Raw genomic sequence first — 288,358 nt, forward strand, 5'->3', positions numbered from 1 at the left:
CTTGTGAATTGAGTTCACTAGAGACTCGCACTAAACGGTTCATTTGAATCAGTGAGTTGTCAACTCGAGAACAGCTGCAATCGGATCATTCTAATTCGTGAATGAATCATTTGGTTTGATTTGCGAACCGATTTAAAAGGTTCATTGAAAAGAATCAGTTCGTTCTTGAATCAGACACCGCTTCTGTGTTTCAGAGCACGTGATTATAAGGAGATGGGATATGTTTTATGAAATGTAGTGAAGTAAAAGTTACTAAAAATAAAACTACTCCAGTAAAGTACAGATACTTGAAAATGTACAGTAACGAAGTAAAGCTACTCCGTTACTGACCACCACTGCTTAAACGACATGAATCAGGACAATTTTAGGGACATGCTGTTTAATGTACAATCAAACGGGTCTTGTATCCCAGAGAGCCGTTAGCTTTGTTGTACCCTACCCTACAATCAAAGTGAACAACACTTTTTAAATGCCAGGTATCATATGCCTTTTCAATCTGTTCACTGTTTGTTTTCATGCCACTCCTCACTTGTTGAATGACTGAAAAGACTCATGAAAGAAAGAGAGGAGCACCAGACATAGAAAGATGTAAGCAAAGGACAAAATGAGGCACGCTTAGAGAATGAGCACGAGAGACAGAATGAAAGAGATGGGAAAACGTGTGCGATAGATGGAGACGGTGGCATAAACACAATACACTTGGCTCTCTTAAATGAAAATCCAATTTCGAAAAGGCTCACAGAGTTTATGGGAAAAAAGCAAACAAAAAAGAGAGGCCAAAATTGGCCAGCGAGCTGAGAATACTCACACAGATGAGCTATGGTGAAAAAGCTTTGCAAATCCTGAGGGCCCAGAGAGAGACAATGATCTTCAATTACCAGCTGCTCTGTTCCCAATTTCAGACAAGAGAAAAAAAAAAGGATGGGAGTAAAGAGAACGGGGTTGAGCTGAGGAAGGCATCAGGAAAAAAAAGGAAAAAAGCAGGAGATTGTTAAATAGGAAATGAGACAGATGGAGAGATTCGCTGATGGTGAAAAAAAAAGAAAAAAAAAAAAACGATGGGCAGGAAAAATTGTTAAAGCGAGACAAAATTGTGGACGTGCAAATCAGAGTGGGAGAAAATGGATGGATGGTATAATTTCTAATTCATTCTATTAGATGGAGAGGGCCAAAGTACCAACTCGCTCTCTTTCGCGTCCCCATCCGTTCCGAGTTGCTTTGCAGTCGACGTTCCATTTGCAGATCATATCATCTGTAAACACACTGTTACACTTGTCCGTGCGCTGTGCTGTCCTTTCCCCTCATCGGTCCTCCATTTTAAAGAATGTAAATAATTAAACAATCTGTACAAGCGAGAGAAAGCAAGGCCTCTACAACAATAAAGATGCATGCTTACATTCTACACGCACTGGACGGAGTGTCTGCAATCCCTTTCACTTAATGAAACCTCTAGAAAGAATAGTCCTTTACTGGGTAAAGTCTCTGAAGGCATGATTGTACAAGTTCGAAATACCTGAGCGACCACCTTTGTGAATGCTGCACGCATTTCTGGCATTGCTACACACATTTGTCATGTTGCAAAATGCTCGAGGGGAATTTGGTAAGAATGAATAGGGCCCGATGAAAGTGATGTTTATTTTCACGCACTGTCTGCGTTGTTTTTGCACCTGAATTTAAAGCAGTATTATGGGTGGTTAGTAAATGAAATGTAGGATTTTGTGCTAAAAAAAAAACGGAATTTGCCTCCATACGATATACTCACCATCACAGGAAAAATGCATTGTAAAATACATTAAAGGGATCAAATGATGTAATTTAAAATTTTCCTTTTTCTTTGCAGTGTTACAAGCTCTTGGTGCATAAAGAAGATCTGTAAAGTTGCAAAGACTAAAGTCCCAAATCCAAAGAGATATTCTTTATAAAAGTAAAGAGTCAACCACACCTACCTAAAACTGCTCATTCTAACATGCCCCTACATGTCTATGTCACGATGTGGGAAGATTTACATAATGCCGCCCAAATGTTCACACAAAGAAAGAAGGCATAGTTTTTATACTCGCTGTTGCTGCTGCCATGTTGTGGAGACGCTGTGTGTTTCGTTGTGAAAGCGAAACTACTTTGTTTGGCCTTCCAAAAGAGGACACAACTAAAAATCAGTGGTTAAGTTGTATCTACAACACTGTTCCAGAACAGTTCAACCCAAATATTCAGATGTGTGCAGCGCATTTTATGGAGGACGAGGACTGTTTCCTGGAAGAGTAGCCTACAATGCCAGTGTCTATTTCTATAAAGTGGGGCAATTCCAACTTTGCAAGGACAGTCTGACACTTCTGACTCACAGCCTGTAAGTACGTTTACATATTTAAAGAATTTTCGACTAATGATTTAAACGTTTTGAGCAGTGTAGAGTAGTGCTTGTTGTTTGTCATTTCTCCGATCACAAATGCAGACATGGGTTTTATGTTTACGCGGCACGATACGCAACACAACACGTAAAAAGCCAGTAAAAGTCATTATAATCAGTAATCATGTCTCCACTGGATGCAACAAATGCCTCATCTGTAATGGGTTTTATTGGTTTTGTCTCATCAAACTGGGACACACAGAATCACAGTATGACAAGGGGCGTAATCTAGATTAAAGACACATCTCTTTGGCCAAGCGTTTAAATAATGCATATCATAATCTTGTACTGCAGTTATATCTGATCAAATGCACCTTATCATTCCTAAACTGAGGGTTGAACAAATCATTTTTGCTTGGTTGTAACAGCAACTATGCTAATTATATCTCTATTTGTTTCTTTGTTTCTGCCACAATATGTAACTAGGAATTACACAAGCTTCAATCTGGATCCAGCCCTTACAAAGACCTGAGATGACCGAACACCTGAAAAGAGATGATGCCAACCCCTCAGAGGACCTCAAATGATGCCAACCATGGAACAACATAAACTACCACATTTTGCTAGAAGTTTGATTGCAGCATATAATTATTGCTGTTCATTGTCTGTTTGATTGTCATTAACTGAATTTTACCGTACATTTCTGCCATATATACATCAATTTGACAGTCACCACTAATAAGCTACTACTAAACATATTGTTGAAACTATTTATTTATTTATTTATTTTTTTCGGAAAAGCTGCTTTGCAACTATTTGTATCATGAAAAGAGCTATACAAATAAACTTAATTGAATTGAACTGAATTATTATATCTTTATATTGTCCAGAACTGATTTGTCAGGCATTTCCACGAAGTGTTAGCAATTGACTGTGTTTGTATTAGCGGAGCAAAGGCGATTCTTACCTAGCATTGCAGCTGTCATAACACTAATTGCAGTTTCCTCACAGTTCACAAAGCATTGAACAAAGATATTTCCTTTCTTTTACATAGCGGCTCTATTTCTGAGCTTTTTTCATATACCTGTGAGTATTGTTACCGGTTGATGGTCGGTTTTGCGTCAGAAGTCTAGCGAACAAAGGCATCAAATCTGAAGCCGCTTTAAACCCATTTCTAAGTGCCTTGGGTCATTATTGCCCTAATTAAATCAGAAAAAAAAAAATGAGATTCTGCATTTGATTACATGTCAGATGAAGTGCAGCATTTATTTAAATATTCATCACCAACACAAATGAACAAACATCTCTCAACATTCATCATCAAAAGACATGCCCCAGGAGATCTCACCGTCAATTAATTTAAAAAACTGCCTTAAGGCTTCCTTAACACAAGAGCCCCGCTAGTAAAGCGCTTTAATTACACGCACACTCACCGCCGGTGTCTCTTTTCTCTGCTATTCTCATTCCCACCCTCATTTTCCTCCTTTTTGTCCATAATGCACAGCGGCCTCATGTTTACTAGAGGAAGAATGCTTATTTCCACTGCTTTTTCACTTTCTTTTTCCTGTTAATTCTACTCTTGGCAGAACTCCCAACATCTTACTCATCTCTCTCTCTCTCTCGCTGTATGGAACAGGTGGGAACAGAGAATCATAGATGTCGATTCTTCTTCATTTGGGTAAATGAAATAGGAAACAATCCCCTCTGTTTAGGCTTCAGAACCACTTCCCTTCTCCTACGCATACATCTGGAGACTGGCAGCCCGCTCTGCTTGCTGGCAGCGCCTCACAACTGATGCCATTCTCTGGCCAGGCACATCCTCAGAGGAGTCCACCAATCAGAGCTCGGCTCACTCCACTCTGACATCAGACAACCCTCGGCAGGAATGACAATGAGATTCTGCTCACTACGCTGACTAAAAGGCTGCTTATTCTAATGTTCATTATTATTATGGTGTTTTTGAGTTCCATTTCCCAGCAGTACCTCCATCAGCACGTCAGAACCTTTGACATGAAAACACATGGGAACTGCACCAAATTTAGCCAATGTCACCTCTCTGACTTCTTCTAAGGGAGCGGATTTAGATAACCGGATGGCACGATATAATCAATAAAGGCGTACATTTGCAAGGTGGCTGTGAATCATCACAGCACTCTGTGTTCCCGTCAGTGTACAAAATGATACAAGTTACCGAGCTTCATAACTTACCCAAGTCATTTTGAGAGTGCCGTTCGACTGTAATGAAAAATAGAGGCTACAAATAATTCATCTTGCAAATAAAATACACTCCGCTCGTTGTTCTAACATCAGGTCGTACCTTGTGCTGTACAACAATATTGATTCGAAGCACTTCTAAAACGTCTGTGCAGCGAAGCATTTAAGATGTAAGTTTAAAGTAATACTTAAAAAAATGTCTAGATCACTTCCATTATTTCCATGGCTACAGACTGATGAATTGAAACTGTCAAAAGGCCAATTCTATCTCTCTTTCCTTCTACAGCTGCTATCACGGTGATGGCATTTCTATTAGTCTGCATCTCCATGGTGATGCCTGAACAGGCACCGTAGACTGGCTGGCAGGGCAAGGGCAGCATGAATATGTCTCTTTTATTACTGCAAAAAGTCATTTTCTTAATCACTGTTTGATTCTGATTTTCCAGTAAAACAAAATAATAATAATAATAATAATAATAATAATAATAATAAATATTTCTTCAAACAGAGGGGAAAAAGGGAAACATTTCATTTTCTAATTTTATTTATTCATTTATTGCCAAACACCCTAGTTGTTTGTTACAGAGACATTTAATAATGCCTCCACTTTAACGTTACAGAGACATACATATATAAATACATACACATACACAACTATATATGTCCTATCAATTATAAGTGAAATACATATGCATAGACATCAGACAAATTAAGAGCATACACAATCCTACAATAAGTGCTGTACAAAAAAGTGTAGTCTTAGATTTAATTGCTCTAAGGCGCCTGCCTGAAGGAAGAGGTGCAAAGAGGTTTCTGGCTGGATGTAAGGGATCTTTCAGGATTGTTAAACCTTTTTTCTGCAAACGTGAAACATACTGTAGATCTCATCAATAGTGGAAAGATCACAACCAATAATTTTCGAAGCAGCCCAAGTTATGTTACTAATCTGACTTCTCTGCTGAGCTGCGGAGCTACCAAACCACACTATACGTGAGAAAGTCTGCACGCTTTCAAAGACAGCTCTATAAAAACTCAACATACCAACTTTCGATACGCCAAACTTTTTAAGCTGTCTTAAGAAAAAGAAGCCTTTGATAAGATTTTTAAATAAGGTTGTTGTTTCCACTAGGGTAAAAAATGTCCTGACCATTAAAAGTCAATTTAATGCTAACAATAATAAAAAAAAAAAAAAAAAAAAAATACTAATGCAACTACCAACTAAGAAAAAATAAGGCAATTTTCCACTAGGGTAAAAAAAAAAAAAAAAAAAAAAAAAAAAAAAAATTCACATATTAATATTAATAATAATAATAACATGCTTAATTTAATTTAATTTAATTCTGCCACGATTCTGAACTTAACAAAAATAATGTGTCATTTACTAATAGTGTATAATTTACTGCAGGCTGTGACAAAACGTTAATTTCTGCAGTCTATTTAAAAGTATTTAATCAATTTGCATGATTAAAAATGTATATATAAGATAAGTTTTTTATATTTAAAATTATGAAAAATTGGTTTAAAAGAATGATTCAATGGCTCAATCATAAATACTTCTCTTGTTTCATTACTGGATGAATCAGCATTTTTGAACGAATCTCACGAATGAATGATTCAATGACAAATAACTTTTTTAGCAATCACTTGTCTCCAGCTAGTGGCGAAACATTGTAATCGATACAAACGTTATTTGAAGTGCCAATTAACTAAATATGAGGTATTCTTACCTAATCCTGTCCCTAAGGTTTATTAGAAACCGGCAAATCGTTGTCATGAGACCGCGTGGGTGTTTGAATCGAGATCACAATCTTTTAACAATTAATTGTGTAGTTTTATGTTCAATATTCCTTCTTCTCAAAAAATATCAATTGTTAGTTTTTCGATCAATAACTGAAAGGAAATTTGTGAATATATAGACTGCAGAGCCTTAAAATAAAAAGAGAATGTAAATGGATATGATTCTTTCTGCCTTTTCTACCATTACATAGTTCCTAGAAGAGAAGCAAGTAGAGGCCTTGGTAGAATAATACTAATGAAACAAGCAATAAGGGATGATATGAAGAAATGTATTATCCATGTTTAAGATGCCCAAAGATCTTATTTACACAGCTCCCACTGAAAATAGAACATCTCCCGCTCACAAGAGGCCGAGAACTCACCACCTCTTCATCTGATACCCAGAGATCAGTGAACACTGAAGAAAAGCGTCACCCATATGTGACTCAGATCTACTAAGCAGTGAATAACTGAGAGCAAGTTCTCTGCTCTCCATCTGTTTGCTTGATCTTTGCTTAAAGTAATTGGCATGAATTTTACTTTAAGTTGCAGTAACTAGAACTGCTGTTGAACTATCATGAACCGTGTCGTCGCAAAGTAGGTTTCGATTTTAAATTGCCCAATATAGTCTGCAGTGGAAATGTATAGCGCTGAGGTACAAATTGAATTTTGCCATGTTCAAATTGGATTTTTATATGCTAATTTACTTTCTGCAAATGATCATTTAAATCAAGCTTTCATTTAAGATATGCCAAATTTACTTTATAATATCACACATCTAATCTAATTTATGTGACCACAAAAAAAGGAATAAATGGCTTAACAGCTTCCTATACTCTCTTCTTCTCTCCCCACGCCTCTCTCGCTGCTAGTGGACTCTGATACTGTCAAATTCCTGCACGAAACACCTACCTCACTGTAAAAACATGAAGGCCCTCATAGGAGCGGGACCAACAGGCTTACTAACACCACAAAGCTGCCAACAGCTCACCGCTAGTGTAAGGACGGCAGTGTGCAATTGTTATTCCTTTATGGCCTTTTCGGTTAATGCAGTTATGCAGCTGAAACACACTAACCCTCCACCGCACACACACACACTCCCATCTGAGAATTAAGCAGGCTTTGAGAGAGATGAGTCCCCGTTGATAGAGACAGCCCTCATGATAACTGTGCGCTTCGACATCCAGCTTAATGAAACTCCTGAGATTTCCATCAATCTTCTTTCCTCCACTTTCTATTCCCCCTCTCTTTCTCTTCCCTATACTAACTCTACCCGCCCATCTCCCTGACTCCATCTCTTTCTCTCTCTTGCCGCAAATCTCTCACTTCAAATAAGTCCCTGTCTACACTCCCACCTCTCTCGCTTACTTTCCTGCCTTTATTCTCTCTTCTTCCTTCTGTATAATGTCTTTGGCTCATGGTATGTTGGCAGTCTTGAGCTCCAGCGTTGATCAGCTTCATTCTATTCTCATGAAATGGTAGCGTGCCGTACCCTTGAGCCTAGCCACAGTATTTGGATGCTTGCAAAATGAAAGAAGTCAGCTCACATGGCGTGAAATGAAAGAAAAGAATAAGCTGATGCATGTGAAAGAAAGAAAAGAGAAAGGCTGAGCTGTTCTGCATGACGGAGAGGGATCGAGCGAGGCGGGGGGAATGGGGCGTTCTGCTGGACCACAGAAATGGAAGATGATGCAATGATGCTACAATGCATAAATAAATGAATAAACTGTATTTTTGTGCTTTTAAAAAATAATTATATCTATCTGTAGGTCAAATGTATCTTTTCCCATTAAAAATATCTATATCCTTCAAACAAGGCAAAAATAAAAGTTACTTTTTTGTCGTTGTTTGTCGTCAGGCTTATATACACTCATCAGCATCTGGTGCTGTAAAGCCTGTGTATTGAACATAAAACATGGCTTTTCCTGTATAAATAATTTGGTACTAAAAATTATGTGGTGCTGAATTGTATTCATTCAGTTCACAGAATTTCATTATTTCCACACATGACAACAGACTGGAGTTAGTTCATCTAAATGTAGCTATTACACACTTTCTCCCAGCAGGATCTAAATGGCACGTTCGGCTTCCTGCTGCTAACTGCCAGATGTGTTTAGCCATGTGCTTGGTGTAGCTTATTTTCTCTTCCTAGACTTATATTCGAAACATACACGTGTCCACACATAAGGGATTGATGTGTTATATCACGCCTGAATAAATAAGTGCCCTGGTGACCTTTAAGACTGTAATGGATGCTATTTATTTCTAAGTATAAATGTACAGTGATACAGTAAATGGTGCTTGATCCTACAGGGATGTCATGACATGCTTTGGACTGTACTGTAGCTTATCAAGAATTTTGCTTTGGAAAAACAGAGTAAGCTTTGTTTACTGAATATAGTTTTCTCCTAAATGGTTCTACAGACAGAAGATATACCAGTTCCATGTCAGTTTCTGTAAAGATGCAAACCTCATTCTTCACAAAAAAAAAGAAAAAAAAAATTAAAAAAACATTAAATAAAATAAAAAAATAACATTAATAAAATTGTAAAATATAGATATTACATGAATAAAACTTACCAAACTATGTTTAATTACTAAAATTGCAACCCCCCCCCCCCCAAAAAAAAAACAACAACAACTTGAACTTAAAGATGAAAAGAAATGAAATAAACCCAAAAAGAAGTTTACAAAAAAAGAAATAAAGAAACAGAAACAAAGCCAAAAAGAAAATTACCAGGATTAAAAAAAAGACAAAAAAAAAAACAACACACACACAAAAGCACAGTAAGAAAATTCAAACATTTAGTTTATTTTAATGACAAAAAAAATTGTTTTAATAAATAAATAAATAAATAAATAATAAGAAGAATACTATTTTAGGTGGCCTCCAACTAAAGCAATCCAGCCTCTGTGAAGACAAGCCCCGGCCTCCCTTATACATCACAGTAACAAAGGGATACACCTGAGATCATGGACCAAATATCCATTCAGATGACAGTTTTACCATGTTTAAACTCACTTAGCACTACATTTCCCTTTGCAGATAACACAGTTTACTGGAGACCCCCATTCATCACCCCATCATATTTTTCCTCTCTTTCTCATGCTTTTTCCATATTAATTTTTGTAAGAGTTAGAAGAGGTCGACATTGAATTTACAATAGTGCTCATTTTCCTTAATATCATAGCATAGTTGTGGTGATTTACAGCGTTATGCCCATAATTGAGTTAAGAAGTTGGGAGCGCAGAGCGCATGGGGCTTAGAATCGCTCTGCATTACTTTGCACAGGCTCATATATATCAATGCAGACTGGCTTTTAATGCAAATGGCCCAATGGTCGATATTGCTGTGCTTGCTTTCCTTGACATCTTTCCATTTCCGCCCTCAGTAACAGAGCGTGTAGCATTTGAAATACAAATCACACAATACAGACACAGGCGAAGGTGTTCTCTAAGTGCACAAGCTGCCTGCAGAAATTCTCTTTCTTTTTTTACCCATTTATACTATTGATTTTCAAAATCAAAACACTCTGCCTTGAGCAATGTTAAGACGGTGAAAATCAGTGAAACTGGGTATGTTTTTGTGAGCAAGCAGGAGGTGTCTATACTGTAGATGTGAAGATCAAGGATAGGGGCTGAACTAGGGGTCACACATTTCTAAGTGCTTATGTGTCTAACTCCTTCATTTAGTGGTCAGGGATCATATGAAGAGTATACAGTAAATACAGGTGTATGAGTTGGTCTTACTGAGCCTTAAAATACTACTGTATGCTGGGAGAGCACTATGTTGTGCGTAATAAAATGGATGAAGTTAGATAAGGTGTTTTGCCTCCAAAGCAAACAGATGCAATGATATTAATCTATAGAGTGTGGCTGTTGGAGTATTTCCCAAAGGGTAAGAAGATATTATTACATTCATCTTGCGTGTACGGAGACAGAATACAATATGATGATATACCATGACCACAACATAGGTAAGACATACAGTAGCTGTATAATTCAAATGTTTCTCTCACCCTCTTTTTTTCAATCCTATTTCCTCTCCTCACACTTTCTTTATAACTTTATTAATGATTATCACATTACAAATAAAGTGGGTTATCAGATCACTTTTTTCCCCAAGTAATGAGTGAAGCAGGACATTACTTGTTAAATTTTGTATTTTAATCATCTAATTTACGTTTTCTGTTGGCCGCAAAAGTACCACACAACTAAACACAAAAATACAAAACAAAACATGCCAGGTATGCATGCCACTGCGGAGATTAATCAGCTAATGGTGAAGGAAAAAACAAAGATAATTTTAATTATTTAATAAACAATTATAAATGAGCACACTGATTGTAACATGTTCAAAGGCAACATTCACAAACACTCATGCACACACTATGAAGTCTGTAGTGTAAACACCTGTTATATGGAAGCTCCACAGTCTTCGGGCATCTCAAGCAGGAATATGTCACGCCACTCCTGACCACAATGAATCACTGCTGAATGGATCGAAGTGCCAGAAATTGCTGACATTATGAAGCATAGCGTGCTCCTGGCGAGTAAATCTCGCAGAGCTTCAAAATAAATGACCAACCACAAATGACCAACCTACAGGAACAAACTCGCTCTCTCTCGCTTCCTCATTCTCAATCAAACAGTCAGTCAATCATACGCACATTTAGAAACACATCTGTTTCTGGATGAAACCACGCAGATGTTTTGCATCTCGCCGTATATTTAGCAGGTTTTAGATGTGGCACTGTGAGGGCTTCTGTTTACAAGCTTTGAGGGAGATTTTCATCATAAAACAAACATGAAATATGGCACTCTCTGAAGAAATTCATATACTAACAGACAGCTGTACATTGATTAAAAAAAAAGCAAAAAACACGTGACACCTAGCTGAACTACATGACGAAGTAGGACTTTCAAAGGAGATATAAACCTCTGCAAAATAGTGAGATGTGTTTATCTAGACCGAGGAAAAGGCAACACGGGATATTATGCAATAGAATACCTTAAAAAATGTTAGAATTTGGTCGCAGCTCTCATTAATACTAACAGTTAAACAAGTGACACTTTATTTGATCTTTTTAGCAGCCTTTTTGTAATTAAATACACAAACCTTTCTGTGGGCGCCTGAATTCCTCTCTTTAATCTAAGGTTTCTAACTCACTGTAATAGTATGGTAATGAGCCTTCAATATAAGCATGAGATGAGGTAATGAGACAGCAACTTGTATCAAGCATGATGGGCTTGAAAGTCAATGCCTAATCATGTTATAAAATGTTATATTACAGCAATTAAAGAAGCCTGTTTTTACCGTGGATTCCGTCGTCGTCATCATCATCATCATCATCATCATCATCATCATCATCTGCGTTTGAGCTCAAAACTGACTGGAGGCAAAATCTTAAGTAACTGCTGACCTTAAAAATCAGAGTAATAGCTTTGTAACTGATAATGTCAAATGATCACACGACTCACACTTTTTCCCTCCCTCCAAACAACCATTTTGTGCATTCATTAATGTGGAGTGCTTTGCAGACTTTCACAAGAATATCAAAGGTCACACTACATAATGTCAGCCAGAGTACACGAGCTGTACAGAGAGGGAGCGTTTCAGAAGTGCTGTGTGAAAGTCATTGGAGTGGAGTGAACTCAGGCAGGGCTGGGCTGGAACAGACTGTGGCTGATTGACTGTGATCTGCAGGCGATCTTTCATGTGCTTTGAAGGCAGGGGGAGGGGTCTCGCTACCTACTGACAGACGGAGCAAGGCCGGCTGAAATTGATATGATGGGTTTCCCCTTTCTAGACGAGCAGCTTTCTCTCTTCTTTCTGTTTCTTTTCATTTATGTGCCCTACCTTCGGCACGTACCCCCGTTTATCTCTCATCGCAGCTGGGGCCTTTTTTAATCTGCAGGCATTTGTGTTTATCTACTTTTTTTAATATGTGCATTCCAATATGCTGAATTTGGAGCTCAATAAATATTTATTTTTATTATCAATGTTGAAAACAGCTACAGCATTGCAGTTGAAAACAGCTTTGTATTTTAAACCTATATATATATATATATATATATATATATATATATATATATATATTAGATATATATATATATATTTATTCATGATTCTTATATGAATAGAAAGTTCCAAAGAACAGCATTTATTTAATATCTTCAAACATTATAAATATATTAACTGTCATTTTAATCCATTTAAATGTGTCCTTGTTGAATAAAAGTATTATTTTCTTAAAGATAATAATACATTATTATTATAATTATTATTATAAAGGAAATCAACAGAAAAGCAATATTTGCTTTTTTGCTTTATTGGGGATATTACGGTTATTTAATAATTTGTGCTCATTTTAAAATTTAAGACTTAAATGTAAGACTATTTCACTCGCACAATGTGCAGTATTTTTAAAACTGCTGGACCATATTCCAGCTCATCCATGTCTTTGCAGCAGCTTTTGTTACGTATCATTATTCATTTTTATTAGCTTGAAAATGCCCTCGACAACACTACTGCATATAGCCTATATCTTGTCTTGCACTCCTTCATGGATTTTACCTCTTGTGTTTGATTAAATAAGAGGTAAGAATGGGGGAACAAGGCCCCGTAGAGAGCCAGGTGCACGATTATTAACCTCTCTGTCGGATAGATGTCTATTTCACCACAGGCCTGCTGTGAAGAGCCAGCCAAGGTAGACGTCCAGACGAAGAATAAGCCAGAAGGGTAGAGAGGAACATTATCCTTGTGGCTGTTTCCCCCCTCTTTAGACACACACATGCACACTTACACCTGCACACACACACACATAGCATAAACACATGAGCAGCACCTGATAAAATGTCCTTCATACTTTGATTAACTGCTGTTCCTCCTAAGAGTCTGTCAGGGTTTGTCAAAGTAGAGAAGCTGGCATCAGATAGTATTCGATATGTGCCAAGGCTAATTTAAATAAAGGCATTTAACAACTCACTGGTGTGGATTTGCTTAATTATGCCAGATTTCATGAAATATGAATTCGGAGAGGACTTTTACGTTTTGTCTTCCTGAGCTGAGAAGTCAAAAGGTTCTATTTGCCCTCTTCTTCACACTTCTTATCAACTTCCTAAACCAACTCTTCAGACGTCGCTATAATTACTCTTGTGGGCTACACATTGGAAAACCATGTCCCTTCACAAAAGTCACTCAAACTAAACTTCTTGTCGCCTTTTAATTAGGCTATTAATATGCAGTTAGCACATAAAGGCCACGCCAAAAGGTATTAATGACATAATTGAGCCAGCCACATCCGTGAGTATAGGCCGGCACAATTTTTTGATGTCTAATAATTACTTATAAACATAAGGAAATGGGATAAGAAAATGCAATGCATAAAACTGTGGCTCCCTTCAATCTAGCTGACGAAAAAAAAAAAAAAAAAAAAATTACAATAAAGAAATTCTAATGCCGCCCTGCAAATTAAATGGGAGAGCACCTTAGGAAACGCTGATTGTGATTGACATAGAGGGTGAAATAAAAACTGATTTTGTATAGACATGTTAAGAAAGAGGAAGTGTGTTATTGTGAAACTGCTGAGCCACATTTAATGAGAAGCTTCAATCTTCATACTGTGGCTCCTTCTGGATCCTCAAAGTTGTGAGAAATCAATTTCACCAGAGACGTTTGCTGTTGATTCCCGCTCAGACGCAGAGATTTAGAATTTTCTCACAGATAATATATCAATAAAACATATGCCTCTGTGACCTTAAACTCAGAGATGGTTTTTAACCCTTATATTCAGTTTGGTGTCTGAGAGACCCTAAGGTGTTGATCAAACGTTCTCCATGGAAATGCTGCATTATGCTTTAAAATATGAATAAATGCAATTAATTTTTGCATGCAAACAGATGACTTGCAGTCGAAACTTTTAAAGTTTTTATTGTCTTTAACTTGTCAAAGTAAAACATTACTAAAATTTAATTTCTAAAAAGTGCATTAATAATATTTGCTTAATAGGTTCTGGGTAACACCTAACAATTTGATTTTATTAATTAAATTTAGGTAAAGTCATGAAAAAAGCATCTATATATATACATATACACACACATATATATTGTACATATTTTATTGTACACCTGAGTGTAATATATTAACAAAGAAGAAAAAAAAAAGTAGGGAGTGAATTTTGGATTTTGAGATGTGGTCGATGCACTCGTAAATGTATGTAAGCTTGCAGTCAATTGTGGAGAGACTAAAGGAGACTAAATGATTGGAAAAGTTTGTCATATGTCAGCAGAGAAAAGTTTGATGTTTTCACTGGAAAATTTAGACATTTTGAATAAAATAAAAAATAAATAAATAAAAATAATAATAAATAAAAAAGTTAGAATTAAATTAAATTAAATTAAATTAAATTAAATTAAATTATTTGCAAAATACATAGGGTGAATTTTCATTTACAAACCCAATTCCAAAAAAGTTGTGACACTGTACAAATTGTGAGTAAAGAAGGAATGGAATAATTTACAAATCTCATAAACTTATATTTTATTCACAATAGAATATAGATAACATATCAAATGCTGAAAATGAGACATTTTGAAATGTCATGCCAAATATTGGCTCATTTTGGATTTCATGAGAGCTACAGATTCCAAAAAAAGTTGGGACAGGTAGCAATAAGAGGCCGGAAAAGTTAAATGTACATATAAGGAACAGCTGGAGGACCAATTTGCAACTTATTAGGTCAATTGGCAAACATGATTGGGTATAAAAATAGTCTCTCAAAGTCGCAGTGTCTCTCAGAAGTCAAAATGGGCAAAGGATCACCAATTCCCCCAATGCTGCGGTGAAAAATAGTGGAGCAATATCAGAAAGGAGTTTCTCAGAGAAAAATTGCAAAGAGTTTGAAGTTATCATCATCTACAGTGCATTATATCACCCAAAGATTCAGAGAATCTGGAACAATCTCTGGGCGTAAGGGTCAAGACCCGAAAACCATACTGGATGCCTGTGGTGGAAAGGCACCATCAATGCTGAAAGGTATATCCAAGTTTTAGAACAACATATGCTCCCATCCAGACGTTGTCTCTTTCAGGGAAGACCTTGCATTTTCCAACATGACAATGCCAGACCACATACTGCATCAGTTATAACATCATTGCTGCGTAGAAGAAGGATCCGGGTACTGAAATGGCCAGCCTGCAGTCCAGATCTTTCACCCATAGAAAACATTTGGCACATCATAAAGAGGAAGATGCGACAAAGAAGACCTAAGACAGTTGAGCAACTAGAAGCCTGTATTAGACAAGAATGGGACAACATTCCTATTCCTAAACTTGAGCAACTTGTCTCCTCAGTCCCCAGACGTTTGCAGACTGTTATAAAAAGAGGGCATGACACACAGTGGTAAACATGGCCTTGTCCCAACTTTTTTGACATGTGTTGATGCCATGAAATTTAAAATGAACTTATTTTTCCTTAAAATGATACATTTTCTCAGTTTAAACATTTGATATTTAATCTATGTTGTATTCTGAATAAAATATTGAAATTTGAAACTTCCACATCATTGCATTCTGTTTTTAATCACAATTTGTACAGTGTCCCAATTTCGGGTTTGTAACTTTCATGCAATATTGGACATGAAATTACAGTTAACAATACTTTCAGTGCATTTATTATTATTGGGTCTTTTCAATTTCAAGTTGTATAAATGAATGGAACGTAGTTTATCAACTAATGCAAATTAACAAAAAATGATCAAAAATATGTTTAGAAAGAAGCATTCATCTAGATCAATAAGTGCTATAGAAAAAAAGAAAGAGAACAAGGGTTAAATCAGCGAAAACTAAAGCTCCAGATTTGGAAAGAACATTTTTAGCAGGTACCAGATTTTGACCAATGAGAACCAGCATTTGCGTGTTGCTGACTGTGCCTGTCGCTGTCCGCAGGTGTGTGTGCTGTCGGGGTGTGGGCTGATGTATGGGCAGAGGCCTTGCTCAGGTGTGAGCTAATCGAGTGTCAAATGAGCCTGAGAGGAAGCTTGCGCTGAATGGTTCAACGATGCAGCTGTGGCCTCCTCCAAACTTGCACACACACAGACACACACATTCACTTTTCCGCACACATGCACAATGGACAACAAAAGAGTGGAGCAGAAAACATCCACCTGGATGCACACAGCAGTACCAGGCTGTGTCACCACACACATCTAAGTAGGACGGTCCGTAAGCATGAGCACTAGGAAATCTAAACAAACGGAAAATAAGATTTGCGGTGAAGCGATGCAATTTCGCCTTTTTTAATTCAATTGAGTGGGTTGTTACTTCCACTTGAAGGAAGGCACATTGTTTAAGATCTCTTTTGCCATCTTGCGCTTTGTTTAGACTGCTTGTGTTAGGGAGGTCAGGGCAGGTGAAGGTTTCTTCACCAGTGTGCAAGGGCCATCTGTGTGCGGCTGGTGATCCGACTGGCAATGGTCTCCTTGACCAGCCAAAGATAATCGAGAAGGGACTGAGCAGAAACAAACTTCCCCCCACCTCGACTTCATTCTCTCTCTCTCTCTCTCTCTCTCTCTCTCTCTCTCTCTCTCCGGAGACTGAGGGAATTTCGCTCCCCGGAGACTGAGGGACGTGCAGCAGCTGTGCCCCAGCGAAAAGGGAAAGATTTAAGAAAAGGACTGAAAAAGAAAAGAAAAAAAAAAAAAACGAAAAGAGAAAGCAGGGTGGGAGATCAACCGTGACCCCATAAGTGCCGCAGCATCAAGCGGTGCACAGCAATTCTTATTCCACACCTGTTTGTGTGGCCATTCGAGTGTCAGTGTAGATTTAAATGTGAGGCGTACAAGAGTTTGATACCTCTGTCACCCCCAGTTAATTGTGCCTCTTTCCTTCTTTAACTGTCTGCTCTCCACAGATTCGCTTTTAATTAGCTGCCATACTGGTGTGTCAGTGCAATGGGGAGATGTTCCTGACACACTCTCAGTCAGAAAAGGACAATCTGCATCCTGCCATGAGATGAAATTCAGGAAGTCTGGCATTTTTTACGTCCTGCTTCTCACAAATGATGCCAATTATGTTGTGTGCATGGATTACATGAATGTGGAAGACGAAACTATAACCAAGGAGTCAAAAAATATAAATACATAGATCCACAAGTGTAAATATGCATATGCATGTCAACATGATTGTTTTCTTAGTAAGAACTGTCCTCTAAGCATAAACAGCATTATGGAGCCATGTGTCACAACCTAGCTAGCCACCTCACTGCCTACATACTCTAGATAGCAGCTTTCTAAAGTCATGGAACAATCTACATAGACAGGAACTCGTACAAATAATGCTCATGCTAAACACACAATTAGTTTCAATACAGACAACACAATAGTAAAGATACTGATAAAAACAAACGTAAATTCTGTATTAAAAAAAAAAAAAACAACATGAAAATTGGAATTTACTAAAAAAAATTGTGTTGACAGATTAATGAAATGTTAACCCTATAAACATACTAAAACATACAGTACAACAATTAATGATTTATCAATGCTTTTTATGAAGTCTTGAGTATTTATACATGAGCACTGGGAATTTGTTAGTTAATTCTGCATTATTACTGCATAAAAATATACAAATACTATATTCTCTGCATCATACTATGGAAGTACTCTACATATGATCACAATTCACTTTTTTTGGTGAATTCATTTTCTTTCTTTCTTTTTTTTTTTTTTTTTTTTTTTTTTGCAGCAGAAATAGATTAACTTGTGTAAATTGCCATATAAACATTTTGCCCTATCCTAAGTCTAAATGCAATTTGTAGCCATAACACATTTTTGTATTTGTATTTTGATGTATTCTATCAAGAAATTCAACATCAGATCTTTTATTTACTTTAAATACGGACTGAAAAAAAATACATACAGTATTATTTATCTATCATATTAATGTATTGCAAAATAGACAGAATTGTTTATAGTACATTCTGATTATAAACAACGTTTTTACCACTCTGTCCACATTCTTGGTCACTGAGCTAAATCCAATGAATTCTCGGACTGCCTTCCCCATAAGAACAAATGCAAATCTGACAAAATGCTAAAAAAAAACGTATTCTTTTTAGCATTTTGGCAGCTTTGCATGCATTGGATTGGAAGACAATCCAAGAATGCACTGCAATGAGCTCATGGCAAAACAAGGTGTCTTAAGAGGCAGCATAATTAAAGTCTCCTACCATTTGGAATGGCATTTATGATGTCTTAACATGCTGCCACCATAGGCCACTCACTAAGTTTTGGAACAAAGCAAAAGAAGCATTAAGACAGCAGGCTCAAGCACGTACACGTCTTCACATCTGACCTTCAAATCTCTTTGGTGTCTTAAAACCTTGTTGCCATTGTGATTATGTACCCTGAGCATTATGATGAGCTGTAGGAACAAGTCATGCATGGCTGCACAACAGGTGTCCCTGCAGCAAAGGATGTTAGTTTTCCTCACACATTCTCTGAAGAGGACCCTCTCCGTTCCCCACAGTCACTTCACGCACAAGCACTCTGAATACTAATACATGATGTTCCGCTCCTGTTGATCCAAATCCACTTGCAGTTTATGAAAATCAATGAGTACAACTGACCCCTGTTTGGCACAGATGGCTTGTAAGAGGTCTATTGGAATTGTTATTGATGGCACCTTAGTAATTAAGCCGTAAGATGCACACCCAGGATTTTATTTAGATGTCCTTCCATGCCGTCATCTCAGAGGGGTTGGTTTTAGAGCTCTGACACTGATGCATCCACAGTTCAATCAATGCATAACAAATTATAGTTTAGAAACTGTAATTAGAAGTTTTCTCTGATATGCATCCTATTGAGTCTGTCTTGTTGGTTTTTATTTTTCCCCATCGCTAGCTACCACACTGCATACTATACAGCTTCAGTTAAGAGTTCCTCTTCTGGCAATTAGTCAAAAGAGCTCGAAGTACAGGACAGAACATGTTTTAATAGAGTTTCCAATTAAGTGGTGTCAAACAACCATGTCACTGGAAAGCTCCAGTGATGGTGGTGGTGTGGGTATGAAAGTGAGAGAAAGAGTGAAGACAGAGGGACGTCGAGAAAGGGAGAGGGAATATCAAAGAGCGTAGACAAGGTAATTGCAGTAGTGGCCCATACACGTCTCATCTGCAGAGGGATTTAGGTTGTACTTACAACGGTGACAGTTCGCTAATGCTTTGACAGTTACGCAGCCTTATGCTGCTATGCCACACCGCAAATGCTAAGGGGTAATTGAACAAAATAAATGATGATCTAACTACCCAAAGACTTTCTTGTCTCTGTTGTTTCTTTGTACTATATCAAAACAGCATAACAGATAGCATAGGAACGAAGGCAAGTGGCATCAAATCTAGTCAGCTAGAAAAACCGCATTGTTTACTTTGTCCGGCTTTATACCTGCTAAGACTACATGTCCTCTACGGTGCAGAACTGACCGCTTTTTTTTTTTTTTTTTTTGCAGCATACTTCCAGGAGTCATCTTTTTTCGTGAGGGTTCGGGTGTTGCGCCCTCTCCTCTTTCCAACTCTGATGCCACTGGACAAAGTTTCTTTACAACGGACATAAACGTGGGCAGGAAACTTACTGGCAAAAAATTTCAATATCCTAATAAATACTCATACATTTCAGAACCTTTCAACAAAGTTTCTTTACAACGGACATAAACGTGGGCAGGAAAGGTACAAATATATATAAAATATATTAGATATAATATATATATATATATATCTATATATATAGATGACATAAACGTGGGCAGGAAAGCATGCATAAACATCATTAACTCCAACTTTTTACAACAAAATCAAATCCTGCTATACATTTTGCACTGATCATTTTAGTCTTTACTTGGAAATGTTATACATATTTTGGGATGAAGCATGTTTTGAGCAGTTTATGTAGTTAATAAGTAAAACATTTAGTTTTATTTCAAACTAAAATGCTATTTTATGACATGCAACGTTTACCATTTTTAAGGAGGTTTTTTTTTTCTTCTTCATATTTTATGACAAATTTTACCAAGAAAATCCATGTAGATCCAAAAAACAAAAACTAAACAAAACTACAGCCTAGTGAAACATTTGCTATAAAAGAAAATACTACAAAATACACAATTATTCTTTTCTTATTTTTACACTCTTGAAAAATGTAAATGTTTCAAAATGGTTTTTGTAAACTATGCCACAGAAGAACCATTCTGAGTTCCACAAAGAACCTTTCAGTAAGCATTTCTTAAAATAACCATTTTTGTCTTAGTGTAAATAACATTTTAATAATCTAAACTATAAAGAACCTTTTACACAATGAAATGTTCCATGGATGTTAAAGGTCCTTAATGAAACAATTGATGCCAATAAAGAAATGTGTCTTTTAAAAGTGTACTGAAAACATCTAGATAAAAGACAAATGTACTCAGAAATAGGTCACATGATGGAAAATTCAATTAAATGCTTTGCACATATGTTATCACTAAAACAGCTACCATTAGAAACCATAAATGAACAACTTAATGAAGTGGAAAGTCTTAAGTCTCTTGACTGACAAGGACTCAAACAGCTCAAATGTTGTGTGTAAATGTTGAGAAAACTGTGTATAACAAGAGCTGCAGCTCCAAATCATCATGGAAAATGAACATGTTTCACACTGACAGTAATCTATTTGTGCCATGCCTGATTTGAAGCCAACTTCCAACAGATATTACCTGGGTGGGCTCACCACACCCTTTCTTGGGAGGAAGTGACTTTGTTTTTCAGCTTGAGCCCCTGATTGCAGTGGCAAACAGCACTTTTATACCACAGCCTAGTGGATCTGTTTAATACACTTGGCTGACTTTGATAAAGCATTGCACTGAAAAGCCTGGCTCGCTACCCAGCTTTCTTCCCCCAGTTAAATTCATGATATGCCTATTCAGCGGAATTACAGCCGTGCTTTCAGGGCAAGAGAAACAGGAACATGGGCAGCGAGATCGAGAGAGGGAGAAGATACAGCAAGAGAGCCTTCGGCATAGTTCTCAGAATGTGACTTTAATGGTGTTGCAGCATGGTAAAAGCCTCTTTTGCCCATGTTTTTTTTTTTTTTTCATCATGCATTGCTCTGCAGCTACGAATGGCAAATTACAATACACAACAGTGTAACGTCATGTATAAATAGATATTTCTGTAACACTTTATTTAACGGTGTCCTTGTTACACATGTTACATGTACTTACTAACTGTAATAAATTATGCATAATTACATGCAAGTAGCCCTAAGACAAACCCCAATCCTAACCTCAACCATATAGCAAGTACATTTAGTTAATTAATATTACTATACTATACTATATATATATATATATATATATATATATATATATATATATATATATATATATATATATATATATATATATGTGTGTGTGTGTGTGTGTATATATACTTAAATGTATAATTACACTGTAACAGGGACACCTTAAAATAAAGTGTAACTGATATTTCCATTGATTTCCTCGTATGCAGGGATTCTAAATAAAGAGTTAATAAGTAGCCTTCCTTAGGTAATAAGTACAAATGAACATCATTTGCCTAATTGAAACTGAATGCATTATTTATGAATCTCAAAGTGTCCTTAGGCTGGATGGCCAACTTTGAAAAATAATTAAAAGAAATAAATAAAACATAATAAGTATTAGGCATCTGCCAGGTCCCTCCTAGGTCTTTTTATGATAAAGTGAGTCAATTAGATTACACTAGGCTTATTTAATCTTATTAGCATTATAGGTATGCATATATTACGTACAATGCACATATATAGTGTATTTATAACTTGTATTTATTTATTTATTATTTATTTATTTATTTTTACTGGACAATGACACGTAAACTATTTTATGTGTACATACAGTTTTAAAGCTGCAGAAATCTTTACAAATGTACTGTCCTGTTTTTTAAGACTGGCCCGAGCCAGAATATGCCAGAACCGAGGTAACCAAGTTCAATGCTCACACAAAATAAATCCTTAGTCCAACAGGTTTATCAGCAAATGGAGACCCTTTGTCAAAGAAAGACATTTTAATTGCAAATTCACACAGAAATTAAATTTAGATGGAATTTTTATTAAGTAATTTGCAGTTTTTATATGGTAGAATTATCACTGAGACTAGTAAAAGGTGTTATAGACAGTATCAATGTTATAGTATTATATTATTATTTTTCATTAATTTATGTATATATGATCTCTCACAAAGGTGCAGTAAGTACTATAAATGCAATTACATTTAACACATTAATAAAAATACCATGAAACAAATATCATTATATTAGAAATACCATAAAATTCATGAATTCAATATTATTTAACTTAAAGTATTTGTAATGTACATACCTTTCCGTTCAATATGTACAGTATGTCTATGTATGTCGTAACGTATGAATGGAAGTTTATTTAAAACTATTTTTTTTATATCATACACACAAAAAATACTAAACATATAATAATAAATAAATAAATGAATGAATATTTACTCTACAAAATCCACTCTATGAATACTGAATACTAATGAAGCACCAGTTTCAGTTAGTTTTATCATCTCATGGACATCTGCTCCATAAATACAACAACATGACTACTGTGAAAAGTGCTTTAGGAGGCCAGTCTACAAAGAAACAACATATTGAATAAGCATGGTAGAGTAAATTGCCCAGTCTGTCTTTGAACAACTTGTAAAGCATATTTAGAAATGATTAATGATTCCTTAATGGTTGTGTGATCTGTAAAATACGAGCTTCTGGTACATACATGGGGCTGGACAATTGTGCCAGATATCAAAATGCATCACGTTCCATTAAATATTTGAGATAATTCTAATTTACTATTTCAAAATCACTGAAACAGGTGAATACAAAAATAGCTGCATACAGAACATTAGATAAAAGAGAGAAATGTATTCATTCCGTTACTGCCATTTAAAGTATTTGTATTTTTATTAACACAGGATCCATTTCACCTGTAGTACGTCTTTAGACACCGACTTATATTTATATATGTGTTTGTATGGATGGCTATTATGTAAATTGTGTGTATATGTGCGCTTGTGCATTTGCACATGTATTCCACATCACAGCCAGGGAAGAGGACGTACTATACGCTCCGTCTCAGGTGTTAGTGCTGTATATAGCACAGCAAACAGGTTAAATCAGGTCACCTGTGTGATGAGCAGATTTGTGTGCTCAAAGCATTACTGTTTAACTTTGTCTGTCAAAGTTCATATGTGTACAATAATAATCTGTTCCAAAAGTAAACTCAATGTACATTAACAAAAACATGCATAAACGTTAATTTATTATAATCAAGTGCTTATTTGTGACATATATGTGACAAATTGCCTTCTAGATCATATCTGCTTTCACATAAACAATAAGACAGGTTTTTCAAACCTGTAAACATCTGCAGGCAAACATATTTTTTGTACAAGGTCATTTATTCATCCCAAAACTTTTCTATGGCAGCCTATAAATCCTATAGACTATGTACAGCAGCGAAAGAGGTTAGTAGGAAAGAAAACTGAGAAAAGAAACTTTTCATGCAATTTCAAAAGAAAAAAAAATATATATATTATCAGTCATTAAATGGCACAGAGTTACTTGTATTGCGTAAGGAATATTTTATTATTATTTTAAATAGTAATTCTGTCACACTACAGTGAGATAAACACAAAGAAGATTAAGGTGAATGCAAATAGTCTTTAATAATCCACAAGAGGGTAGATGCAGGACAGACAGGCTGGATGCACACGTAGGGACGTAGTAGACCGGATCAAGACTTCACAGACTAGGGCTTAAATACATGGGCTAACGAGGACAATTAAAAAGACACACCTGAACCAAATGACACAATCAAACATAGGTCACGGAGCACATGAGGGATGAAAACACAACAAAAAACAGTCTATATGTGTGACAAATTAATGTTATTTAAATAAAACTCATTGTTTTTTCTTTCTTTCTTTTTTTTTTTTTTTTTTTTTTTTTTTTGTTTTGTTTTTTGTCAATATTCAGCCTTTCAAAATTTGATGCTTTTCTTCTACGGTTGTGACTCCAAGAACTTCATAGCTAAAAGTAGTCAGCTAAGTAGTCAGTTTTGTCAGAATAGGTCATTGAAACAAATTAATAAAGTGTGAGAGATCGTATTTTTTCTATAAGACAGAGTACAAAAGTTATGATTCATTTAGAACAACCTTTGAGAGCTGACAGCACTAATGTCAAAGACTACCATTGTGCTGGCCTTTTACTTTGCACCATGCCGTCATTTTAACTAATATATTAGCCACACAGCAAGATCTTCATTTGCGTCACTGTGAAACCCCTTGACATTTATAATGATTTCTCTCACTTTCTCCACTAACCTACATTGGAAAATTAAAAACCTATAATTATCTTCAATTAACGAGTTGAGAGTAATCAGTGATTAAGGGAATAAAGTGAAGGGGTGGGGAGACTATTTTCATTATTATTTCGCTCTCCTTTTCTTAACTTTCACCTTTTATCTTAGCTGGTGTCGGTATGGTACAACATTTTTAATTAACCTTGTAAGTACGTGTTTGAGTGTTTCCTCTCTCTGGTGGCCAGAAATGTCTGGGAACCTCATTACAAAATGGGTCCTCTTCTGAGGTATGATGGGACTGGTGACAGTTGTGTCCACTGAGTATTCATTACATAGCCACTGGGTGACCAGGAATCGACTATGCCAGCTTGAAGTAGAATGAGCTGAGCAGCAGTGTAGCAGGCAGTTCCTCAGATTTTGAAAGAGAGTGTGCCGAGACACATGCAAGTTAACTTTTCAGGGGAAACAGTGGTTGGGGTGGAGAAAAATCATCGGGGCAGCCATCACTACCAGCTACCAGAACTTCAAATGGCACTTTGACATAACTTAGCTGTCAGCATTAAAAGCTTTTCTCTTTGATGACATGGTTTTTAATATGTTCAAAATTATGTGTTCCATCTGAAGAAAAACTTTACCACACTGAAAAAAAAAAAAAAAAAAAAAAAAATTGGAAAACAGATTATTCATTAACTTTACAGACAGTTCTCTTGTCCTAAAACACAAAACAATGTGTAATTCATAACATGAGTAAAACATCTGTGAAAAATCAATATGGAAAATTCCTTAATATTAACAGCACACTGGGTCCTATTTACCCTAAAGTGCATTCAAAGGTTTGGGGTCAGTAACATTTAAAAAAAAAAAAAAAAATAAATAAATATATATAATATATATATATATATATATATATATAATATATATATATATATATATATATATCTATATATTAATATATATATATAATTTAATAAATTTCTTATGCTCAATTAAGGCTGCATTTATTTGATCAAAATACAAATGGATTTTTTTCTTATATATTGTGAAATATTATTACAATCCTAAATAGCTGTATTCTTTTTTTTTACTTATACATTTTAAAATGTAGCTATTAGTCCAGTTTTAATGGCCACATGATCCTTCAGAAAGCATTCTAATATGCTGATTTGCTGCTCAAGAAACATTTCTTAGTATTATCAATGTTGAAAAATGTTGTGTGTGTGTGTGTGTGTGTGTATGTATGTGTGTGTGGTATATATATATTATACATATATATATATATATATATATCGACGCAAAATCTTGTGCATTTTTGCATTAAAGCCCTGCGCGGGGCTGTTTTCTTAATCCCGCTATGACCATTACACACTTCCCACTCAAAGTGTGTGTTTTTGTATTAAAGCCCTGCACGCTGTTTTCTTAATCCCACTCCCGCTGAATTTCTGACCATTACATTAACATTTAGTCATTTAGCAGACGCTTTTATCCGATTTACAAATGAGGGCAATAGAAGCAATCAAAACTAACAAAGAGACACAATATGTAAGTGCAAATGAAGTATATAGATATATATATATAATATATTAATATTATATATATATATAGAATATATAGATATATAATAATAATAATATGCACCTCAAGGAGATCTATCAAATATGCAGAGTATTAAATCAGGGTTGCCAAAAACACATTAAATACACAAAAATGTAATTTGGATGCAGCTCAGGGTTGCCAAATCCACATTTCTTGCACAGAATTGGGATTTTAAACTGTTGCGGCAGGTCGATTTTCTCCCCTGGGTTAAAGTTTTGAAATATTGTATAAATTACATTTGACTGAAATGCATGTATTGAAACATTTTGCATTCTACCTATGATAAAACTGTGGTAGATGTTTAGTTTTGTGAAGGATGGCCACTGGTAGGAAGCCTTTTAGCTGGGTTTATGATCAATCTGCATAACGGTGACGGAAATTACATATTTTGAGTTTTGATATTTGGAATACGGTCATTGCGCTACCAGTGGCGCCCCCAGAAAATGTTAAAAGGGGTGGCCAGATGAAGCCACAGTAAATCTTGGGGTGGCACATCAAAATAAATAAGAAAAATTGAGGGTTTGCAATATTGACAAAAAATGATATCTCTGTGATTTCTGTGATTTTAGCGATAACGATAATTAGACAATATTTTGCTGAGTTTGTTATTGTGCTGATATCTTATATCTAATTGCGCTGACAGCTGACTCCTGAATTTTTTTATTTTTACCTTTACGCCATTTTTTCTAAAAGTGTGCACCAGCTTTTACAGTAGGTCAAAAACTTGCATTTGGACTGTTACCAAGCAAATGCAATCAGTATCAACAAAATTTATTTTTGCAATGCAGAGAAAACAGAAGCTGCATCTGAAGTGCCATTTAGATGTTTTTTTACACACTGTTTAATGCAACTCTGTGGGACATGGAATACTTTAACCTGCAGTTAAAAATGAACAAATAATGTTTTGATATTTTAAACATAGAACATAGAAAACTGATGTTTAAAATTATTTTAAAAATGAAAAGGTAACTTAAATGTGAAATTAAAACTGTCAGGTGGCAGCGAGTCACTGTTAATAAGTGAGTCATTGCGATTAAACCGAATCATTTAAACGATTGATTCATTCGGGAACAAAACCCAATCATGTTGCTCAGATATGCAAAACAGTGGCTGTTTTTGGAAAGATTTTTGGTTTTAGAAATAGAGTAAAAACAGTGAATATGTTGTCTAAAATGTAAGTCTCTTGATATTAACTTCTTGTTTATTGAACTGATGTACAAATTCAGTATCACATTTGTTATTATGTTGACTTTTGGAGAAAAACGTCACTCTGCATTAATAATAAACAAAATAAAAAATAAAAAACCACCAAAAAAACACCACAAAAAATGCGTATGCGAACTAGTCTAGACCATCAGGTAATGTATGCGCTGTTTCGTTTAGACGGGGGAGGGCGATGGGGGAAGGGCAGCTACTCTGGTGGCGCCAATCTGCAATCTTTTTTGTTGGCTGCAGCCGGTGCTGCATTATTATTATTTTTTTTTCACCTTTTTTTCAAACTATTGTTAATTTACATTCTGCATTTAAGTTAATAGTACCCACTGCATATAATCCTAGGGGTGGCCACAGGGGCCAGAGTTTACACAGTGGTGGCCGTGGCCACCCCCAACAATAACCCAACCATCAAACCCCCACCGTCTGCATCCTACTCCTCTATTTTGAAAACTAAGAGATGGTCACCCTAACTAAAATACCTTATGCCACACAGAGACCTCCATACTTTGTATGTGCAACACAAAATGAGAAGCAATTTTTGAAAGAGCAGAAGAAGAAGAAGAAAAAAAAAAAAGCATTCTGAGATGACAAGACAGAAAGTTATTTTAAGTAAACTATAAGTAAAACAAAAAGTGACAGTGACGTGGCATACAGCCAAGTATGGTGACCCATACTCAGAATCCGTGCTCTGCACCAAACAAATCCAAAACACACAGCAGTGAACACACACCCAGTAATTATTTTCCAGTAAGTGTTGGAAAGGCAAAGCACATTTCATACTCCAACTGCAACTAAAAAACAAATAACATTTTTACTAATGATAAAATAAAACAAAAATGATTACATTTTTAATCAAGTAAACTAAAACTGAATGTATCATAAATGGAAAGCTCCACTGAGATGCATTATCTGCAAGCTGCAAGAAAAAAAAACTGATTAGCAATTACAATAATCAAGTAAATGTATTGTTATTTTGTTCAGCATGCGCCATATTCAATAATATATTTTTTTATAACAAATGAAAGAATAAGTACCGTAAAAAAAAAAAACTATACATCCAGACAGACTCTTTTTTTCCAGACCACAGCGTGTGATACAGGAGCCATTCTTCTGCAGGTGCTTCATGTGTGCTGAGAATTAGTGCATGGAGGCTCAAAAGGTCATGCACCCTTCCTGGCATTTCTGAGTCAGCCCAGATCCAGTAAGCTCAGATGCAATAACCTCTAGTGTTAAATGCTCAGCCCCAAAGTCTTCTAAGAAAGAAGACCCCCCGACCGCACACACAAAGTGCCCACTGGAGTGCAATATTGTGACAATTTCATGACCTTTTCTCAGATCCCTACCAAAACTGCAACAAGATAACCAACTTCTATTTGAGTGCACAAATGTCTTACAGACTCACTCCATAGCAGTCAACCAAAGCCTGTCAGATTTAGTTAGCGTTATTTACAAACAACATTCATATGGAGCAATGCCTCTCAGTGTTGGAGAAAACTGTGCATTTATTATTTAGCATGCAACTGTTTAACTAATGATCATAAATGATCTTGAATGAATGTTATATTGACCAGAGGGCTTTAAAAATTGCATTTGGCTTGTGACAAAAAAATACTTTAAACCATGTATTTTTATTAATATTAATTTGCAAGCTCAAAGCAAACAACTGAGTTTATGTGGTTCTGCTGTGAAAGCAAAAACTAAGCAAGGGTGTTTGCAGTGAAGACTCAAAAAAAGCATAATAAGATAATCAACAAAAATAAAATGAAATAAAATAAAATAAAAAAAAAAAAAAAAATCAATAATAACAATATAAATTAAATAAAATGAAATAAAATAAAATAAAATATTAGGCTGAATTCTAATTAAATAACTTTTCAATAATGACCGTATCAGAGGAAGAGTGGAGGAATACAGTGTCTGTAAATCCTATTTTAGCAATATAAAAATTTTATTTTAAAACATTAACATGAGGAGATTTGGATGTGACATGGTTTTAATAAAATACTATTACAGCATTGTTTGCTTGTTATTAGTAAAATGCTGATATTATACAAACAACTATTGGAACTGAAAAATAACACAGAAGGGGGCTTTGCCTCCACACAACAGTACAAAGATAAGTTTGAAATTCTAGCTGTGTGAACGCTGCATGTTCAAAAACACCACGTTGTGAATGCTGTTCCGCATAAGGGTTGAACAACAGAATGAGGAAATCCTAGTCTCTCTCTGTGTCTTTATTTGAGAATGTTGACTGTAGTAACACTTTGTGTAGCAACATCAGTGCTGCGTAATTTTGGTCATATTCTGATATGCACACATAAATGTGATTAGCATGAGCAAGATATATTTTGGTTACAAGACGTAACCAGCACTGTGTTGTTCCTTTAATAAAGTAATCAGAAATCTGGGTCACGTAAACAGCTTATATAAAATGTCTTTCAAAATATTACTTAACAGAATAATCATTTGTATCGGTTAGAGATGCACCGATTGCAATTTTCTTGGCCGATTCCGATTTCCTATTTTTTTGTTAGTGTGATCTGCCGATACCGATTTTTCTTCCTAAGAGACATAATTGACAGCATATACAAACAAAAAACAACTTTTCTTTAGTTCAAAGTTTCATTAAAAAAACACAAGTAAAAAGTCAGAAATAAAATAACAAATACAAAAAATGACAGAAGCACAAATAAATGCAATAGAATAAAGAGAGATATAAAACTTACTTTTTCAGGTTAAGTAAGTTTTTATTCAGGTAAGAAATAATACAGAAATTAAGGTAATCAAATGTAAATTTTTATCAAAGGAAAATTCAATATCATAAATTGTAAAAATTAAATACAAATTAATGCTTACCATTGAAGTTATAAAAATGAATTCAGTCAAGACCAGAAAGTGATTTTCTTTGTCTTTTATTCTTTGATTAACATGACAGACATCAGCAGGAATATTGGACTGCGGTCCCTTTATCCACGGACCCAATATACTTTTACACAACATGCGTTCTCTTTCTCGACTATTTCACGTTCCAAAACTGACTGTGTTTAACTGCATACTCACCAAGATGGGCATTTTGACACAATTTTGTATGTATTTGAACGTTTTAATGCAGTTAGCCACTTATTTTGGTATTTTTGGGCTGGCTCACAAGCTGTTTGAGACTGAGTGTGGCTTGTGCGCTCCACTAATATAGATCAGTGGTGGTGAGCACGCTATTGGTGTAAGCGTGAAACCTGCGGGAATGACTAATATAATGCGCAATACAAGCACCATTTAACTGGAGCGAATGAGACGTGTGTGAGAGAGAAGTGGTGGTCATAGAGAAGAAAGCGCGAATGCATGGCAGACGTGACATTATTGTCTGTGCCGCTAGTAACATGTACAAAACGGATCGGCTCGAAATCGGAAAGAAGTGAGACTGATCGGCCGGTCACCGATCCGGGCCGATCATGAGGAAAATTGGCCGATTCCGATCTCTGGCCAATCGATCAGTGCATCTCTAGTATCGGTGCAATCATTTATATATACACACACGTTTTGGTTTATTAAATATATGCGTATCATTTTCCAACAGGTTCTGAAAAATAAAGGCTTACCCAGAACGTGGACCTTAATCAGAAAATGTGTATTAGAACATGGTTCCCGAGCAGGATCTTTAGAAATATAAAATAGGCCGGATATGGCTGAACACCCACTGGAAAGACAGTTTCACAATTCACACGACAACTGATACATTACAGGCCTGTGCTACTTAAGATAGTATAATGTATAAAAGATCGTGAAAGTGCTTCCCTTAGTATTCACCCCATCAGCCATAACTCTCTTTTAGCTCTGAAGGGAAAGTTTACCCCATGTGTGCCTTGCACAAAGTCCCTGGTTATGCAAGAAAATATGAATCATTCATGCTTTCAGCCCGAGAGCTATAGCTCTGAGAACAGGGGCAGTGACATCAGTAATGAACCCAGCCACAACGACACACTCACAGAGACACAGCCATTGCAATCCTAAAATTACCACCAATTTACGAGTTTGCATGTATGTTTGGGACTCTTGAAACATATATTCAATTGTGATATTTACCAAAATGACATTGTGGATGATTCAGGTGGGGATGCCATTGCATTAGAAAACAAAATAAAAAAAAAAAGGATAGCAGCACAAGAATTAATGAATGAATGAATATTATTTATGTATTAAATTAATATTAATTATTATTATTATTATTATTATTATTATTATTGTTATTATTAATAATAATAAAAATAACAACAACAGCAATGCATAGATATATTTATCACTTAGATGTTTGGAGCAGAATTGCCTCACTCTCCTCATTTAACCTTGACAGAACCAGTTTGTCTCTATTTCTAATGCATAGGCTTAAAACTACTCGTGAGCTGAGTCTAGAAAATTGAAATTAATTAAAAATGCCATGCCAAAAACGTAAGTAAGTCAATGCTTGAAAGATGGGTATTTAATAAAAGCTGGCTGTCTATGCATTTTAGACAAAACACTAGTTTTAGTGCTACACAGCTAGAGAAAACAAAGAAAATGGGCTGTGGTGAAAAAGGTAGGAAAACTTCAGCACCCATGATGCAATGTGGTCAATCGCACCATCCGTGAGCAGGGACACAAATATGTTGAAGTACACTCTGTAGTTTTCAAAAAAGCCTTGGATCTGTCAAAAGTCTCCCAGATGGCACATTTTACTCCACATGAAAGATTTTGCTAACAAGTCTCGGTGAATGTAACGGAAAAATAATACCCATTACTAATTTACTTATACTGTTAACACTGTAACAATACAAAGCTGATTGAAAATCTGCAAACTTAACCTTTAATAATCCTAACTAGAAAATGGACACGCTATGCTAAAAAACTGGGGGGTAGGCAACATGTTTTGGACAGATCCAGAGATATCCACGCATAAACTATATCCCATTATCAGAACTGTGAAACAGATAGATAGTAGGAAAAAGACATGGAGCTTCTGGGAGCTAACGCTGCAGGCAATGCCTGCAGGGCAAAAGGTTTGAAGACTGCGAGTTAGTCTCCTAGAAACAAATGCATACAAACACATGCACACACACAATCACACAACACACATACACACAGAGGGAAAGCATACCCACATGAATTGAATGTATTTAGGCATCTTGTATAAAAGACATTGAGTAATAATGTATACACACATGCACTCCAACTTTTTAAAGTCTTAAAACTCCATTTTAGCACAATGAATAATGAAGCACACAGCCAAAATGCTGCAATTAGCTCAGTCGATTTGCACCACACATCTGCGACAGACATGCTCTCCTCGGATATAAAACGCCGCTTTTAGGGACTTTTACACTTCATGAAAATCCAATGCTTCACTGTGAGTACACTAAGGGGGGCAAAGACTCACAGTCAGCACAGTGCAGTGAGCACTTCCTCTTTAGAGAGAGAAAATGCACACGAGTGTGCATTTAATCTTTATAGTGATTGGCCAAAGCTCCACCTCTGCCTGTTTTCTGATGAACACTCACTTATTGTTTGAAATTTGTCTATGAGCTGAAAAAGATGCCATCTTGCATATTTTCAGATATTTATTTCTTTATTTATGTTTGCTGTTGGAAATAGCGTCGCTGTTTAAGAATGGCTCAGCATAATTGCACTGATAATGAACTTGTTTAGTGGACTGTTATACTGAGTATTTGCAAAATATTGCATATGGAAACGATAGCATTAAAAGCAGTTCCGGACTCTGAGCATGTGCCATGAATCACATTGCGCTGAGTCGATGGGCACAGCAGCTTGTGTGCATATGAAGAGGTTTTATAAACAACAAGAAGAATCGCTTTATATGTACTCTTTACTTTTCATCCAAACTGGAACAATGATTGAACCCAGTAATATGTATATATATATATATATATATATCTATATATATATATATATATATATATATATATATATATATATATTATATATATATATATATACATTCTTTAAAATGTTATGACTTGGGCAGTAAGTCAAAGCCAGAATCAAACCGTGTACACACTATATCAAAATGGCTTTTGAATGCAACCAATAATAATAATAATACAGAAATCACTTAAACTTGGTTGATACTATGAAATTCACTACACATTTGTGTAAAAAACAAAACTACATGCTAATAAATGTATTCTAAACTTTCCCTATGGAACAATGATTGGAACCACAGTGACCAAAAAAGTAACATACAAGTCACTTGCTTCGAACATTGTGATGTGGCAGTTATATTTTATATATATATAAAAATACTATGGCATCCTATATATCATATATAAGGCTACTACTATAGCAAGTATTATGGATTAATAATAATAAAAAATTATGTATGTATGCACTTTATGTACTGTGTGTAAAAAGTATGTATGTATGCACTGTATGTACTGTGTGTATTTTTATTTTATTTTATTTTTTACAACCGTAATCAAACTAACACACCATCTAGCATCAAAGTTGCTGCAATAAAGAGAACAGGTGACTGAGCAACCCTCTTTTCTGACTAAAGTGGTGCAATTTCCTGCTGGAGCAGCATAAAGGTGAAACCAAAGCACCACTTAACCTTTTGCCTAATGGTAGCCAGACCTGCAGCAATCACTTCTTTTAAATGCCTCATGTTTATTTCAAACATGGATTATTATTAGAAATTATTTATTATTTATTACAAAACTTCAACAGAGTGAAAGCAAACAAACTGTTGGTAGAACCAATTATCAGTTTAATAAAATGTTCTATGTCTAACACAATGTCACAGTCACTGCCACAGAGACAGAGATCCTCAGGGTCATGATGACCACAAATCCAAATTTCTCCTACAGCACTGTGACTATAATCCTCACTACTCCATTAAATTCTGTTTTATGCTAATCCCATCCCCTTCATCTAAGGCCTGTGTTTTATTGTGTGTGTGAGACAGAGAGACAGAGACAGACTGAAAGGAGGAGCCATGTTAAAATAAGTGTTTATGTGTTTATTTGTTTTAGCAAGGACTCAGATCCGCCTCTATCCTTCTGTTATCCGACTGAATCTGCAGCTGGACCGAGTACAATCATCATAATCCCTACTGTCCACAAAGTGACATTTCTAACAGACAGACAAACGAACAAATGCATAAATACAGTTCCCTTTTCTCTGACAGCATCTTTCATTGCTATGGAAGGTGTTTTAACCATGTATATTTGGGTCAGCGATGTAACACTCATGCAAGAACACACAAAAAAAATGCTATTTATACTGATATTGACTTGAATCTCATTTGTGATGAGCATGTTTTCATTTTTTTTAATAAAAAATAGTGAGGTCAAGAACATCTAGTGCATGAGAATATGTTTGTCAGTCTTGTTTTAGACTGGTTATTCATTATTTGGCTATTCCTTCATACTGATATGTCAAGATATGTCAGTGTGGTGTAACCAACATAATGGAAGATTTTTTTTTATTTTTTTATTTTTTTATCATGTAACATGAAAACATTTTTTTCATGTAATTTGAAAACCTATTTGAATGTAATGATTAAGATGTGCACACTCGTGTTTGTCATGGTAAAATGTTACATTTTTCATGATGGTTACACAACTTGACATTTTAGGAGTCATTAAATCAAAACTTTTGATAAATGTTATAAAGGTTATTTTTTTTAAATATATGAAACCAACATAAATACAAATGACATTTCTAAGAGGCTGGCACTTGATAGATTTTAAAAAGATTTCTCCTTTTCATCATCTTAGACATCCTTATTCGCCATTTACCCACTTATCTATAATCTGCTAGGGTTTAGTAAATGCAAATAAACATAATCAGTTTTTCTCAGGGCTGGTCACATGTTTTTGAGAATCATCATTCTGTCTACTTTAATGTTCACTCATCAGGGTGCTACTGTAGCCAGTCATAATAGCACTGATGTCCAACCTACAGTATGGTGGATTATAACCTTGGACTCCGTATCACCACCAAAAACACCTATATTTCAAAACACATAAATTATAGCATGTTATATTTAGTAAGCTGTCAAGTGCATGCTATATTTCATGAAGGATCTCTTGATATTGATTTTACACAGCCTGATCATGGTTTAAGGATGTCAGACACAGGCATTTTTCACCCGGTGGGTATGTCAATGATCCATCAAGCGCGCATGAATAATTTCCGTGTATAAATAATTTTCACATTCTCAGTGTGGAAATATGGTCCCGCTGTATCACAAACATCTCCGCTCTGTGTTAGTTATCATAACCACATTGGTTACCTGAAATGATCTTCTTTCTAAATGTAAAAATTATTTATTTTATATATATATATATATATATATATATATACACAGTATATATATATATATTTATCACACACACACACACTTTTATTTTACACTGTTTTTTTTTTAAATAAAACGCAAAAGTCTGGTTTGAGCTTTCTATGCCTCGCCATGTCAGTTTTGTACCTTTTGTTTTATTTATTTTTTTATTTTTATTCTGCCTCTTCCTGGTTCACAGATTAATTTTGTTTTATAGTTCTGTCATTGTTGCCAAAGACAGATGGTGGATGATTTTAGCTATTTATGAAATTTTGTTTACCGCTTCTTGTTTTGTCTACTAAAACTTTTCAACAGTTACTGCATGGCCCTGTTCTTTCTACGAAACAGTCAATAGGTCAATTTCTTCCCTGAAATACAATTTACTTTCCCTCTGTTCTTCAGTCAGCAATTGTTCCTGTTGTCAATTTGAGACTCTCTCTCCCGTGCAAACAGCTTTTCTTGTACAACAAAAAGCAAAGTGAAAGCAATACTGACAAACTACACTTTGACTGGCTGCCCTCTTCACATATATTCAGATTAGAAGACAAGAGCTGGTGTCCCCACTTTGGAAATTGCTACATTGCCTGGAAATATGACAAGAATAAGCGGTTCAAGAAGCATATCATGCTTTTACTTAAAAGTGAAAATTCACAGTTTGGCTTTGGCATATTATGATATTCAAAATCTAAGGTGCACTTTTGCGTGAAGGTGATATGACAGAAATTAATTCGCATTTTTAAACATTTTTCATCAAAAACAGATGCTGATAGATGGAGTAGTTCTGTTTGATTCACTTTTTATAATAATAATAATGCATTTTATTTAATGGCGCCTTTCAAAACACCCAAGATCACCTCACAACCAAGCACTGATAAAAAAAAAAAAAAAATATTGAAGATGAGGAAATATGATAATGCATGCAATAAGACTGAGGTATAAAAAAGAGATGTCTTAAGACGTGTTTTAAAAGTGAGCACATCACTGAAGGAGTAGGGGGAAGGGAAGGGGACGTTCCATAGGCGGGGGGGAAAGCATAGCTAAGAGATCTGGCACCCATGGTAGTTAGTCGAATCCGTGGTACCACAAGAGAAATTAAAGATGAGGATCTAAGAACACATGAGGTGTAAACATGAAGAAGTTGAGTAAGATTGGGTGCAGTATGAAGTAGTAAGTAGCAATCTTGAAAACTCGATACTTTTTAATTGGAAGCCAGTGGAATTGCCTGGAGGGTGTTCAAAACGAGAAGAATTCTGGACCAAATGGACAGGGAACCCAGTGAGAATGGCATTACTGTTTATACATGAAGTGTTGCTGTGATGCTGTATTGGATTGGTTGAGAGAAAGGGCTGAGACGGTTTAATATTACGCAAGTGGCAAATACGCAGTCCGCGTGATATTATTAATTTTGAGTTTCAAAAGAAAGTGTGCTATCCATGATAACCCCAAACTTATAACCTGAAAATAAATACAAATTTCACTAAAAACATAACCAAGAGGCAGTAATACCATGTTTTCAAAAATATAAACCAAGAGGGAGTATATCTGTCGGGCCCAAAACAGAACCCTGGGGACACCAGTGGTGACTGTAGATGTTCTTGATCTGAAACTTTGAGTATGTCCAGAAAGATACGACCTAAACCAACACAGTGGAGTGCCAGTAAATCCCAACAGAAGCTAATCTGTCGAGATGTATCTTATGTGAGACAGTATCAAAGGCAGCGCTCAAGTCAAGAAGGACAAGTATGGTTAAAAGCCCAGAGTCAGTTGCCAGCAACAGTCTAGTTATGTCTAGTTTTTTATTCCAACAGTGTCTGTCTGCTGAGTCTCATTTACTCACTTAATGTGTCTCATTTGATCATTTAACTGGTTATTACGGACTGTTATTGAGCATATAAATGCAATGGAGATAGTGTCAATTACTTGCATTCTGACAGTATTATTAATGAAAATTATATTAAAAATAAAATCTGAAATATGTGAGACTCCCCACTGCACCATCTGAGCTCAAACGGATTAAAATGCACATCCGAACGCTCATTTTCATCAATAGTTAATTATAAGAAATAGATATTTCACTACGTTAAGAGGCCTCTGTGGCCTTCAATAGGTTCGCAATAAAGCCCACATACACAAATGTGGCATAAACACAAACTCACACACTTCGCTTCCAGGTTCAGTGAGATTAAACAGGAGAGAGGCACACTTCAGCAGAATCCTGGGAGGAAGCGATATATTACTTCTCACTGCTTCCTCAATATGAGACAATAAAAGCCTGGTGTGCTCTGCAGTTTCCAGTGCTTATTTCAACCCCGAGGAACTCTGGTTCCAGCCTCAGACTCTGGCTAAGATGAAGTACAGAACTTACAGCGCTCTCAAAGACATATTGTTATACGAAAGTCTGAAACTCTTGAAGCAGCTCAGATGCTCAGATGGGGAGAAATATATAAGATTTATTACTATCAAGAATCAATCAATTGAAATTGCCACCTCTCTACTCTCTCTCATATGTAATTGCCTTAGCATGTTGCTGTAACTTTCCAGACTAGGGAAGGTTGAGCTTGTATTTTCCTCTTCGCTTGCATTTATTAAGGCTTGACTATGCTGATCTCTACATGCAGTGATTTGTGCTATTTCAATTCTACAGGAATCTTTACCTTAAATAATACATGAATTGCATTACAAAAAACCTTTTCTTCTCAGGATTAAGAAAAGGCTGCATTACATAGTTAGCTACAGTCTTCAATTGAGTGGAATAATAATGCAGTTCAATCACTGACCAACAGGGGTCAACACAAGACCCACAGCACAGAGCAACTTTTATAAACTGCCAAAACTGCTTCTGCTCCTCAGCAAGCCCTCATTACACAATAATAAATAATTCAAACAGTAGTATGCTTCATTGTCCCATGAACCTGTCACATGTGAAGGCCATCCAGTTACTTTTGGCAGTCCAATTGTTATCAAACACACACACACACACACACACACACACACACACACACACACACACACACACACACACACACACATAATATATACAGTTCATTCATCACACAGGAAATGTAAGGTCAGCTTTAATCGCAGGTAATATTGTCTATTCAAACTTTAGTCTAGTTGCAATTAACAAGTTCTTTTTATTTTTATTTTTTTATTTAAATGTGTGATTCTGAAAGAAAAAAAGACTGTTACAATTGTTCTTATTTCATAATCCTTGAATTGCATGCTACTTAAGATATCTGTGAGGTGATATGAATTTAAAAAAAAAAGTTCTGATACATATCTAAGTCTTCTAATAGAGTTCACTTTGAATACTATGCTAACTCTTTGACCACATTAAAGGGGAAACATTAGTAAATTTATATGACACACATTTAAAATGATAATCTGAAAATGGCAAAAAAATAAATAAAAAAAATATCCTCATCACATTTCAAGAGGCACAAAGAGTCTTTCTCCCTCTCTTTCGTTCTCTTCCGAAACTCTACAGTCATTTTCAGCCCACACATGAAAACCACAGAGTCTGGTTTCATTGCCCCCAGAGCTCCAAACCTGAGACGCTTTGGACCCTGGAAAGCGCATTAAGTCTGTCACCATGCCAGGTTTATTCAAACCACAAAATTAATGAGAGTGTTATATCTCCTGATACTCTTACATCCGAGACAAGATGGAACTCTCAGACACCATCTTGCGAGGCTTTTTTGCCAGTTTGTAAGGGGGGTAACCATATGCAAGAACAGTACCGACTGAAAGCAATACAGTGAAAGTGATTTGGTCCATGCTACTGGCAGTGTGTCTAATATGACACTCATTTAGCTAATAGCAAGGCCCTATCACAAATGGCGTTATTATGTCAGCCTGTTTCTCTGTCCCTCGCCACGCGGAGTCGCAAACTGATATACGTGGCGTTCTCCAGGCAATATGCTGCCACATGTTGGCCATCAAATCCCCCTCTGTGTATGATTATTCACCAGCCTCGAACAGGTGCAGCCACGCTGCGGCAAATATCAAGTGAGAAAGAGAGACTCGCGTTCCGCTGCCCTACCCCACAGCCCCTCCCTCACTTTGCAGGCAGCCTGTCCAATGTAATAGAATCTGCTGACAGCAAATTGCTCACCTGCACATTTGAGGGGAAAAAGCACAGTTTCAAAATGTCCTCCATATGGCACAGACAGGTGTCGGTAAGTGGTCGACACTTGCTGGTGCAGATGCCACCACAAAAAATTTCCACCATTACTGGCAAGGAGGAAAAGGATGATAGATAATCTGATGTTTTTTTTTTTTTTTTTTTTTTTTTTTTTTTTTATGAATTTTTACCATTACTGGCAAGGAGGAAAAGGAATAAATAAAAATTCACTAAACCCTAAAACACACAGAACATTTCTACCATTACTGGCAAGGAGGAAAAGGATGATAGATAAGTTCACTGAACTTGGTAACACTTTACAATAAGGGTACATTAATAATCATGTACTAATGCCTAAATTAATACTTAATTCATCATATACTAATGATTATTAAAGGTGTGAACTAATCATGAACTAGTAAACTACGACTGGAGTCATATGATTTCATGTATGAATAACATTGGCCAACAGCCTCTTTAAGTAGGAATAAGAAATACTCTGACTTTGAAATGAATTTAAATAATTTAATATCATAATTTGAGTTTTTGACATCTTCTTCATTGTCATAATCAATACTGGTTGGTGAAGGATTAGTTGATCCTCCTCATCAAGTGTACAAAATACTAAATACACTAATAACTGATCTTCTCTGTTTTGTGTTGATCTCGTTACTTTTAAACGATGGTCCTGTACCTCCGCTCTCTAACTTCTTGAAAAGCCACACCACATCTCTTAACCGAGCTCAATACTCACTGTGTTAGTACATGTGTATTTGATAGAAAGTAAAAAAATAAATAAATCATGAGCTGAGTTTAATAAGTAGTTAACAGTTAATTAATTATGATTGGGCCCCCTCAAGTAAAGTCATGTCAAAATAATGCATTAACAAACAATTTAAATAAGTTAGTTTATGGGTAGTTAATAATGAGTTAGTAATGATGGGCCCTCTCAAGTAAAGTCATGGCAAAATAATGCATTAACAAACCATGAGTTGATGTTAGTTTATGGGTAGTTAATAATGAGCTAGTAATGATGGGCCCATCAAAGCAAAGTCATGACACATTAACAAATCATCAAATAAAATACCATTAAACATACAGTAAGAGTCTTTATTCCTTTAAACCTTCAGTATGACAAACAAAGATAAAGGTTATTTATAGTTCTTTTATCATTTATTTAACGTACATCATTAAACATATATGGATTCAAAAGAAAGCCCAAACATACCTACAGTGCGTCCAATACGGTGCATCCAAATTAAGCTAATCGAAGCATAAAATGAAACGACAAACACATTGCTGTTAATTACTGTACATAACTTTACAAATATATGTATGCAAACATAACTTTAATGATTCATTCGGTTTACAAAAGCAGCCAACATTTATTACATTAAAACGCGCCGAGCAAGCGCCTACCAGAAACAAACCCTACATACTGTAGTCCCGTTTATTCAAAATTATTAAATTATTGTTCGCTGAAAGTATTGGTGCCATTAATTGGACAGATCCATTAAATTAAACGTGGAAAACAGACTAATAACTGTCATTAATATTTTGTATTATTCGTTTATGTTTAGTCATAACTTCTTCCTGGTACTACTGTATGTAGGGTTTGTTTCTGGTGGGACACTCAATAGTGGCGGACCCTAGGCACTTGCTCGGTGCGTTTTAAAGCCCCGATATACTTCAAACAAAGTTTGTTTTCGTTCTTCGTTTGGGGGCAAAAAAAAGTTCGAAAAGACTGAGAGTTGGTATACTGTTTCCGAACATTCCAACACCCCGCACTGCTGGACGTGTAGATTAAAGTAAACGTGTTGCGCTGCTCGCTGCATTTATTTTATTATTATTTTTAATCGATTTATTTCGATTTATAAATTGTGCGCACAATTTACTAATTCATTTTTATAATTTACCTCATGTGTGTCTTTACAGGTAACGTTATGTTTGGGCTTTATTTTGAGTCCATATATGTATAATGATGTTAATAAATAATAAAAGAACAATAAGTAACTTTTATCTTTGTTTGTTGTACTGATGGTTTAAAGCGGTGGTTCCCAATCCTGGTCCTGGAGAACCCCCAACATTGCACATTTTAGATGTCTCCCTATTCAAACACACCTGATTCAACTCATCAGCTCATTAGTGAAGACTCCAAGACCTCAAATGTGTGTGTCAGATAAGAGAGACACCAAAAAATGCAGTGTTGGGGCTGGTTTACAGGAATAAAGACTCTTACTGCATGTTCAACGTTAATGGTATTTTTTTTTTGATGATTTGTTAATGTGTCATGACTTTGCTTTGAGGGACCCATCATTACTAGCTCATTATTAACTAACCATAAACTAACATCAACTCATGGTTTGTTAATGCATTATTTTGTCATGACTTTACTTGAGGGCCAATAATAATTAATTCATTATTAACTATCCATACACTAACATCTACTCATGGCTTGTTAATGCATTATTTTGACATGACTTTACTTGAGGGGGCCCAATCATAATTAATTAACTGTTAACTACTTTCTAAACTCAGCTCATGATTTATTTATTTTTTTACTTTCTATCAAATACACATGTACTTACACTGTGAGTATTGAGCCCGATTAAGAGATGTGGTGTGGCTTTTCAAGAAGTCAGAGAGTGGAGGTACAGGATCATCATCACGACCTGTGTCTGGATGGAGAGTGAACTACTGACACCCAGCAAACGTTCTGACTTTATCTGCATGTTTCTAGATTGGAATTTTTTTTTTAAATCATTCTACAAAATTTATTTGTGGATTTTGAGTTTTAATTTATTTATTTAGCTGCATATATGTCATAGTAGGTATTAGTGTATTTAGTATTTTCTATGCTTGATGAGGAGGATCAACTAATCCACTATAGTTATATTCAATAACACAAACACTAAATAAAGCCGATCGCAGCCATTCTCCGTTTGCACTCTTGTAATTCACTGCATATCGTAAATTTAAGAACACATAACCTACCTGTTCGTGTCGCTTACTTCAGAGATTTGTTTGTCATCCGATTCTAAATTTACTCAACGGGTGTCCGCTCATCCATATTTGAAAATTAATATACATGAGAATCGATACTTCAGTACAATGAATTTTCGGTGTGGGAGGGGCCACCTGGCAATATCGCAAATATCTGGGCTGCGTTCAGCCCCGACAAAACGGTGCAAAACATTTTTAAACGGAAACGGTGGTGCCTTGAACACCCTGTTCTGATGACGCAAGAATTGCAACTATGGCAGCTGAGAAGGCCATTATTTGTGTTCTTTTTGAAGAATTTTCGGAGCCTGATGAAATCTGTATAAATACGTGTTTAATAGCCTACTGAAAAAACTTCAATGCCCTTGCCATCCACAATTAAAGAGAACATCCCAATCGAGTGAAGGGATTTGTGGAAACTGTGGTTCCTAATTGTTGTGATCCAACATTTGCCACGCATTCCAGGATGAAAAGACAAATATTTCAGGTGAAAGATAATCCACTTTTTACCTCCGAGAATGTGTTATGATCTATATAACCTTATAATTTTTATTGTGAGTACCAGGCTTATCATTATTGTGGATCACTGCTGTTGTGCTATGTTATTGTAATATTTACCATTATATAATCAGAGGAGTATAGAAAAGTTAATAAAAGTGTCACTCCACAATACAATAGCAACATATATAAATATGTATAGTATTTTTATGTTACATTATTAATCAGTGCCTAGCACACCTTCCTAAGGAAAGGATATGGACCAGAAGACATTGCAGTTACTAAATGATATTTAGACAGACTTAAAGAAGTTCCAGATCTATACTTGTGCTCTTATTATTTCAGTTATTTTGCCTTTAATGTAAATAAACATGTGCAAACAATATACTTGCGCTTGTGAATTTATTTTGATGGTATTTTGATGTTAATTACATTGTGCAAGCTGTCTCTTTAATACCGTGTGGTTTATATACATTGCTGCTGATTGGGCTGACATTTTTGACACATCCACCAAACAAGAGAAAATGTTGCACACTGTTTCCAGGAAACATGTCATTCAAACCGGAAACCCTAGCAAAACGTCGCTCACTGTTTGAGCTTGAACTTGCGTTGCAGGTGGAGTAGAAAGGATCCTTTGTCACTTTATCACGTTTTTAATTTGCACTTTCATAGACCACTTAGAATTGAATTAGGCCTACTTTTGGGATAAGACTCAGCAAATGCATAATATCCAGTATTTAAATTGCTGAAAAATTGCTTAAATTGCTGAAAACTATTTAATTATTTATTTATTTAGCATTGTGGCATTGAAGTTTGATACTGCTATTAATACAGCATACATTAGAGGCAACATTGCCTGGAACTTACAATGGAAAGTCGTTTAAAGCCTGTTTGCTAAATGTTGCTGGATGACATCATATTTGCAAGTCTTGGACGTCACTGGATTTATCGCTAAGTAATTTTTATTTATTTATTTAGAAAAAAGTCACTCAAGGGGGCTGAAAATTCACAAAAGTTGCCATCCCAAGTTTATGACACTGATTAAAGGTTAAAAACATTCTGTAGATCGGGGGTGCCCTCCTGGCGATCGACTGTCCTGCAAAGTTCAGCTCCAATCCTAATCAGACACACCTGAAGCAACTAATTAAGGTCTACAGGCTCACTTAAAATTAAAGGCAGGTGTGTTTGATTAGGGTTGGAGCTACACTTTGCAGGACAGTCGATCGCCAGGAGCAGGGTTGGTCACCCCTGCTGTAGATTCTAACACCAGAATGTTCAGTGCTTCAGCGGATCTACAATTTCTGTCGACTTCAGTTTCACATCTCATCAAACACACCTGAACTGACTAATCAAGATCTTATAGTTCACTTGAAAATTAAGGCAGGTGTGCCAGAAGCAGAGCTGTAAAAGAACTCTGCAGAATGGTGGATTTCCAGGAGCATGATTGAGCAGTCCTGTTCTGGAGTAGGCCTATATCATGAGAGTTATATAGCCCACACCATTTTTTAATGATTCGTCCATTCTGTGCAATCTTCCCTAAACTGAACTCTCCACTTGATTGACTCTAGTGCCATTTTACATTAATTTCCATAGCAATTAAGATAGTGAGCGCAAACAGTGCTTAGCCATAAGCTCTTGCAGTCTAAATAAATAAAAACATCAGTCATTTGATGGTAGGAAGGACTGACTTGGAGATAACTCTCTCAGGAAGCACATCAAGGGAATGTATACATCGCCCGCATCTTCACTGGAGGATGCACTACTACACTCCTAATTACATACTCCTCCATCCAACCTAATTAGCTGTGCTTTGCACTGAACCCCAATCAATCAGTCACGTTTTATTAAAGTTTGGCAGGGTTTGGAACAGGCCTCATCATGGAAACGATAATTAAACTGCACAGAGACAACCAAACTTCCAATAAAAGTGTTTGATGGACGCTGATGTGAGTCAAACCCTCATTTTTTGGTAAATAAATATTAATGAATAAAAACTGTTAATGGGCCTGTGTGAATTTGCAGTCTGCAGTTTGACCATTCATATATTTTAACACTGGTGACAGGGTGGAAAATGACTATTTTGATGCTTTTAATTGCATTTAATTGGCTCATGTAAACAGACTCTAATTACTCATTTGAAAGTGCGACCACTCGTAATGCAGATTTCCCTTCGCGAACCTTTTAACAAACACCTAACACTCCTGAATGACTGACGCATCAGACCAAAATAGAAAACAGATATATGACAAATTATTTTTCTTTCACCCGTAACAAAAAATATTGCTCAATGCCCATTTTGTTGGCCTGATGAGAGGCCTTTTCCCCGGGTTCCTCTCACAATCCTGTAATAAATCCCAGATCTCAGCTGCTGCCAAAAATGTCCTGGCAATCTGCATATTGTTACTGTCACACTGCTGCACAGCCATATCCCTGCTTCATTATTTCACTTAGCCAAATCCTCCCCACCAGTCAGCGCCAAAGTTACACGGACATTTTAATGAATTGTCAGCAGCTAATATTCATAAGATATTGAGCTTGCAGATCGCTTGTACAATAGGACCTAATTAACAACAGGTCCAATCTCTTGTGTAAATCCGTTGTCACCGCCGTAGCTTTTACTGAGTGCTTGTGTGTGTGGAATGATTGATGGGCTGTCAAGTGGTGGACTCTGGGATTATTTGACTTCTAAATGGAATAGCCGGTGTACTTACCACTGCAAAGCTTGACCTCGGCCTTCCCAACACTAATTAGAACATTATAATATTACATTATAATGGAACAATAATCCATACAATATGTTAACTCACTTAATCTATATGTACAGTCACCATTGCAGCAATCCACCTTATTGTTAATGTAAGAACATGCATTTGTAACTTGCTTTCGCAAGGCTTCTAGCATCATCTGCTTGCAGTTATTTTAGCTGTACACGAACAGCCATTTATGCTGATTATATATTATTATTTTATTTGTATGTTTTTAAACACATTTTTCAGAAATTTTGTATGCCTTCTATATATTTCAATTCAAGAAAAAAATACATTCACATTTGTGAAATTTGAAGAAAAACTTAAAATAAATAAAAATATGCAACACTTTAGTTTACAATGTAAAAAAAAATGAAATACATTTGGCATGAAGGTTAAAAAAAACAATTTTAATTGAGCTTTACAGTTAATATATACCATAACATAACAACATAACAAAATAACGTAACGTAAAGTAACGTAATGTAACATAACATATAACATATGTTAAGTCTATATTTAAAATATATTTTCGCCAGGGATTGTTTGCTAGCTTATTTATTTTTTATTAAACTAAAAAAGCCATATGGGATGAAACACAAGTCTTGCACCTCACACCTTTCTGCAAATGATTAAGTCAATTAATGGTAAGTATATATCAGTCAACTTTTGTGTAAATATGAAAAATAGAAGAGGAGCTAACCCATGACCTTGGCATTGCTAGAGCCATGCTCTACATTTTTAGCTAGGAAGGTGTGAGCTATATTGCAAAATAAGGTGCAAAATAACACATTGTAGAAAAACAAAAGTCGCCCTAGTTATGACAAGAATGTACTCTTTTTTTTTTAAATAACTTCTTATTCTTTTCATTACATTTACAAAGGCAAGATAAAATCTTTTTTGTTCATATTTATCCTGTGTGTCTGCTAGAATTTTAGCTAATTGATTCACAAATGATATTATAAACAGATCGTTTGAAAATAATCCTTTCGTCACTCAATGACATATTGAAGGATGTTATAGTAGTTACAGCTGTGATGGACTTGTTCGAGTCCATTATGTCAGATGATGTCTGAATATAGGTAGATGAGTATGAAAGCTAGGCCAGGGTTGTAGGGGAAGGTCACCTCATAAAAGGAGGAGTGCAGGCTTTAAATCACATCCCTCATTGTTGGCTGTCTTTTATCCAACATCCTTGGAGGTCATCATGCGAATGCAAACGGCTATCTCATAACTAATGAATATCCATTCCAGTGTCCTCTCCCTGACGAAGCACCTCCTCACAGCTGGCTCTGAATGGAAGGTCAAGCAGCATATCACTGAAGATAAGACTGTGCGATCACAGGTGAAAAACAGATAAAGAGAGAGTGGAGGATGGAAAGGAATAAGAGAAAAAGATACCCAGGTTTGTGCCGCTAATAAGCCTAGGTAACGCTTTGATTTGATATGGGTCAGGGTCACATTGGACTCCTTTTAAGATGAAATAAAGATGGCAGAACTATTCATTTAAAAGGAAAAGAGAGAATCACAAAGGTCTGATCACTCTCATCTGCAGTCCAGCTCAAACCAGAGTCAGAAAAATGAAATGCTCTCTGACTTCTGAACTAATAGTCACCTGTGGATCCTTGGCCTAAATGAGAAAAAAGTATGCTTACGATTGCCTCTGAATTGGCTACATGATAAAATTCTCACATTACTAAATTAACAGTGGGATGTGCGATATTGTGTCTCCAGAAAGCAATTTAGCCCAATCCTGACGGCAAACAACCACAGCATTTTTATTCTTCGTACAAGAAGTCATTCGGCGCTTCTTTAAAAAGCATACAATGCAATAATGACTGGGGACATTCCAGTTGCCAGAGAGGTGAAAGGAATATATCCATTTAAGCATAAAATATGCTGCCACATGCTGTAATTTGACCAACCTCCCTTATGTTGTACTGAGTGCAAGCTTGGTTGCTAATTGTTTCCTGTTAATGAACCTGCAGGTTAGTGGCAAGTCTGAGCAAGTCGGCAAACAACTGGTAGTGTGACTAATTTTTCCAGGCAGCAAATTATAAACCCTTGGGAGAAGGAGGAGAAAATACATGTGACTGTGGAGAAATAAAATGAACAACGCGTTGCGTGGTGGAACAATAAATTCCCTTTTTGACTTTGCTGCCCGTCTCCCTTTTCTCTTGATGCATGTTTTTCTCATATCATTCTGTCCTTTCCTGGTCATTCTAAAATGCAGTTTATGGCTATCTATCATCTATCTATCTATTCAAAACAGTATGATACATGGCACAAATACAGTCAGGATCACTGACATCATCAAATTGGAAGTCATTTATTAATTTTTAATATTCACTACTTTTAAACTGAATGCAACTTGCAAAACAGCCAAAACAGTTTAGTTAAATAATCATCTTCTAAACAAATCTGTTTACAGCTGTCACTGTTAAGCTAAAAAAAACATGCCATAAATGAAGCATTAAGTGATTCTGTATTTGACATCTAAAAAAGTTTCATTTTAGTGTACATTCTCTTAGGAGAAAAACAAGGTATATCTGTAACCCTAAACATAGGCATAATTAAAGTCCATTCTAAAGCCCACCACTCAAAACACTCTCTCTTTCATCCTCATGTCTGTAAACATCTTGACAGTCTATTTCCCATTGCACAACAACGGAGAGACAAATCGCATTACTCACACTTTGCTTTGCCAGAGACTTCCACTGTCAGGTTGAGGCTAATGGAACTCGATTTGCAGGGGTCTGGCAGAAGCCACAGTATGACAGCCAACAGAGGGTCAAGATTGAGATGGAATGAGCATGTTTGTAAGAAAGAGATCAGAGGAGGTTGTTGTTTGGGGAGGTGTATAGTAGGAGTTTTCTTTTAATGCTCCAGTCCTGAGTGGATGATGGCAGGCTGCGAGTCTGTCTTTAGCTCTCTGCCTGTGGAGTGATTGATATGAAAAGAACTACAGAAGCGCCATGGGGGCGGCTCCCCCTGCCCTCGCCCACACGACATGCACCGTTTCCCCTCTGCAGTCAGCCGGGCTGCCCCCTCCGGCCGACAGTGATGGAGAGGAAGGGCTGGTGTGAGGAGCAGGGGGATGATGGCGGGGCATTACAGCGCTGCCCCTCAGGACAGACCTCCCTCCACCCTCCATCACAGCAAGCTTCCTCTTCACCTCATCATTCCATCTATGCTCATCTGTCCATCTGTCTTATCATCCAAGGCTTTACGGAGTGATGTGCTTGTAATTATGAGGTGGAAGTGAGAGGTAGACGCTCTCTCTCTGTCAAATCACCATCATTATCGTCATCATTAAGATGATTTACCATCATTATAGTGTTTTTAAACAACACTTAGTTCCAGTCTTCTAATTTGATTGGGCAAGAGGAGGTACAAAAGTGATGATGTATCGTAGGCCTATAACACAACTTTTAATAATTTTTGTATCGTTAAGTTTGTTGTGTTTGCAGAATTTAAAACAGCCTGCCAGTCTGTGCACTGCTTGAAGAAAAAAAAAAAAAAAAAAATTGATTTCGCAACAGTCGATCCTGCTTTGGCTTCTGCTTAAAATACATTCTTTGGCAGAGCAATTCTAAATGATGTGTAATAATATGAAATATTTCTATTATTTATTTTCATATAGTTGGTAATACAAAATAAAATGATAAAACCCATTTCTGCCATGACATCAAAAATCAAAATTACGAGATTACAAGTCATTATATGAAATTACAAGTCATTATATGAAAAAAAGAGTCAAATATCCCAGTCCACAACAAACCGTTTGTCATATTGCTTATCCCAACTTCAACATTTTTGTCATGATTTCTACTTTTTTTTTTTTTTCTACAATTTATAATTATGGCTTTTTTATCTTATAATTATCTAAGCGTTTTGTTTCATAAGTTTGACTTATCTTGTTATAATGACTTAATATCCTCTATTTTTGTTATCTTATAGTTCTGACTTTTTATAGCATAAATGGTTTTCCATCGTTTAAAGTCAAACTATTTTATGTTATAACTATGACTTTTTAGCTCATAATAATAATAAAAAAATATTTTTAATTGTGATTTCTACATCTTGTATCATAATTTTGAATTTTATGAATTATCACAGCATGATTTATTTATTATTTTTTCTTGTGGTGGAAATGGACTTTCATAAAACCAAAATAAAAAATAAAAGATAAGATATAAGATATAAAAGAAAATAATATACAAATTCTATAAATACATATATAAAACTTGTGGCAATAGCTGCAAAGTGTGCAGCCGGCTTTAGAGAATAAATGTTTTTCATCACCTACACTGAGAATGCCCAAACAAATCTTCAAATGCTCATGTTCTCCCACTATGTGTGGGATTCCTTCCATCAGCAAAGGGAACCTTGTAATGGCTAGAGACTGTAAGCGCTGTTCTTAATCATCATACAGAGATGTGCACCAGTAGGCTAATCTCATTTTAACATTACATACAGCGCCTGCAGTTATGTGCCTTCCTCATGCTGCAAACCGCAAGCGAGAGAGTTGGAGTCAGCCTTAATGGGGAGAAATGGAAAGCAAGAGATGGGGTAAATAAATAGATGGTTTAGTCCTATAACATACACAAGCTTTGAGTGTTTAGCATTAACATTTATGCACATACCTCTCAAGTCAGCAACTGACCTTCTGTCAGAGTCATTATGGCCACACACTGAGAAATGCATTAATGCACGAACAGGTTGTCCTTTCAAAGAATATTCATAGCTTGGCATTCTCTTAGGAGAAAAACAAGGTATATCTGGAAACTCCACACAGAAGTTCCCCAGTGTCTAGGTCATGAAATAAACTTATTACTTATTCCAATGTGCCAGCAGATATATAAATAGATCTTCATATTCATCCTCCTTGTGACGCTCTCCCTCATTCAGGGGCTGTGCTGTTTTTAATTTTTTTTTCATTCATTTACATTTTCTCAGTATCTCAGTTTTTCTCTCTATCATCATATATTCGGCTGCCTTCAGACTGTCTGTCTGGCAGTAGGTGAGAGCTTATTTCAAAACCCCGTCATTAGACATTTCATTTGCCTGCACGGAAGAGCCGATATTTACAGTTGGCGAGGGTGGCCACTGTGCTGTGGAGTAAAACCTCTGCTCTATCGGCCTAGAGGCTGATAACACTGACCCTCAGTCAAGCACTGCCCTAAGGGAGCCACTCAGGGGCCAGTAAATCCTCCTCATGCACACAGCAGCCATGGAAGGAAATAAAGAACTCTTCAATAAATAACCCTTGACAAAAAGTGCTGCAAGAGTTTGAACTGCTGCAAATTTTTTACTGAATGTATCTTAGTTTTGTTGATATATTTCTCATTAATTTCAGTGCGAAGCTGGCATTTTTGAAAACACTATTAAATTTATTTCGGTTTAAAATAGTAGTTTTTATAGTATGGTGGTAGTTGTTAAGTTTATGTATCGGGTAGGATTAGGGATATAGAATATGGTCAAGCAGAATACGTGCTTTATAAGAAATAATAAACAGCAAATATGCTATTAATTTGCATGCTAATAAGCAACTAGCTAATAGTGAGAATTGGTCCCTATACAAAAGTGTAATTATTTTAATAACAAACACTGGACTAATGGCTGCTGAAAATGCAGCTTTGCCATCATAGGAACAAATAATTATATAATGGAATATTACTATTAAACTTTATTTCAAAGTACAATTTTGACTGTATTTAAATGAATGTAGCCCTGGTGAGCATGAGACAACGTCTTTCAAAAACAGTGTCCACAAATGTAGATCTATAAAACTTATTCTCACACAAAAATATTGAATTAGTTCAGAAGAATATAGTGCAATGAGTCAAATGAAACTTTTTTTTTTTTTTTTTAATTAAATCCCCTGCTCATAGTATACTTACATTAGAAAAGAACAGCATCAACACTCTGCTAAATTTCTAATTTTTGGGAACAGGTTTGCAACAAAATGAATTAATAATAACAATTTGGTGTGAACTATCACTTTAAAATGCTGTTAGCTCTGATTTTAAGTATATAAACAGGGGAAGGACTGTCACTGTAAGCCTGAAGAATTAGAGATTGAGTAGTTCCCACAAATCTCAGGGGTCCCAAGAATTCTGCATGGTGCCACTGTACAGTATGGCTGTGGCATATGAGAGACAGTTTGTTAGGGTGAGTGTCTGTGTGTGTGTTTGGACTCTAGGCCCCATTGTGCTTATGTCGATCGATGAAACCCATGCTTGGCAGTGCCACTGGCACGTTAAGAAATCCAATGGGGTTAACAGGCTTTTATTCTCTCAAGGAACAAATGCCACACATTACGAACAAGCTGAAGAACCTTAGGAGAATTTGAACTCTGCCAGGTTTGCTAAGACTGATGAAAGCAAAGCTTTTCAGTGGATGAGATGTGCTGAATCAGGAAGTTCACTTTTAGTTGTTCGTAAAATGGTACAATGTGGTACATGTGTTCCCCAAAGAATGGACTTGAAAGAGGGAACACATTTTCAAAGCACTTTCCCTGATGAAGAAAAGAAACTGTGCTAATCAAAGCTATATATATAGCCACTAACAATTCATGAAGGACACAGTGGTTTACAGAACGTATTTTATTGTAAAGCTATAAGGAAGGAGTACTTACAAGATAGTATTTCTTTGATTTGCTCAGCAAAAATAAAAGACAACATTTTTTTTTCTCTTTTTTTCTTCCTCATCGTGTTTAACATGCGGATATTGATAAGAACATAATGGAAAGAATAAGGGCTAAACTCTTCAAAGCCACTGTTCTGCAAATAACACAAAACTCAGGAAAAAATAAAACTCATTAAAAGAGACAGTAAAACTTTAAAATAGACTAGAAGCCAGTGAATGGTTACTGATGACATTTTAGACACAGGCTCACCAACCGTGTGCCCCCAACCACTCATCCTAACATATTCTACTTTTAAAAATATTTTGTCTTTCAACATGTTCATTTTTTTTGTTCTCTTAAAAAAAAAAGCCACGTTATTAGCATGTACATAAAACTGTACAAAGAAAACAAGGCATCACAAGCGTTTGATATAAATATAACCAACACTTAGGCTACAAACTTGTACTTCCTGTAATTATCTATTTGAACGGTGGCTGTTCTTCAATTACTTAGTGTAGAGTTTTTAATATTGAAATCATATGAAGGCAGATGCCCACAAACCGATAAAGCGCTATCGGTTCATTTCAGTGCCAAAGGCATAGCAATGAAGCCGCTCAGCCACCGCTTCACAAAATAAATTACTGATTTTGTTTTTAATCTTTTTCGAGGGGTAGAATGATGCTGTTTACTCTCTACTTCTATTATGCGCAGAGATGCATGGTGAGCCTCATTATGCACGGTGACATTACAACACGATGACATTTCGTTCATAACTCCTAATACCTGGACAAATGCAGCGGGTGGCTCTGCTCCAAAATGAGTCTATGTGTCAGACAAAGAACTGATTCTTAAGTCACATTGGATTTGATTGATTTCCATGTAATCAAATACACGATTCAGCACAAATGAGCTTACAGTAGGATGAAATTGAACATCAGTCATCAACAGGCCCACACAGAATCTGTGCCGGCAGAAAGCTCCATAGATTTCCACAGAACCGGAAGGCCCATTATTTAAAAAACCATACACATCCTCTACCCCTCATGTGTTGGTTTATTAAATATTTGGCTAATTTGATAGTGCTTTCAGCTACAGATTAAGCTCTATTTAACCCACTTTACCATGTTCAAATCCATTACACAGAATTTTTTTCCCCCTTTACAAACGAAAGCAAAAAACACAGATTCTTTTTGGGCCTGATCACAAAGCAGACAAAATCCTAAAGAAAACCAAGATTCTGTGCTTTAGGTAGCAAAAAAGTGATTGTTTACATTATTTGCTCATGTGCTGCAATACACAACATCATCATCATCAAAAAAAGTATATGTATAGAACAAATCACCATTGTCAATTTTGCTTTAAGACTGTTAATAAAAGTGTAAAAGCAGGACAATTGTTTTATTGTAGATAACAAAAACTAATAACAAATGAGTTTGTGTGGAATAATGCATAACTTAAATCATAAGCCTTAAAACTGAGAGATTGTGTTCGGTATGAAATAACAGCAGTTTAAAGATCTGAATATCTTCAGTTTTCTTAAACAATAAACTAAACCATAAATACATATTTAAAAAAAAAAAACAACAACAACGACAAAAAAAACAAAAAAAAAAACAGACTGAATGAGAATACATTTTAGCCACAGATTCATTCAAACTTCAATTAACACTGGTCTCTTTGATTAAGAAACTACCAAAAATAAAAAAAGACAGAATAAAATATATTGCTGTCTGACTAACAAACTAACAGCTACAGCTGCAGGATGAAAAAGACATGGACTGTCTTTTCCCTTATATAATGCATTTCTTGCTTATTTTTCACCCTACACCCAGTGTATAAGACATGTTATTTATTTTCCATCAGATTCTCTGCACCACTGTCCAATGTTTCACACAGCAAGAGTCATTTTATCCAATGAGATGCCACAACACAATGTGGCCGTTGAGAATCCTAGCAAAAATTGAAAATTAACATGTAGCGCTTTAAAATTTCTTGCTTTAAAGGCAGTGAACAGATCGCTCTGTGCATCTACACAGTTACACAGGTTTGCGAAGACGCACACGTTCACACACACTCCAAGTGATTTGACCTATCAGTATCTGTGACAGTTGCTCTCCGGGATAACTCCAGGTTTTCCCAGTGGGAGTGAGAGACTGTCTACCTGTCATGCAGCGTTTGGGGTTCATGCAGCTTGGGCAGCTTCTGTTTGTCACTGCAGAAAACACTGTTAAGGTCAGTAGTCACTGGGATGATTAAAAGAACAGGAAGTTAAATGTGTACAATGAAGCGAGAGTGTCAATGTTCTCAAATCAACACTTAGACCGAATAAGGTCTTTCAGTATCTCCTCCGGTGTCTGCCCCAAGGCTGCCACAAGCTCGCAACATTTGTCCATAGGGGGCGCCGCAGGGTGTGCAAAGACCAAAGAACCTGTCAAATTGGAAATACATCTTATTTACTTGATGATGGAAGTTTGGTTTGCCAGTGTTCAAATAAGGGGTCAGCTGTGAACTAAATAAATTCACACACATATAAGGAAGTATCACACCAAATGTCCGTCACCTGAGACACCAGCCTTTAGCATTGGGTCACTTTATTTTCTTTTAAAGAAGACTTTATCAAATATTAAACCCAAAGCATATGGCTCTGTGAACATTGAATCAACGCCTACAGAGTTAATGGCTAAATCACCCGAGGTGAATAGTCGGTTTTAAGTGGCGACTTAGCTGTGTGACATGGTGTAAATTATAGTGCACTTATTGTGTGTAGCTCAGGCCTCGAATACTCATTATAGCTTTTGCTGACCTGAATCCCAACTGATGCAATCCCTGTTACCATCAGCCTCTATTAATAACGGCCCTAAATGAACTTCCTGTAAACTCTTTCTGAAAGACCTCGCTTTCAGTTGTGGAAATTAGCACTTTCAATGAAAGTGCCCCTTTTAGGCTAGCGCCAGTGTGACTTTACGGTAATAGGTTAGCGAGATTTAGACGTTTCTATCCTTGCTGCAGGATGCGTTTTTTTATATCATATGTTCAAAGCACATTTTAAACAGAATCTCTGATGTTTTAGAACAGGGGGGCCCAATCTAATTAGGGTTGGAGTTGAACTATGCCGGACAGTTGATCGCCAGGAGTTGGATTGGGCACCCCTGTTTTAGAATATACTGGACTTGTTGAATACAACTTTAATGTGACAAACATGTGACGATTTTTGAACCCGTCTACCTCCTGTGAGCATTCATTTTGACAAGGTCAGACCCACCACAGAGCAGAGCCAAAATCTCTTACAAAACCACACATCTACACAATAGAGTTTGACATGTCCGAAAAAGAGTAGGCTATTCCACAGCACATGAACAGTTTTTTTTTTTTTTTTTTTTTTTTTTTTTTTTTGTGAAAGTCGTTGCTCCTCCCTACGGACGGGATGAGTTGAACAAAGCTCTTCCAGAGGGCAACTCACCTAAAGCCTCAGCTACTAGTAGATAGTCTTCTAAAGAAGTACGAGAGTATTACAGAGAAAAAAAGTCACAGGGAGAGCTTCCTCTGGGAACTGATAAAGCCCGTCAAATTTGTCCGAAATGACAAATGGCATCATGCAAACCTGTTTTAATCCATTTGTTTCCCTTGGATTTTGCCCCAAATTCCGTGTTCGCTTGAGTCCCAAGTAGTTAGACGGCGGAGGCTCATACTGTGGATTATCTTTAGCATTCCAAGGTCCAAAACTGTTGTTCTTCTTTTACTGACAGGGAGGCAAATCCTCTGAGCAATGTGCCTTCTACTATCATCAACAGAAGGAAGCCGTGGCTTCGAGGGTCTGTACAGCTAAATCATAAATCAAAACTGTTCCATCAGACGTGTAGTATTTACATCACTGTACATTAAGAAAAGAGTTTCCTATGAAAACAGACAAATGTAAGCAACGTGAATGTTTTCTTTTCAGTAAAGTATACGTATCAAGAATGTATGTTCCTCTTGGATTGCCAGTATTTGGTTTGCCAGTTCTTCTGGCTCGAGTTCTTAGTTAAGCACACACAGAAGAAAAAACAAAACAAAACAAAAAAAAAAAACACTATTTGGATGTGTATATGTTTTTAGGTAAGCATAACTACAGTTTGATCATAAGTAATATATATATATATATATATATATATATATATATATATATATATATATATATATATATATATATTACTTAATAAAAAAAATCAACAAACAGATCAGAAACAAATAGGAATATAACATTGACATTAAATTATCACAAAGTTCACTTAAAAATTGTCCTTACATTCTTTCATTAGAAGTTTACATGGAGTGGTGTACTTCATTTCATATTCACAAAATGGTTTTCTCTTTTTTTTCTTCTGATTATTCTCTTCATATCTGTTTGGCTTCCAGAGCCTCTAACAATGTGCAGGGCTATATAAAACCCAGAGGGTTTTAAAGAGGGTCTCTAGCTGTTTGGTGTCAGCCATTAGATTTATGGCTGAGGGGATTGGAGATGCACGTCGAGACGTCTGTGTAAATCGGGATGTGGTCTTGGGGTAGAATTAGCAGGTGTTTTGACAACAAGGCCTTTTATGCTCTCACAGGCATTGCTGATCACATGTAAATTGGATCAAATGTGGAATTGAACCTAGGCGGACAACAGGTGAATCACAGGTAGATTTCTCTTTTGGAGCCTTGGCTGGAGGGTGTAGTGGCAGGGGCGTAATCGGCTGTCTGACTCAGGGGGATCTCCTCCCTGGGGCAGTCCTTGCCGGAGTCGCCACCTGTAGAATAGGCACTAGTGTAGGGAGGCAAAAAGCGAATGCTGGCCACTTTGTTGCTCCCGCCTCCACTCCGCTCCTCTCCGTGAGGCTTAGAGCTGCTGTCAGCCATCAGATGCTCCTGACCCTCCCTCTCCTGGTAAGGCACGAAGGTGGAGAGCTTGGGCCCACTCTTGGCAATCTTGGTGCGGTTGGGTGAGGGTTGTCCAGGCATCCAGCAGGAATCCGAGTGGCCGTATTCTGTACACTCGCGTGTGCATTTTCCCGTCATGGCCACATCAGGTAGAGGCCTCAGATCTGGAACAAAATAGAGTATAATGATTATATAACAATAATAATAAAAAATATCAATATCTTAGAATTTTTAAGTCTAGGTTCACATTCACTTTTCATAGTTTAATAAAATATAATATAATATAATATAATATAATATAATATAATTATAATATTATATTTTATTTATTAATATTTCTGAAATATTACTTACAATAATATTGCATAAGTAATATGGATAAAACCTATAATATTTAGTAAAAAGATGCAAATCATTAGAAAATCAGAATACACTGGTTGCGCTATTTGCTTGCAATTCATAAAAAAGAACCAAGAATTAGTTATGTGTTCAGGAATTGGACAAAAACAAACAAACAATAAAACAACAACAAAACAAACAAAACAAAAAACAAACAAACAACAACAACAACAACAACAAAAAAACGATTTATAAGAGACATTTGTTTAGGAATCGGAATACACTGGTTGCACCATATGATTTCGGTTCTCAAAAGAAATCAAGCCATAAGAGTCATTTGTTTCATTTATTTATTTTATTTTTCTATTATTAATTGCTTGATTCCACTAGTCAACGTTCAAGGAAATCCATCCGAAATCAAACCAAACCAAATCAAAATATAAACAAAATAAAAAAAAAGAACAAATTAAACCCAACCACTAAAAATCAAAAAATAAATATAACATACAAAAAAAAAATTTATTTAAAAATAATCAACTTAACAAAAAAAAAAATAAACAAAAAAAAATACACTCCAGCCTATTCTCGCCCTTGTTCACTGTAACCAATCAGTGTAATGGATGCTAATCTTCACTATAAAAGGTTGGTGAAGCTGGATGGCATCACAAGAAGCAAAAATAACAGTCTGATCCGCAAAGGTCAAACTCTCTGCCTGGAAAATATAAATGCAAAAGCTGAGCCTAACCTTTCCTCTGAAAGTGACATTAGATTAGTTTGATAGTGTGCATGAGAAACGGGGTCAGGCAGAATGGCAAGTTCTCGAGGGGGAAAAATTTACTTCTCTAAATGTCTGAGCTCTATGAAACGCCTGTGATATGAGGCACTGAACAACATTATTTTATCCCTGGTATGTGACCATTATAGAACACTCTTTACTTATTTTATTTATTTATTTTTTTGTTTATTTTTTTTTATATTTATTTTTTTTATTTTTAGTAGATGGATAGATGGATGGATGATAGATAGATAGATAGATAGATAGATAGATAGATAGATAGATAGATAGATAGATAGATAGATAGATAGATAGATAGATAGATTCATTCATATGAACTAAGCAATAAAACAGACACTAAGAGCCAAACTATGTCTGGCCCCTTTCTGCCCTTATATTTCTATTTTACTATCACTTAGGGAAGAATATTCAAAGTTGAGGCTCTGACAGACCAAAGAGACCTTTGTCTCTGGCGCACAGCACCTGAATCCCTCTTTCTCCTTTTCTTTTCTCTTCTTCCTTTGAGTTGAAGTTAACCTCAGGAGTGTTCCTGCTGAACCTGAAGCCTGGAGAGGCGCCCCTGCACCACTTGCCCTATCACCATTCACTCCCAATCTGGCTCTCTAGCACTTTTTTTTTTCAGCTAATTAGATTCCGCTGGCCCCTTGTCACCATAATAGAATGGAAATTATTTCCAGATGAGTATCTGACATTTGGTGCTGTCTAAAGTAAAGAGGAAAGATGTGTTAAGACTGTGCTCCTTGCATTTTTCAGCTCTTCTCTTCTGTGATGGAGGACTGGCACAAGAGATTTGCTTTGTGTCATTTTCATTCAGCTGTCATGCCCCAGGGGTGTGATATGGATGGAAATATACATACAAGGTTCAAGCTGTTTTCTCATGAATTCCATGTCCAATTGTGCAGCTGTCAAAATGTCAATTTGGCCATTTCATTGTAGGTAAGAACAAAATAACAGTAATGAATAAGAATAAGCTTTTCGTGTGTATTAGTGGATGAAAAAAATATATGAATGAATATAATATAAAAAACGTGTATTAGTGGATGTGTCTTTCTACACCTCAATACATGCTATTTAAGCAATATTTTCCTAATTATCTTCTGTTTATATTTTATTCAGAGCAGACACATATATATATATATATACACACACATACACATACACATCACACATAATATAAACATATATATACACATATTTTTGTTATATATGCATACAGTGTTAAATATTGATGTGCATTAATGTAAACTACTATGTGTGTGTCTTTCTACATCTACATTATTGCATATATATATATATTTATATAATATATATATACAATTTATTCATACTAATTAATTAAAATAATGATCTACTTTATTATTTTAATAATAATAATAAAATAATAATATTAATAATAATAATAATAATAATAATGGTGATAATAAATGCATTTAAATACTGCATAATAAATGCATAATAAATGCATAATAAATGCAATAATAATAATAATAATAATAATAATAATAATAATAATAATGGTCTCCAATCAATGTCGGAAGTGTAGTCATTGTAAGAGAGTGGTGTTGTAGTCAATAGCTCATTGTTCATTTACCCCAGGGCCCTTTAAGAGAATCTGTAATATATGCAGGCTCTTCACTTCATTTTATAACAGTTTTAGCCAATTGATTTTCAGCTTTGGCTATGCCTTAAAGCCACCCAGGGGAGCCCAACCGCTCTGGCCACAACACACAGGTAGCCCTGGGTGACAGGTGTGGAGAACAGCAGTGGGAAAACCAGCCTTTATTTGACAGTTAACACCAACACTCCAACTATCCCACAATCCCTTGTGTGTGAAAGCAGGCTGATCATGTGCACGGATGGAAGCAGACAGGCAGAGTTGATGGAAACCCCCACCACCTCACCTCTGCTCTACCCTTCGTTCCGTTGTCATTCGTCGGGATGTCCTCTCCCCCTGACCCCCGTCTGCTTGTGTGCAAACCTCGCTAAGACTAATTAAACTTTGGCAGATTAGGACTTTGCCTTGTCACTCTTTATTCGTGCTTAAACAAGTTATTACTTTTAGGGAAATTAAATTAGCCAGCTATTAATTAATCGACACGCTGCATTTGAGAGGATAGAAGATGGGGAAAAATAAAGTGAAATATGAAGTAAAGGCTTGAAATGGAACAAAAAGTTATTAAAAAAAAAACAAAAAAAACAAAAAACAAACAAACACAGAATCCAAAAGGAAAATTATTAATGTGTTGTGTGTTTGTTTAATAATAAAATGTATTTAAATGTACTTACATTATATTGCTAATATATTGTCATATTCAGTATATTATTAGGAAATTTATTTCAAAGGTATTGTTTTATTGATGTATAGTCAAGTGCAATAGCAGCAACATAACATACATTCAAGGTGCCTATATGCAGAGTGCAATTACATTAGACAGATGGAGTGCAAAAAAAAAAAAAAAAAAAAAAACAAGTCCATAAGCAGTGCCGTTTCCCTTGGCTGGGATAACAGCGGCTCACAATAACATGTGTTTGGACACAGCAGGAGGAAGAAGAAAAGGCACTGCACTATCTAATGGCAGAAAGCAGAAAAGATAGCCAGTAGCAACAACACTAAAGAGTTACATTAGGGAATAACCACAAGAGCAAGACACAAGTGAGATGTGCAGAAATGCTCCACTCACTGTTGCATACAGCATATACATTTTTTGCTCTGAAAAGCTTCTTATGTAAGTTTGATCTTGTTATGCAAATTCAGGGTTCAGCTGCGTACCACAAATAAATCATGGCTATCAGGACGAGTCACTATTCAAATGATCTTAAATCAAACAAAGCATCAAACAGTCTTACAACTTTACCTTGTTAAACTAGAATTTAACATTTAACACAGAGCAAGATTAATCCAATAGACATTCATTTGGGAATCTAATGATTGGGTCAGGCGTGTAAGTCCTGCTCCACATTCAAACATTCTTACTTAGCTGGTGGTTTGCTTCTGGCATCAATGTATTGATGAAGGTTTAAATTTAGACCTGTTCCATTGCCAGTTTCAATACATGCTGTACTACATAACAAAAAAGATACTGGGTGAATTAATGCAATCACCTAAAATGTGCTATATAATGCAATTAACATCAAGCACATAATACGTGCAAAGAAGGTAGTTTCAGTTTTGCGTTACTGTATATAAATTCAGTTAGATTTATATTTCTGTTCTGAATACCATTAAGTTATATTTACCGGTATTTTATATTATTTCTGAAAATAATGATAAAAAGTCACTTACACACCAATGCACGCTGTGTTTTTGTTCTCTCAGCAACTCAGTTTTGAACTGGAGTGAATTGTAATAAGATTTTACTTACATTCTGAAAAAAAGAAAAAAAAGAAAAAAAAAAAAACATACAGATGACGTCTGATGACATGACCATATCAAAATAAAAATCATTGGCCATATGACTAATTTTGGGTTACTGCATGCTAAAGCGATAGTTCACCCAAAAATATAAATTCATTTGTTCCAAACCTGTATGACTTTCTTTTTTTCTTTTCTTTTTTTTTTTCAGTCAATCACATTAAATGATTCATTAAAAAAAATCTCTCTTTTTTTGTTCATACCATTAAAGTTGATGGGGATAATGTTGTGTGTGTGTGTTGTATCCATTAATTTTGTAATGCTTCATGCAGCACTGCATGTCAATACAGTTATAGCTACATAATAGGCAAAGCCTGCTAGGCATATATATTTATTTATTTGTGGCGCTCACAATATCAAAACTGACCAATTTTTCAAAAGACTGAATAAACATTAGCACATACCTCACGTTTAAAAATCAAAACGAGGCACAGGTGTTTTTATATCACTGTATTTCTGAAGGAAGATTATCTTTAATTAGTCTATTAAATTTTTGATGTCATTTTCATTTCATCTTGCATGTTATATGCCTGATAAAGCAGCGTTTGTGAGCTGCGCTGCTTTGTGTACAGCAGTTACAGGAAACCTCTGTTTCTCCCACTTTAAAGCACCTCCTGCTGGCAGAGAATGAATTTGCATTTTCAGTAAATCTGATTTACCAGGCAAACATTTTTTTGCGTTATCAAAAATAATCTACTCTAGAGGGACTACTTAGATGTTGTTACTGATTCTATGTTGAAGTCTACCAGAAGTTAAGTTAATACCTCCAAATCTCATATACACCATATACACTACATCACACACATTAAACTTCCACAACTCTCACCACCACAAATGACACATATAAACCTCTAAAAACCTCTACACATTTTTTTTTTTTGTGCTTACGTTCCACAATGCTCTTCGCCAGAGCATCGCATCCCTTTGCCAAAGCTTCACTTACGGCCTAAATGAGTTCTGAGCAGAGTCAGAGAGTGGCATCGTTCGGACCGTGTCCCATTGGCCTACATCTGTTAAACATGGAACTTATCTAATCCGCAAAAATCAATGTCCTCGCCCGCTGACCAAATTTGCTCTCCCGACTCTGCCAGCCAAGGGAAGGGGGAGCGGCGTGTGTCATTTTGCAAACCTCCACATGTTGGCACGCTGTGTTTCAGTATGCATCAGCTGCATAGAATCTCCTCCTGGCTTAGGAAGATAAGCACATGGAGAAAGGCTGTAGCCCGCGGCTAAATCAACTAGGGTAAGCTGCATAACATCTTCCACTCATGAATGTTTTAAAGTTGAGTTTGTCTGTGCACAAGCTGAATCATTGAAGATGAAGAAAGGGTGTAGCGTTTGATTGTGCTGAAGGCCTAAACAACTGCCTGTGAAGAAGAAAAGCGAACACAAAAGCCTTCTGTAGGCTAGATACAGACAAATGGATAGATGAAAAAGGAGCAAACTCAACTGATCAGTGTCCATAGGCCATCACAGTACCCTAAGTCTTCATAAAAATTGCACTGAACTTACATCAGTGTTGATTCAAGAATGCTTTAGAATTGCTTTGGTACACTGCACGATCTTGGACTTGGATCCACAACGATCATTGATTCGCCATTCAACATCATGCTTTTAGCTAGAATAAGACTTAATCGCTCTACAGGATTCCAGCTTGATTGGACAAGCCTAATGAAATTAGCCAGTCCACTGACAAGTGCTACCAGACTTCAGTTTAATTTTAGAGGTGTGATAGGGATTGGTCCGAGTTGATTTTTGTAACAAGAGTATTTCAATGAACCATGCTCTATTCCAAGTTTAATTGTGCCATAGAAAATGAATAACTGTAATTATGGCTTATGTCTAAATGTCTTTTGACAGAGGGGGAGAGAACACAGCTATAAATATAAAAGTCTGCCATTAGCACAGCCTCCCACACTTTTCATTGTCTTTTCCTTGCCCTCTTTCTTACCACTGTTTCCTTCCTCATGTTTGTACAAATACATTTACACTATTTACACTACCATTCAAATGTTTAGGATAAGATCTTTTTTTATGAAATTAATATTTTTATTCAAGAATGCATTAAACTGATCAAAAGACATTTATAATGTTAAAAGATGTCTGCTTCAAATAAATGCCGTTCTGAACTTTCTATTTATTAAAGTATCCTGAAAAAAAAAAAAAAAAAACCTTTCACTGTTTCCAAAGAAATATTAAGCAGGACGACTGGTTTCCTCATTGATACTAATAAGGAATGTATCATGAGCATGGAATCAGCATATTAGTATGATTTTTGAAGGATCACAAGACACTTAAGACTAGAGTAATTTCTGCTAAAAATTTAGGAATAAAATACATTTTAAAATATATTAAATTAGAAACCAGTTCTTCAAAATTTTAATAATATTTCACTGTATTATTTTGACTTTATCTTTCAGCAAATAAATACAGCCTCAGTGAGCATAAGAGCCTTCTTTCGAAAACAAAAAAATATTACTAACCTCATAAGTTTGAACGATGTAGTGTAGTTGGGCATACAATGGATGATGAGCTGAAATATTACTTAAAAATGTGGCTAAAAGTAGTCAATCATGTTTTCAATTCAATGTACTGTAGAATTGAATTAATCACATGATGTGCTGATAAATTAATCACAATTAATCATTCCACTCAATTCAATATACACTAGCAAAAACATTAACTGCTCCAATAGTAGGACAATTCCATAAAAATTAATATAAACATTATTAAAAACATTAATAATATTATAAAAAGAAATAATATCTTTCATTATTATTATTATTATTATTATTATTATTATTATTAATCATGGCATAATTAATCATCCTAATTTATTACACTAAATTGATAGGCCTACTAAAAAGAAGAAAAATCTTTCAGCGAGACCCCTTCAAAAATTAGATCTCACTATAAACATACTCACAGGCAAATGTCATGCTGCACAAAATAATTTTCATTATTAATGAAGAAGAACTAAGGGACACAGTAGAAAGAAAGGAAGAACGAGAGAGAATTTATTTTTAAGGAAGGATTCTCTCTTCTCCCTCCAGAAATCAGTGGAGGGAAACTTCAATCATACTACAAAAGTGAATAAATGTATGGCTGGAGTGAGCTACCCTCAGGCCTGTGCTCTCTCCCGTCTCAATAAGCTTTTAGGACCACAGTCGAGAGAGAAGCGCATAACTGAGATGAGCTGAATTTTTGAGGACAGCAGCCGGCTTTAATTTAAGAGAAACAAACGCACACATCCACACGTTCACAAACTCGGGGGAAAGATATTCTGCCTTATCTGTCATCATTAGAGACCTTTGATTTCTCTTTGAAAAGAACAGCAATATTTATGGTTTGGGGTGATACATATTATAACGTGGAGAAAAAGCAGGATAGTGGAGGATGTGGGATAAATATGGATATCCTCTATCCAGTATTTTCCTTCCAACCAAGCAAAAATATTGAGCTTATTCCCAGTAAATATCCCTGTTTGATTCTAAAAGAAAGTGTGGGGGGGGGGGGACAAAACAACAACAAAAGAGCAACTGAATAACAGAATATATTTAACAGACGTCTCAACTGAACGGTAATGATCCTGGTTATCCATTCAAAGCAAAGAGGCAAGAGTTGAGAGACACTGAAGTCATTTTTGCAGATGTGTTTGTCCCTGGCAGTTACACTTTAAAGAGCAGACAGAGATGTGTTTGCATGTTTTCTTTATCTTTATCATAAAGCCAGGTGAGTCTCAGACTTGTGTCCATATTAAACGCAAAGTGGCATGCATTTATTTCTGTGCCTATATTAACAGGTTATTCCTGCTCAAGTAGAGCAATTCTGCTTAACAGAAGCATACGCACATGCAAGTAGAGATTCGCTACGGACCCTATTTTAACCACACATTGAGCTGAACTCGGCGGAAATTACAGTTAAATAAATACCTATTTATCAACACAATCTTTTACAATAAAGGCTGAGTAAAAATAAAATACTGGAGCCAACTACTTACTCATTGTCTGAAAAAAAAAATGTCCTACAGGTTTGGAAGACATGAGGGTGAATAAATTATTTGGAAGACATGAGGGTGAGTAAATGATGACAGATATTTTTCATTTTGGGGGGAACTATCCATTTAAGATGTAAATTATACTCTGAAAGTCTTCATTGCAGAGTGTTGTAATGCTACTGAAGTTAAATAACTGTGTTGTTGTAGTCATTATTTTGGCTTTCATTTTCTTTCATAAATGTAATATAATATATATTTAAATAAATTCTGAATATTACTTCAGTACTCTGTAGGGATGTATCTGGCCTACTAAGTATATATACTGTATGAGCAACTTTGAGTATATGAGCAATCTCTGTCTTTAAAGTGTAACTGCCAGGGACAAACATATCTGCAAAAATGACTTTAGTGTCTCTAAGCTCCTGCCTCTTTGCTTTGAATAGATAACCAGATCATTACCATTCAGTTGAGACATCTGTTAAATATAATCTGTTATTCAGTTGCTCTTTTGTTGTTGTTTTGTTTTTCCCCGGTTTTTGGTTGCTATTCTTGGTCTTTTTTGTTCTAATATTGTGCATTTTAATAAGATTTTCTCACTCACCCACTTTCTTTTAGAATCAAACAGGGATATTTACTAAGAATAAGCTCAATCATTTTGGTTGGATGGAATATATATATATATATATATATATATATATATATATATATATAAGAGAGAGATTATATATATATAGAGAGAGAGAGAGAGAGAGAGAGAGAGAGAGAGAGAGAGAGAGAGAGAGAGAGAGAGAGACACAGAGAGAGAGAGACTCAAGGTGTTACGGTACAATGCATCGGAACACATTATCGATAGCTTCTAGTGTAGACACGGTGTTACACACCATGACAGATGAGAGAGGAAAAGACAAGTGTTAGGAGGCGAAAGCTGACAAATGCACATTAAAAGTTGCTCATTTTCACATACCAGCGCGCACCCATAGAAATTGACTTGGGTAGTTACTGTTGAGTGTCATATTGCTGAGTGTGTTTTCACAATGCTGTCTTTCTTTCTGTCGGCCAAAAGCCTCGAAGGAAAAATGGCCATGTATGAGGTCAGAGGAGGGGTCATTCAGAATGACAAAATGTCACGGCACTGCCTTCCCTGAGCCCTGGTGCCTGTAAGCATGTGTGTGTGTGTGTGCAAAAGATTCCTGAAACCACAGGAAGCTTTGGGCGCATTTACAAAAAGTGTTGGTGTGTGAATATGAGATTAGATCATCAGAAGGGTGACGTGTTTGTGATAGTGTGTGTATGTGTGTGTGTGTGTGTAACCTGCATGCAAACATATGGCTGTCTGACATCTTGTTTTGAGAGAGACCATATGCTGGTTTTGGACATGATGAGCCTTTTTCCTCTCTTTTTCAACAGCACAGCATACACAGTCTCTCATACACACACTCACAGGATTACTATTCTACAGTATCTAGGGAGCCAACATCTATCCCTCCTCCACAGAGAGTAAGCTACTCTTATCTTAGCAGGTCAGGGATGCACAGGCTGCGATATATCCCAGACATTCACCTTATATTGATCTGCCAACCCAGCATCCTCCTCTTTCTTCACCTTTCCCAATGGAACACTCAAAAGCTCCAGAACACAGATGAGGAATCCTTACCATGGTAATGGTATTTTCTCCTCAAATAAATTAGTTGCTACTGTTTATTTGTAATATATGAAACAATGAAACATAAATGTAATAAAACAGTTTCTTGCATGGAGATCACATATAGATTGGTACAGTAGTTAGTTAGCCAATTTATCAAATATTATTGAAATTTTTATTCAGACTGCGCACACAAACTCTAGTTTTTAGGACTGACTATCCATACTTCCATTCTGTAAGTGGTAAAACCGGATCCGTTTGCTCAGCAAAGTCAACATGCAGTATATCTACATTGGTGGCTATGGTAATGATGTAAGCGTCAGCACAATTCCAAGAGACTTTCTCATGAAACATTTGAGAGTAGCTGTCACTGACAGGCTGTCAGTAGGCAAACAGGACAGAAAGCTGAAAGTTTTTCCTGTGCTTACATATATGATGACAACTTGCTGTGGTGCTGAACTCAGAATGTGGATGAGAGAATCTCAAGGAACAGGAACATTTTACACCATTCATGCATATACTGTGTCCCAAACTGCTGACATGCTTGTTCATTCCTATAGTGAATATCACCTAGTTTACCATATGAGGAAAAAATGAGGGATAATGAGTGTATTTGAGTACATCTCAAGACGATAATTTGCATGTTACAAAGGCAGTTCTGGATGGCAAGAATGGTTACTTAAAATCCATTCAGAATCTTTTAATAAACAAACAAAGATACAGATGTAGTTTTTGTAACATCAAATCACTTTTTTTCCCCCACACACAAAAACTAAACCTCTGAGCAACACACAGCAGTGGTGTTTGTTTTTGAATGAATTGATTAAGTGAAATTTTCAATGAATCACTCTTAAAGACATTTAATGACACCACCTACTGGTATAACTTGTAACCCACAGAAAGAGCCACTGAAAAAATCCACACTGCTAATACACAGACGTAAAAGCAACAAACAAACAAAAAAAAACATAGAAAAAAAAAAAAAAAAAAAAAATTCAGTGCTCTTCATCAATCAGATTTGAGGACTAAAACATATAAAGTGTAATGAACAGAGATAAAATGTGTTAGACAAGTGATGTTTTGTTTGAAGAGGCCCTTGACCTTACAAACAGCATCTGAAATCGAAGGGCATGAAACAAAACAACAATAACTACAACAATGTTCTCACTACATCTACATCCAGTGGTGAGACAAGAAGAGTAACAAGCTATTCTCTCATTAATTTAATCGTCAGGAAGCTGGGCTGGGATGCTTTATGCTGCTGTTGTTTAGGAGAACATATTAAAACAGTCGGCTTCCCTTCCTGCCTATAAGAGTGCAGTCATGCGGATAAGTTTTGACCTTTTTGAACGATTCTTCCCCTCAATGGGACACGTTCAGCTTTCAGAACTGCAATATGATTGTTTTGTTTGCTGCACTGCTGTGTGATGTCTCTGTTGTTATCCTTCTCTCGTTGTTGTTCTTATTCTCTCTCTCTTTCCCTCTCTTTCTCTCTCTCTCTCTCTCTCTCTCTCTGCCACTGTAGCATCATTTCATGCTCCAAATTCCAAATTTACCATCATTATCTGAGAAAATGGAATGACAAAAAAGCAGTGTTGCTTTCATTTAGCATTTTCTCTCTCCACACTGAACATGAAAACAGAACTGAGTTCTGCATTTGATATGCGTGGTGATTAGCTCCTAAAGACACAAACTTCAGGAGATAAGTCAGATCTACCATCATTTCACATACTGTTCACGTAGTAAAATGGCTTGCTGTATTAAACAGAGTTAATATGAGCTAAATCTAATAATGCCTCGGGCAAGTATCTCTCAAGTTAGACTGCCTCTGTTTCTGTTTCTTTTTCTATCTTCTCAGAGGCTGAAACGAGATAAGATAACCGAAAAATATACTAAAATACTTCCAAAAGAAATCATAACACATGTCTTCTTTAGTGAAAAAATATTAGAGTAAAAACTGAGCGGAGTCAAAAATGAACTAAGATGAACCACAGATTATCTTAAATGCCTGATTTATTGATTTTCAATAAATGATGTGCTCTTTCTCACATACTTTTCTCATAGGGGCACATTAGTTATAAATCAATGTGCAGATTTGCTTACAATTCAACTTATCTTCCTTATTCACTTTTTTTTTCATGCCTCTAGGGATGGTATGGAGCCACTGGCTGGTTGGAGAAAGAGGAAATATATTTGTGTCAGTATGTTATTGTTCTGGGTCAAACCCCACGTTGGTCTAAATCAGTGGTTATTGCTTCAAGACCCAGATTTTACATTGGGAATCAAGTGCTGACCCAACACACTTACAAAATAGCTTAATGTACATAAAGGCATACAAATGTAAAATGTTACATTTTTGTTAAACCATAAACAACAGTGGAACTGTGATTTGCTAGCCTAACAATGGTACGAACAATAGGCTAAATATTAGCTATATTAACATTAGCATGTTGCTAAGCGAAAAATTAATTTGCATCAAAAAGTTTGACTAAAACAGTTTTTCCTCCTTTACTTTTAGGTTTATAAGCTTAATTATTACGTTTTACTTTTTTTTATCCTGTCAAGGCATGATTATTTCGATTAGCATTCAGCATATCTTCCCTCCTGTTTGTGACCCAATAGAAACATCTTCAAAATATATATTTTTCAACTGGTTGAGAGACAAATCTCTAACCTAAAATACAGTTTGCAAAAGCAGGCTAGATTAAAACTTAATTTACAGCTAGTGTATCAATCAGCACTACATTCTAGAGTATGGACGCCCACCTGAACTAACAGAATATGGAAAGCGGTGTCTCTTCAAAGGAAAACAACTCAAAACAGTCAAGGCACAGGGCCCAAAGAATCCCCATATGCTCTCTATTTCTTCTGTTTTTGTCTTTTTCTTTCTTCTCCTCCACCAAGAAAAGGTGCACAGAGAATCAAGGGCTTTCAATATTTAAGGTGAAATATAGGAAGTGTGTATTGCATGTGTGTGTGCTGCCGAACTTGTTTGATTCATTATTAAACACAATCCATTTTTCTCTCTGCTACTGATAGTGGGCAAAGCTCCCAGGTTTAATTCCCTTGCATTGCAGATTAGAAGCTGAATAACAATAGAAACGAGTGAGAGAGGGCATAAGAAAGTGAGTGCACAATGCCATTATTACTTTTCTCTTTTTTCCCACTTCCCTTCCACTCTGTCCTCACCTGATAGGAAGTATGGTGCTAATGTTTGCTGCTGAAAGATGGGGAACATCCTATCATCTTCTCTCAGCTCAACACGATGCGCGATGCTTTCTGGCTCTCCCTGCCAGACTGTCGAGGACGAGTCGTTGTTATGATTCCTTCAATTTGGCTTTGGGGTCTCATGAGGTAACATAATAAGGTAGGAATGAAATAGGAATGATTGGAAAAGGAAAAAACAGTCGATGATGAGATGAAACTACTTCCTCTCTGGATTTACTGATTACAAAGTGGTTTTGAGGAGAAAATAACCGAGATGGGCTCACAAAGCCACAGAAGCTCTGACAAGCAAATGCGCACAAGTCTCAAACACTCTATTTACAACGTTGCACCTGGCCAAGTGACACTTCGTCTGCACGTAGCAAAACAAGAAGCAAACATAAATACAAGCTTTATGACTGCTAGTCTCGCTCTATATACCTTAAGGAAAGAGCTTTGATTTTATGGAAATTAATGCCATTTTTCTCTCAAGGAAACCCCTGAAGTCACATACAGTATCTCACTCCACTGCTGATAAAGGCCAGAATGAGCATAAATATGCATTTCATAAGACCTTAAAGGTGACATATCATAAAAAGCCTTAACACTGGTAGTTTTTATATACACAAGTAAAATGGTTTAAGAGGTTGAAATGCCATAACTACTGAAAAACTACTAAAAATGTTACTCGGGCACCAAAGTAGCATGTTAGACTGAAGAAAATATAAATGATATTTGACAATATTACTGTTCTTTTTTACTGTATTTTTGATCAAATAAATGCAACCTTGGTCTCATAAAAACAAAAATCTTACTTGGACAAATGTATCATTATTAAAGCTAAAGTATGAGTAACAATCATAAATCAGCTCAGTATGTACAGTTTATATATATATATATATATATATATATATATATATATATATATATATATATATATATATAAAAATTCTGATGAACTATGAGACATAATGAAATATGAGATGTGATGAGTGAAGGTATGTCACTTAAAAATAATATTTATTTTATTGTGCAACAGTCTTTAATTGAATATTTAATTGTGTGCAGATTATATTTAATTTAGGATACATATAATTATAGAAATGAAATCAGCTTTAGCAGTACAAATAAGATTCATTCCTACAGTGTTTAACAAGTCATTTCACTCATTGTCATTTCTATTACAGACTGTTATCAAACCCAAAACATGATTTCAAATGTGATGGAAGTGTAAGTTCTTCTACAGTGCATCTGTCCACTGTGACAGTTAGAAAAGTATAAGATGAAAAGTGTGCCTTAAGAAAATCCACACGGCCAAAAGTGCCCATAACTGAAGAAGATGAAATGGTTAATAGAACAACTGAAAGCTGATGGTAATAGAAAAAGTAGTTTCAGTTGGGGGAAAAGAGGACAGAGAAGAGGCACAGATAATACATGAGAGTGGTCTGAAGGACATGTCAGCATGACCGTGGTGTGAGTGTGTGAAATATCAACACAATGTACTCATGACAGTGTGTGTTTTGTGTGTTAGAGCTCTGAAGGCCGATGTGTAGATCTGACCGCTGTGCTGCTAATTAACCAGGACAATACTTCTACTGGCTGCACACTGTGTGATCTCTCCATGGTACACATCTTTACACACGTAACACACACACACACACACACACACCCGCAGCGGGAAATCGCCCACAGAGAGATCCACCACAGAGGAGCAAAGTGTCCCCTGCTAGCATTGCTAGCACTCTCTCACACACATAAACTACACACGCAGTCAAAACCTTGACTTCAAAGGGTAACAATCACACCTGTGAAGCCACTGGATATTCATTTTAATACAATTAAATATCTGAAAAACAAATAAAGATTTTAATCTGAATATATTATGGCTGAATATATATCAACTTGCTAAGGTACTACACACTGTATAAAAAAAAAAAAAAAACCTTCATAAAAGCTAAGGTAAAAAAACCTGTATAAAATTTTTTAACAAAAAAAAGTCTTTCACTTGCTTAAAACTTGGCAAAATATTGAAGATATTATCTTGTGGTCAGGGGTATATACACTTTTATTAAAAAAAAAAAAAAAAATGTTATCTTGAATGAGTCCAGCAAGTGATAGCATGTAGCAAATTATTCATTGACAGTGTGCCTTTAAACAAAGACTGCTGGCTATTTAAAGCTGACTTTAATATTTTATGGTAAAATACCTCATTCTATCTTAGCTGTAGAGAGGGAACGTAAATACAATTAGGCTAGAAATAAAGTTTTTGTTAGTCAATACTGACCAACACTGACATAGCAGTATTGGCTCAACCAATCGTATGCACCTAGGGCTATAACTATAACAAACAAAAACCAAATACAGATAGAGTACATCTAATCTAGTTTTAAAAAAAAAATCACATTCTCACATGGAAAAAAAAAAATGCATTTATCAAACCATTTCATGGGTTCTTTAAGGTACAGCTTGACAGGAGAGAAAATAATAAAGTCCTCTGTTTCAAGACTCTTCAGCTGAAAGCAATACTATTTTCAGCTCAAATTGAATTTGTTCTTTGACATGTAGGAATGAGCAAGACTTCGGCAGACAGACTTTGACCTCAAATCAGAACATAGAGGTGTCCGGTGACTGGTGTTTGCAGGGCTTTTCTTCACAAATGTGCGCCCACGTCCTCTGTGCTCTAGAATAACAAGTGCCCACGGGTATCAGTGGCACACTCATGCCAGTTCAGGCCATGCCAGAGCAGGGCGGCCTAACTGGGGCAGAAACACATTCGCCCTGTGGCTCACCAGAAGCCCCATCCAAAGAAAACACGCCCACACACAAAATCCTATACCCTCATCCAAAAGCACTAGGGGTGTAAGAAATAAACTGGTTGTGAGTCCATGTGTGTGTGTTTGTGTCCAGGACTCCATTGTAAATTCAGCTGTGCACCAACACTAAGCACCACCACCAAACAAGGCTGTGTTAGCCGCCGCACCGCTATAACAGGGCAGCTCAGTAATAGTCTCCCCTCTGACCCACATGTGGCTAGAACAACATAACACAGGAGGAGAGACAAACAACAGCTAATCCTCTGTGCACACAACAGCACTGCAATGGAGCCCATTAATAAGAGAGGATTAGCCACCGCTAATGCTAACGAGCATCCTCACCACAGGAACACATTTCCGCTTTATTAGATATCTGCTTATCTCTGCCTGTCCCTCACTCCCTCCTCTACCTGTCTGTCTATCACGTGTAGCGCTGTAAATCACAGGCACTGAGGAAAAAGGTTTGCTGAGACCAAAAACAATTAAGGGGATATGGAGAGCAGTGGGAGACAACAGGACAGAAGTGAAAGAAAACAGATGGAGATGAACTCTGACAAATAAGGTGAAGAAAAAAGACTGGCATCCTGCACAAAAACACTGCGACTTATTTTCTCCCATATGTGACCTTATACCTCACATTATGATTTTAAATCTAACATTTGTTGTATTGTTTCTCATAATTATGACTTAATATCTTACAATGTGACTTTTTTCTCATAATTTATACACAATATGACTTTATAGCTCACAGTTGTGACTTTGTTTCTTATAATTGCGACTTTACATCTCACAAGGTGACTTTTTTCTCATAATTGCAACTTTATACTAGACATTTTGCCTTTATACTGTATCTCACAATTGGGATTTTAATTTTTTTTTTTTTCCTGATAATCACAGCCTTATTTGGCACTTTGTATTTCACATTTGCAGAGGTGGGTAGAGTACCCAAAAACTGTACTCAAGTAAAAGTAAAAGTACTTATAGAAATATTTACTCAAGTAAAACTAAAAGTAATAGTCTGCATAGTTACTTGAGTAAAAGTAAAAAAAAAGTATCGGATAAAAAAACTACTTAAGTAGTTAGTTACTAGTTAGTTTGGATCATATACTGTATATCTATATCTATATCTATATATCTATATCTATCTATCTATCTATATATATATATATATATATATATATATTTTTTTTTTTTCTAATTGCAACTCAATAAATAAAAATTAAACATATGCATAGATGAATCGTCTACAATAAGCTCAATAGAATGCATTTAAAAAATAGACTGAAATACACACATTCAAAATGAAATGGATTGACAAAAAAACAGCCAATTCCAGTCATTTGAACGCCATTCTGGATCATTCAATTTAATCTTTGCTTAGAGTAAACTATAAGTTCCACGGTATATGTATATGCTAATCAAACAGTGCCATAGTATTACCACCTGACACAATGCTACTACAAAAATAAGCCAAATTTGCATATGCAAAAGGATGGTACAGGACAAAAGATTGATGCCTGACAGTCTGTAGAGTGTAAGAGAAGGTAATTTGGAAAACAGTGAGGATGGAGGTGGAGAGAGTGGATTATGCTGTGAGCTGGCACTGTCAGGCTTGGCTAGGCTGGCACAGAAGTGCAGCACTATAATAAGCACCCTCTGTTTGCCCAGCACTAGGCCAGCATTGTGCCAGTTCGGGTGGACGGGCCAAAACCGACCCACAAAACACTAAAGACCTCGCTAATGGGATTCTCTTTACAGTCAGGCATGTCCTTAGCCAGCTCGAGCACAACACTGGGATGTAGTTGTGTGAGGACCTCGGGGCGATATAGAGATCTGAGAATAGCGTGGCCATGTCCGTACAGCTGAAACTAGAACACACGTGCTGAGCGTGTGAGTTGAAAAATACGCGCTGAGCGTGTGAGTTTGCCTGTACTGATTGATTGTGTGGTAACAGGTAAATGCCCTGTTTAGCCAAACACTGCCTCACACCATCTGTCTGAGAGCATACACAGCCTGTTCACGTAGGCAGTGCCCTTAAGACAAACATACAAATGCAGACGCACATATACACACATGCCGCAAAGACTTAATGTTCACTCAAGCCTGCCTATTCAGACAAAACGATTGTGTGTGTGTGTCTGGAGGTCTTTCGCCACAGGGCAGCACCTGGCATGTCAAGCAGCATTTTAGAGGCACAAAGTCAAATTCTGCTGCTGTTTTACTACTTACATTGCAGGCTGATTGAATCTAAAACATCTTATCTATCAATGACATCATTCATACTCATGCTTTAAGTAAAGTTAAATCTGATTAGGACTGAAGGGGATCAGAAAAGGAAAAATGGCAAAATGATCTGCTTTGATTGATTTATGTGGTGTTGTATAGTTTTCATTGAATTTGGTTTTGTGTAAAAGTGACTACAAAAACACAACACATAAAAAAACACATCACATTCAAAAAAAAAAAAAATAAATAAATAAAAAATCCATATTTTAGATTTTTTAAACAGTATTATTTTACAGATTTGCATTTTTAAAACACTATTATGTCGAATCCGAATATTTAGTCTAGAAAAAATTGGAACAAAAATATCTACTGCTTGAAAATAAATAAATAAATAAATATAGTTTTGCTGTAGTTCACATCTAAAACTAAAACTATAAAATACACCATAAAACAATATTTTCTCACATCTAGAATTCAGTTTTCATGTGTAGAATTCAAAACAAAATTCAGAACTTAAAATTTAAAACACCATCAAATAAACATAAACATAAAAAAATACATAAATATATATCTATAATATATATATATATATATATATATATATATATATATATATATATATTCACACTCACTCCCACTCCAGATTTTCATTTAGTTCTTCAAAAAGAAGAAAAAAAAATATATTAAATTAATAATGAGAAGCTGGATCAGATCCATTTTAGTTTCTCTGGAGGAGCTGTACCTCTGGTGGACAATGTTTTTTATCATGGTGTTAATTAGGCCTGCAAGTTATTTTTAAATTAAATTCATTGGCGCCTTCCGTTTGAAATGTCTTCGGTTGCTCGCTGACATCACCGCTATCTCTCACAGCCCACTCTTACACATGCGCGTATATATGCATGATGTGTTTGTACAAGGTGTGAGTGGAAAAACAAAAAGCATGTCTTTCATCTTGTCATCAATCTCTACCCGAATTAGAATGTGAAAATAGAGTTGCAGTTTCCCTGGGATGTGTTTTGTGATTACTGCTACTACGCCCACTCAAGCAAAACACACACACATACGCTTGCACCTTCACCCTCCACTTCTAATGATCCACTCAGTGTTATTTTGGACCTTAAATACAATAGCTCTGTTGATATTTCCTGCTGAATAAAAATGTCACATTCTGTTGTCTCTCTCCTTGACCACCTTGGGTACTGATATGCTAATGCTGGAGTGTTTTTCTTTTCTCTCTGAGAAACAAAATAAGATTGTTGATAGCTGCAGACTGTGAAGAGAAAAAGAAAACATAAGAGCTGCCTACTTCAAAAACAAATTTACAGTGCACCTAAATAACAATTCATATGTGTTTTTGCATTATGCAGTTTGTTTTTTATCAGCTCTTGGCTCCTTTTGCAGTTGTCATATTTGACATCCTCAGTTTTGTGAACGATAAAACACCGAAAACAAACCTTACTGTGTTTTTTTTTTTTTTTTGAATGGTTATATTGTTAGAATTTAAAATAACTGTTTTCTATTTGAATATACTTTACGTTTAATTTATTCCCACGTGTGTGTGTATATATATATATAATTTGTATGTGTGTGTGTGTGTATATATATATATATATATATATATATATATATATATATATATACTGTTACAAAAGATTTCAGACATATATACAAATAATAATAATAATAATAATTAATAATAATAATATATAAATAATAATAATAATAAATGTTTGGCCATTTTGTTTATAACAAAATGCAATTCATGTTTTTATATTACAGTAACTGTATACCAGGATATATGTATGTGTGTATATATACATATACAGTGGTGTGAAAAATTGCTGGCCCCCTTCCTGATTTCTTATTTTTTTGCATGTTTGTCACAAATTAATGTTACAGATCATCAAACAAATTAAAATATTAGTAAAAGATAACACAAGTAAACACAACATGAAGTTTTTAAAATAAAGGTTTTTATTATTAAGGGAAAACAAAATCCAAAACTACATGGCCCTGTGTGAAAAAGTGTTTGCTCCCTAAACCTAATAACTGGTTGGACCACCCTTAGCAGCAACAACTGCAATCAAGCATTTGCAATAACTTGCAATGAGTCTGTTACAGCGCTGTGGATGAATTTTGGTCCACTCATCTATACAGAATTGTTGTAATTCAGCCACATTGGAGGGTTTTCGAGCATGAACCACCTTTTTAAGGTCATGCCAGAGCATCTCAATAGGATTCAGGTCAGGACTTTGATTAGGCCACTCTAAAGTCTTCATTTTGTTTTTCTTCAGCCATTCAGAGGTGGACTTACTGGTGTGTTTTGGATCATTGTCCTGCTGCAGAACCCAAGTTCGCTTCAGTTTGAGGTCAGGAACAGATGGCCGGACATTCTCCTTCAGGATTTTTTGGTAAACAGCAGAATTCATGGTTCCATTTATCACAGCAAGTCTTCCAGGTCCTGAATCAACAAAACGGCCCCAGATCATCACACTACCACCACCATATTTTACTGCTGGTATGATGTTCTTTTTCTGAAATGCGGTGTTACTTTTACGCCAGACGTAATGAGACACCCACCTTCCAAAAAGTTCAACTTTTGTCTCGTCAGTCCACAAAGTATTTTCCCAAGTCTTTGGGATGTTTTCTGGCAAAACTGAGACAAGCCTTTATGTTCTTTTTGCCCAGCAGCAGTTTTCGTCTTGGAACTCTGCCATGCAGACCATTTTTGCCCAGTCTCTTTCTTATGGTGGAGTCATGAACACTGACCTTAACTGAGGCAAGTGAGTTCTTTGGATGTTGTTGTGGGGTCTTTTGTGACCTCTTTGATGAGTAGTCGTTGTGTTCTTGGGGTAATTTTGGTCGGCCGGCCACTCCTGGGAAGGTTCTCCACTGTTCCATGTTTTTGCCATTTGTGAATAATGGCTCTCAGTGTGGTTTGCTGGAGTCCCAAAGCATTAGAAATGGCTTTATAACCTTTTCCAGACTGATAGATCTCAATTACTTTCTTTCTTATTTGTTTCTGAATTTCTTTTGATTTTGGCATGATGTCTAGTTTTTGAGGATCTTTTGGTCTACTTCACTTTGTCAGGCAGGTCCCATTTAAAAAATTTCTTGATTGCGAACAGGTGTGGCAGTAATCAGGCCTGGGATTGGCTAGAGAAATTAATCTCAGGTGCGATAAACCACAGTTTTAACAGGCGGGCAAACACTTCTTTACACAGGGTCATGTAGTTTTGGATTTTGTTTTCCCTTAATAATAAAAACCTTCATTTAAAAACTGCATGTTGTGTTTACTTGTATTATCTTTGACTAATATTTAAATTCATTTGATGATCTGAAACATTAAAGTCTGACAAACATGCAAAAAAAAAAGAAATCAGGAAGCGGGCCAACACTTTTTCACACCACTGTAAGTATATATATATATATATATATATATATATATATATGTGTGTGTGTGTGGTGTGAGTGTGTGTGTGTGTGTGTGTGTGTGTGTGTGTGTGTGTGTGTGTGTCTGTGTGTGTATAAGTGCATCTAATGTCACAGTACTTTTTTTGTAAGACAAGTACTCAAATGTCAATCCAAAAACAGCTAGCCTCATGCATTTCAGCTGCTCATCTGTCAGTAAAACTACAGACACAGCAAGCGGATGTTGATAAGTCCATTTATTGTACTAAAAATGGCTGAATACAAAGTACATTCACAAGAACAGCACTTTCTGCTAGACAGTCTGCAGAGCAGACAGAATCTCTATTACTGGCTTAATGTAAGTAAATGACTCATGACATTAATCTAGCTTCCCCATCTACTGCTTTTGTAATCATAGTCTCAGACACAGAGAAGTAAAATCCCATATCTGATCATAAAATAAGTTTTCACATTAAGGACATACTGTCAGATCTACCATATATTTATATATATTTGATAAATATAATTCAAAGCTAGTTACATATTTACACATGTTCCCTAAGCAGACACTGGGGAATGTCAATATCTACAATATTCACATCAATACGTGTTATCAGTTCAAAGGCAATCGTGTATTTGGTGTCTGTGTTATTTGTGGCACAGTCATTGGTGTGAGGTGAAGACGTCATTGCCTTCAGAGTGAGAGAGAGAGAGAGAGAGAGAGAGAGAGAGAGAGACTGGAATTGCAGTGGAGTTGCAGTCACCCAATATAATTAACAAACACGACTGGCTGACACTTTATGGCACTAAGCTCCATTTGGGTTTGTGAATTGCACACGCCTGAAGAAGCCAAAACGGAGATAATTTTCTCATCTAAGAAATGTTTGCTCTCGCTTCTTTTGACTTAGGGTCTTTTGGAAAGGAGACAAGAATGAGAAAGAGTGGGGAAAATGAAGCAAAGTGCAAAGTCTTCATTTGATTAGACTGCAAAGCATTCTTTTTCCTTTCTTATAAAACATCCCCTCTTTTTTTTATGGAGCGAGATTAGAAAGACTGCGAGTTATGGGAGAAAAATACTGTTGCTGTATTTGATAAGAGGTCAGAGTGCATTATAGAAGAGTTATTAAGTGCTCTTAGGTGATTTTTCAATGAATGTGAATGGGTCTGTTAATGGCAGAGAAAAGGAGACAGAGAGGAGAAAAGAGAGGAGAGAAGGACACAGGAAAGACATACCTACCAAACCCCTAGTGATTGCAATGATAGTAAGACTCCAAAGGGGTTCAAAGTGAACAGTAGAAGAAAGGAGGAGGGCAAGTCCATACAAAAGAGTTCATAGCAAAGTGAAGAATTGCACAGCGGAGGAGAGGCAAAAAACGGGATATCACAAATCCATTAGTCCAAATTCCTTGCAGTGTCCATAGATGACAGATATCCGCTCCCAAAAAGCTACGGAGGAAAAAAAATGTCAGGGTGGGGGTGACAAGGACAGACACCCATTTTCAGACTGCTTTTCCTTTCCGACTTTGTCCATTTGATTTTTTTCTCATTGTTTATGTGCGAAAAAAAGGTAGTTATATATATTTCAGAGATGAAGAGATATGTGTTATGGCAATCTGTGACAAGAGGCAAGCTCTCCCGCAGAGCAAAAAAGAAAAATATTTTGGAAAAAGAAGAACGTTTAAGGCAGTCTTTTTTGGCCGGCCCCCTTCTCTTGGTCAACGCCCGTTACAGCACCTACAAGAGGATAGATACGACTTACTACTCACGTAATGGAACGCAATACATTCCATGCAAAATACTTCTAAAAAAAAAAAAAAAAAAAAAAAAAAAAAAAGAATATATAAATATTAATAGTGCAATTAAAACATATATTTGGACGAATATGTGTAAACAACAAAAGGAGGTGAGAAGAGCAAGGGGGCAAGACCAAAAACCTGCTCTATCCATTCAAAATGTGGACTTCTGCTCCTTTATAGTGTTTTTTGGGGGGGGGATTTTAACAGTTAACTATTACATTTATTGTGCTGTTATAAACAGTTTTACATTGCAACTGTAAATTCAAGCCATTCATGTGACACAGAGCATGTACAAAACTTTTTTTAGAGGGTATGTTGTCTTTGCAAAGTTTATTTGGAGACTGATTTGAACAAACCTGCCCCCCTTAGTCCACAAATGTACAACAGCGCTGCACAGATGGCCATGCTCTCGTTTTTTTTTTTTTTTTCTTTTTTTCTTCTCTCTGTTACAATATATAGAATAAATAAGTCCAGAAAAAAAAAAAAGAAAAAAAGTAAAAATATCCCTGAAAGTTTCCACACAATCCGCTTTACTCATTGCTAAGATACAATGTTGCAATGGACTCGTCTGTTGCATGAAATATAGCAAGAGCAACTAAGATATTTTCCCAATACAGTTCCTGCTGGCCCACACTGCTTTTACAGCCAATGACTGATCCAGAGGTCTCGCACAATGTTAGGACACAGACTCCTCACGCAGTAGGCACAGCTTGCCTACCGGGTGCAGATCAGCAGGAGAAATGCAACTGACATTTCATCTCATCAGTAGGCAATGAGGCACTGCACAGTAACAGTTTCAGCCACTGCTTCACTGTACCCTGCTGACACAAACACCAGCTGCTGCAATCTGTCCAGAGACCAGTGTGCACCTTACGAATCCCGCATGTCACTAATACAGACACAGACTTTTTATCACTGCATTAAAGGCAACGCACTGGCTTTGTATTCAGGGCTGCTGCTGACCCATCATTTATGATGCGCAGGTGTAAGGTGTGCAAGTTACGTAAGGCAAAGTCTTTTTCAGTGGTTTCGTGAGATTTATTTACAAACATTTAAACTTATCTTAAAGAGACAGTACCCCCAAAAATGTACTTACCCTCATGTTGTTCCAAACCTGTATTATTTTTCTTTTGTTGATCACAAAATAATATATTTTGAAGAATATTGTTGATCAAACAGTTGACCTCCATAGTATTTTTTTCCATACTATGTAAGTTTCCAATATCCACTTTTTTTCTCTCTCTCTCCCCTCTCTCTCTCTCTCTCTCTCTCTCTCTTCTCAACAAACTCCTACAGGTTTTGAACAACTTGAGGTTACTGTAAGTAAATTATGACAATTTCCATTTTTGGGTGAACTATCTTTCCAGTGAGATTTTTGTTTGCACAAGGAGTCTGACAACAGCCAGTTCTCCACACAGAGATCTGATCTCATCATCATCCAGACAGAATGACATGAATAAACAGAACAAACTGAGACAGACTAAATCCAGAAGAACCGTGGCATTGTCTCCAATATGCTTCAAGAGACCTCCCTGCAAAGCTTCCTGAAAAACTATGCGCAAGTGTACCTGGGCAAAAGCTGCTTTAAACAAAAAGGTTGGTCTCACCAAATGTTGATTTAATTGAGTTAATAGAAGTTAATTGATAAAGAAAATCTATTTATGCCATTATTTTTGACAACATCCTTATTTTACAGCATTTTACCTAAGTACCTAAAACTTTTAACAGTACTGTAGCTTTGAGGGTAGGTCTCTTGAAGCATCTTGGAGAAACAGTTCTTCTGAATTTAGTCTAAGTTTGTTCTGTTTCTGCATGTCATTCCAGACAGACTGGATGATGATGAGATCTGATCACAGTGCGGAGAACTGGCTGTTGTCGGACTCCTTGTGCAAACAAAAATCTCACTGGATTATTACAATTAATGGCATAATGAATGTTTGGAAATGTAATATTTCCTACTGACACACTAGTAAAGAAACGTTTCTGCACAACAACAACAACAACCACCACAAAAAGAAAAGAATATGAATGCAATAAATTATATTGTGAACATAATCATACTTATACTATAATGCAGTCAAGAGGTTTTTATGGGTGCACATGCACATATATACACACAATCAGTGGTTTATGGCTTCAGGTGCACCCAATAGGGCTTTTAGTGGCCTTGCTCAAGCTGTTTTCTCAGATCTAAATCACTGAGACAAGAGCCCTTCCCTAATCCTGGTCCTCACCTCTGCCACCTCGACATCTGTCGAAGTGTGTGTATGCAGGCCCGTGAGTGTGTCGGCAGCATCTGGGCCTAATGAGGCTCACAGCCTGCCACTGCACCCGTTTAGCACCTTCCCATGAGCACCTGCGTCAGAGGTTACCTCCTGACGTGATGTACCATTGTTGTTCTTGCCACGGGAGCCCTTCCACCCTTCGCAATCCAGAGATTGTCACTGCTAAAATAAGGTTTGATACTATAGATGGAGTCACCCCAGCTCATGTGCACAGGGTTCACACTCCACTCTTCAGATATGTAACTTAAAACTGCCTTACTACAATTAGCAACTTTTAGTAGACAGGTAAAAAAACAAAGTGTTAAAATAAACAACAGGAAAAAAGTAGGTACTGTACACTACCATATACAATACCACAACAAGTTGCTCACCATGGCTGCATTTACTTAAGCAAAAACCCAAAACATCAGTAACATTGTGAAATATTATTACAATGTAAAATAACTGCTTTCTATTTGAGTATTTTAAAATTTAATTACAGGTAAATCACAGGTACTGTAACTTATTCCTGTGATGGTAAAACTGAATTTCCAGCATCATTACTCTAGTCTTCGGTGTCACATGACCCTCCAGAAATCATTCTCATATGCTGATTTGGTGCTGAAACTTTTCTTATTATTATCAATGCTGAAAACAATTGTGCTGCTAATTTCTTTCTTTTTTTTTTTTTATTTTTTTATTTTTATATTTACAGTACCGTTCAAAAGTAACTTAAGTAAATGTCAGTAAGATTTTTTTAATACTTTAATGTTGAATTATACTGTGAATATATTGCCAATATTACTATCACAGTTTCCACCAAAAAGTAATGAGTCATTATTCATATTATTCATATTGGAGTCACAAATCAAAAGTACAACATCCACAGCATGAAAATGTGTCTACTGCAATCAACACCACAAATAAATAAATAAACAACAACAATTATTATTATTATTATTATTATTATTATTATATAAGGCTCATTGTGTTCTCATATTGTAATTTTGCTTTCCACACATTTGTCGCCACCTGGAGTTTAAAAAATAGGCATGCTAAGTGAATTTCTGATGATAAATTTTCGTCTAAGATAACAAAGATAAAAATCGTTTGAATTGTTTTCTTTTATAGATGGTTTTAAAACAAATCTAAAACACAAACTGTTCGCACCAGTTCCATTGATGAGGATTAGATTATATATTTTATTCTATTCAGTGTTAACCATGTTAAATTGCAGTTCTTAATGATCTTACCATCCATCTTCATTGTAAGTTTTATTTACTTGCCAAAGCCTTTATTTTGGCAATTTATTTTAATTTTTAAATTTAGACCCTGGTAACATTGCAGACCTTGGTATAAATCTTGTCCTCAGGCTATTAGAATTATTCCAGTGTGCTTTCCAGCCATTTCCCAAAAACAACAACAACAACAAAAAGAGGACGATTTTGCTCAGTTGGACAACATTGCCGTTTATTTGTTTATTATCTATTATTGAAAGTATTACGGTGATATTAACAACAGTTAACCATCTGCTTACAGTGATCCCTGCACACCCCAATCAGCTGGTTTAATAAATTACACATCATAATAAATTATGGTAAAATTAAAAAACTCAAATTAAAATAAGCAACTCTTCAAAAGCCCAAAATCAAGGAAGATTCAAGGCCTCCAACCTCGTTCTGATTATTAACAATGATGACTCATGGGGATAATCAACACAGCACTTCTCCAAAAAATATATTGAGCAACCTTTAACAGCAAAAGAGAGTAAAAAGTGTGTTCCGCCACAGGCAGATGGCCACAGTAAGTAGAAGTGTGACTGCTGTCAGCCTGAGCGAGATGCATTTCTCTGTTGTTAGCACTTTAAATAATTGTGCTGAGGCTAGTGATTATTTGCATAAACACCATTTAAACATAGCTCAAGAGCTCTAATCCCACACCAAACAGCGTGAAAAGAGAGAGATAGAAATGCATTGAGACTCAAAGGGAGTGAAGAGAGATTACAGCGTGATTTGCTTATTTCCAGGCATTGAAATAAGCATGCCGCAAAATAAAGCAAAGCAAATAAAGGGGATAAATTCTCCCCATATATATATATTATCATTTATTTTTTTTGCCTACCCAGCATACCAATAACTCTGCCAATAACTCTAAGTAAAAAAAAAAAAAAAACTAAGCTGCCTGTCAAAAATTGTAATTATGACAATTTCTGATACGAACCTTTCATTTTCCCTCCTGCTATCTGTCTTTCAGAAGAATAAATGTTGCACTGGCGTCTACCCGGCAAATGTGATCATACTCTCACTGACACCTCATTGTTTGTTGATGTCTTTATTTATCTCTTCCTCCATTTGTCTACTTTCTTAAAGCCATTATTCATGTTGTCTTACAATCATAACCAAGCCGCTCATCAGACGGCTGTAAATAAAAACCATCTCTGTCTAACTAGGTGCAAACAAAGTGCGGGCCTCGCAACATTTCCATATCCTCCATTTCGTATCAACAGCTGAATGACTAACTGTGATTTATGGCTGCGGAAGTGTCATGGCAACAGATTTTATGAGACGACGTTGAACTGATTTGAGTCTATAGACAATCTACTGTCTGAGAAATGTTCGGTTTGACAGCAGCGCGACTCTATTTATTTGCTTTATGACTGGAGTCGGCACCAGGATTTGCTTTAGTGGCCTTGCGATGCCTCAGACAGTCAGCAGCCACTTGGCTCGGCAAAGTTTTCAGAAACTCTGAACTTCATAAAAGAACTGAGAGACATTCAAGGTCCTTGTTTTGTCCAGGCATACAGCACTTTAGTACATTTCTTTCATACTGTGAAACATACGACTTTGCGAGAGACATGTTATGGTTAGTGCGGGGGAGATTTGAGGGACGACTGCATGAGCACTATTTGTTATTATTTGCATGTAGTGAGAAGATACATGTGTGTACGTGCCACGGACCCAGCGTGGCACATTTAAGCATAGTGAGGGTACCTTGTACCAGTGGGAGACAGTATGTGTGTGTCAAAGCTAATATGTGTGTGTATGGACTTGCCTGCCAGAACCCAGTAAGGGTGCCTAGGAAAGGGGGTGCAGCTGTTGTGACGACCGTCAGTCAGAAGCAGTATTTGGACGAGATCAGTTTTTTTAAAGTCATTTTAGCTACAAGTATCAGAGGAAATCTGTGATTTCATGTACTGCTTTATATGGGATTAAATATGAGCAATTACTAACGCTACGCTACGCTTTTGGTTGGAACGAATCAGTGTTCCAACCATGACTAACTTGTAAAGACGAATTGGTTGAATGAAAGAGTCAGGCCCCTGACATTTTTATTTTTTTTTTTTTTTGATATACTAGTTAACATTTTAAACACTTTTCTTGTGAATGTAAATGAATATGCACATTCACTCTTTGCCAGACTATGGCTCTTGTGGAACAGCAGAATTATAGCCTTTACATAAAATAAACTATATGAAAAGAAAATGCCATTAGAACTCTCCTGGCCGAAATGTGAGTTTACAGGTATGATTAAAACACGATAAATTACACAAAATATTCATTATTCATCATCAATAGACTGAAACAAAAGTTGGCATATATGTGACCTATTTGGTGATTGCTAACTGCAATTTTATTTTGAAACATGCCATACTTATGTTTGATTAATTAAATCATAGCCGTTTAAAGTATAATGATCACGTTTACGCAATAAGGTTACTGTTTTTCCATCCCCGGATTTAAAATTGAGACTTTGAAGCAGCACATCTAATGGAACACAAACTGAATCTAAAACATTTAGCTGACACACAGGTTATATCCACACATTTGTAAATTATTAAAGTCCTATACTGTATGACATTACAGAAGGTTGTCCGGTCCTCCTTTCACACAGCAGTCTTGTTACTTGTTAAGCTGCACACTATAGAGACTGGCCCGTGTCTGACAGCTTATCAGAATTACCGACCCGCTCTTTTTTTCCCCTTCTCCCAAAACAGCTTATACTACTGTTTCAGCTATTACAATAGCTCAGTTTTGTATGCAATCACAAAATGATTATATTTCATTTCATTTTCTTTTTTTTTTAAATTAATTTAGAAAAATGTTTGGAACATTTTTTGTTCGTTAAATATAAGTTTTTGTATTTTAAAGTAACGACCAAGCGGCCAGCGGCAGACAGTGAGCCTATGTTTGATCAATTTAGCCTTCTCAAATCATCAATACTCACTTAAAATAAAATCTATAGATATAAAACAGTTCAAGCATATAACCATGTTTAAACGTTAGATAGATAAATGTGCGCTATATCTATATAGTGGAAGCTAAAGTGTGCTTTGCAGGACATGGAGGCACCATCATCATCAAGCGCGATCACTTGCTTTTTTTTAGTGGATATGCTGTTATTTTTGCTCATAATGGTAAGAGTAACATTCATAACTGTAAAGGGTCTACTTTTATTTGTGTGAACTCACAATATCAACAAAATCGGGGGGGAGTCAGGCCTGGGCTGGAATGCAGGACTACGAATGCGTTAACACAGAGACACGCACACAGAATAGCGCTCATACTAGGTTTGTTAATTAGCGCATTTTGCATTCCGCTCACAGTTAATCATAGGAACGAACTGTGTGGGGGAAACCTAAACTGAACCATTCACTACAAATACTACAAGCAGGGCATCGCTGAAAATGAGTGTGTAAGTTTGTTTACAGATGGCTGTTGTCACTGCTTCAAACTCCCATATATACAACTAATTATTCGAAAAATATAATTTTCCAGCAGCTAGTGGGCCCCTCCCAAGTGTAGGCCCCTGGGCTTCAGCCCCTTAAAGCCCATGCATTAATGCGCCCCTGCCGGCACCTACTGGTGTAATGATGTACTCTTTAAAAAGACTTAAATCTTTTAAATATATATATATATATATATTGCAAGCTACTGGTTGTGGCTACGGAGGAGGGACAGGAACTGGGGATTGGTACCCCAGTGAGGGTAGCTGCAGGGGGTTGCGGGGAGACGTCCCCATAAGCCACTGCCCCCCCACCTGGAGACATACTGGAAAGGGGGCGGAACGTCCGTGAACGGTGGCACCAGCTGATGACCCTGCAGCTGACCCAAAGGTGCACTGGAGGAGGTGCGGCAGGCAGGAATGACAAGCAGGAAAGACATTCTGTATTTTGAAATGAATATATATATATATATATATCAAATATACACTGTCACTGAGGTAGTACCCTCAAAGTTACTAACATATACACTTTGAGTATATAAATATGTACTTTTGAAATAAGGTACACATCAGTGATCCGTTTGCGTTAATTGTCTTTTTAAATTAGATGACAGCAATATTGGAATCCACAGCTAAAGCTTTGCTCAGAAATGTGCATTCAAGTATACTCAGAATAAATCAGGATTTAAAAAAAAAGAATGACACTCATACCTCATATAGTGAGGCTTTTTCTCTTCAGCCGAACATAACAACCACAAAAGTCTGATTATTCAACTCATCCTCCATTAATATGACTATAAACCTTTCAAGGTAAAATAAAATCACTCTAAACCCCAGTGCATATTTTCTCAATAGCATCATAAAGTTGTGTGTGTACTGTACGTGTGTGTGTGGGGGGGCTGGTTGAGATGGCGCACAGATAGTTCATCCATGAGTGCTCAGCTGTAACCACCATGATGTCAGAGGATCTATCCAGCCCAAAGACAAAAGTACTGTGAGTGACTGTTTAGAGATCCAGGCGGCACTGACAATGACTCGGTGAAGGGAGGGGGAAAGATTCTGTAACTGTCGAAGCACCGGATCTGAAAGAGACATGTCTGACTTCTTAGACTTCTCAGACCGCTGGAGTGTTTCATGCATTCCTCTTTCATTCCTTCTGCACTTCCTGCCTTGGATTTTCTCAGACGACAGCTCACTCATCAGACTCTGTAAAGAAGTGGCTGATACAATAAAAGCAAGGTTGTCTAATCGTGTGGCCAACTTCGTCTCCATGCCAACGTATGAATATTAATCCTCTTAGCTAGCACTGGGCCTCTTCATATCCCTACAGAATAAGCATTTATCCAACAGTCATAAATTATACATACTTCTTTCTGAAAAACTTGATTGTATAGCGACAGGGGTTGTTTAAGCTTTATGTTGTGCCAAATGTCAAAACTTTTTTATACTTCTTTCTGAAAAACTTGATTGTATATGCCAAATTGGAGTGTTCTATAGTAAATATATATATTTTACTAAATATATGTTTCACACACACACACACACACACACACACACATATATATGTTTGTGTGTGTGTGTGTGTGTGTGTGTGTATTTTACTAAATGTTATGCGCACACACACACACACACACACACATAAATACAAAAATAAATGTGTGCATGATTGTGACATAAAATATTTCATTATTTTATATTATCTGTAACATAACAAAAGGGATTTAGTAAAATATATATATTTACTATAGAACACTCCAATTTGGCATATACAATCAAGTTTTTCAGAAAGATGAAAGTATGAGAAAGTAAAAAATACAAATACTAGAGTATATTTTACAAAGAAAATAATGTTTTAGTCTTTGTACTAAGAAAAAAAAAGTAATTTTTAAATCAATGTGTTACTTACTGTTTCTTTGTAATTATTTGCAAAATTTACTAGCAATTTCAGAGTGAAAAATGTTTTACAACAAAATGGTTCCAATATAATGTTTTAAGGATGCAAAGTAATGCAGCAACCTATTGCATTATTATACAATGTGCTGTCAGTATGCATTAATCAGTATTTTAAACTGACTCTGAACATACATATTTAGAACTATATATTTTACAGTTAGTACAGTAATTATGACTGGCTGATCTAGAATTCTTTGCAGTAGCTCTCTAAAGAACAGTCCGCTGTCATTTCTGGCTTCTGTAAAAATACTAAATATACTTTTAAAACAAATCAGTCCAGAAAAAAAAAGAAAGAAAAAAAGAAAAAAAGAACAATCAATAAAAAATTCACAAGGCCGAGGTTTCGGTGATCACACAAATCTGCGGAGTGGATGCTAAGTGACTGTTTCCTTCCAGCGACTGGTTTCTACTCGTCAGATCACAGTCTTTAAAAACATTCTTTGATCACTAGAGATGAGAGAAAAGTGAGAGAGAGACAGCTAATTGCTTGTTGACGGAGATAAAATCCATGTTTTTCACATGAACTGGCATCGGTCATTAAACTGACATGCTTCGTTAACAACTGTGCATTTTGTTGCTTCTTGTTGCAATAAATGTTTACATTGAAGACCGCTGTCAGATACAGACTACACACCTGGTTAGACCGCAATTAGATCTTGAGAGCTTTGATCTATTTATTTATTTAATTTCCTATAGTTCGAGCTAGTTATTTGATTAAATGAAAATCAGCGTTGACAAGTATATATAGGATCGTGTAGAGTCCATATATTCAGCTTTTTTTTTGTACGAGTAAATGTAGTAACCTCGTATACTACAAGGATTTTATTCAAGGTGGAAAACGTGAGTAAAAATCAGCGTTGACAAGTATAAAAATGGAGTTACTGCATGCGCAATTGACCGGTAACAGTAAAAGTATCTCTTCCATCTCAGATTTGCCCTATTCCTCCAGATGAGTGGATGTGCTCTAGTGACAGCAGCTGACCCGTGATGTGTATTTCCTCCCCCTAAGGAAGTGTTAGTGTGGCTATATACACATGCGTGCATGCACTGTGCAGCCTCCGAGCACTATGGGACCTCTCTACAATCACTGGCTCCTTTCCACAGAGTGAGCACGACTCCCTGTGCCCTGGGCAAGATCAGACCCCACTGTTCCTCCAAGTGTATGAGTGTGTGTGTATAAAGAGGGTAAAAGAGGGAGACAGTTTTTAAATCTGCTGTATGCTTACGTATAAATGTTACTCACTCATCCTTTGTGTGTGGTAACCACTTTGTTTCTCTGAAGCTTTATCTTTGTTTTGCAAAAAAGCCTATTATAACTGCAGATTTGTATTGGGTCAGCGGTGTGTAATCATCCTCTGGGAAAACAAATGGAGATGAAAAGAAAGAATTGATCTTTTTTTCTGACCTCTAAAAGAGAGAAGGTCTCTGGCTATTTAGCAGGTCAGCATCCAATAAATTATGCTGGATTCAGCTGTGAAGTTCAACTCGTATGCATGAGAGAGAGGGAAATATAGCAGCAGAGGGAGAGAAAGAGAATTGTGTGAGACGGGCCTGGCGTGCCAGTGGGAAATACTGTAGGTAGCCAGACACCACCCAGCATGGCCCCTACTGACCACCGAGAAGCAGCCAACACAATGCCTCACAGACGGATGGGGGTTCAGTCCTGGGACCAGTTAAAAAAAAAAAAAAAGGTTAAGGGGGAGTTCATATCGCCTCCCTGTGGACTGTAGACCTCAGTATTTTTCTCTTGTTTATAGTAACCCATTCATAATAACCCATTATTGTACACTTTTAGTATTAAAGGTGCACTCAGTCAGCTCTTATCTGTCTCAGTAATCTTGGTATATACTGTCACCTACTGGCGTGGATGAATGAAGTTTGGTGATTCAAGGTCATAATAAAAATCAACCCAGACAATACATTACTAAATCAATGACTCACACACACATACCCACACATACACATAAATTATGCTCAGTCATTAATTTTTTGGGCAAGTTCATTTAAGCCAAACCTGCAAAGATTTAGCACAAATATTGAACTTGTGAGTCATCATGATATATTAAATAGAGCTTAATTGGGCAGCATCTGCTCATATGTAGCTTACTTCAACATACCCAACAAATAACAGTGCAGTGGGCATGCTACATTTTAACAATATTATATTTTTTTTCTCACTCTAAGAACAAAGGAAATGAAAAAAAAAAAAAATAATCAGTGCGCCTTAAATACACATCTTAATCTCTCTGAGAGGGCATGAGGTTACGGTTTTGTCTGAATTTGACACTGACGAAGACATCCAGTTATATTTGAAGTGTGAACAGATACAGTAGCTTCAGTTGCCACAGAAATAGACATGAAGTGGTGAATTCATTCATCTGTCTGGAGACAGCAAACATGAATGACTTCATAGCAAATGTGAAATTTTACACCGTTTTTACTCAGTATTCTAGTCTCAGCGGCCCAATTAGCACCAAGAAAACAGAGAACGATGTATGTAAGACCACAACTATTTCTGCCACCAGCCAGAGGTGACAGAATAGCAAAAAATGAAGGAGAGCAGAGAAGAAAGACCACCAGAAAATGAAGAGGTGGTCGAAGACTAACAAGGTGTCGTCATGCATCTGCAGAGCAGACGGGCATTGTTTCTAATGAGAGACATCTGGGTATTTGTGTTGCATCATGTTGCACCACTCGCTCCCAGTGTTAACAGGGAGTAAAATTTAAATGTTCATTAAAATTTTGTAATAGAAAGAGAATAGTTTTTTTTTTTTTTTTACAGCAAGTTTGACATTGTCTAAAGTTCTAGATTTTCCGTCTCATTGCGATGTTGGAGAGGACTGTAGAAACTGCAGGGCTCTTGCCCATTCTGACCTGTCTGTATCATGCAGCCACAGGCAGTGCTGTAATGACGAAGTATGAAGCCTTCCAGTGTGACCTCTCATACGGCCTTCAGTGAAGGCTTTGAATGACAACATGAGTGACTGTTCGACATGCTGCACTCGAGAGGGAATGTCTCTGGGGCATGATGTGCTGGTCTTGTATGAAAATGTAAACATGCTTGCTGAGCAAAATACAAATGCATGAGGGTCTCATGACGTCAAACAAGGCAGAAGGACATACATGAATGCTAAGAGAAGGGGAAAATGAATATAGTTATACAGAAATAAACAACCATACAAACTTAAACCAGCTCTCCTTATCTCTCTCAGTCTGACCTCAGGATTTAGGCCCGGGTCAGACTCTAAGCCCCCCTGCATGCTGCCAGGATTTAGCCCCATGAATCTGAGCAGCTAGACTCAGATCAGATGGTCTAAAACCCTGGTGGAAACCAAGTCTTGCATTTAGAACGAAAGCCAGAAATGAATCATTTTGTATAATTAACAAAAAAATTTATCAGGTCTCTAAACACACCACATTTCCACTTTCACGCTTAGATGCACCTTTTTATTTACTCATTCGTATTCATGTATATGGTTACTTATTTATTCGTTTGAAAGGGGTTAGAGTCTTTCAATCGGTCTCAATCTGTTGCCTGTGTAATCCTAATCTTCCGTTCAATAATCGGTGGTCCTTCTGGTAGATACAGTGGTGCCTATGCTCTGCCTTTGATGGGATTATGTAGCACTCACAGTAGGATCCAGACACACAGGAGCGGGCAAACAAAAGATGAGCCCAGTAAGTCCCCTTATCCGCTCATTCTTTAAGTGGATTTGATGGGCGGCCATCGCACCGTCATGCCTTTTTCTCCATATGCTTCTCTTCAATAAAGAAGAATGAAGGCAACTGGCCACAGGTGCAATCAACCCTCAAAACATTGTTCCGTATCTGTGACTTCATCCAGCCAGACTGACTGGTTTAGTGAGACAGACTCCCTGAAAGAGTTGTAGTCACATGAAAGCATTCTTACACGTTGCCAGTAGCTGGGGGCACATAGATAATCTTTAATCTGTTTGTTTATATTGTAGCCTGTTTACTTCTTACCTAATCCACAAAGGTGTACCAAGACATACACCCTATTTCCAAAGGCTAAACCTGTTTTGGCTTAACTTTGAACAAATACGTTTGAACATACAGCAATAAATTAATGTAGGCATTTACACTAAAGAGATTTGGTCAATGGGTGACATGTTTTGCTTGTGATTTTACACCTATGTACAGACAGTGTCAAACAATGCATACTCCTGCTTCAACAATATCTGTTATGCTTTAGCTAAATGCTAGCAAGTGAAAACATGCTGCATCCAATACATTCTCATGGAAGTTCATAACTATTTTATGCTTTGATGAATTGTTGGCTATTTCAAATAATGTCATTTGTATATTTTCTACTAACGGTTAGATTCAGGCGTGGAGAAATCATGCTTTAAAAGAATAATAATAATAATCTAATAATAAAAATAATCTAAATATATTGTATAAGTGCATGTAAACATTAAAATACTAAAAAAATAAGCAGTTTTTGCATGTTATTGTATAAGTGCATGTTCACATTAGCATCCTAAAATATTTAACTTTTAATAAATATTTCACAATCCCTAGCCAGAGTAAGACCACACACTCTCCTTCTCCATGTCTCTCTCTCTCTCTCTCTCTCTCTCTCTCTCTCATACACACACACACACACACACACACACACACACACACACACACACACACACACACACACACACACACACACACACACACACACACACACACACATTAACAAACACTTCCACAAAAAAAAGAAAAAGAAAAAAAAGCATACAGCATTCAGAAGAAGGGACACAGTGAGCTAAATCGCCCAAGGTGAAAAATGGCTTAAAAAAACAGCACTCATCCTGAGGAAAGAAACAGAAATCAATAGCTATAGATGGTCTTACATCAGAATCAAATATCCAACTTCTTAAGATTCTGTCTCAACCTTTCTCTCTCAGCCCTTAAAGTGCCCTAAGCTACAGAGCTGAGACAGAGAGGACAGGACACACACATACAAACAAACACACACACACACACACACACACACACACACACACACACACACATAAACATACTTTCTCTAAGGCTACTTTTGCAAAATTGCTAGACAAACGCAGAACCAGTTTCCCTAGTCTGGTGAAGAACTTCTGTTTCAGTAAAAGAGGCCAAAGGTCAACAGTAGACTCAAAGCACAACATACTATTTTAACATATCACAATACTGAATGAGATATTGTTTGGAAAATGATGTGTGGATCACCCTTGCTTGATTCTCATTGGTTGAGGCATCAGGAAAGTTTGAGCAAGCCTTCAGCCTCATAATATTAGTATAATCTCTTTCACTTAACATCTAATTAATGCATTGAAAACAGCAGGCACTAAATTGCAGCTCCCACACACACACGTACAAAAGCACCCACACATATTACTGGGACATGAAATCTAACTTTGCAATTTATAATGTTACCTCTCAGTAAGCCTGGTTAAACCTTGCATTGCTGCTTCTGCTACTGTAATTCAGTGGCATACAAAACCCCTTAACCTGCAAGTCAACCCTACCTCAGGAAATGCTAAAACTTCAGCAAAAAATACCCTTGATGTGTATCGTGTGTGTGCGTGGGAGTGTGTGTGTCTATCTCAAGGAATAAGTGCTGGGAGATATTCCAGGAAGTTTTTCTGCTCAGCCGGCACAGTTGCTCAAAAAAAGCTCCAATGTGCATAAGCTGCTTGTACAGCCGGGCGTAATTTAATGAGCTCTATCCCACTCTCCCTGACTGTTGCATGCTGGGATTACCTTTTGGGGTCATGTCCATTCTAATCCCATCAGCGCAACATGGCTCAAAAACCAAAAAGCCACTGCTGACCTCCACAGGTAGACCTTATGCTGCAAACCCCCCGACAACGTCCCTCACCTATTTGTCACCTTCATTTGGGATTTTTTTTGTTAGTATTCAGTAGGAAGATGAAAAAAGAACCTAGAAGGACAGAACTAAAATACATCCCTAACCTGAGAAGCCAGGTTCTGATTGTTTTGATGGAGATCGACTTTACTGAGGCTTTTAAAGAGGCTTGTGATCCTATAGTGCATTGCAGCAGGTGAAAGTAGCACACATGCATGCATTATAGATGTAAACTGGGATTGCCTGATACAAGACAGAGGAGAATGAGGGAGTGAAGAGGTGAGCTATGATGGATTGCAGAGCGGAAGTAGTGGTTCAAAAGTCTTTACTGGTAAAGTCTTGTTGAAGATAACAGGAAGGGAAGAAATACATGGATATGTGATTTTCATATCTAGCGCTAGTTTGTGCATGAGTGCATTTTAAGATGCATGGATTAAAGTGTGATTAAAATAAGGTTATTAACTGTTTCCTGGTGAGGCAACCTGAAAACACAGCTTTATGCACACACACACACACACACACACACACACACACACACACACACACACACACACACACACACACACACACACACACACATACACATACACATCCATCACTCACAACTCCACACTCTTTGACAGACAGTTGGTCCAATGTGTACTGTCATACACCCACCTATCAGTCCATTCCTCTCTTAGTCCTTCAGTTCCACACATTGTAAAAAAACAAAGCTCATGATGATTTGGACCTATTATATGAACACACATCCATCCATCTATGCAATATATATTTCTGTATTAATGGAAAATGCATATTTGAGCTTGTTTATCTGTTTCATGCACAATAAGAAACTACTGATTCATCCTTTCAATATGATATATTTCTAGTTATTAGCTAAAAGTGAGCAATGCTTTTCTAAGCATGTTAATCTCAGTTTCATGCACTGTAAAAAATAAAGCACATTGTCTCCATTACAATATTGTATGAACCTATTGAAATGACTGTTCAACTATCAGTCCATTCATCCTTCTGTCTGTCCTTCCCATCCGTTTATTCAGTCGAATCCATTCATTCATTTAGTGTCGTCTCTAGCTAAATAGCAATGCATTTTGAATGTTTTAATCTCAGTTTCATGCACAGTAAAAGTGTAATCCATGACAGTGTGAAACTAATTTACATTTCAGTTCAAATTTCGACCCATCCATTCTGTCCGTCCATCCATCCAGTCTAAAATATATCAAGAGTAGCCGAAAATTGAGCAGAATGTTGTGTTAATTTCCATATATCTGTTCATCTAGTCTAAAATATCTCATCAGTAGCTGAAAAGTGAGTGGTGCATTTTTTAAGTGTGCTTATCTCAGATGATGTGTTTTTTTTTTTTTCTTTCTTTCAGTGTTTAACATCCACTAGCTGTTAAGTTTAAACTGGTTTCATCTGCCAGATACACTGTCTTCTTATCTGAAAGTGCAAACCGATTCCTTTCATTATAATGATGCTTGCTCTTAACGTGCAGTTCCCTGTTTTACAGTTACCTTACACACACCAACTCAAGCACTAATCAATGCAGGAAGAGGAAAATGAGGAAAACAGCACAAAGTCAAGCTGAGTAGGCTAATGATGCTGCCACTCCAATACAAACTGTAAATCAACAATAAATCAATGCTTAATCAATGTGTTCCTTCCCCTTATTATCAACCTCTCAATGAATTACTAAACACTAGCTCCAGATAAACACTGACCCTTCGAGCCATCCCTTTCCCTGAGCTCACAACAGAGTGTCTCTGATTTAACATGAAAGGGATTTTTACTGTTGAACCTACTGAACTAGTGGATTATGAGTAGGCTGAACCCAGTTAATATGCAACTAAGTGCCTAACCTAATACCAGGGTTAAAACTAAGCCCAGTTTGACCTGAAGATAAAACTAAAAATGTAATTTAGGTAGCAACCAATTAAAATAATAATAATAAAAAAACCTCAGACTACTGACTTTGACACTGAGAAATATTATGTAATTGTAACTGCACTATTCACCATGTAAGTCAGTCAATAGAGTATTGGGCGAAAACATTATGAAGTTGAGTTTGGTGCTGTAGCTATTTATGCAAATTACACAGATTGAATAACAAGTCAGGACGGAACTAATTTCTCCTCCTCTCTCCACAATTTCTCCCTCAGACAGATTTTTTTGTCTTCCTCTTAATTTCATTACTTCACATCCTGTTTATATTGTTATTCCTTCGTCTTTCTCTTGTTTCCTGTCTCAATAGCAATCACTCTTTATTCCTCACCTCTCTCATTCTCTCTCTCCTTTTGTCAACAGAACTTGTAAGAACTTGTTTGAGTCAAATACAGAAAACAGGAAATAGGAAATACTTTGAAACTGTAGTTTTTTTTTTTGTTTTTTTTTTTAACTACAAGTTACCGATCATTTAAAGTGACACTACAGTCAAACTGCACTTTAAAAAAAGTATTTGCTCTTCAAGCTACTAAAAAGAAGCAGCTCACTACACTGATGAAATATATATACATTTAAATAACTCTACATAATTAAACCTCAGACAAAAACAATGACGGTTTTTGAATGAATGCAATTAGACATTCAGTTAAAGCTTAATGAATAAACTCATTAAACTTCATTAAACACCATTATTTACAACAGTGAGTCGAAATCACAAAAACATTTCATAAGTCTGTTGCTATAAAAATAAGATCTAAAATGCAACACACAGTCTCAAATCAGCAAATCATTTTTTTGAATCTGTTCATTAATATGAACGTTCATGATGAACCAATTCACCAGAATGAGTTGTTGGAAAAATGAACACAGAAAAGAAAACTATGACAGAATACTGAGGAATATAGTCAAAATAATTAGTAATTTATTTAATTACTTCCCAACACTAGTATGTAAACAGATACTGTTTGTTTCACTTACCCCTTTTTGAGGTAAAAAGAAAGGAACCAGAGTCACAAAAAAAGAAAAGAAAAGAAAAAAAAAACCTGCCGTTGGTTCATTATTATCTGCGATGAGCCAGGACAGGAGTAATATACCCTGCAAGAGAGAATTCATAGGTCTTCATGTCAACTGAAAGATGAGAAACAGAAAGGCAGGAAAACTGAGGGTGTAGCGGTGGAGCACATTCTCAGTCCTACATGGGAAATTGATTCTGGCCCCAGCGGTCACAAGGACCTTGCGTGAGAAGAGTACGCTTGCTGGCGTCTGTATGTATTTTGGCAGAGGGCTGGTCAAACAGTCAAGCTTCGGACATGATAAAGCCAGATCTCTGTGTCACTTAACAACAACAGGCTGCATCAATAATGTGATAAGGGAGGATCGCTTACAAATACAAATGCTAGAAGGCGAGCACATTAAAATGCATGCAGGAGGGGAGACACATGCACACAAACATGTTATGGGAAATACATCATTTGGCAGCAACGTTCTACTTTCATGTCAATTACAGTAGATCTATCTTCACCACCCCGACCCAAATTATATATATATATATTAACTTCAAATTTAATATTAAAATAGTTGTTTATTGCCTCTTTTTTGGATAATATAATAATAGTAAATAATAATAAATATCTAATATTTTTATGATTTTCATACTTTAATCTAGTAGTGCAACGTGAAGTCCATGAGTTTGATTGCCAGAAAATGCTTTCACTGATTTAAAGTATACCTTGAATGACATGTAAACCACTTTGGATAAAAGCATCTGCCAAATGCCTAAATGTAAATTTAATGTAAATGGTTGAACAATGTTTTAATATGACTCTACACATAGCAAGAAAAGTGCTGAATTTCATTTGGAAAAATAAATAAATAAATAAATTCAACGCCTGTGACATATGTGGCTGCATTTAAAAATGTCTGGTTTCCATTCCTTCTCTAACCGCCAAATGTGGCTTTCATAATTAAAAAGCACAATGTGTTCAGACAAAACATTCCGAAAATATTTAAAGATTAAACATGCGGAAATATATGCATCACAGACTTACCCCACTATGCCTGTTTTGAAACTGTTTGCATCACTACTTTTGATTTTCCGATGACAATTAGCACTGGAAATTAGCCTCCCGTTTAGAGACTTACAAACGCCATCCTACGTTTAATGAACTGTCTCATTCATTTCCGACTTTATAACACAGACAGTGTGAGTCCAGAAGCTAGCTAATTTAACTACTAAGCCATTGATTAACACAGAGTTGCATTAACTATAATGTAAATAATAGGAAGAGGCTTTTTACGACACATCATGGAAGGGAAACACCTCATGTCTGCTTCGAGATGAAGCGAGAGAGAGTAATTTGATTAAGGGAAACACACTTCTGCACGTGTTAAGTCTTTCTACTGGAGACTTAAAGCAGTATTCAATTACTTGCTCAATCAAGCCCAATTTACTGCTAGAGTGGAAGGAAAACATACAGACTGTACTAGGATTGAATCTTACTTTTCTCACAGAGCGAACAGAGAGGATGTGTGTGTGTTAGAGAGAGAGATTTCACACCAAGAATCAGTATTGATCTTGAATCTATAGTGCCTGGGTGAGGTGAGGTGAGGTGAGGTGAGGTGACATTGGTTCAAAATGTAAGAGCTCTTCATATCTGGAAACAGCTTACTGCCTCCTGAGACACTATGGCATTAAGTATAGACAGCATGAGGCATTCTCTGAGTACACCTATCTTTACTGGTGTGTGTTTGAGACACTTGTTTAGGTAAGTGGGCAGCGAAGCTTCAGGCACACCCCCGCAGCTCAACCAAAACCCCTCACCCACCATGGCCCAGTTTCTATGACAACGCTAGCTGGGAGCCCCAGCAGGACAGGAGATAAACAAGAAGCCATATCCCTACCACTGGGACTGGAGGTGTGCGCGCTTGTGCGTGTCTGCCTAGTCCTCTGAGATCCACCTAGCTGGCTTCATCCTCTGAAGTTGATGGACAACAACAACAATATGCTTTAGATTAGAAGCAGCCGCCAGTCCCTCGAGAAACAGCAGGCCTGGCAACGGTCGCAAACACGGCAGGGGCTAACTCCCTAAGCTCCTCTTCCGAATTGGCAATGGCCATGGTGGCTAATTCCCTCCGTTGGCCACAGACCTGGCAACATCGGCTTACTCAGTGGACAAAACACAAAGGTGGTGATCGCAGTAGATGATAACTCTCTGAGCAAGGTGTAAAGCTGGCAAAAGTGGCAGCTGCAAACTCCCTCTGTGCTAGTGGGGACCCTAGGTGTGGCGAATATAAAGTAGCAAACTGGCCCTATGGGGTGGACTGTTACAAACGCAAAGTCTTTCAGATTTTTAGCTGTGCACACTAAGAGCTTCCTACTCACTAAGTGTCCAACCATCTATTTCTGGGTCTGTAAAATGTGAAATGTTCCTGAGAACTTAATTCCAGTGACCCTGGATCAAGACACATTTGTGGGATATGAAGTTACAATTCAACGGCTGTGAGGAATGAAGTGGGAGTTATGCAATATGAAGTCACGAATGTGAGATATAAAGTCATAACTGTGATAAATGCAGTCAAACTGTTAAATATAAAACTGCATTGCGAGATATAGTCATAACTGTGATATATACTGTTTGCAATAGAATAAGTATACAATTTCATTGTGAATTATATAGTTATTATTGTGAGATGTGATGGTATAAATTTGAGATATGAAGTTACATTGCAAAATATGAAGGCGTAGTTGTGAGATATAGTCATATTGTGAAACATAAAGTTGTAATTTTAAGATATGGAGTCATATTGTGAAATCATGTTTGGAGATGTAAACAATATAAAAACATTTTAAATAAAAAAAAGTCATATTTGTGAAATATGGAGTCATGTTGTGACATAAAGTCACAACTGTGAGATAGAAAGTAACAATTGTGAGATATAAAATCACACTGCAAAATATCATTTTTGAGTCATATTATATAAATATGTTATATATAAAAGTCATATTTTGAGATATTAAGTTTCAAATTGTGAGATATAAAATCATATTGTAACATAAAATCATATTGTAACATAAAATCATATTGTGAGATATAGTCACAACTATGAGATATGGAGTCATGTTGTGAACTATAAAGTCACAACTGTGAGATATGAAGTTGCAATTGTGAGATAAAGTCATATAATACAATATAAAGTTATAGTTGTGAAAGCACAATTTTGAAAGAGAAAAGAAATCACAATTACCCTTCTTTTTTTTCTTCCATAAATAACCTCAGCATGTGTGATAGATTGGAAGAAATCCACTGTATTCTTTCACAGTGAGAATCTCTCAGATCCTGCGAAGTGAATAAATAATTCATACCTCATATTTGGTTAATCAAACAAATTAGATAAAAGGACTTCTCTTTTCCAATTCAAACGCCGGGGAAGAGGAACATTCAAAATTTCTATGTGAGAGAGGACAGTAAATTTGCCACACATCATAATCCATATGCACAGCTTATCCAGTTACATCCAGAGACCTTCACATACTCATCTCAAATTCCTTCAGTCGGACTGCCGGAATTCAAAACCCCGGAGAGCCTTTTAAAGGTCCAGTCCTATATATTGGAGACACAGTGCTTCTGGTTACTTAAGCTAGGCCGCAGATATGCGATACTAAGATTTCCCTGATCAAATACGATTACGGTGGTTATTCTCTCGTTGTGGAACCTGCCATCGGCTTCTAAACTGGAATGACAGAGTGGCACGGAAGCAGGGAGGAAAGAAGGCAAATGTGGTTGCAGGTCTGCGGAAGAGAGAAAGAGTATATGGGGAAAGTGAGAGAGAGACATAAAGACCACAGTAAAATCAATGCATGCAGAGAATGGAGAGATAATTAAGGTAGGAAAGAAGAAAACGAGAGAAAGAAAGAGTGAATTTAATCTGTCCTTACATGACTCCACATCACATTTGCTAATTAGATGAGTTACATCTTAATGTCAGTAGCCATTAAACACAATGGCAGTGTTCCCAGAATCCTTTGCTCTTAAAAAAAAAAAAAACATCTAGTTATCTGTGATTGTGAATTGTATAGCCTCAGTGTTTTGTCAGTGTCGATAATGGCATAGCATGGGATGTTAGTGATGTCCTGCTCACTGATTCGAAGGTGTGTGTGTGTGTGTGTGTGTGTGTGTGTGTGTGTGTGTGTGTGTGTGTGTGAGTGTGTGTGTTTGGTAGGCCCTTTGTAGGGTGTGTGCTCAATTACATGCTGACATGACGGGGATGTACAATTACAGCGTGACACTGCGTTCACTGTACTGCACCTGTCAGACAGCCTGGCAAGGGATGACCCAGGGATCCTTAGATGATGAAGAGGCAGGGGTGGCCGCACACACACGCACACACACATTGCTTGTACATACTCCAGCACTTTTATACTTCCACAATCACGGTCCCATTTTCCACAGCCACCTCTCTCTCTCTCGCTCTCTCTCTCTCTCTCTCTCTCTCTCTCTCTCTCTCTCTCTCACGCTCTCCCTTACCCTGTCGTTCTCTCGTTGCAGTAGAACTGCAGTGCTCAGCACTCTAGTCATTGTTGTGATTCAGTAGTGGAGCTCCTGTCTGCCAGCTCTGCTCCAATTTACAACAGCAGCCCACAATGCACTGCTCTGGGCAAAGCAAGAAAGCAACCACACCTCTCTCTCTCTCTCCTCTCAGGACTCAATCTCTCGCTCACTACTGTAGAACAGCAGACCACCGTCAAATAAGCACAAATAAACAAGCTGCACTCCTGAAATAAACCCGATCCATGAATCTTCTCTCACTGTCTGCTTCCTCTCCTCCTCCTCTATATCTCTCAGCTCTGCAGCCGGTTCCACCCAGCATTAAAAGGTTGAAGTGTGTTTGGTTTCTGCAGCACTAGTGGCTCTAAATGGAATCGATAAAATAATAAATGTAAATTTTTAAATTACTTATTTCATTTTTTACCTCTAACTCACACATTTGATTAAGTTAATGTGGCTAAGATGTGCAGTGAAATGATTTATTCTAAAGCAATATTAGTAGACTTTTAAGTTTACAATAGGAAGAAGTGACTTGTTTGACTTTATTAATAAAGGATGCACCATTAGTAAAGCATATATAATGCATAAACGCTGATTATTTTCATGTGTTGATAAATATCCTACTGTACATTGTTGAAGATAGGTTATTTATTGTAATTGATGGTTCCATGATGATTCCGAATTTTAAAATTCACATAAACTCTGCATTGTACAAAAGATTATTTATAGTAGAAAAAAGATATTTAGCTGAATAAACTGTTCTTTGAATCATCAGTGGCAAATTCTTTAAATATGAAAATGAAAATACATGCCCTTACAAAGAAGCAACAGACCCACCTTATAAAAACAAAATTGCCCCACTGCACAAAAACAACCTTGCTGGCATTGTAAGCTACTCTCCCAGGTTCAGTAAAATACGCTGCACACATCTAAATATTTGGTTTGAACTGGTCTGGAATAGTGTTTTATATACAACTTAACCACTGATTTCTAGTTGTGTCCTCTTTTGGAAGGTCAAACAAAGTAGCTTAGTACAGCATCTCCATGACATGTTGGCGGTGGCAGCAACAATACTACAGCAAGAATCAAAGTTACACCTTCTTTCTTTGTGTGAAAATTTGGGTGGTGATATGCAAATCTGCCCACACAGTGACGTAGACATGTGGGGGCATGTTTAAACGAGGCATTTTAGGAGGGCGTGGATGAGTCTTAACTTTTATAAAGAATATCTCTTTGGGTTTGAGACTTTAGTTTTCGCAACTTTAGGGATCTTATCTATTCACGAACAGCTTGTAAAATTCCAAAGAGAAAGGGAAACTTGAAATTGCATCATATGACCCCTTTAAATGATTCAAGAACATTTTTGGTACCACAGCTTTGAGGGGGAAAAATGTTGGTAACCAAATGTTTTGGCTATACCCTCTACTCCACTGTATGGATAAAAAATAAGTAATCACTATTTTTTGATTTTCCTCAAAATATAATCTTTTATGTTCCTCTGAATAAAGAAAGTCACATAGGTTTGGAACACGATCAGGATGAGTAAATGCTTATCCCTTTTAGTGTTAAAAGACAACTAACTAACCAACCAACTAAATAGTTATATTTGGCTCAAACCTTTAAACACAAACCTCTACCTTTGAAATAAGCTTTAAATTAAAAAAAGAAAAAGAAAGAAAGAAAGAAAGAAAGAAAGAAAGAAAGAAAGAAAGAAAGAAAGAAAGAAAGAAAGAAAGAAAACAAACAAACTGCTGAGTGATGGACCAGCATTTAATGTTCATAATTAATAATATCCTGCTCTGCCCCTGCAGTCTTGATGGGGTGTTTTTTTTATTATTATTATTTTTTTTTTTAAATCTTTGAGAGTGTCTCTAGTGAAGGCACTAACAATCTTGTCAGGATCCATTGTTAGCTCTGAGAGCAGGGACCGCTAGAGTGGCTGTGAGGAGAGAACGAGAGCAGGGCTCTGTGGGGGAGATCACCCACTTTCCCTACGCGCAAGCCTTTCATCTAGCAGCTATAGCAAAACAGCACAGCTAATTAAGAAGAACTAAGGAATGTCCAAAACAGACACATGCACACACACGCATCGCTCCCTACTTTTCCTTCCTCGTGGGGACGGGAGGATAAATTCAGCACGGAAACAAGTGCTCAGCATTACTTAAAAAAATCTAAGGATAGCTCTCTCTCTGTGTGTGTGTGTGTGTGTGTGTGTGTGTGTATCTGTGTGTGTGTGTGTGTGTGTGTGTGTGATAGAGAAAGAGACCCAGCTGTGGTCCACTGCTACTCACTTTATTATATAATTTGTGGAGGCATTAGATCTACTTCCATAGTCCACTGGGCTTTCACAAGCTTCCCACAATTCCAATTAAGTTGTGAGAGTATGTATGTGCCTGTTTCTGCCCCAGAGTACAATAAATCAAAAGCTAACTCTGACTTTATTTCTCCTAAATGCAACTTTATATCTTAAAATGTTACTTTATATCTCACAATTGCAACTTTTGTTCTTATAATTGTAACTTCATCTCAAAATATGACTTTATATTTCAAAACTGTGATTTTTCTTTCATAATTGTGATTGCATCTCAAAAATTTTTAATAATTGTGACAATTTTAAAATTACTATATCTCACAATTGTAATTTTTTCTGCTATTTGTGACTTAATTTGTGAGTCTTTCACAATTACATTTTGTAACATTGTATCTCAAAATGTGACTTTAACTGCGACTTTATCTCAAAACTGTAATTTATTTCTCACAATATGACTTCATATCTCAAAATGTGACTGTCCTTCACAATTGTGATATGAAAATATGAGATCTCTCATGATCGAGACTTATTTCTTATTATTGTGAATCTGTACCTCAAAATGTACTGTAACTCTCAAATGTGATTTTTTCCTCATAATTGCACATTTATATATCACAATGTGAATTCCTACCTGATATAAAGTATACTTATTCTGTATCGCAACTGCAACTTCGCATCTCACAGTTATAATTGATTTTATATCTCACAATGTGACTGTTTCATATTTAAACTTTATCTCACAATTACCTGTTTTTAAATACAGACAGAAAATATATTTTGCTCAGTATAAAACAATAGAAGCCAACAGAGTACTCATCGTGACAGAAAACACAGCTGTGTATGTATGTGTGTTCTCTGCTAGGGTTGAGCAGGACGAGATGACCCATTGCCTGGATGCATCGTGGTTGCTCATTTTAGTGAAGACCCCAAGCTGCCCCACAAGCGCCTGTCAGAGTAGAGTCATAACTGATAATCACAGTCACACACATCACGATGAAGGAAAAACTCTAGAGAGAGTGCGCTGAGGAGGGGGTCAAGCACAAAGAGAGAGAGTTTTAGAAACAGTTTTATGTCACTTTGCATTTAGTGACATAAACACATCACGGTGGGAAAACTAGTGTGTGGGGACAGGAAGTAACAGAGACTGTGTGTGTGGGAAACACTTCCAGAACATCCAAGCGCATCTGCTTTCGATTTACTTACACACGCCCGGTGCCGCTCTCTCAGTTCTTCTTTACTCTGTTCTCCCATCAGTTTTAAGGTTCAACATTCAGGGGGCGGTCAGCGGGTTAAACCTCCTTCGAGACTGTCGCAGGCCATCCCAAGAGGAACGCGGAGACAGTGGTAAACACTCATGCATACTTCCTGACCAAACCATGAATTCTCTTCCTTTTTGTCTATATCCTCTCCAGCCGGCTCTAGCCTTTTAATTAGGATTACCATGGCGCCCTCTGTGTGCAAACAAAGCTGTTTGGCACTTCAAGAGAAAGTGTGCAAGATGCATATTTCTTTCGCCATAAAATGATCTGATCATTTAGTCATGTTTTGAATCGTAGTGCAAGAGTATACTAGCCTTTGTGTGTTTAGTTATGTTCATTTTTTATGGTTTGATGTGCTAGATTAAATAAATATGAGTGGAATTTTGAGCGGAGGGAGGAGTGATACAGAATCTCTGGTGTCTTCATGATCATTAAAGAAAAGCCGCATAAAGTCTGTAATTAAAGGACGTGCGTGACAGACATAATCATAAATGCATTACCCCAGTCTGCACAAATCAAGCTTAACGTTTAATATAAATGTTCTACACATTACTGCACATTTCTTTTTAAAGACTCTTGTTTGAGATTAAATTTCCTGTCTCTCGAATCATTTAAAATGTTTGCATTTCTGTGTAATTTATGTTTGCCGTGGCAAAATCTCTGGGAAAATTGTCAGCCGAAGAAATGCTGTCTGTGGTTAGTTAGAAGCATTAAAAACAACTCAAATATCTATTTTTTTATGCGCGTGTGTACATGCGGTTCAGTGCTTCGGAACGTCAAAACAATTTTCCTGTTTTCCAGCTTAAAGAAGTGGCCTGATTGAATGGTACGGGACAGATTGGATGTTGCCATTATGGAGATGGCTTGTTTGCTCATTTGAGACAAATGATTGCCTTCATTTCCCCTGATATGGGCGTGATGGCGGGAGAACGGCAGCCTATTTGCTCTCCTAAACGAGGGCGTAATGGACGCTTTGTGCAACGTTAGAGCGCTCCGCGGCTGCCTTTGAGAGGCTCTTGAGAAATGAACCCTGACAACTGCACAGATGTTCAAAAGGCCTTTCTTCTGTTTAGACACGTAGACTGTTCGTTTGTTTTTTTGTTTGTTTGTTTGCTTGTTTGAGGAAGCCATTACCAGTCGGCTGCTACGAACGCTAGGTCTGTCTTTAGAGGAGAGATGAGAGAGAGAAATTCAAATAGATCCATAACTGCTCATAAATACTCAGGCACCATCTTGCTCACACGGACCACATCAAACTGCACGTCTGCCATTCTTGGCTTTTACTGCGTAATCACTTTCTGCTTTGAGCTCGTCTCATCTTTTCCATCTCGACTCATTCCGTCGAATTATTCTCAGAAAACATTTCACCTCCATCCCCTATTCCTCCATATCTCTTTCTCTCCATTGTCTCTCCCGCTTTCGCCCACTCTTCCCAGAGAAGACCCACAGACCCATCCATTTCTATTAGGCAGGGGAAATGAGCATATTAGGGAAGAGAAGGGGGTGTCAGGCGGAAATGCCCCCCCTTGGGACGCTGAGCTGGGGTAATGGAATTACACTCCATTATCAGACGGAGATGATTCCATTTAGCTGGAGAGGAGTGAGCTACGGCAGAGAGATGGAGTAAGAGAGAGGGATGGAGAGAGGAAGAGAGCGAGTTCAGTCCATTTTGTCTCATCGAAGCTAATCTTAGCTAAACAACAACCACCGTGTTGGCTATCACACCATTTCTCCAGAGCTACACTTCCAAGAGCTCATCGAACTCGACTGCCTACTAATGCAGAAGTTTGTTACTCGTTTTGCTTCAGGACGCAGGTATTACACCTAATGGTGACTTAAAACAGCATCAAAGTGGTTTACAAGGAGTACAAAAGTAACAAATGTTTGATTGAATACACAGACTCTGACCAGTGGCGTTATTGTTAACTGTTACAAATCGATTTGGTAACTGAAATTAGGCTAAAACTATACTAAAATATAAATATTATATGATAAATGTAATCTTAAAAATAAATTAAATAATACAAAATTTAAAATAAATATAAATATTAAAAAACACACACTTAAAATTGTAATTAAAATATATATGAAAATAAAAGGTTAATTCAAAACATTAATTGATTAAATATACTTACATTTGCTATTTATTTTGCTATCAAAACTGTGCACGAGATTTATTATTATTTTTTTTTTTGCATTTGACATTGTTTTCCCCATGCAGTCCTGAGATTTCAGTAAGGATGTCGCCTACCAGTTCAGAACCACTGCTGGAAACAAACTGATGATGATACTGTATACTACCAATTTCCTCACTGAATATGAGCTATAGGTAGAGCTATAGCAAAAGTGATGTTTTGCTGTTTCAGGAGTAACTCCAAGCCCATCAGAGATAACATCTAAGTCAGAAAAGACAACCTGGTCCATGCCCATGTCCATATCAAGTGCCTGGATATTTTTTTAAGACAGTTTTGCTAAGTCATCTCCCTCTGGATACCCTTTGGTTCTTTCTCTTCTCAGAGCAATGAACAGAGATAAAGAGAGAAAGAGATTGAAAAGGTAAACTGTATATTTTTTGTGGTACTAGTGGCATCAAAAAGAAATGCAATAATAATAATAATAATAATAATAATAATGACCTCAAAAAAAAAAAAAAAAAAAAAAAAAAAAAAAAACTGGTCACCCAAAAACACTGCCCCAGTCTTGAGATAAACCGGAATACCAGTGGATATCAGTCTTCAGGTAATAAATTCATACAAACAAGACAATATATGATGTCAGCACAGAGTCACAGTGTTTACACTTTTTGGAGAAAACAACCTGAATGGCTTATTTTTTAGTTGTCTCTGCATGTTAAAGCGGAATTGGAGAAAATATTTCAACATGGAAAAAGTTACACACATCATCTTTAAATTATTCATGCTCACATCGTTGTGAAGTGACACACTGAACCTAATTAAATTTGATGTGCACAGTTCAGTGTTAAAGTGCTTTTTAATTTGCAGAGACAACTATAAGTAAGCCATTCGTGGGATGATTTCCCCAAAGAGTGTAAACACTCTAGTTTTTTTTTTGGCATTTTCACAAAAAAAAAAAAAAAAAAAAAAAGGAAAAAGAAAAAAGAAAAAAAAAAAGACTCTTTATCTGAGAAGTGTGGCATGTGCTGTCTTTCAACCAATGCTTTAAATTCTGGTGCCGGTCTGCCTGTTTATTCAAATGGCAGATAAAGGATGCATTTCTAAAATATGTTTTCATGAAGATGTGTTTGTTTTTTGTTTGTTTATCAGATATGTCTGTTTGGGAGATATTAAGCCATATTGGCATTTTAAAGTCGATAATTCTGAGAAATAAAGATACAGTTTTGAAATATAAAGTCACAATGTGACATATAATAATAAACTGAGAGAGACTGTAACACTACCGTTCAAAATTCTGTGAAGCGTGAAGTGAATGTGAAGTGAATAATGTCTCTAGTGGCACCAAACAGAACTGCAAACTGTCCGTTTGAGAGACTGACTTGGACGAGTTTGGAACATAATTACCTTAACAATGGCAGATGTTTAAAACTTCTTCACAGTTATTTTCACAGGTCTGTTTGGTGCCATAGTGGTGCATAAATTACATGCTTCACCTTTAAGGAAACAGAAGGCAGTGGCTTTATTCCGTGTATACCATAAATATCTCAGAGACATTAGTCCTTGTCTTGCAAGTTTCCTCATTTCTTATGTGTTGGCAATGTTCTTAAAAAAGGTGCATGAGCCAAATCGCAGGTTGCCAGGCAGACTCATAATGGTGCATTTGTGCTAACTCAGGTGCCCCGTCACCTTCATGCCTCACAGTATCGTTCCACACTCACCGTGCCCTCTTTCGCACATTACATCCATGCATTATCCATAGTGGCTATATGAAGCAGAGCTCATTTGAAGAGCAGCGCTGTATTTATAGACTAGCACTGCTGCGTTGCACTGCTGCTAAAGTCATTTCGAGCGCTGGGACTATTTATTTTAAGATCCCCGCTCTTTTATTAGCTCTGTTGTGTTTTAGCGATGTGAGGGAGTACAGTAAAACTCTCCCCTCAGCACTAGAGATGTCGACCCCAGGAAGCTGGCAGCAATCCATGAAGACAAACCACCATCGTCAGGGTCAACAGGCACAAGTGGAGTCTGTCTACAATGATAACATACGCAAACACACGCACGCCCTTATATATACACACACATCCTAAGGAAGTACCGGCGGGCAAATAGGTTAAAAATCCTGACTATCCCCCATCGCACCTGACCTCATTTCTGCATGCACAGGACGTCATACTGTACTTTTCAGCATGTGTGTGTGCTCTTGAAGTTGATGGCACCTGCCACAGGCTTTGGCGAGCAGCTGTGTGTGTACAGATGCCATAAGTGTGACCTGTCTGGGTGACCCTCCCTACAGATACACACACACAGTCCTGGAGCTGCAGTAAAAACACTGATGTGGGAAGACAGCCATGACATTTAGGCCTCAGTCCACCTCACTTCCTTAGTCATACTTCTGTTCTTTTTCTCTCCGAGTCCTTCCTTCAGCTGATACTTTGGCTATTCTTGGTTTGTGTCTCTTTTCATGCATTCTGACCTCTTTAACAGAATATTCCAGGTTAAATACAAGCGACATAATTTGTGGCATACTGTGGCATACTTAAAAAAAAAAAAAAAGAGGTTATAAAGAGGCCATTACAAATGATGTAAAATGTGCTATTTTGATTTAAAAGCAAAATTGGTAACACTTTATTTTGAGGTGTCCTTGTTACATAAGTTAGATGTACTTTAATAATTATGCATTATTACATGCAAGTGACCCTAATCATAAACCTAACCATATATAAGTACATGTAGTTAATTAATATTACTCAGAAAATAAATGTATAATTACACTGTAATAAGGACACCTTAAAATAAAGTGTATCCACAAAATTAAATGTATTTTGTGCTGCAAAGTTGGTCTTTTTCATTTTTAAGGGCATTTTAGGGTTTTGTGCTTTGTGTGGCAACGCAACGAAGGCAACAAAGTTGTAAAATTGGATACACATTCTTTCAAAAGTTTGTGGTTGGTATTTTTTTATGTTTTTGATATGCTCACTAAGGCTGCATTTATTTGATTAAAATACAATAAAACAGTAATATTGATAATTATTACTAAAATTAAAAAAATATGGCAAATATATTATATTTTAAAATGTAGTGTATTCCTGTGATGGCAAAGCTGAATTTTCAGCATCATTACTCCAGTCTTCAGTGTCACATGATACTTCTGAAATCATTCTGATATATTGATTTGGGGTTCAAGAAACATGTATTATATTATGAATGAAAACAGTTGTGCTGCTTAATATTTTTATGTAAACCATTACACATTTTTGATGAATGGACAGTTTAAAAGAACAGCATTTATTTGAAATAGAAATCTGTTTAACAATGTATAAGACTTTACTGTCAATTTTAATTCATTTAATGCAGCCTGGTTTGTAAGAAAAATTATTTTAACACTAAATTCATACTTAACCGCATAATGTTACCCAATTTACTGTCTTTTTCTCAAGGAAAGACAAGTCAAAAATGTTCTGGTAAATAACGTTATGCCACAAGTGCTGTTAACTGAGCTAAACTTGAATTGAAAGCAGAAAATTATACCGTGTACATACATACACAGCACTAATGAATTCCACAGTAATTGAAATTCTAAATGCTTTCACTGCCAGCCTGCCTTTTAGCTATGACTTCCACCCTCTCAGAGGCTGTCGCTGAGGATTTTTGGCCTGTTTGGGAGCACCTCCAGCCGAGCGGGAAGGAGAGGCGGCCTCCCTCACTTTATGCTCCCTACAGCTACAGCGGAGGAGGATTATATCAGGTCTTCTTGGTGTGCGTGTGCTAATATGACTAGGTCATTTCAATATCTTGCCAAAAATTAAGTTTTTTTTTTTTTTTTTTTTTTTTTTTTGTATATGTAGATGCATGTTGACAAAGCTCACAAAGTTAACAGACAACATATTCAAATCAGTGGTTAATTTGCTTAAATTCTGACATTTAGGTCACATAAAAAACTTTTGCAATGCTCATGAATTCAGATTGACCTTGTTAAAGTACTTTATGTTTTAAAGCAATGCGAGAGTGTGATGAAGGGTGTACAAGTAACCTGCTCAGTGCAGCTCATTACTAGCCATTTCTTAAAAAAAAAAAAAGTCTTCAATATGTAGAAGGTCTAAAAAGATTGTTCTGAAAGACAGTAGATGGAGTAATAATAAAAAAGGAGGGGGACACACCACCTCTTCTTACCATTCTCGGGGTGTTCCATCTCTCCGATGCTGCCGTCTGGGGTAGTGCGTTCATAGTGGTCTTCAGGTAGAGCGAGGGGCCCGATACGGGGCCCTGAAGAACTCTTACTGCTTGGTGTCTCTGACTCTTCCAGACCGCTGTCATAGTAACTGTGCTGAGAGGGATCCTGCAGATCTTGCGCCTGATTGGCTGTGGAGAAGGTCACTCGACGATGTGGGAGCTGTGATTGGACAGAGACAAAGAGAGGTCAAAGGTAAGTATGCGTGTTGATGACATTAGCAGGCATCTTGTGGATGATTTTCATTCTAATTCAAGGGAACAACTATGAATAATGAATAAAAAAATTCTGCAAAATTTCACAAAATATTAGTTTTACCTCATATACAGTATATAGCGCTGCTAACCTTAGGTATTTAACTTATTCTGCATCATTTGTGCCACAGGCATGAATGATAAATTATGTGCATTACTGAAACAAGGTGTGCTATTACTTTCTAAGCTATCAGGCTTTATAGATAATAAAAACCTAAGGAGGAGCCCAAGTTACATTGAGGGATCAAAATACCATAGAGACTTGGCAGTGAGCTCTTTAAACTTTAGCAATCCAGAACACCCTAATAACCATCTAATGAAATTCTAAAAATGCACACATATTATCCTGAAAAGAAAGAAAGAAAGAAAGAAAGAAAGAAAGAAAGAAAGAAAGAAAGAAAGAAAGAAAGAAAGAAAAAAACAATTCTGTCCAAAATCTATCAGTTGATAATTTATATATATATATATATATATATGTATATGTATGAAGTAAGATATATAAAAAAAAAATATATATATATATATATATATATATGTATATGTATGAAGTAAGATATTTACAAATTAAATTAGAATTATATAGTTTTGCTGTAAATAAATGAAAAAAATATATACATATGCAATTCAGTCATTTTTATGCTACAAGTGAATTTCGGCATCACAACATTGTGATATACAGTAAGAAAAAAAAAGATAAATTTTGAGATTTTGCTAAAGATTACATTTAGAAATGTAATTAATGATGGTAAAGGTACTGCAACTGAAATGTAAAATGAATAGTTAAATATCCAGTATTAAACGTACCCATACTGACAAAAACTTTGCCAATAAAAAATACTTCTTTAATTAAATTAATACTTTTACACGACCAAGTCATATCAATCACTGATCAAAAGTGACTGTAAAGAGTTTTACATTGTTGCAAAAATATATATATATAAAAAAAAAAAAATATATATATATATATATATATATATATATATATATATATATATATATATATATATATATATATATATATATATATATATATAAATGTATATTATATATAAAAAAATAATAAAATAAAATAAATAAATGCTGTTCTTTTCAACTTTTTATTTGTTAAAGAAGAAAAAGTATCAAGGTTTCCACAAAGATATTAAACTGTTTTCAACATAATTAAATGAAATACAGACTTGGTGAGAATAAGAAAATTCTTTCAAAAACATTCTTACTTTTAAGGATAATACAGTATATGTCATGTAACCCTAACTTAAATATGTCAAATTAATTAGCACTCAGCAGGCAGATGCTGCTTTCCATCCAAACCAACACCTACTAATCGCAAAGGCAATGCTGATCTATGTAGTAATCGTAATACGAGTCTTTCCACACCGTTAGCAATTGCACATACATTATTTCCCTTATGTCTAACTATGTATGCATCGTCTCAGAGCAAATCCCTCGACACACTCTGGCTGTACATCCCAGAGTAATACACACAGAGACCTAAACACATGCTCTCACATACACCTAAGGCTCAGTGAGGAGTGTATTAAGCAAGTGTTAGCTAAATCCAGTGTGACTGCAGAAGACAGGTTTGATAAGGATGATAGAAGCCACAGCTCTCCCACAGGAGAAGCCCACTTCACACCCCACCCCTCCCTCCAGCAGCACCGACGAGAGAATAGGACATTTCGTCAAGATGGAATGAGACAGCTCGCAAATTGGCATTTGGAGCTAGACGGAGACCACTGTCAGCCACCCAGCTCTCCGAAGCACATCAACCCTCCACATACCATTCACAAACCACAAACCTTCAGAGAGAGAGAGAGAGACAGAAAGAGGGAGTGGGAAAGTAAAAACAAGTAGAAGAACTCCACTCATCCTCTCACTGTTATCAATAATACAGAAATGTTCCTCAACCACATTTCTTTTTATTTTCTGACTTTCAATCTCTCTCTCACTCTTTCTCTGTCCTTCCTCCCGCCATGCTATGGAGTTGCCACAGGTAAACACAACTACTTTATTTCTGCGTGCCTTTCTACTTCTCAGCCTCCTCTTCACCTCCACACACTTGGTTTGAGAGCTTAGCTGCGACTTGTTTGTTTTGTTTATTTTTACAATGTAAACATGTTCTTGTGCAACACTCCTCTATGAACACCCAAAGCTGCATGCATTGTACATACATCGTTTCTGAGTGCGAGGAGAAACTTCCAAAGTAACACAGAGAAATATCTGACTGCACTGCTCTTAATCTCACACTGTCTGCAGGTGACAATGAAGGTCTTCTGGAGAAAACAAAGCATTTCTCAAGATGGGCGAGATGACCTTGCCGTTCAGACTATATGTACCTCCATTGCTTAACTCTTTGTTGTCAGATCTAATGAACGGTGTGTAGAGGATGGATAATGACTGTACTGCTGTGAGTGTAATGCTTTACATTTGCGGAAAGAAATGACGATTGTTCCATGGGGGGGGGTGTCATTACTCTAGGTCTGCTTTGCTGTAATTGCAATTTTGTAAAATGTCGTAAATTCTATGAATTTGTAATTGCTGTACAGAGTTCAGCACAATTCACAGAGTCGAGCCACAGCAGCTGCTTCGAGATGATTTTATGACGGTCTTACCTTCAATACAAATAGAATGACTATTTTTAAAACACAGCTGACTGAATCAGACACTTTTTTATGCACACCTGTGACTACACATGAAATTAAGTTTAAAAAAAGCATGTTTAAGCTAATTATCTGTATTACTAAAAGTCTAAATATTTAAAAAAAAAAAAAGTCTCTCATGCAAAAATACAGTAAAAACAGTTATATTGTGAAATATTATTTCAATAAAAATAATTTTCTATTTTTTTTTTTTTTTTGATAAATGGAAAGCATTTCAAAACAACAGCATATATATATATATATATATATATATATATGTGTGTGTGTGTGTGTGTGTGTGTGTGTGTGTGTGTGTGTGTGTGTGTGTGTGTGTGTGTTTATTAATACAACAGTTTGTTCTGGTTTTCAAATCTGATTGGTTGAGAACCGTTAGATATTGTACTGGTATCGCCACAGAAACGCCCTTTCACTGTTTGTATCACTCCACTTCCAGTATTTCTCACAGCGAGTGTCATGGCAGTGAGAATGTACTTGTTTAGACTTTAAATATGCAGTTTGTTAATGAAGAAAATTAGAAAATTTGCTTCAATGTTTTTGGAGACGTGAGCATCCAGGGCGCTCATGAACCCGCCGAGAGCAGCCTCACCTCGGCCAAATCGTCTTTAATGATGCATATTAGAGCATGGCTTTTATGATGGCTGTTTTTTATTATTTAATAAATAATATTTTATATACATAGTAGTATTTAGGATTGGGAAACAGTGTTTGTGTTCGTGATGATGATTTTTGTGACACTGTTCCACCATTAGATAGCAACAAGTGACCTTTTTTTACGAGTCAGCAAGTTATTTTTACTCAATGTTCCTTCGTTACTAGTTCTAAATTGACATTTTCTAATTAGTAACAGAGGCTTCCGCTCAGCCGTTAAACTGTCAAAATGAGATTTGAATATGTGGCGGAAGGAAGAAGTTCCACACAAAAGGGTTTTTAAAGACACTCCGTTGTTGTTTTCATATATATTTACACATTCGTGCCATCAAACTGTTGTATAAATGCAATAACACTCTCAAACTCAAGTGATACCGGCTCTATATCAGTGGCACTCTAAGGCCTGTAGCCTTATGCCTCGATCTGGCCTAATCACAGCCAAGCTGATATAGACCGGGTATCGCTCTTGTTCTCAATATATATATATATATATATATATATATATATATATATATATATATATATATATATATATATATATATATATATATATATATATATTCTATATACAGTATATATATTTTAGCTGGATTTTGGTGATTTGTTATTTTATTAAGCAAAAGCAATTCAACTAACATTGATTTTCAACTAAATGTCTATGTTGCAACATATCACACAGGATTTCAGTATGGGTGAACGTAAATTTCCACCAGACAAACAAGAAATTTTCTCCCATAAAGTCCATTAATGAGGACACATCACCTTTATTGCATCTGTGTTGCAGTTGCTAAATTTAATGAATGGAAAAGGAAGAGCTGGAGATAATTAGCCAACCCTTAAGTGCATCTGATGTAACGGTATCTTGATGCACGCAAAGGCTCAAGAGAGGCTTCAAAACCTTCGGTTGCAGCATGTAACACATTGGCCTGTCTTTTTAACACATGGCTCATCTCCTCTGCTCCAGATAAAATAAAGATAAGCCGCACAGTGCACGTTTGTGTAAAGCTCAACACTTCTATTCAGAGAGGCAAATGGTTTTTGCTGAGGGATTCATTTTAGACCACTCGCCGTATCTGCTACGAGGCCGACCATCCCCTTGTGCTGATAAACAGAAGCGTGCAAAGTCTCCAGTGGGTGTGTGTGGATGGATACACACACACACTGCTCTATTGTCCTCCCTGTTCAATAAGAGAAGAGGTGAAAAATACCAGATGAGCAGCTCGAGCTTATTGGATCCCTGCATCTGTATCTATGCGTGTGTGTGTTTCATTGTATCCTGTTCTTCATTAGTTTTTTCTGTCCGTGTGGATGATAAGACAGTGAAGGGCTACTTTGTGAAACTATAATCCATACTCTCGCACAAACACATATGGAGAGATGATACAGTGGATGTGCTCCTATGATAATATGATTCCTGTATCTCATTCTCAAACTGAGGTGAGTAAAAGAGAGAGTGGAACAGAATACAGAGAAGGTTTCGAGCGCAGTGTGTGTGTACAGAGTTTCTTTCTCTGTACTTTCTGTAAAAGCTGCTTTTGTTCTCCCTCTTGGTGTAATTCTAATATTGTAGCCCCCAGCTAAGACAGCACTCACTCACAAACAAAACCAGCTCCCACTACTAACCTCCCTCCCTCATGCTGTCGGTCTCAGTCTCCCTCCCTCTGTTCCAAGCTAGAGGGCAGGTGCCAGGGTTGAGTTATGTAAGGAATGACAGCTATGCCTGAGGACGGGATTGGTTGGCTGGGGAAAAGCACCTGTGGGACTCAAGTACCTGCCTCAGTCCTCAGACTGCAGAAAAGCTTTGATTTCTGTTAACAGCATCAGAGAGATGTGTAGAGAGAGACAAGAGTGCAGGGAGACGAAAGTGGGAGTGATTTCGGTGACTATGAGGGATGGAGATGCCGAGGCGCCAGCAAGCCAGATATGAGGGAAGGAGTGAGATGAACAGATAAGATGAAGAATCCAGTATAAAGAGAGTGATTCATTTGGTCGGATGGGAATGGAACTGATTTTTAACGTGAATGTGAAATCAAACTTACCCTATTTAATGTCTTAATTCAAATTTATCCATGTTATTCCAAATAAATAATGGTCTGTGTAATCGTTTTCCTCCTCCCTAACTTAATAATTATATTATATTATATTATATTATATTATATTATATTATATTATATTATTTATATTATATTATATTATATTATATTATATTATATTATATTAATTTATATATTATTTTCTAAATTTATTCAAGGCAGTCACAGTCCTAACAGTTCAAAGTGACAAATAAATTTTTCTTCAAATCAAGGCAGTCACAGTCCAAACAATACAAAATAACAAAAAAATAGGAAACCAATTTAATGCATTATTGAATAATAATAATAATAATTATAATAAAAACCATACTGACCCCTTCTGAACAGTTTCTCTCTGAAGGACCTCTTTCACTAAAAAAAATGCCATATTATGAAATAAAATGGACTTCATCTGAAACTGAATCTAAATCACCATGCAAAAATGAACCAAAAACCACACCTTGAGGGTACGTGATTTTAAACTCTGGTTTCTTTTCAGAAAGGCAGTATTGTACTGTCAAACCTCACAGACATTTACACCCCCCCCCCATCATTTCTAACCGAGTCAAGACTCATTTGCAAACTTGAAGGCTTTAAGCAGATACATCCTCCCCTGAGGAGCAGGAAGACAACACACTACTCTCTATAGCTCCGTCGCACTCCCTCCCCTCCCATCCCTTCCACTGCCTCGCCAACACGGGCTCTTAATGCTACATTAGCATGTGTGTCTTATTCAGCTAGAAGCCAGCGGGCCAGGTCTAAACTCTGCCTGTGGATTAGAGAGATGAGATGTAAGCAGACAGCAGCTGCCCAATCACCTGACTTAAGACTAACAACCTCTAACAGGCCCTCAAACAGACATGTTTGGAAAATGCTTTGCAACAGAGCCAAGGTGCTTTTCGGATGGTGCTGGTGTCTTAGTGATAGAGATGCAGCCAGATTGTCACTTTTCCATATCAAATTAGGTATCAAAAGCTACACGAATTTTAGAGAACTTCATTTTATCATGCCTCAAATGCATGTTTTCACCAGTCACGGATGGTGACTATCTGTTTTGCAAAATAAATGGCCATTATGTAAATTTTAAATGGAAATGAAGTGTGACCTACTAAACATAACTCAAATGGAAATGAGCGGTCAGACTAGACAGGAAAAATAGATGACTTCGAATGAATTACAAGATATTCAAAAAACTATAAATATCAAACAATGCCTTGTTTTGTCCACACGGTCAAACAAACACACACACACACACACACACACACACACACACACACACACACACACACACACACAATATTCACCAATATTCAGTCGTGTTATCATTTGAATTCCTTTCACATGACCTGAGGAGCAGCTAAAAACAACATGGAGTGACAGGTCTGAAGGTTTGCCATGGCAACAGGGGTCCGTGATGGATACACTACAGTACTGACTGAGGTAGAGCGACGCTTGCATATTCACACATACACACAGCCCCCCAAATCTCGCTTCAACACAACAAATCAACTTTAAAAACATCAAGAGTGTCTGTGAATATATTTTCAATTTACTGCCTCAGTGCACCAAACATATCAGCTCTCAAACGCTCAGATATCGCTGGCAACACAACCGCAGCATGCCAATCACACACTTATCAGCTCAGCTTAGATTACTCTGGAAGTTACAGTGTCAAGGGTATTTCCGATCAGTGAGACACACATACACAGGCATCTGGGGATGATTGTGAACTGGTATTAAAACACCTGAGCTCTGCTACAATTGGTTCCTCCTAAGAATCAAACTGAAAATGTTCATTCCAATATCCGTGTGAACTCAAATCCACCAAACAAAATGAAAGATACAGTTAAAACCACACACAGGCGCGATGGGCGAGAAGTCATGAGTAAATATAATGGAAACATACATTTCATTGTAGAGGGGAAAAAAAAAAAGATAAAAAAATGTGTGTGTGTATATTCAGCATGGGAGCATTAATTTTATCTAAAACTTATATTGATTTTATACTGATATTGGTATAATAATGTAACAGTCATTTACATTATTACAAAACTTTTATTTTCAATAAATGCTGTTTTTATTTTTTCTATTCATCACTGAATTCTGAAATAAATACATCAACTGAAAACAAAAATATTTTTCTTATTAAACTTTTGAGCAGTCATGTAGACCTATATGACTTTCTTTTTTGGAACACCAAAGAGAGATTTAGCAAAATGTTGAGCTATTTTTCATATAATGAAAGTGAATGGGGATCTAAGTACTTTAAGACCCCCCCCCCCCCCCCCAAAAAAAAAAAAAACCAGTTACATCGTTATACATTTATATATCTCGTTAAAGTCGTTATACATTTATATATCTCATATCTCTTTTGTATTTCTGTATATTCAGACTTTGCTACGATCACTTACTTGACAGGTAATCATCAAGTCTGCCATGTTAAAGGCACCACCTTTTCAGCATCTTCAGAGACTTATATTTAAGTCTGTTCCTCCCACGAAACTATCATATGACTTCCATTTCATTCTATGGAGCACTTTTATGTCATTTTGGTACTTGATGGCCTGGATCTTCATTCTCTTTCATTATATAGACGAGTGACAAATACATTCTTCAAGAAAAGACCTCTCTCTTTTTTCTCTCTCTATAGAATCCAGGTGGAGAAGTGAATAAATCCATTGTAGGCCCATACACAGACAACTACTATAACTACTACTCTGTCATGGTGGGGACTTTCCATGATCTTCTAGACTGACATAATATGTCCAAAAACTATGCACTCCTTTCTGCATTTTTTAGATATTCATTAAGACATTATTTAGCATGTTTATAGTTCCCACAATGCAGGTGATTTCAGGTTTTACTATCCCTACAGGGACCAACTGTAGATAGCATAACCTGACCCACGCACACTCATATTTAGCATACACTAGGCTCAACTGGAATTAATTATTTTAAAGGCATGCAGTTAAAAAGAGAGGGTGAGTTCTTAAGCTGTTCAGATATATGTTTTTCCTTCAGGCAAACTTCAGAAAACAAACACACACGCACACACACACACAAACTCACAAAACCCGACACCTCCCTCTCTTTAAACGATACCACAGAGTAACAGCTCAATAGTTAATCTCTCTTGATGTTCTTTGTGTTTGAAGGAATTGAGCAATTGCTACATTAGATGACTATTGGCCCTTTGAGGCTGTAATATAAACGTTGAAATGATGCATACGAAAGGCATATATCGTTTTTTTGTCAGATTTTGTCGATTAATGTCATGAAAACGATGCTGGCTGATGCATATGTACTGTTATATGTCACCTAAAGTGGAAAAATTGTGCCTTGAAACTTATTTCTCTTCCTCTTTCTTTTGCAAACACATACTACCCCACTAAAAATACAGCCTAAGCCAGACTAAGAGGCTCTGCATGTCTCGTAGACTGGCCTGTTGGTTAGTTTTAAAGTATATTGGGGCAATTTAACGATATTACTTTGCTTCTTGCATATTTTTTGACACTTTCAAAGTGAAATGTCCAGTAAGTGGCATGAACATGAATCTGGCAATGTTTCATTATGTTGGTTGTTGTACACATCGCAACAGTTCAGAGAATGAAATGCCCAGTGAGTGGCGCTAAAAGTTTAATGCTCTATTGCGTTTTAATATGACACACCTACGTGAACTAAACCCTATCCAAAACATAATCGATTGTGTTACAAGCAAATTTGAACTAAAAATTAATTTGCTGAAGCAACCATGGCATTTTAGCTCTCTTCTACAAGTATTTGTGCTGTTTTATCATTACTCGTCTTTCATCGGACTTGTGCCCAAGAGCTCCACATCACAAATGCAGTGCTGCACCAGTGGAGCTTCCTAGCAAGTTTACTACAACAGAAAATCCATACATATGGAGCTGGATATGTTATGTAAACATCAAAATGTATCCGTTTACAAATCATGCACTATGGCAAAAGCATTTTGATATCAAAATTACGCAAGGAACCATGCAAAAATAAGTCTTTATTAATCGATAATATGTCCCTGTATTCATAATTTGTGTAAACTAAAGTAGTTAGTGTTTTACTGCCTCTAGTGTTTATTTCAGCTGGAAACTGCAGTTTATGGTATGTATAGGGGTGTTTTGAGGAATTTCTGCAAAATGTAGGTACTTGTACATTTTTCCAATGAGCCAACCAGATGAACACCAGCAAACCTGCTTAGGCTGGTCAAAAATGTTTCTACCAACATGGTCACCTTTCGATCTTCAGTAATTCCTTCATTCTCTTTCTCAATCACTGTCATTTCTTTAGCCCATCTCTTTTTCTGATGAAAAGAGAGGAAAATAAAGATGGAAGAAAAGTGAAAGAGTCAGAGATAAAGTGATGAGCAGCAGTCACTCACTGTGTCTCTTTGAAGGACATCGATTGAGTCATCTATTCCCGACGGTATATACGGCCCTCAGTATTTTCAGACAGGTTTGGTGTGGGTATGTATGTGTGTGTTTGTAGGTGTAAATGATTTTTATCTCTGGAGGGGAATGGACGAAAGAGTCTTGATGGAAGGACATCAGAGACAGAGAAAATAGTAATAATATATATATATATATATAAATATATATATATATATATATATATATATATATATATATATATAAATATATATATATATATATATAAACACTCAGCCAAACGACATGCCTCTGACTAATATTAGAATGTTTAGCATCATATTAGCCAAATGTAGCCTATATAAAACTTGTGTGGATTTGTTCTGTGGTCTGTATGGAAATAAAATGTGAGGTAACATTCGATGTTTAAATATTTAAAATATTTTAAAATATTTAATTAACACTGTAGCACAAAAAAATATATATATTCTGCACAAATATTTACCATGGCAACCATAGTTCCTACCAAAATAGCGTAAAATTACTGTACAGAAAATGTTTCATCATGGGTCAATACATATCATTGCTCTCCGGCAATGGCTACAGATGCTGCTAATAGAGCTTTATTTGTATTGAACACCAAAAATGACTGCAATTTATGGTGTCACACTGAGTAGAATCTGTGGTAACCATGGTGACATATTTCTAAGGGTTACTAAATGATGAATAATAGGTCTAAATCGTTCATTAGTGCTTAAATGCTTTGTTCTCTCACAATGACCTCATGTGGGAATCGTAAGCGATTTTAGCTTTAGCTAGTTAGACTCGGTGGCTTCACCTTCACAGTGGTCACTGCTGTGTTAATGTGTATGACTTTCACAGAATGTGCCATAGACCTGGGAGGCAGGTCACTTCCTCTGGTGCTCCTGTCTTTCTCTCCCCATGGTCCTCTCATTCCCTGATTCCCTCTCTGCTTCCATTTTTCCTTCCCTCTCTCCGAGCAGGACATTAATCAGCTGGACACTGAGTATCTCTCTTTCTCTCTATTTCTTCCTCTTCCTCTACTTACACAACAACTATAACCTTTTATTCCTCTGAAGAAAATCAGGAGGTCATTTTAGAGATGCGTGTGTGTGTGTGTGTGTGTGTGTGTGTGTGTGTGTGTGTGTGTGTGTGTGTTAGTAAGTGTTTGTAAAAGAGCTGAGTGGCGTTCTCTGTTAGCTAGACATCCTGCTATCAGATAGCTGCTGGCAATACACAGATAAGAACAGATTATCTCTCTCTCTCTCTCTCTCTCTCTCTCACCCTCTCTCTCTCTCTCTCACTCTCTCTCTCTCTCTCTCTCTCTCTCTCTCTCTCTCACACACACACACACACACACACACACACACACACACACACACACACACACACACACACACCGTGAGATCTAAAGCTAAATGACTGCTAGTCGATATATGGCCTAATAGATATTGGCAAGAATGGATAATAATATAAATGGATATTACCACCATTCCCTAATCTAGAGGTTAATGAAGGGTCTTCCTGTTTTATTGGGTTCATGTTCAGTAATGTCTAAAACCACTAGTGAAATGTTTCTATTTCGCTTTATATATATACATACATACACACACACACACACACACACACACACATTAATTTTTGAATCCCATGTTTACAATGTAATCTCAGCTGTTTGGTTTCCATTGTACACAAAAGTGTGTGTGCTAGTTGAAAGGTTAATTACGTGAGCATTTTGCTTTGTTAGAGCAATATTAGCTTATACTCATTAGGAATCTGCAAGGGAGTGCAAAAAAAATAAAAAAAATAAAAATAAAAAATAACTCAAGCAAGGTTACTCATTTTCACATACTGCAATGGTGGTCAACCTCAATGCTCCCGTGAGAATGAACAGCTCTAAAGATCAGGTTACATCCAAGGGTAAGTTAAAGGCAAACTTAACCTAACACAGGTGTGCTTTGAAGTTAATCTTAACATTTCAAATTTACCTTTAGTGCCCACTTTGATTATTACATGGTGACAAATTCGAATTACTTTTGGCAACGTTGCTCAAGCAGGCCTGAACACTGATACTTACACTAGGAGTTTCAGGGTTTAATGGTTGAATTAGACTAAACACAGACCTCATGTCAGGAAATGTGTTACAGGATAGTTGAGCAGATGCAGGTGAACATCCATAATTGCTTCTGTGGCCTCAACTGCAATGAGGCAATAGGTTTCAGGCAGTTTTGCAGAGGGCCATGTGTGTGTGTTCTGCTGCCGATGCCTGTAAATCAGCGGAACGACTTCATGGGCATCGCAAAAAACATTGGCAGGTCTTCAGCATCCACTTGTTACGGGAACTGTGCCATCGCTGGGACATTCACGGGTTGTTGTGAAATTGAAAGCAGAACAAAATATCAAGGAAAAACCAAATGGGACATATATTAAATTTACTGTAATTTTAGTATATCAGTGGAATCAACTGCCTACCCATAACCCCGTGCGATTTTCTTATACCTTCAAATGTGCTGATATCAAACAAATGGAGAGGAAGATGAAAGGTGTTTAAAGGAAGGAGGAAATGAAAGGCAGATGAGACGATGTGTACGTGTGAAGAAGAGGCAGAAAAAGAGGAAGCACGTGTCTGTACGCCTTGCGTTCCCCTCTACTTCACTTTTCATTATTTTATGCTTGCTGCGTCTTTTTAAAGGTGCTCTCCTTCTTTGTCACTTTCTTGCCGGTGCCTCATTTTTTTTCTCCCATTGCCTCTCTTTGTGGCCTCGACAGGAATGACGGGTGGCTACTCCACTGCTGCCTGCAGCGCTGGTCTTTATCACACTATACACGCTAAATATAGCCCACTCCGTGCGTGCGGGACAGAGGGGAGCGAGCTTCTACAAATGATTTAGTGTGTGCATGTATGTTTGCATCAAGAAGGGTTAAAGAATCTGGGAAAAGCTAACACTTAGCATTAGCATTCATCCCAAAGGCAGTTGCTGAGCTAGCCCAGGACTCCCTTGGAAGTATGCAATTTAAAATCGGCTTAATATAGAAGTTTGTGCAGCTATATCAGTGTTCAATTAAGATTTTTTTTTGTTTTGTTTTTTAAACAGAATGATACTAACTAGCCAACACTAACCAGACAGTGTGTGTGTGTGACAAAGAAGGTTACTTTGTTAGTGTGATGCAAATTGCGCAGTCTGATTTTTTTTCCCCTTTAGCACTAATTAATTTCTCCACAAGGTGGCAACAATACCAGGGGCCGTTGTTTCACAGCCACAAAATAAACAACATATTTTTGGAGACAGCAACAACAGATGCCTGTGTTTTGATGAACACTTGTGTGAGTGGTTTAGATATACCCACAACTTTACTTCAAACATGTACAAAGATTTTTTTTGTCACTCATGACATCTGAAGAGACAATGAGGATGAAACTGTTTAGTGTGCATGTGTCCATCGCATGTGTTTGAACACTATCAAATAGTGTACTTTGATAGGCTATGTTTCGACTGTGCAAGTACAATTTCCAAAATAAAGGTACAAAGTCATCACAAGGTTGGTACCCTAAGGTACAAAATCTAAAAGTTACATCTTTGTACCTTATTTACCCATAAATGGCACATATTAGTTTCTTAAAGGGACATATACATACCTAAAATATGCATAATATTGCCTTTTGAAAGGGTACCTGCCATGTGATAGTGATTTATCATTTCTTTCTGAGAGTGTAGCGTAAGAACTTATTTTGGCCAGACAAGGCGTTTCCTAAACCAGCTTTCAAATTCACACGGGAAACTATAAAACTTGGGTAAACAAGAGAGGTGGTTGTCTAAGTCATCTAAGCAATGCCAGGGGACAGAATGCTTACTATCTCCCTCTGTTGGTCAACTCTATCATTCTTTCCCACAAATGCTAAATATCTCAGGCTGTTTGTGAAGCACATCAAACCAGGGTTGGGAATATCTAATCTTAAAGACCCGGTTACTTTGCATACATATCTGATGTGGGTTTCAGTGGAGCCTCAAAGTCTCTCTCTCTTTCTCTGTCTCTCACTGTGCACTTGCATGCAGAATGATGAATCTGTACACATGGTGCTGGTGTCAGAGAGAGTGGGGAACAGATGGTGCTCTACGCTCAGAGGAGAGGTTACGGACGCCAATAGGCAGGATAAAGCACAACAAAACAACCAACAACAACCACCCACTACTCCACCAGAAAAAATAATAATACACTACTTTGCTCTACTGGATAGGCAAATGAGGAGGCAGTGAGGTCATAGCGAGTTACTGCTGACATTTAGATTTTTTTATGTTTATAAAACACACGGCAGACGTCACCTTTCATAATGTCTGTGTATCTATTTAAGTAGACAAAATGCAAAGATTTTTTATTTTTTTTGCATGTCAAAATGTTCACACAAAGATGTGAAGAATGAAAGAAGCGATAGATGCAGAACAAATAAAGCTAAAAGAGTTCATAAAAAAGAAAACTAATAAACAGGAATTTGTGTCTGTAGCCTAAGGTGTGTATATACTGAAACAGATATTGTATGAGAGAGAGAGAAAAAAAAAAAAAAACAACAACGACAAAAAAAAAATTCTTAACTGTCCAACAGACTGTTACATAATGTTAAATGGTTCATTTTTTGAATACTGTACCCGTCACAACATGTCTAACAGAGCTAAGGGTTTGGTGACGAGAGCGTGGGCGACATTGGCAGGAACTGAGAGATGACATTCTACTGTTAAAAGAAACCAAAGCCAAAAAGTCATTAACTGGTTTTCCTTCTACAAATCTTGATGTGATATTTGGGATATAGCATAAAAATGCTGGATGAAAAAAAAAAAAAAAAAAAGATTAATAATAAATAAACCCATAAATAAATAATTAAAATAGCAAGTAAAAATAAATAAATAAATAAATAAACACACCTGTACAACTAGTGCAAACATTTGGGGTTAGTAATACTTAGTAATGTTTTTAAAAGAATTATCTTATATTTATCAAGGCTGCATTACTTGATAAAAATGCAGTAAAAAACTTTTTTTTTTTTTTTTTTTTTTATATATTATATATAACATTTAAAAACTTTTTTTTTTTAGAAAACTGTAATACATTTTGGGGGGATTGTTTGATGAATACAGCATTTATTTTTAAAAAAATATATATTTTGTAAGATTATAAATGTCTTTACTGACTTTCAGCTATTTAATTAATACTTTGTAAATATTAACATTTTCTTTCTTTTCTTTTTCTTTTCTTTTCTTTTCTTTTCTTTTTTTCTTTTCTTTTTTTTTTTAATAACGATAGTTGGCTAAAGCCAAAACACATTGAGAGAGCTGCTAAATAAAGCAAGGGGATGGGAAACTGTCTGCCTGATGACAGATGCAATGATCCCAAAAGGAATTCTGACAAAAAAACAAAACATAATCCCAAAAGAATGCTTCATATGTGGGATTCTGTTCAGAATGCCTGAACTCTGATGTTGGACAGCCAGGGGGTACAAAAAGTCTAGCAAAAAAACTAATTTGGCATGCAACATGGCTTCGTCGCTAGCCTAAGATACTGAAACCGTGAGACACTAGAGAATTCCACAGAAACAGGAGACGACAAACAAACACACCGACACACACATAAAAACACAATCTCACAAAAACACACAGTATGGAAGCTGCTTATCATCTCTGTATTGTGTTTGTTCACCAGGACTACTGCTGTAACTCCACAAACACACACTTATACACACTAATGAACAAAAATAAACATTCTAGTGGGAGACAGATGGTTCAAAACAATACCTGCACCATTCAAAGCACTTAATCATCAGTTGCACTAACATTTCACTGTACTAAGGCTTTCTGTTGAACCCTATATCAGTCCTTTAAACCTGATGGCACGCATACACATAACAAGGTATTTGTCATTCCTTTGCAGTCATCTTTGACCACATATCAGATCTGCATCTAGATTGCTACAAAGTTCCAGTGACATAATGCTTTCAGTGGAACATCAGTAAAACTATAATATGATAAAAGTCTCTAGGCTTTAGAATAGAGTAAAGAAGCGTGGGGCACAAACTCAGGTGTTTTAATGAGAAACCACAAGAAACAGGTGAATAAGACTGGCAATGGATGTTTAATATTCAGAAATTATTATTTCAAGAAATGTAAAGCATTTTGGCTCGTTTGTGTGTCTAGTGAGAGGGGCACAATGTTGCAATGTTACAATGGCACTCGTTACAATATACCCCACCTACGGGGCATGTTGTCACATTTCACTTCCAATATTTTGAGGCAAATAACGAAAAACATAAACACTGTAATTATGAAACAAAGTGACATATTTGTACTAAACAAGTGTGAAATTGACGTGGATAATAAAAAAAAAAAATTATACTCTGAACCCCACGTGGATTTACTCAAACTGAGAACATCAAAAAGTGTTAGGTTGTGCCCCGTGCTCCACTACAGTTGAGTTTTTCCACATAAAGAAACGCTTAGATGTCAAGATGCTTAGATGCATCGGTAAACTTCAGGCATCCATGAACGTGTTGCCGCAAAACCCAATGTATGTTCTCTTGAACGGAAGATTATATAATCTGTACACCCTATGACAAACCGTTCTGGTCGTAAAAGAAATGAAGTTTTTATTTGTTTGCTTCACTTTTTCTTTCTCTCCCAGATGTCACCTTTGTGGCTAGTGAGCAAAGGTAAAAGTAGATCTATGAGGCGGCAAAGAAATAAGAAATAAAAGGGAGAGAGAGAGAGAGAGAGAGAGAGAGAGAAAGAAGAGAGAGACTTCTTTGTGTTCTTAGACAAGCATCTGATTTGAACCCACAGTTCAGGACCTCTTCCCAGAATACAAAGCACACTTTTATGCACCTCAGACAAAGCAGCGGTCTCTTCCATGTGCACACAAAGCCTCCTCCTCTCATTTTGTACACCTTTTGTTTGTTTTAAGTGCTATATTTTCCAATGCTAGCACACTGGCATGAGATAGTGATGTTAGAGGTGTCCACTCCTGCTTTCAGTGAGGCCCTGTATTGTTTTCTTTACATCAAAAGAATTAAAAGACTGAAGTGCATAACTAATCACATAAGGTGGCATGGACAGGACAATGTGCGTGCGTCTATAAAAAGCAGTGTCCCAGGAATTGAAAATACCCTTTTAAATACTCCTGTTGTGAAAAAGGAGAGAGTAGAGAGAGAGATCATATCCCAAGTAAACAAGAAAAAAAAAAAAAAACACCATGCTACTGCAAACCCAACAATCAAAGATATCGACCACTCTTGCTAATCAAGCCAGACTGAGTTTCCACAGAAAACATGACGTGTGTGTGGGTTCGGATGTGTATTTAGCTTCTACTTCCTGATTAGGCACATTTGCTCATTTCCCGAAATGCCTTGAAATTAATGAACAAACAAGTGACCAGCGAAACCTCAATGATAATTAGCACAATTATGAAGCGACTCCCTACAGCTCTCATATGCCAGAGACTTACAGTCGTGTTTATGTGCAAATTATAAGCCGTGTGATTTATTGGCTGGTGTCTCGAAAGCCTCCAGTGGGTTTACTGGAAGTGATGTTATTGGCTTCATATTTTGAAGAGGTTCTCATTTGCTAAAGGGAAATTATGAAACTCAGTCCTGTTCATTTTAGAGCGTTTGGTTAGAAAACAAGATGCCGTCATTTGAAGTACAGATGGTAAACCCACATGCCAGAACTCAAACTTCCTCCTAGAGTCTGGCATGCCTAGAACTTCAAAAAGTTATAGGGTCACCTCATCAGGGAAGAGGGATATTTTTGATCATGGTGACTGACAGGAAGGCATAATGTCCCATGTCTCAGAATGCAGAGTGTAAGCCAGGAATTACAAATAGTTTTAATTGCAAAAATTTATAAAATGATGTGATAAACATCCTGGTTTACACTACCATTGCAAAGTTTGAGGTCAGTACGATTTTTAAAAAGTTTTTAAAAGAAATCCATCTGTCTGTCTCTGTCTGTCCGTCCATCCATCCATCCATCCATCCACTAATCTTTGATGAATACCCATTTCAAAAGAAAAAAAATGTTAATTTAAAAAAAAAGCTTTACTGTCATTTTGATCAAAATGATGCATCTTTAAGAATACAAATTATTACTTTTTTTCTTACTGACTGCAAACTTCTGAACAGTAGTGTATTACTGACTTTAGTCGAATCAAACAGCAGCAGTTTTGGAAGAAACACAGAGTCCTACTAAAAATTATTTGATTTGATGCAACCAACAGGAATATTTCAGCTGTGAACGGATCATCAGGATACACAAATCACCCCTGAGAAAAAAGAACACATTGACGTCAATTAGAAGCATTAAAATGCATCAACACACCTTGCTCATCTACAAACAAACATTTACGCTCATTGATATTCAGCCAAAGCAATAGTGTGAATTCACACACTGAGGTGGGGTGCCGTTGAGACATTTCTGACCAACCCTATAAGATGATAACTCGCTGAATATTATTATTTCCCCAGTCTTTGTCTGTTTTTGTGTCCGACGCATAAACTCGAAGGAATGCTGGTCAGGACAATAGCCACAGCTGGCCAGGACATCGGCCATTGTCTGGTTTGTTTGAGCTATGACACTGTTTTATAAATCAGTATGAGTTAACAGGAAAAACATGTGAATACCAACTAGACAGATCGAATTTCCCTTTCCTTGCACGAACAATGGCACAACCTTCTCATAGCTATCTTAATTAGTGATACGAATCAGTTAATTGTGAAAGAACCCTTGATATTAGCTGCCGGTGATGACTACTATTTGTGCAATCGTTCAGATGGATGCTGCCCATGTTTATTTAGATGTGACAGTATAAACATGGGAGCGTCTCTGATCTAATTTAACTGCTATTTTGTTATAATGTGACTTTTCTCCTCCCTAAGTGTTTATTTATTTCTTATTCATTCACTTGTTTAATTCACTCTCTTTGTTTATAGCACTGCATTCCTTTAGCAGTGAAGCTCACACAAATCTTTCTTGTTCACCACATCCTTTTTTTTTCTAGAAAGGTAAGAACAAAGTTCCACAATAAACAATGAAAAAATTTGAGTCTATTCAAAAAGCATTTTCACCACTTCAGCTAATGCATAAATAGGAAACCACTTAAAAGGACACAAGAGTGCAACCTTTTTGGATGCACGTTTTCAAAAGTCACATTTCTGGAATAATTTTTCAGCTATGGATTAGCATTTGTGAGTGTTTTCCGGATCCAAAAGCTTATCTTATTCTATCAAAGATGGCCAAGCTATTGGTACTGTTGGAAATATCTTTGATCTTGAATATGCAAGTACACCTCTGAGGTGCGGATCAATACCCCTCTCTTCCTATTCCGTCTTCCCTGCATCCCTCCTTCCCAGCCTCTCATCGTTTTTCATTGAACAGCAAGCTCTTTCATACTGGCGCTGCCCATTAGGATTCAAGTGTGGTGTTCAGGCAAGCTCTCCGACTTAAACAAATGACCGAGTCTCTCCGTCATTTCCATGTCTTACTGTCAGACTCTATTTTTCTGCCATCCATGGAGGCTGTTACACATAAATGGATCGGGTTGGCCGAAGAACAGTTTGTGACTGGTTGAACTTGTACAGGTGATGTCTGATGTTTGCTTATGGGTTTGCGCATGATTGGTGTGTTTACACACCCTGTGTGTGCTGGCTATCACATATACACACATGCAAACACTCAGAGTTCACACAGCGAACTCCGACATGCAAAGACAAAATAATACAAATGCACAGTGTGTCTATGCAAATGAACTCATCACATGAGCCTGTTTTCCAAATTACATCATAACACACATGCACACATACGATGAGTAAATGGCATATTAGAGCGTTCACGATAAAGACAAAGCTGAATAATTTTTTAATCATTTACAAAAATAATAATAATAATAATAATAATTTTAAATTACCATTTGATATAATGAACTTCTTGTGTACATACATGTTTTTACATTGTAGTTATATTAATAATAATAATAATAATAATAATAATAATAATAATAATAATAAAAACCTGCATGTAATTAAATCTGTAATACATTTCTGTAATTATATTTATAATTACACGGTTGGCCCATCCCTTACATCCCTGTGGGTGGGTTGCTTAAACCTGCCCAAAAACACCAAACCCTAACCTTACTTGTATCCCACCTCAATAGCAGCAAAAGTGTTTTGCAATACAATATGAACAAAATTAGTACATTGCACTTATTTTTTGATGTAAGAACATAGTAGTTAATGCCAACATATATAAAGTGGGAACCAATTTTAGATTAATAATTTAACTGCTTATCATGTATTATCATCATGTAAGTCATTATATGCATGAATAAACTAATAGATTCAAAAGAAGAAGAAAAAGACTGTCACGTCATTGACCCTAACCCTAATTGTTTATAGTTGACATCAACAGCCAGGCAATGTTTGTGGCTTGTAAATGTTCACTAGAGGAACATCAACTTCAAAAAGAAAAACAGGAACTGGCCTGAGTAACAATGGATGAGTTTTACCACCGAGCATCCTGGGAGGAAGACAAAAATGTGTGTGTGCCTGTATGCGTTTGTGTGCTTGCATATGTTTTTGCATGTACATGCGTGCATGTTATTGTTGATAAGAAGAAGTTGAGTGAGATGTGGCTTCTAACTGTGCTTGTAGCACTGGTTGACTGAAGATATGCAAAGACCGCATTGTAGTGCACTTCAAAGACTGGGTTCTCATATCAGACTTGTGCATTAGCGCATGTGCTCAACCGGCCCACAGGGACTCGACTAGTTGTGCATATATATTTGAAATTAGTGTAACTATGACTAAACGCTAAAGCGTTAAAGTGGCCATAGTTGCTATCAAGCGAGTCCAACATCACATATGGCGTGGTACCCGAGTTTCCCTCCTGGGCTCATCATTTGGCCTAGTTCTCTGTGGTCAGCCCAGATGGAAGGGTCTTTATTTTGGCTCTTTCAGTTGATCACATCACACAATAGGGTGACTGGTCACTTTTCTTATGTTCCACTAAAACGTTTCTTCACAAATAAGAGACTCTGATCAGTTTGCAAAAGACAATAGAAGACAAATAAGCAAGATCATAGCAGCAGTCCATTTCTGTCCTGTTTGAGTTTGTTTGTAAGCATGTGTTTGTTTGCATTAGGCCGCTGGCCCATTTTGAGTGTGAGCGCTACAACAGCAATGTTAATGGTCACAACACATGGCATGCAGAGCAGGCTGGAGTTTAGGGGCCAAGGGCTGTGCCGTATAAACAAAACTCATCCAAAGAGATAGAAAAAAAAGAGAGAGAAAGAGAGAGAGAGAGTAAAACTGAGTGAGTGATGACCGCCAATCAAAACGGAGTGCCGCAGCTCTATCTCTCCGAACAAGCGTCACGTTTCTGGCACGAAGGCCAGAGAAGATGGAAACATAAGAGGGATGGGGCAGGGGAAATTGGAGACTTAACAGCAGTGAAAGCCCATTATCATGCTGTGGCAGGGCTGAAAAAATGGACAAAAAATAATGACATAATAAATAAAGACAAACAAATAGGAAGGCAGGAAATGGAAAGCAAGCAGAACTGGCAGGGCCATCTTGGCTTCTCTCTAGAACCCATCTGCATTTCTTTACAATCATAAAACAACTCTAGGGCAGCATTTATCTGCCTGATACAGCCTCTGGAAAGAGGGGAATTAAAGAGCCAAAATGAGATATGGGGAGATAAAGATGCTATGTGTGCAACGGCTGCCATTTGCTGCTAGATGCCCCCGAGGGGAGCAGGTTGTGATGGAGAGCCACAAATTTACACTCCGAATGTTTTCTGAGTAAGTAAAACAACAGCCGTGTCTCGCACAAGACAGGTTCAACCAGCCGTTCTGTTCCAACGCATGCTGGGAGTGAAGTCGAACGGGAATGATTCAAGCCCTGGACCCGTGCCAGCTCAGATACATTGGCTGTTTCCAGCGGCGCGGGCTCTTGGTGACCCCTGTGGTGGACGTGTTAGAACATGCATGGATATGGTTTCAGAGAGGTTTGTGTCGGAAAAGAATGCTATTGTCAACACCAGTTGTCATGGCTTTTGAATGGCAATAAGCAGAAAATACAATGGGTTAATGGGTTGAACAGTAAGAGGGTGCGCCTGTGTTTGCTTAGCACCGGTTTCTTACATGTCAACATCCATTACAGATGTCAATCAAACCATCTTTCAGAAATCAGTTGAAAATGCCCTTATAATTCCAATTAAGCTACAAAATTGCTAGATGAAAATATTTTTAAGCAAAAAAAAAAAAAAAAAAAAGAAACAAAATAACAAATCTGAAATTGAATATAATTAATTAATTAATAGAAACACAAATTTGATCAATAAAAACTTAAATCATGAATCATTTCAAATCAGGAAATCCCTCTTCCTTTAATTCCAGTTCAACTCCCTGTGAGTGTGGCCAATTCAATTAAAATTCATTCTCATGGACTGAAAGGGAGCCAATTCCTCAGTTCAGATTTTTGCACAACCCTGATTCCAACAAATAGCGAAAAGCAACCAAGCAAAATCGACAGTGTAGGAGTGTCTTTCTTCCTCTCTCAGGCTCCTGTCAGCCTGTGGGAGAAGAGTGTGTTGACAAGCGCAACCCCTGTCTTTGTCCCTGTTTGTTTGTGTGTAAACAACGGCAAGGGCAGAGACACCAAAACACTAGGAACTCCAAACAAATGACCCAAATGAAGAGCTCACTTGCCAGCGTTAAAGGGACAGAGTTCACTACACATCTGTCTGCTAACAAGCACCCTACCGGAGAGCCTTCTGTGCTCCATTTGCAACCTCACTGGCCTGAAAATTTAGAGAGGAGACCAACACAGGGTCATTTACAACCATGCAACTGCCAGATCAGGAAACAACCTTCAAGCTAGATGCAATCATTTGTTTGTTTCAGACTTAATCAAACAGGGTGGAGACCGCAGTCTCCTTAAGATGCTTCCAGAAGCATTGGCAAACTTCAGCTACCACTACATTACGATACCCAGGGGGTCCTCCATATCAAAGCAGCAATTTAAGAGTACATTTATTAAAAAATAAAAAATAAAAAAATAAAACAAGCCCTTACAGTTCTATTTCTCACAAAATGTCTGGGCAGGATGAATATTTCTACATAAAGTCTAACTTTTCTATTGTATCTAATGCATATCAGTGGACCAAAAAAAAGAGAGAGAGATAAATATCAGTCTTTCTGAGTCGGTTTGCATATCAAATATGTTTACATAAAAATAACAGACTTGTGGGAACGAAAACAATTCCCTTGTCAGCCTGAATATTTTCTCGCTGAAGTCTGGCCTTCGCTAAATGGGCTGTTCAATCTCAATACATCTCCTAAATGTGGCGTGACAATTTGGGCATAATTACGTGGCTAATACGTTATTAACAGAGACATAGTAATGTCTTTGGATGCCGTGAGGTGTTATCTCCAATTACCTTCATTTGGGCTTTGTAAAACGATCAGGTAAAGTGTGAAATAAGAGAATCAGATAAGAGGGAGGGTTTGCAGGTGGAAATGTAAATATGCATTCGATCGAGGTCGTAATGTCGAGGATATTTCATTAAGCTCGCCCGCTGCCTGCTCTGATAGCCGGGATTGGCTGAGAGGGGAGGGAGGAAAGAATGGAACTTAATGGGTATAGCAAAAAGAAAGAAAAAACACACACATACACTTTTTGTATGGTGGAACAAAGTGACCTGCGCTGCATTGTTAATAAGGATATCAGCTTGATTAAAACATGCCTGGGGCACTTTCCCATTTGTCATAGTTAGATTAAATTCACTTTGAGGCTTTTATATTTGTCTCCTTGATTTTCTCTCTTCCATAGACATACACACACACACATTTTGTCAGGCACCAGTGGCCAGCGGTCAGGGAGAGAGGATGCATTGCGGACAGTAGAGTTGACAGAGCTATTCCAACAGTCAGCAGCAAAGATGACACACCCACACAAACAAAACACAACAAACACTCAACACACACACACACACAATACCACACACTCTCACCGGAGATCAGGTTGAGGTCCAGTGAACACTGTTTATACACTTTCAGCACGCACAAACACACTTGCATCACAGGGAGATATTTCTTTCACCATAAATTTTTAGCAATAAGACACACATGCTAGCAAACACACATCCCCAATGTGAGACATTCACTGGAGACAAACACACACACACCCACAATTGTTCCCGGGGCTGTTGTATTGTTGGCTCAGACAGGGCCTGTTTCTGGAGGAGATGGTTACCTTGGCGTTGGGTGACAGCGGATCAATCTGTAATCTGTGTCTGTTATTGATGACAGAGTGTGAAAGAGAGATAGTGGAGCTCAATTCCACCACCTTTGATCTCGCTGTTGTTTCCGAACTGATTCTACTTGATTCTTGACATAAGACAAATTCTGCATATAATTCCACAGCACAGTAGATAATTGAAAGAGAGATTAACCTGCTCAAAAGACTGGTAAAGGTGGTCAGATTTCTTTTCTCAGAACAACGAAAAGTATAGTAATTCTCACTTAAAGTGAAAGAAATTTCTGAGAAAAAAACATTTAAGGAGAACTCAACTCCCCCACTGTTCAGTAAGGCTCTCTGATGAACACTGCCAGTAAACGCAGAAGAAAGAATGAGGGTGCATTCCACACACATATAATAATATTAGACAGAGACACAGTGGCTATAAGGCCAGCCAGTTTCTACACTCTCTCTCTCGGATTCTGTTGCCTTTTATCATTTAAAGGAATATTCTAGGTTATTTAGAAATTAATGTTTATGGACAGTATCTATGCTGTGAATGCACTTGAATGCACTTTAGCTTGCAATTTAGCAGCCTAGCACAAAGCACCTCAGTCCAGGTCACATTTCACCCTCAATTAAAAAAAAAAAAAAAAAAAACACTCAGTACCATCAAACACATTTCTACCAAATTTCATTACCTATTATGTATTCTGAGTGTAATTTTCAGTGATAATTGTCTTTGGATTCTCATTACTGTACTACTGAACTACTGAAATACAGTTTTTATCACACCAATTCTCACTATTAACAAACCATTTTTGGCTCAATAAACTCCTAATTTGCTGCTTATTAATAGTTAGTAAGGTAGTTGTTAAGTTTAGGTATTGCCTAGGATTATGGGATGTAGAATACGGCCATGCAGAATAAGTGCTCTATAAGCACTAATAAAAAGCCAATATGTTAATAATATGCATGCTAATAAGCAACTGATTAATACAAAGAATTGGTCCCAATACTAAAGTGTGTGTGTGTGTGTGTGTGTGTGTGAGAGAGTTTGTGTGTGTGTGTGTGTGTGTGTGTGTGTGTGTGTGTGTGTGTGTGTGTGTACAAAAAATACTGTGCAAATATAAAATGTCTTAAATTATATCCAAAATTCAATACTGTGTGCTTAATTATCCTTTACAAAATATTATTTCAGTTTGAAGAGAAACGTGACATGCTGGTAACAGATTTCATGATTCACGTTGCAGGAATTATTTTCTAACTCTTTCTGTGAAAAGCACAGCTGTTTCCCATGTTTCACCATGCTATTCTGCCTTCTAAAACGTTGAGTCTTTCTACTATGCTAAAGCGAGTTAAGATACCACGTGTATGTATATGTGTGTGCATAAGGGTTTGTGCCTGCAGCTGTGATTGACAGCTCAGTGCTCTGATTAATGTGACTGGGCTCTGCGCTGGAGAGAAAAAGGAGAGAGAGAGCTCCCTTTCCAGCTCTCAGCCACATATAACGCTGAGAGCAAGATAGAGAGGAGAGATCATAAAAGCAGCGAATGAGGGACTGAGGGACAGAGAGACTGGGGAATTCTCTCGCCTATTCATCAAAAACACTTTTAATTATACCATATTGCCTCCTCTAGATTACTCCCATTTACTCCCTAGATTTAGACGCAAGACTGCATGGAGTGGCTCTGAATCTAAAATAGCAATCTGCTTCTCTCTTCCTCTCATTTTCATTTTATCTCTGTCTTTCTCTCTCCCTCTCGATGACACTTCAGTATGTCTAGCTTTAGCATTCTGGTGTTAGAGTCGTCAGGAGCAGGTCGAAATCATTATTCAGGACAGAATTGCAATGTGGCCTCTCTTACTCTTTAGCGCTCTTTCATCTTGCTGTGTGCTGCGGTGGAATTGAAACAGAGCAGGCAAAATACTCTAATCAAATGTCAGCATTAAACATACATGATGGCTAACTTTATAAAAAATAAATAAATAAAAGAAGGAAGGAACTTATCTACAATCATGATGGCAACAGAAGCAGACTGGAATATTGATCATTTCTGCAGAGTGTGTGAGTGTCTGTGACACGTTTTTCGTGGGTCAAGTAGTTAAAGTCGAACTTGAATTAACTTCACATAGCGGAAATTTAGCTGGTTGATGATTGGCGACACACCCACCCTTCCACACACATCCTAACGCAGACACAAAGGGATTTTTTTTTCCTCACAAAGTTACGCTCACACATTCCAGCTGCCTTTATACCAGTAACAAAGACGAAGAAGGAAAATACAAAGAGGCAAAGAATTCTCCTTAATTAAAGTTTCCAATCTGTAAATCGATTAAATTAAATTCTGTAACAAAAGAGGGGAGAGACTGCGCTATGCACAAGCCCACACAAACAGCCAGCAGGTGGAGTGTGTGTGTGTGTGTGTGTGTACAGGCTCCTGCTGTAAGAAGATGTGTGTTTGGTTGAGATTAAACACTAGGTTTAGCAGGGTTGGATATTAACTTTGCTTTAGGCCTGCTTTCCGAAAGCAGTGGGAGGAAGGGAAACTTCCAGACACAAACAAAATGACAATATTTCACTGCTGGACTTTCAATGAATTGTTAACTAAGGTGTTACATATTTACTTTGTTGTGGGAACCAGTGCTGGGGAGTACTAAAGCATGTGGAAAGTGATGTGACAGTAGTCATGACCACACATTCTTTGTCCTTATATGAATCAGTTATTTTGGTTCATTAATTGATATGATATCATGCAAATTTATCTAAATGAATGAATGAATGGATGGATGGATGGATGGATGGATAAATTGATTTTTTTTTAAGTAATATATTTGTTTAATTGTACCAATTGTACAAATTGTATCAATTTAGCATTCAAATTGTTGGTTATTCTTTATTTCGATAGTCACACTTTAGACATTCTACTAACTATATGTAACTTTGTAGCTACATTTCAACTACATGTCAAGTAATTCTCATTAATTTGCAACTGCATGTCTACTATCTCTTAGAGTACACTGTTAGGGTAGGTTTAGGGTTAGTGTTAGGGGTAGGTTTAGGGTTAGTATAAGTTGAAAATAAGTTGACAAAGAAAGTGTTAGAAGATATTAAGCAGACTGTCTACTAATACTCTACTAACTGCTAGTTGATATGTAGTTTCAAAGTTCCTTACTGTTAGTAGAATGTCTAAAGTGGACTATCGAAATAAAGTGTTACCAAATTGTTTTTATGTACCAGCAGCTGGTTGCAACAAATGTGACAGGAGCTTAAAAATAATTTAATTCCCAAATCATTTCAAATGTCTTTCTTAAAAGGTTCCTTGCAACTCAGTCTAGGTCTATGACTTTAAAAGTAAACATTAATGGTCATCTGACATTTAGATCTATACTTAAAAAATACTGCCTCATTAAAATATCAATATACATGTGCATCTAAATAAATTAGAATGTAGTGGAAAAGTTTCTTTATTTTAGTAATACAACTCAAATTGTGAAACTTGTGTATTAAATAAATTGAATGCACACAGACTGAAGTAGTTTAAGTCTTTGGTTCTTTTAATTGTGATGATTTTGGCTCACATTTAACAAAAACCCACCAATGCACAATCTCAACAATTTGAATATGGTGACATGCCAATCAGCTAATCAACTCAAAACAATTGCAAAGGTTTCCTGAGCCTTCAAAATGGTCTCTCTGTTTGGTTCACTAGGCTACACAATCATGGGGAAGTGACAGTTGTCCAGAAGACAATCATTGACACCCTTCACAAGGAGGGAAAGCCACAAACATTCATTGCCAAAGAAGCTGGCTGTTCACAGAATGCTGTATCCAAGCATGTTAACAGAAAGGAAGAGTGAAAGGAGAAAGTGTGGAAGAAAAAGATGCACAACCAACCGAGAGAACTGCAGCCTTATGAGGATTGTCAAGCAAAATTGATTCAAGAATTTGAGTGAGCTTCACAAGGAACAGACTGAGGCTGGGGTCAAGGCATCAAGAGCCACCACACACAGACGTGTCAAGGAATTTGGCTACAGTTGTCGTATTCCTCTTGTTAAGCCACTCCTGAAGCGTCTTATCTGGGCTAAGGAGAAGAAGAACTGGACTGTTGCCCAGTGGTCCAAAGTCCTCTTTTCAGATGAGTTCTGTATTTCATTTGGAAACCAAGGTCCTAGAGTCTGGAGGAAGGGTGGAGAAGCTCATAGCCCAAGTTGCTTGAAGTCCAGTGTTAAGTTTCCACAGTCTTTGATGATTTGGGGTGCAATGTCATCTGCTGGTGTTGGTCCACTGTGTTTTTTGGAAACCAAAGTCACTGCACCCGTTTAGCAAGAGATTTTGGAGCACTTCATGCTTCCTTCTGCTGACCAGCTTTTTGAAGATGCTGATTTCATTTTCCAGCGGGATTTGATACCTGCCCACACTGCCAAAAGCAACAAAAGTAATTTAAATAAACATAGTGTTGGTGTGCTTGACTGGCCAGCAAACTCACCAGACATGAACCCCACAGAGAATCCATGGGGTATTGTCAAAAGAAAAATGAGAAACAAGAGACCAAAAAATGCAGATGAGCTGAAGGCTACTGTCAAAGAATCCTGGGCTTCCATAACACCTCGGCAGTGCCACAAACTGATCACCTTCATGCCACGCCTAATTGAGGCAGTAATTAAAGCAAAAGGAGCCCCTACCAAGTAATGAGTACATGTACAGTAAATGAACATACTTTCCAGAAGACCAACAATTCACTTTTTATTGGTCCCATGAAGTATTCTAATTTGTTGAGATCTTGGTGGGTTTTTGTTAAATGTGAGCTAAAATCATCACAATTAAAATAACCAAAGACTTAAACTATTTCAGTCTGTGTGCATTGAATTTATTTCACAATTTGTGTTGAATTACTGAAACAAATGAACTTTTCCACAACATTCTAATATATTGAGATGCAAATGTAGTTGGCTACTTAGTAATATAACCTAAAACATCTCTAACTACCTTTTCAAAACATAGTTTTGAAGTCTACTTTAAATTATGATTAGCATTTTAGCTTGACAAATTAGAGTATCAAAATGGCTTCCCCATAACAGTTGGGAATATATATTTGTGTGTGTTTATTAGCATAAGCATAGGCAAGGAAAAAAAAAAAGTGTGTGTGATTATAATAGCATGCATAACTTGTCGCATCTGTTTATAGTTTGTAAATATAGAATAAAGCAGCAATCTTGTAAGTAAACATCCATTACTGTGTGATATGCTCCTTTAAAGCATACCAGTCTTCTTGCTTTCTGCTGAAGGCCCGTTTTATCTTTGATTCACGAACAAAGATGAACTCTATCCAAGACTGCGCTGTATTCCAGAATCAATATTTCCAAGTATGTGGCTGCCGGTGTGTTTTTGTTTGTTTAAGCAAACCTACTTTATCAATATTATTCATCAGTGATGGCACTCTTGTGAGCTCACGGGCCTGGAATGATGAAGGAGAGGAGACGAGCGAAGAGGAAAAGAGAGGAGGAAAGTGATAATATAAGCTAGTGGGTAAAATGATAGACAGGTGTGTTAGTTTTTGTGTGAGAGTGTGTGTTTGTCCAAGCACATGTAAAATCTGATAAGCTTCCAAAAAAAGCAGAATAGTATGAAAGGACAAGAAGAGAGCAAACAGTGGTGATATTAAACACCTGGTCCACATTTTCAACCTCAAACACACACTTATTTCAATCTGTTGCATGGTTATATAGTCATGCCATGGGTGAATTGGGCTCTAATGGTTCACATATTTCACATGGAAGTAAAGTGCAGTCTGCCTCTACTTAATATATACACTCCTTCCCACTTTCCCATAAGTCCCAACCATATGCACAAACTCTGAAACCACCAGGAGAGAACTTGTGCAAAATGTTTTCTACTATTAGTTTCCTTGTGTTCTTCTCTCTCACACTATAAATGATCAGATCTCAAGATAATTTATTACACTTAGGCCTACTTGATTCCAAAAGCCTTCTCAGAAATATAGATCTTACATCTGCCTCACCTGGACTTAGAAGAAAAGATATAGCATTTATAAATCAAACCCCTTTGGACTAGGTCATCGCACATCTGTGTTCTGACCAGACTGTTCTTTTAGTTTATTGAGCCTGTTCTGAGAACTTTGAGACAACAGTGAATCTTCTGAATATTCCACAGTATAAATCCTATCACGCAATGTCAAAAGAACAAGCAAATAAAGCTTTATTTGCAACTCTTAATCCTGTTTTAAGAGAATATCACAATATATATATATATATATATATATATATATATATATATATATATATATATAATAATATAATATATATATATATATGAAAATAAATAATTAAAAAACTTCTTCTGGTCAGAAGCTGTTCTTCTGTTTGTTCTTCTGTTGTTTTATATAATTGTATACTTTATTCATTATTATTAAATCAATCAAAAGTGACAGTAAAGACTATATATATGCTGTTCTTTTGAACTTTCTATTCACCAAAGAATAAAAAAAAATAAAAAAAATCTAGAAAAATATTAAGTAGCTCAACTGTTGTCAATATTTAAAAAAAGACCAAATGTAAATCAGCATATTAGAATGATTTCTGAATAATTATCTGAGACTGATGCCTGGAGTAATGGCTGCTGAAATTCAGCTTTGCCATCACAGGAATGAACTACATTTTGTAATATAATAAATAGAAAATAGTTATTTTTAAATAAGCTACTGTTTTATTATAATTTAATCAAATAAATGTTGCCTTGGTGAGAATAAAAGACTTCTGTCAAGAAAATACCAAATACCAAACTTTTTTATTTTTTACTTTATTTTTTTTTAGTATGGAAGTAAGGGACCAAAAAAAAACAAAAAAAAAACCAAAAAAAAACAAACAAAAAAAAAAAACATAAAATATCATTAAAATAGTTTTTGAAGCTTTTTGAAGCTTGAAATCTTCAGTCCCCATTTATTGTAATTCCATGGGAAACAAAAGCAACCAGATATATTATTCAATATATATGTGCTCCACAGAAGAAAGAAATCCATACATGTTTGGAGCGACGTGAGAGTGTGTAAATGATGACAGAATTTCCATTTTTGGGTGAACTATCCCTTTAAAACTATTTTTGATTTAATCAATAAACATCAGGAAGCATTAAATTTCGCAGAGAGCACATTTACATGTGTCTGTGTTAATTCATGAAAGAGAGGTGAGAGGCCAGTGAATGAAACCCTCCAGTGTTCGTCTGGTCCAGTGGGGTGTTAGTGAGGGTGATATTGTACAGCTGGGTAAGAAACAGGGAGTCTTTGTTCAGGTAGTGTGCTGAACGCTCGTTAGCCTAATTAGCGCAGTGCCATGCTACTTTGCTTACAGGGCAGCCTTCAGTAATGAGGCCACAACCTCATTTCCTGTGGTGACGTCACACAAAGAAGGGACAACACACTTGTGTTTCAACAGTCTTAGCTTTCACACAAATCCAAGACGGACACACACACATTCGTAGCCACCATTTCAGTGCCTGTGGACGAGCTTTTGGCTAGCAGAGTCACATTTGGTACGCTCTGGTTGTTTCTTCAAGCAAACACACACATATATAACACACAGGCCTGAAAGGAATGTATCTCAAGAATAGCATTAGATGACTCAACATTTGCTTTTCAAAGACCCACAAAAAAGAGGACAGAGGCAAAGTCACCTTACCGGACAGGAAAGTAGACACTTCCACGAGATACTTCCACACAGATTCAGTTACCAAACTTTAAATAACACTGAGACACAAATCCAGCCTGTGTGGGCATATTTGCGGGAAGATTACAAAACGGAAATGGTGTGCTCATATCCTTTGGGCATTTACATTTATTTTAGAGCTCAGTCTCTAATGGGAAAAGCCAAGATTTTTTTTTTTTTTTTTTTTTTTTTTTTTGTGCTCAAATGAAAAGTCTGTCGACTTTGGCTAATTTCCATCTTTTAATTTTCAATCTATTTTTTTCTGATCATTCCGCCTAAAAAAAGAAAAGCAAAAAATTTCTCCAGAGTGTGATGATGACATAGCCGGCAGAGCCTTTTAAGAACATCTGCAGACGGGATCAATAAATCAAAGTCCTATTTTGTGTCTGATTGCCTTTGAACCAATTGAAACCAGACCAATGGTCAGCATCCTATTTGAAACACAAAAGCTCAGAGGCGTTTGAGCGGCTCTAGAGGCTCGTAGCTGTGGTATCATGGCTTGTGTCAATCAGAGGAAGGCATCAGGGACAACCTATGAATAATGCCTGAAGCGGCCGTCTGTCCTGTATAAAGCTTTTATGAGGTAGCTGGTCACTGAGACTCGCAGTGTGTAAATGACTCTTTAGAGTCCTTTCTTAAAAAAATGGCATGAACTAATGAATTGTTGGGAGAAGAGAAGGAGAGAATCTGCCTCTTATTTTACAAGGTCAGTGATAACAGTTGTATGTGGAGAGTTATAAATGAGCCTACAGTGTCAGCGTAGGAGATCACATGGTGGAACGTTCTAGAAGCCCCCTCATGCAAGGCAGGTGGAACAAACTCAGCTTCTTTGTACACTATGCTCCTGATAAACTGATGCAGTTTTTTTTTTTCTAAAATATATTAAATTCAAAAGAAGTTGTTTAAAATTGTACTAATATTGCACAATATTACAGTTTTTATTGTGTATATAAATGCATAAAAGAGCATAAAAGACATCCAAAAATCTTACCGACCTGTCTTTTGAATGGTAGTGTAAATCTTCTAAATCTACCATACCTTATGCATAAAAGACTTCTAAAAATCTTAGCAACCTGGCTTTTGAATCGTAGTGTAAATCTTCTGAATCTATCATATCCTTATGTGTGAAACAGACCAAAATGATGTTTTTACTCACTGAAAACCACCTTTGGTTAGCTGTTAACCTGCAACTGGATCACTGAATCAGAGAGTTGAACTTGAGAAACGGATGAGTCAGCTTTATGAATGAATCATTCAGACCAGTTTTGTGAACATTGACAGGATCTGACACCAAAGATCAAATGATTCACTTAGGATACCAACCACTCATTAACTTGCATGTGAAATATGTTCAAAATATGAAGTTTGAAAGCCTCAATCCCACAGAAAACGTTTTGGGTGAACTATTTCTTTACATAACTATTTCTAAGAAGTATAGGCTATACCTTAGAGGATCTCACGTTCTTGGATGTCCGTCCCTGAATACAGGCCTGTATGGAGCTAAACACATACAGGAGGAAGGTATATTGGGGGGGGGGGGGGGGGGGGGTCTCCTTCAAAAGATCTGTGCATCTGACTCCAGAGGTGATTTGAGGTTCTTTCATAATCAGTGACTAAAATAGTCATTTTGCTCTTGCAAACACAGGGAAGGTGACGCCCTCACATCCACCGTGATGATCTACGTGTCTAGCCTGAGGGACTTGTAGCTACAAAAACTCTTCGAAGTGCTATGAAAGCTGTGAGTGCACAAATACACTTACTCTTGTCCCGCGAGGACCTCTGTACGCGTGCGCGCGCGTGTGTGTGTGTGTGTGTGTGTGTGTGTGTGTGTGTGTGTGTGTGTGTGTGTGTGTGTGTGTAAGAAAGAGAGAAAGTGTGTGTCTGTGATTCTCTCTCTCATTTATTCTAAAAATGCACAGATGAAAGGCCTGAGAACAGAGTGTATCTGCTGCAGCTGGAATCATGAGAACATTAGTGTGTACATGTATATGCACATGTGTGTGTTTCCGGAGCTTTTAAACTGAGGTGAATTGTAAAGTTGCTGTTTGTGTATATAAATGTGTGTGATACAAGATGGTATCTGTGTGCACTCATGTGTGTGGGGCAAGAAAGAATATTATTTTTTGGGGGGGCTGATGGGCCCTGCTGTCCTCTTTGCCTGACAGAGAGATGGATGTTTTGAACAGGATCCAGGCAAGAGATATGAAGTATCCTCACATACAATACAAGATAGATAGATAGGAATGAATGTTTATGTTTGTAGGATTTGATGTAAGGGGTGTGCAAAAAAAGGAGGAAAAACTATAGGAAATAGTAGGTGATTATAAGAGTGGAGGGCCTTATGGAGCATGCAGTTATAAGTAGCGCGGAGAGAAAGAGAGGGAACTGTGAGTGCGTTGAGAGGGAAGAGAGGGAACTCGCTGGTTTATTTTGAATGTAGGGCAACCTCATATCGCAGGCCGTTATAGAAAATTCTAGAGTCAGCGAATCCTGCTGCGAACAGAGATGATGTTTTATGTGAGCTGTAAAGGCTCAATGAAAGTTCTTCCATAACTGGAAGAGGTGGATGGGAAAAAAGAAGCCTTTTAATGAGCCTGTTTAATTTGTCCATGAAAAACATAAAGCAAATAGGCAGCTTAATTTGCCACCATCTTTTATGGTAATGTACTCCGCAAGAAGAGTGAGGAGAAAAAAAAGTTTTTTTTTTTGTTTTTTATTTTTTTGGAGTAAGATGTGCCCCCTCAGACAGTTGCTTAACAACCCTACCTAACAATAAGAGAGTGATTGAGGGTAAGCAATAAGATGATACTTGAAAAATTATGGAAAGGGTACATGAAATATGATCAAATATAAATATTAGAGAAAAAAGCTTTTCAGTTAGCTGCCTTGGCAACATTTCTAATTGTCATTTAAGTTCTAAACTTACTAAAACTGAAATAAAAAATAAAGCTAAATTTAAAAAATAATAATAAAAGTCTCATAAACATTAGAAAAGTACATGCAATTACTACATTTTAATTAAAAACTAAAATTAAAATAACTAAATAAAAATGATAAAAAATAAAAGCGAATTCAAAAAATGAATAAATACTGTCATAGTATGTAACTTAAAGTAACAGTGAAAAAACGATGAAAAAGCACCATATAAATTCCACAATTCCAACCTTCTTCCTGAAACATTCCAACAGCTTTCAGAGGAAATTAAAAGTGTTTCACTATGACAGCCGGAGTAAGATATGTCCTCTCAGACAGTTACTCTATGCCCCTTCCTGACAATAAGAGACTGCTGTAATACACAAGCAAGGTCTGAATTATATATTAATAACCATGCACTGTGGCAGCTTTCCTACAAAGGGCTCTGCACTTTAAATGTCCTATTGGAGAATTGAATGGGGAACGACCCTCTACCTTGGCCTGTTCAAAGATCCAACCACTCATGCCTGCACTATCCAATCAATGTCTCAATGGCAACGATAAATTGCCTATTCATAGGCCACTGATTTCTCAATCACGGTTCCAAAGCGGATTCATTTAGAGATGTTACCATGATAGAGGCACACACACATTAACGCAGTTATGCATGACCTGGGTCATCTTTCTTCCACTGTTTACTGTTATGCAATGAGGGACCCAGTGTGATTTAACAGCAGAAGCCCACCTCATCCTTTATTCAGAAGGGTGGTTGCTTCTCTTCCGCTTTCTCTCTGTCTGTTGATTTATTTATACTGTTCTTTTTTTTATTTCTCATGGTCTTTTTTTTTACCCAGCACATTTCGTAATCCCACGCAGGGTGAAATGTCCAATTTGATGGTGTTTTTTTTATGGTTTGGCATGACAGGTACTGAATGTATTTTGTCTGATGATTTGACACCTGTCATGTACACAAAAAAAAAAAAAAAGTGTAAGCTGGTCTTTGCTGGTTTAGGCTGGTCTCTCAGCCTGGCTTGTGTAGTGCCTACATTCCCCCAAAACATCTCCCATCTAGACCAGCCTAATGATGCTGGGAGACCAGATAGGGGCAGAAACTTTGCAAAGAATCAACTTAAATCAGCTAGTTTCAGCTTGTCAAGTTTGTTGGTTTTAGAGTACTTATCAGACTAGGGCAACAGCTAGACCATGTTATGGTTTAAAACTTTTTTTTATATACAGTGATGACCTTTAAAAATTCTCACGACACAGTCTAGCTCTACCCTCACAGTTCAGTGAGTCACTGCAGCTGGTCTTTTCACCTTTAACTCGATCTTAAGAGTATTTATACATATAGAGGAAAGAAGAGTGTAAAGGAGGAGGATATACTTCCTGACTCTCTGTATCCTGTTCGTCTTGCAGGCCTGAAGAAGCACTGAAGGGTCTAAAATACATTTCTGGCCAATCAAAACTAAAGATTCATAGCTGCTGAGCTAGAAAAAAAAAGTGTCTCTATATACAGTCTTCTGTTCTGTTCCTAGTTCACTCAGCGGAGAGACTTCAGGCCAGTACAGAGCCAAACATGTTAAATTAAAGAGAAAGAGAGAAGAAATATTGCACCTTTGCAAGGTGAAATAGTGTTGTTTTGGACTGGCATGGTGGCAATAAGAACAAGTATGGCACACACATACACAACCTGCAGATGGTTTGCCTCCCTGTAAAGAGACAGAGTGTGCAAGCGTGAGAAAAAGTGAAAGAGAGGCAGTCAGCCACATGGAGAATGAAAAAACAGAAAAATGAGCAACAGTTGACACCCCTTTGACTCTTTTTTAAATGAAAACTGAGTAAAGAAGTCGTGCGCTGTGCTGAGATTTGGTACAGTTCCTGACAGATAAGCATTCACTAAAAGGTTTTCAAGCTTGCCGAGGAAGGTTTCCCTCACCTTCATTGTGCCACCTCAGGGACGTAGCCTCTGCAAACATAAAAAAGCCACCAGAACAATGCAGCAAAATAAATTGCTTGACATCACAGGGTCCTATTGATGGCATAAACTCTCTTTAGTGTTTTTCTTCACCCTCTGCTCTGTCACTATTTATTCTGTAATTTATTTGACGTGTGTGTGTACGTTGCGTGTGTCTAGTCGTGCCTGAATTCTTCCTTACACCACCAAAACTTCTCAACAAGTACACCAAACAGCTTCTCAACACTTTACCTCATTAATCAGTGACAGATTTCATTCATTAGGTCCAAAAAAAAAAAAACCCATGGGTTTGGTGTGCCGTCTTGGCATAACAAGGATTCAGTCGCCCAGGCAGCTGCGCTAAATTCTGAGCTTCTCAGTTGGGGGGATATGAACAGGAAGGAACAGGATACAAACAGCGGACAAGACAAGCCGGGATTAAATACATTTGTTTTCTTCCTCGAGAAATGAGTATTGACGCAGGCAAGGAGGCAGGCGGGCAAGTAGGCAGACAGGCAGCAGCCCCTTTTTCCCTCTCACACACGCACCACGCATCGACAGCCAGGGTGAAAATTAATTACTCAAGAGGGGGTGTGTGTGAGCAACTATCCAGGCAGCAGCAGGAGAGCATCTATGCCTGTGTGAGCACATGAATGTGTGTGTGTGTGGAGAAGATGTGTAATATAGCACTCGCCTTCAAAGCACACCACTTTATCTGACTTAAGATATCGCACATGCATATTTATCTGACTACAGCATTAGTATTTATGCCACATACTTCAACTTGAACTGGGCTATGTGCCATTTAAAGAGTCTCGACTTTTTATCAAATGCATTTTCTTTATCTCGCTGTGTTTATCTCAACATCACTCATGAAGCATGTTTAAAGCATATGTCCAATGGTTGCCCATTAGCCCAGAGCAACTGTGCAATTATCTGCTGTCAGGATATTTACACAAATCACTCGCATCCTGTTCAATTATGCATGATTTTTAGCCTGGATGCTTTATCCTTGTCTTTTTGCTGTCGTAGACCTGCTTTAAAGTGGATACTCTACTCTCCATGGTCTTTGGGTGTTGACGTTGAATCAAATTCCCATTCATTTGAATCAATACCAAGAAAAAACAGAACTTGGTTTAAATCTTAGAAGCAAGAGGTGTCCACCTCCACGTTCACATGTATCCATTGTCCAAAGCAGACAAAATATGCTTTCGTTGGCCACTAGCCGTGGAGTTCAATCGCCTTAGGTGGGATGTCACAGGGTCGAGGGTGAAGGGAAGGGAACACAATGCACGGACAAGACTGCTGCTGTGCTGGAGAGACGAGAATATCCATCACCCGATTTCAGCGCTACCCTTGTCATGACCCCAAACATCCCTAAGTGCTTTTAATGTATATTTAGGCATAGCATCAACACCGGCGCTAATGAATGGAGCTAAGCTTAGCACTAGCAGATGGTATCACTTTGATTGTAATGCATCAAGGTCACTTAGCTTAGATATGATGATATGGCTTCAAATAAATAAATTAATGAATAAAATAGTAGTAGTAATATTTTATGTATATTTATTATTATTATTATTATTATTATTATTATTATTATTATTATTATAAATGTATACTATAGTTTTAGCAAGCAAGCATCACTCTAAAGTACAGATATTTTTTAATCAAACACTAGTTTATTTTTGGCACCAGTGCAATAATGCAAAATTAATTTAATTAGGTTATCTTTAGGATGGGGACCCAAAGGTGACACCTTTTCCTGTCAACAAGCCCAACAGTAACCATGGGGTCTCAAGGGATGGAAAGACAGAGAGAGAGAGAGAGAGATTGAGGAGAAAGAAAAATAGAGAGAGCTACAGAGCAAGATACAACAATTCCCACCGGTTCTACATAGTGACCCATTCCCAATAGGCAGAGATAGGCTAGGTCTGGCTTTTATCCTCTGCTAAACTATAAATCTCAATGTCTTTTTTTGTGGCTTTACTGAAGCTAACCTCATTTATCTCCCGTTACATTTTTGTTTGTTTAGAATGAATGCAATGAATAGAATTACCTCTAACCATATCAGACCATCAAAGACACTGCGGTTGAGGCAGATACAGTCAGCATAGTATCTTTTTTATCCCTGCCGACTGGCCTCGTATTGTTTGCCCTTGCTGTTTTTAAATGGCAGCCATTAACTCAGGCCAAAAGCAGGTTTGGGTCTTCAGAGGAACCACAGGGGGCGGTTTGCAGTTCACAGCCCACTGACAGAGCTGCAAGTCCCCCACAGATCGCTTGTATTCAACGGGGCTTCCTGCTGGGACTGGCCCTCTTAAGACACAAAGCTGTCTCAATCCCCTCCTTGCACATACAAGCAATGGTCTGGAGCGAAGCCTTTATCATTCTAAGCAGAGACATTGTTGACTTTCAACAGCTGATTCCGCAGATGAGGTGCCCCGCATGTCTAGGCTTTACATCTTAAAAGCCTCCGACGTCTACTGGAATCTGAATAGCATTAACATTTCAACAGACTGGAATATTGAAACAAGCCAGCTCTGACGGAAGAACAATTTCTGTCTGAAAGAGACACAGGCAACGAGATGTCAAAACGCTTGTTGCCAACTTCTCACGAAGAACGGGCTGATGTAAACAAGGTTGAAAAGATTGATCAAAAAGAAACATGTTACAGCATGTGAAAGGAGATGGAACCTGAAAATATGCAAATGGAAAGTTGACACATTGCAGGTCCACTTCCACATCAAGATGTTACAATAAAAAATGTATATATCTAATTTAACATGAGGTCACGAAACTACATGGAATATTTAGCTAACTAAATACATAATAAATAGCTGTTTTAAATAGTATATTAGTTAATGTATTTCACATTAACTACCCAAATACCTTAAATATCTCTGTGTTTCATTCAGGGTGTTTCAGTATGAGTTACATGTACTTGAAGCCCAACAGCATGTTGCAGTCACATGACCTGTTTGGTTTATATTGCCTTAACATGGCTGTTTCATTTAGGGTTCTACAGATCAATAGGAAGATCTAAATATAGCAGTGAAATGACAAAAGTGAATGACTACAAGGTGGCTCATGGCTACCTCATATGGTCTTCCTGCTGAGGCTGAGAATGGAATCCCACTGTCAGCTCATATACTGTACTTACACTATTGGTATGTAAAGACAGTTTAACCTGGACAGGCTTTGTGCCAGTTACTAATGTAGGTACTGCAAAAACTTTTCAATGGATAAGCAGGTAAGATGAGAAATATAAAGAGAGTTGGTATATTTCTGGTAACTGGTAACCAATGCCAACGGGGAAAAAAAAAGAAAAAAAAAGTAGTACTGGGCTGGTCATGTGTTCTAACCCACTCCATGTAAAATAAATCAGCTTTTATTAAGATACTTATATGACTAGAGTCATTATCTCATGCAAGTGCACATCACTTTAAACATATTTGGCTACAGTACTATGCACAGTACTTCATATGAGAATAAAACTTGAGTGTGCCTTAAAAAGGCATAAAAACATCTATGTGCACACATGCCCATACAGACACACACATTTGCATGGACCCACACACACTTATAGAAAATGGCAAGAACATCATCCATCACCCTCTAAATGCGCAGTTCAGTCCCGTCAGATAAATGCCTCATTAGTGCTGAATCCAGAAAACTACACACACACACACACACACAGACAGACTGGTAAAGGCATTATACATGAGTTTACTCATCCAAATGTCTATTTATTGGCTTTGCTGAATCAAATAAGGATAAATAAAGATGGGGAAACAGATCGCCATGGCTTCCTTTCGTCTGTTGTTGCTCTGCCTCTTTTATCTCCCAGCATAATGGCTAATGAGATGCAGATGACAGGCACTTCAGGAGCAGGCTGGAAAGAGAGGGCACAAGGACGGGAGAGAGGACGGAGTGAAGCAGGGAGGTTCGGAAAAGAGGGAACGAGGGGGAGGGTGTGTTTACCTGGCCCCTGATCTCGATTTTAGTGGGCTTTCACAAGCAAATAAAGCCATCTACAATTGTCCGACCTATTGAAGAGGGCCGTGTGTGTGTGTGTGTGTGTGTTTGTGCGCTTGCACGTAGGGACTCTTCAGTCAAAGCGCCGCCAAGCCCTTTAAGCAAATATCCACAGCAAGAGCCCACTGACTTAACTGGGAAAAACCTATTCAACTCCTCTTCAGTGAGAATTACAGGTGTCCTGCACCCATGGCTTGTCATTTAGGTTGTGTGTAAAGCTGTTGTGTGTTTCTTAATGATTGGGTGCAGGTGTATGTGTGCAATTTTTTTTCCCGTTGTCATCTCTATGCAAAAAATACACAGTCTAAGTGCAAGTATGCACGCACACAAACTAGCCCCGTTCCACACTGCAGTGAGACATTAGTATGGATGAGAGGAAAGATGCATGTGCAGCCCTAACTGCACTGAATACCAGAGCACTCTCTCGCTCTCTCTTTCTCTCAGCAGTCCTTTATCTGCCCTTTAAGTGTTGCATAAAAACGAGAAACCCCTCATTTCTCTGTGGATCCTCAAGTGTTTGCGTGTCTCTGTGTGCGGTGGGGGAGGAGAAAACGCAATCAGTTGTCTCCTGCCTCTCACATCTCATTTGGGCTCTGACGCTCCAAAAGTCCATTACCGAAACAAGAGGATAATTAAACCAAAGCACAAGTCGCTCTGATAAGAACAGATCCGTCCTGTCATACGCTCGCCCAATAAAACAACAGATCCGTCCTGTCATCCATTCCCAGTGCTTGGTTCCCCCGCAGGGGACCAACTTCAACAACGGCCTGTGTTGTAGAAGTGACTCTCATGAGCGTGAAAATGCAAGCTCAGCATTTAATTAAGAAAAACACAGTCTTACATGCTCTATAAATGAGGAAGGGAGAGTAAAAAAAGAGAAAAGGAAAGACAAAAGTACAGGCCAGATTGATTAGGGAGAGCTGGGAGGGGTTGGGAAGGAGAACGGCAAAGCAATGGCTAAAAGAACAAAGAGAGAACAAGCGGCTAGAGGGGGAGAGGAGAGGTAGCGGAGAAGAGAGGAGTGAAAAATGGAGGGAATGTAGATTTATGGAGTGATATTTTTCTCTCCGGCGGTAGGAATGTCAGCTCGCCGTGCTCTCACCTCATATAAGTGGGGCTGAGCCAATCACAACGGTTAAGCTGAAGTACTGTGCTGACATTATAACCTCAATTTGACCTCTGACCTCTCACTGTGTTCTCTCAACCTGCGTCATTGAACATGGAGGTATATCGCAGAAATATTATGCCACCATTAAGCTTCCATATGTGCTTCTATAGCTGATGACTACACTTTTGGATCAATAGATCAGTCTGTGGGGGACAATCAAAGGACGCTCTTGACAACCAAGCATGTCGGTTGTTACGAACGTCCTTTGACTGACATCCAGATTATGTGATTTGTGAAAGATGAATGAACTGGAACATGAAATATTAATCAATGAGATCCGATTCTAGGCCTTTTAACAAGGAAAACATTTGACGAGAAACAAATGGCCGCCTTGCTCATGCACTTTTCTAGTCGCTTTCTGGGGACTACACCGACTAATGAATTCATTTGTGGGGTTCAAGTTTCAAGCTAATCAGGAGGAATGGGATAATTAAGACAAAGCATTGTGGGGGAACCCTGAAACAACCCCCTAACTTGTTTACTTGACTTGAGGTAATTAATATCACACAAGTGGGAATTAAAGGCAATTGAGTCCAGTGCCCGCCCACAGCATTAGCGTAATCAGTCTCGAGTGATTGGCTACAGTATGAGTGACAGCTCATTCAGCCAAGCATATGTTGTGTGCTCAACCCAATGGATGGCCGTTTCATTCTGGCAGTGAATAAATTCAGTTCAAACTGAAATAGGAATTATTTTATCCAACACACTTTCTGAATACTGTAACAACGAGAGACTTGTTGAGCTTAAACCACCTGCTGAGATGGAGACACAATGATGCCTATTTATATCTGCAATGGTGAACTGTGGGTCTTTATAACAAAGAGTTAGCTGTGGGAAATGTGCTATTGAACAAAGTCCAGACCTCCCCACACCACACACACAAAAAATACACACACACATATCTAAAAAAAACACCAGAAAAAAACAAACAACAAAAAACTTTTTTTTTTTTTTTGTTTTGTTTTTTGTTTTGTTTTTTCATCATGAGGAACCATGGATCCATTTTAAAAACTGTTTTTCCAAAGTTATGTTAAAAATTAAATAAAATAAAAAATCTGATAAAATTAAATTCAATTTTAAATTAAATTCAATTTTGAAACCAGATATATATACACTGCTTTTCCTAGTTAAAAATGGTAAACAATTTGTTTAAAGGGCTTGTCTGAAGAGTCCCTACACAAAAAAATGTATATATTTATATCTGCAGTGGTAAGTCTTTATAACAAAGAATAAGCTGTGAGAAGTCCATGAACAAAGTCCAGATTTTTCTTTAATGGACACAAAATGCTCACTCTCATTTTAAAAGCAGGGGGTTTTAAATCCTGATGAGCTCAAAGGCCACTGGCGGCCATTTCCTGTCAATTAAGTGCTGAGAGCCAGTCATCATTTAGAGCTTTCTCCATGAAACACACACATATGTGTGTGTTTTCCCACTAAGGGTTTCTTTTATGTGAAAATATTTTGTTGATTTTCATTCACAAGACCATAACAAGCTATTATTACAATCAGGCACGAAGGCTGATAGTATACACTCATATTTTAAAGTTCAAGTACCTAAATAGCCTACTTGAACTGAAATTCGCATGAGCAAAGCCATGTTGACATTCAGCGTCTTCAGAGTTCTCACAGTTCCCAGTGGGAAAACGGAGTCATGTCACAGATCAAGTTATACAGCTCACAGTGTTAGCGTTTCCACTTCAGCGTGTCCTTAGGGTCAGGCTTGATACCTTACACCTCCACCACAATCAACACATTCAGTAGCGCAACTTCCAGACAACATCGCTGGGACCTTCAAACAAAGGCCCTGTCTATCTCTCACCAACTAGCCTTCACTAAACAGACACTAGAGTGAAAACAGGAGGCTTCTGCAGACTGATGGATTGAGAGACGGACGGATGGATGGATGAAGAGATGGATAGTCGGATGGATGGCCACTCAGAGTTGTCAATATCTAAGGGATGCACGTGGGAGGGGGGAAAGAAGCTGTTTACGTGCGCTCTAAGGCTCTGTCAGTCCTAATCAATCAATCACTGAGCGGGCAATAAATCACCATTCTCTTCAAAGCGCCGGTGTGGGAGCATATTCGCAGAGTCTGGTGATACACACAGCGATGTCATAGGGACACATACTAGCTTGCGAAAGACAGACAAGTCCAGATGGAGGGGTGAATGGTGGGATAAACATGGAAGGACGGAGGAGTGGTTGAGACTTTAAAAATTTGTCAATCTGGTAGACTTAATGCCAAGAAGTGTACCGTGCTATACATTTCGGAAACATAGAATGTATTGGATGTGCTGCTGACATATTACATGTTGACCGCCATGTTGGCCTTTGACCTATACGTTCTTTGATCAATGTCCATAAAATACTACCATAAAAATTATTAACTTCACAAAAAAATAAATTAATTAATTAAAAGAATACATTTTTATGCAGAGTGTTTATACATATTATATGGAAAGACATATTTACACTGCAAAAAAAGTCATGTTCCTTAATCAGTATTTTATCTTGTTTTCAATGTAAATTATCCTTACAATGAGATCCATTTACTTTATACGCAAATATTAAACATCAATAGATTTTGAGACATTTTGATGGGATTTATCTTTATATCTCCATTCTTAAACAGTTTTGCATTCCAATAAATTGTGTTTTCTTTTTAATTATGCTTGTAACAAAAACTTTTAATTATGAGCTTGATTTGTTGCAGTGTTGCATGAGGCTGGTGGTGCAGATGTTGCTCTTGAAGAACCTAAAGGTACTCTCATTATCTCTAGGGCAGTGACTGCAACCTAGATATGTGGACAGGTTGAGCTCAGATATTACCCTAAAGACCTCCACACAGAATAAGGTTATCACAATGCAGTGTGTGTGTGTGTGTGTGTGTGTGTAAGAAAGAGAGCTGGTCATGGCTGGGGAAAAACGAAGGATTACGAATTTGTCACTGTCAGCTGTGCTTGCCTCTTGCACGTAAGTACAGTGCTTCCTTCTCCTCTGTCTCCTTTACAGTCCTTCCTCATGTCTGTTTATAGAAAAATAATATCACCCATACCTTTAGCAAAAATACCTGAGACTTGCCTGTCAAGTCTCAAAGGCATGCACTCATATGCAATACAGAGTTTGTGGGTGGCAATAGCTTCAATATTCAACACACACATGTGTCTTTCTAAAGAAGAAGAAGAAGAAAAAAAAACTGTTAACCTGGATCTGTGATCCTACAATGATAAAATGTTTGTGTGGGTGTACCCATTACAAATAATGGATACCTCTCAATTTGCCCAGTTGAAAAAATAAAAAAATAAATCACTGAATTATACACAACAACCTTTGTAGGTCATTTATACTGACCCAAAACACACTTATTCCTATATGCAAAAAAGAAACACATATGCATAAACCCATCTGCCAACGGCATCATGCTTTTCTTTTGGTCTAGGTGAGATTGTCTCTTTATCCATCCCGCCATGAATCTTTTCAACACAAACCACTTTTCCCTTCATCTCTTTATCTCTCCTTCATTTGGTCGTGAAAGCAGAAAATCAGACAAGCTATATGTACAGAACTTTGGTGGTACAAAGAAGGAATTACACCCGTTTTAATGTGCACATGCGGTCTTCGCTGTTTTACTAACAAATTCATTAAATAAGTTATGCAAATCATGTAATGCCAAAATAGGGCCACAAAATCTGTGCTGAATGCATTTCTCACAACAATTTTCCATCTTCTAGGTCTGGTCTAAGTGCTTAACTGCAATTTGGCATAATTTAAAGTGAAAGTGACATACAGCCAAGTATGGTGACCCATACTCAGAATTCATGCTCTGCATTTAACCCATCCAAACTCTCTAACCATTAGGCCATGACTTCAACATGGATTGTGCTAGGATTTACTAGGATAACATTTTTCCACCCCAAAGCACTTAAATCGCTCTTTAAACTGCAGAAAGTATATGTTCAACTATGTTGTATACTTAGATATATTCCTGTTACAGTGTGTTTCCTAAGAAAGGTCTGTTTACTACCTGATTTCTTGTAGGTGCTAATAGCACAACATCAATTGCTATATGTTAAGTTTTGAAAATAAGGTACTTTCTATAAAATGGCAAATTTGCAAACAAAGCAGATGTGTTTGCATTTTAAAAATTGACATTGACTTAATTTAAGCATGCGGCAGTGCTATTTCAGCACATTTAATGCCTGATTACACAGGATTTTGCGCTGTGCTGAAGTGACGCAACCTCTGTGTGCAGTTTCACCCTCTCATTTCCTGCCCCATCTTTCAATCAGAAGAGCTTTAGGCACTTCTGATACAATAACAAGTGATATAATAACTCTAAATGCTCTGTGACATAGTTAATTTCAAACAAATTATCTGTTATATTTACAGAGCACACAAACAAAATTAGATTTTGAGATCCTGTGTTTAAGAGAAATAAAATGGGAAATTGAATGTGGGTGTTCGTAGATCTCTTCTCCTTAGACTAGATGATAGTGAGGTTCGTCACAGCAGTTAGCATGTGCGATAAAGCCCATCATTAAATAATACAAATGACAACACAAAGCAACACTCTGTGTATACAAAACGGATGCTGTAATCTTTATTACTGTTATTCTATTATTATCATCATAATATTAATTCAAACACAGGGGATAATGAAGAAGCTATACTCTCTCTCTCTCTCTCTCTCTCTCTCTCTCACTACCCTCCCTTTTTTTTTTTTTTCTTGCTCGTTAAAGATGAAGAGAAAGACAGAGATTTGGCAAGCAGCCATGGTTCAATAAACTCCACTTGGTAGCACAGCCGTGCGGCAGTCTGTTCTGTTTGGCTTAGGAAAGTGCACTATGCTATTCAAATTAAAAACGACTGTCCTAAACATATACACTAATGGGACATGTGCTTAGACACACGTGCATATGAACACTCCTATAATCCTCAATTCACACACACACATACACACAATAACGGTCTACTCTGCCTCAAAACTAGCTCTATAGGCCTCACAGTGTTTACACAAGCACTCCAATGAGCCTATTTACATTTTCATTTCTTACACCCCAGACTCACAAATCCAGACAGATTCACACAGCACGATATCTGCCTCAGGGTACCAAACAAAATCAATTTCACCATCAAAAGAGCACAGAAAACATATACAAAGTGTGAAACTGATAGCAAACCTTGAGTCTATGTATATTACAGAAGAGATACATGTTATCTAATGGCTAATAGTTTTCATACATGGAATGTACATGACAAACTGCGAGTCTGATTTGTTTTCATTTCAAGTTGCAAGTTGATATGTGTAGCTGGTAGACACCATATTGGGATGGCAGAAGTCATACAGGTGGAATCTACATGGGACACCTACAGGTAGTTTGTGAAGGGTTGAGGTAGCCTACGGGTTACCCTCAGGAACTGAAGAAAAGAATCGACACACACAGAGACACAAATAAGTAAGTAAATAAATAAATAAACAAAATCAAAACAACAAACACACTGCAAATCACAAGAACAATGAAAACAACAGTTTGTACCCACAAAAAAAGCAAACGGTACAACATATACCCAAACAAAAAAAAACTTTGTATGCACAAATGGAGGGAATGGGTTTATTGATATGTACACAGACAGTACCTTTCGTACCTAAACGCATACGAAACAACTCGCAAACCCCTAATGTGCACAAAAGACAGCTAAGAAAAGTGTATGTACATCGCAATGTGACACAAACACAGCTTTCGTTCTGCCTCCTTTCATGCAGCACTCATTTCCTTCGTAACGGTTATGATTTGACGGCATCCCCTGCCATCACGAAAAGCTCTCTTCCTCCCTGAACGCTCCGACCTGCAGCCATGATACAGTCTTCCCTCCTTCCTTCAGTTATTCACTTTATTTTTCTTTCTGTTCTGCGTGGCCCGACATATGAAGCACGGTGCCGTGTATCTCTCTTTGGGGAAAGGCAAAGTTATTGGATTGTGAAATTACAAAATAATGAGGCAAAAATGAAAGCGCCACACTCTTTGTTTTCTTTCGCGTGCACACATCTGATAAGAAGAACAGCGGAGGGCTGGGGGGACTAGAGACAGTGCGGAGGGAGAGGGAAAGCGCGAAAGATGGGGAACGGCAAACTCACGGGGGAGATGACAAGAGGAATGTTTGGATAAATAGTCTCTTTCCTCCGTGTTCGCAGACATGGCATGGCTGTAAGAGAATAGAACAGGTTATCACACAGAAGGATCAATGCTCAGCTCTGTACACGTAGCCATTCGGGTGGAAGCATATGTGTGTGTGCCTAAAGCATGTGAGCATGCATACCAATAACACTGCTCACAAAGAGCACACAAACACACAAGCTAACAACTCAACAGTGTAAACAAGCTTGCTTCCCAGCACAAAAAGGTCATAAGTACCTGCACCTCCAAAGCCCAGTCATAACAGCTCTGCTCTGAAATCTAGTGAACTACCTTGATGGCTAATGTCTACATGGGGAGACACCTTATGAGTTCAAATGAATCAAAACTAAAGTAGAACTTTATAAGAAATGTATTTGATGCTCTACTAATAAAGTCAGAGACAATATAAGGAGGTGGAGATGGGCCACTTGTATGTAAATGTATGAGATAGATCATAATGCTCAGTATGGCAGCCATAAAAATGGAAGGCCCACTATTCAGTTAAAACAAGATCACTGTAGTTTGTTTACTCAGCTCTGCTCACTAGGTTTTAGAAGTGAGCTATCATTTACGAAACAAAAGCATTATTATTATTAAATGCTCCTGTTCCCTTTCTTTCCACATCCGTGACAAAGTCTGGTTGGTACATATTTTGTGCAGATCTGTTAACAAGCAAAACTTGTTGGTCAACCATTTTGGGGTTGTGTTAGTAAAGCGTCCTGTTGTTCTTTTCAACAGGGTGTGTTGTACCCTACACCCCTCTATGGTAGCGCTCTCTCAGGTCTGTCCACTCATAGACACACTTGTTCCTCTAACCCAAGTAGGCACTGATTGATAATTTTTGCATGCGCTGCCATTGATCGTCTGCGGAGACGGTTGGCGTGTTACCCGAAGTGTTCTCCTCCATAAACATCGTCTAATCATGCGCAGCTACGGCCAAAAGAAAGTAATTACAGCCCAAGAACAAAGGGATCAATAAGGAATACAAGCACAGACGCAGGAGATTATTGGGAAATGGATTGGCTCAGATCTTAGCTAAAGGAAACTTAATGAAGAGCAATCATACATTAAAACAGCTGAGCATCCGCATTATCCATTGTTTCATCCAGGAAGATACTAGAGGAAGTACAAAAATAGGAAGGTTTAGAAGACGGGTGTCTTTGCATTCTTCTTGCCATTGTCTTTTTGCCTGTGTTTTTGTAGTCTCTTTGTCTGTCTCATTCTTATGCTTGTTTACCAATAATTCAGAGCTTGTGCTTAATACCTATATTAAACGCACTTCTGCCTGTCTGTTACAAAAGACTTTATTATGAAATCTATTCATAATGATTACAAGCCTTCCGGAAAACATAACATTGACAATAGTCAAAACTGAATAGGCTTAAAAATTAATAATTCATGTTACATTAATCCTAGTTGGATGGGAAAACGGAGATGACAGACAATACCTTTTTGGCATACGACTTCACTAAAGAGTGGAAACAGAGAACAATTGATTTCATGACCTTCTGACAGCTCTCCAAATGACCATAACATGATGGCCTGAGGGCATGACCCAATTCCTGTTCCAGCTGTGGCTTTCAGGAATTGTCTTCATTGAAGTTTTAATGAGATTGCAATTAAAAACCACACAAAGAAATTGTATTATTTCTACATTTCATTCTGCAGCCATCATAACTTCTTGTTCAAACTTCACTGACAATATGACTCTTTAAGCACTGTGAATGATTCATTTCTTAATCTGAGGAAATGATCAGCTTTGGGGCCTGTACGTCGAGCAGGGACTCGGACTCGGGCAAATCTGAACTGGGGACTTGTCTGTCAGTCATCGGAGAGCCTGAAGGGGCCTTGGGTCCCAGCCCTGGGCAGAGACTCTGGGAAGGCCCTGGGGAACAGACCAGAGCGCAGAAACCCTACTGTGACCACCAACAGCAAGAAAGTAGGAGTTCCAGGGAAACTATTACACTGGGAGACCTGAGCACAGTGGGTCAGGATACAACACTATCAACATTTTGTTCCCTGATTGCCTGGAAGGACACAGCTAAGCCCTAATAGATGGAGAGAACGGAAGCCAGGGTATTTGAAAATACAGAATGAAGAAAGATGTTCTCTGGGTCAGCAGGGAGATTGAGTGTGGTCGAACGGCCTGGGTTTAATAGCGAGAGCATTTCTTACTGAAGCAGCAGTGACACCTGTGCTTCCAGTGGACTAGGATTGTGTTTGAGAGGAAGTAGAGAGAGAGTGAGAGTGATGTATGACAGCAAATGGAGTGTGACCACAGAGGATGAAGACAACATTGAGAGAGAGCGAGAACGAGAGAGAGGGGAAAAGATATAGAGAGAGAGAGAGTTGGGCGGTAAAGCAGGTTTCTCAAAACCCCTCCAGACTCTATCAGGACTCAATTACTGCACCTGCTGGGCTCTCAAAACCACAAGCCACAGAGATGGCCACACCACACTAGAGGCAGATGTCATCCACCAATGCACACTTGGACTTTTGAAAGATGCTTGTTGCATCAGAAAGGTGTACTTATGGCATCTACAACAGCAACTAACTGGATTATGCTAAATAGCTGCTTGATTTTGACTAGCCAAAATATATATAAAAGTCAATATAAAACATAAAAATTATATAAAATATTATTAAATACTACATATTGTTAAACAATTTTAAATAAATACTATGTAATAATTATTATAAATATTTATCAATAGTTGGGGGGGCAATAAACATAAAATTTATCAAGAGCAATTTTTGAAAGGGACACAAATAATACAGCTAAAATTGTACTTGTAAGGATATGTATACACTGAGGAAAGCCTTACTGCTATTAGTGTAGCAGGGTGACCGTGCCAAATTAGACAACTTCAAGCTGTTGTGGTCATGCCGAGACAGTGCTCGTGTCCGTTGTAGACATTATTATCTGTCACAGTGTTGCCAAGTCTGCGGTTTACCTGTGGAATTGGGCAACTTTATCATTGTTGCCGTGGGTTGTTTTTCATGCCCACGGGTTGAAGCAACCCAATAAAATCATATTTAGCCTCTGGAATGCAAATTTTACCAGGCAACCCCCTCGAAACTCGGTTAGTTTGGACTAGTTTTGGGCTAGTTTTTAGTGATAATTGCGTGGGTTCTGCTGTGAAAACATGGCAGCCCTGTCCCTCATGCAGGTAAAGTTATTACTGCTAACATAGCAGACTAATTGAAAAATACATTGGCATCACCTGTATTAAAGAGAAAAAGTAGTTTTGCTTTCTCAACAGAACAACGTCACACACCGCCTTGAGTGAGCAGAGGCCGGAGGCCTAGAGTGAGCCGCGGCCGGCTTGAATGAGCAGAGGCGGGCGGCTTGAAAACAGTGCGGCAGGCGGATTCTACAAAGGAGCGTACCTTGGTCTTGCAGCAACCACGTGTGACTACCCCGGGCTGGATGCCACTTCGTCCACGGTGAAAGCCAATTTGGCGTTCCACAGTGCTAAGTTGATATATTTCCTCAGCGACCAGCACGGATCAGCTCCAGGCATGACGAAGCGGATATTGTCCTTTTTTAGAAGGCCAAACAAAGTAGTTTCACATTCACAGTAAAACACGCAGCGTCTGTACAACATGGCGGCGGCAACAACAATACTACAACGAGAATAAAAGGTACACCTTCTTTCTTTGCTTGAACATCTGTGGCATTATGTAAATCTTCCCACATACTGACGTAGACATGTGGGGGCGTGTTAGAATGAGTCGTTTCAGGGGGGTGTGGACGAGTCTCAATTTTTATAAAGAATATCTCTTTGGATTTGAGACTTTAGTCTTTGCAACTTCACAAATCTTCTTTATTCACCAAGAGCTTGTAACACTCCAAAGAGAAAAGAAAATTTGAAATCCCATCATATGACCCCTCTATGGGTTAGTCTGGATATGATTGGTTTGGCAAATAGTTAACTAGAAATTAAATGAGGTTTGCATGGCCAAAGCAGTGAAATTAGTTTGGCGTAGGGTTTGCAAAGAGATTGCCAGATGATAGGGGATATTTGTCAGATATCTTTTGAAATACATACGGCATTAAACTGCAAAAGACCGGGTTCAAAGCTAGCATTACCATATTCACTGCCGATTAAAATTATCTCCGTCTCTAATACATTTTTGTATCCGTGCACAAAGCCACTGTGATGTCATTAAATGTCACCGGTGGGTAAAGAGTTTTCCCTGAAATAGATCGGCTGTCAGAATAAAATTACTTACTGATGTCAAGAGTTATATTTTCATAGAGCACCATCCCCTCGTACTGTCATAAATGGAGGGACGGGAGAATTAAATATCATTAAATATCACCCTTCTCATTACACCATGCAGTTACACTGGGATCTGGGTTTCAAAGTCCTCACCAGTTGCCTAGCAGTCAAATTATGCCTCAGACAACCATGTCGATCAAATATAGAGATGGAGGGTAGAAGGAGAGGGGACCTCTGGGTAAATGAAAATGGCTTATGACTCACCTCTATCTTTCTGTCTCTGTATCCCTGTCTCTTTCTATCGCTCTCTAAAGGAACTGCTTTTTTTAATAAGAAGAAGAGTCATTTGATCTAACCGTTCATTTTATCAGTGTTTAAAGTTGACATCTTCAATAAATGTGTGTGACGGGATCCAAAAGGGAAGGTGGAATCAATTTAAAACATGGTTACTACTTACACTCATTTGCCAGACACGCACCCCTTCCCTTTGTCAGGATGTGAATCCGGCGACACAGAGTGATTGATCGTGGGCACGGTTAACAGAGACACACATTAAACTGCTGATCACAGAGTGTGGATATTTGCAATACTACCATGGTTGATTCTCATATTTCATATTCATCTGGAGACAAGGAGTTTGTTCGAGTTATTGAGCGTAATGAGCCATGGGGGCGAGCGAGTTTACACAAGACAAGCAGCTGACTGCTGCACCATTCAATATTCACTATACTACTCCCGATCTGAGCGTATGTGTGTGTTTAACTTGCAGTGGTTCAATAAAAAAAGAGCAAAGAGCATAATTACTTAAGATGTCAACTAAGGCCACCCAGCCACTTAGAGAGGAGGGTTACGCAATTCGCTCTTTCCCACTTTACACAACAACCACGGTCAATAAATGCCTCAAGCCCCATAAACGGAAAGAAATGGGAAATCTTACAGGAAAGAAACCAAATTAAGAGACAGGATGATGGAAGTAATACAGTATCCGTAAAAAGTATAACTGTTTTAAAGTCATTGCATTCATGTGTGAGTTGCCGCATAATAGCTAAATGTGAATTCTTTCTCATTAGTGCTCCCATGCTTCCCTCAGGACCTTGTTGAGTGCTAACGCCGTCTATGTGACAGAGACAAATGAGTAATGTGTTTTAAAAGACAGTAGGCAGAGGATATTGCCCAAGGCTTCAAGGTAAATAGCAGTGAGACCATTTGTTTGGCAAGGGGGTGAAGTTACTAGTTGACTCAGGTGAGTTAGGACACACGTATTGTGTTACTGGTGACAACAAGCAGGTGAAACCAGAATGTGACTCAAGGGAACTTCATTGGAAAGCATAACATTAAGGTCAGCTGATGTACGGATGTGTTGATGTGGGGTGGTGGGGGGGTGATGCGGGGGTGTGAGGGTGTGTGTAAAGTGGAGTTGCAGTGCGGGGGTAGAAATAAAATTTCCTGGCAAGGACATCTTTCACTCAATGTGTGTGTTGATGGGTGTTTGTGTTCAAACGTGTGAGGGAAATACAAATATGTATGATGATGTGGCAACAGAATTGGTGTGAAAAGCAGCAGGAAAAACAATAGCTCCATTTAATGAATTTAAGAGGCCAAGAATAAACAGTGACTAGAGTAGTAAAATAGCTGCTAAAGAAATACTTTCAAAAATATAATGCCAAAATAAATGGCTACTCTGGCAAAGAATTGTGTCATTATGGCATTTACCAGCTGAGAATATAGAAAAAATATATAGAGAAATATATATATTGTATAATATATAAAATTATATATATAACAAACAGTCATTTATGCTACTTGGTGTTTGTTATCATATATTTTTTTTATAATCATATATTTGTATCATTATTTTTATTATATATTTTAAGAGTTTACTGTACTTTTATTATTATTATTATTATTATTTTAGTAGTTATTTTGCTACAACCACTAATGATAATAGAAATGTAGCACATTTTATATATATATATATATATAGATATATATATATATATATATATATATATATATATATATATATATATATACACACACACATGCATATAGGCCTATATATAATATAAAAGGGTGTGTCGCTATATACTGTATGTAAAAGCCAATAATAATAAAATAAGAAAACATGTATTAAAGTATAATAAACCAGTATATATAAAAGCCAATATACAATATTACTTTAAGAAACTACTCAAATCACATTTTTATCACATGTTAATATTAGCATATTTAATTAATATTGTTTCTATTAATGTTTGCTTGTTTTTTTTTTTGTTTATATTATATAATATATAGTATATTTTATTAATTGTTTTTTTTTTTTTTTTTTTTTTTTGTCACGCGAGTATAAGGGCATAATAATTAAAATGCATTATTATTATTAATTATTTATAAAATGCTCAATAACAACAACAACAACAACAAAACAATACATTGTATACATACAATTGTATAACTGATTTGTATTACTCCTGTTTTCCACCTCTCTTCTTCAGTGTGTCCTTTCAGCGTACAGAAGTGTGGGCCATGTCCCCATGGCCACTCACGGGCTGTCAGACTGTAATCTGGAGTGATTGAATGTGATTGGATGTGGCTGACTTTAACCAACTCACATAAACTGACACACCCTCACACCCTCTCACACACACACAAACACACACACATTTCCTGAAGCTACCGTTGATGTATTCCATGCCACACTTTCCAAAAACAGACAGCCAATCTGCCTCAGGGCGATCACACGTTAACCAACCAATTTACAGTGGCACCTCGTACACCGCGGCAAATGCAAACTCATTAGGATTCAACTACACACAACACGAACACACACGCAAATAGAATCTCATTAAAAACAAGGAAATAATTTTGAAAAAGTTCCACTCAAGTCACTCATGCATCTTACATGGCCATTAACGCTCTGTTAGCTAAGTACAACAAGTTGTGTATTTTCCTTATTAAGACGCATTATCATCAAATGTGAATGTAAGAGCACAGTTAGGCACACACTGGGGTCTTTCACACCCCGCTCCCTCTTGTTCTCTCTCCAGACGTGACATAAAAGTGTGAAAGAAGACTGAGAGAAAGGAAAGAGCATGGACAGGAATGAATTTCATGGTTATAACTCAGGAGAGATCCGGGGTTGTGTGGCTTTGCAGTGGAACGTAGTGTGTCCCTGACGCCATGACTCCGGTGTGAATAAAGCCTAGTCCTGCTTTTTTTCACATGTATGAGGAACTATCTTGCGTTTTTGATCTAAAACACTGAGAATATTTCAATGGCAGGTGGAAGGCAGGGGACATAGAGCTTGACAGATCTGGCTCAAGCTGAATTTGAGGAGGATTTGTGTTTTGGGGCCTGTTCCTGGGGCGGTTTTGGTTTGTGGCATTTAATGAAAGGACACTCAGGGCAAATTCACTGAGCTGTATTGCTTTTGCTTTTTTTTTTTTTTTTTTTTTGCTTTTTTTTTTCAACACAAACATCTTATTCAATACTAATCAATTTAACTGGCTGATAAATGTGCTGATGTAGAGTTTGGACGAATGAATGAATGAATGAATGAATGAATGAATGAATGAATGAATTAACTAATTAAATACAAAAATACTTATTCTATTTCAGCTATTTCTTATTTTCATTTAGTTTTTTTTATTCATTATTTTGATTTAGTTTAACTTGATATGCTAAAATAACTAAAACTAAACCTGAAATAATAAAAAAATCAATAAGATAAACTGTATAGAAATATGTAAAAATGTAAAAAAAAAAAAAAAAAAAAAAAAAAAAAAAAAGCTAAAATAATTTTAAAAGATCATTAAATAAAATATATATATATATATTGATGGGTGTTAGTCTAATGGGGGGGGGGATCTGTTTGCTGAGGCTTGATTCACAGCCTGTCATGTGATGGAAACAGGATGCTGTTTCTAGACGCAATCAAAGATTACAAAGTCTACGCTGTGGTTGCATGTGTATCTGTGAGTGTGTGTATATGTGGGTTAAGGGTGCACACATCACCAACAAAGAGTTTTTGCTAAATTACATTTCCAATTCCAAGATGATTTTACCCAATATAACAGTTATTTTCCTCCTTGTCAGGTGCATATACAAACAAAACTGAACGGTAATAGGTTTTGTGAATTTATTTTTGCCGGCAAATGGACGTGATGTAAATTTCTCGCCTTTTGGTGCATTTAATGCACGATCACTGCCTCATGCTAAATGGCTGTTATCTGCGGACACAAGTCAGCAGGTGTTCACTGAAGCCGTTAACCAGGTCTAAATGAACAGGGCTGGGGGAAAGGATCCATTCTCTTGATGGGCTGTTGCACAGTAAACAGTGACCCGGGCCTGACCTGATCAGACAAGTGCTTTTACTCATCAGCTCTGCAAATAGGTACGAGTGCCATTAAGGCATTAATTTGGACCTCCCACCAATCTAACTAAGGACAATGTGCACACACACACACACAAGTAATGATACACAAATCAGCGAGATGGTAATCAGAGGGGCCGTAATGCGTTTCCACCGTCAGAGCAACAAAGACCACACAGTGAAGACAATCAAATATTAAATTATTCTTAGTAATTTACTTCTAAATAAGTCTGTATAAATTAAATCTTTAAATAATACATAACACAATCATTTTCTTCTTCATAATTTAGTATAAATTCAGTCTTTAAAAAATACATATTACCATCCTCTGTGTGTGTGTGTGTGTGTGTGTGTGTGTGTGTGTGTGTGTGTGTGTGTGTGTGTGTGTGTGTGTGTGTGGAATATTGTATCACATCAATAACAATTTTGATGTATCAATTTAGAATGTTTATCCTGTTCATTTGTGCCATGTAGTGCAAGCTGTGACCGTTAAGTGTTCAATATTCTGTCTCGCTGCATTTTTCAAAGTGAACACTGCTTATAAAAAAATACAAATAAAAAATGGCATAGAACAGTGGGGAAGTATGTGAAATTGGATGTAGACTTCTCAAATCTATAATAGACAGGAGGATAGAGTACTAATTGTGTTTCTAAAGAGAACAAGTGCAGACACACATCTTTACACAAGTTGATGACTTCCTTTCTTAAGTAGGCAAACACTTACGAGACAATATCAGTTCTGCTAACAGCAGCTCATCCAGACACACACGTGCATAGCACACAAACAAATACCCTGCCTTCTGTAGATTGGTTTCGTGTGAAACTGCCTCCGCCTTTGCCCTAATGTCCATCCTTCAGTTCAGTTTGCGTTTCCTTTTATTTACCTCTCTATCTGTATCACAGACAAAGCAAAGCAGTTGTTGAGGAGTTCCCCTCCCCGCATCTCTCCAGTACGCTGCCATTGTCACCATGCATCCTGCTGCTGTAGAGTGTGTGTGTGAGTGTGTTTTAGTGTGATCGACAGAGGTTTACGGCTAAATGAGGGGTGTGAAAAAGACAAAGACGGAGAGGAGAGTGGGAGGCTGACAGAGCAGCACCACCAAAGCACTTAACAACTTCACACATACACACACCCTCTCTCTTTCTTTCTCTCTCTCTCACTCTCTCTCTCTCTTTCTCTCTCTCTCTCTCTCTTTAAGTGGTGACAGACTGGCAGCTCCTCTCCCTGAAGTTAAATGTCAGATGCAGTACCCGGCTTCTCCCTGTGTCTTTACTCCCCTCATTTCACTATGTCTTGACAGGTGCCATAGCCACGTTTTTATGTTCCGCAAAAAAATGAGCCCAAACTCAGCCGCTCGCCGACTCACTTACAGCTTCCTTTCTGACCTCTGTCCACTCCCTCTTCACTTTATCGCATCATTTGCTCCATTCCAGTTTCACTCACTGGATTTTCCTCCTTGTGTAGGATATTTCTGTTTTAAGCACTTTTTTGTCAGGCCTGCAGGGCAATTGGTACTAAGTTTTAAACTTCCTGACACAGCAGATATCCAGCGCCCACTATGCCCACACTATGTCAGCAAGATCAGTTAAAAAAAAATAAAAATTGTAATAATGTTCCTTGAGAGTTTGGAGAAAGCGTATCAACAATCCATACAAAGTTGATTATGAATTTCACTTTAGTCCCAAATGCACATCTTGCAAAATTTCACACCGTCATCTGCATCAGAACCCAGTTTTTTGTTCAACCAGGAATTGTTTTTGTACTAGGACACGTTTGTCATCACACATTTTCATCTGCCCGCGGTTTGCATGCAAATAGGAATTACCCTCAGCGTATACATCACCGTTAGATATTAAAAAAGAAAAACAGAAGATTGCATAGAAATAACTTCCTTTTCATGTGATGCAATTCGACATTAAACAAACCTACTTATGGTATTATGAAGGAAACGAAACGTCCATCTCGACATGTGAGCATAAGAAGGGTAGGAGAAGAAAGTGAGTCATCCTGTCATTCTGTTCTTATAAAGGGAGTAAGTGAGAATCATATTGTTAAGAATACTAAACTCCTCTGACAGAGGCTGACAGTTTTCCACTGCTGAGAAAAAAAAAAACTCAAAGACATAGCTAGCAATAGCACAACACTTGATGTAAGTGGACGCCAGTCGCTACTGTTTACCAAACTCTATACTTTTATCTTTTTTTCTATCATTGTTTCTTTATACTGAATCCATAACATCATTAAGCTTACTGTTGAAAACATTTGGGGGTCAGTAAAATTTTTCATGTTTTTGAAAGAGGTTGCTTATTCTCACCAAGGTTGCATTTATTTGATCAAAAAAAAAACAAAAAAAAAACATAAATACAGTTAAAAACAGTAGTATTGTGAAATATTACTACAGCTTAAAATATATTCTTGTCACAATCCTTCAGAAATCATTCCAACGTGCAGATTTAGTGCTTTTTTTTTTTTTTTTTACTGTCACTTAATCAATATAATGCTTCCAAAAAAATGTAAATATCTTTAAAAAAAAAAATAAATAAATAAAACCTGTTAAAGCGAATGTGAATTCTCCTCTGACTGTAGCACATAAATGTTTTACACAGTTAAATGCAGAGAACAAGAACAAGTAAACTATGAATTGTGGAGTCTTAGTGACAGTCCAGGGGCATTACATCTACACCTGGGATTAGTCCACAGGACAGTGAGATGAGGTACACGCTTGGCTGGATTGTGCCACCTGATATTACATACAAGGCAAAAGTTTGGCAAAGATCATAACAGCCGAACTAAGAGATTAGAGAACACAAATTCAAAACAAGAAGAAAAGAAAAATAAATGATATAAGAGCCAGTAAAGCAGTATAATTGATGTTTTAGAATAAGATAATAAATAACTGACAAAAATAAATAATAAATACATTTAAAGAGACAGATCACCCAAAAATAAAAACCATACAATCGCTCTTGTGTAATAAATAAAACCTACTATTTGTTCCAAATAAAAAAAAAAGCCATACAGGTTTAGAATAACATGAGGGGGAGTAAAAAAATAATAATAAAAAAAAAATTAGGGTGAACTATCCCATTAAAAAAAAAATAAAAAAAAAAAAAAACATTTTAGGGTGAACTATCCCTTTAAGGAAGAAATTCCTTTACAAATTACAAAAAATATACAAAATTAAATAAAAATTCCTTTACAGCTGATTAAAAATAGACTGAATTATCTACAAAACCAACTGTGACTGATTGTTTAATTACATTAAGTGTTTAAAATGGAATCAATTGCAAAAAAGGAGAACAAGAAAAGAAAGCATAGGAACATCAATACAAAGCTGCCTTTGGCGTGACAATGTTGACTTAAAAGTTCAGCAGTTTCGGGAGGAAACAGTTGGATCAAGTGTCTCTAAGGGGAACTTCAGCACAGTCCTCTTGCCTTAAAACCAAGTAGAACGGTCAAAGAGCAAACACTGCCGTTATCACTTTTACACATGTACGAAAGAAACATCTCCCCTCTGGGCTTATCTTCAGCTCTGAGTTGTGAATTAGGCACTGGTATGAGAGTGGTGCTGGGGTGGATGTTGATATAAATCACCTCAAGGTTCGATTTGGCACTTTAAGGAGAAAGAAAATCAAAACCTCAACCTCTCTCCTCCTCCCTTAGCTTTCTACCCCTGTTTCTCTGCACAAATCACCTCTCCTCTGTCCGTGCCTCCCCGGGTTATATGAGGCTGAAGATGCAGCTGGGGAATGGAGGGATTAGGAACACACTCCTACATGAATACGTCACAAATTACATGGCATTCAGGACACAGAGAGAGAGAGAGAGAGTGTGTGTGTGTGTGTGTGTGTGTGTGTGTGTGTGTGTGTGTGTGTGTGTGTGTGTGTGTGTGTGTGTGTGTCACAGTCAAAGCTGGGACTGACACACATCCATGCTCTCTGATGATCCTGGATTAGAGTCTGTTGATGTGTTTTTGTAGCACGAGTGTGTGTCTGTGCATGTGTGTGAGAGAGAGTGCATCCCTGGCACTGCTAATGCTACATTTGTGCTGAGATAGGCCTGTTCTGAATCTGCTCTCAAAGGCTTATTTGGGTTCCATTAATGATGGCCTCACCCAGTAATCTCTCTAAATTGGAAATCTGATGAGAAGTAAAAAAAAAAAAAAAAAATCACTTTCAGTTGGGAGAGTGCATATGCTGCTGTTCCTTCCCTTAGGAGAGTGAGGAGGGGATGTAGGGCGCGAGAGGAATAGAGAGTCGTAATCGTGTCTCCGATTTAGCCTGCTTTGCATTTAGTGGCGTCAGGACCAGGATGCTCACTGCTCCTCTGTCGTCATTTGAGACGAAAAAGACGCCACTCAGGAAAGTACACACAGTTCTACAGCTTTTTCTGAATCCTTTTACAGCTTCCAGACCACATTACAGTATAAGAATATCTCTGCAAATCTTTCATTTAACCATCATGACGTATACGGCAGGGATCAGCAACCCTTTTTGGTCAGCTGAACCTCTATGACCTAAATTATTTACTGAAGCTCCCAATGAGATTTTAAATAATGTTCTAGACATTCAATCAATTTATAACATGACTCTCTGGAATATTTGACTCTGACTGGTCAATCATGGCATTCATTGGCAAATAATTTTTTGTAATGACTGCTAAACTCTATATTTTGTTGTCATAGCTGTTTCACGTCTTCCCAACTTCAAATTAAATTTCTTTTGTTCTTACATTTTTAGTTAGCAGTATACATATATAAAAAAATAAAATTACAAAACATTAAAGACATATATATTAATAAAATTTAAATTATTGACCTTTTTTTTTTTTCTTTTTTTTTTTTTTTTACTCAATTTATTTTAACTAGTTACACTATGAACCACTAGGGTTGGAAAAGTGATTAAAAATTATCACTTTGCAGACTAGGATTTTTCATGTCCGTGGGAACCCTGCAAAATGCCAGTCTGGAAACAAACATGGTTAACTAACATTAACTATTAACTACACAGTTCTGCTTCCCGGTCTCATCTCTTTATATTTGTCAGATATTATGTAACAGTCATCATGTACTGTCACACTGTCAAACAAAAGACATCAATATATTTTTCCAGCTGAAATGCTTAAACACTGGAGATGTGTGTTGTCTTGTAGCTGAAAAGAAACATGCATCATGGGAAGCCCAGCCACCGGCCCCAATGGAGACCTACGCATGACTTCCCAAAGTCTTTTTCCCGTTCATAGGCCACGGCAAATTTATGGGATTTACAAACGTAGCGGAGAGGAGGGCAATGAGAGGCAGAGAAGAGTGAGATGGAATGACAGAGCAGGAGAGGAGGAGGGCAGCGAGAAATGAGGATCAGAGGAGGTCAAGCAGAGGATTGGAAATGGAGGCACAAAGGAGACAGAGAAGAGTGAGAGTGACAGCGAAGAGAAAAAAATGAAGAGAAGAGATTAAAAGAGTAGAGAAACCAGAGAAAAAAGCGAGAAAAGACTAGAAACAGAGAAGAAATCAAGGCACAAAATTAACACAGAATAGAAAAAACAACACAAGATGAGAAGACAAGACCAGAAGAGAATAAACAACAAGATAACAGACAAGATGAGCTAAAATAAAATTTTGAGACAAATCATAATGAAAAGAGAACAAATGAAGACACTAAACCAGCGAATAAACAGAGATGATAAAAACTACAAATTACATGAGTAGAGAAAAGATAAAGAAATGATATGAGAAGAAAAGAAGTGAAGAGACAAGTAGGTAAGAAAAAAATGACTAGAAAAGAGAAAAAACAAGATGAATTGACAAGAAAATAGAAGAGCTGAATAGAAACGAAAAAAATATAAGACAAGATTAGATGAGACAGCCAAAATGAAATGATGAGAAGAGAAGATCTGAGAAGAGAAGGTCTGAGAATCTGAGACTAGATGAGAAGAGAAGAGAAGAGAAGAGAAGAGAAGAGAAGAGAAGAGAAGAGAAGAGAAGAGAAGAGAAGAGAAGAGAAGAGAAGAGAAGAGAAGAGAAGAAGAAGAGAAGAGAAGAGAAAATGAGACTAGAAAGAGGAAGAAAAATGAACCTTAGACCAGCAGAAAATAAATTAGACAAGATGAAAAGAGAAGAGAAAACAGAAGTGACCCACCCGTTTTATCTTATCATGTGTGTAATGTCCGCTCTTATCCCCTTTTCACTGTGAAATGGAATTTGCCCAATAACATGGAAATCATCATTTAGGGGCGAAACAGGGACTCTCCCGCACAGGCCAACAGAGAATATCCAATACATTTACATACGGTCTCTCTCACGCACACACATACTGAGACAGTGTGAAGAACAGAGAGCCCAGAGTTAACAGGCATAAAAGCAGTGTGCTTCACCGAGAGTGCAGATAAATGTCACACACAGCAGCGTTTCATTAAACCGTCGGAGCGCTCTAAAGGTGCCTCTCACTAGATAAACCAAAAGAGACCTTGCCGTGTGTGTGTCCGTGCGTGCTCTTTCCGTAACACACATCTTATCTTCTTCAGAATCTACATCTCTTTCACCCCAAGACCCTGTGGTTTTTCCTCACAGTACGAGACTTTGGTTGAAGTCAATGGCTGTTTGTGAGAAAAGAAAGAGAAAGAAGGGAGGAAAACAAAAGCTGGCCATGAATAACTCTGACTCCAGCAGTTTTGTGGTGTTTGAAAGAGATGCTTGAATAATGGACTGCCTTTCCCCAACAGAGGCGACAAGCCTCAGACAAACTTATTTATAAACACGAGAACAATGGACAGGTGAAGAAAAGAAACACACTTCTAGCAGAGGAAATATTCATGGGGCGACGTCGTACAGACAGATGTGGGTATTGACATCCCAGGCTTATTTCGCAGCGACGATGAGACAAATAATAAACACAAGGACACTACCTGTCACCGTGATGTGGCTGTTTGCTTTGGGGGTAAATATGAATACGACACAAAAAAAAAAAAAAAAAAGAAGAAAAGAAACCTATATTTATGGCTAGAGGACTGAATTTCAGATTTGCCTCATTCATTATCTTATGACAACCTCTTAGGAAGTGTGGAAGTCTTCAAAAAATCCTCTTCCCTGTTCGATACATCAAACTTATGCCCCTTACACTCCAGCATTAGCTCCTGAAAGGCGGAATAGGTCGATCTGTCACTCATACAAATAGGCCGACCCTCTTTCAAGGAAAGAGGTTCTCGTTCTTTCTCCCTGTCATCCTCCTTTCCTCGCTCGTTTGCTCATTTATATGCAGCTGCTAAAGGCGTGCTGGTTATTTCACATATTGACTTCTGGCGTGTGACAAACAGGGGCTACATTTAATTAGCCTTTAGTCATTGAAGACATGCTGATCAAGGGTGATAAAGGGAGAGAGAGAAATGCAGATGGTTAGAAAACCTTACATTTATTCTGACCTCGTGAATTGCAGTGGATCTTTCCTTCTCCTTAATGTCTAAAGGGGCGTTTGCACATGCATCGATCCAGAAGTCAAGTTTAACGACTGACAGTGGAATGGAGGACATAGAAGCACACATGATCAATCTCCTGTGAGATACTGTGTAGTTAGGATGTTAATGTTATTGTGAGTGATTTTACTTTTTCACATGATTACACACCAGGGTTGCCAGATTTTCACATCAAAAGCCTGCCTGACTGCAACTCAAAACTAGCCCAAAACTAGCCCAATCGAATTTCGAGGGGGTCTCCCATTAAAAATTGCGTTCTGGGGGGTAAAACACACATTTTTTTGGCCGGGTTCCCCTGGTAAAATTTGCATTCCAGGGGCTAAATGTCATATTATTGGGGTTGCTTCCACCCACGAACATGAAAAACAACCCACTGCAACAGTGTAAAAGTAGCTCAATTCTGTGGGAAAACCACAGACTTGGCAACACTGATACACACTACCATTCAAAAGACTGGAGTAATGGCTGCTGAAAATCAGCTTTCCCATCACAGGAATAAATTACAATTTAAAATATAATAATTTCACAATATTACACAGTATTACTATTTCCACTTACTGACCTAAGAAATATATATAAAACTATATATTATATTATATTATATTATATTATATTATATTATATTATATTAAAAAATATTTTAATAAACTGAAACAATCAATTTAATTAACCAAAACCAACAAACCACTGAATCAAAATACAGTAACCTTATACATAAAAGAATGGATGTATATTATATACTGCATACACATATAATAAAAAATACCAAAAAAAATAAGCAAACATACGCACAAAGTAAAATTAATATTATAACTGAGATATACCCAAATGAACTGGAATTGAATTAAAATCAAGTTTGTGAATCAGAATTCAGTTTGAAAAGTTTCGACTGGCAACCAATAACTTCATTAAATGCCTACCAGTGACCAGCAATGCTGCAACTTGGTGACCTGCAGCTATAAAATCAGTGCATGTGTGAACGGGGCATAAACCACATTGCATCCAGGCCAGAACTCATTTCTTCATTTATTTCCTGGGTCAGGCAATCAGACTGGCACACTTCTTGTTCCCAGACCTCTGCCCTTGCCCTCCAAAAAGAGAGAAAGAGAAAGCAAAAGAGCAAAAACAATGCTTACAAGTAAAAGCTCCAGATTTTATATATATATATATATATATATATATATATATATATATATATATATATATATATATATATATATATATATATATATATATATTATTTATTTATTTTGGAAATTAGATTTTCTGTTTTGAAGTCTGCATGATTCACTCTTTGAAGTTGTTGGGGTATTTAAATTGTCTGTTGGTTCAATTTTCTTTGGGCTATGATTATTTCCTTTAGTGCTTTGGTATTTTTTTCCCCCTCATCTCTTTCTCTTCTGTTCTTGTCCTTTTTTCTGCCTTCTCGTTTTTGATGAGTGTTTACGAGTATCTCAGGGGAAACAGCGGCTGCCTGCTGGGGAGTGAGGATGAAGATGGAAAGAACGGCGAGCTTAGCCGCGACGGCTGTGTGGACACACTCCTTTATGAAACACGGACAGAAAGAGCGAGGGATGGGGGAGAAAGATGGACGAGGAGAGGAATGCAGCACTCTCTTAATTAAAGGATGCTGCCGAAGTGTCTTCTGAAGCAGGGATAATAGCCATAAGCTCTCTGTCCTGTCTAATCTCCTGAGTTACTACATTAAAGACAGCCTTAATTAAGCCCCTTAGGACCCCCGTCGTAGAGCTTATAGGAAACAGTCGCTGTCCGTTCGGCTCCCGCAAAAAACACACGACAAGGCCTAGCATGCAGCCTCCACCAACACGCACATTTGAAGCCATGTTATCATATATCTGTATCCCACAACCACACAACGCCCCCTCGACCTCCCGTCCGGAGTGATCAAGCCTAACAAGGGTGGAAGCTACTCTAGGATGCATCTCCCTCCCTCTGTTTTAATGCAACGATTAGACTGGCTAAATATCGAAAAGAGGATCTCGTATGCCTTAATCTCCTGCTAAGCTCCATTTGTGAGATGGGTGTGTACCGGTGGCTAAGACGATCAGGCAGTAAATAAGGGCTTTAGTACCTGGTTTGGCCTGATATCCGATTGTAAACTGGCAAACAGCAGCTGCCACCCATTCCGGCACAACTAGCTTGACTTCAGACCTAAATGTGACTCGACACTGCTTGGTTTAAGCATAACAGATACTACACTCCATGTTTGTTTGGGCTAGATCTACATATGTGCTTAATTTGGGTTATTTATTTATTTATTTATTTTTCATTCCTGAACTGATTACAGGAGAATTTTGTGCATTATATAGTCTAGGGTGCAATTTGTATGCCCTGTTGACAGCTAAGCTAAGGCTTCAGCACTCCTTTAACTCCCTTTCTTCTGTTTCTCTCTGTCGTGCTCAGACCCTTTGGCAGATATCTGGCAGAAAGGAATAGACAGACCAGTGATTAAGACCAAGGCACACATTTAGCCTTCAACCTTGGCTTTTGAGAGATTAAAGCCAAGGGATCTAGAAGAGAGGGAGAGAAAGATATGCCTCAGTGCCCTGCTTTCTGCATGGCTCTGATTAAAGGATGGCTAGGTCAGTGAGGCTGAGAATCGCCCACAAAGGAGGCAAGGGTCAGCACAAACAGGCTGTTGTCACCAGTAGGTCTTCTCTCAGGGTGAAAAAGATGCCCTTGTCACGGAAGAGAAGACAATCCTGAAAAAAGTCGTAATTTTTGTTATTTTACCAACAAATATTCGCAGGGTGTTTATTTTAGGGTCCTGTTAAACAATAAAAAGCATAAATGAGTTAAATAATGCTCATAGTAATAGTAATAAATAAACAAATTGCCATCTGCTACTTGTGAATGAGCCTCACAAGTAGTAATGTTTTAAGTTCCACCTTCGTTTTGCTGTCTCTCTCAATAAATATGAAGCTACCCCATAGTTATTGCGTTCCATATTATAGTGGCCTTTTAGTAACAGAAAACTGACAATAAATATTTTGTCTCTATGAAGCCAAATATGGGTGGTTTACACCTGTATCAGGCACAAAGTGGATGTCCCATGCTGAAGCCTTATTGAAGAGCACACTGACCTTGAGACAAAGAGTGTAAATTACTCAAAGTCAGGATGGGAGAAACACTAGCGTAAGACAGCCTGAGACATCCTGCGTTCTTCACTACAGCTCTCACTATCGCTCTTTCTTTATCCACAGAATAGATTACACCTCACTACTAATGGCTGACTGACATATCACCATGCGTATGCAAGCAGTCTGCTGCCCTCAAGACAGAGGAGAGAAGAACAAAATTGAGGGAGAGAAGAAAGAGAGAGGGAGAGTAAAAAGAATGGTAGAACAGAAGTGTCAAAATGATTCAGCTTTACAGGAAGACACATCATACCTTGCTGAAAAAAAGACTAATGTGCCTAATGATTTTGGATTACGTGTGAGGAGACACTGTGAAGAAACCTCACTAAATAATGTCTCATGTTCTTTCTCTCCTTCTCTTCCCCTCTCTCTCTCCTTTTCTTACTTTATTTATTTTTCTCTCCTGTAAGATTGTGTTATCTCAGGCAAACAGTTTGCAGCTGAGGGGGAGAAAGCTCAAGGTGAGACTAGCGGTGGCAATATTAAATAAAGTAAGGAGTGCAGAGATAGATGGGATGTGTGTGTTTGGGGTGAGAACTGACCACAGCTCTGGGCCAACGGAAGCACAAAGCAATGTGTATCCCTGGAGACCAAACTGAATATAAAATCAAACCATAAATGACCAGTACTACCATTAATAAACTGCAACTAATGTTACAGTAGAGGTAATTTTTCCCACAGTTTGACCTGTACACATGTATTAAATGAATAAATAAATAAATAGCAGTTGGTGTGGTGTTCAAATGAGTTATAAGGCTGCATTTATCTCACCAAAAATACAGTAAAACTGTAATATTGTGAAATATTATTACAATTTAAAATAACCATTTTCTATTTTAATATTTACGTCTAATATGGGTTTCAGAAGTGGGTGTGGTAAAATGGCTCGATAGCACCACCTATACACTTTCAACGATGTGCCCCTCAAGCTGCGTTTCACGTACATGTACGAAAATCGGTAGACACATGTAACTCACCAATACCTACGAAAAAAGTCCCCTGGTATGAAATCCAAAAACAGGATGTCAGTTATTTTGAATTTTCCAGACAAAGTTTGTGCCGTTTTTGCCATTTTCTTCTCCTAGAGATAGAGATCAACAACAAATTTGGTTAGTCTAATCTAAAGCCCTTTGTGACGTTAAGTTGCGAAGATATTGTTCGATGTTTCGCCATGGAAAAGAAGTTGTTATAATTCAGCCATATAATGTCCAATCTGCCCCAAATTTCACATGTTCAATAAGAGTCCTGGCCTGAACACATCTAAATGCCAATATTTCATTATAACCCCAGCGCCACCTGCCGGCAACAGGAAATGTCTTGTTTTACACTAACTTAAAGGGTTAGTTCAACCAAAAATGAAAATTATGTCATTAATGACTCACCCTCATGTCGTTCCAAACCTGTAAGACCTCCGTTCATTTTCGGAACACAGTTTAAGATATTTTAGATTTAGTCCGAGAGCTTTCTGTCCCTCCATTGAGAATGTATGTACGGTATACTGTCCACATCCAGAAAGGTAATAAAAACATCATCAAAGTAGTTCATGTGACATCAGAGGGTCCTTTAGAATTTATTGAAGCATCGAATATACCATTTTGCTCCAAAAATAACAAAAATGACGACTTTATTCATCATTTTCTTCTCTTCCGGGTTTGTTGTAAATGCGTTCACAACACTGCAGTGACGCCGCTGACGTACAACGCTGCTGAGGTGTTATCTTTGTTATTGGGTGCACCAGAGAACACGTCAGCAGCGTCGTACGTGAACAGTCACAGCAGTCGTGTTCACAACAGACCCGGAAGAGAAGACAATCCTGAATAATCGTAATTTTTGTTATTTTTGGAGCAAAATGTATTTTCAATGCTTCAGTAAATTCTAAAGGACCCTCTGATGTCACATGGACTACTTTGATGATGTTTTTATTACCTTTCTGAACATGGACAGTATACCGTACATGCATTCTCAATGGAGGGACAAAAAGCTATCGGACTAAATCTAAAATATCTTAAACTGTGTTCCGAAGATGAACGGAGGTCTTACGGGTTTGGAACAACATGAGGGTGAGTCATTAATGACATAATTTTCATTTTTGGCTGAACTAACCCTTTAAACATGCAATATCCAATTTGCACCAAACTTCACGTTTGGTAAGAGGTCTGGTCTAAAGCCATCTACATGCCAATATTCCGTTATAGTCATAGCACCACCAGCTGGAAGCAGTGACGTTTGGCACATATAAATGACTGAAATATTCCTTCTATGTTTACCACTTTAAATGCATATTGCTCACCATTCGCTGATTTCCTAAAGCCATCGGGTGGTGTTGAGTCAGGGTGCGAGGGCCCTTCCAACGCTGCTTGCAGCTTTAATTTAAAATGTAATTTATCGCTGTGATGCAAAGCTGAATTTTCAGTGTCATTTCTCCAGTCTTCAGTGTCACATGGTCCTTTACACATCATTTCAATATGCTAATTTGCTGCTCAAGAAACATCTCTCATTATTACCAATGTTGGAAAAAAAAGTGCTGCTTATTTTTTTATTTTATTTTTTATTTTTTGAACAGCAAGTTAGATTTTTTTGTAACATTATAAATGTTTTATTGTGAATGCTGATCAATTTAATCCTTGCTGAATATAAGTATTACTTAAAAACAATAATTAATAATATATAAATAAACAGATATTAATATACATATTTGTGTTTGAAACCATAACACTTATTTTTATTTTCTCAAGACTTGAGTGTGAATATTTGAGTAAATCTGCACACGCATACCCTCATACACACAGGGCTTGTAGCAGCAGGAGCTGAGAGGATCTGTTGTGGATAAACAGATGGACAGTGTCTTCTTCCTCTCGCCGTTATGGTAGGGAGGTGTACGCTCAAGTGATCTGCAGAGTTCCGGGGCAGACACGACACACACATACACAAGTGTAGCTGTGCGCACACACACATGCTCAAACACAAATTTAAATACACTTGGCTATTCATTATACAAGACGTGAAACTGAAAAAGGGGAATATTAATGAAGGGTAGCAGAGTGCTTATAATGGTAAAACATCTACATTCATCTTGCACCTTATTTGCACACTCACAACTTAATACCTCCTACTCGTCAGCCTAAAACCTCAAGATAACCTGTCAGTGCCGAGTGCTTCATAACCACTGTAGTCTTACTCAGAACGACCCAAGGCTATACCCACTCTTCTGTCCTGTCTCCTATCCTCTCCTGTGGCTGGCTGTATCTGGTGAAAAGTGGTCTGTTTTAGAGAGTCAACAGTTTCGGTGTTGTGGGGGGTGGGTGGGGTGGACAAACAGAGCTGGCCAACAGCCAGGAATGGTGAAATAGCGGGAAAGAGGGATAAAATGGAGCGCACACAGAGCAAATTGAGAAGGTATGCTGCGAAAGTGACTTTTAGCAGTATGCCAGTTCTGAGTACTTGAGAAGAGACTGAGAGACAGAGCAAGCAGTGAAACAGCGAGTGACCTCTCTGAGTGTGGCGTCCAGTCAAGCAGAAGGAGGAGTGGATTGACCATGACCTGCATGGACCTGTGCTGCTGCTGTCCCTCTATCCCTCGCTCCATGCTCATGCACGGCGACTCACGGCCGGGATAAGAGGGTATAACCTCTGTGCTTATTTCCCCCTGGGGTATTCAGTCACTCACTCAAACTGCAAACTGCTGTGGTCACAAGTCACATCTAAAGAGGCGTGTATAATACCTCTAAAAGGTACATCAACATTTGTTTTTTCAATCCACAGAGGTTGCATTAATGTAATTTCAAAGGATTTTCAATAGTGTGACAAAAAATGAGTCACAAGTTGATCGTTGACTCTTTGCACAGCTGACTGAAAACAAGACACAGAATAACTGTTAAGACAAGGATAGAATGTGAATCAAGTATGCTGGAAGACTCTGGTGATGCACGATGCAAATGCCAGTACAAAAGCAAAAGTTATCCGACATTAGATTAGTTCAATCAAACTGCAGATTTTTCTGAAATAATTTAATATTTTCATTCAGTAAGGCTGTTTTAATTGATCAAAAGCGACAGTATAGACATAAGCTTACACAAGACTCTATTTCGAATAAATCCTTTTGTTTTGGACGTTCTATTCATCAAAGATTCCAGAAAAAAAAAAAAAAAAAAAAAAGTTTCCACAAAAAATATTACGTTTTCAACATTTATAACAATATTCATAATATTATGTTTCTTGAGCAAATCAGCATATCTGAATGATTTCAGAAGGGTCATGTGACCCTGAAGATTGGAGTAATCGCTGCTAGCAAAAATGAAAAGTCTGACTATGTGCATGTATGGCCAGTATAGACTGAAGGTTCGTTTTCTCACTGTCAATCTGCGCTGCCATGAGGCTGAAAAAGACCCCCACAGGGACTGGTAAAGATTGACCGATAGATTGAGAGATCAATAGATGAGTGAGAGATACTTCCTATTGTGTTCATTGAAACCCCAACTTAATTTTCCATTCCTTTACTCATCTCACCGTCTTTCTTACACCTTATGGGAATAGTTCACCAAATATGAAATTGTCATCATTTACGCAATCTCATATTGTTCTAAATCTGTATGACCTTGTTAGATAGAGCAAAAAAACATGCAAGCCTTTTCAGTACAATATATGTCAGTGAGGGCTGTGACAAAAAAAGCACCATGAAGCATCATAAATGTGATCCATAGCACTATGAACCATATCCCAAGTCTTCTAAAGCAGTATGGTAGCTTTGTATAAGAAACTGAACAAAACGCATTTTGCTTTTCCACTGAAAAACCAGTAATTTGCTTTTCCACTGCTCTTTAGCATGTTCATAAAATGTCATGAAAGACATAGCAATGTCTCAATTATGGGGGATTGAAAAGAACAGAATCATATCATATATATATATATATATATATGGAGGGACTTTCCCTTTAAGATACTGAGATCAATATTCTCACTGAGCTCTTCCAGTTTTATAAATCATTATTTCTTTATCATCTTCTTCACATTTCTCTCACCTGCTTCTTTCTTTCACTCACCAAATGCATTTTCCTGTGAGAAAAAAATAAATAAGAAATCAACCCTTCTCCCATCAGGGTCCCACCTCTCTCTGATTCCCTTCCCATTGCCTTGTTCCTCTAACAAACCCCCCGTTGACTGCAATCACACACCAGTATGCAGCGATGCCTGCCTCTCACGGCAGCCGACCGCAAGACCAATTCTCACTCTGCCGATGAAGCCACTAGTGCTGATGGCTGTTGAATGCTCTACATCCTATCCATAAGACTTTTTATCTTCAGTCTCTCTCTCTTTTTCTCCAATCTCTTTTCTTTTCTCTGCCAAGTTGGCACATGAGAGGTGGGCAACAGTGCAGAGCTAGGTTAAATAAAGACATGACTAATGGCTTCTCCAAGGTACGCCAAAAAAATCACATGCCCTGATGCCCGAGCCCAGCCGTTTGTCACTCAAAAGTTGATTGGAGATGAAGTGAGTTGAAGTGTCTACTGAGTGCGCAACAGACAGACAGTGAAATGAAAACAGAGATGAGCTGTACAATTTCATCTTGGGGGAAAAAATATGGGGTGGGATGGGAAAGGAAGTGTTTACATCTGTCTATAGCCGGTTTACTATACCCTTTAAACCACATCCTGACAAGGCGAAATGTGACACGTTTCCAAGTAATAGATCTGTCCAGAAGGTGGGGAAAAAAAGAAAAGTGAAAACAACATAAAGGTTAATAATTTGAGATATTTGATGTGAAAATACATTGTGAATAAATGAGGATTGAATGTGGGCGGGCTAAATTGCCCAATTTTTATTTTATTAATTCATTTATTTATTTTTTATCAAGCAATATTGTAATATTTGCTCAAAAAAAAAAAAAAATTATTGTTGCTAGTTTTTAATTGAATTTGTAATCTAATAATTAATTTAACTGAATGATATATATATATATATATATATATATATATATATATATATATATATATATATATATATATATATATAAACAAATAAAAATAAAAATAAATAAGTGCTTACTGCCTTATCGGAATGAAAACAAAGACAGGAGGACAAAAAGGATATAATACCTAATGGAAAATGTATGGAGCCCACAAGTATCATGTGTCTAAGTAGCCATATCCTGTAAGCATTACAATGCTTCCTGCTGCACAGTTTGCCTTATTTCAACCACATGCTTGAGACACTAGTAGAATCTTTCTCCGACATCAATCACACAGCTTCCTGTGATAAAGACCTGAAAAAAAATCATTATGAGGAGCACAAAAGGGCAGCGGATTCCTCGTGTATCAGTCTCGCATAAACACCCACACACAGACGGCGAGTGTTGGGGGTTGTAGCACAGGTCAGTGAGCGCACGCCTTGGCAGATCCGTGCCACCTGCTAACAGCCTGGCACAGACACAAGACACGTCTGCAACATGTACCGGAGTCCACTGCACAGGTCAGAGGTCATCAAGGCCCCACCCTGTGCTCAGAGGACCAAGCAACAAAGCTATTCACTTTACACACATTTACATTCACTGCAGCATAATCAATTTAACCTGTCGGCAACATGTTTACACCATGGTTACATAAAAAAAAAATCTGTTCTGTGCCATTTACTAGCGATACATGCCAAATCACCTCTGGCCATTTTAGCTCTCTCTGTATGGCTTCTTGGTTTGCTCTAAACATTGAGTATGCAGTCTTAAAAGACCCTGTGAGATCAAAATGGGAGGCATTATTGTCCATCTGCGTTAACCTGATGCTAACCTATATACCAGCGTACAGCTAAAAGTTAACAATTACACATGACCTCTCAAAGGTTGGGGGCCGTAAAAAGAAATCAATGCTTTTATTCAGCAAAGATTAATTCAATTGATAAAAAGTGACATTAAATTTATAGATTTATAGATTTATACTGTAACAAATTATTTCCATTTCAAATAAATGCTGCTTTTTTGAACTATTAATCAAGAAAAAAGTTTTTTATTATTATTATTTATTTATTATTATTATTTTTTATTAACTTTGATAATAATAAATGTTTTTGAGCACCACTGGAGGATTGTCTCCTGAAAATTCAGCTTAGTTATCACAAATATAAAATGATTAATCAAAATGTATATTATGTATATAAAGACAAACACACACATCAAATTTTGAAAATATTTACATGTATATATTTATATTCATATAAATTATATCATAAATATATTTAATATATAAACATATTTTCCTTAAATATATGCATGCACTTGTGTATATATACATACTAAATATACACAGTACACACACATACAGTACTTTATGTAAACAAAAACTTTTATTTTGCATGCGATTAATCGCGATTAATCATTTGACAGCACTAATTAAAACAGAAATTAATTACTTTAAATGTTAATAATATACCACAATATTACTATGTTTACTACATTTGAACAAATCAATGCAGTCTTGGCGAGCATAAGAGTTGTCTGAATGATAGTTTATATATATATATATATATGAAGACTAACAATCCTCCTAAATGTTGTCCAACAGAAAACAATAAATGCACAACCGTATCCAACAGGAATGGCTACTCAAACTCATTTAAGTATTATTACAAGTGGATGTTGTGTGCCTGTCATATTAGCATTAGTGTGTTTGCTGCTGACTTCATGTTTGCCCAGGAAGAACTAAATAATTATGGGACATGACAGTACGGACTGGCCTTTCTCAGCGGGTGACCAAGCAACAGCTTAGCAAGGTAAAGACAAAGGTAAAGACGTGCACACTGCACTGCTGCCTCTTTCTCTTTGTATACACACTGTGAAATTAAAAACAGATCTGTAGACACAGCGAACAGCAAGTGCCTTATGAGGCAGAAGAGCGGAGCAGTGAGGCAGAACGCTAAATGTGCCATAAACACGCACCACGCAAGTGTGCGTTTCTGTAACATCATTGGACTAAAATTCTCTTAATGGCTATGCAAAGTGAAGCCTTTTTTTATTTAGAGCAAATGCATAAATAAAAGGATTAAACACTGTTGACTGTACACATGAAGGGTTCGATTGGATTTCATGTTCGTTTTTACGATTATGAGGCTAATTTCTGTCCACGCAGCCGAGCGCATCTGCGTGTGTGTATTTGTCTGAGCAAGCTCAGTTGAGCGTGCGCGAGCTAGTTTATTCATCCGCTGTCAGGACCTATAAAGATGGACGCTGTCAGCGTCTGTGCGGAGAGCGAGTATGTGTGTGCGCGCAGGAGGGGGACAGCCAGGCGTAATTTCAGCAGATGTTGCCTGACAATGCCAGGGTGTGTAGATGGGCCTCCGGGGAGGAGAGAAGTGGAGTAGCAGTCGGATTCTGCAGTTGCACAGGCAAAGAGTGCAGTCACCACATGGCCCACGACACCTCGCCCAGAAACAATGACAGCCCACAAGAGTAAAGTGACAGGGGAGAGAACAAGAGAGAGGGAGATAAAGAGAAATGTTTTATGCACCGCTTGGACCTTATCAACCTGAGAAAGACCCCAGAGGACAACTTTATATGCTCAGTTCATAGCTCAGAAGTCCAAGGAGGTTAGCTTTGTCTCAAATGTAACATAATCCCAACATATATCCTTAGTAAGAATAAACCAGAAAATAAATAAATAAATCACACTGTGAAAACAAGAAAGAATGAAATAAACAAATATATAAATATATATTTACAAAAATTTTATTTAAATTTTATAACCATTACACCAGGCTTCAGTGTCACACGATCCTTCAGAAATCATTCTAATATGCTGATTTGATGGTCAAGAAACTTTTTGTGGCTTCCTTCTACTACCATTACAAATACTTTTATTCAGCACAGATGCATTAAAATATTCAAATAATGACAATTAAGATATCTATGACATAAGATTTTGTATTTCAAATAAATGCTGTTCTTTTGAATTTTCTATTCATCAAAGAATAAAAGTTTTCAACAATGATACAAATAGAAACCATTATAAATAACTGAGGATCAATAATAATGGAGCACCAGGTCAGCATGATTTCTGAAGGATCATGTGATACTGAAGACTGGAGTAATAGCTGATAAAAATTCAGCATTGCCATCAGGAATAAATTACATTTTAAAATGTATTAAAATAGAAAACGTATTTTAAGTCAGAATATTTCACAATATTACTGTTTTTACTGTGATTTAGATCAAACAAACGTATAGCCTTGGTGAACATAAAAAATAAAAATAATAATAATAATTCTTACTATTTCCTATCCTATGATATCTGCAGCTTGAACTGTTTTGATGGTCTTAACTGGTTCAGTAATGGTCTCCCAGCCTGACCAAGCCAGTGTTAATCTTGTTTTTGCAGGTCAGACCAGCTGAAAAGTAATAAAAACCCCTTTAAAACTGGCCAACAGACAGTCTTAGGCTGGTTTAGGAGATTTTACTAGGTAAGTAAGAGTATCCACATTAATTAGTTCTACAGAATAGCTCAGAAAATTTTGACTTCCAAGTATATGACAATAAATGTTTGAGTTCAAAATGAGACTTGCCAAATCTGATCACAGTTTGAAACATTTATAAGACCTCTAGAGGAAATATGTGTGTGATTACCAGGTTTTCTGTCTATTGAGATTGCAAAATGGTTACTTTCTAACTTTTGGTTAGAAATCTGGCATCTCCACTGATCTCCATCCAAGCTGCCCTGAAGGCTTACCGGAAACATTTCCCAATTAGCATGTCCTAACACACTAATCACTAATCAGAGACCATTAAAATAATTGTACACATATGCCCCGAGAGAGCCATATGGCTGCATATGAGGCCTCCATCCCAGCCGAGCAACAGTTGACAGTTGGAAAGTTCTTTAACATTGACCACAGAGCTGAACTTTGCTAATACTTATCATTAGATGAGCTCAGATAATCTAGATAATGGAGCTAAATGAGAGCTAATGTGTTCGACCTTGATGTCGGGTTGTAGTGAGAGCCCAGAGACAGGCTCCTTAATGAGAGAGGCTCTGACAGGGAACGTCAGAGTTCCACATAGAGGAACCTTTGTGTTCCTGCTCACCTTTGTGCATGCTTGTCCCCTTATCTTTCCCCCGAAAGCTGGAAGGGCTTGCACATGTGCCTTTGCCGTGACTCACAAACACACAAGGAAGGCTAGAGTAATTTTCCTTCGCTGAGTGATTTGTACTCTCAGGAATTCACTGATTACACAGAGGTAAAAACACACCATTGTGTGTGCGTCAAAATGGCCATCTACCTGTCTGCCACTGCTGTCCCAGATTTAAGCCCACAGGACGGGCGACGCATCCTGTGAAACAAGCACAGCAGTAACATGGAGGCGCTAAGGGGCCAAAATTTTAAGCAGTGTAGTAAGTGACATCTTCATGGTACTACGCCATTTAAAATTTAGGAGTACAGCACAACAAGCCTAAAAAACAAAACAAAAAAAAGACCCTTATTAAAAGCCCTGGCAGCTAATTAGAATATTACAACAGTGTGTCATGGGCCAACACAAACAAAAAAGACAAGCTTAGTTATGTGTCTCATTAGGTTCACACCTCAAACACTATTGAGAAGTGAAGTAACAGAGCTATCCACAACTCGTTCCATCCATTCTTTCCGCCAACAAAACTTGCAAACCTCAAAAGGCAGAAATGTCAGTGTCCTTTCATTCTACTTTCCTTCCTTCCATCTCAAACTTTTCCTCTCTGTAAGACTCAGGGAATGGCAATTCACTGACACAGATGCCAGTGTCACTTCCTTCCACGTCTTTTCTTTCTTCCTACCCTCAACAAAACCTGAAGGAAAGCTCAAAACACAAGAAATGTCACTGTCACTTCCTTCCTTTCTTCTATCTATCCTTCCTTCTTCCCTTCCTACAACACAACTCAAAAGAATGGGAGCAGTGACAGAAATGACCAGTTACACAGTGGCTGTGAAAGCCAATTTCTGCCACATAAAAAAAAAAAAAAAGAAAAAAAAAATGAGATGAAAAGTTAAAATTGACATAATTAGTCATAATATTTTTTGTCATAATTATGACTTTTATCTCATAATTGACTTGTATAATGTCATGTGATTTAGTATTTCATAATTTCAGCTTGACGTTTTATCATTCGTCATAACGTTTATTTCAGTTTCGACATTCATCCATAAATCTCAGTTTAAGTCAATTTGAATTTGTCATCTCATAATTACGACTTACTATCTCAATTTTAACTTTGTACATCATGATTATGATTTACCAAACCATGGCTTTTTCCTATGTAGCAGAAATATGCACAAGTATAACAAAGCATGTAAAATCAGTGTGCAAAGGGCATGTGCAATTGAATGGCATCACTCCAAACGGTGCAATTTCCCTTGTGAAATGCACACAAAAGATGCTATCAGTCTGGGGCTTCTTGCAGGTGTTAGACAGAGCAAAGCTAATGATTCTCCATCTTATCTATGTGTCAAAAAATTCAAGTCAAGGTGGGAGAAGGGAGGAAAAAAGGGCCATCATCACAATTAACAGCTCTTTATTTTGATTAGCCTTGCATTGTAAACGACAACACCTGAATAATGCAAATGAAGCAGGGTGTTTAATATTCTTTCAGAGTTCCTTTAAAACAATTTTGTTTTCCCTTCAGCTATATTCTCTCCTGATGAGTCACGATTATTACTGGCGAGTTTGTTCCGCCTGATTAACCGCTAAGCAATAGTAGGCACTTATTTGCTTATTTAAAGGAGAGAAAGGTGGACAGACTGCTGAGATAAAGATACTACTGAAGCCATGGACTGCTAAAGGGTGACTTGCAGCTGATGTACCGCAGCCTGGACCACAGAACTGTTTTGCATAATTGACTTCACACTTCACAAAATATGATTCTCGCTCTGTAACGGTTACAGTCGCAAGACCACACCACAGGAGACAGAGGGAAAAGAGACATGGGCAGCTTCTTGTTTTATCTTCCAACTCCTTTTTATCTTCCAGGAATGACATCAACTCAAAATGACATTCACTAATTTGCAATCACGCTCCGACTGAAGTTTCTACAACTGGGGGAAATGAGTGGAAGCTAGACAAGCATGCAAAGCTAAAACTCTTTTAAAGGTAGGCTAGAATTTGAAAATATGTATGATAACTTCGCTGCCTTGTTAACACCGTGATGCTATATTTTGCTTGATATTCCATACTGAACAACGTTTAGAAATGAAATGCTATGCATATATACATATTGGAACTGTTTTAAGGCTGCATTATCCCCTTCTTTGGATTTCTGTAATTGAGAGGAAAACACAGGAACAATGACAAACTTAAGGTACAGTAGAGTTTAATATTCAATACAAGTGGATTTTCATGAAAAAAAATGATAAAGTGGACAGCACTAACCAATGACAGTAGGGAATGTGACCAAATGAATGAATAAATGGCCTGTTTCTTCCATTAGCATGAAACACCATGAACTGAGTACATGGAAGAATGGTGTGAAATGACAAATATTTTTTATTTATTTTTTTCAAACACTTCATCTTTTCTCCCTCTTTTTTTGTGCCCTCTTTCTATTCATCCCTCTATGATCCCTCCCAGTCTGTCTTTCTCTCCGTCTCCCCCCACCTGCACTCAGAACAGTCTGTGAGTCAGCATACAACACACACTGGTCAGTCCGTTGCCATGGTGATGGTGCAAGCTGAGGGCAAAATCGACAGCTTTTTAGAAGCGCAGATGCTGCTAGAATTTAAATGGCCGGCAGTGGCAGGAAAGGCTGCATGTGTATGTGTGTGTGGTGTGTGTCTTTTTTGGGGCCCAGATTAGCTGCCGGCATACAAGAAGCCAATCGAATAGTACAAAAAACCTTACAAGACCTCTGACAACCATCCCTTGATCCCATTCCTCGAATCTAAGGATGGGACCCAAAAAGGATGGGGCTTTGATTGACAGGACCTGTACAAAACACCTCACTTTCCTCTAGGGTCATTCGGATACACCAAGTCTGCACTGCTCAAATCCTCTTAGAACATGATTCTGTTCCTGTGATGTGCAGCATGAATGAGAAAAACAAAAACACACATGAAAGACAAAAAAAAAAAAAGAATGCATTTGTAAAGCTCAGTGACTAAGTGTTTGGCTTGATCCCAGAGGAGCAATGTTGTAAATGTGTCATATTAATTGTGTTAAGACATGGATCACATAAGACTGACATTACTGCATGAATACTATAAAACTAAACTTGCTGAATAGTAAAGAAAAATCAATCCATTTGTCTAGCTATCAACTTAGGGAGCTTGAAATAATAGCTGCCGTAATGCAAGCTCATCGACCTGTGCTCACTGGTACCGAGAGAATTTCAAATAGTTTTTGAAGTAGACATTTTTATGGTGTGGTTAGTAAATAAAAAGTGAATGTTTACTGGTAAAATGTGATATATAGAAAGGGAAATGTCATAAAATAAATATGGGAATATGGAAATGAAATACTGTACCTTAAGAATTCATGTCCCCTGATGAGTAATTTCAATGCACTGGTTCTGTTTAACATTAAATCCACAATGTAACACCTTCAAAAAAGTTTTATTGAAAGCCAACTTGCTTTGCTTGTAAAAAATACAAAATACAAATTGCAAATCAACAGAAACAAAATAACACATAACAGAAATTAAACACAAATGGGGATGTCTGCAGCTTTAAATACAGTTCCACAGATGATACACACTCCACACAGAACGCAAAGGGTCGTATTCAACTTGCATGTGTATGCTGCATTGTGTGTAAACTAGACACTCCTGCAGGACATCCTTTCAACATTGCATCTTTCCAGCATAACAACACACATGATTATTGCTTTAAATATGAACACATCTCCCTAACAACCAGACTTTAAATGTACAAAATGGAAGATGGAGCCACTATCAAAGCAGCTGAGATCTCAAGATATATTTGGTTGGTTCTATTTACACATCTGGTATTAAGAAATGTTTGGTGTGTTAAAAATGAATTAAGCAAATTCTTCTATATAAAGCTATTTTAGGCTGTTTATCGCCATTCCGCAACAGAACAAAACAAACATCATAAGGGATGAACACACACACAAACATGCAACAGCACATATAGCTGGTTATTAACATTCACAATATAGAACTTGCATAACAAAAAACCTTTTTCAATGATTGTCTCCAAAGGTTTGCTAACACAGTCCAAGAAAAATGGTACTCATTTTTGGTTTTCTTGTTCAGTACTAGAGAAATGTGATAAGAGTTTTAATGTCAAGTAGCTTTCTATTTACAGTGAACGTGACATTATTCACAGCCTGGTAGAAAATCCCACAGTTAATAATTCAACAATGTTCGATGGCACACTCTGACGTCTGTAGTTGATTATTAATCTACATTAAGCCAATCCACTTAGTTGTGTACATAACAAAAAGAAGGGGCTCTTTGCATGTGCAATCAATGAAGCTTGAGAAAGAACAGGGGAAATGCCCACCATTAATCTGTAAAAATAACCCGCTTCAACTCCAACTAAACAGGGTCCAAATAATTAAAGACATTTTTTAATGCCCACCAAAATGTGCCATGGAAATGTTCAAATATGTTGAGCTTACTTGTCCGACCTTCCTGTGTATTTTAACTTACTCAGTGCACAGTTTTCTTTATGAAGAAGTAAAAAAATGCTTTATAGAATCATTTTGACACATTAACAATTGTGCAATTACCTAAAGCTAGCTTGACAAAAGACATCAAAACAATAACGGCTATTATTTGTTGTCTTTCAGAGCAAAGAATAAGGCACATCTCTCTGGTCTAAAGGTTATTATATCACAAATGTGTTTCAAAGGTTTTTGAAAACAGTTCTGATCATCTTTTGAGGGGCAGCATCAAACACTGTCCAGCTGAAAATGACCCTCTCAAAGAAAATCAAAATGGAAATAAGACTGTGCAGGAATGTCTCCTTCATGTAAATAAGTAGTAATTAAATTAAGTATTTTTTTTTTCCTTCAGAGCATTAATGATACTACAGAATTGAAGAAGAAGAAAAAAGTTTGACAAATAAAACAAACTTCTTTTAATCAAATGATGTGCATGGGGTTTGTGGATCAGTGCAGCTTTGGTTTGACATTCATTCAGTTCCAGCCCCTAATACATGCCCTTAGTCCACACCATGTTGCTATGATACCTGTTGCTGTGATACCCTGTGCTGTGGTACCCTGGGCTGTGGTACCCTGGGCTTTGGTACCCTGTGCTGTGGTACCCTGCCATGCTTTCGAAGTCGTCTCCTACCTGTTTGGTGCTATATTTTGAAGAGTTGGCCTTGTAGCTGTAATCCGAATACTGGTCTGAGCCTGTTGAGTTGTTGTCCCCGGTTCCTACAAAGGTGTTGGTGGCAGGCAGGTCCTGCACTGCCTGGTGTTTCTTTGAGGCAGAAGGTGACTGAGGTTGGAGCTGAATGGATGGCAGAGGAGAATTAGACCGATAGTGTCGCCCCAGGTCTGGGCTCCCAGGGGGGTAGTTGAGCGGCAGGTGAATCCTAGGGCTATCATTGACGCTATCATTCATGAGGTTGAACTTTAGGCCTTTCTGTAGACTCCCCCCCTCATCCTCCTCAGATGGGTTGGCAGGCTTTGGAGCTTTGCTTTTCTTTGCCTTCTTGTTCTTGTTGCTCTTAGGTCCTGGTTTGGGGGCGTAGAGGTCTTTGGTCTCCTTCTTGCCTGCCTGGTAGCCACTTTTATTCTCCTTCAGCATGACATGCCTGATGATCATAGCCACTGCAATGATTAGAACGACCACACAAAAGCCACCCAAGACTGCAAAAATAATGTTACTTTGCTGGTCTCGAGAATAATCTGGATCTCCCGCAATATCCATTTCAAGTGGCGTATAAAGACTGTGTCCAACAAGTCCTTCGACGTGGGAGACATTGCCGATGGTCTCATTGACATAAATGTGAACCAGTGCAGTCGTATGGCGTGGTGGCGCACCTTTGTCTTTAACTTTTACTACCAGACGGTGGAGACCAATGTGTTTGGATGTGAACTCTTTAGCCAAAGTAACCTCACCTTCCGAAGAAATGCGGAACAAACCATGCGGGTTGCCTCCTACAATACTGAACTCCAGCTCTGAATTTAAACCGATGTCCATGTCCTCTGCCTCTACAAGTTCTACGTGGGTTTCTGGGCTGGTGCGGGGATCCAAGAACTTGTATGAAGAGTTTGAGGGCTTGGTGACATATGGAGCATTGTCATTCTCATCAAGAACATTAATGGTAATGCCAACATAGGAGGAACGTGGTGGATCACCTCCATCAACAGCTTTAAGTCGGAAACTGTAGGTGCTCTCCCTTTCTCTGTCGAAGGAGATAGTCGAAAGTATGGTGTACGTTCCATTTTGAATCATAAACTTGCCATTGTCTGGTTCTACAGAGAGTTCAACATGAGCATTGTCACCCTCATCGCGATCGTTGACTGTCACCATTCCAACGGGACTAAGGGGTGGCATGTTTTCTTGGACTGAAAAGCTATAACCATTAAGCATAAATTTAGGGTCATTGTCGTTCCTGTCAAGCACCTTGACAACAACAGTGGCAGTTCCTCTCAAGCTTGGTACACCTTTATCAGCTGCTGCGACTAGAAATTGATAGTGATCTAATTGTTCACGGTCCAACTGGCTCATGACACGCACTTCTCCTGTGTTAGGGTTAACTTCAAATAGCCCCTCGGGGACTGATCCACCAGTGATACTGTATGTCAGCTCCGCATTAGTCCCACTGTCGGCATCGGTGGCTACCACATCTAGAACCTTGTCACCTGGCTGGTTCTCCTCAGCAAATTCTACCTCGTATAAAGAGGGTGAAAAGATCGGGGAGTTGTCATTCATGTCTGTCACTTGCACCTTCAGGGAATTTGTGCTGGATAGTGCAGGGTTGCCAGAGTCTACTGCCACAATTTCAATCCTGTAGTCTTTGATCCGCTCGTAGTCCAGCAGCATGGTTGTCTGAAGGAAGTATTTCCTCTTGCGGTCGTTGCCTGTTTCACTAGCTGAACGCAGCTGGAATGGGACATCCCCTGCTACCACACAGGTTACAACTGCATTTTCACCTTCATCACGATCTGATACCTCCACCAGAGCCACAGCTGTGCCTACAGGCATGTCCTCCGATATGTTAGCAACACCATCTTCATGCGTCACAAGGCCAATTCCCCGGATTCTGATTAAGGGTGCATTGTCATTCTGGTCCTTCACTGTAATAGTCACAAGGGCTTTGGAGCTCTTTGATTGTGGACCATTGTCTTTAGCTTGGACGTAGAACTTGAGCATGCTGATATCTTCACGATCCACCGAGCCTTTGACGAAAATGGTGCCTGTGTTGCGGTCAATGCTGAGGAGCCTCTGGACAATTGGTGATGCCTGGTGGAGGCTGTAGGTCACCTCTCCATTGGGTCCCATGTCAGAGTCATTGGCCTTCACCTAAATTGACACAACACAAAATGAAATTAAGCAAAGCACTGAAACATTCATTTACAAAAAAGATTATGTAATCACAGGTTTATACATCAACTTCAAAACAGAAGTTAAAATGCTTGGTCAGGACCATCAAAATGGATAAAAAAATTCTAAGTAGCAATGAATTAGCATGCCAAAAATATGCTTTACACACTTAAAAAAAGACCCTAAGCTCATCCAAGAACTACATCAGACTAACTAATAAATTAACTGAATTTTCTTGGAATTTAAAATAAAGCACACCTCATTTGATTCCAGAAAACAGCTTGCACTTTCACTAGTAATGCCATATGCTGTTATTATTAAATTTTCAATATATAAGGAGAGAAATTAGAAATGCACTTACTCTGAGGGGTTAAATATGATTGGGTTGTGTTTTGTGTTAAATTCTCCAAAATTAGTTGTAGTTTGCTAGATGAAGTTAATTTGAGACATCACTTAAGTTACTCAGTCTTGGCAGAGATTTCTATAAATTTTTCTGGTCTATCGTGAACCTGGGAATAATTTTAAACAGCTCTTAATCGAAGAGTGGCTTGATTAAAGCTTTCAAACAATCAAAATTCCCTTGTTCCTGCTACATCCTCTCCTCTTTTTGTCCTTGGCTGTGTATGAAACATGCATGGTGTTTCAGTCCATGTATTACAGTGAACAGCCTTAATCTGAAGCAGTCATAAGATTATTCATGGTGCTTAAGTTATTATTGCTCTATATGAGTCACTCCATTTCATCCTCCATGCAAACTGGGAATTCATTTCATTTAATGGAGTGGTTTTCAAACCGGTCCTGCGAGGACCCCTAGCACTGTCTCCCTTATCTATCACACCGGATTCAACTCATCAGCTCATTAGTAGAGAGTGCAAGACCTGAAATGGATGTGTCAGATATAGGGAGAAATACAAAATTGTGGTAGGTGCTAGGGGTGCTTGCAGGACCGGTTTGAAAACCACTGATTTAATGTATTTGAAGAGCATTTCTCTGAACAACTGAAACACTCCATCAACATTTACAACCCTCTGAAATCACAAAATTAAGCTGTTTTAATACCACTACTGCTTATTTAATTTGGTTTCAAATTATGCTTATGAGGACTGAGAGGAAAATAAAGTCTTCTGACATGCTCTTTGAATACAACTTGGTTGCATAGATTAATTGTTGACTGAGAGATTAACAGTCATTAATACATTTTTTTTTTTTTGCCTGGACACTTGCTTCAGATTGATCTTGGAAAGCTTCCAGCCTTCACGGCTTCCCTAATCTTAGCAGTGCTTTCGTTTCCACAACAATTCAACATGTAATTCTCCTATGCCAGTCAATACCTCTCTTCTGATTTGTAAAGTTTGTGTTTAAAGGGACCACGAGAGATCAATCGATTGCCTGTGAAAATATGATTTGGCTTTCCCATTTCTTCCGCTTTAACCCTGTTGTGTGGGAATCAAGGCTAAAGCCCACCGGAATAACTGAGACTTCCCATTTACAAGAGCTTGTCAGGTTCTGTATGTGGGGCTTGAGTGCACTTTTATTGCCAAGCTGTCAAATCAGATCCTCTATTACTTTTTTGTCCAATCTAAAGGTTTAGCATGGCATATACATGCTTACAGGTGAGTATATTGAGACACTTGTGTCATGACATATTTACTTAATTCATATTTTATATAATAAACATTAAATATGCATAAATAGTCACTGTATAAAAGTATAAAATTAAAATATAATAATACTTATAAAGAATAATTTATTATGAATTCAGCAGACACATTCATGCAATGTGAAATACAATGCATTCAAAGTATACATAATTTTCCAGCATATGACATAACTTTAGCTTTGAATTACATTTCTTTAGTTATAGATAGAAAGTATGACTTAAAAATAGATTACTTACTTGTAGAACAGAATGACCTGGTGGGCTGTTTTCTGGGAGCTCACCCTCATAATGCGACCTCTCAAATTTGGGCACGTTGTCATTGGCATCTGTAATGGTGATCCTGAGCAGGGCGCTACTCTGGCGGGGTGGAGAGCCACCATCGACCACTTTTATGTTGAGGTCATATGAATCTCGCTGCTCCCTGTCCAGGTTTCCCAATACAATGAGTTGTGGCAATTTCTCATCTGAGTCTTGCGCCACCTGCAGGCTGAAAAGGTTGGCAGCTTCAGGGCCAGTCGTTAGCGCATAATCGGCGATGCCATTGCTTCCAGAATCCTTGTCGGTGGCCAGAGGTATGGCGAAAAGTGCACCGACGTGTGTGTTCTCCGGGATCGACAGTGTCAAGACAGGTGAAGAGAACTGTGGAGTGTTGTCGTTCTCATCCAAGATCTCAATGCGGCCTTCAATGAGCCGAGGTCCTGTGCCTTTCATCAGGTCTGTAATCGATACCTCAAATTCTAGGAAACAAGGATCGCCTTCGAAAAGGTTGCGACAGTCCTTGAGAGTCTCACGATCGATCGGGATCTCTGTGGTGTAGATATCCCCTGTTTTGCCATCCACACGGAGGTAAGGAGCACCCACCTCAAGCTTGTAAAGGTGACCAGTGTCTGGCAGGCCCTGGTCAGATGCCAAGCTGCCAATTAGTGTGTTAGGTGGCTGCTCCTCTGTCACCTGGTAGATGATGGTGCTGACGACATTTGCAGAGCAACAGAGGAGAAGGAAAATCCACACTACCATGGCACACCACCGTGACCACATCGCATTGGCACTCTGGCACATCATCAGTCTGTTGCTGCAAAAGATCAAGCAAACAAACAAATAAGATTAGAGAAACATTCATTCTTCAGACATAATCCTTCAAAGTCTCTGACAGTGCCAAAAAGCCTGTAAAGCGATGGCAGCGACAGAGTTTTATGGTACTGAATCCCTGGGATTTATGATTGATCACCCCTTCAGGTGTTGTAAACCTCTGCTTTTTAGAGGCAGTAAATGTGTCACAAACAGTTACTTGTGTTTGACCTTCATTCTGCAAACTTCACGTCATGTCTAATTCATAAAGACAACATATGTTCCTGAGAGATGCATTGGCTGACTGATCCTACGAGAGGAAGCTAGCAGACAAGTGATGTCCATTCAAAAAATGCTGTAACTCTGCTTGATCTACCTTTTCCAAGCTATTGATAAACTGGCTCAGCTCTCATTTCTAGAACCATGCCTGGGGTCAACGAAAGTGTGAAATCCATCAAAATCAACCATGAGATTATTTTTCCCAGAGCCGTATGCATTATTATTTGCCAAAACCAAATAACGTTTATATATTTAAAATCATATATCAAAAAAAATCTTAGGTAGTACAGTTAAAATTATTTTTGGCCCATATTACTCTCAGCATTTAGAAATAAATATGTTCTATATTTTATTAATTGTTAGTTTGGCCTTTTTTTAAAAGCTGTAATTTATACCGTAATAAATTTAAATAAAAAACACAGCGAAACCTGGGGGGCAAAACAATAAGAAAATAATAATAATAATAATAATAATAATAATAATGAACTAAAATAATTAATAAAATTAGATAGGCCTATAAAACCAAAGATCTGATGGTAAATCTTTGGTTTTATATTTATTTTCTTATTAAATAATTATATTATTATTATTTCAAAAGGTTTCCAGCCCACTTCATTCACACACATCACACCGTTTCTTGGAGTGTTTCTTGCCCACTTCCTTCGCAAACGGCTCGTCTTCTCACTGTGCTCTTCTTGTAACTCATATTTTACACAAATGTTTTACTCTGTACTCTGGGGGGGGGGTGGGGGTATAAATGATTTAACAACCCTCTAAGGACATCTTGCCAATTGAATCACCACTGTATATAAAAATATATATATAACGCACAAATATATATATATATATATATATATATATATATATATATAAATATATATGTGTGTGTGTGTGTGTGTGTGTGTGTGTGTGTGTGTGAGTGTGTGCGTGCATGTGTGTTTGAGTGTGTGCATGCGTGTGTGTGAAATACAACACAGTTTTTTTAAATACCTGAAAGTACACTCTTAACATCAGAGAGTCAAGCATTAGAATAATCAATTATTATTTAATAATAGAACTTTAGTAATTTGAAATAAACTTGATAACCATATTTGAACGAATACTAATAATTATAACTAAAAAACACAACAAGAATGATGGTGGTGCTTTTTTGGTCATTCAGTGTTTCTGTAAAAAGAAAAGAAAAACTAACAAAAATACACACAAGATAATAATGATACGAATTCTACTAATAAGAACTATAAAACGCACTAAGGATTACTAAGGATTAATGGACTGCTGGATTCATGACTATTAATCAGGTTGTGTGCGTTCGCTCGAACTGATTTGCTGAAATCAAAACAGGGACGATACAAGGTGACCGCCAGCCAATGAGATTGCCATTTGCGCATTAGCTCCGCCCACTACAGGAAAACCCAGCAGTTCTAAAAAGTCATTATTTTGACAGGAAAATACAACAAAGAATATCGTTTACACATCAATTCACTTTCTCTCTCTCTGCGTATGTCAAAGCGATGGAGAGTGGTGCGCCTTCACACTAGAGTTTACGGTACGTCAAATATAGGTGCGTTGCACATCCATTCAGATGAACTGAAAACCAGCACAGATCGCTTGATGGAGAGTGAAACTCTGAAGCGCTCAGTCAGAGTGTTCAGCGAGTGAAAATATATATGTGCTAAACTTATACTTAGCCTCCAACTCACACACTGGTGAGTAAAATCTGATAATTTATTAGCCATTGGCTAATATTAGGCATCATTTAGTCGCCCAGAGTGAAGATTTAGTCGCATATGCTAGTTGTTTAACAAAAAAAAGAGAAATTAGACCAAAATCATGGTTTCTTAAAAACAGTATTGTGAATCTTCCCTTTCCTGTCTTTAAGTTATTGAACACATGGTACAAGGGTGTGGTTTTCTAATCTTCCAATGGCCACTTCAGTTGATAGCTATTCACAGCAAATGGCTCCCAATTTGTTGCAAAATCAAACAACCATGGAGAGGTGAGAGACAGGCTATAAAGGCCGTCTTGACAACAGCCCCCTCCTGCCACTTCACCAAACGTTAACAACCTCAGCATGAGGTACTGCAAAAGAACACGAAAAAAAAAGCAACCAAATAAATAAATCAGATTCTGTTTAATCCATCACGTTTAAGGTCATGTTAATTTGATGTTTCCCGTTGTGGTAATTGCAGACCCCTGTAACATATGTGCGATGTTATCCCACCATGCTCCCCATGGCTAATGAGGCAGAGCTGCTAGATTACTGTCCAGAGGAGACAGACACCTTAACTCGACCCAGCAGTGAACCAATGGGGGATGTGAGAGCGCTGCCACTAGTTACATTCTGTCTGTGAATACCAAACCTAAAAAAAAATCACAATAAAAAAAAAATATCAACCTACAATTATTTTAAAAAAAAAAATGGTACAACCATATAATTACTAAAAAAATATTGGTGCAGCCATTTGGTGACTAATAGGAAGTGGCTTCTTCCAGTATTGATTGGTTGTAGTAGTTTAGTGCATGTACCATTCAATATGTTTCCATTAGCAGACACATGACAGCGAGCCTTTCACAAACACATTACAAAGAATGTGTGGTTAGAGCAACAAAAAAGGCTAAGGTAACTGCAACAAGCACACGCTCCCCTATACACTCCCATAAAGACAGTTTTATTATACACAAATTAGACACCAGTGACTACAAACACACATACACAACTGCAGCAACGACACTGTTGGGAGAACAATGCACTAATGAGGCTGAAATGAAGGGTGGGATGTGTGACCCTGATCACACATATGATGAGAGCTTGACTCATTTCTTACTAATTTCACAGTCTAATTCTGAATCTGTCGAGACAGACGACTCTGGCACACTTTCATGCGGCTAATTAAACAGCGCCGACCGCAATGGAGGCTGGAGAGGTGAAAAATACCTCACCTTTAAAACAACCTATCTCTCATTGTGGTTTCAAACTACCATCTTATGGAGGTGGCATTCCACAGTTACGTGTCAGAGTCTCTGCTGAAGTTGCATGTAGAATTTTGTACCGTATGTTGATGAAAAAAGGTCAACATGAAAAAGCAGTGCAGGGACTTCAAAAGCACTGGGTCAAGGATTAACCGGCCTTTAAAAAAATGGCACTAAAATGCTATCTGTTTAAACAAAAAGGACAAGAACTATATATATATAAACTAAACCAAAACATCCCATCTTCATTGTGCGCTGGAAAAGTAAATAAAGCTCAAAAACATTCTCGCAACATGAAAAGCGTGTGAATCTGTTTGTTGCGATGAAGGGTTTACGAAGCTCTCACGACATTCGCTCTCCAGGGCCCGGCATAAAGAGTCCGTGTTAAGGGTCACTGTATGCTGGGAACCCCAATGTGGGCCACAGACATCCTTTCCCACACTCTTCTCTGAATGTAAGCCCGTGTGTGCACATATGTATGCGGCGTGCATCTGTGGGTGTGTAAAAGTTACACACAAGATCTAAAAACAACCACAGCAAAGGAATGTCAGCGAGTGTTTGCGAGCACAGACTCAGGAAAATGGAAAATCTTCGAGAAAAACATGAAGGTCATGAAAAAAAGAAAACCAACTGAACATGTTTGAGTATATGAAATTTAGGGGTGGCAATGGCTCAGGCTTTTGGCTAAGAACTCTCCTTTGTAATGGAAATGCATAAGTGCATATGAGTGGCGTGCCTTAACGACAGCAAGATTTACAAGACACAGGAGGCCCTAACAGAGTCAAATCAAGCACTGCAACACAGCAGACAGCTTTCCTTTCAGTTGCAGAGAGTTCGCACTTAGCTATCACACAGGTACACAAAAAGCCTAACCATTACATTGACAATAGGCCGTTGGTGGGGCTTTTCTTCACCTCCGAGCTTTGATCGTCATCATTACATGGTCAGAGAAGCGATTTATGACAGGCCCTAAATCAACACGCACCGTCCACCTCTCTAATAACGTCTTCAAATGTGCCATCGTCGAGCCGCAGCTAAGATCTCCTCGCAGGGAGACAGGCGTCGCCAGAGTGCGGTATTTATGACTACTGTCATAATCCTGTGAGAATTTATGCTCGACTCTCAGGCTGTGAAGCCTAATTCATCTCGTACTGCTGTGTATAAGCTGGATGTCATTAATATAATCAATAGCTGTGAGTGCAAAGGAAGGCGTGAATCGGCGTTTCCCCTATGGAGTCTAACCGTCGGCTCTTTACAGATTATTCACAGTACATTTGGCCAGAATTTTTGCATCAGTCTTCGGGGGAATGTGGTTCCCCTCTCATTTCCTGTCCGCAAAAACCACATTATGTTCATTTCACACCTGGTCTCTTGTAACAACACCTCCTACATCTCTCTGTCTTTCTCTTTCATATGCACACCATCCTTTTATGCCCTCTCGTGCCCTCTCAGAGACGCGCTCATATATATATTGTCGAGAAGGCCATTGTGTTGTTGCGCAGGGGGAGGTTAACAGATTTAACAGGCTAATTACTATTCTAAAACCACCCCCGCTGACATGCTTTAAAATTGCTGTATGATTTTCTCTCTCCCTCACTCTCACCGTCTCGCTCTCCTTCTTTCCTCTTTAGAGTCTTGTAACAAGGAATTCATCATTGTACCAACGTTCACCCTTCCTCTGCCAGCAAAAAAAACTAAACAAATGGGAATATTAGGATGGCATACCTCTGCCAAGACAACCCTCCCCCCCAGGTGTAGATGCTCAGCATGAAACAGCAAGGTGATTCTAGGGAAAATAAAGCAATAAAAGTATTTACGTAACCGCCGTGGCAGGAGTCGGATTCCTGGACAAGGCACAGCGGTGGCACTGCGTCATGGTTACGCACTCAGTCAGTGATTGTTCTAACCCATCCCCATCCCGGATTCAACGCGATAATTAAAGAATTAAATTAAAGCGGTGACATTTATGAGGGTTCAGGAGTCAGCTCTTGTCTGAAGCCAGGAGAATGATTGACTTAGAAGGAAGTGTGAGTGCAGCATCTGTCCTAGGTTAATGGTTAACTCATCCGGCTCAACTGACATTTTAGTGCGCACCTGAAGGGCGTATTCAAAAAATATAGCATAAAAGTCGAGGAGTTATTTGCTTACTGTTACACGAGGTAAGCCGTTAGACTAACCAATTGAATAATGTTGCCGATTAATCAGCAAGGAGATTGAAAAAGTGTGTAGTGACCTGTGAATAAAATGCATTCATATGCGCTCTTTCTCATGGAGACCACACATACAAATCCTCCTGAAACCACATAAATTAGATAAAATTAAGTAGTTCAGCAGGCAATAAACACTAACCAACCACATTCTAAACACTGAGTCCGTCAAGACTTTGATGCCAGCGCCAACGGCCAATGATTTGAGTTCACATGAGCTTTTGTCCTCGGCTGCAGCCATCTAGGTTCTACAGGCCACCAGCTCCATGGCGTTCAGTGACCCATTCAGGATGGGTGGTCCAAGGCCCCCTCCCTAGCCAAGTGCGAGGCACAGAGGATTACTTTAATTATTTCATTCAGCCATTGTGGGGCCAGATTAGTCTGCGCCCGCTTTCAGACGAGATGAACTGCTGCCCCGCTGCTGTCTACCAGGCTGTTACACAGAGAGAGCTGGCCAGTCACAAGGCTGGCACACAAACTCTCACACACCATTACACACGGCTAAACACACACATACACACATACATACACACACACACACGCACACAAACACACACACACTGATAGACAAAGACGGGAGGACTGCTGCTAATATTATGGGTTAAACAGACCAGGTTGTAATAAAATTAGCAAAATAGGCATAATACTTTTACTTTATGTATACGGATTTGTTTTGAAACTATGTCAAAATGAGAAAGTAATGAAAGACAGTAAAGCTCAACACTGGGTGATAGCTTGCTATTTAGTCATTTTGACCAACAGACAATTATTTTCCATGAACAATATAAACGTAAACTATATTAACTGTTTATAGTTGAAGGATTCTAGATGTTGTCTTTCAAGTGATGAAACTGAAGGAAATCCAGATTATTCTGTACAGCAAAACTGACCTATAAGCACAGAAATGCTGAAATGTAACATTTCAGCTCAAAACGTATATATATATAAGCTGGAAATTGTCAACATACAATCATTGGATAATATTTTAACTGAACTAATCTCAATTTCTACAATGATTCAAAACACTGATATATTACTCAAAAAAGTATGACACGGTAAAGACTAGAAACTCCTTCAAGCATGCAGCTTGTAATCTTTTAGTCTCAAGGTTCAACTGGTGACTGTACAGTGTATAGTGTTGACTACTTCACTACCACTCTGTAGAGCTTCCCTTCATTTACAGTGAAATCTACATATAATTTGTAACATGTAATTTGTAATAAGTGCCAAATAAATAAATAAATAAAACCTTTACAGGAGATCACTTGGAATAAGGTTTAATATAAAAGAAAATATATATGCATCTTAAATGTGCACGGATAATCTCTGCTTTCTACAATGTAGAAGTTTCGGTTCATTCAAGCGTTCACCTTAAAATTGTCTCAGTGTGCTTGGGGAGTCTCATTTCCTCCCGTTTCGCTTCACTCTCGTACTCCGTGTGTATCGTCTACGCCCATCAAGTTTACTAAGGGCTGGTTATAACGAGGAGACACATTCAGATCAAATGCCCGATATGTGCGAATTATTCGATGTATTTCAACTTTTTAAAGAGAATTTCTCTAGAAGACTATCAGGACGCAATTAGCTGAGCCTGACAGGGCACATACGTCCAAACGCCAACTATAACAAAACTAAAAGGGGTCTTAATCAAAATACTAAAGTCCTTGTTATATATATATATTGAAACGCAGATCTATGATAAACTGATAAAACATGATAGCATTTATGTTTTGTCAACGCACAGTCCAAAGGCTCAGCGGTATGCTGTTGCTATGGTATCCTCCTCAGACAACGCGATTTCTGCTCGAGCGACTATGTAAAAATACGAGCCGCCCTGACTAACTTCTAACTTTTGTGGTTACTTAAAATCTCACTGAAACGCTCAATCATGCATGAAGACCACCAAACTTTTTTTGTTGATGTTATATATATATATATTTTTGTTTACTTTGTACAATACAAGTAGTCAGTCGCCCCATCCCCCATTCCATAAATTCAAATCGCAATCACCTATAACTGTCCAGATTGAGCGACAAAAATAGTTTAGGCATATTAAAGAAACGGAGGGGGAAAACAAGATTGTGTTTATAAGATCCACAGATCAATAATCTACTGGAACAGCACGAGGATCTCACTCAAATGCCGCTGTGTTGTGCTGATGCCTACAGAACACGATCTCGATGAGAGCGGAATAGAAATGACTTTTACCTGCGGATGAATGCGCTCCGAGTTAGACCAGCTCAACAACAATACATCCGTCTGAACGCAGACATCACAACACTGAACGCTTTGCCAACAAATGAACCACAGAAAGAATCTAGATGTCCGATCACAGCTGGGCGGAATAAAGCACAAGCCTTGTCGTGTTTTCACACCTGTTTCTCTCAGCCGGACAAACAGGTTTAGCAACCCGACTACGGGAGCGGCCAGAAAGACCGGATTCCGCTGTTATGACAGGCAATGTTTCGATTGTTCAGTAACGATTATTGGTGACTGAGTACAAGGAAAGATATCAGTGCGTCTCTTGAAATGTTGACTAGTCGACATTCTGTTGGTAAAATTAACTGCGGAATTTTTAAACGCACTGAGATGGAAAAGTGGAGCTATGTGATAAATGCGCAAAAACGAGAGCAACAGGTTGTGGGAGCCAGCAATAACCGAATAAGATATCAAACTTGAGGGTTTACCTATAAAAGCTAACAAAATATATACAAATTCTTTATTCTGTCTACTTTGAACAGTGCTTATAAGCTTCAAACATGTTTACATGCAATAAGCGCAGTTCCTGTGAGGGTTTTTTTTTCCCCCATCTATAATGCGCTCATTCTCGAGCGCACTGGAAAGAGTTGAATATTACATTTTAGAGTGAGGAATCGATTCAGATCCACGCGAAGATACACTGACCGGCACTTGAGCTAGTTGAAGATGTTCAATCTCTGTGGATCCATGGGGTCAAGGGCTTATTTTCTATATGTGGAAATGCAATAGCAAGCTAGCATAGATTGGCGATCCACTCCAGCGCTCGGTTTCTTGTAGAAAAATCAATAGCAGTAGTGTAGGGAAAACATGTCACATACGAGCTAATCAGCTCTGGGGACAATCGAGGGCGATGTTAACTTGAGATAGGCTAGATAAATTCGGGATATTTAAACTGAGGCGTGCAGCACTTCACAGTTATTTGCTTACCGTTTATTATAATTAAAATCAAATAATCACGCAACCTTGTGTCGGGTGATATTATACTTCTGTCGTAATTATGATTTACACACATGCACAGTAAATAAAGAAAAGTATCTTTACATAGCTCCTATGATAACCTCATTTACGGACAACATGAGAGCGCATACATTGGTAAGAGGAACAAATGTGCAAATGATGTGATAATATCGATAGGAAACAAGCTCATATACCTTAACGGATAGTTACTCCTCTTAGTTGTAGGCAAGTCTTGGCCGATGGAGTCGGACCGAGAGCCGCGTTCCCTCTGCACAAATCAAGCGCTTTGGATATCCAAAATTCAGCACCACCGCAATCCTGTCGATACAAAAAAACAGCACCCTTTTCCGCTGTCAGCTCTCTTGGTTTTCCTTAAAATTCCTCTTTTTTTAACACGAGGGGTCCGCTAGAACTGTAGCGAAAAGTGTCACGTCAGAAAATAAGAGCGCGCAACTTGGCTGATGGTGGTTACATCAGAGAGAAGTGTCCTCTCCTTGCGCACGAAAGGAAACCCCGAACCAGCGCAACTCCGGACCGGGCTTACAGCATCCCGAAACCTCCAATTCCACACGACAACATCCTCCAAAAACTTCAACCTTCAGTCAACAACTGTCTGTGCGTAAAAGTGAAAACAGAAAAATCTTCCAAGGCTATGTCCGGTAGTGTCCAGTGCGCGTGCTCTCAACACCAGTTTACAATTCAGTGATACTGAGGACGCCGGGGCTCGCGCTCTTGCCGCAGCTCACCGCGCGCGTGTATACTGTGGATAGCCTATGTGAGAGTGAAGTGATTTCCGACCGATTGCGCTCTCGCTCTCGCTCTCCCCCTCTCTCGCTCGCTCAGTTCCTCATACAAGAACATCATTTTGAATCGTCGAGGGCGGAGCTTTGTGAGACGTGCTTCTGTGGACTCCACAACAAAATCTCATTCGTATTTACCCAAACATTACCAAGTGCCAGTGTTGCCATATCCGCTTATTATAAGCGAATATGCTTGTTCTGTCATAGAAAGGCTTTTAAATATGAGCGATCCCCAGTTGGGGCTCCAAAACACAGTCGCTGTTTGGCTAAAGTGTGACCAATTACTAATTGCTGCTGTCAAGTGTGCAGTTTGAGCTATGCTCTACATAGTTCCCATATCTAAATATCGTTCTATACTTCCTAACTTTAATATGCAAATGAGCATGAGGCCCAACATAGCAGTAGCATGTTCATAGTGAAATAGTGAGCAATACTTTGACTGCTGCACTACCAGGAAAGTTGTTCCACTAGGTTAATTTGTACCTATAAGTAGACCGTGTTTGTTGCTATTACACAACTAGGTCAAAACACATACGGTCAAAGGACAATGACAACATGAATGTAGTATGGCAACGTATTTATACTACAAACAAAATGTGTGGTTTATCAACAGTCAACAAGTTACAGACCACTGATGAACCACTGGCATTTAAGCATTTATTTAAAGATATTTTAATTATTTTTTTGTAGGCTAAATGGATTTAATTCGTTTCATTCCTTATGATAAGGGATGTTACATGTACTTGCCTGTTTCTGTTCTGTGATCTGGCAACACTGCTAAAAGGGATACCTCCTAAACTTGGCATGCAGAAAAACTTTGGGACGCGTCTCCCGACCACTCGGAATAAACGATTATTTCCGTCCTCTTTTCAACCCGTGTCACGCTGCGCGCGCATCCCTCGTGCAGGTGCTAGATTCCTCGTGCACAGCCCTTACCTGAAAGACATTTTTATGAAGAAATAAAATGATATTAACATAACGTCTACCTTTAAAATATGCTTCTTATTAAGAAACATGCAGACGTTACCAATGTCATTGTACCATTAAATGACATTATCCTTTCGCCCGAAACTCAAACACAATCGTCACGCTTGAGAGATGCGATAGCAAGCACGACTGAGTCATTTATGGCTAAATGTCTCGACTCAGCGCGGTTTTCAATCATTCTCTACTTTATTTAAAAGGGATCATCTGCATCAACACACCATGTGAAATGATATTATGTAGTTTATCACGCTGTCATGAGGGCACTAAGTAGGAGGGAGAGGGAAAAAAATCCCAGATCCATAAACGCCACTGTAGCAGAACGCAGCAGGAAAGGTTCGTTGTGCTCTTAGCGGCATCTAGAGGTCACAGAAGGAATAATTATCACATGCACTGTGAGCCAAACTAATACACGTAACTGTAAACACGGTGGACAGGAGATAAATTGAACTAAGTGTGCTTACCATTGTACTTTTTCTTTCTTTCACAGACAACTAAGCAATTTCATCATCTGGTTACATCATCGATGCAGGTTTCTAGTTACACAGACGCTGAAATACAGGAACTAGATATAGGCTGTTTATAATTGTGTTGTCGGTTAACAGTTTAAAGGGAACAAAACAATTATCATATTAGTCACTATTTTTTTTTTTTTTTTTTTTTTTAATAATGACAACATTATTGAAAACAAATACAAATTTAAGATTATGAAATTCAAGTGCATAGCCTATATATCAAACTTAGCAGGGAAGCAAATTTTGCTTCACGTCTAATTCAGATTTATATGCTTCAAATAGAAGTTTAGAGATATTGTCTATAAACTGTTTCAATTAAATGTCAAGTACAAAGAACAGTTACAGCACACCCACTAGGTTGTAACATTTGAATGTATATTTAAAGGGTTAGTTCACCAAAAAAAAAAAAAAAAATCTGTCATTATTACTCACCCTCATGTCGTTCTAAATCCGTAAGACCTCCATTCATCTTAGGAACACAAATTAAGATATTGTCGATGAATTCTGAGACCTCTCTGACCCTCCCATAGACAGCAATGTAATTACCATGATCAAGGTCCAGAAACGTAGCAAGGAGATCGGTAAAATAATCCATGTGACATCAGGGGTTCAACTGTAATTTTACAAAGCTACGAGAATACTTTTTGTATGCAAAGAAAACAAAAATAACGACTTTATTCAACAATCTGTCTCCTCTGCATCACCTTGGTGCCATTTTGTAGTGTATCCACTGACACGTAAACAGCGTATGCTATTCTGTGTCAGCTGCGTCACACGAACACGTTGTTTTTTTTTTTAATCAAAGCGTAAACAAAAGCATAAACAAAGTAGAAAATGTATCCATTTCCCATTAAATTTAGTGTTTGAGGTAGTACAGTTTACGTATATATTATATATAAGCTTATATGATATTTAGCCATATATAGGCTATATATATATATATATATATATATATATATATATATATATATATATCATATACTATATATATATATAATATAGTTTGTCCTGTAAAAAGACCAAGATGGTGGCCATATATGATGGTGATGTATCTAATCCTCCTGTATCTAATTTCTAATTGGTTAAAGTCTTGGTATTAAAGAAAAAAAAACACTCCCTGGTCTTATGTAATGCAAAATAAATATTCTTAAAGTGTGTATCAAAGGCATATGCTGTCAGACCTTTGCCCCAATCTGTAGCCTATAGCTAATACTGACTCAAAGCAGTATAGAGACATTTGACATTTTGTTCAGTTTATTCAGTACAAGACTTTCTGCTAACCTACAGTCAGAGGTTAGCAATTAGTGAGTCAGGCTTTCAAACCTTGGTCACTTTATCTTAAACTAAAGGCTGTGAAAACTGTGAATTTTTAAAGAGTAGTGGAGTTGCTTTATATATGGAACGGGGACGTGGGATGGGGGGGCGGGGTCTATTCAGTATTTAACAGTAGGTTGAATAGAGGCGAGTTAAACAATTTCATGTCAGCCTTGATGTGAAGTTGTTTGTAGCCTTGGACTGAAAAGAACTCTGTTTGAAATTTATTTAAGAAACTATGAATGCAGTCAGTTAATATTTATATTTACTTTTTTTTATTTTATATTGTTACAGTATTTTAACACTTTGTTCATTTGTCTGAGGGCATCAGCAAAGTCTAGTCTCTGAACTTATTATTATTATTATTTTTTAAATTATAAATTATAAATAAATGAAGATAAAAATAATAAATAAATAAATACATCTTGAGACAAAACCTGTTTTTTGCAAATAATCCATCAGCCACAGGGTAAAGTTTGCTGACCAGTTTGTATTTCTCTGCAATACTTGCACCGAGATATCCCTATTTATTTGTTAGCAAAAGTTCACCAGATGACATAAAATAAGAAAAAAGAATTCCCATTGCCATTCTGAGAAGAAAAATAACTCGCAATAAAAAAAGAAGATAGAATTGTAAGAAAAAAAAAAGTTGGATTATGTGAGAGTAACAAAAATAGAATTGTAAGATTGTAAATTTAGAATTCATAGAGAAAAAAAAAACATTGTGAGATATGAAATTTTTTATTACTAAAAAAAAAAAAAAAGAATAGAATTGTAAAACAAAAAGTCACAATAATGTTTTTATTCTTTGGAAACTGGCTTCCATGGATTTATCCAGCCATGTAGCCAAAAATAAAAATATTACAGCCAACTTTTATTAAAACTCCATCTTGCCAAGGGCAAATTACTACTTTAACTGAGTAGCTGCATTGAAGGGGGTTTGAATCATAATATGATTCAGTCTCTCTTCAAAGCTAAATGATTCAGTCCACCTTCAATGCGACTCGACTGAGTGTGTTAAACCAGGTGATGGACTGTTCATTTGCAAAGTGCAGATTGGTCCTTTTGTCTCAAGATGTAGATTATTTAAATTCAGAGACTCGACTTTCCTCATTTCCTCAGACGAATTACAGGTACAGCACTCTGAAATTAGTTCACCTGCATAGCTGAGCTCAGAGAATGGAAGCCTCACACTTTTCCATTAAAAAAGGGATTGTTTCCTCTCCGTATAACCAGGAACGAAAAGATTATTTGCCACCATTAATAGCATGAAAATGAGCACTTTGTCATTCAGTGAGATGAAGTTGGACATTTCCTTGTCCGTACAGTAATTTTAGAGGAACGTGAGGCCTACCGTCCTTTTGCCTTTCAGGTGTTTAGAAGTCTGTAATTAATGCATGTCACTTTGAAGCATGGCAGACTTCGGAATTAAGGGTCTTGCCTTGTGGTCAGAGATGTATGTGGTCTGACAGTGACAGGACAAACAAACGCACATGCACTGATAGAAAAAAATGGAAGGAGGTAAAACGCAGACAGACAGGAGATGTCACACTTTTGGATGAAGCCACAGGCAGCAGGAAGTGCTTTGAGTAATTCGTACTAATGATACGGTGTACCTGCTTACTGTCAGAAAAATCGAGACGGGCACACAGAAATGCACACATACACACACTGCTGCACTCAAGTTTTCAGCTACACACCTTGCTGACTCATTTTGACGTACCGCACTGCCGTACGCATGCATTTTTGCACTTTGACTTCAATTTCAGCCTAATTTTGATTCTGGTCCACGGTGAGCTTTGACTCTTTGGTATGGGGGAGAAGGCAAAGCAGGCATTAGAGATTTGAATCAGGGAAAAAAAAAAACAGCCTAATTTAGCACTGGCCCATGAGATAAGAGCTCCGTCAGCTTATCATAGAACAAACAACCATCAGACCTGATCCCCCTGATACGCCACTGTTATTAACTCCAACAAGAGGATGAATAATTCAACATGTTAATCTCTCTCTCAACACACACGTACGCACACACGCTCCCACACACATTAACATTTCATTTGCAAACACACGTGAATGCATGGACACAGACAGGCTCATCTAATGATAATGTATATCTTTGTGTACCTCTGTGTTGTCTCACCAGTGTTTATGTACATATGTTCATGTGGTATCAAAGAAGTGGACACTTCACTTTGTGTGTGCCATTGTGAGCCAGATGAGAGGGACGGCCGTATGTCACAGCTATAATTATGCATGCTGGAAAGATCTTACTGAAGGTGAAGTGTGTCTGGTCTTGCTAATGACACTGAAATTACGTGCTTTGCCTTCTTTCAAGCAAACATGACGCACAAATAATGACTGTTTCCAAACACTTTTCAAACACTCTGCCTGTCTTTCGTTGTTTGGACAGTGCAAATGTCCACACCCAGTTGGGTCACTCAAACAAGCTGAGATTACTGAGATGCAATGTGGTGCATTCAGTCCATTCAGGGTTTGCAATATAGTAAGGGATATTTTAAAGTCTGCTAAATTAATTATAGCTAGCAGTTTGCCACTTTAAGTTTGAGCTGAAAAAGACATTAATATCTTCTGAACATGGTGATTGCATTTGTAGTTCATCAACAGCTCAATATACATGTCATTTTTACTTTTATTGTAACTTGCAGTAAGTAATTTCATTCTTGTCATCACATAGGCTATTGATAATCTTTCAGACAATTTCATAAGATACATTTTGTTACATTGTGAAATTGTATGTACATGTTATCAAATTACCACCAGATTCCTTCCTCTGTACATATGAAAATTTAATTTATTACCTCGTCTTTCAATATTCTGTCAGTTCGCACTTCATTTTCTATGAGCTTTTAAAGTCCTGCTTTAAAATGCTATTACTAACCAATCCTACATTTGAAATGTTTCATCTGGTATTTTCTTTGTCAAGATTTGCTTTTTTAACAAGTCTAATGAAAATCTGTGACCATGTTAACTAAATGTTATGCAAAAAAAAAAAAAAAAAATACATATATATATATATATATATATATATATATATATATATATATATATATACTGTATATATGTATGTGTATGTGTGTGCTATAAGGTATATAATGCTTTAATGTATTTTCTTTTGTTATTCATTTAGGTCATTGCAACAAAATAATTCATAGTACTACAGTAAATGTGCTGCAGAAACTATAGGAAGAGTTGTGTTCATATACACTAGTGTTATCAATGATCGCTTTCAAATTAGCCTTTTTCTCTCTTCAGACGGCGAAAAGTGTTTGCATAAACTCTGATTTACGGTCTCCACAGATTTTAATCACATTACTGCATAATTGAACATAACAATGCTTTGCAATGTCACAATTCATTCTAACTCACACCACAGTTACATCAATTCAATATTTACCAGCTTTTTACTGGAGATTATTACACTGAATGAAAACTCCAGTACATTCCCTAAAAGAAATGTTCTGAGCTTGTCTGAGTTAGCAACAGTATCCAAGAAGGGTGTAGCTAAGTGAATGGTCAAAAGCAAATCAGTGTCTTTGGACAGGACTCTGTTGACTCCTAAGGGGAAACATGCAGCCATGTGCACATGAAAGAGCCCTTTTTACATATTGTCCTGTCTTTCATCAAGTTGCTTGTAGCTTCAGTCACTCAGTTGTTGTTTTTTTTTTTGGTCCTTTGCCAACATGAATTAATCCGTGATGCCCAAAAACCGACCTGGACATTTAGCTAGTCAAAGGCCATGGATAATGCAGGTAAGCACTTATTTTCACAGGCACTGAGCAGGTCAGACCACGACACGTCTACCGTGAACACTTCTATTAATTCAGTTATTCACGAGCCCATGAGACTCGGAGCGGTCAAAGTTACAAAGCACTCAAACGATCAAAAAGCACCCCCGGGCTCACTTGAGCGATCCTCCAGAAAGTTTTCAAGAGAATGGTGACCTGTGTTTAATCAGCGAGAAAGATCATCTTAGAGGATGCTCTATAATTTGTTTCATTTTTTTTTGGTTCGAAACCCTTCTCGCTCATCAACAAAACCCCTTTAGTCGATGAATGTGGGAACCAACCACCCGTATCCTCAATCTCGGCATGGCTGCCGTCCTATCCACTGATTCCTGACTGACATTTAGATAAAGGTGAGAGAGAAAGGCCCAGCTGAGCTGATGCCCGTCACCAGGGTAAATTCACTGCGCCCTTTCAGCGACTCGGAAGTCAAATTATAGCTTGCGGTCTGACATTTCCATTGTATTGGTAGAGTGCTGTTTTATTCTCCTAATTAGGCCATTAGGTACATCACTGATCTTGCGCCTAGAGATGGCCGGCACTAATAAAGAACAGAGAAACCCTGGGATAAAAGAGAACCGACGGAGAGAAACCGAGGGGAGAGATGAAGGAAGAAAGCCAGACAGATGTGTAAAGGGAAACCAGAAAAGGAGAGGGAGGAAGCCCTTGTGACAGTGGCCCTGGCAAACCAAAGTAGAGACAGAGCTGTGAACTGAAAGTGATGAATAGATAAAAGACATATACTGAGAAAGAAATAGTGGAACAGAGATATGAGGAAAAATCATGGAGGTGGAAGGATTTAAAGATGAATACGATGGACCTTTGCTCAATGGTTTTAGAGATTGAATCAGAGAGAGAGAGAGAGAGAGATCCAGTTATGAGTTCACAGTGGCACAGGTGACAGAACAGAGTGTGCTGTGCTCTACTGTATATCCACAATGGGATATTTATACATAGTCACTCAAATATCACTCCCTCTGGATAATTGGACACAGTGATGAAATATCAAACTGGCTCCTGAGGTTGTATTTTTTAGGCCTTCCTGAATATGGCAAATTCTTGTAAACCGTCAGAAATCAAGTTGACTATTCAAACTTATATGCCCCCAAGTCAGATTTAAGCATATGTAAACTTATATAAACATGCCGCAGAATGTTAGCGGTGGCGAAACTCACAGTTGTGGACTGAGTCAGGGGTGGGTGGGAAAAATGTTGAGAGGAGCATGGCTGTTGCCATGGATGGGTGTAGGATATAGGAAGATGAAAAGATTATTATCGCCATCACAGATTTTCAAACTTCAGACCATCAAATAGGAGGGAATGTTACAGGCACCCTTCCTGAAATATAAAAACATGGAAATATATGAATATATATAAGTAAAAAATATTGGCTATATATTATAATAGCTAAAAATTGTAAAAATTGATTGATAAGTCTTTTTGGACACTTTCTGCTAGTAAGATGTTGAGGGAAACTGTGTCATCCACTAAAAGATATCTTTTTGTTTACAAAATTGCAAAAAAAAAAAAATGGCTCAGAAAAGTGAAGCTAGTTATGAGGGGGAAAAAGGTATTTCATCATAAGTTTGCAGAAACCGCATGTTGAAATTTTGTTGTCAAATGCAATAAAATGCATTTATTTTATCAAAAATACAATAAAACATTATAATATGGAATTTATTCCTATGATTTCAAAGCTGATTTTTTTTTCAGCCATCCACTATCTTCAGTGTTACATTATCCTTCAGAAATCAAGCATATATGTATACACTCACATGTATATATTACATTCAACTGAAGACTTGAAATACTAGAATAAAATCTTTACTATTTATTAAAATGTAGTTAATTAAATGTTGAACCTTTGAAACCTTTTTAGCCAACTTTGACTGTGCTAAAAATGCTTTTTATGATTTTTTTCTTTTTACAGATATCCATAACACCCTATTGCAGCCCATTGAACTCTAAAATAAATTCCATGCAAGGACCTCTACATTTCCTCTATATTCTTAGTTTCATCAGTTTCCCAACTATAAAGTTCCAAGTTTGCAGTGAAAGTTTTATATTATATGAAAACAGTGTCTGTATATGACAGCTTAATTGATTTATGAAATGCTACGATCATTCTCGGATATAGTGGAGTTTTTGTTATGTCAGGGGGTGTGTTTAACGACTTAAATAATGATTTAAATATGGCTTTCCTCATCTAACCAAGTCATTAGAAGTTTGCCCATGTCAGCATTATTAATGGGAAAAGGCAATGTCTAATTAAGAAGTGTTTGAAAGGCCTTGACCTTTCTGCAGACAGTCTGTAAATCATAACTGCAGGGTTAAATATGACATTAATTTTCTCTTGTACCTGCTAATACGCTGATGAAAGTGTGATGTTGGCGGGTAAGGTGGGAAAACAAGATACATATTTAATTAGTGAGCGTCCGAGACACCATCCCTGTTTTCACTTTGAGTGAAGCAATGAAGGTGAATTTTGGATTACTTTTTGTATCAATTTGCAATGCGTTTAATACATAATCTGCAGTTCATTTGAAAGTAGCCTCTCAAACGGTCTTACTCCAATAAAATAATTGCATTTACACAAGTAAGACAAACATTAACAAATGATCTGTACCTTACATCGGGTTAGTCTCCATGGCAACCGCTGACTTTCACACAACGTTGAAAAGACTGGATGCAAAAAAGGTGCATTTAAGTATGTAAATGAGCATTAATTGTCATGTGAAACGTGTTTTAATTGTTTTGAGCCTGGACAGGGAGGTAGACAGAATGGTGGGCAAACAGTAGTGAGCAGGATGTGGCGTGGATTGGTGACCGTTGCTCTTCACTCTGTTTGTTTGACACATGCCCTTATTCCATTTGATTTATATGTGCTGTCTGTCAGCCCATTATCCTTGGGAACGACGACAAACAAACGCCTTTTATCTATGATTGATTCCATTCATATGTGCAAGTCTAATTTTCACTCTCTCTCTGACTTTCACTCCTGCTCTCCAGATAACATTCATTCATAGATGTAACACACACAAGCATACTGAAAATGCATTTCTGTTGTGATCCATCCAGATTGAGGCCCATAGTGAAATCACTCTCCATACGGTGTGTGTAAAACAGCTTTCATTCATTCATGTAGACAGTAATTCCTCCCCTGATGTTGCCGCCTAAGAGCTTCACACAAACGCGTCTGTGCAATCCTATCTGCATGATCTCATTCCTGATCAGCAGTAAACATGGCGAAACTGTCGTAGAGATATACCATTAATGTTTCCATGTGTCTTATTTGCATATAAGTGGCTTGTAGGTACTTCAATTCCAATGGCTGGAATGTTTATGCACTGGCTAATGACACACCATGTATTTGTGAACAGCAAAATGGTAGTGATAAACAAGAAGAGGAATATATACTACCGTTCAAATGTTTAAGGTCAATACAATTGTGTTTTAAAAGAAAGAAATTAATACTCTAATTCAGCAAGGAGACATTAAATTGATCAAGAGTGGCAGTAAAGAAAAAATAATGTTACAAAATATTCCTGCTTCAAATAAATGCTAAACAAATAAAATAAATAAACGTCTGAAACAGTCATATCTGCAAATAAATGATGCAAGACCATTTGTTTGTTATTATTTTCTTTTCTTTTCTTTTTCTTTTTCTTTTTTTTTTTTTGCAAATATTTTAACAAAAGGACTTTTAGTGGATGGCGCCAATTTCCCTCAAGTTCAAATTTGACTAATGTATTTTATAGTATATAGCACAAAAATTTATTTGTATTAAGTATTAAGTCCTAATTCATACTGGCCCGTATATTTGTCTGTCTTCATGCATGTTTGTGTGAGTTTACGTTAACATGTGTTGTGTGAGAATTCCCAGATGACCCCCTCCCCTTGTTAGAAATGGCCAGTGGCCCAGCTGGGCTAGCATAGATGCTTTGCGGGTGTGCAGAGAAGTGATAGACACACACCAGTGGCTGCAAGTGTTGCAGAACTCAAGAGGAATGAGAGAACAGGATAAAAAGGTAACTCTTCACACTGAACACCACCCTGAAAATACTCACAGCACTACGTATTTCCACCATTCATCATACCTAAGCAAACGTTGCAAAAAACATCTCTGAAAACTACACTTACTCCAAGCAGCGTCCAGCTACTGTGGATTGGGATGATAAATTGAACATATATATTGCAATAAATCTGCTCAAATGATTTTTTTCTGGTCTGAGCTTCTGTCTAATGTAGATCGAAAAGGAAAGTGAATGAATTGTGCTTCTTTTCCTGAATACTGAATGGTTGTCATTTAGATGTACATTTGCCTAATATAGAATATTCTGTTATCATTTATTCACCCTTCACCCTTCAAACCTATTTGACTTATTTTCTTAATATATATATATTAGTTCTGTCAAATGATCAATTGTGATTTAAAATAATGTCAAATGATCAATTGTGATTTAAAATAAAAGTTTTTGTTTACATAATAAATATGTGTGTGTATTGTGTATATTTATTAGCCTATGTATATATAAATGCACACACATGCTTGTATATATTTACGAAAAATATGTTTAGTTTATATATTTAAAATATTTATATATAATATCAATAATATTAATATACATGGAAATACATGGAAATATTTTCAAAATATATACTGTATGTGTGTGTATTCATATATACATAATAAATATACACAGTATCAAACTCTGATGCAAAACAAATTCAGGCATACACCAAAAGTGCTAGCATGAAAGAACGTTGGTTCCAAACAAGATTGGACCCCACTGACTTTCATTGTATGGACAAAAATATCATTTCCACAGAAGAAATTAAGTCATACAGATTTAGACTGACAGGAAGGTGAGTATAATACATTATCCCTTTAAAGGTGAGTATATGACTAAATAATAGCAAAAACATTCACATACACACTTTGTGGGTAGATAAATGTTGTGTAATGAAGCATGGCTCATCTTATAACTCCCTGATTGGCCACATTAGATTAGGCAAAAAAGCTTTGTTCCGGTGCCTTGGTGGTAGTTACAGTAAAAAATATTTGATATATCTTTTTTTCCTCAGCATTCTGTTCCACTGTAATGTGACTGATGACACTGGCAAAAGCAGCAGGCTCGAGGTTGTGCACAGAATGTAGATGAATGTGAACGGGAAATGTGTCCAGTGCATGTGTGTGGGAGAGAGAGAGAGAGAGAGAGAGAGAGAGAGAGAGAGAGAGAGAGAGAGAGAGAGAGAGAGAGAGAGAGAGAGAGAGAGAACAGCGTGGAGTCACTGCATGGATTTAATGCTAGTATCCATCACCCTCTACACAAAGTATGTGGGAGAGTGTATGGGGCTTTAAGAGGTTATTACACACGCTCTTTCCCACTGTAGGGACCAAACACACTCGGAGTCCAACCTCCAGCAAAGATGGATCACACCGACTTATCTCGTCTGAAATAAAAACCAAACAAGCACTTCATCTTCCAACATAAAACCAAAACCATGCTGTGCACAGTAAAACCTAATGCCGGTCACCATGCAGTGCAGTAAGCAATACATGTGCCCATTTATAATAAGCCATTTACCGGTAATCGACTGTAATTACTGGCACATTGGTATCCAGAACTACTACTCACTTTATCTTTTAAAAAGGTAACGTAACTCTTTATTTTAAATAAATAAATAAATAAATAATGCTGTTAAATGTTATCTTTAAAAAAAATAAAAAATCTCAAAATTAATACCTATTTTTTTATATTGCACGTTGTAATGTTGTGATGCCTAATGGTGTTATTTTAGTGTCATTGATATATCATTATAATTTTTATTAATATTATTTCGTTTTTATTTTTACCTTTTTTAATTTGAAAGTTGTATTAATTTGTTTGTTACTTTTTGTTAGCTAATATATAGATATATATATATATATATATATATATATAATATATATATATATATCTATATATAATATATATTATAGATTATATATTTGGTTAATGTTTATTTAAAGTAACAATTTGTCTTAATGGTTTTCATTTTAGTTTCAGTTTAACTGATATATCAGTTAAACTGAATAATCACTATAATATCCCTGATCCCTACATTCACTTGTTGCATGTAAAACAACTATTTATTTCTAAATATTTTATTTATAATTAAAATTCAATACTAACATTTTCATCCATAACATTTATAGACTTGTCGTTATTGGCCATAATCTACACAAAGCCTTCCTTTTTTAAAATAGCACTTAGTGAATTGTGTAGCATGATATTTATTTAATATGAAGAGCTGCTATTTGTGTAGGCATAATATGTTAGTGTTTGAATGGTGCATCAGCAAACTTGTGCATCAAGACCACATACATGCACCTGGAGAGCAATAGTGAGTAAGTGATTGACTGTGTGTTGAAATCAGTGTGAGTGAGAAGCTTTCCTCTCTCCTCTGGCCACTTCTCTCCTATGAGCAACACGAGTCAACAGAGCTGTTGCTATGGCAGCAAAGGTGAAACACAGTGGTGCTGGTTGTTGGTGATGGCATCTGTGTGTGTATGTGAGAAATCGATGGCTCACTGCTCTCGCCTCTCAAATTCTCCTTTGGCTGATCTCTCAGCCTGTAAATCCCATGCGTGCTGGCTGGCCTCACCCTTATCCACACACCGGTTGGGAGACCAGATTATAAAGATTTATCGGCCATTTGTAACATTTTTTTTTTTTTTTTTTTTTTTTTTTTTAGATTCCTTATGTGTGAATTTACTAACAATTTCTTTTTATAAATACAAATACATTTTATATAAATGCAGCAGTCTAGTTCCCCCCCCCATACAGGTTTATCTATGAAGACTTGATGTTTCTTCAGGTGCTTATGGATTCTGATCAAAAAACACTGATATTATAACTGTCACTGACACTAATAAGCCAATAATTATATTATTGTCATAAGCAATACACTGATTAATGAATATTGTAATTCTATACTATTTTTTTTTTTCAAAAAAACAGAAAATAAAATGTTTCTTTAAATAAATGTTGCTTTAAGTATGTATATTAATTTTGAGATTTCCTAAAGATTACATTTAACAGTGTTATTACATTATTGATGTTATTTAAAAATATATATATATTTTTTTAAGAGAGTCTTAGATGAGGGCAAAGGTCACACAAAATGCTAAACTGAAGGACATGAACATGAACAATTAAATATTCAATGAACATTACAATGTACTGAACATTACAAACAAATAAATATTGTCAGATAACCAATATAGTAACAATATGCTGTGCATCCTCTGAAATCGAAATAAACTCACCAAATCTATGAACAGTAAAAGGATTGGAGGATGTCAAATGCAAGGTGGCTTAACTTTGAACACATGATCCTACAGCAAAAATTCACAGAGCAAAAATCCATATCAACATTCATAGATACATGTGTGATGTCTGACTGAGCTTATACGCTTTTCCCGTGTTGTCAATACACAGTAATGGGTTCACCGAGATTACTTTTTGCTTTGGTGTGACAGGTGTGACTCATATGAAAATGAAAATCCCTGTTCTCTCTGCTGAAATAATACTGTTGTTCCCTAAAATCATAGCAAGCAATATGTCCCTTTCTTTTCTCAGAAAATCTGATTTTTCATTTTATTTTATTTTAACTACTGGGCATATGAGATTGCAATCCATTGGATGATGCCCCTCAAAGCAAAGGATAATCAAATGCAATTAACTACTTCCTGTCATGGCTTTACTCTCAGAAAAACAAACTCGACATATTCTTCATCAGAGGAGACAGCTTTCAAAACCAGTGAGAAATAACACAATATAGTGACAGTAAACTCTCAAATAATATGCCACACTTTTAAAACGCTTTTCTGCAGTCTTGAGATAAAGAACCTAAGGAACCTGTAATTTTGTTTTCTGTCTCCCCTTTGGTATGTGAAGTGGTTTGTTGAAAACATCTTTAGAAACTGTTCTGTTGAAAAAATAAATGACAAGCTATATGGATAGATACATGGATGAATAAGTGTTACAGTTATTTACAAAAAGGATCTGAATGGACACTGAATGTTCTGACTGGAGGCCACAAGGAACATAATAACTGATGCCAATCTTCTTTTTGCTGGATCTGTCTTCTCTCTAGTTCTCTTACTCAAACAAAAGTGAAGTGAATAATGAAATCTAAATTTTCTCTGAATGTGCAGCCAATGATCAAACTCAATCACTTTAGCAAACATTTCTCAACGTGTTTCTTATTTGCTAACAACCAGCAATTCAACTTTAAAGGAGTCATATGATTCAATTTAAAATTTTCCTTTCTCTGTGGAGTGTTGCAAGCTTTTGGTGCATAAAAAAGATCTGTAAAGTTGCAAAGACTAAAGTCTCAAATCCAAAAAGATATTCTTTATAAAAGTAAAGAGTCAACCACGCCTACCTAAACAACTCATTCTAACATGCCCCCACATCTCTACATCACGATGTGGGAAGATTTGTATAACGCCGCCAAATGTTCATGCAGTGTAACTTTTATTCTCGCTGTTGCCACCGCCACCATGTTGTGGAGATGCTGTGTGTTTCCTTGTGAAAGCGAAACTACTTTCTTTGGTCTTCCAAAAGAGGACACAACTAGAAATCAGTAGTTAAGTTGTATTTACAACACTGTTCCAGAACAGTTCAACCCAAATATTCGGGAGTGTGTGCAGTACATTTTATAGAGGACTGTTTACTGAACATGAAAGAGAAGACTACAATCCCAGCTGTTCTGATTCACAGTCTGTATGTACATTTACATATTTAAAGCATTCACCACTTACGATTCAAACACGAGTTTTGAGCAGTGTAAAGTAGCACTTGTTGTTTGTCATTTCTCCGATCACAAATGCAGACATGGTTTTATGTTTACGCGGCGTGATGCAACGCAACACGTAAAAATACAATCAGTGGTTCTCAATTCCAGTCCTCGCACCCCCAGGTTTTCTGCACATTTTGTATGTTTCTCTTATCGCTTCAGATGTTTGTTCTATTCGAACATAAGTGCCCTGCGAAAGTGGACATCACGGGATATTCAGCCATGATCCCAGTTTGAAGCAAACGTACATGTTCCATTCAAAGTGCATTGAAGTGTGCGAGATGTGAATTTGAATTGTATTTATTTACAGAGGTACATGATGTCACACTTGTCCGTGTGTGAAGATGTTGTGCAGTGCAAATTCGTGAATGTATGTTCCGAAGTGAGGTAAACTTCAACAGATTTCCCCTGTGCAGGGAGTAGGGAGCAATGAACACTGTGCAGGGACCATATCAATTGGAACACAGTTCATGCACAGAGCTCACTTCTAACAAGCTGATTATCTGCTTTGTAAAAATCGGCGCGTTTCAGAAAGGCAGGGCATAGAGGAGAAACAATAATGTACATTATATAAAAACAAATATACAAAATGATGTTCTTTTTAGCAACATCATATGACCCTTTTAAACATCATATGAACAAAATAATAATAAAATTTTATAAAAAATACTTAAAAAAAATTTAAATAAATACATTTAAAAAAATAATGACCCTTTTAAACATAAAATGTAATAAAAAGTGCTGTAACTGTATTTAAATTAATACATTTCTTATAATATAATATAATATAATATAATATAGGGCTGCAAAAAATGAAACATCAGTTCTGAGATATTTGCGTTCTGAGAATGTGTTGAAATTAATGCAGCAATTCCTGAAGTATAAATACTTGTGATACTGATGTTGTATTGTGATGATTGATCCTCGCATAAAAATACTGATACCAACAATTTAAAACATAATTTACTTATCATAAAAAATAATTACAAAAATACATTAACAGTGGGGGAAAAATTAACTGACAACTCTCATTCAAAGAAATACATTAAAAGGCACAGCTAAATGTGTGATTTATTTCAATGGGTTTTTGTGAATATTGGAAGTATAACAATATTATAAGTTATGCTATATTTATTACTATAAGTTAAGATTACAACTTATAATAACTTTGAAAACTTATGAACTTAACAATACCAATTAATGTTAATTAAACAATTAATTAAACTTATAGCAATAAGTTAACTTCAGTTAAAGTTATTTAATGTAATGCTAAATGACTATAATTACTAATTTATCCTCAGAAATGGGGGGAGGGGGGAATCCATTTAATCAAGTCATCATTATCAGTATTGCTATCAGTGATATTGTCTCTTTTAAATAATACTTAGTAAAAAGAGGCAACAAAACAAACATACACAATTTCATATTTTAAAAATGCTCTTTATGTTGTTTCCACATCTTTACATCCTCCATAATTTGGAGATTCAATGTGAAAATATATTTGATTACAAATTTGAATATGATTATATGATTAATCGCATAAATTACAGAAACCTACATGATTTTATTTTTTTAATCAACTGACAGCCCAAAATATATGTAGATAAACTGCCCTATTGCTACCATTACCTTTTATTTTTTGTTTTTTTCATTTTCTTACAAATTTAGTCTGAGCTACCCCAGGCACCAATAATCAAATGTGAGGGTTTAAGGCACTTTCCTATTCCCAGTTTATGTATTTTTAAAGCAATGCCCTCCACAGTAACCACTATCTCTTTTTTTCACTTCCCTTGGCTCTTTGCCATTCAATGCATGTATCCTCCCAGTCCCTTGGACATTTCTCACTCCATACTTAAGAGCAAATTCCCACTAGTGCAACACTCACAATAGAGAGCCATCTATTTGATGAAAAAGACCCATCCAGACAGCGAAACCCAGCTGTGTCTGAATGTCTAATCCCACTGTGAATGATCCCTCCTGGGCGCTCAGACACTCCCTTGCCTTCCATTCTTCAGTGTCATCCAACACCCAATCTCTCTTTGACTTGTGCATCCCGTCAGGGCCTTTGCAAGGGGAGTTCGAGGCACTGAGCAAAGTTGACATGCGAGGCCCTCTGCAATTGTGTTTGTGTGTGTGTGGTGTGTGTGTGTGTGTGTGTGTGGGGGGGGGGGGTGTTCAATAATAATGAAGCAACTTTAACATGCATCTGATCGGTCACTGACATGCTTGCACACGAATCACAGTCATGCACGCACTCATAAGAATTGTAAGATCTGTTGCATAATAATAATAATCATAAAGCAATTAAATAAGTAAATACACTGCTCAAAAAATTAATGGAACACTTTTTAATCAGAGTATAGCATCAAGTAAATTAAACTTCTGTGATATTGATCTGGTCAGTTACGTAGCAGAGGGGGTTGTTAATTCATTTCAGCCGCTTTGGTGTTAATAAAATTAACAACAGGTACACTAGATGGGCAACCATTAGAAAACCCCCAAAACAGGAATGGTTTTACAGGTGGAGGCCACTGACATTTTTTTCCCTACTCATCTTTTCTGATTGTTTTTCACTAGTTTTGCATTTGGCTAGGGTCAGTGTCACTACTGGTAGCATGAGGCAATACCTGGACCCTACAAAGGTTGCACAGGCAGTCCAACTCCTCCAGGATGGCACATCAATATGTGCCATTGCCAGAAGGTTTGCTGTGTGACCCAGCACAGTCTCAAGAGCATGTAGGAGATTCCAGGAGACAGGCAGTTACTCTAGGAGAGCTGGACAGGGCAGTAGAAGGTCCTTAACCCATCAGCAGGACCTGTATCTGCTCCTTTGTCTGCAAGGAGGAACAGGATGAGCACTGCCAGAGCCCTACAAAATGACCTCCAGCAGGCCACTGGTGTGAATGCCACTGAGAAAACAATCAGAAACAGACCTCATGAGGGTGGCCTGAGGGCCTGACGTCCTCTAGTGGGCTCTGTGCTCACTGCCTGGCACCGTGTAGCTTGATTGGCATTTGTCATTAAACACCAGAATTGGCGTCCGCCTCTGGCGCTTCTTTGTGCTTTTCACAGATGAGAGCAGGTTCACCCTGAGCACGTGTGACAGATGTAAAAGGGTCTGGAAAAGTGGCCTGTAACATTGTTCAGCTTGACCGGTTTGGTGGTGGGTCAGTGATGGTCTGGGAAGGCATATCCATGGACGAACACAGAGACCTCTACAGGCTAGACAATGGCACACTTACTGCCATTAGGTATCGGGATGGAATCCTTGGACCCGTTGTCAGACCCTACGCTGGTGCATTGGGTCCTTGTTACTCCTGGTGCACGACAATGCCCGGCCTCATGTGGCGAGAGTATGCAGTCAGTTCCAGGAGGATGAAGGAATTGATACCATTGAAAAATCCAATAGAACACCTCTGACCTAAATCCAATAGAACACCTCTGGGACATTATGTTTCGGTCCATCTGACGTCGCCAGGTTGGACCTCAGACTGTCCAGGAGCTCAGTGATGCCCTGGTCCAGATCTGGGAGGGAATACCCCAGGACACCATCCTTCGTCTCATTAGGAGCATGCCCTGACGTTGTCAAGCATGCATACAAGAACATGGGGGCCATACAAACTACTGAGCACCATTTTGAGTTGCTGCAATGAAATTTCAGCTTAATGGACTAGCCTGTTGCATCCTTTTTTCACTTTAATTTTGAGTGTCTTTGAATTCAGCCCTCTGTAGGTAGATAATTTTCATTTCCATTAAACAATGTGGCATCTTTTCATTCCTAAACAATTACCCAGTCCATATCAGTATAGATATCCTGCATGATATTTTTCCCCATTGAGATCTGATTTCAAATCAAACCTTTACTTTAATTATCAGAGCAGTGTAAGAAAGCTAAAAAAAAGTTCTAGGTTTGTAGTTACATATGAAGAGTTCAGACGCAAAAGCCTCTAAGTGCAATCTAAGATTTTGTTCTAAAATGGTTATTTTCTAAGGCCCATATTTTTTATGTTGTTATTTTACTTTAATGGGAAATAAATTTAATTTTCATTGCCATTAAAGTTAAATTACTGAACCTCAAAATAGCATCATAAAAAAAAATTCACATTATAAAAAAAAATCAAAAAGCACCAATAAGATTCTTCATCATAACAACACAAAATAAGAAGTAATCAAAATAAACTAACACAAAATAAAAATAATATTTAACTCTTATTTGTATGCATAACAATCTTAACACTAAAACAAATAGTCAAACACACAAACATATCATCAACAACAATAATTAATGAATAACAAAAAACATCAAAACATAATAAAAAAACTGAAAAATTTCATTAATTTGCATCACTAGATAGTCTATTACTGTCGGTCGCTGAACATTTATATCATAAAACGGTTTTTATTCTAATACAGTACTACTCAGGGGCATCATGCACTCATTATTTTTGAGGGGGCCCGAGTTGGTGGGGTCGTTATGTGACACAGCAGCCACAACAGCATGTTTGATTTATTTTTCCTGTCCATTCGAAACATTCACAAATGCTTTAACTATATCATGAAATATCTTGGTTCTCACCTTTATACAGTAAATTATGTTGATCTATAGTGGGCAATGGTCAAAGTAACCTGATAATGTAGTCTATTAACTATACATAAAAACCTGTCTGTTTACTTAATTAACAGATATGGGTGTCATGCCATAACATATTTTTAATATGACTGACTTTATATTTAATGTGAATTTAACATTGAAAGTTAATGTGAATAAAAACATTGTAAGTTAGGCTACTAAACATAGCACTTTCATTGTACAGAAAGAGAGCAAAGAACATTTACAGATTTTCATTGACAGTCTAGTTTAAGCCCTCTCAAAAACTCCCATTAAAATCACTGAAGCTGTTAACACTATGAAATTAATATATTACAGAATCGTACACACATTTGCACTTTGTTGTTTTTGACGAGATAATTCGCCAGAAAGAGATATTCAGTCAGCGAGCGAGTGAAGAAAACACCAGCATTTTAGCGATGACTCATCTGAACAACTCTGATTGGTCATTGCATTCATAAGCTCAACATCATTGTGTGTGATTGGTTACAATGCGCAGTGCTATAAAAACGTATCTGTCTCTGGCTCAGCACCAACCATTTGAATTTAGCAGCTGATGATATGACGCACTGAACTTTAATCACGCCGGTGTGATTGTATTAAATATAGAACCTGTATAGAACTTTTAAAACTTTTTGTCATTCTAACAAACAGCTTTACTCATTCTTATACACAGAGTCTTATACTGTCTATCAGCTATGACTATAGTCTTTCAAAGGACAAAATGAGTGGAATAAAAAGTAATAAATATTAGACATAAATGACATAAAATGCAGGCCAGGAACGAGGTTATCTAGAGGAGCGAGGCCCTGTGCGGTCGCACACTTGGCACAGCCCTGGCGACGGTACTGCATCCCCTGCCGCATAAGACGAATCTGTCAGAATGACAAACAACATGTTTTTTTCATACTCAGGTTTGAGTGAAGATCACGGAGCAGAGCAGAAGCAACGAAACAGAAATAAATTGTGAGACTGAACAGGTGAGCGATGTGGGCTTGATTTAAGATTGGCTCAGTGCTTGTGTTGAATTATTTATTTATTTACTTCCTGTGGCACTGATCTGCATTCTTCACCAAGGGCTGAGACACTTTTCAGACAGTGCTGCCGTGTTTTCTGCTGTGACCGAAAGATGAAAAGCACGTTGTTTCCTAAGCTATCCGTGGCCTTTCTCTTCAAGAAAACTACATTGGACCTGAACCCATTCCATCACTTTATGCAACTAAACTGATTTTGACTTTTCAGAGCCACATGAGGCTTTGGAGACGTGTTAAAGGGGTCACTGAAACACCATGTATTTGTTTATCCTCTTGCCAAGCGCACCGGCAAGAACACTGACCTTGGCCAGAAATAATGACTAGAGACCAACACGTATCAGTCTCACGTGTGCTTGCAGGTACTGAGCTGGGAAATTGAAACCGATCGTGACAATAAGTGCAACTCACAGCATGAAGATTGTTAGCTTGCCTGCTTCGCATTTAGCTCTCTCTCATGCTTGATTCGGGTCTTACCTAACCTTCTGGAGACTTGATATGTTCCTCGCTTGCTTGTTTTGTGCGAGATTGAATTAATATTTTCTCTGGAGATTTTTGCAGTGACCCGTAAGGCTGTAATCGAGCGCTGATTGTCTCCTTGGCTCTCGTTATGGATCCGGCGCACACTATTTAAGCAGATAGTGTGCCACCTCGTTCACCCATTACAGAGCCTGCCCACACACGCATGCAAACATTCACAAACCTCGTGAACCTTCGAATGGCAGGCTGGGAAACGCTCCTGGGTTTGCATTTGAGCTCTGCCCACTGCTGAGCTCGACCCGACCTACTGAAGCAGCGGAGGATTAGTATCTTGATATTCCTTCCAATGTTCCTTCCTGCCAGGCATCGGCTGTGGGTCAGCCTGGCCCTCACTTCTTTTCTCTACCACTGTCCATCAGAGAAGTACAAAAGCTTCTAAGGGATGTCATGGAGAGAGAGCGAAGGAAAAGGAGGAAGAAAGGCTGCTAAGCTAATAGCGTGATGGTAAATAAGAGTACAGTTTGAAAGTGCAATTAAAAGGAGGAGATCTAGTGAACAGATCTTAAATAGACATTTAGTAATGCCCTTAACATCAATTATGTTTCATTAATTAGATGTTTTCTTCCTGTATCGATTGGTGGCTATTATGCTTGTATGTACAATAACTGTAATAGCTTCTTCCTGCGATTGTGTTACAGAAATCTATTGCAAATTAAAGCTTTGAGGGGAAAATCAATACTCAAGCATATGATCCAAAAGCTGCTTTTCAGTCTGATAAAAGTGCTAGTTAACTTGGCACTGATTGAAGCCAGGGACACATTTTATAAGAACTAGCACAGTAACAGTACTGACTGAGGATCTTTTTTTTTTTTAATTATTATTATTATTGAAGCTAATATGGAACAGGAGGTAATCTGATCTCAATTCTGAAAGATGCTTTGAGCACACAGGAGGCAGACCATCTGTAAGGATATATTACCTAAAAAAAAAGGAGCTCCCCCGAGACCCACAACAAAACAAAAAAAAAAAAAAAAAAAAAAAAAAAAAAAAGGATAAATTAATAAAGTTGCCAATGAGCTAATACTTTTTGTAAAACTTTCAGTATAAATGGACAGTAAAGGGCTCCTTCTTCTCCATCCAGGTTCACCTTGCCTTCAAAAGTGTGCACTCACAGTTTTGATTATTAATTAATGCAAAAGAAACAGAAATCTGTTATTTCTCAAATGATATGTCTTGAATAACTAAAAAGTAATTAAACATTAAAAAAATTATAAAAAAAAGTAAATATCAATTATCAATCTGCATTTTTTAAAAAAAGTAGAAATGCTTATCTATCAGATTTTTAAGTAGAGCTTGACAATAAAAATAAGAAAATACAAATCCAAGACAACATGCTGCAATTTCACTTTTTTTATATCTAATATAGAAACCATCTGCATTTTTTAAGTCTCGGTTACGTATGGTAGCCATTATCTAAATAACGTCTCGGTTACGTATGGTAACCCTGGTTCCCTGTTGGTATCACGTTGGTGTTCACTCGTTCCCGATGAATTGTGATATCCCAATTCGTCGGTCACCGACGTGACCGACTGAATGCGACGTGACGTATTCCCTGAAGGAGGGAACGGAGACATCACGTTGGTGACTGACGAATTAGGATATCACAATTGGTCTGTCACCGACGTGACGTCGAGAGTGACCGACAAAAAGGGAACCAATATTATTCTGCTTTTCATGCTCATATTAAGGTGTTTAACGATTATAAAATTAATAACTATAACAAATAACCAATTAATGACTGATATAAAAATATACCATTTTGTCTAATAGAAAATAATCACAAAAAAATAAAATCACACAATTTCAAAACACTAATGTACAATATGAGAAACATTCTTTCATATTTACATTTACAATTATTAAATTATAAATTAACAAAAAAAATTAAATCATTAAAAGCTTTAAATCGAAAAAAAGAATAAAAAAAAAAAATAAAAAAAATAAAATAAGCCATCATACAACAACTCAATATATATCAATATAATACAAATATATATATATCAAATATTATCATATATAAAACAAAGTAATATCATCCAATAACCAATATGGTTTGATATAATGCTATTTAATGTTGCAAGCAAATGACATGCACAAAAGCACCTGAATATTTTACACAATGTTTAAGTGAAAAATCAAATGTTGTTAGAATCTATCAATCTGTCTGTCTGTCTACCTATCAATCTGTCTGCCAATCATCCATCCATCTTCAAAATGGGTGTAGTATAAAGTATCCGGTGAAGGAGGGTGAAAAGCAGAGTGGTGTATCAAGGAAAAACGGAGCAAAAAACAAATACAGAGAAGACATGAGCCCAAGAGGACAAAAGAGACACCAAAAGAGATGAAATGTAGCAATTGAGAGTAAGACTCTGTTTGAAGGACACCGAGATAGCGACTAACAGACAGAGAAAAAGAAAGGGAGATAGAGAAAGTGATGGGGAGAGAGGTGGCTTTCATCCAGGCAAACCTGGCCAGACAGGAACTGGAGTGGTGAGCACTAGGAGCTCCAGCAACCTGGCCCTTTTCATCTCTTCATCAGGAGGGTTCAAAGCCACAGGCGAGCCTTTGATTCCATCACTGCCACAGCTCCCTTGATGTGGAAATCTAAATTTCAGTGAATTGAAAAAGGAGGGGGAAAAGGGGGTGACACATTACACCATATGAAGAAATAAATGTGCTCTTCACCGCCCCAGAACTGGTCCTAATGACACGGCACAGGAAGGTGGGGGACAAAAAAAGAGCCAGAGGAACAATCTATTAATTATATTTCTTCAAATGTTGAATATGAATCACTATTGTGGTAAAGCCTGTACTGTGCATGTTCACACAGCATTACAACACGGGTTCTTAGTCATGTTTGTGTGCTAAATACATCTCATACACAGTTCAGCTTTAAAAGAGAATGACAACTGAATCTATAACCAAAATGACTACCTTAAATTTACAGCAGTCCAGACTTAAATTTGAGAGTAACAATGTATGAACACAATGAATTAAACATAGGTATAAAAACTGAAATAGTCTTTTCTTGTAAAACATACTCCAATTAAAATTATGAACAGCAAATTATGAACAGAATAGTAGGGCATGACTTTAGTAACATCTAAACCAGCATTTCTCAATTCCAGTCTTCACATCCCCCTGCTCTGCACATTTTGTATGTTACTCTTATGGCTTCAGATGTTTGTTCTATTCGAACGTAAGTGCCCTGTGAAGTGGACATCACAGGATATTCCACCATGATTCCAGTTCGAAGCGAACAAGAGGTGTATTATGTTACAATAGTATGATCAGAGGTGTAAAGTGATTGATTGTATTTATTTTCAGAGGTGTATGATGTTACACTTGTATGATGTTGTGTGTGAAGAGATTGCACAGCGCAAATCCGTAAATGAATGTTCTGAAGTGAAGTAAACTTCAACAGATTTCCCCTGCTCAGGGAGTAGGGAGCAATGAACACTGTGTTGGGACCATGTGTCTGCCAAATGCATAAATGTCAGCATTAGTCACTAATATTAGGAATTTTAACTTTAAGGTTATGAAAAATGGTATTGTATGGTTGGAGAGGGAGATAAAGTGTTTGGGCAGAGAAGAAAAAAAAACTGCAGCAAGCTAGAAATTTTGACCAGAGAGAATGCAGACAGCAGGAGCGACCTTCATTAGTCCAGATTAAAAAAAAATCCTTAAAAAAAAGCCTTAAAAAATGTCTTTATATTTACTATCATTATCACTATGGTTACAGGCATTCCTCAAGGCTAAGATTTTTTGATCCGCCTCTGTTTCATGAACCACAATTTGACATATGAATGTAACTTAAACTGTTTCGATTAATATTATCAATCAGCATGGTTTCTGCTTTTTTTAGTTAGTTTTTTCTCTCTTATTCTCACGCAATGCTCTGTCACTATAAAAATAGATTGATTTTAGAAGCTCTTTATAACATGCCTCTCTCCCCATCTGATAAGAGATGAAGGTTTTATTGGCAAAAGATAGATCCCATCTGTCTTCAACTGCTTAATCATACACCCTCTGAAATGTCTATAAATGAAAGTGTCATTTTACAGTGACCTTAGACTCCGATCTGGCTTTTCTGAAGGTCAGCAATATTTCACTAACTCTTTAAGTCAAATATTTCCAGTTATATCCTTATCCTTTAGAAAGGTTACATAAATGCATGCTGCTTTAAAAGTCTAAACATTTTGAATAGAGCAGGAAGCTGGTGTAGTCATATGCCATTCAGTCTCTTACCTACATTTTGCTCTTAAACCAGAGTCGATAAACATTAATGACCACTATTGGTCAAAGAAGACCGTTTGAAATGGTTAGAACAAATCTTAAAAACTCAACAAATGCTCAACAAAGTGCAGTTACTTTGGAAGGATCAATGAAACAGAATCACTTGAAAACCACAGCAAAGTACTCAGAAACTATTGAAAAATCGCCTTTCAACAAGAGGATGTGTCTTGTAGTCACGTTATGGAACTGTAGCTGTGAATTCCAAACAATGTAATAATAAAGAGATCTATGAAGCACAATAAAAAAGTTTTGAAACTTCATCCTGCGCCAGAGCATTGCAATAATCAGGGAGGCAATTATTGAAACTGGCTTGGAAAAACAAAACAAATTGGAACAGGTGTGCGTGTGCTTTTTCTCAAGGCCAAGACAGTGACTGAAAAGAAGATTTGTGTAGTAAACTAATTAACGCTGAATATTCCACCCACCTTCAAGCAATGCTTACTTTTTAATGCAATGAATGTGATTTCTTTTTTTCACCCTGATGCATTTACAGGAAAAAAGAGCTTCTGTTCTATATGTGGAAAAAAAATAAATAAGAAGCATGGATAGTTTCTGCTAATCACTGAGAGACAGTGACAGATTTCATGATGCTGCTGATGTTTGCATACTGAAATCCATAAGCAAATAACTGAAAATAAATAGCCAAAGAGTTTAGTATGGTTAGATATATTGCATATATCTATACAGTTTAGGTTTTAGACTTTATGTTTTAGTGCTTCATTGTTAATGTACTTACTTGTTGCCAATAAGATTATCAAAATTGTTATGGTCTTGTTGGTATTAGTAGGAATCCTAGACTGAGCAACCCTCAGCAGCGGACGTAAAGGCACAGAGCAACTCAGAAAATTGCCCATTGCAGCAAAGTACCAGAACAAAAGAAATACAATCCCCAAGATCACTGTAACTGTAGAGCACTTCAGGCTTCGGTTTACTGCAACCTAACCAAATTTCAGAGCCAGCTGTGATACTGGATCTCATCACTGACACTTCTTAATGTGACTTGTCCTCTGCTGCACTAGAGGTAATACATCATCAGGATTGTCTATGTCTACAGATAGCAGAAGAGATTTTTTTTTTTTCTGCTTTAAACTACAACACCCAATTTCCTCTTTAAATGGCTGTGCTGTAAGGTGAACCCTCATGTGCTCCTCACTGGGAATAAAACGCTCCAAGAGAAAGTAAGTCCTTGCAGACCTTTTCATGTCACAACAAAGAATTGAATCTCACATATGGGGCAATCAATAACTCTTCATTAAGCTCAACTTATAGAATTCAGTTTGTTGTAGTACGAGAGGATATTTAGTGCAATGTGCAATGAAAGGCTGACATTTTTCAAATGAGCGTTTAGGAGTGGTCAGACCTGTCTGTAACAGCATGAGGCAGCATGAAATATTGACCGACCAAGTTTTACTGTGAATGGGCTCATGCTTCACTAACTTTATGTGGACCTACATGAAATCACAGTGCCACCTATTTCAAGTCACTCTTATCATTACTCTCAAGGGAGCTTCCCATCTCATTGAAATCTGCTTTGCGAAATGAGTGAATGGCACCTGACTGAAAAAGTTCATCAACTGACCTTTAAAACTGACTTCTTACTGCTGCCTTTTAGAAAAACCACAAGTACTGAATCATGTCAATATTTTGACACTGACTGTAAAAGTCAGCTTTCTCACTGTCAAAGAAGACCATGAATAGCCCTTAAGCAGATTATGTGCATTCTCTCACTATTAAGTGGAAGGGCAAACCTTTGGTGCATTTCCCAAAAGCATTGTTAGCCAACTATGGTCGCAAGTCCAGTCGTTACTAACATGGTTCAATGATTCGGTTTCCTGAAATCATAGTTCAAATGGACATTCGCAAACAGTGTCGCAAACTTACGTGGTTGGAACTACAGCTCTTGACCTGTTGTTAAAACCATAGATTCTTTTTAGTAAAACATATGGGCTTAAATAAATATGATTTTGGGCACAATAGGCAAGCTAACATGCAGTACACTCTATTCCATTCCATCTACATATACAGTAAATGCATTTTAATCTATGTGTTTTTGCACGTCCTCAATAAGTTCCATTTTTGAAGAGAGCGCATGTGCATAAATAAGCAAAAAAGGGACATAAGAGTGTGACATAAGAGGGAACCTGTGATGAATCATACATCAATGAAAGCAAAATGACAGAAAAAAAAAAAAAAATTAGTAATCATGTGCCATGTTAAATACAGCAGCATCTTAGAGATCTCTAATCAGTCAAACAGCATAAGTTATTCTCCACCATATACATGTGACATCATTAACAGTGGCCCTATGTTGTTAATGTGGTTCAAACGACGGAGATGCAACCCTGGTCGGGAAACAGTCATGACTAGGTAGTTTGTTTCCATAGCAATGTATCATACTATGGTGGTTAATCAGCGAGTTGCATGGTTGTGTGGGAAACGCACCCCTGTCCTGACTAGTTGTCAACATCTCAGTAATCATAAGGTTTTGAATCAAAAGTCCAATTACACAAATGTGTATTTTCTAAATAGCAGTAGTTTTGTATGTTGGTTTCAAAGACCTAGTTCAAGCAGTCTTAATTGTTTTTGCTAAATAAGTTGATTTCTTCTAATCTAATTTCTCATTTTTAATTGTTTGAAAACAATATGAGTGAATACAATAGGGGAGAGCAGTGCACAACCTAACACTTTTTTTTTTTTTACTTTCTCAGTTTGTGTAAATCCACATGGGTTTCAGAGTACATTAATTTCACACTTGTCTAGTACAAATATGTTGTTTTGTGTCATAATTAATGTGTATACATATTTCCTTACTTTCCCCAAAAGAATGGAAGTGAAATGTGACAACATGCCCCATTGGTGGGGTACACTGTAACATCTGAGGGGCATGTTGTAACATAACCAGCATAAAATGTTCTCTGATCTAATTATATATATACACACACACACACACACACACATATATATATATATATTATATATATATATATATATATATATATATATATATATATATATATATATATATATATAATATATATACTTTTACACACACACACACACACACACACACAAGACAACACATATACAAGACAAAACAAATTAACTTTTGCTATGGTAAAGTAAATGCTCAGCGATTTCTTCAAAAGTATTTAGAATTTTGGCACAATTTTTTTCTCTATATAGTATATGATATGGCAACTAGTAAATAGCCTACCGTAAATGTTGTTATGCTAGCACGTGTAGAAATATTTAAACTAAGTGTGTTACAACTAACCTGCATTTGTTTGTGCCCCGCATACCCCTACAACCACACTTGTATACATTAAGACAAGGGTCAACTCCATAATGAAGGTAATTTCTACATTTTTTTTTCTGTATAAACCTATAAACAGTTTAATGTGGCAACCTATCCCACAAACTCTATATTTTCCTTGAGGAAAAACTGTGGAAAGTGGAATATCTTTTTAGAGGCCAAGCCTTTAAGGTACAATATGTACCTATACAGAAATAGATTTTCAGATAAAAATTTACTTTGACAAATAATCACTGGAGTAAAGAGAGTGTGAAAACTAGCCTGGGTATTCATTATCACTGTCCATATGTTCTTTATTCTTTTTTTTTTTTTCATAAATCCTCTATATACTATAGAAAACTTTTCAAATCTTCAGTGAGCACATTTTAGTCATTTATTTTAATTGTTCTAAATTCATAACACATCCTCTCACAGCAAGAGCCTTTTCTTTTTGTCCAAAAAGCGTGATAATATCGAAAAAAAAAAAAAAAAAAAAAAAAAAAAAACAGTCCAGATTGCTTGTTAACTCCTCTCTTGGCTTCAGTTGTGAACTCTGCTGGTGGCAAAGCTATGTTCCAACAAGCAATCCCAAAAGTGTTTCAATTACAGCTCAGGAAAGTGGGGATCTCTTTAGCATAATTGAAAACTATAGGTGTTGATAAACAGTTTCAGAGGAACCACAAGGCTCTCCTTACTGCTCAGAAGTGCCAATCATAACAGTGTGACTAATGATGCTGTGAATAGAAACAATGGGAGGGGAAACTCATGCTGACCTCCTACCAGAAATGAATGAATTACCTGCCTAAGTCATTTTCTTATCTGAAAAAAAAAAAGAAAAAAAATGATTTGTTGTTGCGAGTGAATACAGCAGATTTTAAACAACAATCATAGCTTAACAGTATAAAGCATCCACTGGAAACGCAAGGCCTTGTCAAAATCAGTCATATAGATGCTTGTCTAGTAAAGCTTGAACAGTTAGGCGATTCCACTGACTGCAAGACTCTTCCCATTTCTTCACTGCTTTTGGTTTTTTACCTCTAATATTTATCATCATGGAAGCATTACAATAAAAACATATTTTTGCTCTGTGTAGATTTTATAAATTTCCTCAAGTTAACTTGCTTTGGAATGATTAGGCTACAAAATGTAGAACACACCCTATTGTCTTGTGCGTATGAAATACAGTAATTTAGTGTAGTCAAGCAAACATGCATAATATTGTATCTTATAAGGGTGAATATATCTGCTAAAGTGGCATGTTTAGAGCCAAAAACCTTCCATTAATCAAGACAAAACAAACTCACTGAGGTCAAAATCCATATAAAATCAACCCATTTTATTTCCACAATCAAGTCAAGTCACCTTTATTTACATAGCACTTTTAACAATACAGATTGTGTCAAAGCAACTGAACAACATTAATTAAGAAAATGGTGTGCCATTCTTATGTCTCAGCGAACAAGACACGCAAGCATAAGAAACATTAAATTACAATGCAGGTCGGAATTATATATGATCTTTGTAATCACATGCATAAATAAACTGATAATAATAAGACTGAGATCTTTACTCAAAGTAAACAGGGTTCATTTTGATTCCATTTTGACAGAATGGGAAATTTGATTTGGACAAGCACACTGCTGGCTTCATTAGTGAATGAGTGAATGAGTGTTCTGTACACACAGTATATGGTTTCTAGCCTTTACAGCGGTGAACACATGCCACAGTTGACTATCTGACATACAACACTCAAAATCCATAATGCATACTGTTTGTATTGAAGCTGTTGAGAAATATAGAACATAACTGCTGTTATGTATTTTTAGATGGGCACTTTTGTTGACGACTGTAGCTGTCTCTAATGAGACTGTAGGGTCCTGTGTACTGAGGTTGATGGGAAGGGAGCACAGCCCAAGCCACACAGGGTGTGGGCGAATAATGCAGCCACACATTAGTCCTGATAATGGAGGCTTGTGGGCTGCTGCTAGCACATTATTGCAATTGACTTCTGACCTTCAGACAGGAGCAACAAGCCCAGCATGCTCATCTGAGAGAGGGCAGGCCAATGCACTCTCATCATTTTATCCAAACTGCAGTTTTCTCACATCATTTCCATCTGTTTTACTAAATGTGCTGAATACATAGTAGCAACATATTGCCATTTATAGAAGAACTCATAAATACAGTGGAACTGTGATTTCCAAAGTGGGATGTGGTCATTTATACTTTTAAAAGTGTTCTTCCAATCTCACAATTAAGATTATTTTAGACATAGTATTTACAAATACATCTATACCATTATTTGACCCCTTTATGTCAGCAGTTTTCAGTTACACAGGATACAAAGACAGCATCGCTTTATCTCTTTATAAAGTTCAAGTTTAATTTGCAGACATTAATTAACAACATGTACATAGATGAAAGAATGTAGTGGCATCTGTGTGATAAATAAATAATACAAATAAAAAATGTGTAGACTATATACACTAACAATCAACAGTATTAATAGATTTTTTTTTTAATGTTTTTGAATAAAGTCCCTTACACTAAATAAGGCTGCATGTATGTGATTGAAGAAAGCAAAAAAAAAAAAAAAAAAAAAAAAAAAAAAAAAATAATAATAAAAAAATAAATAATAAAACTTCTATTTTAAAATGCTTTAAGTTTTAAATTGACAAAGCTGACTTTAAGCAGCTGAAACTTTACAACAATTGATGAGAGAGAAAAAAAAGGTATAGCAGCAAATCAGCAATTTCACAATTTTTGAAGGATCATGTGACACTGAAGACTTGTAAGGTTCATCCAGTGCTATCTTACGACCAATTCATACATATTTTATGAGGTGGCTAATTTGTACGAATTTGTACAATCTCACTTGTACAATTTTGTACGATTTATGTGAGGTGTATGTTTAGGGGCGGAGTTATTTGTGGTCCTTCGTACGAATTTCTATGATTTTTCACAAAAAGTATTAATTTGTAAACATGAGGTGGTATGAATTAACGACGTCATAAAATATGTACGAATTCTTGTGAGAACGGGTTGGTTCATCTGTGTTTTGGTTTTGATTGGCACATATTTTTGTTCTGTGACCTATAGTTTTTAGTTTTTTCCCTTGTTACTCATTGATTTGATTAGTGTTTGCACCTGATGTTCATTGGTTTGTGTCAGTATATTTAAGCTCTGTTTTGTTGTTCATTGCCTGTTCTAATTACGTATGACTCAGTTGTTCTGTTCCTGTGTCCAGTTTAGAGTTTGTAAATAAAACAATATTGCTGCACCTAGATATTTGCAGGTCGACATCACGCAAAACACCACCCCCTATCTCGCGAACTGTCAAAAAAAAAAAAAAAAAAGGAGAACACCCGTGTGGAGTCTAGTGAGACTCCTACACTTACCTTTGCTTTGTAAAATGTCCCGCAACTGACAACGCTTTTCAAAAGAAAACTCACCACTTCAGGTTGACTTTACACTGGGCTATTCTCTGCAGACTTATTTAAATATTGCGCGGGAAAGACAGATCCGATTGGTTATCAGATAGAAAAGTCAGTTGATGTTTCCAAGTGTAAACGTACTGTGTTTTTATAAGGTGCATTCGACTTGAAGCACAGCTACAGATGGCAGTCAACGAGAGTACTGCTTGTAGTCGGGGTCGGAGTTGAAAACAGACACGTCAAGCCGGACACTATCTGCTCCCGTTAGTGACACTCACGTGTCTTTGCATATTTTATCACAGATTAAGTTAATTAAATGCAATAATTGTCAAATACACAGACTTTTTCATGAGCAACAGAAACACTTTTTATATACTGAAGAGGTTAGAATAAACTGAGCGGCAACCTCCCGCTCTCTCTCGTGAAGCCAACAAGGAAGTGACTAAAACTGTAAATCATCAACTGGCCGCTTGAGGCTGGCTGCAAAAGGGAGTCAGTCCCATAGACTCCCCATGTTAAAATGCCCAACTTTACAGCAGAATAAAACATGTTTACAGTCTGGTGCAAAAAAAAATATTTTATAACTCATCCGTTTAAATTATATTAAGCCTTAAAGTTCTGCATAATTAAGGGGATGGCCACTTGAGTGACAGGTGGATTGTCGCTGCTGACAATGCCGTCGCGCTAGGTGGGCGTGGCTTCAGCAACCTGCTCCCGCCTTTTTGCCCATTTTCGATTATCCGGGAGAGTCGCACGGTGACGTGCTGCCAAGATGGTGCTGGCCCGCTCTGCACACTTTAAACTTCAAAAACGCTCTTCAGGAGTCTACAGGTGACGTCACGGACACTACGTCCATGTTTTTATACAGTCTATGGAATAAACCCGAAACACACATGATCGGTGTCATGCGGTGAATCTGGCCAATCGTGAAACAGCTGTGTCGTCATCAGCGTTCCTGCAGTCGCTCTGGAGAAACTGCGGCTGAGTCAGCTGGCTGCTCTCGAAACGCTCTCACGGTACTTTGATGCCACACGTGACAGTCATGTGGTGTCGGCACCGTCTCAAATCGGACAAAATTTCTAACCGGCATGCACTGCTTCAAATCAAACTACTAACTGACTACCCAATCCTACTTGAAGGACAACACACATATCAACTTAAGATCCAATCGTAAACGAAGCCTTTGTATGTCTCCCTAATCAGAGGGATAGTTCACCCCAAAAATCAACAATTATGTCATTAATGACTCACCCTCATTGTCGTTTTCAAACCCCGTGAGACCTCCGTTCATCTTCGGTACACAGTATAAGATATTTTTTAGATTTAGTCGAGAGCTTTCTGTCCCTCCATTGAGAATGTAATGTACGGTATACTGTCCAGTTCCAGAAAGGTAATAAAAACATCTTCAAAGTAGTCCATGTGACATCAGAGGGTCCGTTAGAATGAAGCATCGAAAATGCATTTTGGTCCAAAAATATCCAAAAACTACGACCCCTTTAACTTCTCTCCCGGGGTCTGGTTATGAGCACGTTCACAGGACATCCGGTTCGCGAACGAACACTCGATGTAACCGGATCTTTTGATGCCACCAAATCGAACTGAATCGTTTGAAAACGGTTTCGCGTCAACAATAAGCATTAATCCACAAATGACTTAAGCTGTCTTTTTTAAACATGGCTGACACTCCCTCTGAGTTCAAATAAATCAATATCCCGGAGTAATTCATTTAGGTTTTCAAACAGTACACTGATTTGCCGAGCCAGATAACGAACGAAACATGACTCGTTCGTTCTGCGTCAAGAACCCGGTTGCAATCGGTTTTCGGCGGTTCTTTCTTTTCCGCGAACGGTTCTTTCGGACAGTTTGATTCAATAAACCGGTTTGCACCAGTTCTTTTGCGCTCGACGTAATGACTTCATTGGCGATGATTGCCCTTGATGCCTTTCGGTTTCACCCAATCTTAGCACAGAATCAGTTCATCAATCACCCAAAAGGAACAGTTCATTTCAGACGCGCACTGTGTGTCAGTCTGCTTTTCACGCATGCGCAGTGTAATCATCAGCTCAAATCGGACCGCGTCCGACAGAAACGGTTTCCTTGACTCGAGAACGAGTCAATGTTTCTTTGGCTCGGTTCAGTCAGTGTACTGTTTGGACTAATCTGAACACTCCGGGATATTGGTTTATATTTGAACTCAATGTCAGCCATGTTAGTTTAGTCATTTGTGGATTAATGCTCTATATTTCAAACGATTCAGTTCGATTTGGTGAACTGGTTCAAGAAGATCCGGTTACATCGAGGTGATTCATTCGCGAGTACGCGATGGATGTGCATGAAAACGATCATACAAAAGTCAATGCTGAATAAAGTCGTAGGTTTTGATATTTTTTGGACCAAAATGTATTTTTCGATGCTTCAAAAAATTCTAACGGACCCTCGATGTCACATGGACTACTTTGAAGATGGTTTTATTACCTTTCTGGACCTACCATACATCTAAATGGAGGGATAGAAATGCTCTCGGAAAATCTAAAATATCTTATACTAGTGTTCTGAACGGAGGTGCTCACGCAGCCTTTGTATGTCTCCCTAATCAGACACACCCAATTTAGTTCCTTCATACTCCACCAAAAACATTAATGCCAAGTGTAAACGCAGCCTTTGTATGTCTCCCTAATCAGACACACCCAATTTAGTTCTTGCAGTCTCTACTAACGAGCTGATGAGTGGAATCAGGTGTGTTAGATAAGGGAGACATACAAAAGGTGCAGGGCAGGGGGGCCTCCAGGACAGGTTTGGGATGCCCTGATCTAGATAAAATAAAATTCATAATAATGCTCTTGTTGTGTGTTATAAACCCAGTGCACCCTTTTCCTGTACAAAACATGATTAGAAAGACAACAGACAGAAAGACGAAATATAGAAAGATAGAGAGACAGGCAGATAGATGCAAACAGGCAGAACAATAGACGAATGGATAAATAGATGGCTAGATTGATTTATTGAAGCACACCAAATTAATTTATGAGCTCTCACAAGTCCTGAGATCATTGTGCAAGTTTAAAGAGCAGCCATTAGCTTATCTAAAAGTGTGCAAATCAATAGCTCAAATCCTGATGAGTGCATCTGGAAATTAACTGTCTGAAGTGGTGAAGGCATATAATATTAAAGATTCAATACCATATCGTTGTGCAGTATGCTCATGTGAATGCCACATTATGATGGAGAATGTAAGGCATCCCACTCACACACTCACACATAAACTGAGTACAGAGATGACCCATTCTGAAGCCCTTTGCTACATTTAAATGAATCACACTGAGATGGGTTAGTGCCAGACTTACACAGCCAGAGAGACTGAACAGATGTTTTCAGAACCCTGCTTCTGCTGCCAGGCCTACACAATCCCTCTCTCAGCTTGTTTTGAACTGTATGCTTTGTGAACAGATTTTCAACAGATTTAGATGTATGTTTATAATGGAAATGTTTTCAAAACAAACCTTTCAAGCAAAATATGCAGTGATTAAATTAATTTGGCCCATATTAATGTTTCAAGTATTGCTATTGTACACTTATAAAAAAATAAAGATGCTTTATTGTGATCAATGGTTCCATGGAGATCCATTTCAATTTCATAAAAGGGTCATGGCAATTTGTATTTTTTATAGGTTCTTCTACTAAGGCATCACTGTGAAAAGTGCCTTTTATGGCGCTTTTCCACTGCGTAGTACAACTCGGCTCGGTACGGCTCAGTATGGCAGGGTTTCGGCTTGACTCGGCTCAGTTTGCATTTCCACTGCAGTTTATTGCCGCTTTAGGGTGGGCGGGATTTTTCACATTGTCATTCTGCGTCGCCCCATCAAGCTCTCACCGGATTCGCTCCTCTGCTAGAGGAACGTCTGTTCTTCATCAACAGACAATGAAACAACAATTTTTTTGGTTGTTAAAAAAAGTGCGCTCATTGAAAACAGATGCGTTCAATCCTTCACTGTCGGTGCCGATTTAAATCTAGCGGTTCTGTTGTGTCTCTTGTCGCAAGTTCAGTGACGCAGGTAGTGATGATACTATGGGTTGAGGGATCCTGGATCCTGGTCCAAGATTTTGTCTCTTGTGTTTTGCTTGTGATTCCCAACCAGTTACTTTCTTCATCTTGTTACAGAGGCATATGATCTAGCTAAAGCAACCATCACTGTATCAAGTTCACCAAGGAAAAATTCATACATTTACTTTAATAATTGAAGTTAATGATTTAGCTCTACTGAAGTTATATGTTCAATCTCACGTGTACATCAAAGTAAGTGCCTCAAAAGTCACTGAAAGAAAAAAGGACATAATTAAAATTCATGATCTAAATTTAGTCAAACAGTAAACTCAGTTTTCTTAAAAGGAAGGAGAGAGAGAGAGCGAGAGAGAGAGAGAGAGAAAGAAAGAAACTGGTTATTCACCTCCATGGTGATTGGTGTGCCAAAAATAATAAACACAAACAGATTAATTTCACCTATACAAAAAAATAGGTGAAATTTAATACGTAAAAAAAGATGTCAAAGAGTACAGCTTTCCACCCCTTTGCTGCCAACACTAATTGTCAGTTAATGGTAAGGAGATTCACTAGATGAGTGCTTCTAATCTAATCTTCAGTTTGTCAGTTTGTTTTTGAAGAACTGAATGCTGGCAGTTCACATCAGTCTATTTTTATAACATTCTGTCAGAGTTTGCACTATGTTAACTATATTACTTTGGTTTGTTTTATTGGTGAATTATTATTATTATTATTATTATTATTATTTATTTATTTTTTATATAGAGAGTAAATCTAACATGACAAAAACATGACTGAAACTCTGCTATTTTTTCTTGAGCTATTGTTACAGAGGAATATAATTTCCTTCTGGACCATTATAAAAAGTACCCAAGTTTCTAAACCTAATTAATCAATCAATAATTAATGAATCAATAATTGAAATAAATAATTAAACAATTAAACAAACAAACAGTAGGTGGAGTTAAGGATCAAGTAGATCTTAGCTTGTGAGACTGATGCAATTAAATGAACTCCCTCCTGTGCTTGCATGCAAAACTCCTTTGGGACATAGTCGTCTAGACAAATCTATCTAAAGATCTCATTAATATCTGCCAAAATTCATGTACAAGCACCTGGACTTGGATTTAAATCTGACGACAATTCTCCACTTATCTCAGATTTATAGTTATCTGACAGTGAGAAGTCCCTGACATTTAAACCTGTTCATACATTGAGTGAGTGCTATGGGAGTCACAAACCTGACAGCATTCAGATGTCACGATGACAGCACTGAAGGTAGCAGGAGATTTTTCCAGATGTCTGCATCGGTTTAGCAACCAATAATTTACTAAAGGAATCATGCAAATGTGGTAATTGTGCAACACTCTTGCAAAATTGGGACTGTTGCTATCTCAATCTGAGTGCATTTTGCATGTGCAAGGCTATAACATAAATGGATGCAAGGCTACATTAACAATCAAACCTGGCAAAGAAAAAAAGAAAGAAAAGATTAAATGATAAAAAAACAGGCTCAAAGGAGGATTTTTTTTTTTTCGTACAATTTCCACTGAGAAAAATGTTGTTTTACACATAAGGCATAATTAATCTTTTATTCTCTTTATATATGTACTCTTAATACTCTTGTAATGTAATAAATGGTATATAATAGTTACTTATAGTACATGTCAAGTCAAGTCACCTTTATTTATAGTGCTTTTAACACACAGATTGTGTCAAATCAACTGAACAACATTTATTAGGAAAATAGTGTGTCAATAATGCAAAATGACAAAAGTAAACACTCATTTTTCAGTTAAAGGCAGTTCATCATTGAATTCAGTGATGTCATCACCAGCCCATTTCAGTATAAATAGTATCTGTGCAATCATTTTCAATCAAGTCAACGATATCACTGGAAATTAAGTGTCCCCAACTAAGCAAGCCAGAGGCGACAGCGGCAAGGAACCAAAACTCCATCGGTGACAGAATGGAGAAAAAACCTTGGAAGAAACCAGGCTCAGTTGGGGGGCCAGGTCTCCTCTGGCCAGACGAATCAATAGTTCTATTCCAGGCTGCAGCAAAGTCACATTGTGCTGAGAACTCAACTGGTTCCTGTGGTCTTGTCGCGGTGGATGTCTGAGACAAGGTCTTTACAGCAGATCTGTATCTGGGGCTCGTCTAGTTGTACTGGTCTCCGCTGTCTTTTAGGGCTGTAAAAGTCCTTTCTAGGTGCTGATCCACCATCTGGTCTGGATACGTACTGGATCCGGGTGACTGCAGTGACCATCTGATCTGGATACAGACTGGATCTGGTGGCTACAGTGACCTTGGAATAAGAGAGAAACAGACTAATATTAGCGTAGATGCCATTCTTCTAACGATGTAGCAAGTACATCGGGTGTTATGGGAAGTGTTCCCGGTCTTTAATCTAGATCTAAACTGCAAGAGTGTGTCTGCCTCCCGAACAATGTTAGGTAGGTTATTCCAGAGTTTGGGTGCTAAACTCTGGAATTTTTTCAGACAAGATGGTGGCGCGGGCGCATCGTGAGGCTCAGTGTCTGACCAGATTTCGGATAATAGTGTTAATTTACCTGGTTATTACCTGGCTCGATTCAGTTATGCGAACTACAGCTACAATAAACTGTCACTTTTGGACATCAACAAACGGTGTTCCAACATAGTTTTGGATCATCCTTTAGACTTTGATGAACTCCCCCCGGAGCTACAGAGATCACCTGTCACCATCACAAGTGGTCGCTGTTGGACAGTGTTATTCCTGCTTCCTGCTTGCCGTGCTGCTGTTTTGTGATCGTAGCTCCGTGTAGCTTTGATTTTCTGTAGAATCTTTATATTACTATCACTCTCTGTTGTTTAAAGTGATAAAATATAACTTAATTCACACCATATTTCTGATATTATCTATCAATCTAATCTGATTAATTTGATCGTTCACTTTTATTTTAAATCCGCGAGTGCAGTGCACCTGCATCGCGTTAGGACTCGTTAGCTTGTCATTAGCGTTTCCATTTGTGCCTATCACTGTTTTCTTTCCTCCTCTCCTCTCTCTCGTTACTCTCTCTCTCCAGTTTTCACAAGTTCATCAAACAACTGTGGTAAGAATCTTTCATCAAGCATGGTGAGTAATGGCTTCGCCTGCTATTGTTATTTGCACTGCTTGCCACATGTATAGTTTATCTATCTCTGTTGGTGATGAGGGATTCACATGTGATAAATGCAGGGAAATAGTTAGGCTGACAGAGAAGATTTCAGAATTAGAGACACGCATCCAAACTTTAATTGAGGACAGTAAGAATGTGAGGGCTCTAGATACGGCTTTGGATGCATCTAGCTCAGGGAGTCCTGTACATTGTTCAGTTCCGGTAACAGGGCCTTTGCAGCAGGGCAACTGGGTGACTGTGAGGCGGCATAGTCGCGGGTCTAAACACCACTCTTCTGTTCCGATCAAAACATTAAACAGGTTCTCCCCACTCAGTGAAGCACCCACTGAGAAACCTGATGAAAGTGCTCTAGTTATTGGCGATTCTATTGTACGAAACGTGAAAATAGAGACACCAGCCATCATAGTCCAATGTTTACCGGGAGCCAGAGCGCCTGACATCTTAGCAAATTTAAAAGTGCTGGCTAATGCTAAACGTAAATACAGTAAGATTGTTATTCACGCCGGTGCTAATGATGTTCGACTTCGCCAGTCGGAGATCACTAAAAATAACATTAAAGAGGTGTGTGAACTTGCAAGCATGATGTCAGACACTGTAATATGCTCTGGTCCCCTCCCTCCCTGCTTACCGTTGTGATGAGATACATAGCAGACTGTCATCACTCAATGGCTGGATGTCTAAGTGGTGCCCGCAGAATAACATAGGTTTCATAGACAATTGGACAAGCTTTTGGGGCAGATCTGACCTGTTGAAAAGAGATGGTCTTCATCCCTCCTGGGGTGGTGCCACTCTTCTTTCTAGAAATATGGCACATAGTCTTAGAGTCTGTACTTGACTAACTGGGGCCCAGGTCAGGAAGCAGACAGACTGGCTAAACCAACCGTCTGCTAGCCGCCTCACATCACAGAAGTCAGTTAATTCTCATCACATAGAGACTCTTTCACCTAGATATCACACTATAGAGACTGTGTCTGTTCCCCGAACTAGAAAATACAAAAAAACGTCCAAACCAATTTAAGAGCAACAATTTAATTGAGGTTCAACAAATAAAAAACAGATGTGATACGGATAAACAAATGATGAAGCTTGGCTTATTGAATATCAGGTCCCTTTCTACGAAAGCACTTTTTGTAAATAATATGATCACTGATCATAATCTAGATGCACTCTGTTTGACAGAAACCTGGCTAAAACCTGATGATTACATTATTTTAAATGAGTCTACACCCCAAGATTACTGTTATAAACATGAGCCACATCCAAAAGGTAAAGGGGGAGGTGTTGCTTCAATTTATAACAATGTTTTCAGGATTTCTCAGAGGGCAGGCTTCAAGTATAACTCGTTTGAAGTATTGGTGCTTAATATAACATTATCCAGAGAAACAAATGTTAATGATAAATCCCCTGTGATGTTTGTACTGGCTACTGTATACAGGCCACCAGGGCACCATACAGACTTTATTAAAGAGTTTGCTGATTTTACATCCGAGTTAGTGCTTGGCTGCAGATAAAGTTTTAATTGTTGGTGATTTTAATATCTATGTTGATAATGAAAAAGATGCATTGGGATCAGCATTTATAGACATTCTGAACTCTATTGGGGTTACACAACACGTCTCAGGACCTACTCATTGTCGAAATCATACTCTAGATTTAATACTGTCACATGGAATTGATGTTGATGGTGTTGAAATTATGCAGCCAAGCGATGATATCTCAGATCATTATTTAGTTTTGTGCAAACTTCATATAGCTAAAACTGTAAATTCCACTTCTTGTTACAAGTATGGTAGAACCATCACTTCTACCACAAAAGACTGCTTTGTAACTAATCTTCCTGATGTATCCCAATTCCCTAACATATCCAAAATCTTAGAACAACTTGATGATGTAACGGAAACTATGGACTCTCTCTTTTCTAGCATTTTAAATACTGTTGCTCCTTTACACTTAAGGAAGGTTAAGGAAAACAATCTGACACCGTGTTGTAATGAGCACACTCGCACCCTAAAGAGAGCAGCCCGGAAAATGGAGCGCAGCTGGAGGAAAACAAAAATAGAAGTATTTCGTATTGCTTGGAGGGGAAAGTAACCTATCTTACAGAAAAGCATTTAAAAACTGCTAAATCTGATTACCTTTCATCTCTTTTAGAAGAAAACAAACATAACCCCAGGTATTTATTCAATACAGTTGCTAAATTAACGAAAAATAAAGCATCAACAAGTGTTGACATTTCTCAACATCACAGCAGTAATGACTTTATGAACTACTTTACTTCTAAAGTCGATACTATTAGAGATAAAATTGTAACCATGCAGCCATCAGCTACAGTATCACATCAGACAGTGCACTATAGATCCCCTGAGGAACAGTCCCACCCATTCTCTACTATAGGAGAGGAAGAATTGGTATAAACTTGTTAAATCATCTAAACCAACAACATGTATGTTAGACACTATTCCATCTAAGCTCCTAAAAGAGGTGCTTCCAGAAGTCATAGATCCTCTTCTGACTATTATTAATTCCTCATTGTTATTAGGGTATGTCCATAAAACCTTCAAACTGGCTGTTATTAAGCCTCTCATCAAAAAACCACAACTTGACCCCAAAGAACTAGTTAATTATAGACCGATCTCGAATCTCCCTTTTCTTTCCAAGATACTAGAAAAGGTAGTATCCTCACAATTATATTCCTTCTTAGAGAGAAACACCATCTGTGAGGATTTCCAGTCAGGATTTAGACCGTATCATAGTACTGAGACTGCTCTCCTTAGAGTTACAAATGACCAGCTCTTATCATCTGATCGTGGTTGTATCTCTCTATTAGTGCTATTGGATCTTAGTGCTGCGTTCAACACTATTGACCACACTATTCTTTTGCATAGACTAGAACACTTTATTGGCATTAATGGAAGTGCATTAGCATGGTTTAAACTCGTACGTATATGACCGCCATCAATTCGTAGCAGTGAATGATGAGGTATCATATCGATCACAAGTGCAGTATGGAGTACCGCAAGGCTCAGTACTAGCGCCGTTACTCTTCACGCTTTACATGTTACCCTTGGGAGATATCATCAGGAAACACAGTGTTAGCTTTCACTGTTATGCTGATGATACTCAGCTCTATATTTCTTCGTGGCCCGGCGAAAAACATACCAATTTGAAAAACTAACAGAATGCATAGTCGAGATAAAAAAACTGGATGACAAGTAATTTCTTACTGCTAAATTCTGAAAAAACAGAGGTGTTAATTATAGGGCCTAAAAGCTCTGCATGTAATGACCTAGAACACTGTCTAAGCCTTGATGGCTGCTCTGTCAATTCTTCGTCATCAGTTAGGAACCTAGGTGTGCTATTTGATAGCACCCTTTCCTTAGAAAGCCACGTTTCTAGCATTTGTAAAACTGCATTTTTCCATCTCAAAAAATATATCTAAATTACGGCCTATGATCTCAATGTCAAATGCAGAAATGTTAATCCATGCGTTTATGACCTCAAGGTTAGATTATTGTAATGCTTTATTGGGTGGTTGTTCTGCATGGTCAAACAAACTCCAGTTAGTCCAAAATGCAGCAGCTAGAGTTCTTACTAGAACCAGGAAGTATGAACATATTAGCCCGGTTCTGTCAACACTGCACTGGCTCCCTATCAAACATCGTATAGATTTTAAAATCTTGCTTATTACTTATAAAGCCCTGAATGGTTTAGCACCTCAGTATTTGAATGAGCTCTTGTTACATAATAATCCTCCACGTCCGCTCCATTCTCAAAACTCTGGCAATTTGATAATACCTAGAATATCAAAGTCAACTGCGGGCGGCAGATCCTTCTCCTATTTAGCCCCCAAACTCTGGAATAACCTACCTAACATTGTTCGGGAGGCAGACAAACTCTTGCAGTTTAAATCTAGATTAAAGACCCATCTCTTTAACCTGGCTTACACATAACATACTTATACACTTCTAATATCCAAATCCATTAAAGGATTTTTAGGCTGCATTAATTAGGTAAACCGGAACCGGGAACACTTCCCATAACACCCGATGTAATTGCTACATCGTTAGCTGAATGGCATCTACGTTCATATTAGTCTGTTTCTCTCTTATTCCTAGGTCACTGTAGCCACCAGATCCAGTATGTGTCCAGCCCAGATGGTGGATCAGCACCTAGAAAGGACCTCTACAGCCCTGAAAGACAGCAGAGACCAGGACTAGAGCCCCAGATACAGATCCCCTGTAAAGACCTTGTCTCAGACGACCACCGGGACAAGACCACAGGAAACAGATGATTCTTCTGCACAATCTGACTTTGCTGCAGCCTGCAATTGAACTGCTGGTTTCATCTGGTCAGAGGAGAACTGGCCCCCCAACTGAGCCTGGTTTCTCCCAAGGTTTTTTTTCTCCATTCTGTCACTGATGGAGTTTTGGTTCCTTGCCGCTGTCACCTCTGGCTTGCTTATTTGGGGACACTTCATTTACAGTGATATCGTTGACTTGATTGCAAATGATTGCACAGATACTATTTAAACTGAACTGAGTTAGATGATGACATCACTGAATTCAATGATGAACTGCCTTTAACTGTCATTTTGCATTATTGACACTGTTTTCCTAATTAATATTGTTCAGTTGCTTTGACGCAATCTTTTTTGTTTAAAGCGCTATATAAATAAAGATGACTTGACTTGACTTGACAAGCGGATCACTCGCACCGACCGGAAGTGTTCGACGTCGGCGCCGAGATCGTAAACAAAGACGGGGCTAAACCTCTACCCAGCATCTTCTTTGCCAATGTACGGCCTCTGATGAACAAGCTGGACGAACTAAAGATCTGGACCCTCACACAGAAATGGCTTATGGACTGCAATGTTATGTTCTTCACTGAAACATGGCTCTATAACGATGTCCCAAACAGCGTGGTGCATCTGGACGGACGCTCTATCTTCAGGGCTAACAGAGTAGCAGCAACCTCTGGTAAACAAAGGTGGTGGAGTATGCATTTATGTAAACAAATCATGGTGTACAGACTCTGTCATTGTTGATACCTACTGCTCTGCTGATCTGGAGTTCCTGATTATCCAGTGCAGGCCAATCTACCTACCACGTGAGTTTACTTGCATTGTTGCTGCTGCAGTTTATTTACCGCCGGACGCTAATGTTAATGTGGCTATGAAAGAACTTCTGTATTTGTACTCACTTTGTCTGAACAGATATACAGAGCATTTAAGCATTCATTTGCAGGGTTGATTGCTTACTTAGACCAATAACAGTATATATCATGAGTAATAATCACACAATAATCATATTTTATGAATAAGCATTTATTAATAAAAATATTGAAAAAAAAATATTTATAAAACTTTTTCTTCTATCACTTTCAATGTGATTTGAATGAAGTCTGTGCTTACTTGCAGTAATAGTCCCTAAGACAGTTCTTTTCATCTGAGAAGCACAGGCAACATTGCACTTGCTACACAGTGTGTTTCGGTATCCATTATTGCAGTGTCTGCAGCGTCCTCTCTTCGTCTTTACTGGGATATGTGCAATCATGTCTTTGTGTACATCCAGTGGGGGGTGGTCCGATAACCTCTTGGCTGGGGAATTCACATCTGTTGAGGATGTTCTCTTCTGAGGATCCAAAGGGCTCCCTGATGTCACCTTCTGTGTTAATGCGTTCGTCTTCCCTGAAGATGGTCGCCCTCTCTTGGGTGTTGTGTTGTGTTTTCACCAGGATTAGAGAGGTTGCAAGTTGTGCCCTGAAACTGTCTCCTGTCATCTTCAGAGCTTCAGAGCTTCTGTTTTGGGGACATATCCTAATGACGATGAATTTATAATAGTCAGAAGAGGATCTATGACTTCTGGAAGCACCTCTTTCAGGAGCTTAGATGGAATACGGTCTAACATACATTTTGTTTGTTTAGATGATTTAGCAAGTTTATACAATTATTCCTCTCCTATAGTAGAGCAGGGGTTTTCAACCTGTGGGGCACGCCTCCCCAGGGGGCGCCGGCACCTGTCAAGAGGGGCACGAGCATCAGTTAATTCAGGAGGAACAATTCCACTCATTCTCTACTACAGGGGTTTTCATCCTTTTAGGACATGCGGTGTTAAATCCTTGAGGATTTATGAATATGAGTTAGCAAATCTTTAGCCATTCACTAGGGGGCAATCTGACTCCCACTGCTAGTCGACACAGTTAGAGCAGAGTTGGCTTGAGTATAAGTCACGCTAATTGACAGTGTAAGATGATTAACGGTTAGCCGATGTGGAAATCCAACCACGGATAGGCATGTTGTTATCTCAGAAACACGCTCAGCCATCGCACTGAATCAGGTAAACTGGATATACATTTGTTTCAGTATAATTACGCACGCTATACCAGGGGCGCTTCTAAACCCTTTTTAGGTGGGTTTCAGCCCCCCATCTCTTACCTTAACCCCCCAAAACTATCTTAACGATCAGGCCAGTGCTGCTTCCTTAAGAATTTTTTTTCATTCTCACGTGTTTTATGTCTTGTCAGTTTAAACACTAAAGTAATTTTAAGCCATTTAAGCCCAAGACATCTCAATGCGGTAACTTACTCACGTGCTGTGATAAAGCGTTTCTATGCTCACCGCGTACGCACACATGTGAAGTGCAAAACAGATAGCCTTCTCAGACAGCAGGTAAATACCAATGGTTGTCTTAACAAGTATACTTGTAAGCACAGTAGGTTGTTTTTAGTGAACGTAAACAGTAAAGTAAATATCAAATTTACATCAGTATAACGGATCCGTGCATTTCTTATGTAAATAAGAAATGCTCTAGTTTTGTTTTCCTCCAGCTGCGCTCCATTTTCCGGGCTGCTCTCTTTAGGGTGCAAGTGTGCTCATTATACCACGGTGTCATACTGTTTTCCTTAATCTTCCTTAAGCGTAAAGGAGCAACAGTATTTAAAATGCTAGAAAAGAGACAGTCCATAGTTTCTGTTACATCATCAAGTTGTTCTGAGGTTTTGGATATGCTGAGGAATTGGGAAAAATCAGGAAGATTACTTACAAAGCAATCTTTTGTGGTAGAAGTGATGTTTCTACCATACTTGTAACAAGGAGTAGAATTTACAGTTTTAACTATATGAAGTTTGCACAAGACTAAATAATGTTCGGAGGTATCATCACTTGGCTGCATAATTTCAACACCATCAACATCAATTCCATGTGACAGTATTAAATCTAGAGTATGATTGCAACAATGAGTAGGTCCAGAGACGTGTTGTCTAACCACAATAGAGTTCAGAATGTCTATGATTATCAACATGGATATTAAAATCACCAACAATTAAAACTTTATCTGCAACCAGCACTAACTCAGACATAAAATCAGCACATTCTTTAATAAAGTCTGTATGGTGCCCTGGTGGCCTGTATACAGTAGCCAGTACATACATCACAGGGGACTTATCATTAACACTTGTTTCTCTGGACAATGTTAAATGAAGCACTATTACTTCAAACGAGTTATACTTGAAGTCCGCCCTCTAAGAAATACTTAAAACATTGTTATAAATTAAAGCAACACCTCCCCCTTTACCTTTTGGACGTGGTTCATGTTTATAACAGTTATCTTGGGGGTTAGACTCATTTAAAATAATGTAATCATCAGGTTTTAGGAAGGTTTCTGTCAAATAGAGCACATTTAGTTTATGATCAGTGATCACATCATTTACAAAAAGTGCTTTCATCGAAAGGGACCTGATATTCAATAAGCCAAGCTTTATCATTTGTTTATCTGTATTGCATCTGTTTTTATTTGTTGAACATCAATTAAATTGTTACTCTTAAATTTGTTTGGACGTTTTTTGTATTTTCTAGTTCGGGGAACAGACACAGTGCATCTGAATATATGTCAAGCATCTAACAAATTTGCATAAGGCCCACACTACACACACACTCAATCGGGCTATTCTGCTTCAGTGATCGAAAATGTCTCCTTTAAATAAACTTTCATTTACCTCCTGCCTTCTGAGCTCAGTAAATCTTGTGCATTTCATAATGAGCCTCATATAAATTGAAAAGGGACATGTTTGCACTGAAGACTATTAGTGACTCTATGTTTACATGTACGCCAATAGTAAGATGCAAAAATATATATATTTTTTATTCTATTTAAAAAAGACTATATGTCAGCAATTAGATGCTGTTTTTAGCACAAACATTTGGAATTTGCACACACTTCAGGCAACATTATTTCTGAATCTGTTTTTTTTCTTTAATTTTTACTTTTAGCACACAAGCAAAAACATTAGAAAGCACCTGTAAGACATATGGCAGCTAACATGAGGTATTAAACACTACTATGCCAATCATTAAGTATTCATGTCTCTATTTCAGAGAAATAACGCAGAATTACTCTCACTTAATTAGAACAGTTTCCTCGTTAAGAGGACATGCATTTTTAATTCCTGACATCTCGAGAGTTGTAAGTGAAATCGACGCCCCGCAGTACCTCATTATGCTGCAGTCAGAGAACGTGCATCTGCGCTTCTCGCTGTACTTCCGCTCAAGATGCTTTCTTCTGCTGCTTTTTCTGGAATTGGCTTGCACTTTGCATGTGTGTGTGTGTGTGTGTGTGCATGTCCTCTCTTCCATCATTTTGGCGAGATAGTGTTTCCACTTCGTTTAGCATCCAAAAACATTGTTTTAACACCTAGAATCGCTTTTGTACAAAAAGGGCACAAAATGGCATTAGCCTCAATAGTGCCTTTATAAGACTTTAAATCACACAGCTTCTCACCTGCACTTACTTTATCGTCTGTCTACAAGTTATCTGCTTCATTCAACTATGTATGTGTTTGCTTCTTTACTTCTTATCAGGATACTGAGAGCTTGGCTAAAGCAGGTGTGCTTAATTCCTTCCATCTTTGATCACACAATGACATATGATGTGACACCAAGGGGTCATATGATGTGATTTCAAATTTTTCTTTCTCTTTGGAGTGTTACAAGCTCTTAGTGAATAAAGAAGATCTGTAACGTTGCAAAGACTAAAGTCTCAAATTCAAAGAGATATTCTTTATAAATTTGAGACTCGTCCATGCCCCCCTGAAATGGCTTGTTCTAATACGCCCCCACATATCTACGTCAGTATGTGGGAAGATTTGCATAACACCGCCCAGATGTTCACGCAAAGAAAGAAGGCATACCTTTTGTTCAAAGTGAAAGTGGTGACATTTGCCAAGTATGGTAACCCATACTCGGAATTGGTGCTCTGCATTTAGCCCATCCAAGTTCACACACACATTAGTGAGAAGTGAACACACAGTGAACACACACCCGGAGCAGTGGGCAGCTATATATCCAGCGCCCGGGGAGCAACTGGGGGTTCAGTGCCTTGCTCAAGGGCACTTCAGCCATGGGTATTGAGGGTGGAAGAGAGCGCTGTTCATTCACTCCCCACCCACCTACAATTCCTGCCAGCACCAAGACTCAAACCTACGACCTTCTGGTTACAAGTCCAATTCTCTAACCATTAGGCCAGAGCTGCCTATAGTTGAAGTATTGTTGTTGCCACTGCCGCCATGCCTGGGGTTGATCCGTGCTGGTCGCTGAGGAAATACATCAACTTTGCACTGTTGATCGCAGAATGGGCTTTCACCGTGGACGAAGCGGAGTCCAGCCGGGGGTCGTCACATGTGTTTGCCGCAATCACAAGGTACGCTCCTTCTTAGAATCCGCCTCAAGCCTTGTAAAAATCGACGCGTTTCAGAAGGCAGGGCATAGAGGAGAAACAATAATGTACAGTATGTGGAAAATAATGTGTTTTTTTTTATTACCTTAAACTGCATAAACACATTTCATTACACCAAATACACAAAATAATGTTCTTTTTAGCAGCATAATATGACCCCTTTAATAAACAGAATACTAACAACTATGTTAATGGCTGTCTTCGCAGATATAAAACACTGCATGTAAATCTACTGGTAAATTACTTATATTACATTGCAACTTTAATAATGAGTAAGGCTGTGCTGTATGATGCTATGAACAGCAGAATGGTAAAAATCTAAATGTTCTTGTATAACACGTAAATATGGTATATCTGCTGCACAAGGTTTGAGAAAAAAAATATATATATATTCTGCATATTTTTTTTAACTATTTTAACACATATTATATGTACAATATAATAAAACAAATTATATATTTTAAACAAAAACAGTAGTAAAAATCCTAAAATTGGATTGGTTTAACAATGGGCATTTTGTCCTGAGAGAAAATTACCTGAATGAAATTAAAGGTTTGTAGTTACATGTGCTAAAAAAAAAATCAAATGAGTTTGTTCTTAGTGACTCGCTTTAGAGAAATAATTGTCCATTGTCCAATAGTATATATGGCACATTTCATCTCTCTCATATCCTAATAACAGTTGTGTGGTGCCCTTTTATAATATTCACATGTGTTTAACAGACAAACTGCCGTCTGCTCATGCCATTGTGACAAATGACACCCATTAATATGGCGGAACAGAGGACTCACAGACCAGATTGTGTTATTAAAACCTGGAGAGAGTTTCAGTAGATAGAGATGTCCCTGTTGACAATAAGCCCTTTAATTGGAGGCTGTCGAGCTTTTCAAATATACACACTGATTTGAAACACTAATAGGCCAAAATCTCATTTGGCCTATTAGACTGATCTATACATAATAAGGATAAATTAACAAACAGGCTATCAAATTGGATCTCAGACAAGTTATAGAAATGTATCTTGCCATAAATTTGCTTGGAAGGTGCTGATGTGTGTCCCCCAATGTTAAAACAAAGATAGGCTATGTTAAAATGAAAAAGGTTTTCTCCATCTCAAGAAAAGTTGACATTTTAATGAAACATCTAGAGATGTATGCATTTGTGAATAGTAAAAATGTACTGCCAGAAAAAAAAAACTCAGTGAAATTCATCACTCTATAACATGTATGCTATATATTACAACCTGATCAATATCAAGCACATATCAAAATAAACATTTAATTCAAGTTGACAAAATGTAGTGTTCTGCAATGTTCTCATAATCATGCAAAGTAAAATAAACATTCTATTTCACTCACACACCATCACTATGCAAAAATAAACTTCTTAAATTGTCCCTGCAAGTAATGATATCCATGATTGGTTTATATTAAGACAGCTGAAATAAGTTTGACCCCTAATTCTCAGTGTTGCATTTTGGAAAAATAAATTCAAATTCATGAAATCTATGTAGATTCAAATTCATGTACATTCAAAATTCCAGGGCATGCTAGCCTTTTCCCCCATCACTATACTTATAGAAATATAAATAAATAAGAAGTTGTCAAACACCTACTGTAAATAAATGTGTTTCAAAGTGTTAAATAAATGTCAGTTGGATTTTTTGTTACTTTAGCAAATTTTGCACATTTTAATTTACTATATATTTAGAATGAATTTTAAAGTGCCATCTACTGTTATATATACTGTTTATCTATATTCAGAGAAAACTAGTTATTAATTAATTTCTTCAAGCAAACCTTATTCTGTTATACTGGGTCTTCAAGGAATAAATAACACTCACTAACATTCTAATAAACATTTTTTTATTTTTTATTTTATTTATTTATTTGATTATACACAGAAACAAACAAAGGCAGTCTTTTTCTATTTCCATGGTCCTCAGCAGTCTTCCACCACTTTAAAAGAAACCAGAAAAGAACAGGTTGAGAGAGCTACATCTGTCAGCCAAGTTATCTTTAATCAGTGGCAAGTGGTGACTCATTTCACATAATCCACACCCACAACCACACACACACAGACAATGGCCATCAAGGATTTTCATTTATCAGGTCATTTGACTAATATGAAAAGACAGGCATAGCTAAAGCAAGGTGTGCATGATTATTTAAGAAAGACCTTCATGACCAAGGTCAACAAAAGCCCATCTATTTGCATGATGCTGACGTTAAACTTTATTTCAGCAACAAAACGTTAAGGGCCACCCTCTACGGGTAGTTGGAGGAGAAAGAATGCAAGAAAGAGAGGGCGAGAGAAAACCATATTGCATTTGAATAAGAGCTGAGGTCTGGTATTTAGCCATTGGTTACAACTCCACTCAAGGTCAGATTCATGTAATTGGTTGCATGGAGGATTTCACAGCATCTACTTTGCAAATGAATGAAAGTGAAGCAAGAGCGACTGCAGCCTATAGCTGGAACCTAAAGAGCTTTTGCAGATGCAACTGATGTAGGCCTCAAAAGTTTCACATATGCATGTTGGGTTATCGGCTAGTCAGATCAATATTGCAGTCCTGAGCGTTTCGTGCCTGAGCAGAATAAGCCATGATGTGTCATATCTCGCTCACCCTCAGCTACAAGTAATTATTGATAGCTTCCTCTTCCGTCCAAGTCAATCAAAGCACAGTGGACTTGCAGCACCTCAGGACTATGCGGGAAATCGCGGGAGTCATGCCAAAGGAAATCATGTGTCATTGTTCACACATGGCCACCTCAATATCGCACCCGCCATATTCTGTTTGATATACTGATCATGTCGCTCGTGGAGCCGAGCTCCGTGGTGGCTTCTATTAAAGGTTCTGGATCCAATTTACACTATGCCTGAGCCCCTCACATAGTAGTAGCACTGCACCCAGAAGTGTGGCTATGCTAGCACAGATTTTAAGATTACATGAACACACCTGTGAATGCTAAACATGAATTCACACAATAAAAAGCAAAAACATCATTAAGGAAAGCTCCTGTGAAGAACAGCTGTGAAAAGCTGCCTTAAATAAAAGCGGAGCATGCCGAATGGCTCCTTGATGAGGTGACGTGGTTTTGTTTGGAGTATCACTACAGAATTAACTTACAGGATGGTGCTAATTTATTCATACTGTAGTTGGCTTAGGCCTCACAATGGTCACATGTCATTTTGCTGCTTTTCTTTTCTTTTGTCTTTTTCTTTCTTTTTATTTCCTACCTATACTTTATTTGTTTTCCATTCCACTTTCCTTCCTTTTACCTCATTCTGCTTTTCATATTTTTCTTCCTTTTTCACTTTTCTTTATCCTTCCTTTACCCTTTCTTTCTATTTCTTTCATCATGCCAGTTTTTTTCATTCACCAAATTCTTTATTTTGAGATGAAATTTTTTATTTAATTTTTAAATAATAAATAATAATTTTTAAATTAAATTATTATTATTATTATTATTATTATTATTATTATTGTTGTTGTTATCTAAATAATTCAACTATAAATATCATTATTATTGTTGTTGTTATTTTATTTATTTAATTATCAGATCTTAGCATTTTAATTGCTAGTAACATGTTGGCAGATATATGAGCAGATGGACCAGATCATTGCTTCACATTCATGAAGTCATAATTTCAGTTGTACCAGAAAATTCTTAAAGTGAAAGATCACCCAAAAATGAAAATGATGTCATTATTTTAAACCTGTGCAGTGATGTTGTTAAACTATGTGGCCAATGAGCTACTGCCTGGTTAGGGTATGTAAGTTGGTTGGGTCTGCCTCTGGGAGTGCGTCATGGTTCCTATTATGGATTACCAAGTGTGGTGTTAGGCTGCTGAGATATACTGTGCGGTGCGTTGTCTTTATTGGGTGGTTGTTCTGCATGCATAATAAACAAACTCCAGCTGGTCCAAAATGCAGCAGCTAGAGTTCTTACTAGAACCAGGAAGTATGACCATATTAGCCCGGTTCTGTCAATACTGCACTGGATAGCTATTAAAATTTTGTATAGATTTTAAAATCTTGCTTATTACTTATAAAGCCCTGAATGGTTTAGCAACTCTTGTTACGCCATAGTCCTCCACGTCCGCTCTGGAATAACCTACCTAACAGACACACTCTTGCAGTTTAAATCTAGATTAAAGACCCATCTCTTTAACCTGGCTTACACATAACATACTAATTCTAATATTCAAATCCGTTAAAGGATTTTTAGGCTTCATTAATTAGGTCAACCGAAACTGGGAACACTTTCCATAACACCCAAAGTACTTACTACATCATTAGAAGAATGGCATCTATGCTAATATTAGTCTGTTTATCTCTTATTTTGAGATCACCGTAGCCACCAGATCCAGTCTGTATCCAGATCAGATGGTCACTGCAGTCACTCGGATCCAGTACGTATCCAGACCAGATGGTGGATCAGTGCCTAGAAAGGATCTCTATAGCCCTGAAAGACAACGGAGACCAGGACAACTAAATGAGCCCCAGACACAGATCCCCTTTATAGACCTTGTCTCAGATGACCTACCGGGACAAGACCACAGGAACCAGTTGAGTCCTCTGCACAATTTGACTTTGCTGCAGCCTATAATTGAACTGCTAGATTTGTCTGGCCATTCTGTCCCCGATGGAGTTTTGGTTCCTTGCCGCTGTCGCCTTTGGCTTGTTTAGTTGGGGGCACTTCATTTCCAAGGATATCGTTGACTTGATTGAAAATGATTGCAAAGATACTATTTAAACTGAACTGAGCTGGATGATGACATTGCTGAATTCAATGATGAACTGCCTTTAACTGAAAAATGAGTGTTTACTATTGTCATTTTGCATTATTGACACTATTTTTTCTAATTAATGTTGTCCAGTTGCTTTGACACAATCTGTATTGTAAAAAGTGCTATATAAATAAAGTAGACTTGACTTGACTTGACTTATTTGTGATGGTATAGCTCTGTGCTTGTTTGTTTGTGTTTTCTTTTGTTTTGAGTGATTGTAATTTTCTCTTTCTAAAAAGTATATATATATATTATTTTATTATTATATATATATATATATATATATATATATATATATATATTTGTGAAAACAGACATTTAATTTGTGGTTTATTTTCTTTTTCTTGAAAATTATTTTATTATTGTTTTCCTTTGTTTCTTTTTGTGAAAACAGACATTTAATTTGTGGTTTATTTTCTTTTGCTTGTAGGAGCAGAGAGCTTCCGGAAGCGGGCTGGGTTTTGACAGCACCACTGACATTATTTCACTTGGGTTGACCATTTTTTATGCGTGTCACTATTTCTGTTACTACAGTATTTGCAGTGCATTTTGTGTGTGTGATTTTGATTGGTGTGATTTCTTTTGTATATCTAGTGCTGTTATATTCGCCCACGTTTCATATAGACTTTGCCGTCTTCAGCATTATTATTTGGATGTTTTTGTTTTCTATAATGAGTCCTTTTTTTCTATAAATATCAAAATATCTTGGACGAGGGCACACTGCTAAAAGGGCAGTAGATGCATTTAAGATCACAGGTCAACCCAACACCTGGATTTGAACCAAAAGTGTTTACATTTCCAGCCTAGACTTCCAGAAACCAAATGTGCATAAATAAGTCCAAAAGTACACAGAAAAAAGTACAAAAGCACACCTTCTTTAGAAGGAGGTCCTGGAGGTACACTCATGTACACACAAACCTACAGCACCTGTCCTGCATGTTTAATATTAGCCCTGAATGTATGAAAAAGCATCTACTCCCATGCCTCATGAGAGAAGTAAAGCGAGACAGCAGGAAACACAGGGGAGTGCACCGAACAGAAACCAGGCATGAGAAATGAGAAACTCTGACTAAAGTAGGGAGGAGGGGCTCAGAAGGGAGGCTTCAGATGTATGAGAGAGAGATTGATGTGAGTGGGCCCATGTAATATCTTTAAAGTGGCAGGCGGAGGCCATTCTTCATTTGTCTTCCTGAGAAATGCTCTGTCAGGGCAGCCAAAAGGAATTGGAAATGAATGTCAGTTCACTTCCCTTTCAGACACGCTTGTGTTATGACATCCCGTCATACCGTATTTTATTATTATTATTTAGGATTTAGACTGCTTTGGTTTACCGAGAGTAGCCAGGGCTGCCGAGAAGGGACATTCCCTTAGTTTGCGACTAAGTGATAGGGAGAATGACAAAAAGGGAGGAGGAAAAACAAACAGGATGAAGTGGGGCCATTGAGCGATATTGCCGAGCAGCTCCCTAATTGGTACTTGAACGAGGTTGGAAATATTGTAGCAGATATTTCACTTCACTTCATTCCCCCAGACTTCATCTTGACACTCCATGAAAGTGTGATGTTTATCTCCTCTGCATAAATTCACATTTCTCTACACCTTTTGGTTTATTGTCTGAACACAGGTGTTTGAAATGTGCGTTTAGGGCTCCCGCTAAGCATGGGATTATGGTTTCTTGAAGAGGCAGGCAGTTTGACACCACTAGAGATTAAAGGCATGCGTCGTATTCCTCCCTCTCCCTAGGGGCTGACTCTGTCATTCAGAGCCGTTTGAGATGTCTGTGTTTACAATACAGGGACAAGAGCATCGCTCAGTCACGGCGACACCGTCACTCACACTTTACAGCCGAATAAATCTCTGCCATGCAACCGGGGTGGCTCCTCCGAACCTATTATACAAAGTACCTCCAGAACGCCGTAGCCGGTGCCATTGTGTGATTGATTCTCTAATCAGAAGCTGATTATGATGAAGCCCTCCCACGGAGAGCCATTAAATGAATGAAGAAAAGCACCTACAATGAGAATCAATAAAACCGAGCTGAACATAATGCAGTGTTATGATGTTAGATGACACTCTCCTTTCCTTCAGCTAAGATCGGATGGTCTCTTTTTCACCAGGGTTTAAAGGTAATAAGTATGGATTTGCACTTAATAGCCCGCAAATTTCTCATGGACTTGGGCTAGACTTGAGGGACGCCGCATCTTGGAGACTCTATAGTGTTGGTTTGCATCAGCACGACATGTACTTTTGTCGAGAAAATATGCTGTGTGCAGCATTACCTGAATTAAATGCATCAGAAGTGGTGGCGATTGCTGATACACCCCAAACCCATTACTGGTATACCATTGCCATGTTTGAAGGTTATAATATCTGGTGGCCGCATCTAACAAGTGTTTGCAGATGCCTTTCTGCTTGTTGATTCATTAGCAGCGGTTGTGGTGGTCAGATGGATGCTGATGGCTGCAGTTCTGTCACTGGCTGTCATCTCTGGGCCGTCTCCGTCTGCTTAGAGTGGGGAATTGGGAGGAATGAGCTGGGTATAGTAGGTGAGATGTGGCCCTGCGGTTTTGGCATTTTGTCTATGTTTATCGTGTTCCCACGCTGTTCCTCCTCATTGCCTCTCTGTAAGGCTCTCCCTGGCGGCCTTGTCACTCTAATTAGGTGACAGACGGCAGCAAGCAATATCCCTCATTACTGCTGACATGGGCGACGCACATAGTCACACACAATTGTTTTCCCTTCTTATATCCACAAACATAGAAACGCATACACATACACGGAAGAGGCTAAAACAAAGATATGCACAGTGACAAGCATCAATCTTGCGTAAATGTCTCTCTCGTTCTCATCCTCAAACAATTGCTCCAGAAGCTGAGCCCTGTCCTTAGCCAGGGTTAAGCAGATGTTGGAAAAGCTGCCTATTATTTTGGTGCGCACCTTGAAATAAATGTGAGAGTAATGCTGGTTGTTATCTTGTCACTATGGTGATTGGCAGTATCGCAGGTACTGTGGTGCCTGTGTTATTTCAGGAAGCTAGTTTTTACGTCAAAGAATAGGTAAAAAAAAATATATATATATATACAGTATATTAAAAATTATAATAATTGAGCATTTATTCATCATCATGTTCTTCCAAACCTGAAGGATTTGTTTTATCATACAATAAAACTGAGAGTGACAGTAACAGTCAAACATATAAAAAAATAACATACACACCATATCGTCTTATTTAAAAGGATTATTTTAATTCCAGAAAGAAAATTTCCTTATTTACTCACCACCATGTCATCCAAGTTCATGACTTTCTTTCTTCAGTCGAAAAATAAATAAATAAAATAAGGTTTTAAGGAAAACATTCCAGGATTTTTCTCCATATTGTGGACTTGTCTTTCACTTTCGGTCACACAAACACTTTTGCCTACGTATGACTACGTAATGCATGGATGCGCATTGAGTGCAAGATGAGCATTTGTGGTTAAAAAAATATATATACTTTTTTTTTTGACAGATTATTTCACTAGATAAGATCCTTATTGCTCGACTGGGATCATGTAGAATCGTGTAGATCGCCCTTTGAAGCTGCATGGAAACTGCAATTTGGACACTGAACCCATTGGTCACTGTTAAAGTCCACAATACTGGAATGTTTTCCTCAAAAACCTTAATTTCTTTTCGACTAAAGGAAGAAAGACATGAGGGTGAATAAATTGCCAGATTTTTTATTATTATTATTATTATTATTATTATTATTATTATTATTATTATTATTATTATTATTCTGGAAGTGAACTAATCCTTTAAGTCTTTTAAAGACACATAATAACTTTGTGTGAGGAAAAGAAAATCTCACCCTCCACTACTACTCTCAAATCTTATTTGCACTTGCATTTAATTAAATACATTCAAGAGTCCCACATCACGTCGTGTCACAAGATATCCTATGCATCACAATGATGTTTAGTGTTAAACATGACACGTCAGCACAAGTGTGAATCAAATGGTTATTTTAGGGTGTGTATACAGCAAATAAGTGATGTAAGCTAAACTAAACTAAAATATTATTAGCTTTGGCCTTGACATTGCACAGTCTGTCAGGATAAAACAGAAAATACCATAATAACAACAATATAATAACTAAAACAAAATAACTAAAATCATTAAATTTTAAATCATTGGTTATTATTAACAGAATAACATCAGCAACGATAACAGTAATAATGTTTTTTTGTTTTTACAATAGCATGCAGTCACTTTTTCTTCATGTGTCCGTCACACTCGTGTATTGAGGTATAATATGCTCTGACAGGCAATGCTTTTCCAGTCAGTCTGTCTGCAGTGCACACACACACATATCACACATGATAATGATCACCATTCTATGCTTCCATGCAATTTGCAACTATTAACCTTGTGACAGAGAAGTGTCTGTTTATGAAATGTGGCATAATTAAAACCTATGCAAACAATCATTTCTTATTGTTGCTGCCAATACTGCCAGACCTTGTAGTCCCTTACATGGGATATAGGGCATTGATGGTCATTTTGTCATTTTGATGTATCCAATTTTTGTTCTGTGACAGATTGTACAATGTCAAGGCCATTTGTTTTGCTGTTTTACATGAGACATACATTAACTTTTCAGTTTATTAAAGGAAATTGGCAATTGCTTAATAACACCTGGGTTTCAGGTCCACAGTAGATTTGAGAAAAAAAGAGGCAGCATTCACAAAATCCTCAGAAGACAAATGCACTGACAACATATGATCTTGCATTTCAGACCATAAACATCAGGGAATGTGATTATTTTTTGTTTCAAGTTGATTGACAATATGTCAATCATTTCAATCAGCCACAATAAGCGACAGTATATTAGAAGATTGTGAGTGCAGCATTTCTTAATTTCCCTTTTCTCATTAGCACATCAATATGTTGATCAGAAGTCTCACAGACAACCACATTACAGGAGGTGAGACATTCATGACGTATTATTTTAATAGGCAGACAGCTGGCTGGGATTCTGGAAAGTCGGAGCAAAGAAACAACGTAATCGAATAAAAGAACACTTCACCTTTTTTCCTAGTGATACTACACGTCTGAGGAAAGAAAAGGAAGCACATCTCAGTCTCATGCTGCGATGCTTGTCCTTGCTCTTTTGAATTCCTTTATTTTGGCCATGAAAGGAAGGTTGCAGAAAAGGCTTAGACAGGAAGAACTGAAAGCCTCCAAAATCACAACATCACCTGCTAAAATAGCTCTGTTATTATGAATTGGGTTCAGGGGCGGTTTGCTCCACTGACTGCATGTTTTGTTGTCAGTTCCTGTGGCTCAGTGGTAAAGCATTTCATTAGCAGCCAAAAGGTTGTGGCTTCAATTCCCAGGGAACACACACTGATAAAAAAAATAAAAATAAAAATGTATAGCCTGAATGCACTGTAAGTCGCTTTGGATAAAAGTGTCTGCTAAATGCGTAAATGTAAATGGTGAGGGTTGATAGTTGTGCCTTATAGGCCTAGACTGAAAAAAAAAAACTGTCATTCAAGGTTGTTCTTATGAGTCTGACATTATAGTCTCCTTTGATAAATTAAGCAGAATGTGTTATTTACAGGTTCTAAAGGCTTTTTTACATTGTCACTGAATGATTGTGTTGCCTCCTAAACCTTCAACGTATTCACACATTTATGCAAATGTACACTACAGTTAAAAATTTTGCGGTCGGACTTGGTATGATTTTTTAAATTGTTTTTAAAGAAGTCTCACCAAGGCTGCATTCATTTAGTCAAATTATTCAGACCCCCTTAAATTTTTCACTCTTTGTTATATTGCAGCCATTTGCTAAAATCATTTAAGTTCATTTTTTTCCTCATTAATATACACACAGCACCCCATATTGACAGAAAAACACAGAATTGTTGACATTTTTACACATTTATAAAAAAAATAAAAAACTGAAATATCACATGGTCCTAAGTATTCAGACCCTTTGCTGTGACACTCATATATTTAACTCAGGTGCTGTCCATTTCTTCTGACCACCTTTGAGATGGTTCTACACCTTAATTTGAGTCCAGCTGTGTTTGATTATACTGATTGGACTTGATTAGGAAAGCCACACACCTGTCTATATAAGACCTTACAGCTCACAGTGCATGTCAGAGCAAATGAGAATCATGAGGTCAAATGAACTGCCTGAAGAGCTCAGAGACAGAATTGTGGCAAGGCACAGATCTGGCCAAGGTTACAAAAAAATTTCTGCTGCACTTAAGGTTCCTAAGAGCACAGTGGCCTCCATAATCCTTAAATGGAAGACGTTTGGGACGACTAGCCAAACTGAGCTATCGGGGGAGAAGAGCCTTGGTGAGAGAGGTAAAGAAGAACCCAAAGATCACTGTGGCTGAGCTCCAGAGATGCAGTCGGGAGATGGGAGAAAGTTGTAGAAAGTCAACCATCACTGCAGCCCTCCACCAGTCAGGGCTTTATGGCAAATTGCCCCAACGGAAGCCTCTCCTCAGTGCAAGACACATGAAAGCCCGCATGGAGTTTGCTAAAAAACAGAGAAATATGATTCTCTGGTCTGATGAGACCAATATAGAACTTTTTGGCCTTAATTCTAAGCGGTATGTGTGGAGAAAACCAGGCACTGCTCATCACCTGTCCAATATAGTCCCAACAGTGAAGCATGGTGGTGGCAGCATCATGCTGTGGGGGTGTTTTTCAGCTGCAGGGACAGGACGACTGGTTGCAATTGAGGGAAAGAAAAATGCGGCCAAGTACAGGGATATCCTGGACGAAAACCTTCTCCAGAGTGCTCAGGACCTCAGACTGGGCCGAAGGTTCACCTTCCAACAAGACAATGACCCTAAGCACACAGCTAAAGTACCGAAGGAGTGGCTTCACAACAACTCCGTGACTGTTCTTGAATGGCACAGCCAGAGCCCTTACTTAAACCCAATTGAGCATCTCTGGAGAGACCTGAAAATGGCTGTCCACCAACATTTACCATCCAACCTGACAGAACTGGAGAGGATCTGCAAGGAGGAATGGCAGAGGATCCCCTTGTTGATTCTTACCCAAAAAGACTCATGGCTGTATTAGATCAAAAGGGTGCTTCTACTAAATACTGAGAAAAGGGTCTGAATACTTAGAACCATGTGATATTTCAGTTTTTCTTTTTTTAATAAATGTGCAAAAATGTCAACAATTCTTAGTTTTTCTGTCAATATGGGGTGCTGTGTGTACATTAATGAGGAAAAAAAATGAACTTAAATGATTTTAGCAAATTCAATTTTTTTTTTCAATTCAAGTTTATTTGTATAGTGCTTTTTACGATACAAATCATTACAAAGCAACTTTACAGAAAATTAAGTTTCTACAATATTTAGTAGTAGCTTATCAGTGGTGATTGTCAGTTCATGTGCATATAGCAGAAATGTTCAGAAAAATCAATAAAAAGACGTAAACAAACAGACGATTAACACTATTAACAGCAATTATGCAATCAAACTTATAGCAAAATGTGGTAGTTCTGTATGTTGTCTCTGGGTTAGCATCATCTGAGGTCCTCTGAGGGGCTGGCATCATCTCTTCTCAGGTGTTCTGGATCCAGACTGGAGCTTGTGTAAATCCTAGTTACCACGGGATGTAAATCCCGTGGCAAAGCAGAGAAACAAATAGAGACATAATTAGCGTAGCTGCTGTTCCAGCCAAGTAAAATTAATTAGTTTAACCCAAGCTCAAGAATAATAATGCACATTTGATCAGATATAACTGCAGTCCAAAATTATGAGATGCATTATTTGAATGCTTGGCCAAAGAGGTGTTTTTAATCTAGATTTAAACAGAGAGAGTGTGTCTGAGCCCCGACATTATCAGGAAGGCTATTCCAGAGTTTGGGAGCCAAATGCGAAAAAGCTCTACCTCCTTTAGTGGACTTTGCTATCCTAGGTACTATCAAAAGTCTTAGAGTTTTCTGACCTTAGGGATCGTGATGGGTTGTAGCGTGGTAGAAGACTAGTTAGGTACGCAGGAGCTAAGCCATTAAGGGCCTTATAAGTAAGTAATAATATTTTGTATCTGATACGGAACTTAATAGGTAGCCAGTGCAGAGACTGTAGTATTGGGGTAATATGATCATATTTTCTTGACCTAGTAAGGACTCTAGCCGCTGCATTTTGGACTACCTGTAGCTTGTTTATTGAGGATGCAGGACAACCACCTAGCAGTGCATGACAATAGTCCAGTCTAGAAGTCATGAATGCATGAACTAGCTTTTCTGCATCAGGAACAGGTAACATGTTTCGCAGCTTGGCAATGTTTTCTAAGATGGAAGAATGCTGTTTTTGTAACATGGGAAAATATGATTTTCAAAAGACAAGTTACTGTCTAATATAACACCCAGATTTTTTACAGTAGAGGAAGTAACAGTACATCCGTCTAGTTGCAAATTGTAATCTACGAGATTCTGTGTAATGTTTTCTGGTCCAATAAGTAATATCTCTGTCTTATCTGAATTTAATAGGAGAAAATTATTGGTCATCCAATCTTTTATATTTTTAACACACTCTGTTAGCTTATATAATTTAGAAGTTTCACCTGGTCTTGTTGAGATATATAGTTGAGTATCATCAGCATAACAGTGGAAACTAATCCCGTATTTTCTAATGATATTACCAAGGGGCAACATGTATATTGAAAATAGCAGAGGACCTAGGACAGATCCTTGTGGCACTCCATATTTTACTGGTGATAAATGAGATGACTCCCCATTTAGATAAACAAAGTGGTAGCGATCGGACAGGTAGGATCTAAACCATCTTAAAGCCTGCCCTTGGATACCTGTATAGTTTTGTAATCTATCTATGAGTATGTCGCGATCTATGGTGTCAAACGCAGCACTAAGATCAAGTAAAACTAGCAATGAGATGCAGCCTTGGTCTGATGCAAGAAGCAAGTCATTTGTAATTTTAACAAGTGCAGTTTCTGTGCTATGATGGGGCCTGAAACCCAACTGAAATTCTTCATAGAGATCATTTTTTTGCAGGTAGGAGCACAATTGAGCAGACACCACTTTTTCTAAAATTTTAGACATAAATGGAAGATTTGAAATGGGTCTGTAATTTGTAAGTTCACTAGGATCTAGTTGTGGTTTCTTAATAAGAGGCTTAATAACCGCCAGCTTGAATGGTTTTGGGACGTGACCTAAAGATAACGACGAGTTAATAATGATGAGAAGCGGTTTTTCTGCTACAGGTAACAACTCTTTCAGTAATTTAGTGGGTACAGGATCTAATAAACATGTTGTTGGTTTAGATGCAGTGATAAGTTTATTTAGCTCTTCCTGTCCTATAGTTGTAAAGCACTGCAGTTTAACTTTGGCTGCAATATAACAAAGAGTGAAAAATTTAAGGGGGTCTGTATACTTTCCGTACCCACTGTCTATGTGTATGTATATATGTGTGTGTGTGTATATATATATTATTATAAAAGAAAACTAAATAAAAAAAAAACAAAGCCTTATGGACCCCAGACCTTTGAAATGTAATGTACAGTTTGAGAAATCTTTTGATAATATACTACTCGACATGAGATTATGCACTTTATACACAGACTAACATTGAAAAAAATATTTATACAAAAAATAAAATAAAATAAACTTCTAGCCAGCTTCCTAGTCATACCACAAAGCTTCTTATTCAACTGCCAGACCACACAAATCTTAATCTCAAAACTCTTATCCAACTGGCATTGTGAGTAAACCTAGTCCTGTTAGACAAAACAAGGACTTACGACCAGAAAATATAATTCTTTTTGATTTTTTTTTCCTTCATAATACTTTCTCTCAGCAGTATGATGTAAATCAAGGAGTGTAATGCTTTTCTGATTGACTGAACATGCACAAGCAGATGGGAGGATGTGTGTGTGTGTGTGTGTGTGTGTGTGTGTGTGTGTGTGTGTGTGTGTGTGTGTGTGCACTTGTTCTCCAGACGGCTGTTCTGGTGGCATACGGGCCCTCAGGCCATGTGTGTGACCTTAATGGCTGCAGCATATGTCATCAGTAATCTGATTTGGAGATTGTGAAAGAAGAAATGGAAGGAAAAGCAGAAAGAGAGAGGAAAGCATAGAATGAAAGCTATTACTCTGAATCCTTATCTCAATGGACTTCCACATGTAATATTCAGATCTAGGTCATGCTGGAGTATAAAGTTTGTGCATAACATGGAGTTAACATGATAATGGGTATGGAGAAGGGCCATGGTTTTATCTCAACAATATTAGTTAAATGGGGTATATTGCTATTTCATGTATTCAGACTTATTTACACTGTTAAAGACTTGGATTCTCAAGCTAAACATGGCTAAAGTTTAAAAAAATGAGTTGGATGTATAAGAGAGTATTTCTGTGCCAAATACACTCCTTCAGGGTTTGTATACGTTTTGGAAAGTTTATATATATATATATATATATATATATATATATATATATATATATATATATATATATATATATATTCCACTGTGCTCAAAATTATTCATACCCTTGGTAAATATAACCTAAAATAAATCTGCATTGTTTATCCACTTGATCTTTCATTCAAAATTTTTTTAAATAAATAATCAAAGAAAAAAAAAAATAAATAAATTAAAAAACTAACCTTTAATTAAAGTGAATATATATATCTAATACAGTAAGAGGACGTGTATCTATAGCGTCCTAATGGTTGGAAGCAATGCAAGTTCAATGCAACAGGATGCAAATATACACATAAACAGCTAATAAACAAGTAACTGGAGCACACTAATGTTGTTGCCGTTATCTGTTAAAAGCAGAATGTGAACAGGAAGAAAGTGGCTTAGCTATACAAAGTGTTAGGCATAAAAGCAACTTTTATCAAAGGACATATAGGCTACTACAATATCAAAGCAACTGTTCGCACATCTAACTGACCTTTGAGTCACGTTTGCGACCCTGACAACTTCTCAAATCATCACAATCACAGAGGTCATGAAGACAGGAACCTCAAAACCATGCTTTTGCCCTGTGTGTGACTTCTGACACAAACACACCTGAGGCTGCTGGCACTGGAGTCGGGGTCAAGGCCAACTGCAAACAATCAGCAGCTGCCTTAAGTCCACTCCAGGCAATTTCCATCTGGGCATTGTAGTCCTAACAACTTGACCTCTGTATTCCCCAGATAGGAAAAGAAGTAAATGCATCTCATTAGTCGACCCGGATCACTAGTTTTCAATCCTGTTTCTCAGGGCACCCTTAACAGAATGTTTTTGTTCCAATCTTGGCCTTCCATGCCTCACTCAATTAATCAAGTGCTGACTGAAGACTACAGACTGAACCAATTGATTTAGCTCTGTTAGTTTAACATCAGATCTGAAAGCGATCTGTCGGGGTGGGCTTTCAATTTAAAAACCACAAAAAGCACTTCCTTCAAACGCCTACAAGTGGATATGTAAGAGTATTCTTAGGGCAATGTGAAATCAAAATTGATCCAATTTACTTGCTTAATGTGAGTTCCTGTAACTCAGGCAGTACAGAAGGATGCTAGTAAAGCCAAGGTCATGGGTTCTTTAGATAAAAGTTTAGGCAAATGCATAAACATGAAACAATTCTAAATGAATTATTTGTGATCACTTTTAAATTAATATATTGCAATAAAATCTGGTAAACACATCAAAAAATTCAATTTGATATGTAATATCTGAAGGTAAAGTATCACATACTTTAAAACTTTTTACTCAAGTAATATTCTAAATGGTGATTTCAACATCTACAAAAGTCATTTTCTTGTAAGATATCTGTACTTTTACTTAAGCGTCGCTTTCTGGTACTTTATCACTGCTAATGAGTGATATTGTTTTAAATCATGAAACAAGCTTGCGTTGCTTGCTGTATCTTCAGCAACATTGAAGTGCAGGCTGCAGTATTAATAATATTATTAGGGCCCGAGCACCGATGGTGTGAGGACCCTCTTGTATCTGCTTCGTTTCTTCTTCTTCTTCTTCTTCTTCTTCTTCTTCTTCTTCTTCTTCTTCTCCAAAATGAATCGCATTTTTGAGGGCCTAAACATGCTCGAAAAATCCTGAAACTTTGCATACGCGTCAGACCTGGTGAAAATTTACGGCTGATATAGGTTTCAGAAGAGGGTGTGGGAAAATGGCTCGACAGCGCCACCTATCCCAAAAAAAAATCAACAGCCCTCGAGCTGTGTTTCACGTACATGCATGAAAATTGGCACACATATGTAAAGCATCACTACCTACAAAAAAGACTCTTGGAGCAATATCCGAAACCCAACAGGTTATTTTTATTATTAAGTCAGGTCATTTTTGTCATTTGCATGCCTTGTATTTTACTTTAACGAACTCCTCCTAGAAATTCATTCAGATCAACACCAAACTTTGTCAGTGTAATCTAAAGGCCTTTGCGAAGTTATATTGCGAAGATCTTGAGATTTCGTTTAAGGGCGTGTCTGTGGCGGCCTGACAAATTTCGATGTTTCGCCATGAGAAAGGAAGTTGCTATAACTCAGACATACAATGTCCAATCTGCCCCAAACTTCACATGTTTGAGAAGACTCCTGACCTGAATATATCTACATGCCAATATTCAGATATCGCTATAGCGCCACCTGCTGGCAACAGGAAGTGACATGTTTTACGCCGCAAAAAAATACTTCTAGAAATTTTATGACATTTTATAATTTTTTTTGGTCAGTCTAATCTAAAGGCCTTTGCGATGTTAAATTGTGAACATCTTGAGGTTTCATGAAAGGATGTGGCCATGGCGCCGTGACAAAGTTCAATGTCTCGCCATGGGAATAGAAGTTGTTGTAACTCAGGCATAAGACGTCCGATCTTCCCCAAACTTCACATGTTCGAAAAGAGTCTTGGCCTGAACACATCTGAAGGTCATTATTCCACTATAATCATAGCGCCACCTGCTGACAACAAAAAATGGCTTGTTTTACACTAACTTAAACATGCAATGTCCAATCTGCACCAAACTTCAAATATTTGGAAAGAGTCATGGCCTGAAGATATCTAAAGGCCAATGTTCAGTTATAATCATAGCGCCACCTGTTGGCAATAGGATACAACATGCTTTATACTAACTTAAACATTCCATGTTCAATCTGCACTAAATTTCATATGCTTGATAAAAGTGCTGGACTGAAGAAATCTACATGACAAAATCCAGTTATAGTCATAGCGCCACCAGCTGGCAGCAGGAAGATTGGCACATATAAATGACTTTGACATATTCCTCTTATATTTACCACATTAAACGCATATTTCTCGCCGTTCGCTGTTTTACAAAAGCCACCCGGTGGTGGTGAGCCCGGGTGCGAGGGCCCGTTCATCGCTGCTTGCAGCTTTAATTATTTTTTTTTTTTATTTGTCTCTTAGAAATGCACATTTGACAGTAGCTTGAGTTGACAGTAGTAGCTTGAGTTACTTAGGATACTGTAAATGGATGTTAATTATCAAAAACAGTAACATCTGTAAAAATTGTAACAACCTCATTATTATATAGTGGAGTTTAAATTATTCTGAGTGTTTGAGTTTTATTAAAATTAGCCATTGGTCTTCCATATTAGAATACATTTAGATCATGATAACCACAGTTAAAACTACCCATATAGCACCTCAATACCATGGTCAAAATGTAACTATAAGGTTTCTAGGTATTTGTGTGATAAAACAGTAATCTAAATACTTTTAGTATAAATGCAAAAACACTGAATAACAATTTTTACATGTTCTTTGTATACCCCAAACAACCTTTACAGCCCACAAACATGCATCACAGCACGTGCAATAAATGAGCTCACTGTATGCATTCATGGTGAATGGAGCCGTTCTGAGGTGCGGAAACCCCGGATCACAAGCTGATTGCTTGAACAATGTGTTCCATCGCTTTGAAACACACAGCGGAAACAGACATGATGAAGGGATTAAGTATATTGTGCTTTCAGTTTTAGTTCGTTTGACAGATATTGTGCCAAAGCATAATGGGCCAAAATACAACTTTAAAGACCTTTTATGTTAGAAAAAGAAGTTTAGATATAAAAACTACACTGTTTGCCCAGAAGACCTATCTTTTCATATCGTCATGTGACCACGATAATATTGAGACAGTTGCTATCGCAATTTCACAATATTTATATCATTACATCCCTACACATTTCACAATCCACTCAATTGCAGATGGATGAAATTAACCTAGCGCTGGGCAGTTTGACCAAAAATTTGTATCACATTATTTATTTATTTATTTATTATTTTATTATTTTTCTGTTTATCATGGTTCTTCCCTGACTGGGCCTTTATATGACTCAGAATGCATGAAACAGTTGCAGAACCACTACATTTTAATCACTATTCAAACAAATATGTTACATGTAGCATTAACAGTTGATTTAAAATAGACTGTATAATTTCACATTTTTAAACAAAAACAGAATGGTCTGACTTTACCTTTGTGAAATTATGCTACAAAACATCTGCACAAAACAAAAACAGCAGACAGGTTAAATGAAAATTCTAATTGAATCTCTGACAGCAGGTGGCACTTATGGAACAACAGCGATAGAGCATTTCCTTGGTTACCGCTGTAAACAAAGCAGAGCGGAGGTAAGATGAAAAGAAAATACCATCTACATTTTCTGAAGTCAGTCAGTTCACCTCATAGAAACATTCATATAACCCCTGACACTCAATTCAATATTTAGGATTTTCATCTAATATTTTGCGCATCATTAACAGTGATTTTTATTTTATTTTTTTAAATCATACCGGCTGCATAGCAGGTATATCACCCAACACTAAATCGATCCCTGCTCTACAATCTATCTTGTTTCACTGGGAAATTACATGAATAAGATAGAATGTGAATAGCGATTCACCTTAACTTTAAAAATGAAAGTTCCTTTGTGATGCCCTTGATTTTAAATGTGAATACACAAATATGGTGCAAAAGCTTTGTCTGCTTTCAGAACGTGAGTTGGTAGCCCACAGTGCAACTCTCTGACACTGTAAACACTTGCGGCAACTCATTTAAATCTCTGAGAAGTTGTAACGTACTGAAAGCAGAGCGTTGAGGTCAGACAGTGATGCTTTAAGGACATCTCCATTTCCTTTCTTTCTCTTTCTCTCAATCCACCTGTCTCTCCAACTCACTCGGGCTTGTGCTTTCTCCCTCTCTGTCTTCGTATGTCTTGGACCCAAATATATATTGACAGCCTACAAATTGCTTCAGGACTAGGCAGTGAGGTGTTTTAAGAGAAAGACCTTTTATAAAGAACCACTGAAAGTACTGCTGTGTGCATATGACTGGTTTAGACCATATTAAGACTTTCAGAAAAAAAAAGAAAAAAAAAAAAACACGCTATCCCAAAGACAAGCAGGATTAAGTATGTGTGAGGGGGGTCTTATTGTCATAATTGGCTTATTTCCATGCAATTTGCTGTTTTATTACTTGAATAGGTTGGTGAGAAACACATTCTATACCCCTGGATTTGACTAGCTTTATTTGGAATTCAACATTTGGGAGTTTAAAATTACAGCTTACTCAAGGCTACAGTTCAATAGGTACTACTGATTTGATTTTATTGAAATCACAGATGCATCTGCTGCTCATTTATGACAACGTGGCATAGTTAAACCAGCAATTTTCATCATTCTCTGAAGAAAAAATTGGATAGCTAAACGAAAGCACCCCCCCCCCCATTATTCAAACAATTAAAACATAAACCTAACCTCTGAATACAAAATAACAAACCGATCATCACAATACAGTGTTGCAGTATTGCAAAGATGCATTGTTTAATTTTAATAACCTGTCATGAGTGATTTTCAAGCTGAAAATCCACACATTGTGTCTGAACAAATCTTTATAATGTGAAAATGTAGATGATGTGAGCTGCTGTTGAGGATTGTACAAAATACAAAACAATATAAACTTTTATAAATAATAATGTTGATTTTCAAAAAAAATAATAATAAAAAAAAACAACAAAAATCATATATAATAATATAATAATAATAATAATAATAATAATAATATACAACTTAGCTATTGCTTGTATTATTGTATTAGCTTTGATAGCCAGACTTACATTGGTTTACATATGTATAGTGTATAGTGAGAATCACTTACTAACCAAATTAAGTGCTTAAAAAATAAAACAAGCTTCATATTTCACAGCCACTGTTTACCTCTGTTTTAAGTGCCTTACTTTAATTATAAAAATAAAATAATAATTAAGAATTTAAATGATTTGTTGTATATTCATTTCTGAACAAATGCTGTTGATTGAGTTTATATACTAGAACCTAGAAAGTCCTGATATTCCAGATTATAAGAAGAAAATACTGAAATATATAAAGTAATAGGAAATATATAGGTAAAAGATATCATCTTCATGCAGGTGTAATTTCAAGTTTTCATTCAGTTAAGAACCACTGCACTCTTAGTACTACTTTTAAAAACTATAATACAGAATATATAAGCTAGGTTTAGTACATCTGAGAATGTGTACTAATCATATACATTAATTCAGAATAATATAATATGTCACTGACACTGTCTCGCTCTCTTTTGTCTTTCATCTTTACAACATGCCAGTTACTGGAACTGAGGGGAGGATCAAATTAGCCACTGAAAATCCTTTTGAAGTAGCTCTATCAAATATGAGGAGATTAAAGGAAAACAATTAAGTGTTTTTTCCTCTCTCTCTTATGACATTGCACACTGCCATGAGCCATTTATAGGAAAATGGACACAGAAGCCAGCAGAGATGCTCCATCTAATATCACACAAGCCTGGAATGAATGGACAGAATAATGTGAAAAACTAAGAGGTGGGGAGATAAGGGGTGGGATGGATGGGCAGAATGGCCGAATTACAATAAATGGGAATATCTCATTTCCTGTGTTAAATTGAATTAGTGTGCCTAAGGTGTACACATTGCCAGACCACCTATTTATGTTTTGTGTTTTACAAAGTTGGCTTACTCTTCGTAATTATTAGACAAAAATATATTTTGATAACTTGGTGTGTGATTAATTAGTTAAAGGCAGTGGTGTAGTGGTGCTTGGAGAAGTGGGTATACTCTTAATTTATGCCCCCATTTTTTTAAGTGGCCCAGCAAAGGATGAACGGCCTGTGTTATAAACAGTGACATCTAACACTATTCTTGCATATTAAGTTCTCCCCAAAATGGCCAGTACATAGTATTTGCAAATTTTCACTTAACTTCTGCTACTTCACTTCATGGAGTAAGAATCATTATGAAGTTAATATTAGCCACAGAAGAGGTGCAGATTTTGCAATAAATAATAGTAATTGTACAAAATTACATATATATATATACTGCATTTTGTCAAAACTTCTACTAAATTACAAACTATTTTTAGTTAGCTGCTCAGAATCGTAATCTCTTTTTGATAGATTACCCCCCCCCCCCCCATACATTTTACAATTTATATATAGTGCAAAAAATAAAAATAAATAAAATAGTTTCAAGCATTTTTAATACAATTAGGTACTTAACGATGCCCCCTCCTGGGTTATCTGGTATTTAGAGTGTTATTTCTAATCATCCAGATACTGATGCTTTGACTCTGAGTACTGGTGGCAACATGTGAGAAGTGCCGGTATTACGCTAAAGATTCAAATATTGAAGTGCCGGTAATGCGTACCGGTGTGTACCGGCCTAATTCAAGCACTGGTCCTGTTATTAAAGGGTGCTCATTTTGGCTGACATCTTCCTTATTGATTGTGTTTAGGGAACTTTTGCATTTATTCACATGCGATTTGATTAGCTACTCATATTGTGTACTGTCATGATTTTCGCTAATGCAGGACACCACTGAATGATTTAGAAGTGGGTATACACAAAGCCGACTGATAAAGAAGTGGGTACACCGTATACTTGCGTATACCCTACACTACACCACTGGTTAAAGGTGGGGTAAGTGATTTCTGGTAGCCAATGTTGATATTTCAAATCACCAAAACAAACACGACCCTACCCAAAAAGGCCCCTATTTTGATAGCTCCGCCCCACACATACACATGCAATCCAGGCAACGATTATGACACACGAGCATAATCAACCAAAAGCCAGCATATATTAGTTCTGTGAAACAAAGCAAAACCAATGTTACTCGCCTATCGAGAAGAAACAAAGCAACCTCGGCGTCCAATCGCAGGCCTTCCTGCTCCTTGAGTTTCTCCAGTGCTGGAAAGCTGATCCGATATTTACATGGGTCCTACTTCTTGCTTTATTGTAAGTCATCTTTTGTTCCGCAGACGTTTTCCTGTTTTGTTTTTTATCTGCCATCTCTATCTTTCTGTCGTCACTCGGATTGGCTAATGTCAGTCCTGTGCACTGAGCGCTCTCTCCTCCCCATCATGAGTAGACACGCTCCTTACTGCTGATTGGTTACAAAGTTGTTTTGGTACTTGGCCCTACTCAGTTTTCCACAGCGGTTTTGAAAAAAATACATACCCCACATTTAATTGTGATTAATTCTTGCCACACTGTTTATAGAGCTTTCATTTATTTAATAACTATTTTATTTTAAATAACTAACATTGGTATTTGTTTTTGTTACTTTTCCAAGCAAGCGATATCTTTTTAAAACAACATTTTCTAGCCTCCTTGTCCATCTTATCCTTCTTTTTCCATCTGGTTCTCTTCGTGACACACACACACACACACACACACACACACACACACACACACACACACAAAAAAAATAATAATCCAAAGCCAGCATTTCTCTTTCATTTCAGCAAGAAGAAAAGCCTAGCATGCACGTCTTATAAAAACTGAATCGAGAGGCACAGTAACCCTTCCTCACTAACTCAAGTCTCAGTTCACAGTTTACACTCATTACCCCTGACAACCTTGACATGGCTTCAGGACATATTAAACTCTGACATCTCACTGTATTCTTAATGACACAGATTTTGTTGTTGTTTTTGTTGTTGTTTTCACTTCCCTTGTCTGGCGAGTAAAAACAAGGAGTCGCTCAACAGCTGAACATACAAGTTAATATCCCTTGAGGCTGAAAAAGCTAGTTCTTGAGGTGGGGCAGCACAAAGATGAAAACATAAACTCTTTCCAATTATTGATGAACACAATGGGGGTCATTCCAGTTTACCTCAGGGCCCTCTATTGGGTTTATTGTTTTGTGTACAGGATGAAAACACTTATGGGACTCAGAAATCCACAAAACAGCCTTCTTATTCGTTATTGAATTGCAGTGCTGCAGTGCAGCTAGGTAGTGGTGATAGACTGAGAATTTTGTTTAAAGCTTTGACACCTGAAAGAATAATCAAGTATGTCTTTCTAAAAACAAGAAAAATGCATATCACATTAAAAGTGTCATCATTTGTTTAAATTAGTCAGTTTCAAATATAAGTTTTCATATCAATCATCCTGCAACCTTGACTCTGCTGTGGACCATTCACAGAATCCTCGACTGTAACTATGAGCTGTAAACTGCTCTTTATAACTTCTGAAAATCTTTTTTCCACATTATGCAACTCCCTATTGTCCTCTTTAAAGTCTCCAGAGCCTGATATCACAGAATAATCAGTCATAACTAGCTCTTACAGCTAATCTTTTCAACTGTGTGAGCAACTGCCACTTACAATTAGCATGTTAGTTTAACATGTGGCCTTTGCCGTGGAATAAATATCCACCTCTTAGCATCTAGACTCACAGTCTTGAAGCAGTAGTAGACATCCCTTGCCAGTGTTATTTTTTTTAATTATAGTATTTATTAGTACTATATATATATATATATATATATATATATATATATATATATATATATATATATATATACTGGCTCATCCCTAGAATGGATATTTGTTGGGAAACATTTGGACACTGCATTTCGTTCATGTAAATTTTAAATCTAACCCTAAATCTAACCCATAACTTTCAGGGGATAAAAAAATAAATAAATAAAAGGTTCAAGCTACTCAGACCCCCATCCCCTCTTATGTTCACTTCCCTAGTCCTCTTAGAGAAAACATTTCAACTGTGTCCTTAAAAGCCATCAACCATCATTATCTGCCTTCATTCTGTCCAAGCCCTTTTGCTCCTGATTTGCTTTTAAGAGACACCAGACCACAAGAACAGATCAAAGCCCTAATATTATAATCCCTGCATATTCATATTTGCCTGAGGGCGGCTCCCATAGGGCCCTGAAAACCTGGTCTTGCCTTTTCTCTTGTAAGTTCCATTTTTTTTTTTTCAAACATTCATTGAACAAAGTGCATCACAACTTTCTCTCTCTCTCTCTCTCTCTCTCTCTCTAAAAAAAAAGTGTCTGTAAAGAGGACAGTATTTCCTCCATCCATTATTGCTGATTATCCTCTCTGGGCAGAGATGTCATCTCTAAAACCATCTAGAGAGCTAAACAGACCACCTTCCTATCTGTTCTGCACCATACCTGTTATCATATAACAGTGCAGCTCAGGCTGAATGGCTTAAATTGAAAATTGTAAGCAAGCATTGGCCTAAAGATAAATCCCAGACCACATGTATTAGATACGATATTAAAATAATGTGCATTATTACTACAATAATAAAATATTTTTTTGAGAAGAAGAACAATCAACCCCCCCCTCCCTCCACAAACAAAAAAAAAAAAAATAATGTTATAAATGTAAAAAAAAAAAAAAAAACAATTCCACTGTAAGCCACCTGAAATTACAAGGTCAATAAAATGTTTTCCTGTGGTCCATTTTTATGTTTCACACTAAAATTAGCATGCTTCTAACAGTCAATTAGTCATTAGTGCACTGTCTCACACCCGCGGTCAGTCAGACGGAGGTAGATTGGAGGGGGTCAAAGAGCAGTCTGATGTCCAGTCCTGGCTCTTCATCAAACGCTTAGCGTGGCCAGAGCAGTTTGACACCAACCAGCTGTTGTGTGTCATCTTTTCCCCTCTCTCTCTCTCCCCATCTCTGCTCATGGACATAGAAGGCTTCAGTCAGATTACACTTACTTTGGCAAACCTTCATCCATCCAGAGCTGTTTAATCTTTTCCAGTAGTGGATCTCCTGCAGCAGCTGCCTGTCCTGCACTACTTTGATCACTGGCGTGCACAGTGTGTGTCTCTCTCCCGTAGCCTGATCACAGCTGTCACTGCTGGATGTGTTCTCCAGCACTGTTGAAGAGCTTGGTACTTAAAGACTGTCAAGTATACAAGACTTCATTTCAGATTCACACTCATTTTCGTAAAAGGTTAACTATTCTTAAAGCATTTGCTAAACACTCATTAAATGGTTAAAATTACACTTGAGCAAGAATATATTTTATATATTATTTTTTATATTATATATTTATATTATATTTTATAATATATATATATATATATATATTTTTTTTTTTTTTTTTTTTTTTTTATAGTAAGAATAAAATTCTAACATTTCTCAATTTTACTTTCTCATTCATTTCGAGAATGATTAGATATTTTTACAAGAAGAAAAATGCTGGTCAGGAAAATGGATTTTTGCGCTGAAATCAAGTTGTTGGGGACTCTTTCCTAGAAGCAATATATCCACTCCTCAGCCTTCAAAGCCCTGGCTCAGAAGGGACTGACTTAGAGAGGAAAGCTATCGTGTGAGAATAGTCTGTTCAAAAGTATTACCTCCATCTGCTAAAGGCTCTCTTTATGTCTCCCCAAAGCCTTTTCCTCTCTCCCTGCACTGACCGTTTGTGTCCAAACTAATCAGGCTACCTGTCGTCAGCGTGGCCAGTCTCAGTCTGTTCATTTGGCAGATTCAGAGACTCCTCTGTCAGCCAAGTGACAGAAAAAAAAACACGCCAAACGCTCTTTCCTCGCAGACATCTGGCTCCTTGGCCCGTTGCAAAGACAGAGCACCATCTCTGGTTCTCTGTCAACAAGGAAAGCAAGCAGAACATCTGTAGTAAATAGTCATAAAAATACTAGAAAGGAAATATTTATTGATTTATTTGTTATTAGTATTTGTTTTCTAGTTCTTATTTGTATAGGTGTGACCAGTACTGCAATAATAAAGGCTGGAAAGATTTTGCGTTGGAGAGACACCTGCTTTGGCTTCCAGTTGACTGCTAATTACTTTTTTAAAACAATGAAATAAATAAATGAGAAAACAGGCATTCTGTCCCCCATCTCATTTCCCAAAAATCACAGTTGCTAAAAGGCCACAGCATTATACACAAGCAGCACAGTGATCAGTCAGTGTCTGAGATCAGAACCAGCAACCCACATTTGTGCATCTCCATATAAAGGTCAGCTGATGATTCATGGGAGCTCTGTGATGGGAGGGACAGTTGTCTTGCCAAGAAGGCACAAACTACTAGTCAAAATCCCGCCTATGTACTTCCAATTTAGGGTAAATCCATTATGAATGAAACACTGAGTTGAGAAACAAGAATTAATGAACCAAACCACTCAAAGAAATACTCTCTTATGTCATTCCAAACTGTTATGACTATCGTCTGTGGAACATAAAAGATATTCTGAAGAATGCTGGTGACCAAATAGTTTTGGTTCCCATTTTAACTTTCAAAAATTCAATGAAAGTCAGTGGAGGCCAAAACTATTTAGATAAAATAAATGCATACAAGTTTGAAACAATATGAGAGAAACTTAATTAAGACAGAATTTTTATTTTTGGGTGGACTATCCTTTTAAATATGGCAATACTCTTGCTAAGGTCCACGGAAGTGATTCCCAATCCTGGTCCTGGAGAGCCCCCAACACAGCATGCTTTTGGTGTCTCTCTTATCTGACACGCACATTTGAGGTCTTGGAGCAGGGGTGGTGATCTCCGGTCCTGGAAAGCCGCAGCCCTGCAGAGTTCAGCTCCAACCCTAAATGAAACTCACCTGCCTGTAGCTTTCAAGTAACCCTTCAGACCTTGATTAGCTTGTTCAGGTGTGTTTGATTAGGGTTGAAGCAAAACTATGCAGGGCTGCGGCTCTCCAGGACAGATGTTTGCCACTCCTGTCTTGGAGTTTTTAGTAATGAGCTGATGAGTTGAAATATGTGTGCTTGAATAGGGAGACATCTAAAATTCCATCAACGTTTCCTGCCACAGTAGAGGAGACAAAACTTTGGATCTTGTTTACAAAACATTGATGGAGCT

At 37.4% G+C, this 288,358-nt stretch overlaps 1 protein-coding gene across 5 annotated transcripts; it reads right to left on the reverse strand.

Moving 5' to 3' along the window:
- Window positions 1-57,118: 57,118 nt before the first annotated feature.
- Window positions 57,119-211,714, reverse strand: LOC109047858 (protocadherin-1-like). 5 transcript variants are annotated; one of them, XM_042738275.1, is made up of 6 exons: window positions 210,198-210,854; window positions 206,306-206,366; window positions 200,498-201,332; window positions 196,396-198,579; window positions 113,571-113,790; window positions 57,119-57,937 (listed from the first exon to the last, which is right to left on the reverse strand). In XM_042738275.1, the coding sequence occupies exons 2-6, from the start codon at window positions 206,347-206,349 to the stop codon at window positions 57,528-57,530; spliced, it is 3,693 nt and encodes a 1,230-aa protein (XP_042594209.1). In that variant the 5' UTR covers window positions 206,350-206,366; window positions 210,198-210,854; the 3' UTR covers window positions 57,119-57,527. The 5 variants fall into 5 exon arrangements, with proteins under 5 accessions (XP_042594209.1, XP_042594208.1, XP_042594211.1 ...); XM_042738274.1 differs by lacking the exons at window positions 206,306-206,366; window positions 210,198-210,854 and adding an exon at window positions 211,551-211,714; XM_042738277.1 differs by lacking the exons at window positions 206,306-206,366; window positions 210,198-210,854 and adding an exon at window positions 208,996-209,024 and having other exon boundaries at window positions 57,120-57,937.
- Between the last annotated feature and the right edge of the window lie 76,644 nt (window positions 211,715-288,358).

This window comes from Cyprinus carpio, chromosome B14, assembly GCF_018340385.1.
Source record: "Cyprinus carpio isolate SPL01 chromosome B14, ASM1834038v1, whole genome shotgun sequence".
Classification (NCBI taxonomy): Eukaryota; Metazoa; Chordata; class Actinopteri; order Cypriniformes; family Cyprinidae; genus Cyprinus; species Cyprinus carpio.

Excerpts from the sequence above, each read along its gene's own strand:
- LOC109047858 (XM_042738274.1), bottom strand. The coding sequence starts at position 211,609 with ATGCCAAGTTTAGGAGGTATCCCTTTTAGCAGTGTTGCCAGATCACAG. Across the intron at positions 113,791-196,395 it reads CAAAATATAGCACCAAACAG|CTCCCACATCGTCGAGTGAC; the intron begins GTAGGAGACGAC and ends GTCCAATCACAG. Across the intron at positions 57,938-113,570 it reads GATGGAACACCCCGAGAATG|ATCTGAGGCCTCTACCTGAT; the intron begins GTAAGAAGAGGT and ends ATTTTGTTCCAG.